At 37.1% G+C, this 225,398-nt stretch overlaps 5 protein-coding genes across 11 annotated transcripts; 3 read left to right on the top strand and 2 right to left on the bottom strand.

Moving 5' to 3' along the window:
• Positions 1–2,077: 2,077 nt before the first annotated feature.
• On the bottom strand, positions 2,078–94,198 carry fhod1 (formin homology 2 domain containing 1). Of its 4 annotated transcripts, none has more exons than XM_049471133.1 (26): positions 93,804–94,195; positions 88,556–88,662; positions 81,784–81,848; positions 49,924–49,991; positions 45,977–46,082; positions 44,283–44,377; positions 43,022–43,133; positions 42,831–42,925; positions 41,687–41,830; positions 41,357–41,555; positions 40,101–40,293; positions 35,984–36,088; positions 32,127–32,210; positions 28,087–28,137; positions 25,141–25,289; positions 21,218–21,340; positions 16,836–17,779; positions 15,131–15,286; positions 14,813–14,995; positions 13,883–14,002; positions 11,958–12,119; positions 11,580–11,770; positions 10,416–10,608; positions 9,933–10,098; positions 6,339–6,512; positions 2,078–4,194 (listed from the first exon to the last, which is right to left on the bottom strand). In XM_049471133.1, exons 1-26 carry the CDS (start codon positions 93,966–93,968, stop codon positions 4,115–4,117), a joined length of 4,230 nt encoding a protein of 1,409 aa, XP_049327090.1. In that variant the 5' UTR covers positions 93,969–94,195; the 3' UTR covers positions 2,078–4,114. The 4 variants fall into 4 exon arrangements, with proteins under 4 accessions (XP_049327090.1, XP_049327091.1, XP_049327093.1 ...); XM_049471135.1 differs by lacking the exons at positions 2,078–4,194; positions 6,339–6,512 and adding exons at positions 8,179–8,545; positions 8,805–8,864 and having other exon boundaries at positions 93,804–94,198; XM_049471134.1 differs by lacking the exon at positions 28,087–28,137.
• A 3,290-nt stretch (positions 94,199–97,488) lies between these two features.
• Positions 97,489–103,849, bottom strand: tssc4 (tumor suppressing subtransferable candidate 4). Of its 3 annotated transcripts, none has more exons than XM_022667091.2 (3): positions 103,749–103,849; positions 100,862–100,988; positions 97,489–99,440 (listed from the first exon to the last, which is right to left on the bottom strand). In XM_022667091.2, the coding sequence occupies exons 2-3, from the start codon at positions 100,933–100,935 to the stop codon at positions 98,537–98,539; spliced, it is 978 nt and encodes a 325-aa protein (XP_022522812.2). In that variant the 5' UTR covers positions 100,936–100,988; positions 103,749–103,849; the 3' UTR covers positions 97,489–98,536. The 3 variants fall into 3 exon arrangements, with proteins under 3 accessions (XP_022522812.2, XP_022522814.2, XP_022522813.2); XM_022667093.2 differs by lacking the exon at positions 103,749–103,849 and adding an exon at positions 100,328–100,394 and having other exon boundaries at positions 97,489–99,534; positions 100,862–100,990; XM_022667092.2 differs by lacking the exon at positions 103,749–103,849 and adding an exon at positions 100,328–100,394 and having other exon boundaries at positions 97,489–99,534; positions 100,845–100,988.
• A 3,237-nt stretch (positions 103,850–107,086) lies between these two features.
• Positions 107,087–162,277, top strand: LOC103030872 (anoctamin-5). 2 transcript variants are annotated; one of them, XM_015605235.3, is made up of 21 exons: positions 107,087–107,367; positions 122,912–122,956; positions 127,706–127,764; positions 135,982–136,089; positions 140,512–140,580; positions 141,125–141,409; positions 142,404–142,523; positions 142,648–142,763; positions 144,178–144,312; positions 145,179–145,284; positions 149,230–149,290; positions 149,478–149,629; positions 150,853–150,927; positions 151,074–151,302; positions 152,034–152,206; positions 153,549–153,646; positions 153,767–153,897; positions 154,502–154,707; positions 155,504–155,703; positions 156,063–156,168; positions 157,516–162,277. In XM_015605235.3, the coding sequence occupies exons 1-21, from the start codon at positions 107,292–107,294 to the stop codon at positions 157,744–157,746; spliced, it is 2,781 nt and encodes a 926-aa protein (XP_015460721.3). In that variant the 5' UTR covers positions 107,087–107,291; the 3' UTR covers positions 157,747–162,277. The 2 variants fall into 2 exon arrangements, with proteins under 2 accessions (XP_015460721.3, XP_007246961.3); XM_007246899.4 differs by lacking the exon at positions 122,912–122,956.
• A 2,447-nt stretch (positions 162,278–164,724) lies between these two features.
• Positions 164,725–184,007, top strand: LOC103022551 (anoctamin-5). The gene is made up of 20 exons (XM_022667099.2): positions 164,725–164,916; positions 167,004–167,035; positions 167,939–168,019; positions 168,537–168,608; positions 169,406–169,690; positions 170,151–170,270; positions 170,380–170,495; positions 172,177–172,311; positions 173,012–173,117; positions 173,225–173,285; positions 175,049–175,200; positions 177,736–177,810; positions 177,980–178,196; positions 178,505–178,677; positions 179,298–179,395; positions 180,003–180,127; positions 180,225–180,430; positions 181,626–181,825; positions 181,953–182,058; positions 183,296–184,007. Exons 1-20 carry the CDS (start codon positions 164,841–164,843, stop codon positions 183,437–183,439), a joined length of 2,580 nt encoding a protein of 859 aa, XP_022522820.2. The 5' UTR covers positions 164,725–164,840; the 3' UTR covers positions 183,440–184,007.
• Positions 184,008–186,530: 2,523 nt separating this feature from the next.
• On the top strand, positions 186,531–215,465 carry slc17a6b (solute carrier family 17 member 6b). The gene is made up of 12 exons (XM_007246901.4): positions 186,531–187,432; positions 189,691–189,946; positions 190,533–190,651; positions 192,590–192,704; positions 194,272–194,359; positions 196,064–196,150; positions 199,778–199,920; positions 203,971–204,120; positions 205,946–206,078; positions 206,197–206,307; positions 209,043–209,170; positions 211,306–215,465. The coding sequence occupies exons 1-12, from the start codon at positions 187,347–187,349 to the stop codon at positions 211,645–211,647; spliced, it is 1,758 nt and encodes a 585-aa protein (XP_007246963.2). The 5' UTR covers positions 186,531–187,346; the 3' UTR covers positions 211,648–215,465.
• The last annotated feature ends 9,933 nt before the right edge of the window (positions 215,466–225,398 follow it).

Genomic DNA, 225,398 nt, shown 5'->3' with positions numbered 1-225,398 from the left:
ATTACAGATATACAGTGAATAGCTCTATTTATAGAGTAATGTTCTACTCCATATTATGAGAAGCAAGAACTACTTAACTAAGTAAAGAAAAAAACATTCTTTAAGAAATAAAGGTCAGTCAATCTGAAAAAAATCCATCAGACCATCAGAAACTTTATGATGAAACTGGCTCTCATCAGGACTGCCCCAGGAAAGGAAGGAAGAACAAAAGTTAGTTCATCTACCAGCCTCAGAAACCTCAAGTCAAAGAGCCACTAAACCTTTAACCATATATTTTTTCATTAATAGCTGAAATGTACGGTGGCCGAGAAAGCCCAACGCAGTGCAAATTGAAAAGCGCTGCAAAAGCACAAAACACATCCATCAAAATTACAACACAGGCGCAGCAAATAGAAAAACGCGCTGCAAAAAGAAAAACGCGCTGCAAATAGAAAAACGCGCTGCAAATAGAACCACAACACAACGGAAGTGAGTCACAACGGAATTTTCCCGGGGGACCTTAAAAGATGCTGTACCAGCTGTATACAAAGGACAATAAGTGGCAAACAAGCTTCTGAAAAGTAAGTAATGTTTATTACCTGTGATTACCACGGTTGTGTGCATATTATTAAAAGTTCTGCTTCACCAAACGCCTTGTTTGCCACGTATTGTCCTTTGTACACATAGTGAAGTCCGAGACGTTACTGAAGACGCAGCTTAGCTGGTACAGTATCTTTTAAGGTCCCCCGGGAAAATTCCGTTGTGTTGGTGACTCACTTCCGTTGTGTTGTGGTTCTATTTGCAGCGCGTTTTTCTATTTGCAGCGCGTTTTTCTTTTTGCAGCGCGTTTTTCTATTTGCTGCGCCTGTGTTGTAATTTTGATGGATGTGTTTTGTGCTTTTGCAGCGCTTTTCAATTTGCACTGCGTTGGGCTTTCTCAGCCACCGTAGAAATGTGTTCTTGAAATGCGAAATAATAAAACAATAAATAATAATAAAAAAAAAACTTTCATAATTTTGGTCATTTCTGCCTCTACAGCACCCTCTCAGGTTCAACTGTGCTATAGGCGTGGATGATGTGTCCGTGTACTTTTGTATGCAAGCACATCACAATATGCAGATCAATCAATCAATAATACCACCCCCCTGCTGAGGTCCAACCATCTGCTTCTCACCGCTATCAGAGGCACACTGCTGCTCAGCCAATCAGCTCTCCATCATGCCCTGCCCCTAAACCCATACATAACCCAGTGCCCCGCTCAAACTTGTCCTTACATTTTTATAGCATTTTTTATACTTGAATTGAGGGTGGAATTAGCAAAAAGGAGGGTTTTCAGTTCCCCTTTAAAATGTTGATTTTAGCATCGCATTTAATAGCTATTTTCGTTCTAAAACAAATAATACTAAAGAAATCCAGAATGTCACACAGCAATTTATTTACATTAACCTGCATTATAAAATTAGAGAGGTCTATAAATTCCCCCAAACCCATGTATTGTCACTTCAATGGTTCTAAAATATTGTTATTATAGCCATGATCATTCTTATCTGTAAACAAACAAAACACATAATAAGTTAATAAATTAGTATCCTCTGCAGTTAAATTCTAGCTTAAAATCAGCTTTTTTGGCCAAAATAATGCTTTCAGATGGTACAAGCTGGCCTTTAATGATGTAGGTGGTTGAAAAGCTGGTCCTTTAATCAAAACATTTAAACAGCATATTAAAAGGTTGCATTTGATTTTGGTCATGCTGATTAACAAGCTTAATCCAGAGAAAACACACAATCTATTAAGGTCATCATAACTGCTATTTCCTGAAGGTGTAGTGGAAAAGCCCATTTACGCTTAAATTACAGTAACTTAATATTTCTAAATTCCTCACAGACCTTTAAATAAAACTACAAATAAAAAGCCAAAAAGCCTTCTGCAGAAACATCCCCACTGAGAAGCTTCAGTGCTGTTCAAACAGCTGCACAGGCCTCTGCAGTGCTCTGTGGCTGCAGGGAAGGAAACTGCACCTCCTGCAGGACAAAAACCCATTAAAGGTTTTTCACATTAAAGTGGATTAGCACAAAATAAAACAGCAGAACAGCAAGAGGTCTGTTAAAATACTTTATTCTGAGTACTGAGTACAGACACTCTTTTCAAGGCCATACATAAACACATACAAACACATAAGAGATAAAAATACTGTGCATAAGGTTTTATTTCTGCTTAAAAATGTTTTTTTTTTTCCTTTATTTTTCGCAAAATATGTGCCAACAATGGTAAGAGCAGAAACCTCTTAACAGTGGAGCACGCCTATAGAGATACATTCAGAATGAGAAGAACACATGCACTGTGCCTTTACAGGGTTTGGGGACCACAAAAAAAAGGAAAGAAAAACTAAAAGAACACAGAAAGAGAGTTTATCTTATTGGGAGCGATCTTATTGTTGCAGACAGCCACAAATAACCAGGCTACAAAATGCAAAAATGTGCAAAAATGCAGGAGCCATACAATTCCTTAAATTACTCTTAATATTCCAATGTGGTGTGTGTGTGTATTATAGTGTTTTGTACAGATTTTGAACTAGTGAACTGAACAGCTTTTAGCTTTTGAGGAAAAATAATAATAAATCACAGTGGTTTTTCCAAAAGAAAAGAAAAATCAAACCAATGTTGAATTGGTAAAAATAACCAATAGATGAGACCTAAAAAAAAAAAGACCCAGTCTCATCACCTAGTTACCCTGGTTCCGTTTTTAGTTCAACATTGGCTCTGTTCACCTGTGCAATAGAACTATCCGAGCTCAAACCCAGAACTCTGTGTTGTAGCATCCACAAGCCTGCCACAAAAATGTGTTGAGATAAATAATAAAAGGGCTAAGAAAAAAAAGAGAGAGAACACCACAAAATGAACGTGACCTAGTTTATATCCCCTCTAATCAAGATCTACTTGTGACCTCCACACACAGCGGTTTGCTCAGACAACCTGTTGATACTTTACACTGACTATCTACAGTATCTTCCATCAGCCAAAACACCAACGGTAAAGGAGGAGAGGTTCACTGAAAAAAAACATCAGGTTTACACAGTTTATTAAAAGACGCTTAATGGACACAGAGTGATCCACCACAAAACTATGCCACTATGGTCCAAGGAACGCTGGTTCAAATCCTGGATTATGGAGCTTGCATCAGCAGCCGGAGTCCGAGAGACTCTGCATGCTGCACATGCTGTCTTCACCTAGCCTATTGACTATGCATGCAAATCCTCCTCTACCACAAAAAGCACACCCCACTTTTACACTCAATTAACCGGCAGCATGCTTACTGCAAGTGGTGTTCAAATTTGGGAAAAATCGAAGGAGATAATTGGTGCCCTCGCAGCTCTAGTGCAAAACTAAAGGGGCTAACACTGAACAACAAACATGTCAACCAACTGTGTCTGGATTAGATTAAAAACCATGTAAATCTGTTTTTTTTTTGTGAACCATTCCTTTAAATTTTAAATAAATAGAACTTAAACTAATATCAGTGTAGGAACAGTAACAATTCAACATTTACAAAAAAAACTTGTGTCCATATTAAACACTCCCTCTACTCCATGCAAAGAAAAAAAAAGTGTCCAAACAAAAAACAAATAATGAAAAAGCTGCTGCTGATATGCTACATAAAAAAAAAAATCACACAAAAAAAAAACAGAAATGCTCTTATTGTCCAAAAAAAAAAAGGCACCTGTACATTTTTTTCTGCTAAAACTTACATCATTGTTGGATCACATATATTATTACATCAACAAATCTCGTCTGCTGTTTAATACTTTAAAACTCAAATGTACCAAATAAAATACTCTGACAGACAGCATACTTCATTTGTGCTTTCCTATCGAGAGTCTCTTACAGTATCTGATATCAGAATAGTTCAGTGTTCTCTGTGATCAGCTCTGGTGCAAAAAAAATATCCACAACTTGAAGCAGGAGATTGAGAAACGGTCTTCACCAGAAGATCAGCCAGACAGGCGGAGTTTGTTTCTCAGGATTGTCTTAATTCATTGTCTTGAGATTCGCTGGGTGCAGAATCAGTTTCTTCACTCCATGATCAGAACACAGCAGGCAAAAGCAAATCCGAGATCAGGCTGTTCAGTTTTGAAGTCTCAAACTTTCTCAGTAGCCTTGTTGAGACCCAGCGCCTGCACCACGTCCACACTCAGCCCACTCTTTAGTGTCCTCCGTACTGCAATACACACATTCACAAACACAGAACACTGCATTAATACTCAGGATCCATACTTAACTTTACTAATCAAACATTAAACACACACCAAACAACCCATTTTTTTTTTTATTGCAAACTACAACTTTCACCTTTTTATTTATTCTTTTAAAAATAATTTGTAAATAACATTAATGTATAATACAGTCATATGAAAAAGGTTGGGCACCCCTATTAATCTTAATCATTTTTAGTTCTAAATATTTGGGTGTTTGCAACAGCCATTTCAGTTTGATATATCTAATAACTGATGGACACAGTAATATTTCAGGATTGAAATGAGGTTTATTGTACTAACAGAAAATGTGCAATATGCATTAAACCAAAATTTCACCGGTACCCTTATCATTTTATTGATTTGAATACTCCTAACTACTTTTTACTGACTTACTGAAGCACAAAATTGGTTTGGTGACCTCATTGAGCTTTGAACATCACAGCCAGGTGTATCCAATCATGAGAAAAGGTTTTTAAGGTGGCCAATTGCAAGTTGTCCTCCTATTTGAATCTCATCTGAAGAGTGGCATCATGGGCTCATCAAAACAACTCTCAAATGATCTAAAAACAAAGATTGTTCAACATAGTTGTTCAGGGGAAGAATACAAAAGGTTGAGATTTAACCTCTCAGTTTCCACTGTGAGGAACATAGTAAGGAAATGGAAGACCACAGGGACAGTTCTTGTTAAGCCCAGAAGTGGCAGACAAAGAAAAATATCAGAAAGGCAGAGAAGAAGAATGGTGAGAACAGTCAAGGACAATCCACAGACCACCTCCAAAGAGCTGCAGCATCATCTTGCTGCAGATGGTGTCACTGTGCATCGGTCAACAATACAGCGCACTTTGCACAAGGAGAAGCTGTATGGGAGAGTGATGAGAAAGAAGCCATTTCTGCAAGCACGCCACAAACAGAGAAAAGCACACCTCAGGTGACTCTGTTTGCAGAAATGGCTTCTTTCGCATCACTCTACCATACAGCTTCTCCTTGTGCAAAGTGCGCTGTTATTGTTGACCGAAAAAGTTGTCCAAATAAAAAAAAGCTAAGAAAAAAGGCCAAAAGGGAGAAAAATTTGATTTATAATTATTTGTTGGAAACGTTTAATGAATACTATTCTATTTTTTTATTATTACCACCATCACCATTATTATTATTATTAGTAGTACTACAACTAATCTCCTCAAGATGACATGCATCAGTACTTTAACTATGCCCATTACTATTACAATACAATCATTTCTATTACTTCTACAAAGTGTATCTAAATCCATCTAAATCACTGAACATACACTTTCTGCTCTTCAGGTGAATTGTGTCTATAACCTGCCAACATTCCCACAGTCTAAAGGCCTCAATATTCAGGTTTGGAGGATTGTGTGCTCTCCTTTTGTTAAATATACTAGAGAGTGACCTATAAAAGGTTGCTTTCTTTTCTCTTCTAGCCTAGTTCTTCACTGTCAGGTGGTTCCACACAGCACAAAGGTAAAAAGAGTCTGATCTGATAGAGAGAGCTTTAGAAGCCTCTACAAACAGAGGAAAGGGACCAGTCAGATTAAAGCCTGTTTTGGACACAGATAAGTCACTGCATTAAAATACCACAGTAAAATCCTTTGTTTTCTCCCTTGGTTTTAGAACATACCCAGAGCTTTCTTTCACATACCAAGCTGGAGGACAACAGCCACAAGCCACTGGGGCTAGGACTGCTTTATATTGGAACAAACATATTGTGCTATTTTTTGTTGTTGTTCTGTGGCATGAATTAACCATTTAAATAATGTTCTAATCAATATTATGGCAATATCTACTCCACTAAGTAAAAAAAAAAAATCAAGAACTTTGCATCTGCACTTGATACTTTCAAAGACCATTAAAAATGTTATGATGAAACTGGCTCTCATCAGGACTGCCCCAGGAAAGGAAGAGCATACTGCGATGACTATGCTCAAATGATATATTGTGCAGCTCTACCTGGGGCCAGTTTATTTTCTTGGCAACCCAATTAAGAAATACTGTACATGTAAAATTATGGACAAATTAATCTAACCCATTCACACGCAGCTAAGTAGTAGCAAAAAAGCAGTCATTCATTTATTGTTATTTAGTTACTCACATGATTTCCTGTTCAGCCGTGACCTCTTCCTCTCTTTAGGGCTAGAGGCCCTCTCTGAGGGATTCTGGGTAACAGACTTGACCAGTCTATCCATGATCTCATCTGTTGCATCATCTGGCAAATTTACCCCATCCTCTTTGACCATAGATGGCGATGGACTGACTCTTCCCATACCTGCAAAGCAAAGCACAATTTGAAAAAACATTAATATTGTACATCACAATGGCATGTCCAGGACTGGTAACCATGCACAGGGGAAGGATTATTGGTTAGCAGTAAGAGAGAAGGAGCATTCGCACTATTTCTATACAGAATGTATTATTTTCAGATTCAGGTAATTTGAGCTGTTAAAGTTCCACTTCATAGTTAAGCCACAGCATCAATCTGCAAGTTTTCTCAACTGAGAAGTCCAGACTAGAGAACACACCAAGTTTAGGTTTTTATTACATTGTATATACAGTATTTGATCCGGTTAGTTTCGGATTCACACTGCAGATTAGTGGGAGGACTAAAGAACTTTACTATATCCTGTCGTCATTATCAGCTATGTGGGTGGAGTCTTACTATATTTCATATTAATTAACAGGTTTGTAGAATGTTAGAGTTGTTACAGTTCTGCGAGTTGCTTTGCTGTTTAAGGTGTTGTTCTGAATTCTAGCTCTCTGCCAGAATCTCATTTCCCTTTGCGTGTGCACTTTCACCCCACACAGCAGAATGAAAAGATTCTCCTCATGTCCCTTTTTTTTATATATATATTTTAAACAGCTGCACACCAAGGGGATTTTGTCACACCAGCAGTTCTTTTTTTCCTCTGGACAGTTTAAAGTCTGACTCAACTTCCAATAATTGGTCAAAAAGTCTGAACCATCTAGAAAAAAATATGTTTTCACACTGCAAACAAACTGGATCATGGTTCAGTACACCCGGGTCGAAATCACCACTTTGTGTTGGAGCATGGTTCCCCTTTCACACCTGCTACATTGGTTTAGACCCAAACTGAAAAGTCTGAAAATCCACACCAAACAAGACAGGTGTGTATACATTCTTAAACGTTATATTTATACTTTTTAACTGGGAAATCAGATTTCTTACTTGAAATTTGGAAGAGCCTCACCAACCCAACTAACCTGGAATAATGCTAACAATGACAATCTGTTTAATAAAATTAGACCACAGTTAGTTCTGACCCTGCAATGCAACTGGCTGAGAGATGTTTTATTAGTGCCATTATCAGTTGGTGATGCACTGTAACCAAAGCTCTCCATGTAACTCTGCCAAATACAGGTAACCTAGCAACGATGCAGCGCTTACAAGCCAAACAGCTACAACAGCTACAAACAGAGCAGCAATGGAACTATTTTAACTTGGAGTGTTTATAACCAAACAGATCGTGTTTTATCATCCATTTTACCTCAAAATCTTTTAATAAACAGCGATAATGGAACTGTGGTATAATCGCAATAATACATTTGAGGTCTGTGCTATAATCTGATCTATGACCACAGCACAGCAGTGCCAATATTACATTATAGCACTACCTCTTGTGCATTATTGCTTAATCTTGAGGCTTGAATGGAGCTGCTTGGCTATAGAAACTCTCCATTTAAAGAGTTTCTCTACACTCAACTGTTCTTGATCTTATCTGAAGCTATTTTTTTTTTATTTGAAGTTATTTTACACTGACAGAGCACAGAGTCGCTGTCGTTCCCAGTCTCTTCCACCGTGTTATAATAATATCACTGACAGTTGGCTGTGGAATATTTAGTAGCGAGTAGTAATAAAATTTCACGACTGGACTTGTTGCTGCACAGGTGCTGCATTATATTACGGTTCCACAGTGCTGGAGTTCACCGAGCTCCTGAGACCCATTCTTTCACTAATGTTTGTAGAAGCAGTCTGCAGCCTGACTAGCTGCTGCTTTTATTAATTATATACCTGTGAACATGGAAGTGATTGGAGTTCAATGATTTGGATGGATGAGCAAATACTTTTTGCAATATAGTGTTTTGGGGGAAAACAAGCTTTTAAGGTAAATAGAATGCAGGATAAGAATAATTTAAATGTTTCACACAATGCAATCTGGCACATGCTTTCTCAGCTCACACGTGAGGGTCATGCAGCCAGCACAATACCTTCATCACTCACGTCCTGCGCTTCTAAACTGTCTACTGGTGACGTGGGTAAACTCCCAGAATTATTGGGTTCCTCTGCAAGACCAAACAGCCCAATTGTAACAATTGTCAATCTTAATTCTGCTCAGCTGAGCTTTGTCCAGTAAATAGTGCTTGTCTGCACATACAATACATGCTCTTGTGATGCCGAACACAGAAGTACATTTCAGGGACACTTTTTACCCTCCACAATGCCTCTTCTGTGATAAACGCATGGTATCACTTTTTTTAATGAATGTAACTGTTTATAAAATTGATTCTCTCTGCACATCAGCAACATGCAGTATTGCTCTACCTTCATTGGAATCCTGGCTGGGTGAAGTGGGAGGAATATCGGACTCAGCTGTCACCAGCTCTGTTTAGATTGAATGTGATTCAATTACAATCCAACATTTTACTGGATATTTTATACAGCAGCTTGCAAAAGTATTAATAATTCTTAAACTTTCACATTTGTTCACCCTACAACCACATAATTAAGTGTATTTTATTTAGATTTTAGCCAGTTTGTAGCCAGAAGCCATGTAAAACACAGTGAACGTGGAAGAAGATGGTCAGACGAGACCAAAGCTGAACTATAAGGCCTAAATACAAAGTGATATGTTTGGCGGAAAAAGAACACTGCTCATCACTCAGAACACACTGTGAAACATGGTGGTGGCAGCATCATGCGGTAGAGATGCTTTTCTTCAGCAGGGATAGGGAAGCTGATCAGAGTTGACAGGAAGACGAATGGAGATTAATACAGTGCAATCCTGTAAGAAAACCTGTCTGAAGCTGCAAAAGACTTGAGACTGGAAAGGAGATTCACCTTCCGACAAGACAATGACCCTAAACATACAGCCAGAGCTACAGTGGAATGGTTTAGATCAAAGAATATTCATGTATTAGAATGGCCCAGTCAAAGTCCTAAACCTGACCTAAATCCCATTGAGCTTCTGTGGCAAAACAGGAAAATTGCTGTGCCATCCAACCTGGCTGAGCTTCAGCTGTTTTATTAAGAAGAATGAGCAAAAATCTCAGTCTCTAGATGATCAAAGCTGGTAGAAACTAAGCCCAAAATAGTTGTAATTGCAGCGTTTTTTTTTTTATAGATTTATTGGATTAAAAATGTAAAAACCATGTATTATTTTCGTTTTACTTCACAATTATGTGCTACTTTGCAGTAGACGATTACTTAAAATCTTAAAATCTCAAATAAAATACGTTTAGGTTTGTGGTTGTAAAGTGACAAAATGTGGAAAAGTTTAAGTGGGATAAATAATTTTGCAAGCCACTGTGATTTTTTTTATATACTTTAACACAGATCAAAACATGACCTAAGCCTTCATCAGTAACTGGATTTAAGTATACTTTACTTAATATTAGCCATAATTAATAGTCATTTTTCAATACAGGAGCTGAGATCACAATGTTCTCTTACTTCGTACAGCGCGGGACCTGCGCAGTTTGCTTCGGTCATCATTAGCGATAAGCAGGTTCTTCATGTTCTCATGTTCCTCTTGGGCTGGCTCGGCTTCCGTCGTCATGGAGACGGGGGAGGGGCTATCCTGGGAGATGGACGGGACGGCTCCAGAGAATTTCTCAGTCTGCGAGAGCATGAGTATCATTAGCTTGTTGGAGCACACAGGTAAAGGCAATAAATAAAAATATGAACCCACGATGAGTTATAACAATTATTAACAATTATTAACAAGACACACCCATAATAAGATATGTATCACAATTACATGATGTACAATACACAATAAACAGGATAGAAGAGTTCTGCAATAAATCAGAGCAGAGAAGCCTTGTAATTATAATTGTAAAATCGATTTAATATACAAATAATGGACTATTTTAAAGACGACATAACCTAATGTCTACATAAGCTGCATGTAGTGTGTGTGTGTGTGGTTCTTACTTCGGTGATCAGTTTGCCGCGGGTCTTGGTGCGTTCCCGGTGGGCTGCCCGCTTGCGTTTCTGAGTGAGGACCCTCTCTCTGGTGGTACGGTACTCCAGAGAGAACTCGCTGATGATCTTGCAGAACTGAGTTATTTTAGTGTCCCGGACCGAATAGGATGGCTGACCAAGGTATAAAAGAAATGAGTGGAACCTGCGAGAGAAAGAAACAAGAGTCACAACTTACTTAGCTGACTAATGGGAGCTTAAAACAACAATTCGTAGCATTTTTACCTCAAAATCACTGTGATTCGCCACTAACCACTATTACATATAATAATAGCATCTCTATGCTGTGTAACTATGCTAGTGAACTGAGCAATGCTGTGTATCCTGTAATATTACTCAGAGCCAGGCCATATGTTGTTTTTTTCACTTGTGTGTTTCTCAGCTTGTCCAGAAATGCATGTGTAAACAGTGTCTTTCAGGGCTCAAAGCACAAAATATACTTCTTGACTGTAGAGGGTGCCCAAGAGTAAAGAAATGTCAATTCCTTATTAAACTATTTCAAATATGATATTCAACACGTCATTGTAAATTTTACATTAAATACATCACCAGTCAAAAGTTTTTAATGTATGCAGATTAATATTAAAGACATGAAAACAACTAAGAGACACAAATGAAAAAACACAGTAATTGTCCTCCACAGCCCCCTGATCTAAAACCTGATGAGCTGAGATGGTGATTTGAGGTGATTTGGGATGAGCTGGAGCTTCACAGCATGAAGGAAAAGCACCTCCAGGAACTCCTTCCTTCAAGATGCTGAGAAAACTATTGCAGGTAACTCTCCCTCATTAAGACACTGAGATTATAATTCAACCAAGAGTGTGCAGATCTGTCCTCAAAGATAAATGTGCTACTTTAGAAGAATCTGGTATAGAACATAGTATAAAACATATTCTGGTTTATTAAATACATTTTGTTTACTAAATAATTCTAAATGTGTTTCTGTATGGCTTTAATATAATCTTCAATATTAAATTTACAATGCAAAAAAAAAAAAAATATAAAACAATTCCTTCCTTTTACAACTTGTAGTGCATAACAGCACAGCTTTATAAATAAATAAGAATATACTCTTTCTGTTCTAATGCTCACGAAAACCAGAGCCTGTTCTATTACCTATTGATAATGCGTCTGTGCACCACTTTCAGAATGATGATCCTCTCTGTGCAGTCTTTGAGAAACTCTGTCATTTTGTTCTTCAGCTGGAGTTTGGTCTCATGCTTGGCCATGACCTTCAGGTTGTCCCACGATGTCTTGCACTTTCTCTCCAGCTGAACCAGGTTGTCGGATAACTGCTCAAAGTCAACCTGAAAAGAAGAGAAAACAAAAAAAGATAGTAGTTAGGATTAAAAACTGAGACTGAAAATCAACTCCATTAACTAAAAAAGGCTGCAATCCAAACATAAAAGCCACAAAAAATGAAAAAACACAGAATTATAGTTCAGGTGAAATATACAGGTATAGGCTGTTTGCTGCATAGAGTTTAAGGCTTACTTTAGCAGAGCGGGTGATGGCTGAAATTTCTGAGTAGACGTCTGACGTGTCTGGGTAATTCTCCACCACAAAGTTACAGCAGTGATGCAACAGAGACTGCCTGTGCACGGTGTCCTTCACCTCAATCACCTTCTCCAGGTAACTCAGCTCAAATCCCTTCGCCTGCCAGACAGAACCAGAAGCAGAAGATAAGTGACACTGTGTTTGGGCAGGCTACTGAGGATAATTTGATGCAAATAGACAGTGAAGATTTAACTAAAAATCACACATTAGAATTCATACAAACAAACCAATTACATGCATTTACAAAAAAGTAAAAAAAAAATGGCCAATATATTTAATTTAATTCTTTATCACAAGTATTTATGATCCTGTCTACTTATGGTCACCTCATGTTTTACCCTGGTTAGATTTTAACCAATTAACATTGCAAAGCAATAACTTTTTTTTTGTTGTTTTGGTTGTGTTTATCATCAGGCTGGATGATCAGATTTATACATTTTTTTGGTAACACTTTATAATAACTTTCATTAATATACCATTAACTAATGATTTAAGAAACTAAAAAGTGGCTATCACATTGTAAATACTAATAAAAAGCATTGGCAACATGAACTGCAATTGATAAACATTTTCCTAGTTCAAAATTTGTATTTACTAGCGATTTATTAAATGTTCAAATTTTGATGAGCTAACATTTTTAATATGATTATCCATGCTGAAAAATAAGTGTCATTTGTTAATATTTAATTTCTGATGAACTACTGCTTTGTCCACATCTACTGATCATTAGTTACACATTTATTAATGAAAGTTGTTATAAAGTTTTACCCAGTTTTTAAGTATATCTTTGATGCTTGGCCTTTTTCAGCATCAGTTAAAAGTTTGGACACACTTTAAATTCACACTTTAACTAAAGATCATAGTGGCAGCGCTTTAGACCACTGAGCCACTTAGCACCCCATCTTGGCTGGATTTTCTCAGTCAGCTTTATGAGGTAGAGTCACCTGGAATTCAGGCTTTATGTTAACAGCTGTGCTGAACTCATCAAGAGTTAATTACTTGAAATTCTTGTCTCTTAATGTGTTTGAGAGCATCAGTTGTAAAGTTGTGAAGAGGTAGAGTTACAGGTATACAGTGAATAGCTCTATTTGAATAATGTTCTAATCCAGATTAAGGCAAAAACTACTTAACTAAGTAAAGAAAAAATTCTTTAAGAAATGTAAGTCATTCAATCCGAATCATTTCACGATCTTTGTAAGTATCCTTAAAGTGCAGAATCGCAAAGAGCATCAAAAATGTTATGATGAAACTGGCTCTCATCAGGACCACCCCAGGAAAGGAAAAGCAGGAGTTTTAAAATTTCAGAGTTTCCAGCCTCAGAAACCACAAGTTAACAGCTCCCCAAATAAGAGCACCCAAATGTTTCACAGAGTACTACATGATTCCTTATGTGTTCCTTCATAATCTGGATGACTTTAGTACACACATACATTGTAAGAAAAAATAAAACACTGAATGAGAAGGTGTGTCCAAACACGTTAAATGAGATAGTGACCACAACAAAGGTACATTAATACAGAGTCCTAAAACAAAGCGGTTTTGCGTTCCACAAAGTCTTAAAGCAGCTACTATCTTCCGTTCCATCAGCCGGCCAATCTGTCTGTCTGAAGGTCATCACACACCTGGCCTTATAAACTTTACAGCTTAGCATCCAATCATAGCAAACCTGCAGAGTCCTAATCGCTGTTCCTGTCACAGTTCAGCACTCAGACAACAGCAGAGGATTACTGTATCCGTGCCGCTTATGCTGCTTATGTGTAAAGTGCACCAGTCACTGGAGATGCACACCCGGCCCTGAAACAGCGTCAGATTTCTCACATGGCTCGTTAGCTACATAAAGGTAAACGAGACCCTCCACTCACGCTGGAGCTGTTGAGAAAGTTGCCGATGGCCAGCAGGGTTGCTAGGATACGCTTGAAGGTCTTGTTCTTGGCAAGCTGCTCCATGCCGAGCTTCAGGTCGAAGAGGGGCTCTGCTATCTCCTACAGGATAGAGAAGATACGGGACAGGGGTTTAGGAATGGAGCTGAACTCAAGACCTCATGTTCAAAGATATTTAAATCAACACTATTTCATTCTGCAAGGTTCCCAACCTTTATGTTTCTCACTTTCTGACATAAAATGAATTTGGCAGATTTTCTTTATACAGCCCTCATTGAAAACCTCTGGAATGTAATCTAGAAGAAGATGAATGATCACAAGCCATCAAACAAAGCTGAACTGCTTAAATTTTTGTGCAAGGAGTGGCAAAATCTCCCAAAAGCAGTGTGTAAGACTGGAGGAGAGCATGACTTGATACATTAAAGCTGTGGTTAAAAATCCAGGATATTCCACCAAATATTCTTGACTCTTTTTTAAAACATTAGTATTGTTGATTCTATAATGCTCTAAATTACAATTTTATAATAAATATGTTTATTTGCAATTTGGGTGAAATGCTGTTAGTAATGTCACTCATTACTAACAGCATTTCATATATTCAGCATATATACACATATATCCCCCTTTTTAAAGTGGATACATAAATAATGCAATATATATATATAACCTCTTAATGATTTAATGAAATTTCTTAATTTTTCCCCACACAAATCTTCCTAACTTCAAATAAGAAAAAGATATCAAATAAAAAATAAATAACTACTTGTCCATAAGCAGACATACTTATAAGACATAATAAGACATACTTCGGATCAATATTGGATTGTCACAATGTTTTATTCCCTAAAATGGAAACTCAATATAGACTCATGCCCTGCTGTTGAAATACAGATTAAGATTAAGACAGATGACCTTCTCCAGGCTCTCATAGTTGAGTTTGAAGGCCCAGAGTTGCAGGCGTGCTGTAAGGCCACTGATGGACGATAAAGTGAGCAGAAACTGCTCTGCTGTCCCCAGAGGCACGTCAGGACTGGCCAGCTGAGCCTCCTGGATCTTCTGCTTCTCCTCTTCTGTGGGAGTCATAGTCAGAATTTTCTATAGTGTAGAACAGAGTAAGGAGAATAAGCAACAGAGAGAATCAATGAGACAAAAAAACAGGCAAACCCAAAGCTGTTATTTGAAAAGTGTGAGGCTGCTGCTCTCTTGTGGATGAAAACTGCAGTGCAGTACCTCAATCCCTTCTTTGCTGATGGCGAATTCATCAAAGTTGAGAATAGCAGTTTTGATGATGTGCACAGCAGGTAAAACAGTCATGCCGATGTTTATGGCGTTGCTCCTCTTAGAATCCAGAACATGAATTTCTGCTCTCTTCACCTCAGCACCTTTCTGAAGAACCAAGAAGGAAAGCAACTGAAGGTTAACTCATTTTGTTCAAAATTTATGCATAATCTAAGGAGAATTTCCACACAGTGACAAGTGGGAGCTCCAATATTTAGAAGCTTGCACCAATCATGCACCAAGCAATGCAGTCTGACTTTACAAACATTTGCAAAACAATGGTTAGTTTTAAAAAGATTTTAAAGAGAAGTGCGGTACTGCATGATACTGGAAAAATACAATTTCTTTTCTCTCTCTTTGATATTCCACCATCAGGGTGTAATATTTAAAAGTGGAAGTGTTTAGGACCAACAGCAACTCATAGCATGTCAAGTTACAGTGCTAAAAAGTAATCAACAATCAGCTGATCAATATCTGCAGAGCATCACACCTGCTATTAGAACAGCAATTATTGACTGTGGGTTTGGGATGGGACGTCCTAGAAAGCTCCTGTAGGTGTCCAAATACTTTTGTCCTTACAGTGCATCTCATCAGTGGAGGTCAGAAAAAAAAAACACCAAAAAAATTCACTGAACATTAACCTCTTGATACTTGAAAACTTTGATCCTTTGGCCTCATATAGAGACACTGCCCATACCATTAAGTCGTTACATTACAGCATTACACTCAATTAATTAACTGAACAAAAGATGGCATCCCAGTCAAAAGTTTTTACAGCCAGTCCAGACAGAAACATGGGCCAAGTAACAATTGTCATCCAATTTTAATTTTTGAAACTAGTTTATTTACTTACTGTATAAAAATAAAATGGTGTTTTCGGACTAATTGGGTCCTACTAATTTTTATGTTAAAATAAACTATGGTCCCAAAGACATTTTACAGCCAGTTGTTTTTGCACAAAAACCTTTCAAAGATTAAAGTTTATTTTTTTATGCTTGTTACATCCCACTTATTCTAAATAGCTAGAAGAAATTAAAAATTCACACCAAGCAAACAAGGCCGGGTCTCAGGAGGTTTATTCATTTTAAACTTAATTGCATTTGATAATTATAATTCACAAAAATGTCTTATATTTTGTTCAACATTACATTTGTGGGCCATTTATAAACCTAAGAAGCATTACTCTTATTGTGTACTGGGAGACAAAAGTCACATGACACCCCTTCAACCATTACTTGCTGGGATATTCAGATATGCAAGTTTTCCTTTTGTTTTGTTTCCCTTTCATTCCTGAAAGTAAAAGGGTGTCCTGCTACTTTTGACTTAAATTCCACCACTGTGTAAGTGGTGAAATAAAATTTGGTGACACAGATATGCAAATGCACTATGCACGTACAGAGAAGTCTTGTTCATAGAATAGGACTATACATTAACCTATTGGCATTATGCCTCATCCCAGGCATTAATATTAAACTTTGGAGAAGTGAAAGGAACTGTGTTCTCTAAAATGATAAATAGGCCCCATCCAGTACTTCTTGGATGAGGTAAGAAGTTTGGTATGAGGTTGGGTGATAATCATCAAACATCCTGATTTAAAGAACCTGAACTCTCATTGCTAAATGCAATCAATGATCAAAACTGTAGTTATAAAAGTTACCTTTGCCACAGGAAGATCCTTTGCCTTGGACTCAAACAAATGCTCCAGCTTGTCCGTGTCCACACTGACCTTGTCCAGAGACGCCCACACTGTGCCCCGTCCAAACTTACACTTCCTGGGGCTGTCAGGCTGCTTGAGCTCCTTCCAGAACAGTTTGACCGTTTTGCGTTTCTTGATGAAGGCAGGGTCTGCGGCCAGAGAGGGAGGAGGAGGGGGCATTCCTGGGGGTGGAGGAGGAGGTGGAGGTCCACTAAGTCTTGCAGAAGATGGTGGAGGAGGAGGAGGTGGTGGAGGAGACAGTCCTGCAAGCCCAGGTGGAGGAGGAGGAGGTGGAGGAGGAGGAAGACAACCCAGTCCTCCTCCGGGTGGTGGAGGTGGTGGTATACCATTGACCATGCCAGTGTCGAACGTGTCTATATCCAGCACATCAATGTCCTCCTCCTCCAGAAGGTCAGAGAAGTCCAGGTCTTTGATCCGCAGGGCTTTAGAGCTGGGCTGCAGATTCTCCCACGCTTCCTGGTTGTCCCTGGACAGTGGGGTCATCATGGTCTTCTCCAGACTGCGTGAATGTGTCTCTGCATCAATGCTGTACTGTGGTCGTACCCGCCGGTGCTTCTGCTCCTCTGCCAGCCTGGCCCGTGCCGCTTGGGCACTGCCACCCAGCCCCTCCAGTTCCGCCCGCCGGGACGCATCCTCGCTGGACTGGGAGGAGTGCGAGCGGAGGCTGGACAGACGGCCAGCCAGGCTGGAGATGCTTGCATCTTCGACTCCACCACTTTCTGCTAAACTCTCGTCCATGCTAGGGCTCTTTAGAGGCCCAGAGTTACTGCCGGTGCCGCTGGAAGTGGAGGACTTGGCATAAAGCATGTCCAGCATGAACTTCCTGTCATTGGAGAGGGTGCTGTGCCGCTCCGCCACGCTGCCCTGCCGTTGTACGCTGTCCCCTGCAGTGAGAGAGACAATAGATGGTTCACAAAAAGGCTTTACAGTGCAAACTGACATCAAACATAAGATTTGTTACTGAAGAGAATAAAACACCTAATTTTATTTCTAATTTTTTCCATTTTCTCCCCAATTTACACAGCCATTTACCCAACTCACTCATTAGGACTCCCCCTTATCACTAGTGATGCCCCAACACACCAGGAGGGTGAAGACTAACACATGCTTCCTCCGATACATGTGAAGTCAGCCACCGCTTCTTTTCAAGCTGCTGCTGATGCAGCATTGCCGAGTAGTATCACAGCGTGCTTGGAGGAAAGCGCAGCGACTCGGTTCCGATACATCAGCTCACAGACACCCTGTGCTGCAGACATCACCCTAGGAGTGATGTGGGGAGAGAGCGCCATCTACCCACCTGGAGGGAGCAGGGCCAATTTTGCTCCCTCTGAGCGCCGGCAGCTTGATTGCAAAGCTGCATGAGCGGAGGTTCGAACCTGCGACCTCCCGCTAACAGTGGCAGCGCATTAGGCCACTGGACAACTCGGCACCACCATAAAGTACTTTTATAATAAGCAAATACCAGGAATTATGGATTTATTGGTGTCACAGACTTTCACAGAATTTCACAAACAATCTTCTTTAACACAGGTTTATTCATTTTAGTAGCACCACCATGTAGAATAGGGCTGCACGATATATCGTTTAAGCATAGTCATTGCGATGTGCGCATGTGCAATAGTCACATTGCAGGACATGCGATGTCACATGAGGCAATTAAATCAAACACGTCATGTTGCAATGGCTTGATGCAGTTGTAGCTGAATTCACACTCCCAGAAAAAACGCTCTTATTTAGCTTTTAAAAAGCCATTTAAATGCCTGATTACTGTTGTTTTGCTGTTTTCCTCAGGTTTATATATATATATATATATATATATATACCCCCAATTTTTTTTCTTCCCAATATCGTGCAGCCCCAATGTGGAATAATGAAGTGAGTCTTAAAGAGTATAGACCACCTATGTTTCAATAAAAATGTTGATTTGATACGATTAAAAGTATATGATATATTGCAATACTGATATATTGTCCCCCGATGAATGTGTAAACTTCACTGGACAAATGTTTGAAGACACGCCTTATTAACCAACTGAAATTTGGTGACTTTTGCAAATGCACACACACTATGCACGTATAAATTAGTCCTGTTTATAGAACAGGACTCTCAGGAGCAGACAATAAACATGAACCTATCGGCATTATGCTTATGCCAGGCGTGGGTTACAGAGGTATAAAAGCATGCCCTCCAACATTAAGCTGTGGAGAAAAAGTGGAAGGAACTGTGTTCTCTAAAATGATGAATAGAGCCCCATTCAGTACTTATTGGATGAGGTAAGAAGTTTGGTATGAGGTTGGGTGATTATCATCAAACATCTTGATTTTAAGAACCTGAACTCTCATTGCTAAATGCAATCAATGATCCAAACCTAGCAGAAAACCTAATTTGGGCAGTAGAGTTACTCCAAAAAGAGCAGGTTAAACTCTTTTTAATACTCTTGATTTAAGACAAATAGTAAATAATAAGGTGTCACACTGCTTTTGTCTATGTAGCCGACAACAGATACTGATTTTATGAAGGTGTTTGCTGTTTAGACATCAGAAAATGTAGAGATACATCACAAATGCAACAAAAAAAATGTTGGGGCAATTTTTTTTTTTACATAAAACATCCAGTGACACAAACCAGATAAATGCACGAAATCAGGTTATTTTATGTACAAACTATTATGCTGTCAGTAATAAAAGACAAACTCAATGGAAAGAATTTAACCAAACAGGATTAAAAAGCAATTTCTTCTTTAGAGGGTACCAAATATCCAAACCAACATATTCCAAAATAATCAGAATTAAATTTACACAGCTCCGCCACTTTCACTTCTCCATTCAGCAAACTTAAACTCCTTTCACCAAACCAGCTACAGCCCAGCCTACCTTTAATAGACCCAGCATGTGTGCAGAGCTCCATATTCCCACACGCCACCATCCCAACACCTCTCAGACACCCAGCAGTCTGACTGCAGCTCTGCAGCACAGCCCAACATCCTCCTCCACTCTCCACCTCCCGTCTCTACACCAGAGCCAGAATGAAACCGGATAAAGGAAATCCCAATCTCCATCTCCTGCTCTGACTGTTTATGTCCTGCCCGTCTATTTCAGCTAATTTACACTCCCTGGACGCTAGCTTGTTAACGTCAGGGTCATTTGAACTGGAGAACGCTAGGAGGAGGAGATTGAATCAGACAGAAATCTCCAAAACCACAGAGGAAAATATTTGCGTTTAAAATTAAAGCTGCAGTCTTGGGAATGAGTAACAATTCAGCTATAAGTGGAATGAGTTAGGGTGTGTGTGAGAAAGCAAGAGAGATAGAGAGAGAAAGGAGGAGGTGAAGAGAAAGTCTAGGGAACAAACCTGAGAGGAAAAAGAAAAGTCATAAAGGGAGGGGTGAAGAAAAATGACAAGTAAGAAGAAGAAAAGAAATAGAATAAAAGTAAAAAGAGAAGTTGGAAAGAGAAAATTAATGAAGGGGAAGAACCAAGAACCAAGTAACTAAATAAAAAAAGGAAGAAAGAAATGAAAGTAAAAGAACAAGAAAAAAGAGAGAAAACAGAGATAAATTAAAGGGGACAAACTAGTTAGTATAGGGGAGAAAAAACAAAAATAAATGATATAAAGGATCGTTATGGGAAAAAATAGGAAGAAAGAGCAAATAAAGGAATGGGGAGAATAAAGAAAGACATAAAAGAAAAGAAAGCCAAAAGGAGAGAAATAAAGAAAAAAAGAAAGAGAAAGAGGGAAAAAGAAACTAAGAAAAGGACAGAAGATAAATAAAAGGAAAAGTGAGATTAAAGACAAAAGAGGAGTAAATAAAAGAAAAATGAAGAATCAATGAATAATTACAATGAAGAAAGAATGGATCAAATAAAGAAAAAGTAAATAAATTAAATAAGAATAAATAAAAAATAAACAAAAAGAAGAGAAATATGAAAAGTGACAGAAAATAATAGAAAGAAAAAAGGAAAAGAGCAAATTAAAGAAATGGAGAGAATAAAGAAAGACATAAAAGAAAAAAAGCAGAGAGAAGGTAAATAAAAGAAATATTGAGATTAAAGGCAAAAGAGAAGAAAAAATAAATACATTTAAGAAAGAAAGAATAAAATAAAGAAATGAAATTAAATAAGCATTAAGAATAAAGAAAAACACAAAAAATAATTAAATGAAAATGAGAGAAATATGGAGAATCAATAAAGAAATAAAGTAAGAAAAAAGAACGAGAAAAAAAAAAACAGAAAAAAGCAAGAGAGAAAAGAAAAGCGCTAGTGTGTGTGTGTGTGTGTGTGTGTGTGTGTGTGTGTGTGTTAGAGGGAGATGTAATCTCTTGCCTGGTTCATTCTGCTGGGTGGTGTGTGGTTCTCCTGGCTGCTCCAGTCTGCTCGGGGAGGGGCTTCTCCTGCTGGAGTCTCCCCCTGGAGACTGGGGCTCTTGACCACTGCTGTGACCCGTCTCTGATGTACACACACCCACCCAACACACACACCCACAACACACACACCCACAACACACACACCCACAACACACACACCCACAACACACACACCCACAACACACACACCCACAACACACACACCCACAACACACACACCCACACCCACACCCACACCCACACCCACACACACACACACACACACACACACACACACACACACACACACACACACACACACACACACACACACACACACACACAAAAATTAGAGAGCAGTTCCGTTTCTCTAGCGCTCGACACACAACAGTATCAGTTCTACAAAAAAAAACGCAACCAGTGGAATCATACAGCAATAAAAAAAGCTCCAACAACTGAAACATTTCCCTTAGTTATTATTTAGAGTAGTTCTTTGAATGCATCCATTCATTCAGACCCAACAAGCACTCTATTAACACTTTATGTTAAACTGATACAGTTCACAAAAACACAGACCACACAAAAACTAAAATAATTTGTTGGTAGCATCATTTAACAAACTACACAACTCTCTGAAGCAAGCGTAATTCCCCCCCAGCAAGCATTTCATTCATGCCCGACTCAAAGCCCCTCTATAATCCTTTCAGCCCTCGTTCTGCTGCCAAACACCTTTCACACTCCCCAGAGAGTTTTTGTGAGTGTGTACATTTGTGAGAGATGTCTGGACCCTCATTTGTGTCTTTGGCCTGCTCAGAAAAGCCCATCTCTACAGACTGACTGTTACACCACAGCCAAACTGAATACTCCCCTTCCATGGGAAACTCTACTCTCAGTGGAGAAGAAAAGACCCCATCCCAAACTCGCTCCATAGACACTTCTCCAAGCTCCCTGTGTCTCTGCCAAAATGGGCTCTGTCCCAAATACCACGGAGACTGAGAAAATGGACAGTTTTACGAACAAGAGCAGGACAAGGATACGGCATTAATTGATGCTCATGCTCAACACCAAGATTGGGTACAATGATCTACATATCTGGATATGTAAATACATATATCTATACTTTTTCAAACATTTTCAATAATGTTTTATACATAAAAGATCCACAATAGATTTTACAAGGAGATTCCAACACAACATCCACCTGACTTTAAAAGACCTCCACTCACACCTGCTTGGCTCCACCCCTGTTTTCTACACTGGGAAGAATCTGGAAGGATCCAGATGTTATAAGACCTGAGCTGAACTCCAAAGATTGTTTTATGCATTGCAGTTTTAATTCTATGAAGAACTATGAAGAACTATAAAGAAAAACAGAATACGTTTTATATTTTAGATTCTTTAAAGTAGCACTTCTTGCTTACATGACTGTTTTGCACATCTTGGCTGAATTTTCTCAAGTCAGCTTTATTAGGTAGAGTCACCTGGAATTCAGGCTTTCAGTTAACAGCTGTGCTGAACTCGTCAAGAGTTAATCACTTAAATTTCTTGTTTCTTAATGTGTTTGAGAGCATCATTTGTAAAGTTGTAAAGAGGTATTGTAAAGAGAGGTGGTATACAGTGAATAGCCCTATATTAGTAATATTCTAACCCATATTGTGGCAAGAACCACTCAACGAAATCAATGAATGAAGGAATGAAGATCAATCAGAAAAAAAGAACCAAAGAACTTTGGAAGTATCCTCAAATGCAGTCGCAAAGACCATCAAAAATGTAATGATGAAACATGCTCTCATCAGGACCACACTAGGAGAGGAAGTTCAAGAGCTAGATGTGTAAATTGAGCATTATATTAAAATTTTAGCATTATAGTACTACATCCATATGTTATTGAAAAAAACGAACAAACACAAATCTCTCAGTTCAGCTTGGATCAAAATGCAGTTAGGTACTGACTTACATTGTAAAGAAATCAGTAGCCTAGCATCAGCATTTCAACAGCAAAATGTGGCCTAAATTAACTCTCCACACAAAATTGAACACATATCAATTAAACAGATCAGTAAAGTAAACCCATAAAATAAGCTCATAATCAATCTAAAGCCACATTTCTGTCTCCTGGGTTCCAGCAGCACCTACCTTTAGTTCTTCTCCCGCAAATAAGCACTGCCTAACATTCCATTCCTCACTGTGGCTCACACTCGCAATCAAAGCGCAAACTGCTGGCCGTGCTCTCCACTTGCTAGACTGGAGCGCTAAGCTAACGTTTCCCATTATAATGAGAGCTTTACAGCAACACTTGACATGGAATGCTGACTTTCTCAGCTGGACACACATTACATAAACGCCACGGCCTGAGCTCAACCAATCTCAGAGCAGAGCCCGCTGACTTGGCCCCAGCCTCGGTGCGAGGAGGAGTAACCCTGACGCAAAAATGTCTAGTCAACTTCCTAACTGCTCATGACACATACGGTAGCAGAAGGTGTGTATGTGTAATAGTGATTCAGTTCTAGTGAGAGTGGAGGAGAGGTTTAAGGGGGCTTAGGAGGAGAGATTAGCAGATCACGGTGCTGCTGAAGAGAGTCTTGCAGAGGCATCACCCAGGGCATGACAGTGATCATGTTACATGAAATAAAATATTTTTTATTTATACGATTATTTTGTTTTTTGGTCATAACAGCAAAGATGTCGCTATACAGTGCAGCACCTCTACAAAAGCTGCTAAAATATTTATTAAAGTCTTTTTGAGGTGAAACAGGGCTTTTCAATAGGGATGCATGATGATACCGGAATTATATAGGTACTGAACGATAACAGTTTTATTTATAGGAGAATCGAAGAGGGATATTTCAAACCAATACTTGCTGACGTATTTATTATACACCAGCATACCTTAAAATGTCCTTTACTTAGAAGAGTAGTTTTTGCCATAATCTGGATTAGAACATTACTCAAACAGGGCTATTCACTGTATAACAATTCTACCTCTTCACAACTTTACAACTGATGCTCTCAAACACATTAAGAGACAAGAAATTCAAGTAATTAACTCTTGTCAAGTAATTAACTCTTGTTCGGCACAGCTGTTAACTGAAAACCTGAATTCCAGGTGCAAAGCTGTCATCTAAGCAAGAAGTGCTACTTTAAAGAACCTAAAATATAAACATATTCTGGTTTGTTTAACTCTTTTTTTTGTTTGCTAAATAATTCCAGATTTCTTTCTTCATAGTTTGGCTGACTTTAGTATTAATCTATATTTTTAAAATAAAATTTTAAGATAATAAAAAACACTTAATTTAAGATGTGTCCAAACGTCTGATTGGTACTGTTCTATGTGCATTTTTCCCCCAAATTCTGCTTAAATAAACAGAGAACTAACATTTCCAGTACATTATTAATAATTTCCCAATTTTTTAGGTATTCAATGAAAAAAAAACTCTCAAAATGTCCAGGTTTTCCAGGACACATGGTAACTGAATCTAGATCTGAATTATGTTGTAGTGATTAAATAATATAAAAATGATGTTTCCTGTCTGTAATGCAAACAAAGATATTCTAGAATTTTAATATAAAATCTATAAAAAAAAAACTCAATTTGCCGCATTGGCTTTAGTGCTGACATGCCCTAATGTTTGAGTTGCTGTTTATTCCTGTGCAGAAGGTGGGGCTAAGCTACTCTTTCAATGCTTTGAAAACTTTTTTTTACTGGCTAGTTTATGGAAAACATAAAAAAATAAACTAAAACACATGATGTGCATTGTAATAGATACAGGGTCTAAAAGGGTTAAGAAGCCTGAGCTCCAGTCACTGAGTGTAAAACTCAGACAAAGAGTAGCTTAGACTAAGGGAGGGGATTGGACAGGAACAACAGGAGAACAGATGAATAACACAGGCAGATTATGTCACCTTCAGAGGCTGGCTGCTCCGTTTCAGTAGACTGAGAGTAGACGTCTGGGTCAGGAGACACGCTCTCACTCAGAGAGACCTGCTGCTTCACGGGCTGGGGCTTCCTCTTCTCCCAGTGTGTTGCTGCCAGAGTGCGCAGAAACGTGTCTCTAAAACAAGGAGCATACTGAAAGTTAAAAAGACTAAACACAGAAACACAGCATAAATGCTGGATATCTATACTTTACTGGAGTAATAATTTATACTCAATTATCTGAATTTTCTAATCCTTACATTTTAATTATAGCCTCGTTAGTTCTATTTCATTTCAGCTTGTTTTTATTCTGGCTTTTCATCGTTCAATAAAACCCCTTTCCAAATAAATCTCTCCATCCAGATAGATTGAATCTGGTTATGATTGGATGTAGAGAAGTATAAACATATACCATTCCGACACTCTATTGGTTTATACTGTGATCCATCACACCTGCACACGTCATACCCCTCCCACTCCAGCAAGAACAAAGCAAACATATGTAGCCTAGTATGAAGATGATCCGTGCAGAGACTCAAGAGAACTCCAGTCCAACAAAGTTCCTTAAATATATTTACATTCTACTAAAATACATTCATTTTTAATGGGCATATATGCAGCTGAAACAGGAAGGAGCCTAGTGCATCCAAAATTTATATAACATAACATTATAGTCATTATGGCTTTTAGTAAAATGTGTTTTGGTGAGGGGGGGTAGTGCACTATAGGACTCTGTGGTTCGGACTACGCTTTTGTCATTAATGGCTTTATTTTTTCTCCTTACATTACATTTACTTTTATACTTTAAGTAGTTTTGAAACCAATACTTTTACTTAAAGAGTAAAAAGCTTAAATTGATGCTTCAATTTCTACAGAAGTATTTTAAACCCCTAAATCTATACTTCTACCTACAGATTAATTAATGTAAATACATTTTACACATTTGGTTAATAGAAACAACATAAAGATACAAGACAATACAGATACAAGAAAACCAAGATAACCACAGATGGAATTTGGCTACTGATTTTAATCCATCTGTGCAGTAAACACACACATACACACCAGTGAGTACACATGTCCAGAGCACTGGGCAGCCATTACTGCAGAGCCCGGGGAGCAGTAAGGGGTTAAGGGTTTTTCTCATGGGCTCAACACTGATGACCGCCATACCTGGGTATCAAACCCACAACCTTGTAGTTGATGGCCTGGTGCTCTAACCACTCTAGCCACCACTGTCCCTATTCTATTTATAGTGCAAATAGATTTAGTAAAAAAATCGTTTAAAACTAATTCGTTTTACTTTTGGATGTAGCAAAGACATTACACACAACGTACAGTTTCACACTCAGTCATGCATACACACCAATTCTTCATGAGTAAAGAAATAATGGTGGCGCAAGTCAGATTGACGCAACAAAACCCAAAATGAAAACCAGCCCATTCATTTCAGGCTGCTACTGGATCACCGCTGGCTATATTTCGCTTCCTGAGAGACCACAAAATGACTAGCCAGATCTGCCAGCTCTGCTAAAAGAATGTGGATGCATATCACTGCAGCTGAATGACCAATCAAATATGTACGTTGTGTGACGATATGAAAACCAATAACTTCAATAGATATAGTTTTATCTGAAGTAAAACAAAATATAAGAAACATACAGCTCTGGAATAAAAATTAAGTGACCACTTAAGTTTCTGAATCAGTTTCTCTGATTCTGCTATTTATAGGTATAAGGCAGAGCTTTCAGAACTCAAATAATGCAAAGAAAACAAGTTCATATTCATGAAGTTTTAAGAGTACAGAAAATCAATATTTGATGGAATAACCCTGGTTTTTAAATCACAGTTTTCATGCATCTTGGCATGTTCTCCTCCACTAGTCTTACACACTGCTTTTGGATAACTTTATGCCTTTACTCCTGGTGCAAATATTCAAGCAGTTCAGCTTGGTTTGTTGGCTTGTGATCATCCATCTTCCTCTTGATTATATTCCAGAGGTTTTTGATTTGGTAAAATCAAAGAAACTCATCATTTTAAGTGGTCTCTTATTTTTTTTTTTTTTCCAGATCTACATATAAAATATATACTTTATTCATCAACAGTGACAACATTAAAACCAGCTCCATATATACAGTACACTGTCTAGCCATAATATTAAAATCACCTTTTTGTTTCTGTTTAGCTTGTAGCTGGTTTTAATATTGTGGCTGAAGCTTGCCTAACCATTACCCTAACAACAATAGTTCTGGATTTTTGTATTAATTCTGTGATTAACTAAAATAACAGTTTTTTTTTTCCCTTTTCCATCAAGCATTACCACATTGGAATGACTATGCTTAAACAAAATTCTGTGTAGCCCTAATAATTTTTCTATATATTTTTTGTACGAAAAAATATAACTTTTGTTCTGGATATAGAAGGACAGTTGATTAGACCCCAATTTATAGGGATATATAGTTTTTAAATGCTTTTATCGTCAAAATGTGAAGTAAATCTGGAGGAATTAAGAATACTTTTAAAACAAATTAACATAAGTTTCAGGTCTTAAATAGGCAAAAGTAGACAGTGAAACCTAAATATTAATCACTGGATTTTGGCGGCTACAGTAACTAAACCTAGAAATATATTTAAGTAATTATATCAAAACACACACACAAACAAATGCACCCATTCAAGTTCCCACCACCTGATCTGCAGAACATGGGCAGTGCTCTTTTAAAGCAACAGCTCAGCTAAACATACCTCACATGATTTTTTTGGCTCAACATTCACCAGACCCACGATTCAGGACCAGGTGCTCTGTCCTGACCTCTCACCTCAATCATTAGTAGACATGCCATAAAAGTGTCACAGAAGCAGCTTCCACCAAAACCATCACCACCACCACCACCACCTTCAATCCCCTCAGAGCGAGTCTGAAGTTTACTTACGCATAGTTCCTCAGAACAGGCCGGTCCTTATTCACACTACAATCCTCTGAGCTGGAGAGAGATTTCAGTTTATTCATGAGAAGAAGCCACTTAAAGATAAGTGTTTAGAAGAAACTGCAACTAGCCCACTCAAAAATATTTTCATGCATTTATTTCAGTATTAATACCACAAAACACAGAGAAACACATAACTAGAAACAACCAGGTTAATCTTGTGTTAGACAAATTACTTGATGTTACTAATTGAAATCTTCGACTGATAGTGAACTGATTCAATCTACTGGTTTCAGATCAAAATGCATTACTGCCAGTTAATGAACGTAATGAATAAATAATGATTTTGAACAGCTCAAGAATAAAAGAACAGAAATTACACCCCTAATAAGAAATTCCCCAAGGGTTTTTAAGAAGAGGCAGTGGTTTTTCATATTTTACAGGATGTCCACCTCCAACAACTTTATGAATATTTAAATTGTTCCTTATAGCCAATAATGGTTCCACTCAATATGACCTCAAATTAATACCACCCTAAATTAAACAACATTTCACCTTATTTACACTATTTGAATGAATGATTATTTTAATAAAGGACAGACACTGCATTTGACTTTGTTTGGTGTTTGAGTTCTCCTCCATGTTGCTTTCATGTCACAAATCGTCTGTTTTTTTTTTGTTTTGTTTTTTTACATGTGAGAAATGCTCTAAATAGAGATTTCTACTGACTTTCAATGAACTTCAGTAATGTTTTTCTTTTCCGCATCATCTTTTTCATCATCCGATCACTTTAAGTGCTGTGTTAAGGCACTGAAATCCCATGGTCAGTAGAATAGATAAGAAGAGTTTATTAAGGCATATATAAACATTTAGCATTTCTGACAGTGTACTGTTCACAATTTTGGAAAATTAAGAAAATCTATAAATTAATAAATAAAAAGCTCCTTATCTGGACAGTATGTGTTAATTTACCCAGTAAAAAAAACACATACAACAGTTGTGGTTTCACATATTCAATATATTGAATATATAAACAAACATTCAATGCACTTCTTGTGAAAAGCTAGCATTATTGTATTTGGAAATCCGTGCTTAATTATGTTAAATCAGGTCATCACCCAGGAGAAATAAAATATGAGAATGTCTTTTACTTTTTACTGTATGTATGCACATTAAACACTGTACTTAGTACCCTAAAGTTCTGCACAGTACTAAGAACCTTATTTTACATTTTTTTTTAAACACTGATCTCGTAGTTTGGAAGGAATTCAGATAGATTCACCTTGATAACGAATGATTCACGACACCCCCAGTAAACGGATATGATTAAACCATTTCAGGGCTTCCACACTTGTACGGTAAAGCTGACTAGATCCTTTTTTTAAACTCTGAACTCTAAACAGTACACTAAGGAGACGAGCTGGCGTGTCCCATTCATCAGGACACTCCGCTCAGTTTATGAGGAGCTGGAATACGTGTGCTCTGGTCTCAGTGTGACGGATTACAGAAACTTCCCACAGAGAAACTTCAGAAACTTATCTGACAAAATCAGAACCTCAGACAGGAGGCGGATCTGGGTTCTCAGTCTCCAAGAGGATAAAGTCAAAACTGAGTAGTAGGTTAACTCACTAAAAAACACACCTCACACATCCAGTACAAACAAAGGAATAAAGATGAGAGGGAGGGAAGGTGAAGGAGATAAGGCAGGTCATGAAGCGGAAGACCGTGAGAGATCAAACAGGGACACAGCGCAGACTTTCCCAGGAAAGCTGTGCATACAACACACATGAAGCACTCATCCTTTTTGGAATTATTGGTCATTTACTGTACAGAGTATGACTAACGATGACCATTCCCAAGCCTGAAATGACTACAGCTTCAATGATTTAGACTGCTAGCTCTACAGAAGGCTGCATTCTTTGGCCATGCTGCAGCTACTCACCAAACAGAGTCTGCCTCGTGCAGTCTGAGGAAGGAGAAAAAGAGGAGAGAGAGAGGGAGGAAAAGAGAGAGAAAGAGAGAGAAAGGAGGAGGAGGAGAAGGAAGGAGGAATGTTGGAAGCCACAGCATTAAGGAGAGAGATTAGGACCCAAGCCAAACTTTACGAGGATAAAGAGAAAAGAACTCAGATAGACAGACAGACAGAGACAGGCAGATCAAAAATATCAGCAGGAAAAAAAAAATGAAAGGGTAAAAGTAAGAGGCTAAAAGAAAGTAATATGCAAGACATGCTTATGGCAAAGACCTGCCACTAAATAATCAATGATGATAAATAAATGATGACTTAAGAACATCGATTTACATATTATATATAATTACATTTACAGAAAATCATGCTTTTCATCTTGACAATATGAATTTGGCAGTAATTATTTATTATTTATTGCATCAAAAATGAAGAATTGATCAATATAATTTCTCTAAAATGACTTTTTTATAAGCTTTTGCATGACAGACTGTGTGTCGCAACATTTTTTACATAAGTTCCGATAGCTTTTATGATCTGTTGATCAAATGCTAATATCAGTCAATATGTCAGTCAAGGATAAAGAACTACCAAATAAAAAAAATTAAAGAAGCAACAATAGAGACAAAAATAGAGAAACTATTTGCATGCAAATTATATATATAAATATATTCACTGACAAAAATATAACAGTTCAAGAAGGAGTTGCTTAACTTTAAACTTTATATGCATGAATAAAATACTGATCTATGTAATGATTACTTTATCAAAGCAAAGCTTATTAAGGAAAACTGTACAACTGAAAAGGATGCACTAGCAACATCCTCTTGGCTGCAAGTAGCCTGGATACAGGCTAAGGTTCCATATGGCATCCTGCAGCACATTTTCTCACATATACTGCAGCTTGGCCTGTAGATCCTGCACATTCAAAGTTTCCTGAAGCTGACCACCCAAATTAATCCCATAAATGCTTGATTGGGAACAAATCGGTCATCCAAAAGGCCAAGAAAGTGTTGCAATCTGGCAAAGACATTGCTGAGAAATTCTTGTTGTGTGGATGCGCATTATCCTGCTGAAAAATGGCAGCTGGAAGACCTGCCATGATTGGGAACACATGGCTGCAGGACGTCCTTGCACATATTTAGTTGACAAACTTAGTTGATAGTGTGCCTGGTATCACTACTAGTAGTGACCAACTGTCAACTGTCAACTGTCAACGGTCAACTCCCAGATCAGCACACCAGAAGTTGGGGCATGATTATGGTCCCAACCTCTGTACTCAAACTGGATCGTTGTCAGATTCCAAAAAGACCCTGGATTCACTGCGAAAGACATTCAAGTTCCATTCCATGTCTGTAAATGAAGAAGGATGAACAGCCTGCGTCTCAGTCCACTGATGTGCCACCTCTCTAAGTCTGTTAACTGAGCATAATGTCTTCCAGGGTATCACAGAGCCATTTCTATCAGGCAGTGATCTTTCACCAAGAGGTACACTGCCCAAAAAGTAGCTTCCAAGAGCCTTTTTACCACAGAATCTAAATCAGACCACACCTGTAATCATTTACATATCTGCCTCTGACATAACGGCATGCAGAGTTTTGCAGCAATCCATAATGTATGTAATAACAAATTAGAGCAATATTGTATAAATAATATTCGTGAAACCGCAGAGAAAACTTCTAAAATATATTTTTAAAAAATCTGGTAACACTTTACAATAAAAGGTACATTAATTAACAGCACTTAAGACAGAACGTCTCAACTAATAATTAATATATTACTGTTTCTCAATCCCTACAGAGTTACACACTCGTACCCCAATTCAATCAACATCAAATTTGATAGTATCTTTTAAACACTTCAAACTGCATTTTGTCACTCAAACCACTAAAACCAAAAACACACTACGTAAGCTTTACCAACACCCTACGTTTGCTAACTAAATACCTAATTCCATCATCCTTTCTTTCTTCCTACCATCTGTCATCTTTTCTCCCCTTTTTCTTTGCTCTATTTCTTTCAACTTTTTACCATTATCACACTCATATTATCTCACCAGAGAAAGAGTAAGAATACTCACTTAAAGCCTCCTTTTCCCTCCGTGTGGTTCTGCTGCTCCGGCTCTGTCTGCTTCTCCTGGGGAGGCGCCGCTGTGGGAGATGTGCTGGAATTGGACAGGAGGAGACACACACACACACACACACACAAAGTAGTAAGTTCACAGCCAAGGCAGTAGCTCAGACGCAGACAGACCTCCACATGTCAAAACGTTTCTGTTTCCTTTAGAGGTCCGCAGAGACCATGCACACGCCCACACACACACACACGCTCGCGCACGCACACACAATGTAGACTAGAACAAAACTTCTACTAACTGTGCTCAAGACTAGATCACACTTTTCCATGTTTATGTAGTATTCTGTAAATTTATCATGCATCATAAAATGATTTTCCTTATTTGTAACTTACTGTATTACTTGGTGAATAACTAACAATTATTATGTGAAATTTGGTTCTTACTGGAGATCAGATGAACAGGGAAAAGAAGAATCAATGTGACAATATAATACAACCAAAACCATTTAATATGAACTGACCGGATATTCTAATACAAATGTGGAAAAATCTAACTCCTGAAAGTGGGCGTGACAGAATAAAGTAGATAGGAGGTGAAGAAGGGTAAATTACACCTTTTGCACAATCAACATTGGATGGCTTATAGAACTGTGCTACTTAAAACCAAAATAATTGTTACATTTTTAAAGTATGGTAATGTTTAACTTCATATATGCTGCTGCCTAAATGTTTTTGTGACAACCATTTTTGAAAACTATACCAGGTGTCTGCTATAGGTGGCCCGCGGGCCAGATGTGGCCTGCAAGCATGAAACATCTGGCCCGTGAAGTTGTTTGAACTATAATGAACGATGATGAAAAAATTAAATATAAAATGCTTCTCTGGCGAGCTTTTGTTTACATTCCCCCGTCTCTGTTGCGCTCGGTGTGACTTTAGTTTCTGCTGTTCTCGTTTTTTGACCCGTTTTTGGGCTCCCTATCTCCTTATAAGGGCGTTTTTTCCCGGCCGTGTCCCAATTCACTAGCCGGGACCCCTGACCTATACCATATCACACACACAAAGACAGACACACCTTCGTACTTCTGGAAGGATTCTGCAATGTGACTAACCAGCCAATTTTACTTAACTCTCCTCAGCCGAGCTGTCGTTACGGCAGCTCAGTTATATACTGGGCTGCTTTTCAGCTCCAGCAAGAAAAAGAAGAGAGAAAGAGAGGGGGAGTCGTTCTCCTTTAGAGAACACCTCACTAATCCCCTCTTTTTACAATCAAGACACCCCTCTCTGCCTAGTGGTGGGAGAAACACTGCCCTGCCAAAACAGAGCTGAAAACACTTTCTCTGACACTAAACCATATTCAAACGGACATCACGATTCATCACGAGTCTTCTTTCTTCAAAAGACGAGTGCACTACAGTCATTACACATTAGACATCATAGTCATCAGTCTGAGCATTTCTTAAGCAGACAAACAGTATAATGGCAGTTTCTTTAGCTTAACATTAGAGATGAAGAAGCCCCTGGTGTGTCAATGAAGATGTTAAGAGCCGTCACCATGTGATGAGTGATTACTGAATTAGTTAGTTTGGAAACTGAAGGAGGGCTGGAGGTAGACAATTTTAGCTGATCTGGATCAGTACTTTTCATTCAAGCGCCAACACTAATAAATAAATGCATTCATAATAGATTTTTTTTCCCTAAATTGTGACCTTAGACATGAATGTGTGTAGCATTAATTTTTAGTTGTTCAGTGGAGGCTATACTGTAGCTAACAAGTAAACTATATGAAACTCATTAGTATCCTGCTAACATGACTGCTTACATGGGTTCTGATACAATATGAAGAAATGTTATTTTGTTATTTAACAAAATTAACTATTACAGCAGCTACAATTAGCTACGTATGTGCAAAAAGTAACTGCTACAATTAGTTAGTTAGCTAGGTTAGTTATGTCCACAACATTAACCAATAGAGCAGCTAGAATTAGATAGTTAGCTCGGTTAAGTATGTCCACACATTTAACTTAACAAATACAGCAGCTACAATTAGCTAGTAAGCTAATTCGATTAATTATGTCCACAAAATGACCTAATATAGCAGCTACATTTAGCTAGCTAATTAATCTATGTCCACAAATTAGCTACTTGTAGCTGCTGTATAAGTAGGTAGCTATTCAGCTAATTATGTCCACAAATTAAACACTACAGCAGCTACAGTTAGCTATTGTTTAATAATGGCCACAAAATTAACTAATACTGCAGCTAAAGTTAGCTAATAAGGTTAATTATCTTTACAAAACTAACTAATACAGAAGCTTCCGTTAGCTAGTTAGCTATTTAAGTTAATTATGTCCACAAAATTAGCTAACACAGCAGCTACAATTAGCTAGTAAGCTAATTAGATTATGTCCACAAAATTACCTAATACAGCAGCCACAATTAGTTAGTTAGCTATTTAAATTAATTATGTCCACAACATTAACTTATATAGCAGCTATAGTTAGCTAGCTAGGTTAATTATGTGCACAAAATTAACTAATATAGCATCTACATTTAGCTAGCTAATTAACCTAGGTCCAAAAAATTAGCTACTTGTAGCTGCTATATTAGTTATAGCTATTCAGCTAATGTCCACAAATTAACTAATACAGCAGCTACAGTTAGCTAGTGTTTAATAATGTCCACAAAATTAACTAATACTGCAGCCAAAGTTAGCTAGTTGGCCAATTAGGTTAATTATGTTCACAAAATTAACTAATACAGCAGCTTCCATTAGCTAGTAAGCTAATTAAATTAATTATGTCCACAACATTAACTAATATAGCAGCTATAGTTTGCTAGCTAGGTTAATTATGTGCACAAAACGAATATATCAGCTACATTTAGCTAGGTAAATCAATGCATGTCCACAAATTAACTACTTGTAGTTGCTGTATTCGTTAGTTAGCTATTCAGCTAACTATGTCCACAAATTAACTGATACAGCAGCTACAGTTAGCTACTTGCTAATTATGGCCACAAATTAACTAATACAGCAGCTAAAGTTAGCTAGTTAGCTAATTAGGTTATTTATGTCCACAAAATCAACTAAAACAGCAGCTAAAGTTAGCTAGTTAGCTAATTAAAATCAACAAAAAAATACTGTAAAAATATTAAGCTAAAACGCTGTGTGGAAATATTGTATAGTTATCTGTGGCTTTTCTTATTTTATTTTTTTTGTTTAAAAACAACATTACTTCCACCCAACATAGATCTTCAGTTCACACCCTCAGTTGATCAGATCATTTAAATTATACCCCTTTAAGATAATGGTCTATGTCAAGAGTGTGACTTAAGCTAATGTTTTATGTCTAGTCAAACTAAAATGTGACTTTCTGAAATTTTAATAGCTTTCCAAGATGGTGGCTACCTTCACTGACCTTATCTCCAAGATTCAGTGCTCGTACAATATTAGCAAGTGATGAGGTTTTTACTATAATATAAAGTTTACTTTATATTAGGCTATAAATATTGCATCTTTGTTCAGTCTTAGCTATTTTGCTGACAAAAAATCAGACTAAAAATATAGACAAAAAACCTAAGTCCATACAGCTAGCTACTTTTCAATTTATATATTTTTAATTATTAATTAGAACAGTTTCTGGTTGGTTCTTCTGCTTAATTCTATGATAAATGTATGATATCCTCATAACCCATTGCTTGTTTTTAAATGGTCACAACAACGGTCATATATTCTTTGTGTTTATTATAGGAAGTTCTCGATATATGATATTTTCTGTTTATCTTTAGTCTTATGGTCTCAGATCATCATACAGGACATGTTCTACCATTGTGATGAAAGGTAGTGAGGGTTGTTATACAGACCTTTTGGAGGGGGTGGAGGGCTCCTCTGTTATGGACCCCGCCTTTTTTAACCTCCGCCTAGAAATCCCCATATGAGCCATGTACTGACTCATGAAAGAGCGCCCCCTGGTGAAATGAGCAGGAATGTGAGAGAGAAAGATAGAGTAGAGAGAAAAGAAGACGTGGAACAGTGATGTCTGGTTACATGAGTAAGCAGAGGGTTAAACACACTGACAAAAAAAAAACAAAAGACCCACAACATCAGCAAAGCATGAACACCTCACAGTCCCAACCACCGAGAGGCGTGACCCGCACTGACGCCCAGGAGCAGAAGGAACGGAAAGAGATAAAAAAGGTAGAGTAGCAATTAACTGCGAATGTGGACGCGAAGTGATTTGTTGCTGCTCTATTATTGTCTGCTCTTCTTGTCCACATCAACACCAAGGAAATGCTCTGAAAAGAATTTTGCAGCATGAAGAGGGTGGTGAAAAAAACAGCATTTTTTAAAGCATTAAACATTAAAATGTTATTCTGCATGTTTTTTTGCATTTTTGTGGTGCAGAACACTTAAAAACACAGTCACCTTTGTAAAAGAATTGGCTGAGTAATTTTTTGCCAAAATCAGCATATCATCTCCTTCTCCTAACTTGACCTCTGCAGGATGATGGCCTGTCAAGAGTGTGACTTTATGTGATAATTTATGAAGCCAAAGTAAAGTGGAATTTCTTTCTGTTTTTTTTTCCCCCAGACTAGGCTACCTTCACTCAGGGCTTATCCCCAATTTGTAAGTGATGAGCTTTGTACTATAATACAAAGCTCAAGTTTACTTATAGCTTTATGTTATAAATATTGCATAGTTGTTTATTTCTATTATTAAGTTTTATAGAGTTTTTAAGTCAGCTAAAATAGCTCATAATAGTCCAGAAATAGTCCATAAAGCTAAAGCTAACTATAAATGCTCTACCATTTGTGGCAGTTAAAATGATAAAATATTTAATTGTTAACTGTTTTATGTTTTTTCAATTAATATTTTCAGAATTTTGAATTCATTTTGGTTCTGGTTGGTTCAACTTAAACAATTGCTAATTGCATTTTGAGTTTAAACAGCCATAACAACTGCCAAAAGCTTTTTGTGTTTCCTAAAGAAACTTAGTTAGGTGTCACCAGACCAACAGCATGGTCTGTAACCCCATCTGAACCCAGAAAGCTGAATTCCCATAGCTGTAGTAAGAGAATAGGCATTCCAAATCAAACACTGGCTCTCTGCATACATGTAGGGTTTGGCAGACGAAAAAAATGCTGCTACAGTTTGTGACTAGACTTGGAAAGGCACGCAGTAATTTGGTTACACTGGGAGGAGCTGGGCATGGAAAGTGTACATACTAATCCACAACCAAATCTCATACATTTACAGTCTGAACAAAAACAATGTCCTTTCTTGTTTCCAAACTGGTTCATTCATTCATTCGTTCAGTAGACAGTAGTTTAGTTTACAGTAGTGGCCATATTAAATGTTTTACTTGAGCATTATTTAAGGTAATGCAACAAACAAAATCTTCCTTACACTATACAGCACTGAACATTTGTTTTTGCAAATTTGTGCATTAATTAGCTTTTCCAGTCGTCAACACACTGGCCACTTGACAAAGTATACAAGTCAATTTTGCAAGTGGGTATTTCCTCCTAATTTGTTGGTTATGGCACATTATGGTCCCCCACCCTTGCTGCAGGCATCATTACCCATTTGCTTTAGCCCACAGATTTGTTGTTATCTCTTCAGCTGGCGCGCACACTGTTCACAGATTGGTCTGTTAAGGAAACAGTGTGTTTTGGGAAAGAGCCATCCTGCTGACACTACTGACAAATGAAGACGTTTAAAGCATTAGCTAAATCAGCCAGCAGGGGACTACATGGTCATGTTCTTATAGCATAATAATGGTTGCAAGAAAGTTTCAGGAATTTTGTCTGGAGTCTGGGGGGGGGGTCAGAAAATATAGATGTCATATTGCATTATTGATTTTTGCAGTGCTATCAAAAAAGTATAAATTTTCCAAAACACAACATTGATTTTTTAATTATTAATTCAGATGTAGAGATTGATGTCAGACAGTGTGGGGTTTAAACACAACACACAGTTTTGTACTTATTGTGTCATTAGATTCCACTGTGTTGTTGACCATGGGTGGATCTACCGGGGTGGCATAGGGTAGCGCAGCTGAAACTCTGAAGCCTTGCCACCGCTGCTGCCACCCCAGAATTAAAAAAAATAAAAGATAAACTATATATATATATATATATATATATATATATATATATATATATATATATATATATATATTACGGCCAATTTGACATTTACGAGAGCGAATCTCCTGCAGTAACTGCAGTAAATTATAATGAATCAAATTATAATTTAAAGCCTGGTGCTAGTGTAGTTGTGATGCTGAATTTGAGCTTAAAAAAATCTTATTATGCTAAATATACATGTATTGTTTGCTAGGTCCAGAGATGTCAGTTACTTAGTAACACATACTCTAATCTGTCAATCTGCTATATTACTATTTCCAATCCAGTAATCAGATTAAAGTTAGATATCCAAGTAACTGTGCATTACTTTTTTTTTTATTTTCCTTCATAAAAATATTGTAGCGTCTGGCTGGACACATTGTAAGGATGGATGAGAAAGATGTGTACAGTCGACACTTTATTGCTGAAATTTACAATGGTTGCTACCGGCTGCAACCACGCCAAAATAACAACAGGTTAGCAAGATAACAAGCTAACAGGCTAAAACTAGCACTCTGGCTGCATACACACCCTTCAAAAATTCCTGCCCCCCTCTTGCCACCCCATAAATATTTTTCTAGATCCATCCCTGGTGTTGACTGGATAAAAAGTTAAACTTCCCTTTAATTCAGATTTGCTTAAAAAAACGCATTAGAAATAATGTAATTGTCAGAAATGTTTAAATATAAATAAAACAGAAGAAATTGGGAAGGGGCAATTTTTTTTTTTTTTTTTTGGAGCTACAGAGAAGCTGATCCATGTTCATTTTACAGCCACTACCAAAAAAAACTGGACCATAAATCAAGTTTAAAGTCATTTTGGCTAAAAAAAAAAAAACAAACAATACCAAAGTCTTTATGTGTGTATATGTTAGTTAAAGGTGGCATTACTGCATATGGAAAAAAGAGGACAGGCAGTGATAGATCAGATCCTGTCACAGGGCTATGGTTTCTCACACACACAGCTAGAAACAAACTTTGTTTTGGTCGGTCTACCATTCCCCACTGAGAAGTAAAATTGCTACTCTCAATCAAATGAATGTGAGTGTGTATGTGTGTGAGTGTGTGTATGTGAGAGTGAGTGTGTGTCAGTGAGGAAGTGTGTGTGTACACACCAGTGGATTTTAAAGAGGACAGTATTAATAATGAATGATAAATGCATAAAACAAGCTGTGTATATACACACACACACACACAATAAGTCCAAATATTTATGGGAACCACTACTAATGAATGCACTCAGCAGTTACACTTGGACACAGATGTGCACAAATCCACACACACACACACACACACACACACACACACACACACACACACACACACACACACACACACACACACACACACACACACACACACACACACACACACACACACACACACACACACACGCACAGCTTGTCTAGTCCAGAAAGTAGGATAGGACACTCTGGAGCAGATAAAAACATAAAAAAATAAATTTATTAGTACCATGGCTAGTTGGAAATGAGGTACGGTGGTGATCGTGCATCATTCTGACCTCACTAACTTGTGCTCGTGTTGCTAAATGCTTTTTTCTTAGACAGTAACTCAACAAAAGCAATTACATTAATCAGCAGGTGTCCCAATACTTTTGTCCATATAGTGCATTTACTACCCGAGGAACTCAAGTCAATCTCCAAAGAACATTGATTATACTTGAGTATACTGTCACTATGTGGTGAGAAAGGGTACTTCACTTGCATATTAAAGTCAACAGAAGTAATACATAGTGAAAAACATATGAAACAAGATAAAATCTTGTTGGAAAAAAAATAGTTTAAAAAAAATGCACAAACGCATACACACTCACACGCTCACGCAATACTCACAGGCGCTGCTCCAGGTCCGAGGAATTGGCTGCCGTTCCATTGCTCACTACAGGGGACGTTACAGGGGAGGAGCTCTGAGAGGGGGACTCAGATACACTGGAGGACGGGCTGAATGGTTCTGGGCTAACACTGACAGTGGGTATAGGGGAGGATGGCCTGTCTGAGGGTAAAGGAGACGTGGCACGGCTCAGACCTAAAAGAAAGGGTTATAAAATGCATTAAATTAATGAAGCAAATTCAAACTTTTATATTACTTAATTAAAAAAAAGTCTGGATCAGAGTGTGCAGTATTTGATCCGGTTAGTTTCGCTTTCACACTGCAGTTTATTCAGCAGGCTAAAGAACTACATCTTGTCATTATCATCAGCCCTCTCTTTACTTAAATACTTTATGTTAATTGTTTTGTACAATGTTAGGTATTAGTTTGGCGAGTTGCTTTGACAGATGATGTGCTGATTCCTAGCTCCCCGCAGTAGAATTAATATAAAAATCCTCATCAGATTCATTTTATTTATGTTTATGAATAAGGGTTAATCTACTGTTCCAGTAAATAAATGAATTCCCAGTCAAAGTGTTTGTGTCCATAAACATGCTGCGTGACATGCTGCACTTTGCCAAGGGGAGTCGAAGGAATTCTGCACAACGCCAGTTCTTTATTCCTCTGGTTTGTTTAAAAACTGACTCAACTTCCTCCAATTGTTCTGAAATGTGAAGCATCTAGAAAAGGTGTTTCACACTGGAAAATAACCGGACCATGGTTCAGTAGATCTGGGCTAAGAACATCCCTTGTGGTCAGACCAAACTCTGTAATGTGGTTCACTGAAAAGTCTGAAAGCGCAGATCAAACTGGGTAGGTGTGAAAACAGCCTTATTATTAGATCTTCTTCAGGAAACAAAATTCAATTTCTATACAGAAATACGTATTTATCTTCTGAAGTTATTTTGGAAGCATATTGTAAAAAAAATCATAAAAAAAAAAAAAATAATAATAATGTGTAAAACATAACTTACTCGACTGTAATTATGTTTTAGTGTTTTCTGTAGAGTACTTTAACATATTTAAGAAAATACAACTCAAGTGTTTCATTACATAATGGAAGACTTAATGATATAAAACATTTAAATGGTAAAGCAAACTCCTCTGTGACTTTCACTAAACAATAACCAAAAATTACATTTCTGCAGGATTTTCACTATATCCACTTTAACAAGTAAAATAACCACAGAGGCATCAAGACAGCAGGTCAGGCACAAACCTGTAGTGGGACTGTGAGAGGAGACTGATGAAGATGAAGATGCAGGGAGAGAGGAAGAGAGTGGAACGTCTGGAAAGCTCTGTGCAGAAGCCCGTCGGCTTCTCCTGCCTTCCTGCTCACTGCTGGCCACTTTCCTGCGCTCCTTTCGGATGTGTGGACATGCTTCATCCATCTCTCCGTCCTCATACTTTAGAGCATTCTACACGATCAATAAAAACGTCAGTACTGAAGTAAAGGCAGTCATGTTTAAAGAGATAGTAAAAAAAAAAAAAAAAAACACAGTATACTGTGGATTAGAACAGAACAGACATGTCTGCAGGGCTTCTTCACCTCGTATATGGTAAACTGCTGCTTGAGGTCGGGGTCAATGCCTCGGCTGCTCATGTGTTTCTGCATGATGCGTTCCATTCCCTGCTGCTCAAGAGAGTCAGTCACATCATAGAACGAGTCCTGATCTGGCAGAGCCGCTAAAGTCTGAGAGAGAGAGAGAGAGAGAGAGAGAGATAGAAAGATAGAGAGAGAAAGAGAAAGCAAGAGAGAATTTCACAACCAATATTCTTCATTGCTAGGGCTGGATATTGCTTTAAAATTGTTGATATCGCTATGGTACCCTGAATGTAATACGGATACCCAACCAATAATATTTTTTCAATACCTTTTTCTACTGTAAAAGTTCAAAAAGCGATAATTATTCTAACACAAACAATTTATTTAGCAGCCAACATGACTAATCTCATTCTCATAATGTCACCATGAGAGGCTACCATACTTTTGGATCTTGTTGGAACAAACAATGAACATTTTTGTGGTGCAAACAAAGAACAACTTTTTGAGAAATATCAGCATTAGATTGGACAAATTTAATGATATTTATATTAGTGGTCTTCATAATTTAGAAATGAATTAAAATATTGATTCATTTTTTTTAAATGCTGATATTTCCCAGTCTTATAGTGAGGGGTGTGTGTAGTGTGACATTTTTTTACTGTATTAAAATATCTCAAGGTAGATAGAGAAAGAAAGATAGAGATAGGGGAATACTGCACAAGTGAGAGAGCAAGAACGAGCATGAGTTTTAGCACAGGGGCAGTGTGTGGACAGTTTAAATGATCCGCATTTTACGTGCACAATCTCTGCTTGTGTGCAACAGGGCACAGTCACGCTTTCCGAGTTTGGCATGTTTATGCGTGTTTTAATATAAAACAGGTTCCAATTTTTTTTTACCTTTACTCTGTAGTACAGAGACATCTTGGTCATTGCCTTTTTGGTATCGAATTTCCTTACCCACCCCTAATCATCGCAGGTTCACCCTGTTTACTTGATTATAGTGCCACTACCTGAAGTAATGAACAGGAACTTTAGTAAGTCAAATTTTAGGTCAAGTCATATGGAGATAAGAGCACATATATGTTTTAAAAAGTAAACCCATATTTGTCAGCATTTATGAGAACAGCATAGGTGGTGTTTATAGTACCTTGTTGATAAGGGTCATAGTGTAGACCAGGAGCTCTGTATCAGACCCATTCTTCTCCTCCAGCATATCAGTCAAGTATGACCAGGATTTCACACCTAAAACAGCACATCATAAGTGTGTTAGAATTTACACAACACACACACACACACACACACTTCCTCAGAGTGGTATTGTATAGATAAGCATGATACCTCGTTTAACATCCACCGTGTTGACAGCTTGTATGAGCAGGGGACCGTTAGACTCAGTGTATTCAACAAACACTATCAGCAGCTTCAGAGCCGTCTTCACGACCAGCCGAGACTGACAGAAGAGGGAGACGGAGATGAGGAACAGAGCTCTCTGCACTTACAGCATTTCAACACCAGAGAGCAGTATCACATTTACAAACAACAAGTGCAGTCATACTGACAATAATAGGAAAACTAGACTAGTCTAGGATTCATTATTGATTTCTCCATAACCATATCCCATATAGAACAGTATAAAGTCCTCCAAAGGTGTGAAAAGTGTCTACATGCATTACTTTGTAGGTAGAAATATGGATACAAGGATTTTAAATACTTTTGTAGAATTTGAAGTATGAGTTTAAGCTTTTTACTCTTTAAGCAAAAGTGTAAAACTACTTAAAGTATAAAATAAAAAATAAAAAAAGAGTAAAAAAAAAAGAAAAAAGCTTAGACCACACAACAGGGTCCTATAGTGCACTACACCCCCTCCTCAAAAAAAATCTAAATGCCATAATGAATACAAATGTTATATTAAAATGTTAATGTTGATAAATTGAGGATGAACTAGGTTCCCTGTTTCAGCTGCATATATGCCTGATTATTGTCATTCAGAGCATTTATTTGCAGAAAATGAGAAATGGCTGAAATAACAAAAACAATGCAGGGCTTTCAGAACTCAAATAATGCAAAAAAAAACAAGTTCATATTCATAAAGTTTTAAGTGTACAGAAATCAATATTTGGTGGAATAACTCTAGTTTTTAATTACAGTTTTCATGCATCTTGACATGTTCTCCTCCACCAGTCTTACACACTGCTTTTGGATAACTTTATTCCACTTCTGGTGCAAAAAATCAAGCAGTTTAGTTTGGTTTGATGGCTTGTGATCATCCATCTTCCTCTTGATTATATTCCAGAGGTTTTCAATTTAGTAAAATCAAAGAAAATCATTTTAAGTGGTCTCTTATTGTTTTTTTCCAGAGCTGTATGTCTGCTATGTTCTTGCTGGACTATGCTTACTACTTTTATTATTAGGTTTTAAAAGGTTTTATCAAGGACAACTATATTTTCCATGATATAGATCCTTAAATATTTAGTGTCTGGTGGTCCCTTCAGGCTCAAGAGCAGCGTATCCCTGTGCGCTCGTGTTATGTCGCAGTCAGTCGATAATTGGCCTGTGAGGTCATGTATGTCTGTGGTTGCGTAACACTGCGGTCACTCACCATGCTGCCAGTGAGGGTGTAGAGCCACTGCACCGTCTCGTTATGGTTTATCACTCCATTCATGCCATCCACAAACAACATGATTTGGCTGAGAGCTACAAAACACACAGAACAAAAGAGCATCAGAGCAAAGTCAGCAGACAAGTGGAGGGAGGAAGTTCCCGCGCAAGACGTTCAGTACAATGAAGCGCAGGACTTTTCCTGGCGGATATACGGATTCGCTTGTTGTTCCTGCAGAGGCCAGCATAAACTTCCTGCTCTGGGCCAGAGCTGCCGAAAATATTTAGTTTCCCATAAGTGTGGGAGTGTATTTAAAGATGAAAGCTGCACTGTACTGCAGGCTCAGAGGCCTACTGTAGGTGAAGGGTCAGACTAGAGCTGGGATATATGGCTAAAACAAAAATTACAATATATGATATTATGTGACAAAAACTTTAATAAAATAAGATGACACATAACTCACGCCTATTCCTTTTCAGAAATAAATTACACACAGATGGAAATCTGTGTAGCAGGTGCATATGGTGTCACTGCAATTTAATCTTGTATAAAAGAGTTTTTAATAAATTAATCATTTTTATATACTTTCTTGCCCTAGTTCAGACTCTTATTATGCTTGTTGGTTGCAATGGCTTGTTTTACCAGAACATAATGCAAATGTAGATATTCAGTACCAGTCAAAAGTTTGGACACACCATCTCATTCAACATTTTTCACAATAGCTTTACTTACGATAATATACAGCTTTGCAAAGAACTTAGATACCACTTAAATTTATGAGTTTCTTTTGAAATGGAAAACCTCTGGAATATAAACAAGAGTACGATGGATGATCACAAGCCATCAAACCAAGCTGAACTGCTTGAATTTTTGCACCAGAAGATGTACAAAGTTATCCAAAAGCAGCATGTAAGACTGGTGGAGGAGAACATGCCAAGATGCATAAAAAATGTTTAAAACCAGGGTTATTCCTCCATATATTGATTTTTTTTAACTCTTAAAACTTTATAAGTATAAACTTCTTTTCTTTGCATTATTTGAGGTCTGAAAGCTCTGCATCTTTTTAGTTATTTCAGCCATTTCTCATTTCCTGCAAACAAGTACTTTAAATAATAATATTTTGATTTGTAATTTGGGAGAAATGCTGTTTTTAGTTTATAGAATAAAACAACAATGTACTTTTTACTTAAACATATACCTATAAATAGCAAAATCAGAGAAACCGATTCAGAAATCATAGAGGTCTCTTATTTTTATTTGCAGATCTGTCCTTAAGGAATGTAAATGTGCTACTTAGAATAATCTAAAGTATAAAACATATTAGGGTTTGTTTAAGACTTTTTGGTTACTAAACAATTCCGCACGTGTTCCTGTATAACTTTATTATTGTTCTCAATATTAAATTTACAAATGTTATTATAAAAAGAAAGAAAACACAGAAAGAAAGAAAATGTTTGGTGTCCAAACATTTGACTGGTAGTGTATATAGCATTATATAGTATAGGGTAGTGTTGGGTCTGTTGTTAAAGTATCAGATTATTGATGACCGAGTTGCATTTCAATACTCCGCTTCGACAAGCTGCCACTGTTAGTGTGGAAAGGTTAAAAGCGGAGGCCTAACTCCATCTGTGTCCAACATAAATGGTAAATATAGTTGTTCTGATGTTAAGATTTTGATGGTGCGTTTCTCTCACCTCTTAGGATGTAGTTTTGGTAGTTGTGGTCCGCTTCTGCGCCCACTTTTATAAAACAAGTCAGGCCATCAGAGTTCACGAACTCTGGTACCAGGTCCTTATCATCCTGTAGAGCAGAAACAAAGAAATGTATCCATTTAATAATAATTTGTGATAAGAAGGTATATTTCCAATTTCGTTATACCAATTGTCCATCCAATCAGCTACATGACCAGGATTCGAACCAGCATGATACCAGCATCATATTACATATGATACATTTTCTTATTGCATTGACAATATGCTTTAAAAAGCATAATACGGACACCTTTGCTTAAAGAACACTGACTCCACTGTAAGTTTCATTACAGGCAGTGTAATTAGTGCTGTTTAGGTGAAAGGTTTTATTTGAAAAAATCCCAGTATTAAGCATGTATTTGTAAATTAGTGTTATAAGTATTTGTAAAGCAGTTTTTTTAAGAATATGCCACTTCTGATGCAATTTGTCTATGATAAAATATCATGCCTATACATATTTTTATTATTATAATATATGTATTGATTTTGATTTCTTATAGCACACAAATATATACACAAAGACAAATCAACAGACATATTCTTCATCCTTTAAACCCTATTCCAGCATGTATACATTTTCCAATTAACCTGAGCAGAGAAGGAAAAAAATGACATACATACATGTATGTATGTATGTATGTGTGTGTGTATGTATGTATGTATGTATGTGTGTATGTATATGTATGTATATGTATGTGTATGTATGTATGTATGTATGTGTATGTATATATATGTATGTGTATGTATATGTATATATGTATATGTATGTATATGTATGTATATATGTGTATTTATGTATGTATGTATGTATGTATATGTATATGTATGTATGTATGTATATGTATATGTATGTATGTATGTGTATATATGAATGAATGTATATGTATGTATGTCATTTTTGTTCCTTCTCTGCTTAGGTTAATTGGAAAATGAATACATGCTGGAACATGCATACATTACATACATATACAGACATACAGACCTAGACATACAGACATACATTACATACAGACATACAGCCGTTTAAAAATGTTTTAAAATATTGTGGTAGAAATATATCATATAGGCCAGATCTATTATAATGGCAATATAAACAGACTTTAAAGAATATTCACCCAAAATATATTGGGCATGGTCTGCAGCAGTGTTGTTATTCCCACTGAAACTGGATCAAACACACAGACTAAAGGCTCTACAGTCCGTCTCTGAAGTTACACTTTAACTTCTAATGCAATTACAGAGCAATCTGTGGCATGTGTGGTATTCGTGTACCCTCACCCTCTCGCGAGGAGGGCTATTCTTCATGTAATGGAAGTCTAAGGGCTAAGGTCACTTCCTGTGCCAGAGCTGCAGTGTCAGCACAGCAACACTAGGCAGTAAATGGAGCTGATGAACCGATATTTAGTGGGGAAAAACTGCGGTTTAGATCCTTGGATCAGTAACAGTTTGGAAGGGTGGGGGGTGTGGTTGTACAAGCACAAGCTGGTCCAGATGCTGATGTGCTAGAACTTGTGCCAGGGCAGCATTGCTTAGACATGGAAATTTATTCGCCCCACTGTGGAGACTTTAAAGTAGTGATTATTAGGGCTTTATGGTGGGTTTTGCCTTCATCGCAAATTTTATTATCTTGGCTTTTGGTGCAAAACCACCACGGCTAACGCATTCCGCTTTGTATGACGCTGCTGGACGATGAAGTTAAAGAGGTTCGCGAGAGTTCCAGCTCAATGCAGCACAATAGATTTTTTTTATATAATAGAACATTCAATAAACGTCTGTTTAGCAATGCTGAAAAATGATATATTCCTGGAATACAGTGTAACAATTCCACAGAGTAAGCCGAGCTGTGATTACACACAGAAGTAAGGGTGCTTATCAGTTGATCAGAGTCAGTCACCTCAATCACAAAATCAGCATTCCCACATAACTGTACTGCCCTAATCAAGAAAAAACAAAGTCCTGGCAGTGGCTTACAGCTCTGACTCACACAGGTTTCAACCAAAAGTTCAAGCAGTGGCAGGGAATGTGGTGAGAACAGCTGACTAGTCATAATAAACAAATGTATACCAGTAAAAAGAGTGACTACAATACAAGCAGTGGCATTTCTAAGCAATAAACAACCAAACCATAAAAAGGAAATTAGCCTACAGCAGTTATTAAACTCTTAAAAACAAGTTCTGGGAGCTCTGATTGGTCCAGTAGACTATGGTGCAGCCACGATGATCCGAGGACTGCCAGTTTGAAACCTGGGACATGCTTCTTGGCATCAGCAGCTGGAGTCAGGACCTAAACTGGGTACCCTTGACATAGCAGAGCCTCTTACATATATAAAATTTAACATGTAATTAAATATTTAACTTGTAAAAGTATAAAAAAAAATGGTCAAAAATTAAATTTGACTAAACTCTTAATATTAAAAAGTAGAGAGTAGAAAATTTCAACGTTAAGATTTCCTCCCAAATCAGAATGATTGATTGATTGAGTAGGTATTTAACGCTGCGCCGACACACTAGGGTCATTTTTACGGCGCCACTTAAGTCAATTCTTCAAACTGTGTATTATTTTATACAAAAATAATTATAAAAGATGTTTTATATTTAAAAAAGTCAAAAAAATTATAATTTTTCCAGGTGCTGCAGTTTTAAGCACATTTGGCATCTCACGTTCATTAAAAAACCTCAGTCTATCCGAGTGCAGTGGTTTGCAGTCCATTAAAATGGGTTTTAAGGTAAGTCTGTCTTTGCAAAGTTGACAGGTTGGAGCATCTTCTCTAGTCAGTAGATGTTGGTGCGTCAACTTGGAGTGTCCGATTCTACATTTTGTAAGGATGGTTTGGTGTAGACGACTGTCCATTCTAGTGTAGGTTTGTCCGACGTTGTCCTCTATGTCATGCAGTTTGTTAAATGTTTTACTGTCCCATTCAGTCTGCCATTTGTTTTTGAAGTATGTGAAGATCTGTGGATAGCTGTCTCTGGGTGGAATGGGTCGTGTGCTGATTCTGACTGCAGTGGATGTTCTGGCAATTCGATCCGCTCGTTCATTTCCTGGGATTCCAATATGGCTTGGGATCCAGCAGTAGACTACGTCAAATTCTTGATCTCGTAGTACTTTGTCCTTTCTCAGTATTTCAGTAACAATGGGATGGACTGTGTCAGGGTGTTCCAAGGCTTTAAGGCAGGATTTCCCAAATCAGAAAAAACTCCCAGATCAGACTTACAAGGTAAATGAAAAGCAGCATAAAATCCAGAATTCACTATGTTTCAAAACTGAAGATCAAAAACAATGCATATAGATATTTACAGTAATAATACAGTTCTGGAAAAAGGTGTTTTAAATTAATAATGTCATGAAATATTTGATCTCACTCTGTAGCAAAATGAAAAATTCTTTATTAAATTTAAAACACATCTTCAATGTATTAAGAAAAAAAATGCACAGATTTTTTTTTTTTTTCTAAGCAAAAAAAAAAAAAATCTGTTTGTAACTGAACTACTGACACCCTCCACCTTTTTTTTAACTTCTTCCACAATATATACTTAATTCGGTGCAAGGTTGAATGGGATTCTGTGTGTCTTCTGGACCATCTGTCCAGAAATGTAGTAACAGACCTTTATTTAAGCAGAATCAAGCTCTATTTTCATGTGTTCATTATTTCCTTGCCAATTCGATTGAGCAACATTCTCCACTTGACCTCCACTGCTGTTTAACTTTGTCTCTGAATAAAAGATGCACAAGTCTGCATAGTGCAAGTTCACACGGGGACACCAGTCCCCACTTTTTTCATTCCACATTCCATCCTGCTCTGACCTCGTATGATCTCGGGCTCATTTTCTCCCCCTGATCTTTCTACCTGGTGCCCTGGTATCATGTGTCCTTTTTTACTGTGTTCTCACCTGAAACAGCTGCTTTAAGGAGAAGAGGGAGCGGCGGAGTTCCGGCCCTTGGGAGTTATACAGCTTTTCTGCAAGAGAGGACAAAAAAAACAGGTTCTGATCATTAAACCATATTCAGTAAATACGTGTGTCATTTTACAACTGAATGCATTTTATTTCAGGAGCCGTTATCGCAGCACAGCATTCCACAAATAACTGAACTGGTGAATTGTGTCAGCCTCCATAAAAGAGTGATAAACATGTAATGAGGTCAGTGAAATCACCTGCAGGAGGAAAAAAGTGAGGGCAGTCATCTACTTAGGCCATTTAAGCTGTAAAGATGTTTATGGCCATACTTTAAACTTTACTGTTTGGGTGGCAGAGAGAAGAGCAGACTCGGTGACACAAGCAGGAAGCTCAGCTAGTATCACCACAGTAATTGTTTATGGACTGCGTAACCCACCCCAGTAGACCTACCTGTGAGGAGTATTAAATTTGCATGGTTAACTGGATCTCAATAAGTGAGCTGCTGTATCATATGTACTTAGAAAACCCTCAAGCGGTCATTTAGGGTCATAAGTTTAAACAATGCCAAAAGCAGGGAATAGCTAGAAACCAAATTACAGCAAAACAGAATGACAGAATGAAGGGATGCAACAATTAGTCTATATAATTATAATTTTCAACTACTAATTTCATTGACTAATGCAGAGCGGATGTATCAGATTCCAAGATATGTTTAATTGGAGCGAGAGAGAGAGAGAGAGAGAGAGAGAGAGAGTGCTCAGTCAGAAACTTCACTCCTTCGTTTCTTTGGTTTTACTATACCTCCCCCTTCTGAAGTCTCCATTGCTCCACCAGCCACTCGTGTTCAGAAAACATAGCCAGATCTTCTTTTAGAGGCTGTGCGTGTGACGTAAGTACGTAAAGACGTGCGACTTGGCCAGAAGAAGAACTCCCATTAAAAGCAACCCAACATCCCAAATCGGACAGTTTGTAAAGAGTTTGTTAAGTAAAGTGATACATGATAAATGGTAGGTTTAAGTTCATTTTTACACTATGTTTAAATAAATTAGGTCAAATAAAGCATTTATTATACATTTTTTATGCTTAGAGTTCCTTTCCAGAACTCTACCAAGGAGCACTTCAAAGAGAAACATCATAAAATGATACATTTATAGAAATATATAAATTTATAAATTCCTGTCACAGCTCGGGATCAAAATGATAAAAAAAAAACAATTATATAAAAAAACAAAAAAGACAGTAGACATAATTAGGGCTGTATATTGGCAGAAACCTGGCAATACAAAAGCACTAACAAAACAGGGGTATACATTGCAACCATTTTTTCCAGTAAACAAGGTGCTATACTGCATTTTTAAAAATCAAATTTTAAAACGTACAAAATGCCATAATATATGTGAAATCTGACTTAAAAAACGGTTTCATACTGTTATCCAGTGTTTAGGGTTTAAATATAACAGAAACTATATTCTATACTTCTGTGCCACCAATTTGTGCATGTAAAACTGTTAATTAAAATAATAATAATTACTTTCACTCCCTTAGAGATAACTAAAGTAATTTTTTTAAAATAATGTACATCAGTCAGAAAAAAAAAATCCACAGTGATAAACTGTGAAAATTGCAAAAGAATGTAAATATTTCCCATAAGCACTGCCAAGAGTACGAGTGTGTGTGTCTGTGTGCGTGTGTGTGTGTATACTCCTGATGGTCTTCAGGAAAAGTCATAAACAAGCTGAAATGTGACACCTCTTGTGGCCTCGAACTGTGCTTAAGTCTGCAAAATGTGGCCAAACTGGACTCTCGTGTTGAGCTGAGCTGATCAGGGATTAGCCAATCTCACCTGAAAGATCCTCAACAGGATCTGAAAGCTGATCCTGGACTCGCATGCACTTGATGCCTACAAGCTGTGACCTGAAACCTGTTATACTTTCTCACACAGACAGGATTAAACTTCCACTCCTTATTTTTTTACTGGAACTTTTCCTTCAGATGTGGAACAAGAAGCCAAGGAACATAGCTGAATTATACAACCGAGCCATCCTGTGCCTGTCCTAAAATAGCACTGCTAACATTTCCAATTCATCATCTCTTCCCACGCATTTACTACTGCCAGAAAGAATGGCCTTTTTTAGGTTGTTTTTTTGCGTTCTACATTCATCCTGGATATTTTTTATTAATTAAAAAATTAACTGCATTTAAAAACAAGATTAAAGAAGTTTGCATATTAATAATGGAGTACAGAGAAAGCTAAAGAGCAAACTTAAGTTATCTGTTATCTATGATTTGCTATGGCCAACGTTTGAATTTACTCACAAGATATCACCTCAAAACATATTCAGATGTGAGTTTTCCCAATGTAACACTTAATGATACATTTAAACCGTGCTGTCCCATGACTTTTGGTATCTCATATTAAAACTTCAAGTATACCTGAATACTAATTCCAATACTCAAATGGTCAACAGGTACATCCATAAATATTCATATTCTATAGGTATAGACATCTCTGGGGAAAAAAAAAATAAGAGACCACTTAAAAAATTGAGTTTCTTTTTCATTTTATCAAATTGAAAACCTAATATAATATAATTAAGCTGAACTGCTTGAATCCTTGCACCAGGAGTGGCATAACGTTATCTAAAAAGCAGTGTTTAAGACTGGTGGAGGAGAACATGATGCCAAGATGCATGAAAACGATGATTAAAAATCAGGGTTATTCCACCAAATATTGATTTCTGAACTTTAAAACTTTATGAATATGAACTTTACATTATTTGAGGTCTAAAAGCTCTGCATCTTTTTTGTTATTTCAGCCAGTTCTCATTTTCTGCAAAACAGTACTTTAAATGACAGTATTTTTATTTGGAATTTGGGAGAAATGTCCGTAGTTTATAGAGTAAAACAACAATGTTCATTTTACTAAAACATATACCTATAAATAGCAAGAGGCTGTTTTCCAGTCTCTGATTTAACATAACCAAGCATGGTCCCATGACAAATTAAAAGAAATTTGTGAAATTAATACATGTAGTCAAACAAATGTTGTTAATAAATTAAAAAAAAAAATAAAAGATAACGATTAGATGACAATGCATCAACATTTTTTGAATATGTTGATTATTCATTGCAGCCCTACTGCAGTTTACACAGACTAGACACATAAGGTTCCACAGTGGATCATGTCATGACATGTCCAATGAAACACTGTAATTAACTGGAATAAACCACAAAGAAAGTGTGTGTTTTTGCAGTAATTATGACACAGATGCACACACACAATCAGATGGTAAATTCACACAACAGACACCCAACATTACACACACTGCCATCTACTGCTTCATAGCTCCCATTCATTCCTACATATAAACACATTCCCATGCCTAAACATTCCTTTTCACTCTTAATAAAGCATCTCCAAGCATTTCCTTTGGAAAATATGCAACACTAACTGTACAACAAATATACATTTAATAGTACACTTTAAAAGATCAGGAACACCCAGTCCCAGCTAATGGCCCGTGAGAGTAATATACATTCTTGGTGACTGGACTCCTGCACTGCGCCCAATGCTTTTAGTCACCGTGTGCTTTTTTTTTTTTTTTTTTAAGGAAACACACATTTCTTGTGGAAAACATTTGTCCTGTTTTGGTGATCTGCTTTGACAACCAACAACCGGTGGCCGGTTACAATAGGCATTTGATGTCATTACTGCCACACAGACAGAAAAGAAAAATGTAAGAAATGATTCGCAACTGCTTTTTCATTATCAAAATAAGACAAATTAGATGAGAAGAACTTTATTAAGTATTGCCAAAATCATGTCAAGCTGAGTTTTCTGCTAGCAAATCAGACAGCAGCCAATCAAACTCACTACATTAATGTGGAAGTTATCATGACTTCCAAATTAATGTAGTGCGTTTGATTGGCTGCTGGCTAAAGCTAATTTTGCTAATAAGTCAGTCATAATGTCATAAGACTTAACTGAGGGTGTTTTCACACATGTAACTAATTTCTATGGACCGAATTAGTTAATCTGTTCGTTGGAGTTTTCTCACCTTGGTTTGGTTTTACACAAAGAAAACAGGAAGCATAACAAAATGCATCAAAACAAACAAATGAGAGACTCTGCATAGCCTGCCTCCTGGCACCGGCTGCTAAAACAGTGTTTTTTAATATGCTTCTTGTGCACTTTTTAAGTGATTAATCATATTTTAAGTTTTTTTAAAATGTCCGGGCTCTCCGGATTTTAGCAAGGAGGTGTGGAGCTACTTTGAGCTGTGGAAAAGTCGATTTAACAGGGCAAATTATGCCCCGTCTCACCCAGTCTGAAGGGTGTTTAGACAAACTGTTAAAATTTCTGGATCTCAGAACGCTGTGGGAGTGCGGAGGTGTGCTCTTCATCAAAGGTAAATACTTTTTATCATGTTTTACTACAACAAAAGTCCATTTTACACAAGAGTTCTCCTTAAACTCCTTTAACCCTTATTAAGTCGTGGCCATGCCTTAACGATCTCGTTCCCAAGCGTTATTAATCTTAATCCCACACAAAAGTATCTTGTTCTCACACCTTAATTAATTAATTCCCATGCCTTAGGATCTCGTTCCCAAACCTTATTTAAGGTGTGGTCACACATTTAAGTGTTACGTAAAATTGTAATAGAGAATCGCTCCTACATTTCAAGAATATCAAATTTAGGCCTGTCACGATAAGATTTTTTTTAGTGGACGATATATTGTCCCAGAGATTATTGCGATACACTGTATATCTTTGTTATTTTAAGACTATTAAATGTCACTGACATAATGATAACAAAATAGCATTAAAAAAAAGATATTATACACATTTTTTGAAGACAACCAAATTTTAATTAATCATTTATTATAATTAGTTTGGGAATTCTTATTTCTTTACCTACTTTAGTCCACACTGTGTGTATGTTATGGAGTCACAGTTACTGAAGCATAACTGGCTAAAATACTGTTCATTGTTATATATGTTAACAAACAAACAAACACAGTAGACGATATCACGATTATCAAAAATGATTGAGGTCATGTTTATTTATTGTACGATAAATCGATATTGCAATTATTGTGACAGGCCTGATCTAAATGCTTGTGTCAGAGAGCCATTCTGCCTGTTCATGAAGGAAGTAAGGCAGTGTCTGGAAGCTAAAGCTTGTCTACTGGACAATGATGTGTCACCACACAGGGCTGTTGGACACTGATAAAGCCATCTGCACACAAAAGGGCAAAACACCAAAACCACATTCACACACAAAAGCCTGGGTGGTCATCTGCCTGGCCAATCAAGATCCTAGGGTCAAGGAAACACACAAACACATGCATACACACATACACAGCAGAGCTCTCAGCAGGAATAAACAAAACAGACAAGCCAGCTTATCAACTCTGTCCCAATATTGAGGAATATTCTGTGTTGTGGTGCTGACTGTGGTGCTTTCCTTCACAACAAAACAGACAAGTTAGGAATACATGTTTTGTCTCAATGTAAGTATGGAAAGTATGATTTCAGACAGGAAACCACTTTTGTTCTTCCTTAATGCCAATCGCTCATAAGGACATGACTAACGCTCTGCATCTGTAAAAGGACTGCCCTTCCTTTATAAGAACCATTGCACCTCGATTGCAACAGCTGGTCATGACTGAAGAACGAAACTGGAAATGGAACAGGATATCTCTGCAGACCATATATACGTAATTCCACGCTCTTCACCAGAGAATGAGAGCTTTTTTATGTGGTTAAGGTAGGCCTACCATGATAACAAATATACAGATGTGAAGTATAGTGTATGAAGGACTGCAAAAAAAAACTGTAGTGCCTCTGTTTAAATACATGGAAATTAACACAGCAGGCAATATAATGGAGTGTAGAAAAATTTATTGACATGTTCTTTCATTGTATGAACAGTATAAAGTGTTAATTTTATTGTGAGAGACCTAATATTTGTCAATATAATATAAGTCAATAAGTCAATAATGTAATTATTGTGACTCTCTTCAGAAGCTCATCCAAACAAAAACAGTGCTTTTAACTGGAACTGCAACTAATGATAATGATTTGATAGTCGACTAATCTGCCGATTATTTTTTCATTTAGTCGATTAGTCAACGATTATTTCTGCCATCACTAAAAACGATAGAAACAGCAGAACATGAGATTTAAATGCCATATAAATATCTGAATATTATTTAAACAAGGAACGTGCTAATATTTAGTGATTAAATATGTAAGATGCTGTGTTTGGGCACTTCTGGCGACACAAACTAAGTTGATTGTAAACTGTGTGAGCAAACCATTTACCAATCTCTTATTGTGCTTTAGTCCCTAGCACTTTGTATAATGCGGTACTGTTACAAATTAATGATTAGTCGACAATGAAAACAGATGAGGAATTGGGGTGGCATTGAGCAGAAGATGGCTGACTGCTAGCTAGACCTAAATGGGTTTTGGGCTGCAAGTAGGGTTGCAACGATAAGTCGATATAATCGTCAATACCGATTTTTTAAGTTAGTCGACTACAAATTGAAATAATCGACATTGACAATTATATCGACTAATCATTGCAGCCCTACTTGTAACTTCATATTCCGTCAATAAACACCAACTAGTGCTTATCCTTTAACCAATACAAGTACTGGTAGTACTACAGCTTGTGTTAAGCACTGGGATTTTCCATTGAAGAACCCTGAAGAAAAAGTCCTTCTTCTAAAATGCCCAACATTCCAACCATCCATCAACACTGTAATCATCCTCATTCTCTACTCCACATTCTAAACCTGTGGCCTTCATTAGGGCATTTACCCAAGGCCCACTCAGTTCTAGCTAGTAGTCCACCATCTTCAGCTCAATGCCACCCAAAGTCCTCATCTGGTTTCTGCCCCCACTACTTAAAAAGAGAAAGGAATGAACAGAGAAAACTAAAAAGAAGGGCAGCATGTTAAAGAATTTTGCATGGCATGAAATATTTGCCCATAAAAGATGCGTTTATGGCGCTCTCTGACGCACTGGGTACAATATGAGAAGGCCAAGCCTGGAGACAACGAGGACAACAAACCACAAACATTAACAGCCATATTAAAGACAGAAGCACTTTCCACTCAAATACATAAATAGACACACGGTCACATGGAAGATGCACTCACTGTTTCATCAGGCTCTAAACAACTACACTGGAGGGCCTGGGGATCCAAAATGAGCTTATGTAAAAGGCTTCAATAGCCTCTGACTCATTTTGAATGCAAATGCAAAACAACTCTTAATATATACTATTTAATCACAATCAACAGCAATCGATTTATCAATAAACACACTTAACACAAATGTAATGCATATATTTATCCACTTCTTTTCACATTCATTCTAATCTATGGTTCCATCCACCTGCTAGGCTGCTGCTATTACTGTGGTATTTCATGTAGTATACTAGGTGGTTGCTAGGGTTTCCCAGATAGTTGCCAGTAGCATCAGTTTACTACATTGATTCTACATTGTTACAATGTGACTGCAACTTCAGGCAGTTGCTATGGTGCTGTTTAGTGGTTGCTAGGCAGTTGCTAGGCATGTATCTGTGGTACCCCATATGTATGGAGCCAAATGAGGGACAAAAGTTGTCAATAAAAAAAAAAAAAAAAAAAACCTTGCACTTTGGGAAAAAAAGAAAAGTGAATCAAATATTTTTCCAGCTTATTAATAATTTTGATTCAATTCTGAAATAGATTTAAACAATTTTTGTTTTGTTTTTTTCCCTTTCTTGTGTATTTTGATATTTGATCTATTATATTTATCAGCTGCAGAATTTATGTTTTTAGAATGAGGTTATTTTTTCACAGTTTCATTTTTTTTTTCAGTGTTCAAATCTTTTTTTTTTATCAGTTTCAGATCTTGGTTTTCAGATTTTAGACTTTTGGCCCTGATGATACTATGGCCCTATGCAAGATCAGGGATAAAAGTCTGAAACCTATAAAACCAAGATCTGAAACTGAATTTTTTTTTAAACTCAAATCTCAAATATCAAAATACACAAGAAAGTGAAAATTAAAAAAAAAAAATGTTTAAAACTATTCCCGAATTGAATCAAGATTATTCATAAGCTGAAAAAAACATTTAATACACTTATATTTATTTAGAATATATTTTTGTATTTTTCAAAGTGCAAGGATAATACTTTTATTATAATATACATTTTTTGTTTTCAAATTGACCAAACTTTTGTCCCTAATTTGGCTCCATAAATATGCTTTGTATGATTGGGACATGTGCAGTGTGACATAAAAAGTGATTATAACACCACTGCGAAAATTATACCACAGATTTATTGTCTGTAAAGTGAAAACCAGGAGACTATCAACTATGTCTCAACAGAAAAGTACAAAAATAACATTAAAACAGCCCAGGTGAGGGAGTTCATCCTGTCCTGAAAAAGGCTCTTGGCATAGGAAAGCATAGAAGCTGATCAACAGCTTAGCCAATCACATTTAATACGCATCACACTTTTACTAAAAGAGTTGAACCTAGGGAGATTCCTTCCTAACTCAGGCAATTACATGCATTACTCAAGATTTGCACTTGTTCTTTAAGAAGTTGGACCCAAATGACCCAAATTCACTTCTCTTTCACATTGGCAAATATGAGAAGCTACTGGGTTCTGAGGACACAGAATCCAGGGTAATTTAAGGACCTGTCTCTTTATTTTACAGTTAAAACCACTGTAAAAATGTTAGTGGTCCCATCATTAGTTTGGCTCAAGCCAACAAAGCTTAATAATAATTTTTGGGTCATACTTGAAACAGACATATATTAGCATGTGCTTTAAATGTAAAAAATCTGACGATTTCATATCTCAGATTATTTTTAAAAAACTCAAATAGAGTTGTTTTAGTCTGTAATGTGTTTGTACCCAAATGTGATTAACATTTTAATAAAATAAATAAATGAATGAATACAAGTGTAAATCAGACATTAGGAACATTTAAATGCACTATATTGTCCATATATTATTTTTTTTATTGTCAATAATAGTATTTGCCAACGTCACCTGTTGCAGTAATCAAATTCATGCACAGAGATTTTAATGAGCTTTAGGGGAGTAACTTTACTTTCACAAACAGGAAAGACAAACACAAGATCCAAGATTAACACAGACGCCCTTAACTCTCTAAACTCCTTTATCCAAATTCAACACAGAAAACACTGGAAAAACATTCAGTCTTGTGAAATCTGAGCTAGGAGTTTTATGTTTGGGACTAAACTGACTGCATATCCGATTATGAGTCAGAAAAGCTGTGCTGCATGGCCGGTCAGAAAGACCCACCGGAGTCTATTGTCTTCAAGGTTCCGGCACGGGAAGTCATTACAGCCAGAACACAAATACGACTGAAAAACAGGCAGAATGCAGCAGGAGTCATGTTAGTCATGAGGACTGAGGTCAGCTTGTTTGCATACAGTGCGGTCAATACCATTACATAGCTGATCAATAAAATAAAGCACAGAGTTATATAAGTGATCAGTGTTACCAGCAACTTCAGCCACACATTCATGCATACAAATCATCCATACCATAACCATTCTGAGACAGGCAAAAGTCATGGGACAGCAGTACTGTTTTTTTCAGACTATTAGGCGCACTTTAAATCCTTTACTTGTCCCAAAAATTAACAGTGCGCCTTATAAACCTGTGTGCCTTATGTATGAATCATACCAGTCAGGCATTAAGGAGCAGTAAAGCCACTCCACTGAAGAACAGTGTTATAAGTTATTAACGAAGTTTCTCCAGCACTAAGGCTAGGTGCAGCAGCATTAGCTAACTGCAGCGCTAGCTCTTTCGCCGTTCAGAGGCAAGTATACTGGACTGCTACATGTGACGAAGCGCTAGCTGATAGCTGATAACGTCCTGGGTTACCAAAACACTCAAAGTTCCACAGTCTAGTGCCATCAGGTAGCAGTTTCGTCCAGCTAGCTCTGCGGTTAGCAGCTAATGCTAATGTTGCTGCACCCAGCCTTAGTGCTGGAGAAACTTCACAGAAAAGTTAACTGTAAATAAACGAAAGCGCTTTACTCTCCGAAAATAACTTAATATCCAGTGCTCGTTTGACTTTGAAAGAGAGTTATTTTTTAAGAATTACAGTTTTGTTTATTAAGGCGCTTTCCCCAGATTCCCCATTAGAAGGGAAATATGGCAACACCATTGCTCACTTCGATGTTGGCATCCTTACTAATGTCGCTTAATGAACCTTATGATCCAATGTGCCTTATGTATAAAAATAGAACAGAAAATAGACCTTCATTGGTAGTGCATCTTATAATACAGTGAGCTTTATAGACCAAAATATAAATAAATATATATATATATATATATATATATATATATATATAATATAAATATTGATTAACTTACATGTCACATGTATTAGGAAATTATTTTTTAAATATTCCTTTCCAGATGTGGATTTCTGTAATTAACATGTGGGTACCCCTAAAAAAGATCAACTACTTCTTGAGAAACAAACTGGAAATGTTCTATAAAGGTGTGGCAGCACTTTGACTATATTGAGATATAATATAAAGAAGTGAGTTTTGCGTAATATTTACCCCTTTGCCTTATATTTAGACTAATCTTGTAGATTTCCCATATGCTGCTCTTAATATTTTACTTTTAAAACAGCATAAATGCTCTGTATAATGAACCAGCCCTGCTTTAAGGCCATATCAAACTACATCCCTATTTCAGGCACATCACAGACCCTTTAAGCGACTGGCATTAAACTGAACTGAAATTCCTCTCAGAGCTTAACCCCAGGTTTTGGTCTTACTGGGCTTTGCTGCTCCGAAACCTGATAGGATATAAAAACACCAGCAGTTCATCTGTTATGACTCGTAATGGGTAAGAACAGAAAATGACGTTGTTTTCCAGAGAGGATGTGCCATTGAATTAATGAACATAGCAGGAGACAAATGTTAATCCTGGTCTTTGCAACTCATAATGTAAGATCTCAGGAGGACAACCCACCTGAGGTCATGCAAAAGGACAGGGGGAAAAAAATAAATCAGGCTGGAGCCAAAATGAGTCTTCTTTCCTTTTCCTCCTCGCCCCTGTGGTTCTCCCCCCACCTCTTCTAACACAACACCTTTGTCCTGAAGCCAATCAAAACAAACAGTCCACAACTTCAGACAAAACATGCACACACTTATTTAAAAACCCAGCCTGTAAAGAGCAAGCAAACATGTCTGACCTCCCATGTAGACCAGCACTACCCTCAGCAGCAGACAAAACATCAGAGGTCACAGTTTTACTGCTGGAGAAGCCCTAGTTAATACCGTATAGGTAGAACCGTGCACCCCAGCCGAAACCCAACACCCCATATATGGCCAAGTGTAAAAAAGTAACAGGAGTAAGAGCACATTCTTGCACTGGATGCCAAAATGCAGTACAATCTAAATTATTTCCAGAATCTAGTCGTGTTCAGCTGGTCAGGATCTTTGAAACGAGCCACTCCGCGCCGTAATACATCACTATCTTTAAATATAAAACCACACTCACTCCTCATCGTACCTCACTAACATCATAGAAATAAATTTAGCTCAGCGCCATAATCAAAGTGACATTTGATTACCAACTAGGCCTAATTTGGTTTAAAATAATAACTTTGTGAGATCATTATTAGATATGAACGAAAACATTTTTCTTTTTCCCTTAACGTCAAAATATTAAAACCTTCAAGAAATGTTGCTGCAATGGAATTACATAATATGCAAAGAATACAAACAGGAATTGACCGTCCTCCATTGGCCGAATTATCACGAAATGTTCTCCCAAAAGTAAAAATACACAACAGTATCAAAACTCAACAAGCAAAAATTCAAGTATTGAAATGTAAGGTTTTGCCTGATAACAACAAAACGAATCATAGACTTATTATAAGGGTGGGCGATATGGCCCTAAAATAATAGATCACAATATTTCATGGTATTTTTTTTTACGATAACAATACATTTGGCGATATGAGAAAACACTGAATTAATTACTGACAAATTGATGATATGGCACACCCCTAACTTAGATGAAAAAAAAAAAAAGAATTTAATTAGATTTGTAACAGAAGTCAATGATCCAAAATGAATGATACTAGACAGATACAATATGTCTCTCATAGATATAGCAAACACTTATAATGGCAACAATCTGGGACACCGTAAAACCACCTAGCAACCACCTAGTATACTAGGGGTGGGCGATACAGCCATAAAATAGTATCACGATGTTTCATGGTATTTTCACAACACTGAAACACTGACAAAACACAGAATTAAACAAATGACTTCAAGAATACACTACTGCAACAAAATGAAAATTAAATTTTATTATTGCATGCGATATGTTATGGCACAGCCCTAACTGAGATATTAAAAAATACAAGAATTTTATCAGATTTGTGACAGAAGTTAATGATCCAGAATGTCATTATAATAATAATTCACTGCAAATCTCTTCATATAGCCAGGATTAAAGTAAAATAAATTATACTGGACAGATATTATCTGTATCTAGTAGATATATAAAAACTATAACTATTTTTATAAAAAATAAATAAATAAATAAAGTAGTACCCTGATGTGATAATAAGAGGTTGGTGATATGACACAATATTTCAGTGTACAATATTGTTTACGATATTCAAAAATGTTGGCGATCTTATTGCGTACGATACGATATGGCACACCCCTACTTAAGACCTGATGTTCCTTAGGAGTTTATACTTATATTTATATTTATTTTGTACATTTTGGCACATGATGCTTCTTGAATGAGACACAGTGCAGCACAACCAATCAGAGCAGAGGTTATCTGAATATCAGTCTTAAAGGCATGATACATACTGGCGGTTGTAAAAGGCCAGTATTGTATATTTTAATGTTGCTTCATGCGGGGAGTAAACAGAGAACTGGGGTCTTGAAGGGAAGCTTGTAATCCACACAGGGCAGTCAGCAGGCGATAAGAATCAGAGCTGAATACCACAGAGGAGGTAAATAAATCCAGATGCCCCACAACAGCGACACTGCAGCCACTTGCTGGACATGATAACACATGATGATTGTAATGCAGCAAAAGCAGTGGAGAATTGCTTCTTGTGATAGATTATTTCAGCCTCCCTCAGGCTGGAGGTACAGCAAGGTTAAAAACTTGCTACTGTTTACACATTTACTCACTCAGCTCAGTTTTTGTATAACAGCTTCAAACCTGGGTGTGTTGCTAGTCCAACAGTGGCCGAGTAACAAATGACCTCTTTCTCTGATAAATAAAACCCAGCTGGGCCACTGACTGAATAAATAACACTGACTTTTAGCTCTACATTCAGCCTCTGTTAGTGCTGTAATCTAATAACTGTATTAATAAACATACTTTTAAACAGCAGCAGTGTTCAGTGCTTGTTTTAGCTCTACAGAATTCACACTGTTCAATAATAACCCTTACTGTGGAGCACCTGTGATTGAGTGTATTCGTAAGTAAGCCATAAGTAAAAAGCAGTTCTCATGCTGAAAAGAATAAGTCCCACCCCTCTCTAAAATGAAGAATCTGATTGGTTCTGCCTCTAGGTTAGATTGTTTTGGTAGTCTGGCCCCAATCTCTGACTGTTTATTGTGTTATTGTTTCATGCTGTGGGATAAACTTAAAAAAAAAAAACAAAAAAAAAAAAACATTTCTAATTTTTGTTCCATTTTCTCCCCAATTTACAAGGCCAATTACCCAACACCACTCATTAGGACTCCCCCATCACTAGTGATGCCCCAACACCAGGAGGGTGAAGACTAACATATGCCTCCTCCGACACATGTAAAGCCAGCAATCGCCTGCAAACTGCTGCTGATGCAGCATTGCCAAATAGCATCACAGTGCACTCGGAGTAAAGCGCAGCAAACTTGATACATCAGCTCACAGACAGTTACATTTTAGAGTACTTTTTTTCATTCCATGCCACAGTCCACTCATGCATGACTGCCTAAAATATTGGTGAAAAGAAAACAGTACTAGACAATATTGCAGTCAGGAAAATGTATATTACTGCTGTCCAATAAAAAACAAATATTTTCAAATCAGCAACTTTACAGGAGAGAGAAAACACGTCTAAATTTTCAATAGACGTCAATGTAAAAAAAAAAAAAAAAAAAAAGACTTTATTTAAGGTAATTTTGAAGAATTTCTATTGGTCTGTTCATCAGGAATTTTTGCAGAGTGTAAGGAAATATTTGTCTTTTTATATTATGTAGTAAAGCAAAAATTGACAAAAACAGATACTTTTTTTTATAGGACAGCAACGACATACACTTGATAAGTTGATATTGTTATTATTGTGACTGGTCTAACTTAGACACAATCAAGCCTTTGCATGACCACCACAATTCACTTCCTAACAGGAACAACAACATTTAGTATTAATTGCACCTTTATATGATTTTATCCACTAACTGATCTACAATTTCACTGCTTTCACTGTTGAGTTCAGCTCACTTCAGAATGAATATATGAATAAAAAAAATAAAAAATAAATGGAGCTACACTGCTACAGGTCCAATATGTGGTCATATGCAAATATGTTCATGCTTGTGACCTTGTTCACAATGTACATTAAATGCAAAAACAGGCCCGAATTTGTTTTCCGCGTTTAGCCATCTTGCAGCAGGACAGAATAGCTCAAACACAGGCCGGCTCTGAAAAGAAACACTGTACAGCTTTGTTTTCCAAACCATAATCATGAGGACAAACCAAAGGGTTCTAAATATACAATCTCTTCAAAAACCATAGTTTAAAACTGTGCTGCACTGAGAGCTTCCATGAGAACATAACATTTACTCATTACAGCCTTTCAGAATGTATAAAGAGAGGGGACAAAAGGATCAGTAAGGGTAGTAGGGGTGGGCCATTTCATATCATATGCAATAATATTGTCAATATTTTACAATACAATATTATACCTTGAAATATTGTGCCATATCACTCACCCTAATTATCACATCAGGGTACTACTTTTTTTTTATTTTTTATGTTTTTAGCAAAAGAAAAATTCACAGTTTTCTTATTTCCCAATAAATATCTACTAGGGACAGACTATATCTGTCCAGTATTGTTTATTTTACTTTAATCCTGGATATATGGAGATATTTGGAGTGCATTATTATTAGAAGCATGATATTCTGGACCATTGACTTCAGTTAAAAATCTGATAATTTTTTTTAAATATATATATATATCTCAGTTAGGGGTGTGCCCTATCCAGGCCTGTCACAATAATTGCAATATCGATTTATCGTACAATAAATGAACATGACCTCAATCATTTTTGATAATCATGATATCGTCTATTGTGTTTATTTGTATGTTTGTTCACATATATAACAGTAAACAGTATTTTAGCCAGTCACACAGTGTGGACTAAAGTAGGTGAAGAAATAAGTATATCATTTCCAATATATTTATGATAAATGATCAATTCAAAATGTGTTGTCTTTAAAAAAAGTGTATAATTGCGTTTTTATGCTATTCTGTTATCAGTAGTCAGTAGCATTTAATAGTCTTAAAATTACAAAAATATTGTGTAATGCAATAATTTCTGGGACAATATATCGTCCACACAAAAATTCATATAGTGACAGGCATAGCCCTATCATATATCAAATAAAATAATAAAACTTACTTTTCATTTTGTCACAGTAGTGCATTCTTGAAATCTTTTTTTTTTTTATTCAGTGTTTTGTCATTTTGCCAAGAGTATCAATATGGCAAAAATAGCATGGAATATCTTGATATTATTTTAGAGCCATATCGCCCACCCCTAGTCCTTAGATTTGCAGTTTGGGTAAAGATAAAGCCACGTGGCAGCGGGCAGTGCAGAGTACTACAGCATGTGAGAACGCAGTAAACAGTGGAAGCGCTTTAATTGGTGATAAGCCGTTATGTTTTTAATCACTGACCCCTTCACTCTGCCATCAGTACGAGCCATCCACAAGCCTGGCACTTCTCCCTCTCTCTCTCAGCCTCTCGTGTGAAGGCAAAGCAGAAACTCACTCAGCCCACATCCATTTAAAGAGTAAACACAGGGCTTTAAATCGCCCTCCTGTTTTGATAACCTCTGGCCTACAGGCTTTCAAGGAAAAGCTTTAGCATAAGTCCTACAGTGTTGCTTTTTAATTGGACTGGCGTCAACTGGTCAGTACGGTGTGTACAGTTACATTTACAGTGACATGCCAAAAGTCATGGGACAATAGAACTCATATTGTGTATTGTGATTTGTGCCTTGTCCCATTGTGGCTAAACAACTACCTGCAGGATATGTGAAATGTGGATGTAATTTTAGCTAGAGGTGGGTGGTAATGTATTCCATGACATATAGTAGTAGTCGAAAGTGTGGACACACGTCATTCAAATGTTTTTTTTTTTCCTTTTTATGATTTTTTTTTTACATTATAAATTTATTATTGAAGACTATACTAAAGCTACACAGGATTTGCAAACCCTTGGTATTTTAATCTTAGTGTCTTCTTGAGGAAAGGTCACCTGGAATAGTTTTCTCAGCGTCTTGAAGGAGTTCCTGGAGGTGCTGAACTATAGTTGCTGCTTTTCCTTCACGCTATGAAGCTCCAGCTCATCCTAAATCACTATCTCAGATAATCAGGTTTAGATCAGGGGATTGTGGAGGATAACTTTTTACTACATTTTTACTACATAATTCCATATGTGGCCCCTAATTGTTTTTACATTTTTAGTATTAAATGTACAATGTAGTAATATATTAATTAAATAAATAAAGAAAAACACTGAATGAGAAGGTGTATCCCAACTTTTGATCCCTGCTGTATTCCCGCTACATAATGGTACATGACACTTTGGATTGAGGAATGTTAAATGTCTGCTCAACTTTGCAACTACTCCGATATTTCACATCTCCTTGCCATGAGCATGCTGGCCAGTGTTCAAACTCACCTCACACAACATAACACCTCACAACTTCTACAAGTGAGGACTTTCTCAAGCTATTCCCTGAGGTCACACTTCAATCAAATTTAAATAGTGGGGTCCCAGTTGTGCTCTCTCAGGGCTCCGGCAGCTGATGGCAAGCTGCATGACCGGGATTCGAACCAGCAATTTCCCAATCATAGTGGCAATGCTTTAGACCAATTTACCACTCAGAGCCCTTACTGCATTTCTTGATATTTTTTCCTGCCTAGATATTCCACAATGAACTTAAGAGTCTATTATTGAAAATTAGAAGTGTTTAGGAACTAAAGCAACTCAGCAGCCACAAAGTGTCAGACCTCGAAAAATGTTCAACTCTCTGCTGATCAATAGCTGCAGAGCTCCAAACCTCTGTTTGAGCTACAAGGGGGGACCGACTACGCACTAACGAATATTGGTTTAGAATAGGAGGTCATAAAAAGGTGCATGTGTTTGAATGCGTTTTTCCTATATAGTGTATATAAAAAAATGTATTCTGAAATACCAGAAACTACATGCATAATAGATACACCAGAAATGTATGTGAGGAGAGTTAAAATCAGCTTGGAACCTTTATCAGTGTAAAATCTTCCAAACTTCCTCAATATAGAGTTTCTGAGATAGCTGTGTCAAGGTCCCAGGTAATTACACACACACACACACACATGGTTGATCTGTGAGTGCAGGGTTTGTAATAAACACACACAAACACAGGAGCAGATATTTCTGGAGGATGACTCATTGAATACCATGTGATCCAGTCCGGCCAGTCCTGGCTCGGCTCAGCCCTGATGACCCTTGTGCAGATTCATCTTTTCTAGATGACACCAACAGCTGAGGCAGCGCGGGGAAAGCCATCTCACAGAGATGCTGCTACCACGAGGCAGGCCGAGCCACGTGGTGCTCCTCAGAGAAAAGCCACCACACAGGCCTGTGAAATGCCTTACTGCTGAAGCTCAGGCTTTAGACAGACGCTGTCAGAGAGCAGAGCAACTACAGTCATGATAAGATACAGAAAGGGAAGTGAGCTCATTATGTGGCAGGTGAAAAAGCTAAGCCAAGAAGAAAGAAAAAACATGAAAATCCCTAGAGAGAGAACCCAGGGCATCACGGAAAACGACTTGAGGGCATTAAGAACTCAAAGTGTCTGAAGGGACAGCTGGGAACAGAATGGAAAGGCGAGAGTTAGCAGTAAATACTGCTAAACTTCATTAAGTCTATGTTAGTATATCTTTGGTTGGTGTGGAACAGTGGATGACACCACCAACAGCTTATGAGCTACCACCTCATGTGGAAGACTGAGGTTCAATTCCTGGTCTGGGTGACTATACTGTGATACACCAATTAAAGTCCATGGGCAAGACTCCCAACGATACTTTGGCCCAACTCTGTAATGGAAACAACTAGGGCTGAACGATTAATTGCATTTGCGATAATCTCGCGATATTTTAAAACGCGATTCTCTAACCACACTGGCTGCGATTTGACTGGTCACGTGACTTGGGAGCGAGCCAAGCCGAGGACGAGCGGAGCATACCCGAGCAGAAGGCAGGGAGGTGGAGAAGTGAAGTCAACACAGCGCACTTTAGGGCGTTTTCACACCAGCACTATTTGGTCCGGTTAAAACGAACTCTGGTCCGTTTGTAACTTTAGTGCGGTTCGATTGAGCAGGTGTAAAAACAGTAATCGCACTCAGGTGCGGATCAAAAGACCCGGACCGAGACCAGCTAGAGGAGGTGGTCTCGGTCCGGTACCAAACGAACTCTGGAGCTGTTCGCTTGTGGTGAGAACGTGATCCGGTCTCGTTTGGATCCAGCTATTAAATATAAGCCATTTATTTGAGCTAAACTGCTGATAAAGCAAGCACAGTTTAAACTGATATATTAGCCAGATAACGCTAATTACCACAGCTGTGAACAAACACTGTGTCCATGCACGCGCTGCATTCACTGCTCTGTTTATTATGTATAAATCTGCGCTGCATTCACTGCTCACAGCCGCGTGACTGTTTATTATGTATAAATCTGCGCTGCATGCAGAAACACTGTGTTTGAAAGTGCAGCGTTTCAGCGTTCAGTGTTAAAGCACAGATATTTGCGCTGGAACACAAAATCTTCTCGCTGTATTTACTTTTTTCGTATATTTATATTTATATTTAATGTACTCCCGTGTCAGACAGCTCTGACCAATCAGAGGACACAGGCTGCTCGCGTGGTTTATTGATGCGCATTTTGGTGCATTTACATTTATGCCTATGGGAAACCAGACCGAACAGAGCGAGAAAACGCTCCAAGTAAACAAACTCATTAGAAACGAACTACAGCCTTGTTGCACAATGGCTTCAGACTCGACAGAACACATCAGTTGTGTAGAATTACTTTGGCTTTAAAAAAGAAGATGCTGCTCAACGTCAGGTACTGTGCTAAACGTGCCTTGCTACTGTTGCTCCGACGTGAGGTAACACTACAAACCTTTTTCAGCATTTAAAAAAAACACCACAAAGCCCCATGTGGTATTTGCAAGGCTAAAATGCCAACGACCAGCGCTGCATCTTCAAATACAGAAAGTAACGAGTTGGTTAAAGCAGATTCTCTTTATGTTTTTTTGCACTTTAATTTTTCATGATGTTACTAGCTGGAGAGCAGTAAGTTAAATTTTGTTTATCTATTGTTTTTCCTAATTAAAAAAAAATGGTGAAAAGGAAAAGCTATTTATCTATTTATTTTTCTCTAAAAAAAACAAATGGTGATAAGGAAAAGCATAGATTTTTTTGCTTTATTGTTATCTGTGCTTTAAGTAAATCTGACATTGTTTATTATTAAACAGATTGATTTATTGCTTCTGTTGTTGAAAAATACTTGAAGACAAAAAAAAAATCGCATTTTAAATCGCAATCGCAATTTATAGCTAAAAAATTGAAATTAGATTATTTTCCAAAATCGTTCAGCCCTAGAAACAACCTTTTAAGTCGCTCTTAATAAGAGCATCTCCTAAATGTTGTAAATTAGTGCTGGGCGATATATACCGGTTCATACAGTATATTTGAGAGGAATTTAGAACCGCGTGATTTCTTTATATATTGTGTAATTTTGTAGGACAAAGTGAACCCTATACTAATCAAAGTCTTTATTTACACCTTAGTGTTTTATAATATATGCAATCCTGATAGCAGCGCAAGTCACAAACCTATATAAAAGCACAGTCATGGGGGGCGCCGAGTGGTATAGCGGTCTAAAGCGCTGCCACTATGAGCGGGAGGTCTCAGGTTCGAACCCCCCAGCTCAGGCAGCTCACGCTCAAGCTGCCGGCGCTCAGAGGGAGCACAATTGGCCCTGCTCCCTCCGGGTGGGTAGATGGCGCTCTCTCCCCACATCACTCCTAGTGTGATGTCCACAGCACAGGGCATCTGTGAGCTGATGTATCAGAACCGAGTCGCTGCGCTTTCCTCCAAGCGCGCTGGCTGCTCGGCAATGCTGCATCAGCAGTAGCTCGAAAAGAAGTGGTGGCTGACTTCACATGTATCGGAGGAAGCATGTGTGTGTTGGGGCATTACTAGTGATAGGGGGAGTCCTAGTGAGTGGGTTGGGTAATTGGCCGTGTAAATTGGGGAGAAAATGGGGAAAAACTTGAAATAAAAATGATTACAAAAAAAAAAAAAAGCAAAGTCATGCAAAAATATAAATAAATAAATATTATCGTGAAATGGGCAGAACCTTGAAATTTCTGTGATCTACATTTTCGGTCATACAGCCCATCACTAATGTAAATGTAAATGCAAATGGTCACATCATACTGCTGTTTTTAAGTCTTTGGCAGAATCAACAGATAATGTGCATTCTATACCTATAACAATTCTCTCAGCTTCTTGAAACGCGTTACTAGGGATGCACTTAATCTTTGGCAACTTAAAATGTTCGGCCAAAAAAGAAGAAGGAGAAAAAAACACAGACACAATCAGGATGAAAATGCGTTCTTTTTCAGTCCCTTTTTCATGTTTCCTCCAATGGAGGAAACTAACACACACATGCACACGACCAGTTACATAAATAGCTATAGCAGGTCTTTACTGAACCACCCCTGTCCCTGAGGACCAGCTCCACCAGAGGCCCTCAACACAGCAGCTCTCAGAGCAGCACTAATGTAAACGTACATCCGTCACACACCCAGACCTGCACGAAATCTCAAAACCCAAAGTAATCACAACCTAATACAAGCAAAAACACAACCTCACTTGTATATTAACAAAGATTTTCTTTGTAGATTTGAGTCTGACTCTGTTCTCACCTTCGGAAGAATTGTCCTCCATCACCTAGATGAATCTTTAGATGGCTATAAACGGGTGTGTCCTATTAAAACACACTAAGAATAAAAATAAATAGTTTGCTGAATATTACGATATGTTTGTGGCAAATTTGTGGTCTGGTGATATTTTCCTGATTAGGTAGAACTGATCTGAATACACAGGACATCCTGCGTTCGGTCAACAAGTATTATTCTATTGTGAAGTTAGAGCTCTGCATTTTTGGCTCATGGTTTGGTAAGAAATATATTACTGTTTAAAAGAAAAAGGAAAAGTAACAGCACTCTCATTTTCCATTACATATCTACCGATTATATCGACTTATTATACAGCTTTGGAAAAAAAAAACGAGACCATTTAAAAATGAATTTCTTTGATTTTACCAAATTAAAAACCTCTGTAATATAACCAAGAGGAAGATGGATGATCACAAGCCATTAAACCAAACTGAACTGCGTGATTTTTTGCACCAGGAGTAAAGGCATAAAGTTATCTAAAAGCAGTGTGTAAGACTGGTGGAGGAGAACATGCCAACATGCATAAAAACTGTGATTAAAAACCAGAGTTATTCCACCAAATATACATTGTTAATTTCTTTCAATTTAGTTTACCTACTGAACTAATCGTTATTAAAGTTATTCATTTAAACAAAATTGCATTAATTGAGTCACTATCACTTTAATAGTTGACAACACTTTTACAGCTTATACACACATTTATATACATGCCCAACTGTTCTATAAAATGATTAAATGAATGATTCTAGAATATTCTAGAAAAAATGAGAAAATGAGTTATTATAAAGGCACACTGAACTCATGCTTCTATTATTCATGAATGAATGTTTCAATGAGACGTATACATCTGAGCTGAAGCCTCAGAGATCTGTACTTCTGCCCACCATCACATAAAGCCATGCAGAAATAGAAGCCCAGCGCCCTGCGGGATGACCTATCTGCAGCATGGCATTTCCTGTTGGCCACTTTAAATGATACTGTTCCGTTCTAAAAGAGAATTACAGTGGGAATGATTCAACAAAAACCTTCAGTGTGCAGGACTGCCATTAGCTCTGAGCTCTGCAGCGCTCCTCTCACACTGACCAACCAGGCAGCCGTCTTCATCTCCGTGTCTCCATCAGCCAGTCTGATCTAATCTAGCCCATCTTTCCTCTTCCTTCAAGCAAACATATTTAGTCAGTTTGTTTCTTTTTCCTTCATTTCTGATTCTGCTCCTGAGAGAGTTCATCTAATGAACTGGATCAGGTTAAGACCAGGCCTGAAGAGTTATTCTACAAAAGACTAAACACACAGGTTTTTGTCCTCCATAGTTTCAATTAAACATAATTGCCTTTCCATAATCACTGATCTTCCAATCTTTTTAACCATCGCCTTCTGGAAATTAAGCCATGATAAGTCTACTGATGAGCACGTTTATGAGTTTACGCTATTTGCTGTTTGGTTCTCTTCATTCCTATGTAGAGAGTCAGCAGATCTTTTTAGAAACAGCTGGAAATGGGGCGCCGAGTGGTCCAGCGGTCTTAAGCGCTGCCACGATGAGCGGGGGGTCGCAGGTTCGAACCCCAGCTCATGCAGCTTTGCCATCAAGCTGCTGGCGATCAGAGGGAGCAAAGTTGGCCCTGCTCCCTCCGGGTAGGTAGATGGCGATCTCTCCCCACATTACTCATAGGGTGATGTCTGCAGCACAGGGCGTCTGTGAGCTGATGCATCAGAACCGAGCCTCTACGCTTTCCTCCAAGCACGCTGTGATGCTGATCGGCAATGCTGCATCAGCAGCAGCTCAAAAAGAAGTGGTGTACTTGCTTCACATGTATCGGAGGAAGCATGTGTTAGTCTTCACCCTCCTGGTGTGTTGGGGCATCACTAGTGATGGGGGAGTCCTAGTGAGTGGGTTGGGTAATTGGCCGTGTAAATTGGGGAGAAAATGGCAAAAATTGCAAATAAAATTATAATAATAAAAAAAAAAGAAACAGCTGGAATTTATGCATTTCCATGAAATTGTGTTTTGCAATCTGTTCCTCTATGCTACCTACATGAGCATCAATCAAATTTTTATAACTTAATTTCAAGACTGTGGCACTCGGAGAACTACCTAAAGATAGTGTGTGTATAAACAGTTTTTAATAATCTATCTGTGCACTTTTTAAAGTTCTCAGTGCCTTGTTTTATACCAATTAGGTGGAGCTACTTTGAGATGGTTAACAGAGTAAAAATATAAGAAGTATTTTTTTGCATCTAGATATTGTAAGCCTGATTGCATTGTAAGCCTGTTGGGAGCATCAGCTAAACGCGTTGTATTTCAGAATGCTAGGGGTGAAAGGAGGTGGGCTAATCAACAAAAGTTCAAAATTATCACGTTTCACTACGCACCAGATTTCCCCTTTGAGTTTATTGTTATTATTATATATATTTTTGTCTTTTTCCTTTTTATTAAATGTGCTAAAGTCTACAAAATTGTCAACAACAGATGGTATTTAAAATATTGTAGGGACAGAGAGCTGCCAACTTTAATAAGGTTACTAAAAAAAGTATTTATTTTGCATATTTAAGTGTAGGGGTGAACGATATGGACAAAAATTGTGCTTCAACAAAGAGCTCCAAAAGTGACACACAGAAATCACCATTTACAGATAATAACCTCCATGTTCTGCATGTTTTTACTTTGTGAAGAACAATGGACAGATTTTAATTATGTCAAAGTTTCAAAATCTCTAAATATCATGATGAATAGGCCAATAGAAATCTTTGTACATTGACTTTGTGCATTGGTGAATCACACGTAAACAAGAAGTCCCAACATGGAGCAGCTGATGACAGCAGTATGATAAGGGTACACTTCATGGTTCAGACTTTGAACATGTCTGAGTGAGAGTTTCCTGTAACTCACAGGAAATGAACACACGTTAAACTGGAATCTACGGGCATTCCCAGCCTCCTCTTAAACCAGTCACAACAGAACAACATTACAACACCTAAAAAAAAAAAAAAAAAAAAAGCATTTTCGCACACATCCTTGATGACTGTGCCAAGGATATGAATAACTGCCAGTCATCAACAGCATTCCTTTGTCCTGGCTTGTTAGAAAGTCCCCGCAGATTTCACTTAGGTTAGCACTGGATGCTTCATCAGCTTGTTTTTATCACAACAGGAAGACGAGGGATGATAAAACACTCTTTTCCAGAAGGAGCAGTTGCTTTCTCTCAAACTAAAAACAAAAATGTGAGGAACTTCACAGTTCACAATGTTCCTGTGCTGATTTTAAGTTGTGATGGAAATACTGTATTCACGAGATGCAAGCACACAGATGCCACCACATACTCGTATTCACCAGTGGGAAACTCTGATTTTAAGATAAGGGGGCGTGGTAGTAACAAGAGGTCAATAAATTGATGCAGACAGTTTGTATTGTAAACTGTTTACACTTCTGTAAGTACTGCAACACTTGAACACTTGCAGGTTGTTATTAGCTTACTAATAAAACCATTAGCAATACTTTAAAAAACGTAACAGTCTAGTCTGATTCAGGGTTCCAATAGGATAAAAACATCACTCACCTAATGAGCGTTTTATTCGCTTTATTGTCTAGGAGTAGGGCAAACAAAACCTTCTGTTTTTATGAAGTATAAACAAAAGGACTTTATTAATGCCATCCATTTCCACCCGACCAAAAAACACTTGAACGCATTTCAAGTCGCAATTACGTGCTCCAAAGTAGAAGTTTCTGAGGACGACTTAAAGGTAGCATAAATCCCCTCAATGTGGAGATTTGCGTAAGTGCAGTAATCATACCAAGCTTTAAAAAAAAAAAAAAAATAATAATAATAATAATAATAATAATGTTTTTTCGTACATTACGGAGCCAAAAGCTGCAAAGTTGTCATCTGAGTTTTAGTAGTATTTAGAGTTTTAGAGTATTTTTGTCTTTCTCCTTTCAAACAAATTGAATACTGGTCTTGTGTGATTGAATACAATTGCCCGGTGGTATAGCAAATCTGTTCTCTGAGTGAATAGATTTGCCTGTAAATTAGTATGCACGATACTGGGAAAAAATTGCCATTGCAATATTTTGATGTTCTGTGATTTACAGTATATTATGATATTAAATACAGGAATTAATGCCAAATTTAGGCAGAAACTAATTATCCAACATGTCAAAATATTAATCATGCAATCTGTGCATCAATGATTGATGTAACATGAATATAATCTGGCAGATACTATTCTGTAAAATATGAACAGGGTGAATTTTTCCTTGTATCAAGCTGAAAAATAAAAGTTTTAAAAATGTTTAAAAACCTGACATTGCATAAAGCATTACATGTCCTGTAAATGTGACTACTCTGTCTGTGTACATTGTGATTATGATGCCGAAACAATAGATTAAACAGCAAGAGTAAGACAAAAAAACCCATTGAGTGAATAATTCAGGTGCCATAAAATACAATAAAATGACCATAAAATGCCATTTTGCTCAAAGCAGTCAAATATATTCATTACTAAAGGTAATGAGGGCACTTGAAACTTCGGTAAACAATTTAATTCAACAACAAAAATCATGCCCAACATCTAAATTTCTACAAACACAAGCCATTCTTTTCACTCTAATAGACAAGTGCCTGTGTCCAACATCCAACAATACCCTGGACCATGTTCCAGAACACAGAGCACCTGACCTCCTGTTGACTGTGCTATAGAAGAGAGGCTGGGGATTAGAGAGAGAGAATGCATGGACGCATTTGGTTTTACACAGATGACTCTGTCAAACAGACCATAGTAAACTACAATAAGCTTGATACACTGCAGTTTTCTGTGTGGTTAATAAAGAAAAATAGATTTCAGCTCTGATATAGAATAGAGGAAAGGTGAGCACAAAACCTATTGTTAGCAGACTGAGGGAGTGTAAGAGAGGAAACCACCACAGTTTAAAAAAGGTAGAAGAATTCACTACCAAGGGAAATAAAGATAATTTGAAAATCATTTCCCACATAATTACCACCCTGTATGATAGAAATCTTCACCAGAACACAGGTCATAATGAAAGGTTGTTAAGTTTTTTTGGAGGAGATTTATAATAAAATAAAATTCACTTTCATTAATGTGCAGATTGGCACAATGACCCAAATACTGTGAAGGTTTAACTTACTTTTAAAAGGCAAATAATGATGCAAAAAAGAAATGTTTTTTATTAGGTATGTCACAATAATTACAGGTGCAGCTCCAAAAATTTCAAATATTACTGAAAACTTTATTTTAGTAATTTACTCTATGTGTAATACATCTATATAATGACTTTTTAAATTTATTTTAAGCATTTATTTATTTTATTGTTGTTGATAAAGGTTTACAGCCAATGAAACCCAAAAGTCAGTATCTCAAAGACATTAGAATATTATATAAGACCAATTGGTACTTTTGGCAGTGTGGGCACTATGCCAAGTCCTGCTGGAAAAAGAAATCTGCATCTCCATAAAAGTCGTCAGCAGAAGTAGTAAGTGCTGTAAAATTTCCTGGGAAAACAAAACTGCACTGACTTTGGGGATTTTACAGCACTTCAAGCTTCCCTCTGCTGACAACTTTGATTGATATGCAGAATTCATTTTCCAGCAGGATTGGGCCAATTATTTTCTTTATATACACACACATATCTATATAATAGGAGTTTCACATTTTGAATTGATTTACTGGAATAAAGTAACTTTTCGAGGAAGTTTTTTGAGATGCATCTGTATTTATATGAGACTTTATACTGCTCCAAAATGATTGATAAACAATATTACTGTCATTTTAAGACCAGTTTGTGCCATTTAAACAATGGCAATAGCCTAAAATTAAAATTTTATTATTTTATAGAGCTATTACCTTTTGATGACCAATGATATTCAGACACTGCAAGAAGAGTCTTAAAAAAATATATCATATTAATGAGCACATTGGAAAATAAGTTGAGGACAGCTACATATCAACGATAAGTTAATTATCACATATAGGAAAAATACAAGACATATATTATTTTATATATAAAGACCCGAACCCCTAAACTACCTAAAATATATTTAACCTTATAGTATGTGCATCTGTGGTGCATGTAAACACCTACAGGAAGGTCTTCTGAAACTGGGGATATGGAGGCATCAGTACAATTCAATCAGATTTTAAAGTAAAACTAAAAACCAATGCTACCATTTCAGACTCGGTCATTCTGGATGTTTAATTTATAAACAATCCCTGCTTCCATTAAAGGATCGGTCCTAATCACAGCTGTTAAATATTGTACATAAGTCAATGAGGGTGATATAGATCACTATAAATAGGCTAATATTAGTCACAGTGAAGCACAATGACAGGTTCATCTCTGACAGACAGGTGTCCTAATTCCCTGACCTGGAATGAGTGAGAGACTCAGCTTCTTAATACACAAAACAGGAAAACTGGTCTGTCCTGCTAAGGCACATGCCTGTCTGTCTACACACCTACTCTTTTAGCTAACAAATAGGAAAGAGACATTAGGGCGGGACAGATCTTTCACCAGCAACCACAGTTTACAAGCGTGTTTCACAGCATTAAAGCAATTAATAGCTCGAAAAGAACATAAATGGTTAATAATGTTAATAATTAGACCTGGCAGTGTGAATTGCCTCCCATATCAATAATCTATTAATGATTAAGTAGTTCAGTAATTCAGTGGTCTCCACACACACAGTCTAGGCAAAATGTTTTAAGAGTTCAAAACATTTGGTGAAAAAACCCTTGTTTTTAATCACAGTTCTCATGCAAATTGACATTCTCCTCCACCAGTCTCACACACTGCTTTTGGATAACTTTATGCCTCTCCTGGTGATGGCTTGTGATCATCCATCTTCCTCTTGATTATATCCCAAAGGTTTTTGGTAAAATCAAAGAAAATCATTTTTAAGTGTTCTCTTTTTTTCGGAGTTGTTTATTTGACGCTTGACACTGTGTGCCAGTCTGGCAACCCACGTGAGCTTTATGTCTCCGTCTATATAAAATCCACAATCTATTGTAATACTGTATAAGCAAGATGTAACATATGCATAAAATCGAGTGAAGGTGACTGATTGTCCAAATTAGATCAGTGGAATCAAAAAACAAATTTCAGCACTGCTCTTTAGTGGCTAGGGTTTAAACACAACACTAAATGAGTCAGTGTCTGCCACCAATCTCTACATCTTTGAGAATCGATACGATATTGCAAAGCGTAATATTGTGATACTTTAATATATCAATATTTTCTTACACCCGTACAATCTATAGTGCCCAATTAAAAAAGTCCAGTTAAGTAAATAAGACAGTAAAGTTTAACATGTAACTCAATTATTTTCTTTATATACACACACATATCTATATAATAGGAGTTTCACATTTTGAATTGATTTACTGGAATAAAGTAACTTTTCGAGGAAGTTTTTTGAGATGCATCTGTATTTATATGAGACTTTATACTGCTCCAAAATGATTGATAAACAATATTACTGTCATTTTAAGACCAGTTTGTGCCATTTAAACAATGGCAATAGCCTAAAATTAAAATTTTATTATTTTATAGAGCTATTACCTTTTGATGACCAATGATATTCAGACACTGCAAGAAGAGTCTTAAAAAAAGCATCGACAAAAAAATAAAATATAACCACAACAATTTACTGGTAGCTCAGTCATATTAATGAGCACATTGGAAAATAAGTTGAGGACAGCTACATATTAACGATAAGTTAATTATCACATATAGGAAAAATACAAGACAAATATTATTTTATATATAAAGACCCGAACCCCTAAACTACCTAAAATATATTTAACCTTATAGTATGTGCATCTGTGGTGCATGTAAACACCTACAGGAAGGTCTTCTGAAACTGGGGATATGGAGGCATCAGTACAATTCAATCAGATTTTAAAGTAAAACTAAAAACCAATGCTACCATTTCAGACTCGCTCATTCTGGATGTTTAATTTATAAACAATCCCTGCTTCCATTAAAGGATCGGTCCTAATCACAGCTGTTAAATATTGTACATAAGTCAATGAGGGTGATATAGATCACTATAAATAGGCTAATATTAGTCACAGTGAAGCACAATGACAGGTTCATCTCTGACAGACAGGTGTCCTAATTCCCTGACCTGGAATGAGTGAGAGACTCAGCTTCTTAATACACAAAACAGGAAAACTGGTCTGTCCTGCTAAGGCACATGCCTGTCTGTCTACACACCTACTCTTTTAGCTAACAAATAGGAAAGAGACATTAGGGCGGGACAGATCTTTCACCAGCAACCACAGTTTACAAGCGTGTTTCACAGCATTAAAGCAATTAATAGCTCGAAAAGAACATAAATGGTTAATAATGTTAATAATTAGACCTGGCAGTGTGAATTGCCTCCCATATCAATAATCTATTAATGATTAAGTAGTTCACTAATTCAGTGGTCTCCACACACACAGTCTAGGCAAAATGTTTTAAGAGTTCAAAACATTTGGTGAAAAAACCCTTGTTTTTAATCACAGTTCTCATGCAAATTGACATTCTCCTCCACCAGTCTCACACACTGCTTTTGGATAACTTTATGCCTCTCCTGGTGATGGCTTGTGATCATCCATCTTCCTCTTGATTATATCCCAAAGGTTTTTGGTAAAATCAAAGAAAATCATTTTTAAGTGTTCTCTTTTTTTCGGAGTTGTTTATTTGACGCTTGACACTGTGTGCCAGTCTGGCAACCCACGTGAGCTTTATGTCTCCGTCTATATAAAATCCACAATCTATTGTAATACTGTATAAGCAAGATGTAACATATGCATAAAATCGAGTGAAGGTGACTGATTGTCCAAATTAGATCAGTGGAATCAAAAAACAAATTTCAGCACTGCTCTTTAGTGGCTAGGGTTTAAACACAACACTAAATGAGTCAGTGTCTGCCACCAATCTCTACATCTTTGAGAATCGATACGATATTGCAAAGCGTAATATTGTGATACTTTAATATATCAATATTTTCTTACACCCGTACAATCTATAGTGCCCAATTAAAAAAGTCCAGTTAAGTAAATAAGACAGTAAAGTTTAACATGTAACTCAATCTCAGCATGACCTTTTGACCCCATCCTGCACTATAGCTCTAATCATTCCACCAACCACACCATCAATCATGTAAATGTGCTCCCACAGACCGGCTCAAATGAGCCTGCAAATTACACAGGGTTAAAACTGAGTCAGAACCCACGCATCGTTTAACAGCAGGCTACAAGTTCTCTAATGCATTATGTACAGAGTAGCTGTGAAGACAATCCTGCAGCGTCAGGGTCAGCTAACATCGAGGTGATTTAATTCAAGGTCAAAAGTGCCGAGAGACGTAAGGAAAGCCCAAACAAACACAAATACACCCTACAGTCACCTCTTCCACATGTACCATCTGAGACATGCAATGTTTAACAGGATAAGGCTGACTATTAATAGCTTTTTACAACTAGAGAAAGAGCCTATTTCTGACGAACCCAGGAGACACAGCCAAGCCCACAATAAGGCTCGAAACAGTGGTGTTGAATAAGCCAATAAATAAAATACTATTATATGACGCATACTGAGAGAGAGATTCTCTTATTTAAACATGATTAATCGACCGAGACACGTTCAGTGTTGAAAATTTGCATCTTTTGTTTTTGCATTGGAGCTCCAAGGACAGTGAAGCCAACAAGCAATGAAAGCAATGGAAGTTTATCACCAGATGTAAAAATCATACAAACTGCATGCGTAAAATTCCTTTTTTCATAACAAAAATCCCAAATTTCTCAAAACAATGCAGCTATAGGCATGATGAGACTGCCTCTACAAACATTAGTGAAAGAATGGTTCTCAGGCTCTCAAGAGCTCAGTGAACTCCAGCACTGCGGTACCATGATAGGATGCAACACCTGTGCAGCAACATTTAATTAGTTTTATTTTGTCTATTTTATATTAAATTATTAATTCTATTTTTTTTCTTTTCATTCTTTTATTTTATATATATTTTTTAATCATCTGCTGTGAAGTACCTTGTATTTCAATGTTATTTGTCTGAAAGGTGCTATATAAAGTTTAGTTTAGTTTAGAAGTTTAATTAAGTAATTGATTGATTGATTGATTGATTGATTGATTGATCAATGACAAATAAAACTACTACTTCCTTCTTTAAAATCCTCAAGTCCATTTCTATAAACCATAACCTCAGATGTCTACAGCCGCCAATGACACGCCAACTGCGGCTTAGTAGGAAAACTGTACGTCAAAGATAACCAAAAAAGGGATAAAAATGATTTTAGACTGGCTGGCACTGTGAGCTTTTTCCCCACAATCCCATGGGAGCTCCTGGAAAAAGGGAAAAGTGGAACTCCAGCTGAAAGACACGGAGGATTCTTCTGCTACCTCAGCATTACTAAAGGTTCTACACTGGGATTTACGCCAAAACAGGCTCCTCTTTCAGTAGCTGGTACCAGAGTTTGAGTTGAAAGGGAACAGAACAGAAGGTTTTCTTACCTAGGATGGAGTGGACGCGGACCGACAGCTGGGTACGGAGGATGAGGATGGGCTTTTTGCCTATACTGTAACACAAACAGAGAAAAACACAAAATCACATCAGCGGATTAAAGCGTATGGTTGTCTGTGGGCCGTGTTGAAGCTAAATATTTCAGAGATTTTGGTGGGGGGGGGACTGAGTTCATTCACTTTTCTTATGTCAGCACTGTGGTCATACTGCTTCTCACCAAAACCCCCACAATTGCGTAAATGCAATTAAAGAGACAGTTGGGGGTTAAAATGTACACATTTTCTCTTTTCTCCAAATGTAAAAGAAAGACATGCATGGGGTCAAACATGGTTAATTTAGTTTTACAGTGGCGCTATGAAGCTCATGTATGTAGAGAGCAAGGAATGATTGTTTTCAGCTTGCCAGCAATCTGAACACTATTTGCTCAGATAATTACACATTTTTCTATATTCAATTGATTTTCTACATTTTAAATTAATATTAAAGATAGAAAACAATTAAGGGACATATATACTATATATATATATATATATATATATATATATATATATATATATATATATATATATATATATATATATATATATATATATATATATATAGTAAAAAAAAAGTTTTTGTTCCATACAATCTTCTGATCTAAACCTAATTAACCGAAATGGTGATTTGAGGTGATTCACAGCGTGAAGGAAAAGCAACTATTTTTCAGCACCTCCAGGAACTCCTTTAAAATGCTGAGAAAACTATTCCAGGTGACTCTCCCTCATGAAGACACTGAGATTAAAATACCAAGAGTGTGCAGCTCTGTCCTCAAACATACATGTGCTACTTTGTATTAAACAAATCGAGGGGTTTGTCTCTTGTGGGTATCTTCGAGGCTCTTTGTGCTGTTGCAAGTGGGTGCGTTTCAGCATGGCTGATTAGCATAAAAGCAAGCTACCTATAGAGCCATCCACTACTTTCTTCCAAGCTTTATTTCTCCAAACTGCTCCTGTATTCGTGCATATAAAATGGAAAGAGCTAAAGCTACAGTGGTTATTCACCTCTCTGTCATCTTCAGAAACACACTGTGGCGAATATGAATTAACATTAACAGTAGGAATCAAAAGTTCACGCTTTTAGTTAGTGATGGGACGATACACTTTTTTCAGCTCCGATCCGATATCGATATAAAACTGATATAAGATTGCCGATACCGATACAAATACAGATACTTTTAGTTTATTAATAGTACTATGATTAAGGTTACATAATGAGGCTGAAACAGACCACACAGCCCTTTTAAGAGTATCCACAGGTGCATTTAATGTAAATGCATTCAAAAGTCATTTATTTGACACACTTCATATGCAATTACACAATAGTTTCCTTTCAAATAAAATGTTTGAATTTTTATTAAATATAAAAAAAAGTAAAATATTAAATACGTTAAATATTAAATTCAGGGAATTTTTTGCAACGGTTGTGCAGGAGACTTTTATTTTGACAGGTAGCGTAGAGGATTAGCTGCAATAGCTAACGGCTAACTGGCGATGCTAACTGTATTTCCGAGCTAAATTAATCACTGTTTTTTAATAACATATTGTATCGGATCGGTCCCATCTCTACTTTTAGTGTTTTTTGCCCCGTTTTTCTGCGCTAGAAATGCGCACCCTCTCCGCTTTTAGATTCTTTGGCTTGTTTCTGACACCTAGCGTTTAAACTTTGAATCTCACTTTATAAAAACCTGCTTAACAGCGGGCCAACTTTCATTCTATTTCTAAAATACCTCGCGGGACACTCCAAAAAAAGAAAAGGGGCCGCTATTGTCCCGCGGGCCGTAGTTTGGACACCCCTGATTTAAAAAAAAAAATATTATTTTCTTTCGGTTTGAACAAAATAGCACAAAAAGCACTAATTTCTTTAAGACTAAAAATAAACACCAAAGACAACCATAGTCTTAGTAAGGGGTCGGACAATATATTGTTACAACAATAAATCATATAGTTTCAACATGAATATTTTGAAACATGTACACACACTTGGTATGGTTTGGTTGAATCATGCTGGAGCACAGTTCTGCCTTCAAAAGAGGAGCCACACTGTAAGTTAGTGCTACATTACTTCACATGGCGGCACTAATCAAACTAACAGGGTAATGTATTGGTTGTTAGATTCTGTGAAACTGACACCAATAAATCCACAAATGTATTGGTGTCACATTATCATAGTATCATGACCCGTGTATGTAAATACACAACATTTGGCTTCTTATATCATTATTGAACACATACCAACATCACATTCTAGATCTATATACTGCAGCTCTAATGCAGATGGATGAAGGCATACAGAATCTAGGGTGATGACTACACCACACACACAGTCGAGGACGCCAGGGGGATTATGGTATGGAAAGTCAGAGAACAGGCATGGAAAGTATGCTCCATGAGAGTCAGCTGCTAAAACCGGAGCACTTTACAGCCTGGATTTTCTTGAAGGTGTTGTATGTGGTGGGTGAGCGTACACACACACACACACACACAGTCCCAAACCAATTTGCTCTCTGTCTTGTATTTTCCAAGGGCTATTTCAAGTGACGTGTTTCCTGCTGGCTCTCCTGTATGCAGCGTGGAACCTGACGACGTTCCAGCTGTGACTAGACTCCTGCTGGGGAGTACGAACTCACATTAACATCATGCCCTTATAAAACTAAAGACTGGCCTCCTCCAACAGATTTACTACATTCATGCTTCTCTGCAAAGCAAACAAAGGCTTTTCAGGGCAACATGTTACATTCATAGACATGGAAAACGTTGTTCCAAGGAAAACACAACTTGGATTGCATCAGTAACAGAAAGCCTTTCTTTTCCCCTTCTGATCGCAGTTTTCCTTGTAGGCCTTCGTCAGCGATTACATCATTTAAAGGGCTGCTACTGTGTTTGCTTATTTAATAAGCCTGCCCCGGTCTTCGCCGTTCACTTTCTCAGCAGAAAATCAAGCTTTAGGACTCCAGAGCTTCATGTGAAGTGTACACGCTCACTGTCTCCCCCGGGAAGGACAGGGACAGAAAGTGCCTTTGTTGCAGAGTGGAAGAGAGAATGCACAGCAGCCCAGATTCATTCAAATCAGATTCACTTCATGTTCGCGTCTAGAATTGAGCTCATTGTGGAGCGCGAGAGTGACGGGGTGTGGGAGAGTGAGTGAGTGAATGTGTGCGTGCGTGTGAGAGAGTATGAACGATATAAACACACTCCAGTCACAGAGGTAGAAGGATATGAGCTAACCTCTTGGTCATTGGCTAAAACACTGAAGCAACAGAAAGCAAACAAGCAAGCAAGAAAGCACAGGAGCTGCAACAAGACTAAACATGAAAGAGCTTGCATGCTGATGTATGCAAATGAGCAGTACAAAAAAAACAAAGATCCTTGTTACTCTCTTTCAACGTTAAAGGGGAGATATTATACCTCTTTTTACACAAGTTAGAAAAGTTCAATGGGCTACACAAAACATGTTTACTGTCCAGATTTATTGTTGCCAGTGTATACACAATGTTTACCACAATAGTGCTAGCTCCACCCCCCTCGCCCTGGTAGAGTTAATCAAAAATCATCAAATATAAAGAATAGTTTGAGGTTTTGGTGTGTTGTTCTAAGATTATAAAGTGAAACTAATGTCAGTTAGTCAGTAGGTTTATCTGTTCTAAGTGTTAAACACAGTGAACAGCCAGTGTACATGGATACTGCTGAACATGTTCCAGTCTGGTTATATTCTACTGTCAGTAACTAGTCAATTCCTGGCCAGTCATTGTCTGGAGGCTCCAGGCCAGCTCGGGGCCCCAGTCAATTGCTTGGTTTGGCTGTTCTGCAATGGGCCTGTGCGAGCAGACTGTAAAATTGAATTAAACCTGCCGTTTCAACAACTAAGATTAGGCACTCCATTATTGGACTGGGTGTATAAACAGACCTCCCAGTCAATTGAAATTTATTTGAGTTCTTCTCTTAGTTCTTTATTTCCTTCTTATTTCTTTTCTTATTTTATTTTGCTTTTTAACTTATTTCTTTTATTATTATTACTATTATTATTTTCTTAGTTAATTAATTTATTTGTATTTGTATTGTATTATGTAAACGTTAGTTTTAATTTTAACTGTTTTTTTGTTGTATTAATTTTAACTTATTACAATCTTAATTTCTTATCAATTAAAACAAATTATTATTATTACTATTATTATTTTTTATGTTTTATTTAATTATTTTAAAATGATTAAATTTAGTTATTATTTTTTTAGTCATGACAATCCCTGTAATTGTAAATGCTCGGCTACATTGTAAATGAGGGTTGCCCTCAGTACTTCTGAGTCAAAATAAAGATTGATTGATTGATTGATTTAATTAAAATAGTTTAAATTGTGGCCCTTGAATCTATAATCTATGAAAGTTTAACTTATTGAATGGAATTACGGAAATTAATCAACTTTTCCATGATATTCTCAACTACAAACTATAAACCAGTCCTTTTAAACATTGGTTTTCCCTACAAAATGTAGGATATGAAGAAATCCCATCAATGCATTTTTTTATGTTTTTTTTTTACAAGAGCAGTGACACTTCTACATGAGGAGGAATTGCTTAACTTCTAGACCACATCACTTCCACTACCAAAGGAGTTCTGTGGTTTTACCATGTGAGACTTCACACGGGCACATGGGGCAAGCGCTGCATGAACTGTCGCATGGACTACAACAAAACATTAGACTCGTGGTGAAAGATTTAGAAAGTTTGGCTGCTTTCCAGAATGCAGAATGGAATCATGTAATGAAATGAACGACATCTTAATATAGAACAAATATGTATGGAACTCCAAGCATCTAAAGATGTCCTACGTAATGTAAAAACAGGAGCCACCAGCATCAGCAAACGTACAGTACATTCTTTTCTTTGTGCAGTGAACAACTCCTAGCAATGCTTGATTGATTTAAACTGAAATAGACAAGGTTATACAACATATGCTGCCTCTTGTCTCTCACCACTAAATTACCAAATGCCTCACGTGTTTAAAGAAAATCTCTCCAGGGATGGGTCTTTAAAAAAAACCCCAAAAAAGCTCAGCCACCGCTCTGCTGCTCTGTCATGTTCCGACAGAGCGGGTGACTCATGTGGTCCGCTCACTCTCTCTCTGCCCAGACCTATGATCAAGAGTTCCATCCCTGACCACAAGTGTGTGTACGAGAGAGAGAGAGAGAGAGAGAGAGAGAGAGAGAAAGAAAATATATGAGAAAGAGAGAGAGGAGAGTGTTTGGGTGTGTTTCTGAAGTGCCATGGGCATTATGACCCACTCTGTCCATCTCTCAGCTTTATTACTGATCCTTGTAAAGCCCTCACTTTTCCTAAGTTATAAAAATGCCTCCAGTTTTCCTTGGTGTGCTTAATTACATCGTCACCATTGCAAAACCTCTAATTTCCAAAACGCTTACTTTACAAAAGACATTTAAATAAATGTTCCCAGGGTGAACATAATGAGGGCCAGTTTAACCAGGATTTGCTACAAGTCTCTTTGGACCATTTTTACTGGCCCAAAATTATAAAGTTACAACTAAGAAACTGGAACTAAAAAGTAAAAAATATATAAAAGGAGAGCGATAGGGCTGCAGCTATCGATTATTTTAGTATTCGAGTACTCTACTGAAAAATCGATTTGAGTAATCGATTAATCAAATATAACATAAAATAAGAGATTTCATAAAATAAGAAATTTCAGTTAATAATGAATGACCAATTGGTTTATTTTTTAAATTCACAACATACATTTCCACATTGCAAACACAAACAGAAATAAATAAAACACAAAATAGACATAAATACCACAAGTAATAATTTAATAATTTAATAAATTAAGTTAAATTATTTCAGTTTAGGATTTCTTGTAAGTATTAAATATAGGGCATTAATCAATAATGAAGGCATAAACATTGGCTTTGTGTTGTGCATCTTAGGTAACTAAATGACAATACAGTAAGTTCAGCTAACTTTAACATGTATATATTTATAAACTCCACAGATCTGTGTTTACTGATTACATAAAGCCTTTGTAATAAACTAACCACACATTTTCAACAGTTTTCCTAATAATCAGCACTCCACAGCACTGTCGTTATGTTATTAAGGTACAATAATGTTTAGCTCATTGATTTATTATAAGTTAAATTAACCTGCTCATCGCTTCAAAAACCTCCGCCTCCTCCACTTCCTGCTTCCTGTGCGTGCGTGACATAACGCTAAGCGCTGTTTCACATTAAAAGTCCGCGCTAAATTCCGTGCTCTGCTTTTTAAAATTAATTAAATGATTCCTTGAGGCACAGAAAATTAATCAATCAAATGTTTTAATCGAGTAACTAATTACTCGAGTAATCGTTTCACCTCTTGGCAGAAAGTATGTTTACACTTACATTTTCATATGACCTTCTAATTGATGTTTATATTGCAGCTTGATGTGTTAAGCTCAGCTTTACGACAATCGCAAGGAGTCTTCCTATTTCAGGATGATCATAAACAATGATCTTCCCAGATTATCCTGTATTGTCTGGTGTCTATTATCCAATCTGTCTCCCAGAGCAGTTTTACTGCATGATCATGAATGAACTGTAAATATGAAATATATTGAACCTCATGAATGAAGGATGTATAAACTAGGGCTGTGCGATACGACCAAAATTTCATATCCCAATGTAGACCACTTCATATCCCAATCACTAAGAAGGGGAAGTAAGGCATTTGTGCTTACGCTATGTCTTCGTAAAACTGTTCCAGTTCATCCCTCTGCTCTGTCAGTGAAGAATCCAGATCCAGGTAGTTTCCATTAGGGGACACTTGTAGTGCACACTCCTCTAACTGTGAAAGAGAAAGTAAAAGAAAAGAGTCAACGCTTTTATATAATAAATATAATAAAAAAAAATATATATAACACAATGGCATTTCCTCAGTCAGCTTTATGAGCTTTTTTGGAGTCACCTGGAATGGCTTTTAGTTAACAGCTGTGCCTCGTCAAGAGTTAATTACTTAAAAGAAGGGAATCGTGGCTGATTTTAATACTGTAATGCAGGGGTGTCCAACATTTTTTTGTTGGGGGCCAGAAGGAGAAATATATTTGAAGTCACGGGCCACACTAACAAATAATGAAATATACCACTTTAAATAATACTTTTTTCCTGATTATTTAATTTACACACCATTTTACTTGACTTACTATCTTTATCTATCTTTGAAAGTGTTGTGTAAACTAAGATTTTTCAAATTGATGTTTAATTTCATGATGTCTCTTAATATTAAACTCTTTTAGACTCTTTGGTCCGTTTTTCTGCGCTAGAAATGCGCACCCTCTCCACTTTTAGAATCTTTGGCCCGTTTTTCTGCGCTAGAAATGCACACTCTCTCCGCTTTTAGACTCTTTGGCCCGTTTTTCTGCGCTAGAAATGCGCACTCTTTCCACTTTTAGACTCTTTGGCCCGTTTTTCTGCGCTAGAAATGCACACTCTCTCCGCTTTTAGACTCTTTGGCCCGTTTTTCTGCGCTAGAAATGCGCACTCTTTCCGCTTTTAGACTCTTTGGCCCGTTTTTCTGTGCTAGAAATGCGCACCCTTTTCGCTTTTAGACTCTTTGGCCCATTTCTGACACCTAGTGTTCAAATTTGAATCTCACATTATAAAAACCTGCTTAACAGCGGGCCAACTTTCATTCTATTTCTAAAATACCTCGCGGGCCGCTCCAAAAAAGGAAATGGGTCGTAAATGGCCCACGGGCCGCAGTTTGGACACCCCTGCTGTAATGCCTCTAATGGCTTCAACTATGGAAAAAGTCTTTGTTATGTTAAAAGTCTGATTTCTTTTTATATTTCTTTTTTGAGGGACAAAGTAAACCTAATAGTAATCAAATCCTTAATTTAAAGCCTTAGTGTTTTAAATGTATCCCTAACAGTATAGTAAGTCACAAACCTGTTTTAAAACCCAGTCATGCAAAACATAAAAATAAAATAAAATAAAATAAAAATACCGTTTTTGATAATACTACCCGGTACTGGTTATGATGAAACTGGCTCCCATCAGGACCACCCCAGGAAAAGGAAATTGTAATAATGTTTTAGAAAGAATACATCCTCCAGCCCCAACAGCCATGCATTTCCTCCAAAGACGTACCTCATGATCCTGCGTTATCTCCTAATACTTAATCTACCACATTATCAAATTTAACTGCACACTGAATGACATTGTACTTCAATTATTGTTCATTTTGGCACAAGCAAGAGAGGCTTTATCAAGACCCTGGAACAGCGCACTGAGTGCATTCCAAAGATAATAAATAATACAGCGACTATTTTGGGCATCACTCCTTAAAAATGACTGGTACATTCTCCAAACAATACCACAAATGCCAGCTGAAAAGCCTTAATCTCCTCATCGTCAAGTTTTCAGGCATCATTATCCAGTCACAACAGTCGCTGGAAGGAAGGAGAGGGTTCTTCGGCTCTTATCTGGATGTGCGTTTCCAATGATATACTGCAACTCAGCCACGTTCTACATTCTGCAGTAATAAGGGGAGCTGATTGAGGAGGCCATTCCAGCAGGCCTTATCTTCTGCTTACAGATCCCACCCTTTCCGCAAGCATCAAGGCATTTAGCCCTTCGGCTACGGTGCTTTCTAACATCACAGCTAAATAAACTGATATACGAACACACACACAGTAGGTTTGCTCAACATATTCAGGGTTATTTTATACTTTTTGTACCTTTTACTGTTCCAAAACAACAAACAATATACTGCAATAATTTATTTAGTAAGTATTGTCTTAAAGCCACTTTTAAGATATGCCACTTTTTAAAAAAACAAAACATACTGAATGTTAATTTAACAGGGTTAAACATAGTAGGGCTGCAACGATTAGTCGATATGATCAACAATGTCGTCTTTTTGAATTCGTCAACTACAAATTTTATTGTCGATTAATCGTTAATTTGTAACAGAACTACATTACACAAAGTGCTGCTCACTCACACAGGTTATACTCAACTCCAAAAGTCCCCAAACACAACAGATTACACATTTACTCGTTAAATATTAGTACTTTCAACATTTAGACATTTAAATGCCTTTAAAATCTCAAGTTCAGCTGTTTCTATTGTATTTAGGAAGATGGAAGACGTAGCGAAAATAATCGTTGACTAGTCGAGAAGTCGACTAATCGAAAAAATAATCATTAGATTAGTCGACTACCAAAATAATGATCTGTTGCAGCCCTAAAACATAGGACTGCAACAATTAGCCAACATAATGGACAACGTGCCCAAATTTCAGTGTCAACTAATCGTTACAGAGTGCTGAGGACCTAAGCACATTGGGAGAGGGGTAATGCGCTCACACACCGTTTACATTTAACTCTCCAAAAGTGCCCAAATACAAGAAATGACACATTTACTCACCAAATCTCCATTTATTACACATTACACATACCACCCACCCCTAATTATCACAGCAGGGTACTATTTTTTTTGCTGTTTTTGTAAAAGAAAAAAGAAAATCACACTGTTCTCATTTCTCACTATCTATCTACTAGAGACAGATTATATCTGTCAAGTATCATTTATTTTACTTTAATCCTGGATATATGGAGATATTTGGAGTGCATTATTAGTATCACGACATTATGGATCTTACATGTTACAAATCTGATAAAATTCTGTATTTTTTTAATATCTCAGTTAGGGGTATGCCATATCATATCATATGCAATAATAATGCAATTTTCATTTTGTTGCAGTAGTGTATTTTTTTGTATTCAATTCAGTGTTTTGTCATATTGCCAAGAGTAGCGGTATCGTGAAAATACAATGAAATGTTGTGATGTTATTTTAGGACCATATCGCCCACCCCTAATGTTGTCTAATCACCTAATTGCAAAAATAATCGGCAGATTAGTTGACTTTGAAAATAATCATTAGTTGCAACCCTAGTTAAACAGGAAACTATATATAAAAAAGCTATTTTTGGAATGTTTAAGGACCACAAACTTTCCACTTCCTACTCATACTAGAAATGAATTTAATGTGTTAATGGCCAAAGTAATGTATGTACTTAAAATTGCCAGATCTCTAAACACTGTTTTAACAGTAGCATTGAGAAATCCAAACAAATTACTGCACTAGTCCTTAGGATTTTGAGGGTTGAGGGTGTTTAACTTTCAGTTCCCTTTGCATTTCTGTTCTACTTCACCCTAGATTTCAACATCATTCCCGACATGTCTCTCAAGGCCTGCAACGCAACAGACCAAAACACTTGCAGAGAATTCCTTCTGTGGGGTCTTTATCTGATATTAAAAGGGGCACTGAATGAGGTAATGAGGGCTTGGAATGCCCTGCATTTACTATAAGTAGCATAATCTTCAGAGGGTTTCATCCTCTTTATTGCATCTTTAATAAGACAAAGCCACTTGTAGCCAGTAATTCAGATAGCTACATCAAACGCCTCAAAAAACCTGCCACCATCCCTCAACACCAGTCTCTCTGAGAGGCGGCACACCAGCAACCGACAATCAAGAGTCATTATGGGAAAGTGGGTAGGCTTTAACACATCAGGTTATTACAGATACTTTGATTATAGCTATAATGGGCTCTAGCAAAGTCACCACTTAGAATCAGGAGCACATGAGCCAGTAAAAGGCTTTTATTTCCTCAGTAAAATTGGGACCTCACACTAGTATTTATTCTAGATTACCACTAGAAACCACTACAGCAGAAGACCATCCCGTTCTTCTGTTGTCAGAATCTGAGAAAGATGCCAACGTCTTTAGGCTAAGACAAGCTAGATAGACTGACATTAACACAAGCCCTATTCGGGTTCTACGTTGTACATTGGACATAGATACTGTTCACTCAAAATTTGGACACACCTCTTCTCATTCACTGGGTTTTCTCTCTTTTTAAATTTTTTTCACATTGTAAATTTAATATTGAAAACTATATTAAAGCTATACAGTAACAAAAAACATGAAACAAAAAAGGCGTGAAACAAACCAGAATATGTTTTAATCTTTAGATTCTTCTAGTAGCAAATTTATCTTTGAGGGCAGATCTGCACACTCTTGGTATTTTAATCTCATAGGGGTTACCTAGAATAGTTTTCTCAGCATCTTGAAGGAGTTCCTGGAGGTGCCAAACATTAGTCGCTGCTTTTGCTGAAGCTCCAGCTCATCCCAAATCATAGATCACTACTCAACAATGTATATTTTTTGTGTAGTCTATTTTTATGGCCTGTAATGTGTTGGTCTTGCAGAGTAGAAATTGTCATTGTTCCTAAATAATAATTATTGATATAAATTTTATATTATTATGTGGGAAGCACCTTTTACCCAAGAGCATTGTTAATGTGAGCAGATTCAGAGCTCAGCTCAAATCATTCCAAACATTTAAAAGAACGTTGAATGTTGATTCAATGTCATAATTTCAAAGTTATTTAAGAATATTTTGCAGAAGCAGCAGTGAGCTATATCTACAGCTCTGGAAAAAAATAAGAGACCACTTAAAAAGTGATGGGTTTCTATGATTTTAGCAAATTGAAAACATCTGAAATATACACAAGAGGTGATCACAAGCCGTCAAACCAAGATGAACTGCTTAATTTCAGTTATCCAAAAGCAGTGTGTAAGACTGGTGGAGGAGAACGTCAAGATGCATGCAAACTGTGATTAAAAACAGGGTAAACTCTTTCTGAACGCTTAAAACCTGTTTTCTTTGCATTATTTGAGGTCTGAAAGCTCTGCATCTTGTTTTGTTGTTTTGTTATTTCTAGCATTTCTCATTTTCTCAAAATAAATGCTCTAAATTACAATATTTTTATTTGGAATTTGTTCATTTTACTCAAGCGTATACATATAAATAGCAAAGTCAGAGAAAGTGATTCAGAAACTGAAGCGGTCTCTGATTTTTTTCCAGAGTTATAAGTTATATTACAGGCTGTTAGTAAATGAGGGGGTATAGGTTTACCTTCAGAGGCGCCTGCAGCAGCTTATGAACTCCAGCTATCTGCTCGTTCAGCGGCAGGTTCTCCTTCAGCTCGTACTGGAGAGGTCTCCTGGGCTCGGGGAAGTTCGTACACACGAACGGGTCGGTATCCTCCAGGTACTGGACGCGACACGTTAACACAGCCATGTCTGGAGACCGTGGTTAATGTTTCCCCCGATATGGAGTCAGCAGTTCCTCAGCCCCGGTGTGTCAGAGAGCCATTAGACCCGGGATAGCTCATTCCCTCACCTGGCAGCAGTTTACCTGTCCGGTTCAGCGGGGTGAAGGAGGTACAGAGCGCACAGCAGACCCGTGTGTGCGCGGGGAAACGCTCAGCTTGACTGGATACTCTGTGTTATAAAGTGGGAAGAGCGCCGCCCATATCTCTGCCATTGATCATTAAAGAGGCAGGGTGCTGCGCAGACACGACTTCAGTAGGAATGGAGAAAAAAAAAGTTCAGCGGCTGCAGTTCTCACCAGCCGCCGGAGGGGGCGCTGCCGCACAAAAAATACAGCACCGGTCAAAAGTTTGGACACACCTGAAATTCAATGTTTTTTTATTATTATTATTAGTATAACATTATCTATTGTCAGATTTATGATATGTTAAGCGAGTTAACAGCTGTGCTAAACTTCGAGAGTTAATTATTATTTTTTTATGTTTGAGGGCATCAGCTGTGTTGTTAAAAATGAAAAGAGTCACTTGGTATATAGTGAATACAGTCATATTTAAATAATGTTCTAATCCATATTATAGCAAAAACTATTCAACTAAATAAAGAAAAAATATATAAAAATAATTAAACCCTTTCAGACCTTTGATGGACAAAAATGTACGAATGCTGTTACATACTGTTTTTTGTCTGTAATGCACAGAAAAGAAGACTATAAAAGTGTACAGCAAATAAATCCAAATAACTAAAAAATAAATATTATTATTTTTTTTATTTCCATTGTATTAGAGGCCTGTATGTAATATTTCATATTTCACATCGATCTTTTTTCCATAAACCATCCCTAAACAGTAAAAAAAAACATGATATCATGTTTGAAACTATATTAAATTAATAAAAATGAACTGTTTCTTTGCCTCAATGGCTATAGTACTACTGTTTTTCCAGTGCAGTGGGCGGGACCAAGTTACTGATTCATTGGTTTGTAAACTTGTTAATTGGCTCATTGGTTCATGGTCTATTCTGATGTCCAACAGCTCTTAAATAGAGTCATATGCAACAAAACTTTTAAAATAAAAGAATATACATGATGTCCACTGTAATGGATTCAGGGGTCTGAAAGGGTTAAGACATAAAGGTCAGTCAATCCGAAAAAATTCAATAAATTTGGAAGTGTCCTCAAGTGCTTTCGCCAGGACTATCAAAAATGTTATGATAAAACTGGCTCTCATCAAGACTACTAGAAAGGCAGATTGTAAAAATGTTTAAGAAACAATAAATTCTCCAGCCCCAACACCCATGGATTTCCCTCAAAGATCCTGATCCTGCTTTATCACTTAATGCTTAATCTACCACATTATCAAACTGGTTTCATCAATTGGTAGATAAAAGTTTAGATTTTCACGAGACTAAAATATCATTCAAATCCATTCACCTGGATTAATCTGGAAAATATTGTGATGATGTCTGAATATTATCAGCACCTAGCACTAGCCTAGAGTGCCAGACTGATGATCTATAGATGGAAGATGAAAAGTGTGTATTATGTATTCATTAGTTTATTAGATTTTAACCAGATTTTATAATTTAAGATCATTTTAATTAATCACTATCTACAGAAAAGAACCCTATTATAATTTCAGGTAATTTAATGCATAATAAGGACACAATTTTGATATTCACAATAGATATCATTTAGCAAATGTATGTTGTAGTGTTTTAATGTGTTTATTAATGCCAGTACTGCTGGCTTTAAGGTATAATTATGGTTAATTATTAATTAAAGATTACTACGTTCAATAACTGCATTTCCTTTATTTGTTATTTTCACTTCTTGTTCGTTTTTCTTTCTGGCTGTCCCTTCCTTCTTCTTTCTTTACCTCTCAGTCCACAAGAGAAGAAAACATGCACCCTGATAAATGGCATTTAATGAGTATATATATCTCTCTAGAAGGGACGTGGTGACTGTAATTCAAAACTAGAATAATAAAAGAGTGTAAGCTGAGTCCTGTTCTGCAGAAAGTCATACACTCTGACTCACTCCAAAGCTTCTAATACATTTTTTATGAGCTTAGCTGTGTCTCAATGTTTCTTTACTTTGCTCTGGCTATGTAGGATTGGTTTTGAGTAAAACCATAAAACATATCTCTCTATATATATTATTATTTATACAATAAAACAAGTAAATATCAACACCATTGTTTAACTGATGTTTGCAGGAATAAATATCCTGTATTTATGTCTAAATAGCGCCCCCTGGTGGCGAATCTTCGGAGTACAAAGAGTATTGGCAGATGAGAGAAATAAGTTTAAGGTACAGGTACAGGGTTTCTGCCAGTGTTTTAGCCAAAATAATTTCATTATAATTATTGCAGAAAATTGTAGCCTGCCCTATTATACATATAAAACATAAAAAAAAAACACTTTGAGTAATACAAACACTATGGTTAACAGACCCCCTATAGCTAAAGGATGTTAAATCAACATTCATTTTTCCATCTGTAATGCACTGAATAGATCTTTTGTGTATTATTTGTGTACATTGTTTTTTTATATTATAGTTTTACAGTATAAGGTTCGGATAAACTTTACTTACATAAAATATGAAAATCTAGAGCTGCACTCTCTTCACGAAATGAAATTCCCAGAATCCCGAGTCATTAGGGGCGCTTTTACACGTTTTGTGCTTTTTTTGCGCACGTGGCTTGCTTTTACGCTTTTCGTGTGTTTAAATGCATGTGGCGTGCTTTTACGCAATTTGTGCGCTTTTACGCATATGGCACTATTTTACGCATATGGCGTGCTTTTACGCATGCAGCGCACTTTTACGCATTCTATGCGTTTTTTTTTTTACGCATATGGCGCACTTTTACGCATGTGGCGCGCTTTTACACATAAGGTGCGCTTTTACGCATATGGCGCACTTTTACGCATTTTGTGCGCGATTTTACGCATGTCTGAAAGAAGGGGTGATTTTAAGTTGCAAATGCAAACACATTTATTGTTCACAAATAGTTCATAAAAGTGTTTCAACTAAAATGTTCTAGGCTGTTCTAGAAGGTTGGTGGGAGTTCAGTTAGTCTGGAGCATTTGATTAATTTAAGCTAAAGAAGACTCCTTGATTTTAGTCCTGGATTGAGGCTGTTAAACATTTAATTACTGCAATTTTTTATTATAAATCATTGTCAAATTTAAACAATTTCACCTGCACACATACATAATATTAAAAAAAATAGATTTCTATAAAATGTCCATTGAATTATACATTGCAGATTTATAACTCAGAAACATTAGTCTAACAGAAGTATTCACAAATTAGGTTAATGGTTATTTTATTAGATAATGTATGGCTTTTACAGCAATGGCTGAACTGGTATTCTGTCGATTTTAGCAAAAAATATATAAAATCTTGCCAAAATATGGAAATCTGGAAATCTGGTTAATATGATTATGCAGGGCCACATTTATTATTGAAACCTGAAAAAACAAACCACTTGTTTTTTCATGTCACCTTATTTTAATACATATCAACAATGAAAAAAATGACAAATGTATTTTTATCAACTCTAGAACTCAAAATCAAGAAATCACACAAAGTGCTGGATCTTCTGCACCTAGAAGTTTTAGGTACATGCCTTTTTTGCCTGTTTTTGCAGTCAAACACCTAACTAAATAGCTAGAAATAGAGGACAACACCTGTCAGTGTTCACACAATATTAGGGTGGGGGTACAGTGCTTAAAAGCAGTCTTGGGACAGCTTACTCGTAATTGGTTCTTAAGAATTGTTGAAAATTGTGCTTTAGCATATTCAAACGTACATATGTTCTGGTGTATTAGATCTCAACATAATTTTTAAAACTCCTTTTAGATCCTAACATCACAAATCCAAACGTTCAAACCAGATATATTTAATGACACATCTAGAATAGTAGATATGGTAACACCACCTTCTTGTTTTATCAGCTCCACTGACCATATAGGAACACTTTGTAGATCTATGACCAACACAAATAGTGAAGCAACAGGTTCAGAGCTTCTGTCTCTGACTTTCCTTTATCAATAAGGTGGAGCAGCTATAGGTAGGAGTGTGTAATAGAGTGGAAGACAGTGAGTGATTAAACACAGTGTTTAAAAACTCCAGCAGCTCTGCTGTATCTAGTCCACTCACTGTATAACCAGCACAACAAACACTTCTAACATTCCACCACCATGTCATCCAGAGTATGACCTACCCAAATAATAATGATAGCTGCTCTGTGGTGGTCTATCCTGTGGGGTCCTGACAATAAAGAGCAGGATGAGGGAAGAATGACTATAAAATATGCAGAGAACTACAGTCTGTATATAGAAGTATATAGAAATACAAAGTGCTCCAGTATAATCAGTGGATTTGACAAAATAGACAATGAGTGTAGAAGAAACAATGAGGTGGTAATAATGTAACGGCTGATTGGTGTATACTCTATAAAGAAATGTCCCAGGACTACTTTGAGCACTTTATACAAATACAGCTGACTTTAGAGCCGTGAATGTCAAAATCTTTCAGTCCTCATCCTCTTCTTCAGCTGCTTTGCGGAAGTTCTTGCGTTTCACCCTCTTTCCAAAGCTGAAAGCAACATTAGTTGCCTTTTCTTCTTCTTCTTTTAGGTCATCTTCCTCCTCCTCTAGCATTCTCTTCCTTGTCTTTTCCTTTGATGTAGAGCTTTGGTGAAGAAAGTCCATTTTCCCGCCTTCCTCTTCCTCTTGGCCTTCATCCAAATGAAACAGGCCGATCTCTTTCTTCTTACCTTGTTCTATTTTGTGTGCAGATTGGCCTTCATCTCTAGAGACCTGACTGGGCCTGGTGAAGACGATCTTATGCTCAGAGCTGCTGCTGTGGTCTTGGTTGAACGCTGGGGTGAAAGTGTCTTCAGCAGCCTCCTGGGACCTCCGACGATCCTGGAGCCCACTTATGAATTCATGGGCCACTTGGCTGTTCTTTTTGTCACTGGTTTCAGGAACATCGTCCAGGTTGTAGCGGGTCCAGCGCTCAGGATGAGCCAGATAGTCTGGTACTTTCTTGGCTGAGGAAGCTTTCTTGGTTCTCTCTGAAGCCCCTCCACCTGTCACTTGAGCAGGCCGCGGTGGAGATGGCGGAGCAGGCCGAGCGAACGTGCCGTCAAGGACGTTATCATCAGCTAGCTGATTGGAAGTGAGCTTAATGGCGCTATCCAGCTGATCAAAGATGCTCCTACTGCGGAACGAGAATCCAGAACTCCCACCAGCCAACTTGAAAGCAGGCTTTCCTTCAGGAGCAGCCTGGTCCTTCTGAGTCTTCTCCTCTTCTTCTTCTGAGGAAGACGACAATTCCTCAACCTTTCTGCTGAAGGGCTCTGGAGACTCTTCGGGGTCTGAGTCGCTCAGAGAGAGGTCATCAGGCACGTCAATGGCATCCCTATTGGACAAGCTGTTGGGAATATCATCTTTGTCTTTAGACTTACTCATGGTGGAGATATATAAGGGTCAAAAGGGGTTACAATTGATAGATGAGAATAGACGACCTAAAAGAACAAGAATAAGAGGCTGTAGATTACTGGATACCAATTAGAGTACGAACAAAATGAAAATACATAAAATACAAAATATGGAACCCGTTTCATTCATTTTGTCACTTTTTCCACTGTGTTGGAATGCAGCAATGCTAACAGACACTGCAACCAGCCTTTGCTGGGCAGGAGCAGTTTAGCCATGATGCTAACTTTTGTTTTAAACTGAAGATTAAGGGCTGGGGAACATAGTTTGATTTTTTTTTTATATGTATATGTGCCCAGGAGTTTTGAACAATGTGCAAAAATAAATAAAAGTAAATATAAGTAAAATATGAAAAACTCTGCCACATTAAATAGTTATGGATTTCTGACAGATGCTCAATCTTATCTACGAAAATTCCCTCAGGCAGCATTGAATTCCCTATGTGAGCTCTATGTCTTCACACTGCCTTATGTCCCTCTTAGGATCCCTCTTGTTTTTAGCGGACTCTGTTTAGTGTAGTGGAATCCAGTAAGCAAGCTGCTGCTGCTAAAAGAAATCTAAAAGGACCGCAGAATGAAAGACAAAACAATGCAATATAGCAAAATGAATCATTGTTCAGTATAAATAAAATAAATGATAAACCCTTTCTGGCTGACTGGCTATTTTTTTGTATTTATTTTTACAATACACTAGACTGCAGAACAGACATCTATGTACTTTTATCATAATTGTATCAGAGCAGAATGTCTATGTTGCTTAAACTGTTGCCTCCTCTTTGTCCATCTTCTCTATTGCAGAGTGCAACCAGAATACTGTACTCACCCTGACTAAGCAGTTCCAACACCACCTTCTATATGAATTCAGAGAAACCAACAGATGAATATTCACTCTGTGAACACAAACACACACACAAAACAAATGTGTAATATTTGTAATTTAAGTTAATCAATTAAACAATAGCCTTAATTTCTACTGACACCATCTTTTGCATATGAATTTACACTAGAACTTTAGAACTTGGGTGACACCACCCTTTAAAGCTTTTATATACTTAACTAGGGTTACTAAGTCTAGGCTAACCAACCATACCTGATACCATAGGGAAACAAGTAGGTTACTAGGAATGCATCAATATGGAAATATTTTTTATTATTTCATGTTTTTTAAAACAACAATAATAATAATAATATATAATACTTATATAATAATACATACTTGCTAAAATGAATGCTTTAAAATGTTGTATTTAGTTAATTTAATTTAAAGGTAAACTGCCATGGTGATTTTATTCTGCACCCATAACAGTACACTTGTGTTAGTGTGCACGCTGGTATCTTACTGGGGTTGAAGACTCACAGATTCTGCGAGATTTCCTGCTCGGAAAAGATTATCACTTTCTGGGAAGAGCCATCGAGTCTCAGCACAGCCATAGTGTTGAGTTGTGAGCCAGTTCTTGGATGTGAGGATACGATGCAGACACTACCTAAGATATGAAGGTAACAAAAAAAAAAAAAAAAAAAAAAAACACATTTAAAGGATTAGTTAACCACTTTGAATAAAACCCCTAAAGTATCCAAGTAGTAAAATTATATTTAGAAACTAAAAAAAAAAAAAAAAGTTGAAAAATTGATTCTATCCTATGCCCGATACAGTGATATAGCCTTTCAGGATATTAACATAGACTCCTACCGGTGTTCTGCCGAGTTGTGCTACTCTGTGAAAAGGTGCTACCTTAGTTTATACTTATTTTTATATTAGGATAAAATACCAGAAAGGCACAGTTTTTTGAAAAGCTCCCAGCAGAAGTTTTGGTAGGATATTTGTAGGGCTGGACCCGAATATTCGGGTATTCGGATATTCGTTCGTTGAGTAGGTATTCGGTTTTTAATTTTGGTATTCGGATATTCGTTTTTTTTCTCCTTTCCAGAGTTCCACCTCACTCTAACCACTTCTGTTTTCGCGGGTCCCGTCAGAATATCTTGCGCGCGGGACAGAACTGAACTGTTATTGGCTGGAGCGGGAGTTTAATCCAGACGATGCGGGAGCAAATTAATAAATAGTTAAGAAAACTGTAATAATTGTAAAAAAAAAAAAAAACCTAAAGAAAACTCTCAACGCGCAGGATGGACCGACACACACACGCACACACCGATGGTGTTTGGACTGGGGTAAGGAACGGGACCGCACTATGTGGCGGGCGGGCGCGGGATTAAAAGAAGCAATTTTTTTGCGGAGCGGTAACGAGACAGAAACGCGGGAGCGTGGAAGAGTGGGTTTAAAAATCAGTCTCGCGCAGACCTCTATTATACATGATAAAAAAAAATGCAGGCTCTTCGAAACTGATTTATATAATAAAACGTAAGGGGTAATGTGGCAACAGTAGGGGCTAAATCGGTTACAAAAGCCTGGCCTACAAAAATGATGTCTGAACGAATTTCCTCTTATCTAATATAATTTAAAATGGTTTAAAAATATAAAATAATTTCTAAGCAAACGAAATATTTAATATTGAGCTTATAGCCCAAGTGCAAAAATACAAAATCAGTAATACGGCTATGCCCTGCACAATGCTTAAACCGAAATAGACCAAGTACAATAACGTCATTAACAATGACTTTCCTCTACTCTAATATAATTTAACATGGTTTAAAATATAAAATAATTTCTAAACAAACGAAATATTTAATATTGAGCTTATAGCCCAAGTGCAAAAATACAAAATCAGTAATATGCCCTGCACAATCCTTTAACCGAAATAGACCAAGTACAGTTTACAATGACTGTCCTCTAATATAATTACCAATGTTTAAGAATATAAAATACTTCCTGAACAAACGTTTTTTTTGTTTGTTTTTTTAAGCAAATAGCCTAAGTGTGAAAACACAAACAGCAATTTACTGGGCTGGCTTGCACAGCGGAGAAACCGTGCAGCAGCCTCCTAGCCTGCTTACGCAGCGGATAAGCCGCGTGTGGGGCAGCAGAAATTCCGGGATGAAAACACAAAGAAATCTGAGCTAAAAACACAGAAAAAATATGGGGGATAAAAACACCAAAAATCCGGGGTGAATATGTCTCGTCGGTCAGAGCAAATTGAACATTTTTCAGTGGATTAAAGGGGCCGTGATTTGCTTTTTTTTTATTTATTTTTTTTTACCTCTTTTTTTAAAAACGAATATTCGAATATTCGCTTCGAATCAGTGCCGAATATCCGGAGCTCAAAAAAACGCTATTCGGGCCAGCCCTAGATATTTGGAATGCCTGAAGGGAACAGTTAACAGGGAACAACAGTTTCTTTTTTTTGTTATTTATTTATTATTTCTGGTATTTTGTTAAAATACCAGAAAGGCACAGTTTTTTGAAAAGCTCCCAGCAGAAGTTTTGGTAGGATATTTGGAATGCCTGAAGGGAACAGTTAACAGGGAACAACAGTTTCTTTTTTTGTTATTTATTGTCTCATTATTACTTGTATGATTAACTTTATTAGCTTTATTATTAACTTTACACGTGTGTAACACTCTGGCAGCTGGTTCTGCTTATTAAATGCGACAAAGTAAAACAGATTTAACATAAAAACACAAAAAAAGAAAACTATTTTTAAAAATGTGGGCATACGCATGCGCAATGGTTGTAAGAAGCACAAATTGGTTGGTAGCACATCTCGACAGAACACCGGGAGCATTTTTTAATGTGGTGTTTTTTTTTTTGCCTGTTAATATTCACTTGGGTAGCACGGTTTATCAGGGTAGCACAACGCGACACAACACCAGCTCTTTCCTAGTCAACAAAAACATCTAAGTTAACGTTACTTGTAGTTATCACTACAGCTATATTAAGGCAAATCTGAGGAAAACATTAAATGGAATAGAAAAAGGTATACGCTTAGTCAATACAAACACACAAAAACACAATTAAAATGGACAAGAAATGTCTATATCTAGTATTTAACGGCAGTAGGTTAGTTATCTAACCTGCTAACCTCACTATCCTTCACAGCATGTAAGTTACTTAGTTATCTGACTAAGCTAGCTAAGTTAGCTATGCTGGAGGCTAACAGCTAAGCTAGCTGTATGTATATATATCGATTTCTGGTATAATTCAGACCACTAATCTATGTCTTTCCAACTGCCGGACAGAACCAAGATAGCAACTTTACTCAGAGAGCAATAACTCAGCTATATAAAGGAGTTTAATCCCAATATAAGACGTTACTTTCTCCCATATCTAGCTCAGCAGCTACGCTTACCTTTCCTTCTTCGTGTCTTCAGATCAACTCACAGTCGCGTACTGACCTCTACTGGCCCACAACAGACACACCTGTGCATCTCAAAAGAATTAAATATCACTGAAAAGTTACCTTATTTCAGTATAAACATGTAAAATACTAATAGATAGATAGATAGATAGATAGATAGATAGATAGATAGATAGATAGATAGATAGATAGATAGATAGATAGATAGATAGATAGATAAGACTCAGACAAATCAAAACACAGAAGAATAGAAATTATATAAGGCTATAAAAACCTAACTATACAAGGTAAGGATCTATCTGTAAAAGGAGCAGTGCAGAGTAAAGTGCAATGTGCAATGACATTGATTACGAAAGTGACTGATGTGACGTAGAAATATATATATGCATCCGTTAGAAGATAGTTCTAAAAAAGAAAAAAAGAATGTGAAAATGTGAATACTCAATCATGAGTAAAGTGTACTTGAATGTAAGTGAGGTTGGGGAAGTGTTAGTGTAAATAATTAAGTGGTTGAATAATGTCCATGTGGTGTGACTGGATTAAACTCAGTCGGCAGCAGCATCCCGTCCCCGATGAGAGGAGTTAAAGAGTCTGATGGCTCTCGGAACGAAGGATTTTCTAAGTCTGTCTGTTGTGCAGCTCTGTGACAGCAGTCTGCCACTGAACACACTCCTCTGCTTCATGATGGTGGTGTGAAGTGGGTAACTATCATTGTTCATGATAGAAAGCAGTTTATCCAAAGTCCTTCTCTCAGCTATTGTAACCAGAGAGTCCAGCTCCATTCCAACCACTGCCCCGGCCCTCCTGACTAGCTTGTCCAACCGTGATGCATCTCTCCTCTTCATGTTGCCTCCCCAGCACACCACAGCATAGAAGAGAATACTGGCCACGATTGATTGGTAGAACATCTACAGAAGCTTCTTACAGATGTTAAAGGATGTTAATATATTATATAGATGTATTACACACAGAGTGATCTATTTTAAGAGGTTATTTTTATTTTTGAAGATTATGGCTTATAGCCAATAAAAACCCATTAATCAGTGTCTCAGAAAATTTGAATATTATATAAGACTAATTTGTACTTTTGTCAGCTAGGAAAGTGTGCTGGAAGTCCTGCTGGAAAATGAAATCCCCATCTTCATAAAATGTACGATTTTCTGAGGGGAAAAAGGCACTGACTTTAGACCAACACTAGCAGATGAGATGTCTCTCCAAACCATCACAGATCATCAGTAATTTTTACATTTCATTTGTAAATGAAATGTAAAAGCGAGCAGATTCTGGAGGAAGAGGGGAGAGACACACAGTGCAAGCTGCTTGAGGTCTAGTGTGAAGTTTCCACCAATCAGTGATGGTTTGGAGAGACATGTCATCTGCTGGTGTTGATCCACTGTGTTTTATCAAGTCAAAAGACCTTTCTTATATAAGATATATATTTATAAAAAAGGGTCTCAGAAAAGATCTAGGACCATTTTTGCCATCACTACTGGTCGGTCGGTACAGGGAGCGCCTCTGTCATGTACTGCGGGTTTCTATGCAGCAGGGGGAGACACTGCCCGTTCTTCACAGTCACTGGAGCTGTTGTTTGCCAGCTGTTCCAGCTGTTTAGTGAGATATCATTCCTTTAAGTCTTCATTAAAGAAAAGCCCTAGGCTGCTTTAGATTTGAGAGGGGATGTGAGCAGATGTGATGCAGAGGCTATAATGCTAAAGTGCTAAAGGGATGTGATCTGCAAGAGCATGTGCTTTTAAATTATCTATCACAGCTGGGTCACATGGGGTATAGGCTTCTCCACTGGTACTGTAAACACACCTGCCTAATTATAAATGCACACTGGTGAAAAAAAGTATAGTTTTACTGTATTTTCTTTGTGTATTTGTCTGAATAAATCTCTATATAAGTGAAATATATTAATTATTATTATTATTTTATTATTATTATTTTTTTTTTTCAATTTGTAGACAACAAATTCAATGTACAAGACTAACTGTAAAATATAAAAATATATTCCAAGATAAAATGCAGGAACATTTTTTTTGCTTTACTGTGATTTGCATGGAGAGAGCTAGGGAATATATTACTGTTACAGTATGTTACAGTATTGTCATTGAAATTACAGCCCAAAAATTTGCAGTTCAGTTTACTGGTTTGGAAACGTGTTATTCTGCCATGTTTGGAAATGCATGAAAGCATAGGTTTCATAGATTTTACCAAATTGAATACCTCTGGAATATAATAAAGAGGAAGATGGATGATCACAAGCCATCACACCAAGCTGAACTGCTTAAATTTTTGCATCAGGAGTGGCATGGAGTTATTTAAAAGCAGTGTGTAAAACTGGTGGAGGAGAACATACTGTGGCGTGGAAGAGGAAGGAAGACCCGTGAGACTCATGCTGAACGCTCAACAGCTCCTTTATTGAACCGGCTTGCCACTCACTTACAGCCTTTAACAAGACTAGGAGAGCTAAAACCATTTTCCCACAGAACTCAAATAGCCCAAAGGCCACCAACCCAGCTGTGTGTCTCCCAGATGGCAGATCCAGAGTGGTGCCCACCCTCTCTGCATAACCCCTCCCAAGGGAGATGCCCCACCCCTGTCATCCTTGCACACAGGAGAACAGAACCATGCCTACAGGCAGCCACACACACAACCCAGAGCCGCCACAATACCATGCATTAAAACAGTGATTAAAACCAGGGTTATTTCATCAAATATTGATTTCTGAACTTTAAAACTTACAAAACTTTATGTAAACGAACTTGTTTTCTTTGCATTATTTGAGGCCAAATATGGCAAATAAATGCTTTAAATGACAATATTTTTCATTGGAATTTGGGAGAAATGTTGTCTGTAGTTTATAGAATAAAACAACAATGTTCATTTTACTTAGACACATATCAGAGAAACTGATTCAGAAACTGAAGAGTTTCTAATTTTTTCAGAGCTGTATATGTAATTATGTAGTAAACAGTAAAACTGAAAAGTGTTTGGCCTCCACAATCCCATGATCTTAACCTGATAAGCTGAGACGGAGATTTGGGATAAAAATACAATAGAGATCACAGCAATGTATGTTTTTTTATTAATGATAAAAGAAAATATACATTGTATTTTATTACATACAAATATAATAATATACAGATATTTGTTATGCATATTTTATTATTTTGTGTAAAATCTTTGGCACATAATTTAACCTTCCATACACACACCTCCTCATACACACACACCTCCTCATATTTACACACACACGTATGCCGACGTAAAGTAGCTCCCCCCACTCCTCAGCCACTCCCCTTTAAGGCCAACATCGCTCCCTATTCTTCTGTATGAGCCACAATCCGGTCGCTGCTCGATCTCAGGAGGATTTCCTGCGCACAGCTGGAGGAGCTTTCAGCAGCTTCAGCATGGACTGAATGGATTGTAGGAATCTTTAAGGACTATAGGGAGCGCGTTCAACCCTTTATCAACCAGGAGAAGCCCTGGATCCAGTAACCCTGCCTTTTATCAGAGGAATATTCAGTGAAAATGAAGAGAATAACGGGGAAAACCAAAGATGCCACTCTGATCGAGATGACCAACACGGCGGACGCGCATGTAGAAGGTAAACCCTGCTTTACCAAACACCCTTCTACATAATAATAAACCCCGGCTCTGATACACTGATTTACACCAGTCTGAGCGGAGAGAATGGACTGGCTCGTGTGAGAGAGACGCTTTGTGGTGAAAACAGACAGTCTCCTGTATTTATGACACGTTTAATTAGATTAAATGACCTCCTGTGGTTAGATTAAGCAATAGACTGGACTACAGTAAGGCTGGTTTTGGTTAGAAGCCCACTAAAACTAAGATAGAAAGCTAGCTAGCTAGATAGATAGATAGATAGCTTTAAATACCTTAAATACCTGTACATCGTGCTAGGCTAGCTCACAAGCTTAAACAGTGTCTGAAAGTTCAGTCTGTTAGTTTGTGGTTAAACTCTCTGGATAGGGGTTTCCTACCTTTTCATCTCATTGTTTTGAATGAAATGGCTTTCAGTGCTTTTTATTTAAACCTCTTTACACTCTGTTGTTCTCCAGGTTTGCTTGTTTGTTGTACTTGTTGGTGTTGGTTTTGTATTTTTAACACAAACATGTAGATATCTGATGTGTTTTTTTTTTGGTCAAACTATTATAAAATGCTAATAGAATCATATTAATGATCATATTTATAAGATAAAGACATTCAAAACATGTTTAGTTTCCTACCATTTGAACTTTGAACTGGGTTTTTCATGTAACACTAGAATTCTGCAGACTAGCATTAAACCTCTTTACACACTGTTGTTCTCCAGGTTTACTTGTTGTGCTAGTTTGTTGTGATTTTGTATTTTTAACACAAACATGTAGACATCTAATGTGTTAATATGGTCATAAATAGAGTAAAATACTAATAGAATCATGTTAATAATCATGTTTATAAGATAAAGACATTAAGTTTACGCAAATTATGTAGATATTAAAGTGTTTTGTTAATATTTTCCCAACCGCTTATTATTTGAAACATGTTTAGTTTTCTACCATTTGAACTTATTTGGGTTTTTATTTAACACTAGGATTCTGCAGACTAGCATTAAACGTCTTTTCACTGTTGTTCTCTAGGTTTACTTGTTTATTGTACTTGTTTGTTGTTGTTTTCTCTTGTTTACACCAACATGTAGATATCTGAAGTGGTTTTATGGTCTAAATATTATAAAATGCTGAAAGATATTAAAGTATTTTATCAATATTTTCCCATTTACTTAACATTTAAACATTTTTAGTGTCCTACCGTTTAAATTTGGTGGGTTTGATGAAATAGCTTTTCATATTTTTAATTTTAGGACTGAGCCAGGTTAGCTCACAATCCCTTACAGTGTCTGAAAGTAACAGTAGTCTGGTAGTTTGTGGCTAAACTCTCTGAGGAGGGGTTTCCTACCTTTTGATCTCATTGTTTTGAATGAAATATCTTTTAGTACCTTTCATTTAACACTAGGCTTCTGCAAACTACCATTAAACCTCTTTACACACTGTTGTTCTCCAGGTTTACTTGTTTGTTGTACTAGATTTTACCTTTTAATCCCATTGTTTTGAATTAAATAGCTTCCAATACCTTTCTACAACAAACATGTTTAGTTTCCTACTATCTGAACTCTTTTCAACCTTTTAATTTTAGGACTCGAATTCCACAGGCTAGGGTTAAACATCCTTTTTATGAAAGCCTATTCCCACCTACTAAAATAAAAAATAACAGTATGTATTTTTTTAATTAAATGAATTGCTGTCCCATTATTTAGAGATACTACGTCCTAAGTCTGAGATTCCAAGTGGTTATTTTAAGATGTTCGTGGGTGATCTCAGAAGAACAACTTAGTCTTTCATAATGGTGGCTTAGTATCTTAGAATAATGGCGTATTATCTCATAATAATGTCTTAGTATCTCATAATAGTGTCTTAATATCTCAGAAGAACTACTTAGTATCTCATAATAATGTCTTAGGCTCTCAGAATGATGGCGTATTATCTCAAAATAATGTCTTAATATCTCATAATAATGTCTTAATATCTTATAATGATGGCTTAGTATCTCAGAATGATGACATATCTCATAATGACAGTGTATTGTCCATTGGCACATTATTGTATCAGAATAACAGCTTAGTATCTCAGAATTATGGCTTAGTGTCTCAGAATAATGATGTAGTGTCTAAGAATGACGGCTTAGTATTTTATAAGGATGGTTTAGTATCTCATAATTATGGCTTAATGTCTCAGAATAACGACATAGTATGTCAAAATGATGGCATTTGAATCTCATAAGAATGGCTTAGTATCTCAGTAGGACGACTTAGTATCTCATAATTATGGCTTAGTATCTCAATGATGGCTTAGTATCTCGTAATGAAGGCTTAGTATCTCAGATTGACGATTTAGTGTCTCAGAATGATGGCTTATTATCACAGAATAATGGCATAGTATCTCAGAAATAACAGTTTAGTGTCCCATAATGAGGTCTTAGTGTCTCAGAAGACAGCTTGGTTTGATTGGCTACTAATATTTACACTCATCAACTACACTACATATGATACTCCTAATTGCTTAACTTTGAGGAGGTATCAATATCGGTATCATGAAGTATAAAAATACACATACAGTAGTTGTACTTCTACTCTGCTGGAAAAAAAATAATTATTTATGCATCTCTAGTCCCGAGCAGGATGTGGTGCAATATTCTATCTAAATATGTTATTTGTTCCTGATATTTACAATATTATGCACAGCCCTACCTGAGAGTTTCCTTAGATGTAGAGTTAAACAAAACTTCTAATATACCTTAATGTTTACCTTATCATAGACTTAAACAGAGTCTGTATATTAAAACAAATCTAACAAATGATTTTAAGTGTCTTCCCTTTTTTTTCACCTACATTATTAGCCTTGTAGCTCAGCCTTGGATTTCTCACTCTCAAACTCTCAACCATAACAGGAGAGTCTAACCCAGGTTTTGATCTCCAGAGTGCGCTTTCAGGTGAGGTCATATTCTATTTCAAGCAGCAAGGCAGCTTCAAGTCTGACAAAACCTCATATTCCCTTGGGGGGGTGTGACTTTGTCATAAATTGGCCATTGAAACCAGCCTCAAACCATAGAACCTACTTCAACCACCTCTTTCATAATTTAGTTCACAGCCTCACCACATGGTGTGGTTTTATGTGCTGACCAAATGTGGGATTCCAGCAGCCCCCTTATCAAATTCCTCACAGATCTCACTGAGTCACGGGCACCGTCATTTCCTGGCATTTCTTTCCCTTTTTTTGGGAGGGAATACTTTTTAAAGTTGTAGCTCTTTGAACAGGATAAGGGTTTAGGGGTCAAACCAAGAGCAGAGTTTGGTATTAGGATTTAAAGGCAAAATGTCAATGTTTTAATATAATTGCTATGTTTACAAAGATGAAGAAAATATGCTATTTACTATACTGTACAACAACAAGTGTTATATCTAGGGGTGGGACAGTATATTGTTATTTAATATTGCGATATATTGTTTCATTTCGATCATATTATATTGATATGTGGTGACAAATATCAATAAAAAAAAATTGAATATATAATGTATCATTTCCTAAGTCTCGCACTACAATTTGACTTACTAAAGTTACTGCTTTATTACTCCCCGTGGTGGTGCTAATCAAATAAATAGATTAAATCTGAGGTAAAGAATACTGGTTATCAAATGTACTGTAATTCCTAGTATTTACAGTATAGTGATACCGTTGTTATCATGGGCAACTTGATGATATAATGTCATATTGTGACATGCCCTGTGATTCCCACCACTAGTCTTAGAAATCACACTGCTATCATTTTTGCATTTTTACCATTCTGTCTTGTATTTGTTTTGCAATTTACTGTGAAGCTTTAATGGTATTTTTTTTGTATTTTCTGGTTGCTTGCAGTATAAATACATGCATTAGGTATTCTGCAGTTTAGTATTGTGGTTAGAGGTGTGCCATATTGTATCATAGGCAACATTTTTTAATATCATGATCGATATTATACCCTGGAATATCGTGCCATATCGCCACCCCTAATTATCACATCAGGGAACTCTGTTTTTTGCTGTTTTTTATCAAAAGAAAAATTCACACTGTTCTCATTTCCCATTATATATCTACTAGAGGCAGATCATATATGTCCAGTATCATTTATTTTACTTTAATCCTGGATATATGGAGATATTTGCAGTTCATTATTAGTATCATTGACTTATGTTACAAATCTGATAAAAAAAAGTCTTGTATTTTTTTTGTATATCTCAGTTATGGGTGCCATATAATATCATGTTATATTGGCAGGAGTATCATTATTGTGAAAATGCTGTAAAATATTGTGATATTATTTAAGGGGCATATCATCCACCCCTAATTGTGGTAGATATTTTTTTATTACATTACATTTTTAGTAATAGTTACATTTATTATTTTTTTACAAAGTCAGAGTCTTGGTTAAAATTGATGTCCGTAAGTTTTGGGATTTGGGGATTGGGAGCCCTCTCTGGTGAGAATGGGTAATTGCACAGAGCAGATTTTAGAACAAATATATTAGGCTTAGCAGGGGTGGTCGTTTCAGCACACTGGTACCATTAAACACAATATTTTATCCCTTCTCCACTCAGAAATGCTTCTGCTTTCAGTTTAAAACCAAAAATAATACAGACTGCCAATTTAAGTTCAGATATTTTAAACTATTATATTCATACTAAATAAAACTTTAACATTTATTTTCCTGCTGTAGATTATTCTTGCAATTAATTACTTACAGCTTTTTGGTTAGTTTTATTATTTTTCCAAGAATACTAATGTGGCTGAAATATCTTAATATTATTATAGGGCTGTAAGACACCCACCCTGATTGTATAAACCACCCAACACTGACATTTATTTCTCCTAATGGCACTGAGACACCCTAACAAGCACTCTGCTGTTAAATCCTCCAGAGTATTCCTCTTCTTCCCATTACCACATAATAAGTGTCCGACCCCATTAGTGACCCGTGTGGTGCTGAAATGAGTCAGCAGCAGAGATAGAGGTAGAAGCTGTTGTTCCTCAACACTGGGACAAATTGATTGGTGTTTGTTAAATAAGGCCACAGGGGAAGGTTATGAGGAATGTGTGGATTTCTCTCTCTCTCTCTCTCTCTCTCTCTCTCTCTCTTTGTGTGTGGATGTAGGTATGAATGCATGTGTTGCTCATACCCATTTCATACTATTCCAAAGACCCCCGGACTGGGCCCCCGTGTTTGTGGCGTAATGAATAAGGGCTATTTGAAAGAAGCTCTCAGAAGATGTGCAGCATTTGGCAGGTGCCCGCTCGGCGGCGAAGTGGAAGAATGCTATGTGAGGGAAAACTTCAGCCAAGTCTCATTATAACTGCCAGGAATGCTGCAGTCATTTAATCTCAAATGAACTAAGCCTAAGTTCTTCGTCTTTGGCCAGCTTGAAATATTGAAGCTTCTGCTGCAGCTCTTAATGGCTATGCCGGATCTATCTTGAGCCATTAAACTGAGAAACTGTGAATGAACCTAATATGCCATTATCACAGTTTCTCATTCATTCATTCAGAAACATAAACAGTAGCTACAGATTGTGTTGTAGAAGAATAGCTGAAGCTACTGTAAGCTCCTAAATACCAATAATTCAGCTTCATTCATTCATTCATTCATTCATATATATTTACAGTGTAAATTTCAGTGTCCACTCCATCAGTATCCACTCCAGCTGAAAAGCTCTACTCATTATGTGTCACTTTTATAATGAGCTAAAAAACACAATTAACGTATGACAGAACCGTGTTAAATGAGGAAAATTAATGAATGCTAAGTTATTAACATTGTCAGCAAGGACAGTCTGCACCATGTCTTGGTAAGCATTTTAATATAAAAACATTACGTTGTGTCTCTGTGCACACTGTGGGGTTCTAGGTGCTTGCTAATGTTAGTAATATTTATGTTCCCTCCAAAATAGAGCTATAAGCACTAGTTTTCCATATATAATATGTTAGCCTTCTTAAATAGTGTTTGTCTGAAGAGATTAGGGCTGCACAGTATTGTAAAGATTTTACATTGCAAATAGGCCTGTCACAATAACATTTTTTTGCAAACGATATGTTGTCCTAGAAGTTATTGCAGTAAACAAAATTGTTGGCATTTTAAGAACATTAAACATTCAATATAATGATAACATAATATCATAAAGGAATTGCACACTTTTAAAGACAATACATTTTCTATTCCTGTTCACAGGCCTAATTTTGGAACCCGAAAAGTTCAATACACATTGCAAAGTGCAGAGGCAGGGGAACTGTGGGTCCAGTCCACACCATGACATACAGCCCCGGTCTGTCCCAGCTGGCTCGTGTTGGATCAGCATACTGATACAAAGACTTTGTCTTCACTCAAACAATATGCTGACAGTGAGAGAAAGGCTGAGGCTAAATGAACTTAAGAAACACTAAAGTTAAGCGACTAGAAGCACACTGGGCCATTACTGTGTTTCTTTAAGTTTGTTTTGGGCACAATGGATGATATCGCAATTAATAAAATGATTGAGGTCGTGTCCATTTATTGAACCATAATTCGATAATGTAATTATTGTGACAGGCCTAATTGCAAATGTTCTTTTTTCGAAGATGTATATCGCAGTATTAAACGATGCATGACGTCACCAGCTTCGCCCCTACCAGCACGCTTTCTCGCGTCCAGACCGATCAAAGCTGAGTCAGCGCCAAGCACTCAAAACAACAGTAATTGGCTCTTTAACCAGGCATTTAAAATGTTTTTTAAAAGGTACATAGGAGCATTTTTCTGGGATTAAAAGCATGAATTCAGCTGTAACTAGAAATATCGGCGCAAAACTGTGCTGGGCTGAGGTGCACAGCTTTCAACAGGTGCGTATACAAGCACTTGCCCAACCATGTGGATGAAGGCCATGCGGTTACTTCGTGTTTACTCCTAAACCCCCCAACCCCTCCCCCCTCCTGCCCCACTACCCATTCTAATCATGAATTTACTCCAGCAGTGCTTTTCTAATTACAGTTTAACCATGGTACTACTGTTCTTATCATACATTTACATCAGAAAAGCTACTCAAGCCATACATGACTGGAATTTACCCAGAGAATCAGCCAACCTGTACAGCTTGTCCTGTACAGCTGGTATCTTTCAGCTGGAATACTGCCAGCTTGTGAGAAGGTAGTAAACTGATGCCAAGAGTGATACGAAGGGATGTTGAATACTTTATGTAGTTTAATCAGGCGTTTGTCAGCTCTCTGACGGCTCTCTCCCTCACTGTCTACATGTTACATAGCAGCGTTCTGGTACGCAGCACAGCCAAGGCCAGGGGGAGTCGATGGTGGAGTGTAAGCATTGCTCAAAAAAATCCTAACGTTAGAAGAAACACTGCTATATGACTTTAAATTAAACTATCAAACAATTATCAAGTAAAAACACCAGTCTATTACCTTACATTTAGAAAAGGAAGTACTACATATCTCCACCTACATACTATACTTCATAATTCCACACAGGTGGGATTGAGATTTTGTGCTCGTGGGCTCCGCCTACAGTTGCAGAGTTTAATAAATGTTTCAGGCGGATTAGTTTCTCTTTCTCTTTTTCTGGCTTTCACAGACATATTCTGTCTTTTTCCAGCTTCTGCCAGAGTGTCTGTATGTTAGTTTGTAAAGAATGAACCAGTAGTCCTTGTAGAACTGTTAGAACTAAAGGTCGGAAAGCAGGTCGCAGTTCTTGCGAGCGTTGGTCGCGGCTGCCTCAGAAAACTTACAGAGTCTGGTTTGAGCTCAGAGGAGCTCCGGCACAGACACGAGAGCACCGCTATTCCTCCTATTACACCTCAATGCAGCGCTGCAGTGAGTTTCAAGCTGTAATTTTACTTCTTTAAAAAGATCAAAAATCAAGGAAATCCTACCTAGTGCTGCTTTAAGTGAAGCATTTGCCATCTGCTGGGTGCTGCCAGCAGTTTACGGTACAAAAGTTAACAGTAACCACTTTAATTAAAATAATTTGTTTTAAGAAAATTCAGTTTGTAGTTTTATAGAGATTTATTGTTTACAGCACTTTGTACAGGAGAGTTTCCTGTAGCACAGAGCAGCAGGGCTCCAAAGGCAGGGTTTCATTAATTTATTAATGCTAAGGTTAATTACATCTGGACTCATATTCATAAACCCTCTCAGAGCAGAGCAGTGTTGCATTAGGATCATTTTGTTTTTTACAATCACTGTGAAAGGTTATCATAAATTAGAAATAAAGTGGATCCTAGATCAGCACTTTACTTTAGAAGCCACACACTACAGTAGCAAATACTGTCCTTTTATGTAAATAGAAATACAGCTCTGGCAAAAAATAAGAGATCACTTCAGTTTATGAATAAGTTTCTCTGATTTTGCTATTTATAGGTATATGTTTGAAAAAAAAAAAATAACATTGCTGTTTTATTCTATAAACTACAGACAATATTTATTTTAAATTCCAAATAAAAATATTGTCATTTAGATCATTTATTTGCAGAAAATGGCTGAAATGGCTGAAATAACAAAAAAGATGCAGAGCTTTCAGACCTCAAATAATGCAAAGAAAACAAGTTCATATTCATAAAGTTTTAAGAGTTCAGAAATCAATATTTATTAGAATAACCCTGGTTTTAACCACAGTTTTCATGCATCTTGGCATGTTCTCCTCCACCAGTCTTGCACACTGCTTTTGGATAACTTTATGCCACTCCTGGTGCAAAAAGTAGCAGTACAGTTTGTATTGAAGGCTTGTGATCATCCATCTTCCTCTTGATTATATTCCAGAGGTTTTAATTTGGTAAAATCAAAGAAACTCAACATTTTTAAGTTGTCTCATTTTTTTCCAGAGCTGTATATTGACTATTTATCAAATAATCAATCCTTACATTAAGAATACATATGTATTTGGAACAGAGATTTTTGCTTTGGGTCTGAATTTCCTTAATTGTTTTATTTTAAATCTGTGGTAAAGTATAAGTTGGGCCTCACTGCAGTGTGTTTCAGTGTTAAGAGGCTACAGGAAGTGGGTTACATAATTGCGGTAGTTAATAATAGAGCGAGTCCAATAGAAAGCAAACTCTATTACTGAGTTCTGAATCAGCAAGATACTATATAATTAATTTAATTCATAAAATATGTTAGTAATAAGTAAGTGTGAGTGTAGAGAAGAAGTTTAATACAGTGCTACACACGAAAAACTAAGCACTCGTTATGACCTGTAGATTCTTGGCACTATTTTAAGTATTTTTATGTTTTAGTAGCTGTTCTCTGACCTATTGCCTCATTTTAAACATCCTTCATTTTTTAAATAAAGATAATTTAACATAATTAACCAAGTACCAAGAAAAAAGATTTCAAACGCTTTCAGACCTCAAATAATGCAAAGAAAACAAGTTCATATTCATATAGTTTTAAGAGTTCAGAAATCAATATTTGATTAAATAACCCTGGTTTTTAATCCCTGTTTTCATGCATTTTGGCCTGTTCTCCTCCACCAGTCTTACACACTGCTTTTGGATAACTTTATACCACTCCTGGTGCAAAAATTCAAGCACTTCAGCTTGGTTTGATGGCTTGTGATCATCCATCTTATTCATAATTATAGTCCAGAGGTTTTCAATTTGGTAGAATCAAATAACCTTATTATTTTTGGTGGTTTCTTATGTTTTTTCAGAGCTGTATATAGATATTGAATTATTTTTTTTTTGTCTTTTTATGAACAAGTTGTAGTTGGTAATTTATCTACCAACGTTAAATCAGTTTTAACAGTTCAATCAATGTGCAGTTTAAAGCAGATGCTATGGAATAAATTAGTTATTGATTTACCAATATATATTATAGTGTTAACTAATAAAGAAGGATATGACCAAAACATATCTGTCTGTTGTGGTTGGAGTCTGTTGTGGTTTTCTCTCCTGTGGGTCCTGACTATTGAAGAACAGGGTGAAAGGAGGATAGTAATAAAGTATACAGAGAAACAGATACAGAACTACTGTCTGTATTTATTATAAAACTACAGGAGTGTCCTGTATGCTCAGCACAGCTGAAAAAATGAACAATGAGTGTAGAAACTAGGGGGTGGTGTTAATGTTTTGGCTGATCAGAGTAGATACGGCTGTATTTCAGGCAGTGAACACTGAACTGGTGCATTTAATGGTCTGTAAGGCACTTATTTAAGTACTTGAATGAAGTGCTTGTCTGTGGTGTGAGCTCCGTCACATGTTTCCTCTGTTTATCTAGAAATTGACAGTTTGTCTTATCAGGTCAGACCTTATGGCTCTCTTTCTGTTGAAAAGACAAAACCATGACAGTAATGAAGCCCTGATAGATTCCCGGGGTGTCTTCTTTTTGTCTGTCTCTCTACATTCTTGCAGAATAAGACAATTTAAGGTGTAAAATATTGATTAGGTCAGTGTTGTTAATAATTCAATATTAATAAATATTGTAGTATTACAGTACATGTTATTATAATATTTCTCATTTGTGGTGTGCAGCATGATATCTTTGGTATAGTGGTATAATTATGATAATATATAATATTCTAAAGCTATTATGAGTCTTAAAACCTATATATGCTTAGAACACTAAACAACCAGCTAGAGATAAAAAAAAAAACAACACAAAAATGTAATAAAATGAATACGTGTTGTAGAAAGCCTATAAACAAACACTGTATTGTAGCCTACAGACAATATTTCTTTCAAATTCCAAAGAAAAATATTGTCATTTAGAGCATTTATTTGCAGAAAATGAGAAATAGCTGAAATAACAAAAAGATGCATAGCTTTCAGACCTCAGATAATGCAAAAAAAAACAAGTCCAGAAATTAATATTTGGTGGAATAACCCTGTTTTTTTAATGACACATTAAAAAAACACTTCTTGGCATTTTCTCCTTCACACTGCTTTTGGATAACTTTTATGCCTTTACTCCTGGTGCAAAAAATTCAAGCAGTTCAGTTTGGTTTGGTGGCTTGTGATCATCCATCTTCCTCTTAATTGTATTCCAGAGGTTTTCAATTTGGTAAAATCAAAGAAACTCATCATTTTTAAGTGGTCTCTTATTTGTTTTTCCAGAGCTGTATGTCCTGTAAAAATGATTGTGCTAAAAAAACACAATGTAACCAATGTACTGTAACCAAAATCTTCTCACCATGAGTGACTGGTAGTGTTTAAAGTTCTCCAGCTGATCGTGAACAGCATATATTATTCATAATCTGTAGCCCAGTGCCTTTGAGGTTATGGTAAATATGTCACAGGGACTGGAGGAAAAGAGAGTAAAGAGAGTGAGGGGAGTGAGGGAGTATAGTAATAGGCTCTGGGTATTAAGTTTTCTGTTTGATAGTTGGAGCAGCTCAGTCAGTTGGCAGTACTAAAAATATGTTAAAACTATTAAAATTGAATCAAAGCGAGGCTTCACTAACTGAACTAACAGTAAATGGTGAATAACCGTGAATCCTGCGTTCTTGTTTGTTTTGTGATGCTTGGTTTAGCTGAGGGTATCAGATAAACCCTTTCATTACGGTTCAGATGCAATCTGAAAGGTATAACGCCAAGATATCTCTTCAAAGGCTCAAAAGTTAAGAGTTTTGCGTCATATCTCAACGGAACAAGTGCGTGGGAGTGTCCAGCCTGAGCATTCCTGTAATTCTGCAGTTAAGCTTGTTTGAAACAACCTGTACCAAAACTGAAGGGTACAGAGGCGAGGATGCTCACCTGAGTGAGTGTGAATATGTGAAGATTGCATAACAGAATCCTATAACGGGTACAAATATGGGAAAGCAGGAAGGAAGTGAGCCCTCACCCACACGGTCTGATAGTAATCATGTTATATGGGAGATATGGGAGAGACTGAGATTTAAAGTAGAATGGAGTCGGATAACGATGAGTAAAAAAAAAAAATAGTGATAAAATAAATATGACAGAAATCAGAAAAATAAAAAAGATGGGTCAGTACTTTCTGAGTGTGTATGTGAGAGTAAGGTGCAGAAATATGTGATACTTGTGTAGAATGTAGTAAGTATGATAACTATGATCATGAGATCGCTGGTTGGAATCCTGTTCATGCAGTTTGCCATCAGCTGCCAGAGCCCTGAGGGAGCACAATTGGCCTTGCTCTCTCTGGGTGGGTGGATGATTCTCTCTCCCCACATCACTCCAAAGGGTGATGCTGCTCAGCACAAGGCATCATCTGTGAGCTGATGTATCAGAACCGAGTCGCTGCGCTTTCCTCCGAGTGCACTGTGATGCATCAGCAGCAGCTCAAAAAGAGGCGGAGTCTGACTTCACATGTATGGGAGGAGGCATGTGTTAGTCTTTACCTCCTGGTGTTGTGACATCACTAGTTATAGGGAGTCCTAATGAGTGGGTTGGGTAATTGGCTGGGATAAAAAATGGAAATATATTTTAAAAAATGATGTAGTAATATGTAGCAGTATTCCTGATATAAAAGTATATTATAGACCAGGATTGAAAGTCTCAATGAAAGAAAATATCAGATAGAAAGATATGATAGATATGATAGATGGATATGATTTTTACACAATATCTTGACACACAGAAAAAAATAATTTTCAAAAACTGTTCACATACTTTCTCATGCACAGTACAGTGATCGATTTATATATTTTTTTGCTAGACATTATTCTATTAAAGAGAATTTGTTATACTTTGTAATATAAAATGTTCTGAAAGGTCAATATTCTTTAAGCACTGACAATGTCCTCCATATATTTATTAAAGCATATTGTCGCTACAATAAGAAAATGTATCATGATACAATAAAATATTGAAAACATTGGCGGGGTTTCAGCAGTGGCAGATTCTTAAAACTGCTGTTCAAAACTGTTATGCATAGTATTTATTCAACTTTTGCTGCACATTATCCAGTTAAACACCATTTTGGTATCCTCCATTTCCTTTTTAAAGCATATTGTTGATATGATAACAAAATTTGTTATGATGCAACAAAATATCGGCCCATATAACTCAGCTCTATTTACATAAAAAATGATGTCCACTTTCTTAAAGAAAAAGCTATTTATAAAGAAATATTCCATTGAACATACTGTAATAGGCGTCAAAATTTTATGCCATTTCCTGACTTGTAGTTGTCGTTCTTGTTAAAAGTATGTAAGCTATATTTTGGAAAGACCTCAGTGACTGCCTCCCCTTTACTAAGCAGTTGTTGACTCTTCTGTGACAGCAGTTTCCAGCCAATGGCAGTCTGACATCCCAGGGCATGTCTGATCTTGTTTAGTGTACAGCAGAGCCTTCCAGAGAAGCAGAAGCAGATCAAATCAAGATAACTTTGCTTTTCTGATTGATTGTTTTGTTTTTTCATATACTGTGTCTCACAAAAGTGAGTCATGTGACTTGTGACTCATTAGTGTTACAAGGTCTCAGGTGTAAATAGGGAGCAGGTGTGTTTAATTTAGTTTTCTCGATCTCTCACTCTCTCATACTGGATAATGTTGGTAATATGGCACCTCATGGCAAAGAACTCTCTGAGGATCTGAGGGCAAGAATTGTGGACTAGTTGCTCACTCTTTTTTTTACTATGTAACGATTACATCCAAGTTTATATAAACTCTAACTGCTTCCATAGCTGGTGTTGCTATACATCTGACTATATTAGACTTGTGTGGATATATACTGATTTTTTTATATTCATTTAAAAGATGTTAGTGGTAGGATGGTCCCCCCTTATATATGAGCCATGTTTCCTCCAAAGGTTTCTTCCTCCTCCAGCTCCAGCTGAGGGAGTTTTGCCCAAGATTTAGGACAGTGCTGGAAAATAATGGTGGCCACACAAAATATTGACACAATGTGGCGATTTTCACTTTTGTTGCTGGTTGAGTTATTTGGAGGGAACAGTAAATTTACACTGTTATACTGTAGCTTTACCCAGACTACTTTACATTTATTCAAAGTATCATATCTAAAGTGTTGTTCCATGAAAATATATAATAAAATATTTCCAAACTGTAAGGGATATATATATATATATATATATATATATATATGCTCAACATTTAGAGCATTTATTAGCAGAAAATGAGAAATGCCTGAAATTACTGAAATAAATTGGCACACTCATAGTTATTACTGTAGAAAAGTACTGTTACAGCCACACACACTCCATACAGCATACCACACCACCACAAATGTGTCAAACAAGAAAGACCAACTGTCAAACTTGTGGACAGCATCCTAAACCAACCACACACACGCCTGCACCACACAGCTTCCACACTGGTGGCAAATATCTGCTTAAACGACTATTCAATCATGGAGGCAAAAATAGAATTTCTCCTTATTGAACAGCCACAACAAGCCCCAGTAGGCCGTGTGTGTCACCGACAGGAAGACTGTAAAAAAACAAAGACATCATTCAGGAATAAAAGGTCAAGAGCAGGGCAGACTAATGTTGCAAGCAAATTAGAGTAAACATTGTTTAAACTTGGTCCTTTTGTCCAGTCTGGAAAATCCTATAGAAGTGATGAGTAATGTGACCAGAATATTAAAAGGTTTATATATACAGCTCTGGAAACAAATTATGATTTTCTTTCATTTTACCAAATTTAAAACATCTGAAATATAATCAGGAGGAAGATGGATGATCAAAAGCCATCAAACCAAACTGAACTGCTTGAATTTTTGCACCAGGAGTAAAGCAGCATAAAGTTATCCAAAAGCAGTGTGTAAGACTGGTGGAGGAGAACATGATGCCAAGATGCATGAAAACTGTGATTAAAAACCAGGGTTATTCCACCAAATATTAATTTCTGAACTCTTAAAACTTTATGAATATAAACTTACTTTTTTTTGGATTGGTCTGAAAGCTCTGCATCTTTTTTGTTATTTCAGCCATTTTTCATTTTCTGCAAATAAATGCTCTAAATTACACTATTTTTATTTGGAATTTGGGAGAAATGTTGTCTGTACGTTATAGAATAAAACAGCAATGTTTGTTTTCCTAAAACATATACCTATAAATAGCAAAATCATAGAAACTTATTCAGAAACTAAAGTGGTATCTTAATTTTTCTCATAGCTGTATAAGGTAAGTCTGTGACAAAACACATTCCTAAAAAAAAAAAAAAAAAAAAAGAGTTGTAAATGTAAACCAAACCTGTTTATACCTAATAGCACTAAATACCATGAAGTGAAAGAGTTTGTGTTGGCAGGTAAGCTTGGTATTAGCAGGAATTGGTTGAGAAACCGCCCACTGAAGGAGATACTAGGTGTCGTGTTTCCAGCATGACTTGGGGAAAACTAACACTCACGACAAGAGACATCCACGCTGTTGGCAGGACTTCAACCTTTGGGTACCAACTGGTGTTTAGAAAGAGTTTATAGCCTCATATAAAATGTGACTGAGAGAGAACTACTGTATCATCTATACTGTGTGTGGTGTTTTATTATTATTTATTTAAACAGACTGCCTCTGTTTTAACTGTGCTTTCTCTAGTTTTCTACATTTACAAATACTGTATATAATTTCTTTCTTTTTCTTTTCCTTCAACCCTTCAACTCTCTGGGTAAGATGGTTTTGCGGTGTTGACCGGCTACAGGAAGACCTTTATAGCAGGTATGGACAGAAGCTGCTGTGATGTGCTGTTTATCTGTCCATCCATCCGCCAAGTTATTGTTATCCACGTTCTTGTTTGCTTAAATATGAGGCATCCGCTACTCTCAGCTTTGCTCTGTTTGCTCAGTGGCGACTTGCCTGTTTGTTGTTCTCCATGCTTTAGACCATAGTTCTTTCATTTGTCTTTCAAGAATTTGACCTAATGAGACACTAACCATTTATTTATCATTCAGTTTAGGATAATAGCTGATGAGAACACCCCAGGATTTACCAATATTCGCAGTTTAAGCACCAAAGTTTAGTGTTTTAGTATTTTTATTTGAAGCAGGCTACATAACATTGTCATGGCAGATGCTGTCATCACTTGCTATGACAGATTATGTATTCAAATATATCAGAAATATACTAGTGAATCTAAATAAAAATTAAACATTTGGCCGAAGGCAGAATAACACTAAATGAATTATAAGGCTAATTAAAAAAAAGAAAAAGAAAAAGCGGTTAAAAAAATACAATTTAAAATTGTTTTAAGATCACTTAACCTTTTTATTAACACAGACCAAAAAAGAACAATACATTTATTCAATATTGTTATTCCAAGCATACATTTACTTCAGTAGTGCTATACTAATCATGCATTTATCTTACATTTACCTATCATACAGTAAATGAACATAACCTCAATAATATTTGATAATCGTGATATCGCTTTTGTGATTATTTTCTGTGGCTACGTACATGCAGTAGGTGACGAAAAAAAGTATGTATTTCCCAAACTATGATAAATTACAAATTTGTTATCTTTAAAAGGGCATAATTGCTTTGTTATGCTATTCTAGTATCGTTATGTCAGTGGCATTTAATGACAGTTATTTCTGTGATGATATATTGTCCACAAAAAATTATCGTGACAGGCCTACATTTACCTCAGTAGAGCTATACTAATCATTGATTTCCTTAGGTAGTGCTATTCTAGTCATACATTTATCTTACTAATGCTATTCTAATCATGCATTCATATCAGTAGCGCTATTCTAACCATATGTTTACTTCAGTATTGCTATTCTAATCATACATTTACTCCAGTAGACAATTCTAATCATACATTTATATCAGTAGTGCTGTTAGACAAATGGTGAAGAGGATTTATTTTCAGCTGAATAATTGAGGTTGCCAGATAATAATTACATTTTCACACCCTATTGACAAACTATATGAATCGGACCCTTATGTTTGTCTGCCGTATTCTTCATTTATTTTTTGCTCATTTCTGCCTTGGTAGATCTTTCTTTCAGAATCAGTGTTAAATGTTAGTGTGTGAGTGTGTGTCAGCCAGGTTGTGCTGGTCTGTATCTCGGCCTGTATCTGTGCTGAAAGATTGCTTCCCTGAGTCTGTCAGATGCTGTTGTTGGAGTGCCAGCTGGGGCAGACGCACCGTGAGATTTATTCTGCATTTAGAAATTCAGATTCATAATCTGCCAACTGTACTCAACTGCACTGAATGAAATGAGAGCCCAGCTTGTGGTCTGTGTCATTTCCTGCAGTCTGTCTGTGTGTGAACATATAAATATATTATTTGTGTATGTACATGTATCTACACACATTTACAGTATGGATGGGACAATATATAAGTATTGTAATATATAATTTTGTTTTTCATTTCAATATTTATGGTCAAATTCTATAAACCATTAAATCAATAATTTCTGGTATTTGCTTATTTAGGAGTATTTTATCCTTATCAAAAAAACACAGATGCCGTAAAGTATTGTAAAGAATTGTCTTGAGATGTTGAGTTATCATGGGCCGTGTGATTTGCACCCCGAATTTACAGAATATTACCAGCATTGCTTTATATGTTCATGTAAATTAGGGTGAAATAGTTAATATATTCAGATTTAATTCATATGTTTAAGTGTCATGTGTGCTTAAAAGACAAAATTATTTACATAAATATTTGTATTATATTAAAAAAAATATATATAATTGTTATAAACAGGTAAGTCAGGAAAAGGTTGAGAACTTATCCTTGTTTTAGCCCACATTTGTGCGAATGCCAAAATAAAGGGTTTGGATCTATTTGATCTGAGAGTTTCTGGGACAGATGCAATTTCCTCTTCCTGTTATTTTTTCTTTCATGTGATATTTAAATGATACACATAAGGGCTATACAATTAATCATATTTTTTGTATAGTTTTTGCTATATGGATTTTTGTTTAATTTCCGCAATATGGATTTTTTTAACAAGCACTTTGAAAGAGCTGCAATGATGCCTTAAATAACAGCAAACTCGAACTGTATTACCCACTAACAGCAAAAAAGGCAGCAATTGTAGTCTGTAGTCATGTGACAAAACTAGGCTGGATGTAGAGTGAGGCAGAGCAAGGTAGAGGTCAATAGTAAACACACACACCAAACTACTTATAATAAGTGCAGCCAAGCCAAGTGCCAAAAAAACCCTTTGAGAAGCTTTAATTAATATAGGGTCTTAATTTCATATGTTTCACTTTGATATCGGGTATAGACAACAACGTTATCACACATCACATTGATTTTCTCCATTTCATACACCTCTATTAAACATGGCATTGGGAGGTAATGTGTGTACAACTCCCCTTGTAAGTGACAGTATTGTGAAACCACCAGTTTCAGGTGTCCTTTTCCCAGCATTCATCATTTATAGTAACATTATCATGACTGAGAGAAAGCTAACGCCTACGACAAGAGTCCTCAGTGCTGCTGGCTGTTCTCCAAAGCTGGCTGTTTTTAAAATCATACCGAAAGTTCTCCTGAAGTTCAGAGAGCACAGAGATGCATTCCACATTTATCCTAGAAAAAGACTCTAAATGCAGCTGTTCTGTTTTGTTTTTTGTCTTTATGGCTGGGAAATCTGTATTCCTATATTCTCTTCTCCTCAGAGATTCTAAGAATAGTTGACCTTTGACCTACAGGAGATGAGACATGTACCATCTGCTTTTTACCCATGTTTTTACATTCAGCTTAATATTAATGTTCAGTTCAGTGTTGTTTGTTTGACTCAGTACTGAATCAACTGCATTTTGAGCTTTCTGTTTCAGAGGATTATGATGTATATGTGTGTGTGTGTGTGTGTGTGGGTAGACAAAGCATTTTCCCCATCATTGTTGTACTCATTGACTGACTGTAGAAAACAGAATGTTTTGTTTATTATTCAAGGATTCAAGGAGACTTAACTGTCATTCACATCATTTGTGGTACACAAGGTGGAATGAAATTGTAATCTCTTGGTTCAGTTACACCCAAGAGCAATTGTTATGGAAGATAAAATAAAATATAATAAAATAAGAATAAAATAGGAATAGAATAGAAATAAAATATAAAATGGAAAAATAACAATATAAATACACATAATATAAAGATAGTAGGGAAGTAGGGATGTCGCAGCAACATGAAACAAGTGCAAGTGCATAAAAGTGCACTATAGCACTTGCGCTATAGCAGCATGGATTAATGTGAATGAATAGCAGTAACATGATATAAAATATGACCTGTGATAATCACAATATTACAAGTGACTATTAACATGATTAAAGTGTGGTGGAAGGCTGTAACAAATACAGAAAATATTGAAAAAAAAATCAAACCATATTGCTGACTTGTTGTCATCTGCAGTTGTCTGAATGAGGGGTGGGCGATATGGCCCTAAAATAATATCACAATATTTCATACTAATAATATTTCAATATATATACTGATACTCTTGGCAATATGACAAAACACCTAATTAAAAAATAATGTAAAGAATGCACTGCATCAACAAATCAAATTAAATTTGAATTAAATTTTATTATTGCATATGTATGATATAAGAAAATACAAATATAAAATACAAGAATTTTATCAGATTTGTAACAGAAGTCAATGATCCCACAGCCCCCAGTCTGAATATATAAGTGGTAAGAAAAACAAATTAGGTTGTTAGATTGTCTTAGATTGGATTATATCTTAGAATCTGATTAGGGATTTAATAGGAAAAGCAGGATTTCCGATAAAAATCATATTTGCATCATGTATATGCTTACTCTGATTTCTTTTAGGGTTTTTTTTGTTTAGTCTGCGATGCACACACATGCAAACAGATTGAACAAAAAAAATCTATATATTAAAGATTGGAAAGAAATTGCGCCACGTTTACAAAAAGTACCGTCAAGTTTTTATTATTTGACTATTTAAGATTTACTGTGTTTATTGGCTGATTACAATATAGACTCCCAAACCTATAGTTTGTCCTGTATTTAATGTAAATGGGTTGATCAGGAAGAAACTGACAATCAAATTGTCTGCAAATAGTGGATTATTTGCATGGATAGTGGATTACAAGTGCATGTAAACACAGTGTTCAGTAATCAGAATTACAATCTGGGTACATTCTAAAAAATGTAGAATAAATTATGGGCGTCTGGCTTTGGCTGTGGACCCACACTAATTTTATTTAATTTTTTATGAACTGAAGGGACATTGAAAATAGTCATAGAAAAGAAAACTTTTATTTATGTGATATTAGATATGTCTGACACAGTTGATTACTGACTTCAATTACTGATTAAACGTATTAAATCAACAAGAAAATTCTAATCAACAAAAAAATTTAATTGCAATAGTGTTAATATGCAGTATTACTTTAGCATGTAAAGGTTCACTCATGCTATAATTTTTTTTTGCTACAGTGTTTTGTAAAGTCAGACTCAATTTGCTTTCCTCCTCCACAGAAAATAATGGTCTCCTCTCCATCTCAGACCGAGAAACACCCCTGCCAGGCAATCAGGAGGTAAGTGTCACCTTCCTTCACCCCAATTTCCCTACAGAGCTCAGTCTTTTTAGGTGTTGTTACATAATCATATGTTATTTTATATTTTATGATACAATTCAGTATTTTCATGCCTTTTTTAATCATTGGAAAGTATTTATCCATGTCCAACCTCTGAAACCATTGTCTCCAACTGTTCAGCCTCTTTCTCGTGACCTCCCATATGCTTGAGCACATTTCATTTCCAGTAGTGTTTTCTGTTGGTTAGAGGTCAGAAGCTGTCGTCGTTTCCTGATGCTTATGGCTCTCTAGGTAATGGGGGTGGATGTACACAGCAGGTTGCTGTCTCATATTTCATGCACCCTCACTATAGGTTTACACATGATTGAATTTAATTTATTAGATTTACTAACCAGCCACTTCATTAAAACCTTCCATGTTTAAACAATCAATGTCCACTTCGTCGGATTCACTTACCAGATCTGTTTCTCTGCATGCTTTTGTTGTCAGTGTCCATTCACCCTGATTTTCAGTGGTCAGGACCTCACAGGACCACCACAGAGCAGCTATTATTTGGGAAGTGGGTCATAAAAACAGAGGAGGTGGTGCTTTTAATGAAGTGGCTAGTCTGTATACACATGCGTAAATGCCTCCCACAGCTTTATTTAATAGTATATTATCATTAGCTATCATTGCTTAGCAAGATAACTCACAACTGCTCCATTTTAAAATAATTTATACAACTCTGAAAAATCAAAAGACGACTTTTAGTTTCTGAATCAGTTTCTCTGATTTTGCTATTTATAGGTATATGTTTAAGTAAAAGGAACATTGTTGTTTTATTCTAGAAATTACGAACAACATTTCTCCCAAATTCCAAATAAAAATATTATAATTTAGAGCATTTATTTACAGAAAATGAGAAACGGCTGAAATAACAAAAAAGATGCAGCGCTTTCAGACAAATAATGCAAAGAAAACAAGTTCATATTCATAAAGTTTTAAATGTTCCAAAATCATATTTGGTGGAATAACCCTGTTTTTTAATCACAGTTTTCATGCATCTTGTCATGTTGTCCTCCACCAGTCTTACACACTGCTTTTGGATAACTCTATGCTACTTAAACTTTATGCTACAAAAAGTCAAGCAGTTCAGCTCGGTTTGATGGCTTGTGATCATCCATCTTCCTCTTGATTATACTCCAGAGATTTTACAATTTGGTAAAATCAAAGAAACTCATCATTTTTAAGTGGTCTCTTATTTTTTTCTTAGTGTTTTTTTTTTTACAAGTGTTCTTTTATTGCCATAACCATTAAGCTCTTTGCACTAGATTAGTTGGCCTGAGAGATATCAGTTATTGCTTTATGTAGTGATTTTAGTGTGGATGTTCTTCTGTACTTAACAATAATACCTTAAAAAAAATTCCAATAATTCAATAATTATGTAAAATGTAGTGTTTAATGTTGTTTTCTACATCCAGACTATACCTGGCAATTTGGGGAAATGATATGGGTGTATTATTTCATTTAAAAACATTCAATCAAATCCCTTCTAAATTACAAAACCTATTGTAATAAGATTATTTCAGCTCAAATTGTGCACTTAACAACACTGGGACTATTAAAACAATTCTAATAAGTCATGCAGCCTCCACAAAGTATGCTATGTGTAACAGATTGCGTTTGAGTTGGTGTGACATTGTGTGGTTTAGACAAGCTTTCACTGGCATGATCTGAGAGCTAATGCTTTACACCTTCACCACACACACACACACACACACACACACACACACACACACACACACACACACATAAACAGTGCTATCAGCCTGGCAGCACAAGGCCTGACTGCTTAAACCACCCAAGGGCATGTGATATGAGCTGCTGCTGCAATAAGAGTCTTCACACTGCTGTATTTGCTCTGTTTAGTTCTAACAAATACATGAAGGCTAGTTTTGCATTCATTTAAGTAATAATCTTTTCTTCAATGCATGTTGCTGTGCGAGGTCTCTTGGCTCGCCGTGTGTGGGCGTGTCTGTGACGTTTTTGAATTCAAATGAAGCTTCAGAAGTAGGCAAACATAAGATTTGAAATCAACCTCACTGTAGTTTATAGTTCTATAAATTCATATTCTGCTGTTTTTAGCTTCTCTTCCATGTTTGAAAGGCACCTGCTCTGTGTATGAGGCTTGTTTGTATGTAAAGCCACAGCCTGCTCTTCCCTGATTCATTTGCTTAAAGTTGAGCTCTAATGAACTCTTTTGCCAGAGGGCAGGGCTGCGTTCAATGCAACCCAGCATGCACCGTGGCATGAAGTGGCTCTCTTTACTGAAACAAATAAGATGCATTAGGGCTTCAGTGGTAGTGGACACGTACTGTTACGGCTACATGGCGCTTTTTCAGAGGCACAATCAAAACAGAGGGATAATGAAAATCATTGGTGAAATAAGCGACCAAAGAAAGCCAGTGGTTATAGTAATTTTTAACAAAGAAAATACTATGTTAATCAAACAAATGGTACAACAGATGGAAGAGTCTGGAATGGATCAATCAAATAAAATAAACACAAAAAAAACACTAATTCTAGCTCCCCATTACAGATGAATTAGGAAATGGACAATAATAATTAATTCCTGCACAACCTGCCCCCTTTTTGAAGACATAGAATAAAGGCCTACATTTAAATGGAGTCCAGCAGTAGCTAGGTTACTGAACTTGCTCCAATTTTATCATCACATGTGCTTTTTAGGGCGAGAATTGTACCCCTTCTTCTTGTAAATCTCTTCCAAAAACACTTTAAAACAAGGGGTAAGGGTACAAAGTACAAATGGGATTGGGCTGTGGACTCAAATTATACACACAGAATATGACATATGATATCAAGTACTTGAGCAGAAATCGTAATTTTGAAATTATTATTATTATTGGGGCAGGGTCCCATTCATGTGTTAATTCATGTCCTGGACTACATAGCATTTTGAATGGGTATTTGAAAGCAAATTTTTTTTATAGAACTAGGATTAATTAATGTCTGGAAGACTATCCCATAGTGATATAGTAGTGATAAACTGTCAAAATAAAATGTCTCTGAGTGCATCATATTGGCATGTGTAGCAGTTAGTGAACTCTCACCAAGAGGTACACTACCCAACAGTAGCTCCTGAGAGCATTTATATAGGGCAGTGGGTGAAGCATTTTACACTCTCTTGTGGCAAGACCCAGTCTCTAATCAGACTGCACCTGTTATTACTTACATATCTGCCATATCTGAGACCTAACCAATTGCCAAGTTCTGCAGCAATCCGTTTGTGTTATTATTTTGGCAGTGGGAGTATTGGTGCAATTTCACCCCTTCATGGAACATAAGTGGTCTGTGAGTTGAGTTCCCGAAAGGTTGGGGACCCCTGGTCTAGAGATAGACCTCGCTCAGTTGGTTGTTCTGAAACCACAGCTTGTGTGCGGTGATAGTGAATAAGTAGAGCACACTGATTGCCCCAGTTATTCTCACATGGCGGATGATCTCAGGCTGTCGTGAGAAAATGTTGTGAGAATGGGCACACCACGATAGCCTATGGCATTGATTCGGCACTTTCTTGATTTGCACTAAATGCATGTGTACCGTATCTTATACTTTTTAATTTCCACCCTGTAGGCCTTGGTCTGAGCTGTGCACGAAAGCCATGTTTGGCAGAACTACGACCGGCTCGTTTTTTTTTTTTTTCTAAATTGCTGGTTGAAGCTGGGTGGAGATAAAAATAACTGATGTGGTCAGAGAATGCAGCTGGCTGTCTTTTCGCAGTTGCTCCTGGGTTGTATCATGCTAAGGTCAAACTATAGGGATTCTAACTTTCGGTTTTATACAGCGGTACAGTACTTCAGCTTCAGTACTTTCCAAAAAACAGTTAGCAGAGCACATGCTGAGGTTCACAGCTAGAAGGGAACAGCGAGGCCTCAACACAGGACTCATTCATAGCAGACTGGGGTGTAAACTAGCTGAACTCTTATCTGCAGTGTGTGAGTGTGAGGCCAGCTTGCAGTTTGAGTCTTGCTAACACAGCATATGGCATGAATGCCCTAGATCCGCTCTGTTTAACCTGCTAGCTTTGGAGTGTTTGATTGACATACCTGCTCTACATAGGGTGTGAAAGCTGAATTTAGCCTGTAACTGCAGCTTTATTTGCTTTTAGACCAGAGTATTTGATGTTTTATTTTAGATATATGTTCTAAACTGATTTATTATTTTAGAATTTGGGCCCGTTTATTGTATCGCATTTTTGGACTATAAGGTGCACTTAAAATCCTTTCATTTTCCTAAAATCGCCAGTGCAGCTTATGTATAAATTCTACTAGTCAGGTTGTAAGGAGCAGTAAAGCCACTCTGCTGAAGAACAGCATTATACACGAGTTTCTGTTTAGTTCTCCAGCCCCAAGGATGGAGAAATATTAGCATTAACCGCTAACTGAGCTAAGCACTAGCTCTTTCGCCATTCAGGGGTTAGTATTATCGGCCTGTAGCCTGCTTCTAACCCCTGCAAGCTCTGCTTGAGCAGCATTAGCATTAGCTGCTAACTACACTAAGCTCTAGCACTTTCGCTGTTCAGAGGTGAGAATTATCAGCCTGTAGCCTGCTGCTAACCCCGGCTAGCACTGCTGGAGCAGCATTAGCTTTAGCCCCTGACCGTGCTAAGCGCTAGCTCTTTCGCTGTCCAGAGGCTAGTAAACCGAACTGTAGCCTGCACGTTTAACATGTTAAAACAAGCTACGTGGGACAAACTGCTAGCTAATATCACCCTGGCTTATTGGAACACTAAGGGTTCCACAGTGTAGCGCTGTCGGACTGCATTAGCTGCTAATCGCAGCAAGAAATCTGAAAATCTAAAGCTGTTAATAAACGGTAGTGCTTTAATCACCCAAATAAACAGTTTTCAGGAGAAAAATCTTTGTAGATTAACAGCCAGCGCTCATTTAACACCCAGCAGCAAGATCTGCTGAATAATGAGGAAAACATGGGGACACCCCTGTTCCTTACTAGTGTTTCGAAAAATAAATTGGTTATTGGCTGTGTTCGATCTATAGATCAATAGCCTGGTCTAGTTTCGATCAATAGTTTTTACCGCTGTGTTCTAGAAAAGCATCCCTTACCTTTCATTAACATTGTTCATTAATTCATTATTCTGGCAGTTGTATATTGAAATCTAATTTTACAGTGGAATATTATTATATTTTTGTGGTTATTGTGTTTTCACTGTTTTGTGCTGCTTTTGCCCTGTCGTTGGCTTTGCAGCTAATCATTAAGAATCTAATCCAGTATTTCAGGATTGGGGCTGTAGCAAATTGGCTGTTTTAAGCCTGAACTACATCTGGTCCTTGTATTTACTGCTGTGTTCCAGAAGAGTTCCCTCATTAACACTCATTAACACTCATTAACACTCATTAACACTCATTAACACTCATTAACAGACATTTTTCCCAGCTCAGAGAAGGAGAGCTCTCAGAAGGTACCTATATTGGTTTCAGGTTCGTGGACAGGGTCGATCCACTTTACTAACCCAGATTCCTGTCCGCAGCTTGTGTTGGACCATAAAATCTTCATAAGAGAACATATGACCTAAACAATTCTGCTCCACATCTTACGAAGAACACAAAACAACTTTAATCTCTGTATAAGCTAATATAAATATGTTGGAGACTAAAATGTAGTTTGTTTGGAGATACTGTATTTTAACCTGGAAATATCAAACAGCAAAACAGCTACTGGTATGCAGCGACTGGTTCAGCTAGTTGTCTTAAGTACAGTTGTGTTGTACAGGTTTCACATGAATAGGTACCAGGAATTTATGTTAGCTAGCAGACAGGAAGGCACATCATGCAGCAGACACTCAGTCATGCTTTTCAGAAATGCACAAAACTTCCTAAGAAAAGCAAAAGTCGATTACAGTGAAGCTGCTCATTTTCAATATACTCAACGATCAACCACTATCTTTAAGTGGAAAATGTAATTATTTATGGTTCTGCTCTTCTAAAAGGACAATCTTTATAGTCTTTATAGTCAGCATCCTGACCCAGTAGCACAGTACTTACAATAATAGAAATTGGAAATAAATAAAGCAACTAAACAATTTGTCATTTGTATAGGCATGTGTTATAGGCATGTGTTGTTGACTTTGTTGGAGCGACATTTCCCCTGTCTTTGTCTTTGCAGCTGGAGCTGTGCAGCCATCAATAACAGTCAATGGGATTCAATAACTCAGTCTCATGTCTTGTTAATGGAGAAGAGGCAGAGTGAGCTGAGCTGTTCCCTCACTAATATGCCTGAGAATCTAAGTGGTTCCCTGAAAAGAACCCCTGTGCATTACCTCACTTACATTTAATTAACATTAAGAATGGTGGGTCTAGCAGTCTGCTTCTTTCTCCGTTACCCAATTAGGCCCATTTAGTATGATTAATATTCTTTTAAACTAATTTGAATGCTGCACTCAACCTCAACCAGATGTTTTTTTACCCACCTTATTTGCCATTTGTGTTGAGTCAGCACTGTTGGTTTTAAATTAGCTTATATCATATATCTTTTTTTTTTGAGCATGGTCCACTACAAAAGCTTAACTTTAGCTCCCTTATCCATTTTACCTTCATCTTTAGGGTGTTTCAACTATTTAGCTGACAGTTTGAAGATGGGAAAACTCTCAGGTAGTCTTCATGCTTCACTATGATCAGGAGCTTACCGGTTCGAATCCTGTTAATGTAGCTTGCCATCAGCTGCCGCAGCCCTGAGAGAGCACAACTGGCCTTGCTCTCTCTGGGTGGGTAGATTGTGCTCTTTGACCTCATCACTCCAAAGGGTGATGGCGATCAGCACAAGGCTGCGTCTTTGAGCTGATCTATCAGAACCCGAGTCGCTGCGCTTTCCTCTGAGTGCGCTGTGATGCTACTCGGCAATGCTGCATCAGCAGCAGTTCTAAAAGACCAGAGACGGAGTCACATGTATCGAAGGAATCATGTGCTAGTCTTCACCGTCCTGGTGTTGTGGGATCACAAGTGATGGAGGGAGTCCTAATAAGTGGGCTGGATAATTGGCCTTGTAAATTGGGGAGAAAATGGGATGAAAATTAGAAATAAAAAAAATGTAAAAGAATAAATGAAATTAGTATTTTAAAACTGCTTTTTCTATGTACTCAGGTTGTCTGTGTCTGATGTAAGTACGATTAAAAAAAAAAAAAAAAAAAGAAATCTGTAGGGGGCAACTCCTTTTTCACAGCACTGTATTTATGTATGTATGTGCTATATATTATTATCTCACATTTCTCTCCTTTTTTCATGATATGAAAAATGTGAACTCTTACACCAATTGGTACCAATTCAGTATTTGAAGAAATGGTAAAATTGTTTCGACACAGACAGTATTGCGCAGTATTGACTTCATAGCTATTTCAGAATAGAGGACAAAGGCCGGGAGAGTGAAGGTTTTCGTGTCAGTGTGTAGAGTGTGTTTAGCTTTCGGTTTTGTGTTTGTATTGATGGCTTCTTGTTTTGCATATATTTGCTTTTCTCAGTAGAGATAACTGCTGTGTTTGTGCCCCTGTGAGTCTTCAGCTCTCGACTCCAGTAAAGCTCCACTAAAGCTCATTATGACTACACTAAATCTCGCTCTGAGCATTCCTGTCAACGGTTGCCTGGGTGATCTGAGACTTTCACTACTCTTTTTCCATATTTAGTGCAGATAAACCGACAGATTCTGCACCAGTGCTGATAATCAGTGTTTCTGTGTGTGTATCTGATACAGGTCTACTGTTTGGTGATAAACTCAACTGAACAGGTTAAGCAGCTTAAAACAGCGGCCCTGCAGCCCATGCAGTTGGATCATAAGCTGGATAGAGAGGCAGAAATTATATCTGCGTCATAATAATATGACTATAATACACTGACTGGCCAAAGAAAACTTTTATTGGACCGCCTTTATCTTTGATTGCATCTTTGAAACATTTGAGAAATGCTGCTTCAAAACCAAGTGTAATGAAAAAATAAGCATAAGCGTTATGGGTCTGGGTATTGATAGTAAGCTATTTGAAGCAATTACTTGCATTAATTGCTTTACATTAATGATTTTTGTTTCGATAAGTTGTCAGTAGATATTCTTTTGTGACCCAGAGGTAATCCAGATAATGCTTTACTTTGTCTAGACTGGGTTAATCTATATTTTGTCCTCCTCTTTGTTCTGTTTTTTTTTTTTTTTTTTTTTTAGCTTGGAACGCTGGAGCAGAATAAAGACTCTGTGTACTTCAGAGATGGTAAACGTCGCATCGACTTTGTCCTGTCTTACGTCGATGACAAGGATGGAGACAAGAAAGCGGTATGTTTCTTATGTATTCTGATATGTATACTGATGTATTCTGATATGTATACTGATGTATTCTGATATGTATACTGATGTATTCTGATGAGTCTGACTCATTGTAACTGCTGACCCAGTCATTCCATGGTGTCAGCAATTGTCTGCTCTGTGATGAAATGAGACATTTGTGTAATATTTCTGCAAATTTTTTAGAAACTTCTTCTTTTTGAAGAGTGACACACTGTAATAGTTCTCTGAAGTGGCATGTTGTAGAATGAATTCTGTATAGGGTTTTTCATACAGAGATAAAGATTAGGGTTTCTCAGACAGAGATAAAGTTCTTGGACTATATATTTTATATAGAGTTTTTCAATAGGAATAAATAGTAATATCCTCCTGAGACCCTGACTTTAGGTTCTAAGAAGCAAAAAAAAAAAGATGTCTTCAATTAGAAATTGTTGTTTATTAAAAAAATTAAGAACTATCTTTGGCCCAATTAGTTCAAAAAACAACTTTCTTTCGACAGTGAGCAAATAAACCTCAGGAGAATAGTTTTGAACATAAAATTGGATGAAAGTTTTGTATCTGGCCCATGTTTTTGCCTGAACTGGTGATAGAAACCTTTGACTGGGATTCCCACCCTCTTGATTTCAATCACTTGAGTGTTAAATGTTGTCATGTATCATGTAGTGTGACCACTATATGATACAGCAGTGTGTACAAATGAGGCCAAAGGGTTAAAGTTTTGCAAAATTATTAAGTATAATGGTGCAGAGAAGCAAAAATGTGATGTCCACATATGAGGACACATGGTCTCAGGAGGATATAGGAATATATAGTCAGGACTACAAAAATATGATTAGTACTACAACTAATTATTGATTAGGTAGTCAACTAATCTGATGATTGTTCACTAATCAATTAATCTGTAAAATAATTATATCTGCTTTCTGTGGTTACAGTTCCTGTTTCTAGTTTTAGTTATTGCTCTAAAACAATAGAAACCGCTGTACAATAGCTGTAAATGCCCTTTATATATATGACATTTTCTGATATTTAGCGCTCATTTATGTATTCTGCACCGGCTGCTTGGGATTCCCTGCAGAGTACTCTGAATCTAAAGAAACAAATTTCTTTTAAAATATTCAGAAACCTGAATATATATAGTATATATATAGTATATATAATAATATATAGAATCTGGAATAAACCTCTTGTCATTCTTGTTCTTGCTTTGTTTGAAAGTGTCGCTATTCAACCCCATTGATCCAACCAGATTGTATTTTGTACATTGTTGTTTGATTGGTGTTTTATGATGTAATTGTGAATTTTCTGTTTTAAATGTTGAAACTGATGTTTAGGCTGCTGTCTTTTCTGAATTTTTTAGTGTATATAAGATGTGTGTTTGGGCACTTGACTAGGCTTAATCCCTGTCTATTAAATTGTAATCACCTGTAATCACATGATACAGCATGATATATCAGTGTGTAGGTTGAGATGTTGGTTGGATCTTGGCTGGTAATGTTGGTTAAAGTAAAGATGGAGTTCACTGTGGTCTGTGGTGCCCTGGGTTGATAAACTGCTAGCAGCCATCACATGATTCTCTGTTGGAGAATTGAGATTACACACCCTATCAGCAATAACAGGAACAGAGATTACTTGGATTGACTTCTAGGTCAAATGGGTGTCCAGCATCTGTTGCACTGGAGTAAAGAACTCATGCCTAAATATGTCTGTATTCTGTATATTGTCGTGATCATGCAAAAACCTGTTTTATATTGTCATTTATATTTCAACATTTTAGGGATGCACTAAAATAAAGTTTTTGGCTAAAATGGTACAAAATGAAATATTGGCTAAGTACTAAGCATGTTGTTTCACAGTTTTTTAGTCACCTTGCCACTTTTTCATTCATCATTATTTTAGAGATGCACAGAAATACAATTTTGGCTTAAACTGGACGAAATTAAACATTTGGTCGAATACCAACACGTCTTTTATGCAGGTTGTCAGTAATTTTTCCACTGTATTTTCGCTATTGTATATTAAATATTCAGACTTTATTTAAAAATTATATTTTAAAACTACCAATTAAAAATCATTGTATGGTTTACATTTTTTTTTCATTTCACGCCATTTTTGTCCGGGAACTTTTGGTTGCCAAATATTCAGTGTGTCTTAGTGTAATTTGAATCTCACAGTTGTTTCTTATATTGGGTCCAGAAATAAAAAAAAATATATATAATTATAATTATTATATCATATAAAATATTATAATAATTATTTTATCTTGACTTTCATACAAACTTTTAAATGATTTTTATTTTTTAGTCTTCTGTAAAGTTTTTGAATAACAGTGATGGTCTGCAAAACCAGCATCAGCTAGATTTGCATGTAATTTTCTCTGCCTTATTGAAACAGGAGCAATGTCTCAAAGGCTTGTTATTCTGCAACTTCCTTAAACAATGACAGTAGTCAAAACAGGATACTGGGTGTAGGCTTAAAATGCCTGTCCGTACTAATGGTAGTGATAATTTATCAAGCTACGGTCAGCTTATTTTACCTAAAGCTCAGTGCTTAGCTGCTATGGAGAAAATTAACCTTTATCCAGCTCATTATCTGTCTTATAGTCCTTCTGGGTTCTAAGCCATCTTCGACTCTGAAATGCACTGATGATATTTACTAGCCTGTTACTCTCTCTGCTCATGGAGCTTTTTAGAAGGATGCCAAGGCTGTTTAATCCATGTGTTTGCGTGCTGTTATGGACCACACATGGCAACCCAGTGTTACTGACAATGTTCTTACAATTTATTTTTGAAATTGTATTCTCCATTCTCAAGAATCTAAGCAGTAATTGTAGTATAGTTGTTTGAGGACCTTAGACAAACCTGTCAGTGATACTGTGTGTAACATAAAAAAAAAGGGCTGCTGCAAACCAAGCTGTCTGTTTTCTCTCAGTTTTAACAGCTCTGTGTAGAGGATGTGCTGGGTGCTGTTATTAGATTAAACTGCACCAGGAATAGGCTGTGGTTTTTTTTTTCAAGGGCTCTACACAATGCACAGATAACAGTTTAAAAAACTTATTTTTTAATAACCCTAAACCTCACCTGAACCCAAAAGCTGGAGTAGGTCATTTTTTATAATTTAACATTTTTGGATATATTTATTTTAGGGCTTTCAAATTAAAGCACTAATTTTGCTTAATTATTTACAAAAAAAAATCCTCCATACCAATGTTATGACCTTCATACCTGAGACCAGAGTAACAAACAGACACCATACAAATACCATAGCTAACCAGCATAGTGACATTTATTTTGATAAAACTGTTAGCCTCAGGGCTAACAAGCTCCCAGGTAACTGCTAAGTTTGGCTAACTAAAGACAGGAATGAACTGTAGCCATAAACCACATATCATAGCAAACCCCAGAACCTAAACTAAACTGATTGCTGCTTGTTAAATTGTTTGTGCTGTTGAATAACTAAAAAAATAACCAAATTCCAAATAACCAGACTCTGCTTTCTAATTTCTGTCAAAAGAACTAGACAGAACTAGACTAGACAGAAGTTTTCTGACTAGTACCTTGAGCTGCCATTCCTTTAGCTAAGTTAGCTAAGCTAAGCTACAGTAGCTAACAATAGCTAGCACAGTGCTAAACTGTGTGAGTAGCTACTAAATTATTTACATATTAGCTTCACTGCTCATTACCAAAGCCAGTTAGATGGATTTACTTACTGGTAGTGTGAATGGAGTCCAGGCTGAATTGAAGCTATTCTTACTCCAGGCTGTTGAGTTAATGTGCTGTAGCTGAAGGTCGTTTAGCCTGCACCTTGAAGCTCTGTGTAGTGAAGGTTCTAGGGTTTACTGTGCATGTTTCTCACATACTCACAGAGTTCATTTCTCCCACTCTTGGAAAGGTTCACTTCAGTGGACTTAAGTCTTGGGCTACGGCCAGAAACTTTTGCTACTCCTCCTTTCCTACTTGTCTTTTCCTAATGCTAATCTCTTACCATGGAAGAAGGTGAATTAATCGGATGTTGACCACTGATGCACAGAGCCAGTCTCTGAGCATGCATTTTATGTACATTTTGTCATACGTCATATATTATTGTTTTTTATGGTATATTTTGGGTTTTATTTCAATTTTAAAATTAAAAATACAGTGTGTCCTGCTGTGGACTTAAACAATGCACATAATCGGCTTTTTACATTAAATTATAACCCAAGCTAAACCCATTTACATGAAATGAAAGAAATACAATACTTAGAAACTTTTTACTTGGAGACGGTTGGTTTTGAAATTGTACAGAGCTGGGCAGCCCCTAAAATGTACTACCTGAATAAAGTGAGACCAAGTAATGTTTAATGTTTCAGGTGATGAGTTTTCTTCTGTTCAATTAGTGTCAAAATAAAATGTGTGTATGTTATTTTGTGCACAGGAGCGGAGAAGACTGTTTGAAGCCAATCTTGAGAAGACTGGTCTTCACCTGGAGCTCGAGGATAAATTGGTAAGATCGTAACTATTCCATCGCTGACTTTTATCCAGCTACAGTTATTCTGGGCTTAAATTTTTGGAACACAAACTCTGATTATAACTGATAAGACATTTTTGTCAGACTAATGTTACATAAAAAATAACTTTTTTTTTAAGTTTTTTTTTATTATTTACATATCTGTTGTTTATGAGATTTTTTTTTTTTTTTTTTACATTACATTTCATTTGGCAGACGCTTTTGTCCACAGTGACTTAATAATAATGTACATTTCGTGATAGAAGGCATAAAAGTTCAGTTTCCATTAACAAGAAGGAAATTAAGTTAGAAGTAGTTATTGTGTTAGAGGTGTTAGGGGAGTAAGTGCTCTTTAAAGAGCTCTGTCTTCAGGAGTTTATTAAAGATAGTGAGAGATTCTCCTGATCTGGTAGTAGAAGATAGTTAGTTAGAGGTGTTAGGGGAGTCAGTGCTTATTAAAGAGTCTTCAGGAGTTTATTAAAGATAGTGAGGGACGCTCCTGGTGAATTTATTAAATGATGTAAATTTTTTCTCCCTGAAGGAATCCGATGACCGCAAGACCTACTACCTGAAGATCCACGCGCCCTGGGAAGTCCTGGGCACCTTTGCAGATGTGCTAAAGATCAAGGTCCCATTCAAGGCCAGCGACATCCCTAAAGCACGAGAAGGGTCACTGAATTGGCTGACGCGACCCTTCCGCCTGCCCCCGGATATAATGAGTTCTGAGCCCGATTACTTTACTGCACCTTTTGACAAACGGAAAGCGGACTTCTTCCTTATCAAAGACCAGGAGACCTTCTTCCCCCCCTCAACCCGTAACAGGATTGTAAGTGTGAACTATAGAATTGTGAAATTGTGTTCAGAATCTGAATACATTTTTCTCATCCCCTATCACCAATTCACTATCTAACAATGTTTGCGTAAAACAATAACTTCTCTGAACTTCTTCTGAAAGTCTAGACCAGGGGTCGGCAATAGGCGGACCGCGGGCCAGATGTGGCCAGCAAGCGTGAAACATTTAACTATAATGAATGATAATGAAAAAAAAAAAAAGATAAAATGCTTCTCTGGCGAACTTCAGTTTACACGTCTCCCCTGTCTCACTTTCGCACTCGGTGTGACTTTAGTTTCTGCCCGTTCTTTTTTTTTTTGCCCGTTCTTGGGCTCCCTATCTCCTTATAAGGTCTTTTTTCCCAGCTGTATCCCAATTCTTTAGCCGGAGCAGTGGTAGTGTATAGGACCGAACATGGGTTCGGTCCTGCGTAAGGAGCAGTGTGTTTATTTATTAATTTATTCATTAATTAAGTTTTTTTTTTTTTCTTCTTGGGTTTACCTGCTTCTTTTTCCACGGCCAAAACTAATCGCCGAACCCTGGTCTAGACCAAGGTTCATGTCTTTGTTACATCATATATACAGTATTTGGTCTGGTCAGTTTTGGTTTCAAACTGAGTCAAAACCATCTAGAAAACCGCATCTTTTCATACTGCAGAAGAACCAGACCATGGTTCAGTAGATTCTGACCGAGAACACCAAAATCAAACCAAAACCGAAACCAAAATCTGGTCCTTTGGTCTGGGTCGTGGTTCATGCCCCCCTTTAACACCTGCTATGGTCATTTGGACCCAAACTGAAGGAGGGGCCAATAGAAATCTAGCACAAAGGAAGGTCTGTTGTTTTGACTTTCAGCCTAGTTTATGACATTTCTTGGATTATTTGATTTAGATACTTTCCAACCTGCTGCTGTTATTAAATAAAACACCACTCAGGTGGTTTGTAATCTGTTCATATCAGTAAATCTCACATTTATGCTGCACTTTCAGGTGTACTACATCCTCACTCACTGTCCGTACTACAAGGAGGATCGCAAAGAAAAGGACAAGACCGGAATAAAGAGACTGCTGAGCAACAGCACCTATACGTCTGCATACCCACTACATGATGTAAGAGCTGCATTCCTAAAGAGCTGCATTCCTAAAAAACTGCTTTCTTTTTTTTTTTCTTACTTTGGCATTTTTAAGACCTGTTTCTGAATTCTCCTGTTTTGATGTTGTTCTTGCTCTGCAGTGTCGCTACTGGAAAAAAGCAGATCAGACTCTGTGTGAAAGTGAGAGATATCACCTCTATAAGCACTGGGCTCGCTTCCTCTGCTTCTACAAGGAGCAACCGCTCAACCTGATCAGGTGAAAGTATACTTAAAGGAGTAACTCTGGTGTGAAATTGACTTTGGGTGAAGTAAAACAGGATTAAGAGTACTTATCTTTGTTGAATAGCACACCTCCGCTTTCCCGCAGCTTTCTGAGATCCAGCTATTTTATTCCATTTGTTCAAACACCTTTTAGACTGGGTGATATGGGGCATATTTTACCCCTGCAGAGAAATCGGTTTTACAGTGTTATCCAGGCTCAAAGTAGATCCACACTTCATTGGTAGACTCTGGAGAGCCCTGATATTTAAAACAAGGCATTAAGAGCTTTTAAAAAAGCACAAGAAGTTTATTAAAAAACACTGTTTAGAACCTAAGCACTTTGAGAGGTGTGAGATTTCAAAAGAAGATGAGGCAATAAACAAAGTTCCTTTAACATATAGAGTGAATAATTGAGCAGCACTACTTTATTAATAAGATGTTCTTAGGCCGGTTAGGTTAATTACATTATCAATTTTCATGCAATATACATGAACATGATGTGATCTGGCCCCGATATTTCCCTTCTTTACGTACTAAAGAGAACTCAAAAACTTGGATGTGAGAACTCTCAGTTCTACTGAATGAGCTTACAATGTCAGAATGTAAAATGCTAAGTTGTAATGAAGAATGTAAGAAGTTAAGTTTTTAATTATATTAAAGTTTACTTGACTTGGTTCCCGAACTTCACTTAGATATCTTGTTGTCTCCTAGTTTGTATACATTGGTCCCAGAACAGCAAAACAGCAGAAAAGCAGTAAAGCTTCTCTGCCTTTCATGGTCACGTTCTCCTCACAGCACTTACTGTTCACAAAAACACTCTGATCTTCCTGATTCCTGAAAAAGCACAAATAATCTCCAAGGCCTTGTGTCATTGTGACACAGTTAAAAAGATAAAAGCAAAGATCATAAAGCTAAAGTATTAAGCAATATATATAATCTATAATAATATATAAAGAATATATATATATATATATATATATATATATATATATATATATATATATATATATATATATATATATATAATCATCCATCATCCATCTTCCTATATAGATCAAAACAACAATGTTCATTTTACTCAAACATTACTCTATAATATTGGCAAAAAATGCTTCTAACGACACAATGATATTGCTTATCAAAAACCTAAGAACAAAACCTAAGAACCCATAGACTTTTCACAATATATATTTTCGGATGATATATATATATATCATCCGAAAATATATATTGTGAAAGGTCTATGGGTTCTTAGGTTTTGTCCTTGCTTTACATGCAATAGAACGTGATGTTTGTGTGTATACAAATAGCATGTTACGAATCTCGGGGACCCGGTCAATTTTTACCCAGCTACACTCTGCTTTGTCTAAGGGTTATATAAGTGTCATTTCCTGTTTTGCACTTTACAGGAAGTATTATGGTGAGAAGATTGGTATCTACTTTGCCTGGTTGGGCTTCTACACAGAGATGCTGTTCTTTGCTGCTGTGGTGGGCGTCATCTGCTTCGTCTATGGTCTACTCAGCTATGATGACAACATCACAAGGTTAACGTCATCCTGTTTGTTTGCCATGCGTCTCATGAGATTAACAGATTACAGTGGTGAGAAAAAACACCTGCCTTAAAAGCACACTGTTTGATCGCTTACCTCTGCAGAGACAAGCATGAGCAGATCACTGTTTTCCTCAGGGTATCTGCAGATTATTTAAAAGTCTTAAATAAATCCATAAAAGAAAAGGCCTTAATTTGTTCTTAAACTATTAAATCCATCTTCCAAAACTCTTAGAAATGCAACAGACACTAAATGAAAATAATTCTTGCTTTATTTTCAGATATTGTATATCGCAGTTTTCAAATTATAGATACACAAGTTAGCTTGCTTAATTTTTGGCATTGTTATTATGGTTCATAAGGGCGCTATTTCCAGGTATGCTTATTAATCACCTAGGCAACCTAGGGCTGCACAATATATAATTTCAGCACCAATATTGCAATATATACATATGCAGAACTCACATCGCAGAGCATGCAATGTTTTGTGCAATGTCAATATACATTTGGCTGCTTAATACAAAGGAAAAAAATTACACCCTTCTTATTCTACATGATAATATCTGCGTCTGCGTGACTGTAGATGCGTCACGTAGCAGGATGAACACAAACGCTTAGACTGGGAATTAATTTATTTACTGTAACAGTAGATTAACCCTTATTTATAAACAGAAATAAAAGGAGGAATCTGAGGATAACCTTTTACACTCATCCTGCCGTGGGGTGAAGGGTGTGCGCAAAGGGGAGTCGGATTTTGACAGAGAGCTAGAATTCAGCACAACACCTGAAACAGCAAAGCAACTCGCCAAACTCATAACATTCTTTCAGGTGTGAAAACTTCTTTTCCTTTTTTTTCCCCAGTAAGGAGATCTGTGACCCCACGATTGGTGGGAAAATCGTGATGTGCCCTCTGTGTGATAAGAAGTGTTCCTACTGGAAGCTCAACTCGACATGTCTCTCATCCTGGGTGAGTTTATTGACTTTATTAACCTCCTGTTATCATTACATTACATTACATTACATTTGGCAGACGCTTTTGTCCAAAGCGACTTACAATAGTGAAGTACAAAAGTAATAGAAGTTAAAGGTAAAACATCTTTAGATAGGGCCTAAAGGAGGTCGAAGGGAAATAAAGGGTTAGAGAAGTGAAGGAGGGGAAGAAGGAAATGAGGTTAGAAGTAGTTAGTGTGTTAGAGGTGTTAAGAGAGTAGGTGCTCTTTGATGAGCTCAGTCTTCAGGAGTTTCTTAAAGATAGTGAGAGATTCTCCTGATCTGGTAGTAGAAGGTAGTTAGTTAGAGGTGTTAGGAGAGTAAGTGCTCTTTGAAGAGCTCAGTCTTCAGGAGTTTTTAAAGATAGCGAGAGATTCTCCTGATCTGGTAGTAGAAGGTAGTTAGTTAGAGGTGTTAGGAGAGTAAGTGCTCTTTGATGAGCTCAGTCTTCAGGAGTTTCTTATAGATAGTGAGAGATTCTCCTGATCTGGTAGTAGAAGGTAGTTAGTTAGAGGTGTTAGGAGAGTAAGTGCTCTTTGAAGAGCTCAGTCTTCAGGAGTTTTTAAAGATAGCGAGAGATTCTCCTGATCTGGTAGTGGAAGGTAGTTTGTTCCACCATTGGGGAACTCTGTATGAGAACAGTCTGGATTGCTTTGTGTGAATGTTTGTTTGGTAAAGTGAGGCGACGTTCATTGGAGGAGCGCAGCGGTAGCGTAAGCCTTCAGGAGTGATCAGTGCAGGTAGGAAGGAGCTGTTCTGTCATCACCTTGTAGGCGATTGTAAGAGCTTTGAATTTGATGCGAGCATCAACTGGTAGCCAATGGAGCTCAATGAGCAGCGGGGTGACGTGCCCGTTTTGGTTGGTTGAAGACCAGAAGTGCTGCTGCATTCTGGATCATCTGGAGTGGTTTTACTACATGACGACTGCTTGTACCAGGAGTTGGGTGGCCTTTTGCATCAGGAATGGTCTAATTTTTCTGATGTTATAAAGTGCGAAGCAGCAGGATCGAGCAACTGAGGCCACGTGGTGCGTGAAGGAGAGTTGGTCATCAACCATAACACCCAGGTTCCTAGCAACCTTTGTCGGTGAGAGAGAGAGTCGATGCTTATAGAGAAGTTGTGTTGAAAAGACGGTTTTGCTGTTATCAGTGTTATCAGTGATCATCAGTGTTGGGAGTAACCGTTAAAACTAACGGCGTTACTAACGCCGTTACTTTTTTTCAGTAACGAGTAATCTAACTAATTACTATGACTGTAACTATAACGCCGTTACCATTTCCGACACCCCGTTACTGCACGTTACTTTAGCAGCTCTATGAACTTTTTTTTTTTATTTCGCTTTGCCCTGGTTAACCCCTCCTCTGTCCGGTGAACTTGAGCTTCTGGCCGCTGTGCCTGTGGTTTGGCGTGGTGAAGTGAGGCACAATTGTGACGATTTGCTGCTCTAATCAATTCAGTGATTGCCGTGGACAGCCCAAGTTCCGAATTAAGGACGTTAAGCTCTTTTTAGCTGCTCCGGTTTTTGTGGTGCTGCTGCTGCTTTCTATTTTAGAGCTTAGATTCGCTGCCCGAATCCCACCTGACCTGAGGACCGACCCGAAATCAGGCTCCTATTTTTATTTTATATAAAGCTCTGGTGTGATAATCACAAGGTTGCTAAGTAACCAATTATTATTGTTCACTAAAGCGAACGAAATAGCGAAAATTGAAAGTGAAAAACATTTGTGTTAACTGAATCTAATAAAAACGGTAATTAAAAGGAAAAACATAACTATCTCGAACTGTATTTTGTGTTTATAAAACTAACTAAAACGAACTGAAATTACTGATAGAATACCCTCATTTTTGTGTTTAATTTATTTATAAGCGCTGTTGTACAGTGGAGTTGTACAGCGGGAGTTGTTGTGCCGAGCGCGCGGCACTCGTGGTCCGTTAGTTCTTGTGTAAAGCGCTCGCGCTAGCAAGCCCACCCTAAAATGAACAGAAAAAATAAAAACAAAATAAAATTAAACTATAATAAAAATGAAAACTGTAATCACGTAGCTCTGGGCGTACGTGAACGCCTCCGCGTTTGACTTGCAGCATTGTGTGTAGCTGTTCTTAAAAATCATTTAAATTAAATAATAGTTCTATGCTTCTATGTTACAGTGTTAATTAACATAATTCTGATCATATTTCGCTCATTCAATCAGCCCGAAAACAGACAGTTTATGGGGCGGATCGGGTCAGGCTCATAATGACAGTTTATGGTTCGGGCTTGGGCAGAATGTGCACGGGCTCCGGCTGGGTCGGATTTTTTGGGCACGATCTAAGCTCTATTCTCTTTTGGTGAAGCTGTTATATTAATACCATTTTAACGGGCATTAAATTGTTGTTTTTGTCCATTATTTTGTTTTATATATACATATTTCTTTTGAGTGTGGCTTGGTTTGTTAAATTTCATCCCCAGACGCGTTTTTCCGCTTTTTTCAGTAGTAATTTCATTTAGTAATTTTCTTTGGTTGTGTGGAGAATTTCGTTTTATTTTTTTGAAATTCGTTAGATTATATTTTTGTCAACATTTTGGGTTTATTTTCGTTTGTTATTTTTTGTTATTTTTCTAATAATAATAGTAAATGCATAATTGATTTCCTTTTTTTGACGGGCGAATAATAAAAAGTAACGCGATAGTTACTTTTACTGGTAACTAATTACTTTTATAGTGGAGTAACTCCGTTAGTAACTCAGTTACTTTTTTGGAGAAGTAACGAGTAACTATAACTAATTACTTTTTCAAAGTAACGTGCCCAACACTGGTGATCATGTCTGATTATTTACAGATGGTATGCTCACAAAATGTTTGATGGCACTCCATTGTATTGAAAATGATTTCTGGACAGATAAAACTGTCCAAAGATGTTTGGAGGTCTAATGATGAGGTGCTTAAACCCAAGAACACCTTATCACCTGTGAAGCATGGTGGTAGAGCTTAGATTCTACCCCTGAACCCGACACTAGCTAGGTTGGGTCGAGCTCTGTTATTTTATATAAAGCTATGGTGTGATAATCACAATATTGTAAAGTAACAAACCAAACTGTGCTTAAAAAAAAAAAGTTGCACAAGTTAGAATGTTATAATCATGCAGCTCTGAAACTGCGCAGTGAGCACCGCACACGTGAACTCCGCTTCCGCTTCCTTACGGTTTTTTTATGTGTTTTGCACTTAGGCTATATGTATAAAATAGAAAAAAGTGTTTGTTCAGAAACTGTTTTCTATCCTTAGACATTGTTAATTATATTGGAGTAGACGGGAAGATCAGTTCTTAATAAACATTGTTCTTAAATAACGGGTCTATGCTTCTTCAGTGTTGCAATGTTAATTAACATAATCCTGAACAGAAAATGTTTTTAAAAGCTCTGTTTTAATGCTCTACTTACTAAAAATGTCATGTTTAAATCGGGCTCAGGCTCACAAAAACAGTTTATGGGTCTGGTTGGGTCAGGTGAACATGATGATGGTGGTAGAAGCAATATGTTTTGTTGGGGAAAATGTAATGTCCCATCCTTCTAGTACCCACTTGCAGGTCTTACTCGATTTTCCAATAATTCACATCACCTTGATCTCACTGGTGGATTGTTCAGCCTTACACACAAGATAACACCTCAGAACTGCTTTCATGTGGGCATTTCCCATTACTGTTGTTTATGTATATGATAAAGTGGTCATAGCATTGTAATGGAAGCACATTATCTCAGTGTAGCATGTTATGCTGTGGCTGCAATACCATGTAATTTAGTAGAATTCATAGAGGATAACTGAGGCTACTTTAGTAGGCAGAGACTTAGTACAGGTCAATAGTCCCGTGTACAAAGACCAGAGGCTCCTGTCTTTTAAATATTGCTGTGATTTAATAAATTTTATGTCTGTCTATTTCTTTACCAGCAAGCCCATTTGTTTGACAATGAAGGAACTGTGTTTTTCGCCATCTTCATGGGAATCTGGGGTGAGTTTATTTGGTCATGTCACGAATAATAAGCTAAACACTGCCACCTCTTGGTGGACATGCCTTGTAGCTGAATGAAACTGCCAGGCTAGGATAACACCCTGTTTATCTCATGAGAACAGGTTCTTAAATTAGTAAGTTTATTAAACTTATGTTATTATATAAAAATATCTCTTGTCTCCTGCAGTGACTCTGTTTCTGGAGTTCTGGAAGCGGAGGCAGGCCAGGCTGGAGTATGAATGGGATCTGGTGCATTTTGAAGAAGAGCAGCAGCAGCTCCAGATGAGGCCTGAGTTTGAGTTGAAGTGCACCAACAAACGTCTCAACCCAATCACACAGGTGCTCTATTTGCATATACTTATTTTTTAAAGCTTGGCTTTATGTTGGGCAGAATCCACTTTTATCCCATCATCATACCGTGTCAAAACATTAATATTTACCACAGTATTAATAGGGGCAGGGTCCTGTGTTTATGTAGCTTTTAGATTTAGATTCCCCACCACTTTCCTCAGGCCCTGGTAGGCTCATGAAAATAGTCTGTGATGTAAGCCTCTGATTTTTAATGGTATTTTTAATTTTATATGAGGCTTGGGCATGATGCACACAATATCTGTGATCAAGAAATTGTTGGTATGTCAGGTGGTTCTTGAAGTGTTTCACCTGGTTGCTATGCCAACTGATATGGTATCCATATACAATTTTTTGGAAAAGAAAATAAAATCTAATTATTGAAACTTTGCCAGAGCTTTTAAAACTGGATAATATTGCATTTGTCCTTTTGCTAGCAAGACAGAGAATTCTTATTAGCTGGAAGTCGTATGTCTCATTCCATCTGGCTGAGAGATTTTTTTTATTTCACTCAAATTTTTCCCATTTTCTCCCCAATTTTACACGGCCAATAACCCAACCCACTTATTAGGGCTTACCCTATTACCCTATCACTTGTAATGCCCGAAAACCAGGAGGGTGAGGACTAGCACATGCCTCCTTTGATACATGTGAAGTCAGCCACCGCCTCTTTTTCTTTTTTTTTTTTTACTGCTGCTGATGCAGCATTGTCGACTAGCATCACAGCGCACTCTGAGGAAACCGCAGCGATACATCAGAAAGAGTGCCATCTTCTCACCCAAAGAGAGCAAGGCCAACTGTGCTCTCTCAGGGCTGCAGTAGCCGATGGCAAACTACATGATCAGGATTCGAACCGGTGACCTCCTGGTCATGGTGGCAGCGCTTAGCCCATTGATCTAGCTTTTTATCCTTGCGCCTCGAAAAGATATAGTTTAGTTTAAGGGGCTCAAGTCCCTTTCACAAGTTTCGGCAGAAGATCTAGGTAGTTCACCCCCCTACTGGCATATTCTACTTTCTATAGTGTATAGATTCTCTTTTTCTTGTATTGCGCCATTATTTCTGTTTTATTTTGTTATTGTGCATTTGTTTGTGCTTTTGATTTTAATTCTTCAAAATCTGTGATAAAAAAAAAATATATATATAAAAAAGAGTTGCACAGAGAGTAACTACTGTGTGTATTGTAGTGATTGTGCTAATGATGCATAAACTCACAGGAAATGGAACCATATCTACCCTTGACCAGCAAGTGTGCACGCTTCTTTGTCTCTGGAGCCACAGTCCTGTTTTGGGTAAGTTATTACATATTTAGCATCCTGCGAAAATCCTTAAACCTTCAAAGAAATGATTTAGATCTTAAAAAGGTACAAAGTGATGAAAGTATTGAGGTTTGGAACTGGAAAACATTGCAACTAATCTTCATCTCTCTGTTCATTAGACTTGTCTGATCGTGGCCTGTATTATGGGAGTGATAGCATACAGGTTAGCAGTGTACGCAGCGTTTGCCAGACTTATGAAGGACAGCCCTACGAGCAAGATCCAGCTAGTGGGGTCTCTGATCAACCCACAGCTGGCCACTTCTGTCACTGCGTCCTGTATCAACTTTGTCATCATCCTCATCCTCAACTTCCTCTATGAGCATGTGGCTATCTGGATCACAGATATGGGTATGATGACACTTTGCTGCTATGTTCACTAATATAATAATATATAATCATTGACACAAGAAAATCATGCACCATAGACTTTTTATATGTGTGAATGTGTAATGGTGGTGATCTTTATAAGTGATTAGAATATTGTGCAAGTGAAAGGATGCGTATAGTATATTGGGGGAAACCACATGGCATTCTGCAGCACATTAGCCAGCAGTTGGGCCTGTAGATCTTGCGCACTTATAGATTTCTGAGGCTGGCATCACAGCTGGTCCCACAAGAGCTCGATTTGCAATAAATCTGTGTGTGTTTTGTGTTAGAGTTTAGATTTTCTGCCCAAACCAGATACCCGACCCAAACTCAGGCCGGGTCGGACCGAGATTTCCCACCACTTTCTTCGGGCTGGGTTTGGTTGGGCTCAAGAGAATAGTCTGTGACGTAGGCATCTGTTTTTTAATGCTATTTATATTTTCTATAAAGCCATGGTGTGATAATCACAATATAGCTTTTCTGTGTTTAAAAAAAAAATTGCGTAAGGCGGGCTGGATTTTTTGGGCCTGATCTAAGCTCTAGTTTGTGTGGACGAGCATTATCCTGCTAAAAAAATGCCAAAATCAGCAGCCATGCCATTAGAAGCCACACACATGGCCGCAACTGCATTTTTTTTTCAATGATTGTACATAATTACTATGTATAACAGTGTTTCATATCTGTAAATATGTCCCTTTTGATTTGTCCCACAGAAATCCCTAAAACCCATTTGGAATATGAGAACAAGCTGACCACGAAGATGTTCATGTTCCAGTTTGTAAACTACTACTCCTCCTGCTTCTACGTCGCATTTTTTAAAGGGAAGTTTGTGGGTTATCCAGGCAAATATACCTATATGTTCGGAAGTCATCTGAGAAATGAGGAGGTGAGATTATTAGTTTTTAGCTTTTATATTAGTTAGCACTTTTATATCAATATCTCATAAATGGAATACATTTCCATATCTAGCCAGCTGTCTATTTCTCAGATATTCATTTAAATACATATTATGTAAAACTCATTTTTACGTTATTTTGTATTTTCACTTGGGTCTCTACTGCCTGTATAAACACTCCAAGTGAGTCAGTTAAAAGAGTTTGGTGTCAGAAATCATATGCATCTATTAACCGTTTGGATGCTCTCTTATTGAGGCGTCACAATAAGGAAACCTGTATAGAACCACCTTGGCACCACCCCTCACCTCACAACCCCCACCAGAGCCCTGCCCACTAGATCAGTTCAAGAAATGCCATTTCAGTAGTTTTATTTGAGAACCTCAGGCAATACACAGCACTGCTATTTATAAGTTTATGTTTGAGTAAAATGAACATTGTTGTTTTATTCTATAAACTACGGACAACATTTCTTCCAAATTCCAAATAAATATATTGTCATTTACAGCATTTATTAACAGAAAAAGAGAAATGGCTGAAATAACAAAATAAAGCAGATCTTTCAGACCTCAAATAATGCAAAGAAAACAAGTTCATATTCATAAAGTTTTAAGAGTTCAGAAATCAATATTTGATGGAATAACCCTGGTTTTTAATTACAGTTTTCATGCATCTTAGCATGTTCTCCACCACCAGTCTTACACACTGCTTTTGGATAACATAATGCCACTCCTGGTGAAAAAATTCAGGCAGTTCAGCTTGGTTTGATGGCTTGTGATAATTCATCTTCCTTCCAGGTTTTCAATTGGGTAAAATCAAAGAAACTCATCATTTTAAGTGGTCTCTTGTTTTTTTTTTCAGAGCTCTATATTGTATATTTGTATATAATTTTGGTATCACCCAGAATGAAAAAATCAAACAGATAAACAGGTTTTCACGCTGCCTCAGCCAAGCACTGTTTAAGGTCAGCATACCCTGACCTGACTCTGGTATTACATGAGAACTTACACTAGATGAAATTAAAGGGGAGTTTACACAAAAGGGAAACCTCTACAATTAATAGACAGTATTATACAGTATCATGTAAGCGGTATCAAATGAAATGTCAAAATGTAATTTGTTAATAGGCGTGGTTCATTTCTCTTAGTGTTGTGAGTCTAAATATAGTCTGTAAATCCTCTTAGATACAGCCGCAGCCAGTCAGTATTGAGGTGTTCTCTTAATGTTTGATCCTTAGTTTCACATTAAATACTGCATATTTGATCAGTCTCAGTTTCATCCTGTTTATCTTATATTTTTGCATTAACCTAAGCATGTTTCTATGACACATTGCAGTGCGCTCCAGGAGGCTGTCTAATAGAGCTCACCACTCAGCTGGTGATTGTTATGGTAGGAAAGCAACTGGTGGGCAACATCCAGGAGGCCCTGCTGCCGTGAGTACACCTGTAGCTATGGCTGCATTTTAACAGTGGTACTGTAACTTTCACAGTGTAACACCCAGTTTACTAATGGAAATAACCACTTCATAATCTCATCTGTGTCTCTAATATCAGATTACTGAGAAACTGGTGGATCAGCAGGAAAGGGCGAAGCCATCCGGAGGGCCAGTATAGCCGATGGGAGCAGGACCATGACTTACAAAGCTTCAGCCAGTTTGGTCTCTTCTATGAGTACCTGGAGATGGGTATGATTTCACGTATATCAAAAACACACTATAGGCAATAAGGTGGAGTGATTATAAACTGAATGCTAAATGGACAAAGTATTGGGACACCTACACATTAAACCCTTAACAGGCCAGGATTTTTGTAAATTGTCTGGCTGACCTTACACCACTAAATCTTGAGTATTTAAATCCAAGCATTACATAAAAAGCTTAAATGTTAGAAAAGAAACGTCACTGAAAATCATAATTGTAATTGAAATAGAAAATATAAAAAAAAATTAAGTAAATCTGCTAATGTCAAAATGTAATGAATAAAAAAATAAAATTGTTTATTTCCTGAACTTCAATATTGCCCAGCCCTACTTAAAGAAAGAGGGTAACATCTAAGAAGTGCCATATGTGGAAACCTCTACTTAAATTCAGAGTAGTCATTTCATAAGTCAATTAGTAATACGTCACTTTAAATACACAGACACATTAACACACCTGAAAAATCAACCTTTTATGATTGAATTTATTTATTTATTTCGTTAAAAAGTGTAAAACAGTTTCTTTTTCCCCCTCAAGTGATATTTGTGTGACACATTTGCTGCTGTTTTTGCTTCTTTTTTCTTTTTAACAGTGATTCAGTTTGGCTTCATCACGCTCTTCGTGGCCTCGTTTCCTCTGGCTCCTCTCCTCGCTCTCTTTAATAACATACTGGAGGTGAGGCTGGACGCGTGGAAATTTACCACACAGTTTCGTCGGCCGGTGGCGGCCAAAGCACGAAATATCGGAGCCTGGAACGAAATCCTAAACGTGGTAGCGATCTTGTCTGTTGTCACAAATGTGAGTATCAGAATGAGTCTGTGCTACAATGCTGTCAAATTTAATTTATTTAACTAACAATCTTTACTTTTCTTGTGATGTTTATTATTTTTTTTAATTCATTGATTTAATATTGATTATTTTAAGTGTGTGTCTGTGTGTGTGTCTGTGTGTGTGTCTGTGTGTGTCTGTGTGTGTCTCCTCAGTCATAAAACTCCTCCCAAATCACACACTTCTGTCCTTTACTTTGTCCTTCTGTCCTTTACTGTGGTTGTCTGCACTTTTGTCACTAAGCACGTTTTGAATAGAGATGTACCAAATATATGGCAACCAAAGTTATTCATTAGAAAATTACAAAAATAAATCCCTTTCGATGTTCAGTTAAATCATTAAAAAAAGAACAATGACGATTTCTGTGAAAAGCAAGACAAAAGACAGTTGGCTTATTTAATTTATGTAATGGTGAAAAACCTGCAAAAAATGCTTTCTATTCTGTGTTCTGCTTTCTGACAAATGTTGTATTTTGTTTGGTTTTGTCCCTTTTTCTCCCCAATTTGGAGGGCCAATTATCCCATTACTGGGTAGTGTTATAATGCACACATATCCCAACTCAGATACCGAAACTAACAGACGCCTGACCGACATCACACTAGGCCATCTACCCACCCAAAGAGAGCATGGTCAATTATGCTCTCTCTCTCTCTCTCTCTCTCTCTCTCTCTCTCTCTCTGACTTTGGCTGCTGATGACACTTCTTTCTCTTTGTCCGGTTTTATCTGATTATGTTTACTGTCACTGTCACTCATCTGTCCTCGCAGGCCTTCATCATGGCGTTCACCTCTGATATGATCCCTCGCCTGGTCTACCTCTACACCTACCACCCTGGGGAAGAGGCCACGATGGCGGGCTACATCAACAACAGCCTTTCTGTGTATGAAATCAGTGATCTAAGAGTAAATAACAGACCAGATGAAGAGGAGAACCCTGCCTGGTTCAATGCCAACATCACGACATGCAGGTGTGTTTGCGAGTGAATTTAAGGGAGGGTGAGAGATATAGGGCACTACTGTAGCAATCTATAGGCGAGCAATCAACCGCGCACTATGTGTGTTTGCTATCATAACGACGGGAAAAGTATACCTTGCATGGCCTAAAATGTGCAGAAAGCATGTACTAATTGTCTTGATTAATCATGGGTGTGTTTTGGCTGTAATGTGAAATAAACCAATCAGCGTGTCACCAATGAGCAATTAGCAATGGGCTTTGCGACGGGCCTTGTGCAGGGTGTAAGATGCAGTCATAAAGTTACTGTGTTATCTTCACAATATGAAAACAGCCAACATGATTATCAGTTTAATTCCATGTGATCTGTTGTAGGTATCGAGACTACCGCTACCCTCCGGGCCACCACCGGCAGTACACACACACCATGCAGTTCTGGCATATTCTAGCAGCCAAAATGGCATTCATCATCATCATGGAGGTGAGGACAGTGCATCTTCTTCAAGTCAGTACAGAACATTAAATTACTAATGAGAACAAACAGGTTTCCTGTCATACTCATGCAACAAATTGTGATTGAATTCATAGATGAGATTTTTCATAGCTATAGTGTATTTAAACCACGTTGGTATGGGAGGTCACGGTTTGTGCTATAAGGGTAAATACTGTAAATTCAATTTAATGTATAAACCTTTGGATTTACATGGAGTTTTAGGAACTGAAGTGGAGTCAGAGTATTGCTTTGGTAGCTGTATCTTCTTCGGCATCTCAGTCTCGATAGACCATTTGATTTCTTGTGCCTGGATTTAGGATTTCATGCAGTGTCTGCTGTGACTGAAAAGACCAATCCGCGAGAGGCAGACCCGGCCGCAGATGTCACATTTGTAAGACTGTGTTGCTGGTGGTGTGATGGCGTCCTGTTTTTGCTTCCTCCTAGTCCTTTTTGCTTCCTGGTGAGAGCCAGGGGGATATCATACTGTAGCAGTCCACTGTGGAGCACCTGCTGCCACTGATGGCGGTCTTGAGCTACATTTTCCCATGTGACATGGCTGATGTTAAAACACTTCAGATCTCGCTTGCAGACGTTCTTATAGCGAAGCTGAGGATGTCCAGTATGCCTCTTGCCAGATGACAGTTCAGCATAGAGGATGTCCTTCGGGATTCGTCCATCGTCCATTCGCTTTATTATTTACCTCAGAGGGGCTACAGTGCATTAGGTTGGGCTGCATGATATTGAAATGTGCTGAGATTGCAGTACATTTAGATTTTGAGATATATATTGTGATAAAAGAATAAATACATTTTTTTTTCTGTTCAAGATTGCAGAAAAGTAATTGATATTGGGTAGAGATACACCAATGTGAAAAACAAAATTATGCACAAACCCGTTTTTTTGGGCCACTTTTTTTTAAGAAAATCTTTTTTTTTTTAAGAAAATCTTTTTTTTTTTTTTTTTTTTTTTTTAAGAAAATATATATATATATTTTCCATTGTTTGGTATAAAGGATTCAGTTATTTTATTCCATCCCTGATACTGAGTAAATATAATCTGCCTCTGATAAATATTTTTTATTTGGGATATTATATTGGGATATTAAAAATGTTTAGTTAAAAGCAACACAAACCTATATTTAGGCTATTTGATTTATGCAATGAATAAATATTTTTATATTAATAATATATATATATATATATATATATATATTTTTTTTTTTTTATTATTATTTTTTTTTATATATTGTAAAGCATCCCTAGCATCTTGACATATAGGTCACCCCTAAGGTTTTGTCATTTACAGTATACTGTTTTTTTTTTTTTCTCTTTCCAGCACGTGGTGTTTGTGGTGAAGTTCTTCGTGGCGTGGCTGATTCCTGATGTGCCGTCGGAGGTGAAGGCCCGGATAAAGCGCGAGCGACACCTGGTGCAGGAATACCTGCACACATATGAAGTGGAGAAGCTGAAGATGCAGATGAGCCAGAGCTTCTGCGTCACCTCAGAGACCACCTCCCTGCTCCCCTCGACCCCGGACAAGCTTGACGTCCTGTCTGAACGTACCTAACATTAGTACGGGGTCTCCAGCTCTATCCCTGCCTGAGATGGCAGGTAATCATGGACTGTTACAGATAGTGAACCATGATATACTGCATGTATAATCAGAGATCAGCTCGGACCCCTGCCGAAGAGGACGTCAAGGTTCCTCCTGGATTCTGTGCTTTACTTTAATCCGCAGTGCACTTATCTGACTCCTGAGCATGCAGTGATCTGTGCTGGCTGGCATGATGTTTGGCAGGATCCTTCGTTCGGACAGTGCGATCTTCAGGCTGCTGAGCTGTCTAGTATTTTGTCAAGTTGACCAAGAGCAGAAAAAGGAAATTGTATATATATATATTAAAATATGTTGATGATGATGATGATTATATGACCTTTAAAGACTGATTTTAAAGACCACATAAGCTTTGATCACCTTTTTTTATCTACTGCTGCTGTTTGCTGTTTCCTGTTTCTAAAGTTACAGTCCAGCAGTTTTATTTTTAGCATTTTATAGCGTTTTTTATTTTCCTCATTGATTAATTTTAAAGAAGGATAGAAGGAGAAGGATTCTGAGCGCAAGAGTTTGAAGCAGGCTTCTGCTGGCTCATCAGCACTGTTACACCTTTTAATTTTTATTTTAGGGATTTTCAGTAAGCTTTACTTGGGTAGAAACACATTCAGAGACAACTACAACTAACGTCCATCAAAACACTCATTCCATAATGATGACATTCAGAGTACACTGACAACTGCAAACCTCCTTTTCTTTTCTTTTTATTTGTACAGTATTTTACACACCTATAAAACAGTAAAGTGTCCTATAATGTAATTTACACTCACCCTGAGCACTTTATTAGGTAGGCCTGTACACCTCTGTAAACATGAAATTGTCTAATCAGCCAATCATGTGGCAGCATTGTAGTGCATATGGTGTAATATAGGGCAACTCATCCACTTGCATAATCATACTCCTCAAACTATTAAACACATCATAGTAGACTGCCCTGCACTTTTAACCACCACAAATACATTTTATAGGGTTACAAATATGAAAGAACTGTTCGAAAAGATTCCACCAGCTAAAATACTTAATTTTCTGGAAGTCCTTCATACAAGAAAACTGATTTAAGTCTGTGATGCCCAAGTCACGAACATTGTCGATGCCATAGAATAGCCAATATGTTGCTGATATGGCACAAAACACAAACAAATAAACAAACAAACAAACAAAAACATACAGAATCCACTGACTAAATCCAGTGACAGAATGAACAGACTTGTTGGAGCTGACAAAAAGGCTACTGTAACGAAGATAACCACTCTGTACAATTTCGGTGAGTAGAAAAGCATCAAATTTAAAGCTGTTTTAAAGTCTAAAATTGCAGAAGACCACAGTGGGCTCCACTTCTGTCTGCCAAGAACAGAAGGCTGAGGCTGCAGTGAGCACAAGCTGAAGCTAAAATGGGACGTAACAGTATTACGTGTTGGTGAATCTCTGAGGAATATGTGTTGAGGAAAACCGGTATTAAGGTCAGAATTTGTTGCAAATTGTTGCTTAAAGTCATTGACCCGATCTTCCTTGTGTCCAGGCTTGCCACATTCTATTTGAGTGTTTTTGTTGACCATCCCTTTATGGCCACAATTTTACAACTTCCTACCAATGGCTACGTCCAGCATTATGATGTGATGTGTCCCAAAGCTAAAGTCATCTAAAACTGATTTCAGAAACATGGCATTGAGTTTCATATTGTTAGAGGCAGATCTTATCAGCCACCAGATCTGAATCCAGTAGAACCCCTTTTTGGGAAATCTGCAGGGACTGTGTGAAGCACGCATGTTAACTTGTTGTAGATTACATTTTTTGATGAATCTCTGAGAAATATTTATTGAGGAAAATAGATAGTAAGGTCAGAATTGTTTCTGAAAGCCATTGACCCAATTTGTCTTGTGTCCAGGCTTGTGAAGATGTTTTTTGGGAATATTTTCTTGGTACACATTGCTTGTATGCCAAGTATTTTTGTTGATCATGTGCAGAATTTTGCCCCTTTTTTTTTTCTTTTTTTAACCAATGGCTATTTCCAGTATATTGATGCATTGTGTCCCAAAACAAAAGTAATCTAAAACTGGTTTCAGGAAGATGGCATTGAGTTCCATATTGTTAGAAGCTAATCTTCCTAGCAACCAGATCTGAATTCTACATTTTCTACATTTACGGCATTTAGCTGACGCTCTTATCCAGAGCGACTTACAAGGTTATTTTTATTACAGAGTTGGGTCAATGTAGTGTTAGGAGTCTTGCCCAATGACTCTTATTGGTGTAGCACAGCATCCAGTCACCCAGAGCAGGAATTGAACCTCAGAATCCAGTAGAGCACTTTTTGGGAAATCTGCAGGCTTTGTGTGAAGCACTCATATTGAAGTGATGACGTCTGGGAGCAAATTAAGGACCTACCCAGGACTAGTATAATATTATAATGAGAACAGTGTTCCTAAAAATAAAGTGCTTTGGTGAGTGTATGCTGTGGGAATCAGATTTGGATTTCTTTTCGATGGGTTCAGTTCATGACTGAAATTTTGCCTCATGATACACCAATATTAGACACTGTATATACAGTTTGTAAACCCTTTAGAGTTCTTTTCGTTTTTTGCATAAATATGACCCAACACAGGTCCTAAAAGTAGATAACGAAACCCCCAGTTTAACAAATAAGATAAACATATATTATATTTGTTCATTTATTTATTTAGGAAAATTATCCAATATTTAATATTTGTGAGTAATAAAAGTAGGTGAACCCCTAGGATTAGCTAGGGTTAATTTGAAGGTGAAAATAAAGTTGGGTGTTTTCAACCAATAGGATGTCAATCAGGTGTGAGTGGGTGGGGCCTGTTCAAAGTCTGCCCTTTACATCCCATATTTGAGAGTGTATCATGATATCTGAGGATAATGAATGTCCAAGGATAATTATTTTGTTTCATTTGATTAATTCGGCTCTCTTTATCTACTTTTAGAACTTATGTAAAAATCTGATGGTGTTTTAGGTCATATTTATGCAGAAATATTGAAAAAAGGGTTAAAAAATGCAACATTACCAGGCTGTAGTTTTAAATCTCTTAACATATCTAATTTATTTAGGCTGTGTGGACATGTCAATCCAGATTTTTTCAAATTAGATTTGAGTCACTTTTTCATGTGTGGTTCTGGATCAGATATGTATCCGATTTGTGGGAAAAGCGAACAATCAGATTGGATAGGGCAGATTTGTTTACATCACAGAGAGATATGGGGCACATACATTTATTAATGTGAACCATCAAGAACAAGCCAAATCTGATTGCAGCAAAAAATTGAAAGGATTTGTGAGGCTTGTTATGTGTTTTTTTGTGGTTATTTCTTATGGTTTATTTCTTATGTTCCAGCACTTTTTTCCCTTAGTTTCATATTATTTAAAACTGTTATACCACACTAATGTGAACAGAAGTAATTAGAACTGATTTCTAATAGCGTTTCAGAACAACAGGCCTCTTCCAAACGGTCTTATCTAATCATGTGACTTTTTTTTTGTTTGTTTTTTTTTGTTTCATATCATGCTCCTGTAGCTAATTATCTTGGGAAATCTTCTGATCATTAAGCTGTCAGAGCTTGACATTAGGAGTATTTTATATCAACATATATAAACATGAGCCCCTTTTAGGCATGCATATTTTATATATGTTAAAAAATACAAAGGTTTTGCTGAAGTTATTGTTTTTTTACGTAATTGCACTGTAAAGATTGTTGGTGACTAACATACATCAGTTCCACTATATTGGTTGATTTTTCTTTTATTTTGGCTCATAAAAACAATCTCATAAACAATCTCTGTATATTTGGATTTAAGAATCTAAAGTTGGGTATTAACTTTATAAAAAAGTATATCTGTTTTATGTCTGTTCTTTTATATTTCTATATATGGTATTGTAGTCATATCACCTTCTTTTCTTTTATGTTTAACATAAAGACAAGGTTTAAGCTTTTCCCTATTATCAAACAAATAAGTGTCCCCTGTATGACTTTTAAATAGTGTTCTGTAAATCTAAGTAGGTTCTAAGTATATATATATATATATATACTTATATAAAATGAAGATGAGATGTTTGTAAACTTAATCAGTTGGCAAAAAAATAATGTGAATCTCAGGCTATAATTAATATCCCAATCAGGACGGAGACGTGTTTTGTATTTATTTCTTTAAATTCGGGACCACAAGACCGATGTCTGTCTGAATTTGCCTTAAAAATAAATGTTTACTGTTGTGAAGTTATGCTTTTTTAATTTAAACGATGGTGCTATTAGCTATTAGCTATTTTTGTCTCTCTGTAGTAAATGCACCACAACTATTTGTCCTTAAATGTTTACAGCAGCGTCCTCATGTTTGAGTTGCACGACTCCTTGTGAAATTTCTCTATGCGTATTTCTTTTTTTTTTTTAATTATTCAGAAAAAAACAGCAATCAGTCTTTAATATGCATTCCATTGGAAATGTGCCAAAACTAAATAAAACACATTTGGAGAACTGACTTGGGGTTTGTTTTTCAATTTCTTAACAACCTGTTTTTTGCTGTCTGTGATAACACTGCTTCTGCTGCAGCCAGTTTGTCCAAAAGTCTTCAGGAAGTCCTGTTAATTGGTCAATGAAGCCCAATCCGGATGGGATTAATTTCTCATGGGGTTCTGTGGTAATTTTCTGTTTTATGGGAGCTCCTCTGTCATTTTATTTCTGTCCGAAACAACCATGTATGTGTTTTTCTCAGACGTCCTCTGAGAAAATTACAGGCTGAATTATCTACTGTTTTTTGTTTAACTCCATGGTCCTCCGGTAATTTTAGTCCCGTCCGGCTCTGCACAGCTCTGACTGTAGCAGTGAGTAGCTTCTCATTTGTTAACCTTCCTATGATTGTCTGTGTTGACTGTATAAAACATATATAAAAGGTATTTTCATTTTCAGCAGACTAAGGTGCTGCCACTATGATCGGGAGATCACTGGTTCGAATCCCGTTCATGTAGCTAGCCATCAGCTGCCGGAGCCCCGAGAGAGCACAATTGGCCTTGCACACCTAGGGTGATGTCGATTAGTCTGTGAACTGATGTATTGGAACCGGGAAGCAGAGTTGTTTTTATGTTAAGGGACTTCCGTATTACTCAAATCACTCTCGGTACTTTCCTGGCTGCCCTGAAAAAGTGCCACCTAGGATGCCTCTTCTTGTATGAAATGATTATAACAGAGAAATTCACTTAAGTGTCCAAGTGCAGGAGAGATGCAGTGCTGTTTAGGGGATGTTTCCAAATTGTTTCCTTTCTAGTGGAGAAAATCTGATGTAGTACCCTATAATTGTCCTTACAATGGAATAAACTTAACAGTGTATATACCCAATTTTGTAGACATTTGACAAACGACCTTGAACTCAGGATGCTAAAGACAAATATTTTATTTTAGAACAAAAGAGCTTAAAGAGCTATGACATGCGCCTTAAAACTTATATATTCTCATATACCCTCTACATTGTGGTGTAGAACATTCCAGAACAATCCATACATGGTGTTATTATCTGCCCCAATTCGCCCATGCCTGCACTACGTGATGAAAGGATGGAGTAATCTCATTTTAATCTAATATTTACAAAGTTTAAAGAGCCTCTTTAGTATAACATTTTTCATGCACCCTTGCCCCTAAAAAAAAATCAGGAATTTGAAACATAGGGAATGCAAAACGTTTGTGAGGGAATGCAATGACATTTTCTTATTTTTTTTCTACCCATGGCCCTTTAGGGGCTCCGTAGAAACATGCACGTACAGGAAGACAAAATTAGTTAGGGAATTGAATCTTATGATTAGGGACTAAAATAAGGTATCATCCAGGATGCTGAAACCACAGTAAGCAGTCACCAAGCAGACATTACATTAGATTTGACCTCCATCAAATCTACTTAGACACAGTCAGACATGCATATAGGGATATATGCTCGTCCTACAGCTGTGGAAGGGCTTGTTAATGAGGTGATTAGTTGAATGAGGCATTTCAGAGGAAAAGAGACAGTAAGAGAAAGACACCAGTGTTAAGAAACAGAAGAAATGCCTCACTGCCCACACTGTCTCTCTCAGGGCAGGATAGTGATAAGGTCTTTTACCCAAATCAAAATACAGCAGATTCATCCTGACATCGCCCAGGTTAGCACAGCTCACTGCTAGATATGAGTGTTTAGCTAGAATGGTCTATTGTCTTTATAATAGTTTTTATAATGGTCTATTATATTTATATTTGTTTATTGGCTATTGACTAGTATTTTAATAGTCTATTCAAAAGGGTTTTTATAATAGTCTATTGGCTGTTGAATTTTTTATAATAGTTTATTCCATATTGCCTAGTATTTTCTAATAGTCCATACAGTAGTTTTTTTTTTATGATAGTCTATGGGCTATTGACTAGTATTTTTAAAGTCTAATCAATAGGGGTTTTATTAGTATATTTAATAGTATATTTAATTGGCTCTATTGGCTATTGACTAGTATTTTTTAAGAATCTTTTGGCGATTGAATAGTATTTTTAATAATAGCATGTTCAATTTTGACATATTTTTAAATAGTCTATTGGTTGCTCACTAGTATTTTTAAAGTCTAATCAATAAGGTTTTCATAAAAGTCCATTGGCTACTGACTAGAATATTTGTATAATTGTATATTCATTGTTGACTAGTATTTTTACTATTGACTATTGATGATTATATGATTTTATAATAGTCAACTGAGTAGTGTTGTTTAAATAGTCTATTGAATAGAGTTTTTTTTTTATTTTAAATATTAGTATTTTTGTCATCCTTTCTTTCTATTTGGATCATGTGTGCATCATTAAGCAGTAAAGTAAACTTTAAGAATAGCACATGAGTGATATATGGTGTGGTTTTAGTATAGGAAGTGTTTCAGACAGCTTTACCACAGCAGGGGGATTTCCTGAGTGAGAGAGCGGGGCTGGAGCTTGCAGCAGCAGCAGCAGCAGCAGCATGGACTGAATGAATGCTTGATGTCATGAGCTCTGCCTGCTAATAAAGAAAATTAGATTCAGAAATCTAGGAGTATTCAGTGAAAATGGAGAGGAGAGCTGGAGAAATGGAAAATGCTACTCTGATAGAGATGAACAGTGTGGTGAATTCACACGGAGAAGGTAGGTTAAAAACATCTGTTTATATTAAGAGATTGATACACTGTTTTGAAACAGGCTGCTGTATGATACCTGTCAAGTTTTAGATTTAAAAATAAGGGATATTTTCCTCTGTCCGCTTAAAGCCGTCCCATCAGCCCAACGAAGGTTCAGTATCCCTTACATTTTAAGACAGGTTTACAAAAAATCTGAAATAACCACATGTGAACCACTTACACACTACAATTATCAGAATCTGAAATGTTGTGGACATTCCTACACATGTCATTCTTTTAATACAGCCAAATTAAAAATCCTTTTCTAGATATAAAAAAAAGTTAAGATTTCATGTCTTTTTTGCCATAATGCACTCTTTTATATTATATAATTATTTATTTAATAGATTTAAAATTTAACAAAGGGTGCACAAATTCTGCAAAATGACTGTAGGTGACCTAAAATAGCATTATGAGCTTTTACTAAAAGGACATGGACCACATATAATCCATCAAAAAATTAATCCTAAGTGGCCTACACAATTAATATTTTTTAATTAATACTTCTTTCTTTTGATCACTCCTGATCAGTTCAGTTAATTTCGGTCCTCTCCACATTTCTAGTTAAACTCAGTCACAAGCTGTAATATTTTTATTTTAAAAGGTTTAATCTGTGTGTTTATTTCGGTTTATTTTTAAGCCGCTATAAGAAAAATCTCATCACAGTTTACATGATTAGCCTACCGTTACCTTTCTTTAAGAAAAATCGCTGTATATCCAGATATGTTTTAACATCAGCAGCTCCGACTTGCTGCGACGGGGGGGGGGGGGGGGGGGGGGGGGGGGGGCTTCCCCGCACTGATCCTCCTTAGCAAGCTGACTGGATGTTTCTCCTGAAAGGCGGGACTTTCTCCTTGAACCGGCTCCACGATTGGTTAAGAGACACAGAGCGGTCAGTGCCCTGTCTCCTCAATAATATATATTTTTAAATCTTAATATAAAACGGGACATTTACGGGCAAATACTAATACGGCAGGACGGCGGGGAAGAGGAGTAAAATACGGTAGTTTCCCCGCCAAAACGGGAGACTTGACAGGTATGTGTTAACTAGATTAGATTAATCAATAAATAGAATGGAATACAGTCGGGCTGGTGTTGGAGAGAAGCCCACTATAGTTAGGATAGATCGATAGATAGATAGATAGATGGATGGATGGATGGATGGATGGATGGATGGATGGATGGATGGATAGATAGATAGATAGATAGATAGATAGATAGATAGATAGATAGATAGATAGATAGATAGATAGATAGATAGATAGATAGATGGCTTTTTAACACCGGTAAAGTGTGTGCTTGGCTTGGCTCATATCCCCAAACAGTGTCTGAAAGTTTTAAGTCTGCTATTTTGCTATTTAGGGAGTGGTTTCCTCCTCTTTGATCTCATTGTCTTGAACACAATACATTTCCATACAATTTATTTAAGACTAGACTTAATCAATGACTAGTGGATGTTTTTTTTTTTTTTTTCATATAATCTCAATCTGAAATGTATGGAAGCCCATTTCCGCCACCTGAAGAAAAAAAAACGTCCTCAACTAAGTCATAATTATGAGATAGAAAAGTCATAATTATGGGATAGTAAGTCATAATTATGAGATAGTAAGTCATAATTATGAGATAGAAAAGTCATAATTATGGGATAGTAAGTCATAATTATGAGATAGTAAGTCATAATTATGAGATAGTAAGTAGACTTAGTATCTCATAATTATGACTTTATCTCATTATGACTTACTATCTCATAATTATGACTTACTGACAAAACTGAAAGCAAAACCTTCAGCGCAGCAGAGTGACACTCCAGAAACGACATGATACATAAATACTTATCTCTTTCATACAATGTAAGCTTGTGATGTCCAACCAGCTGTAAAATACACAGTACCAGTCAAATGTGTTTTTTTTTTCCCAGTATTGCAGTATTTTAAAGTGTTCTGTGTTAAACATATGGTAGTGTAAAGTGTTTGAATATCTGACTGTTCTGAAGTGTTTTGTAAAGTCTGACTCTAATTGCTTCCCTCCTTCACACAATATAATGGTCCATCTCAGACAGAGAAACACCACACCCAATCCATCAGGAGGTAAGTGTCCTCTTCACACCAAGCTAATAACAAAGCTGTGGTTTTAAATGTTATTACAGAGAGGCATGAGTAATAGGGTTGGGAAATGTGGTCCTAAAAACAATATCACAGTATTTCAGGGCAATAACAACTAATATTAATATTAATCAAATAATATAACTAATATTTTGTTGGGCCGCTTTTAGCTTGATTGCAGCACGCCTTCACTGGGGCGTTGTTTCAGTAAGCTTCTGCAAAGTCATAAGATTTATTTTAATCCAGTGTCGCATTAATTTTTCACCAAGATCTTGCATTGACTGACAGAGCTTTCTGCAGCACATGCCAAAGATTCCCAATGAGGTTAAGGTCTGGACTCTGTGGTGAACTCTCTCTCAATCCATGTGTGAAAATGATGATCTCAGGCTCCCTGAACCCTGAACTCTTTCATAATTCCAGCCCCATGAATCCTGGCATTGTTATCTTGGAATATGTCCGTATCATCAGGGAAGAAAAAATCCATTGATGGAATAACCTGGTCTATATTCAGTATATTCAGGTAGTCAGCTGACCTCATTCTTTCAGCACATGTTGCTGAACCTAAACCTGCAGACCAACTGCAGCATCAACTAACCCCACATCATTTACTTACTTAAATCCAGGATGCAACTGTTTTTTTTTTTTTTTTAGCTGGGCAGTGTATAATATAGTAATACATATTTTTTGTGTGATGGTCACATGGCTTTATCTTGATTTTTATTTCAGTTTTTTTTTTCAGTTGTCAGATATATTGTCTTTTGTGACCTGATGCACAGTATACTATTTGAGATGGTGCTTTACATTGTCTAGTATTGGTAAATCTATATTTTGTGTAACCTCAAACTTTGCCCTCGTTTTTATTTGACTTTTTTTGGTACGCTGGAGCAGAACAAAAACTCTGTGTACGGTGAACCTCGCATTGATTTTGTCCTGTCCTACGTGGACGACGATGATGGAGGCAAGAAAGCGGTATGTACCTAACAATGTTAAAAAAAAAAAACATTCGTTTTCTTATGGGGGTGGGAATCTAAGTATGCGATGCAATTGTGAAATGAATATCAATGCATCTTGATGCATTTACTTTTCTTCTATACAGGATTTTTATTTCCTCATTATATGACTCCAAAGTACTTTTATAGTAAAGTACTTGTAATGATTAACAATTAATTCCTCTTTACTAATTACTTCTAATTGCTAAAACACAATTTTGTAAACTAGGGTGGTTTACATCATAAATACATCAAATACCTTAAATATTTGCAGAGACACATACATGCATAAATTGGCCAATTAGCTCATGTTGTATTAATTTGAATGGCAGTGTTTTTTTATATGGATTTGATTAGCAATTGAAAAAATGTAATAGGCTATTTGACACTATATCTATATCTATTTAATAAATGTTGTTATTTCAATTAATCAAATGTATCAGTGTAATGAATATGTGTGCATGTGTGTGTGTGTGTGTGTGTGTGTCTGTGTGCAGGAGCAGAGAAAACTGTTTGAAGACAATCTTAGGAAGAAATATAATTTGCAGCTGGAGCACGAGTATAAATCGGTGAGATCATGAAGGTGCACTTTTTAAAGCTCTCAGTTCCTTGTTTTAAATGTCAGAGACTCAGAAATTAGAAGCTAATTTAAGCTTGTAAATGGTGTAAAAATAGAGATTTTACACCATTTTTATGCCCCTATCACTAGCATTGCAAGCCTGTTGGAATGTATCAGAATCGAGTCGCTGCGCTTTCCTCCGAGCGCGCTGTGATGCTACATGTCAATGCTGCATCAGCAGCAGCTGGAAAAGAGGAGGTGGCTGACTTCACATGTGTCGAAGGAGGCGTGTGCGGGTCTTCACCCTCCTTGCGTTGTGGGATCACTAGTGATAGAGAATATAGAGATGTGGACAATTGACCACATAAATTAGGGAGAAAATGGGAGAGAATTAGAAATAAAAATACAAAAGCAGTTAGCTTTGCAGGTTTGCCATTAGTTAGCAGTAGGCTTCATAATAAGGATCCTCAAGCTAGTTTGTATTAATGAAAAGACATGTACTACCAAATTATAAAGTAAAACCAGTTTTTGTATTTTATTTGCACTATTTTGTTTTATTTAGACTTTATCTTGTAAACCTTTGTTTATTTGTCACTGCAGTTTTTGAAAAAAATAGGCACAGGAAAAATTTTTAATGCAGCTGCTCAACATAATCAGGTGAGAAAATGTTCTTGGGCTAGAGACACAAAAATGCCTCAGAGAAATTTGTCTTACATTAAAACATTGGAATTAAGAATGATTGATTGGTTTTAAAAATAAATATGGAAATTTTGGAATTTCTCCATTTTACATTTTTTATCTCTAAAGGAATCACCTGACTGCAAGACCCACTTCCTGAAGATCCACGCCCCCTGGGAAGTCCTGGCCCACTATGCAGACAAGCTGAAGATCAAGGTCCCTTTCGGGAAAAGTGAAACCAAACAGGGAAAGGGAAAAGAGTGCCTGGATTGCCTGAAGCGGCACTTATATCCTCCGTCTGAAATAATCAAGCCTGAACGATATTACACTGCGCCTTTCGACAACTCAAAATCTGACTCCTTACTTATTGAAGACAAGGAAACTTTCTTTCACCCCTCCACCCGAAACAGGATTGTAAGTGTGAACTAGAGGCACTGTGCAGAAACTCTATACAGTCTGCCCAACCTGAACACAAACGAGATACAGAATAAAACTACACATTTTTAATAATAGTCCCTTTAAAACAACCTTAATGACATCAATAAGTAAATCATCGCTAAACAAAATTACTTTAACTTTTTGAGCCAGGGGGAGGGGGGGTCACTGTAAGAAACCTATTTGTTTCCCCCATTTCTCAGATTGCAGTTGTGTTTAAAGAGGAAATCTTAAAGTTGGTATACAGTAATTTGACAAGAACTGTCAGTCAATTTGAAAAATATATAATTTGAAAAAAAAATATATATACGCAATTATAAACGCAAATTATATGCAAATGTCAGTGAATTAGAACTTTAACGTGAACTGGATTTGGATGAAAGTGATCTTGATCTTATTTTGATTAAATATTGGTGTACTTTTTACGCTGCACTTTCAGGTGTACTACATCCTCACTCGCTGTCCATACTACCAGGGTGATCAAGTTAATAAGAATAAGACTGGGATTAAGAGACTGCTGAGCAACGGGACCTATACATCAGCATACCCGCTCCATGATGTAAGAGCTGCCACCTCAAAGAGCTTCTTTAATTTTGCTCCTTTTTTGTTTTTCTGTTTTTGAGATCTGTTCCTGAAATCTCCTGTTTTGCTGCTGTTTTGCTCTGTAGTGTCTGTGTTTGAAGAAAGCAGAGCAGGTTCTGTGTGAGAGTGACAGAGATCTTCTCTATAAGCACTGGGCTCGCTTCCGCTGCTTCTACAAAAAGCAACCGCTCGACCTAATCAGGTGAGTTCATGAATAACTTTTTTCTATTTTTGCTGAACATCAACAATTCATTCAAACAGATCCAATCAGTATTTTTTCTGTGTGTCTAAAATCTGCACACATATTGGCTAACAGTGAAAAAACAAGCTACTCACGCTTTCCTTTAGTATCAAATTAATGCACGTTTCATTTTGTTAAGTTAAATATGCTCTTTTTCACTGGCTCGCTGCAGCTATACCCTTTTTGGTTATGTGAATCATTGTGAATTTGTAAATTCTGCCACATTTTGATAACAGAGACCTCAACAAACTAATGAGATAACTAATGTTAGCAGCAAACTAACTAACATTAACTAATGTTATTGGGGAGAGCACTGACCATAGCAACAAGCTAGCTAGCCTTAGCATCAAGCTAGCTAACACATTATGTTACCGGATAGAAAACTAAAGCTAGTGACAAGCTAGCTAACCTTAGCATCAAGCTAGCTAACACATTAATATTAACGTATAGAAAACTAAAGCTAGTGACAAGCTAGCTAACCTTAGCGATGAGCTAGCTAACCTCAGAAACAAGCTAGCTAACACACTAATGTTACAGGGTAGAGAACCAGAGCTAGCAATGAACTATTTAACTTCAGCAACAAGATTAGCTAACACACTAATGTTACTGGGGAGAGAACTAAAGCTCGAGATGAGCTAGCTAACCTCAGCAACAAGCTAGCTAACACACTAATGTTACAGGGTAGAGAACCAAAGCTAGCAATAAACTAGCTAACACACTAATGTTACCGGGGAGACAACTACAGCTAGCGACAAGCTAGCTAACCTTAGCAGTGAGCTAGCTAACCTCAGCAACAAGCTAGCCAACACACTAATGTCACCAGGTAGAGAACCAAAGCTAGCAACGCTCTAGCTAACCTTAGTGATGTGCTAGCTAACCTCAGCAACAAGCTAGCAAACACACTAATGTTACCTGGTAGAGAACTAAAGCTAGCAACAAACTAGCTAACCTTAGCGACGAGCTAGCTAACCTCAGCAACAAACTAGCTAACACACTAATGTTACCGGGGAGAGAACTAAAGCTAGCAACAGGCTATTTAACCTTAGTGATGTGCTAGCTAACCTCAGCAACAAGCTAGCTAACACACTAATGTTACCGGGTAGAGAAACAAAGCTAGCAACAAGCTACCTAACTTTAGCGACAAGCTAGCTTTCCTTAGTAATACGCTAGCTAACCTTAGTGATCTGCTAGCCATCCTTAGCGACGAGCTAGCTAACCTTAGTGATGTGGTAGGCTGCTAGCTAACCTAAGTGATGAGCTCTTTCAACGTTGTCACCCTCCTCAGGTGTTTGAGGACAATTTTTTAAATATAAATTAATTGAATTTGATTCAGTTGACTTCATGTGGTGACTTCTGATTAAGTTTTAGGGGAGACACACATACAGAGAAGATACTAATGTTTTTATTTTTATATCTTAATCTGGTCTTGGTCTTGGTTTTTCCCGGTCTTGGTCTTGACTACACTACAGGTGAGAAAACGTTCTGGGGTTCTAATTATTTTAAATGCATTTTATTTAAACTTATAAAACAGCTTAATACAGAGTAGAAATTATCATATCAAAAACCTTGGTGAGGTGGTAAGGTTTCACACAGCTACTCTCTGCGGTTTTCTAAATGTCATTTCCTGTTTTGCACGTTACAGGAAGTATTATGGTGAGAAGATTGGTATCTACTTTGCCTGGTTGGGCTTCTACACAGAGATGCTGTTCTTTGCTGCTGTGGTGGGTGTCATCTGCTTCGCCTATGGTCTACACACCTACGATGACAACATCACAAGGTTAACTTCATTCTGTTTGTTTGCCATGCGTCTCATGAAATTAACAGAAAATGCCTCTGTCTTAAAAGTACTCAAGTATGGACAAATCAGTGTTACTATACATCTACTTTTATAAAGGATGTCCACTTAAAGGAGAAATCTGGTGTGAACTGGTCCTGGGGTGTAGTGAAACATGATAACAAGTACAAATTTTGTAGAATAGTTCACCTCCTTTCACCCCCAGTATTCCCAAATACAGCACTTTTAGCCGTTGCTCCCAACAAGCTTACAATAATAGTGATTTCTTTGCTTTGCCCATGCAAAGAATTGTTTTTTTCTTTTTACAACAAAGCTCAAACAAGCTAAAAGTAGCTGTACACTTCATTGGCAGAATTCTGAGGGTCCTGTCATTTAAAACAAGGCACTGAAAAATTTAAAGGTATACAGGTAGTTTATTAAGCAGGTAGATATAATTTCATATTTCAGTTCCAGTGTCAGAAAAATGAATTACACCATGAATATTCAGCCATTATATTGTAATTATACAGTATATGTAGCATAAAATAAAAATATTGTTTAGCACAATTATACGTGGCACAGTCTAATATATCCAAACTAATATAGTGTCAGGAAAAAGCCTAGCAAAGTCAATCAGTATAATAAAATGACCTTTGCTTTCTTCTGGAGATCTAAGCTACATTTCATTTCCCTTCTTCCCCAGTAAGGAGGTCTGTGACCCTGATATTGGTGGGAAAATTGTGATGTGCCCTCTGTGTGATAAAATGTGCTCCTTCTGGAAGCTCAACTTGACATGTCTCTCATCCAGAGTGAGTTTGATATATATCAAAAGAATCATACGACAATGACCAAACCACCTTACCTCTTGAATATGGGTGGGCTTTAAATGATGTCATGTCTCTTTCTCTTTCAACAGACAATCCATCTGTTTGACAATGCAGGAACTGTGTTTTTTGCCGTTTTTATGGGAATCTGGGGTGAGTTCTATTAGTTAAAACACTAATAATAACACAAACACTAACTGTTAACTGCTGCTGGGTGTACATTACAGCAACTGGAAATGCCAAGCTATCTTAATAATGTGTTGCTCTCAGGAGAACAGGTCAATAAATGAGTTAGCTCAGGCAAAACTTATTTAGTAAATGTTTGTCAGACTTTAATTTTCCTCGCGGGCTGCAAACTGAATTTTGAGTAATTGCTTAATTTTAAAGCAGAGCATGCCCAGCAGATCTCAAGTGATTTTTTTTTAAATAGCGCATGATGAGAATCTTAATTAGAGGGTTTGGAGAACTCCCCTTCTCTCTCAGTAGTAAAATGACTGATGCACATGCAGTTACTGTGTATCACCCCTGTGTCTTCAGTCATAGAGGCAAATGCAGTTGGGTTTAAAGCTCACCTTCCGCGAAAATCCGATTTTTCTTGTTTTTTGTGGAATACAGTAGGTCTCTCCGAGTTGAATGTGTACACCTGCACATTAAACTGTTTTGCAGCCCCCATTGTCTGCAGGAGCTAAGCAAAGAAATCCCCCCTCCCCCCCTCCGAAAAACGGGTGAATTTTGAATTATCTTTCTGCCTACGTAGGCAGAAACTCACAGACCAGCCCACCTTGGCTCGAGAAACTCCCAGAGGCGGAGCTGAAGCGACGCAACATCACCGCTCATCAGTTAGGAGGTGGGAGGCAGTGAGCGGCAGAGCGGTGGAGGGGCGTTGCAGTGCTCCTAGCCAATCAGAGGAGAGATATTTGCATGCTGTTTGCATGTATGAATATTCATGAGCAAAGCTGGAATCCGGTCATTTTGGACACACCCCTAAAACAGTCCATTAAAAAAGAGCTATACAGAGACACCTGAGCACTTTTTTTTTTACAAAAACGGCTCACATGTCATTCATTCATACTAGAGACCACAACTAGACATTTTAAAATGAAAGAAAAAACGACGGAAGGTGAGCTTTAACATCAATAAATAATTAAATATTTAAATATGTTAATTGTTTTACCAAATTGGACCACAACACCCTCCAATAATTCACTCTTCTTACAGATCCTGGTGACTCATTAGCAGTTGATTTAGTGAGATTACTTTTCATTCATGTTAAAATATGGATTCATCTCATAACTTGCTCACATTCTCTTGCTTTACTGTTTAAGCTGTATTAGCACTACACTAGTATTCATTTCTTTCTTTATCTGAAATAACTCATGTTTAATTCAAAACTTTTATCCATCCATCCATCCATCCATCCATCCATCCATCCATCCATCCATCCAGGGGTCTGGTTTGCGAGGCAGCAGCCTAAGAAAAGATGCCCAGACCTTCTCCCCAGCTACATTTTCCAGCTCCTCTGGGGGGACACCAAGTCCACTTGCTCCTCCAAACGATCAACCTCACAACTCCATCCTCCCCTTACTCGTGAACAAGATCTCGAGATACTTAAACTTCTTCACTTGGGCCAACAACTCATTTTTTACACGGAGAGGGCACTCCACCCTTTTACGTCAGCTAATTAAAGCATTTTAATTTAAAAAGCTACCCTTAAATGTTATAATAAACTAAAAAAGGCTATAATTTGTTAGACAGACATAACTACACAATTTTTGTCTCTCTTTCAAAAATACAGAAAAGTACCAGCATTAAAATTAGCATCATGATTAACCACAAAATATTGTTGTTTTTTGCTAGAGTATTTCATGTATATATAAAGATATATATATATAACTCCAGCTCTCTGCCTCCTGCAGTGACTCTGTTTCTGGAGTTTTGGAAGCGGAGGCAGGCCAGGCTGAAGTATGAATGGGATCTGGTGGATTTTAATGAAGAGGAGCAGCTGCTTCAGATAAGACCAGAGTTTGAGTTGAAGTGTACTGAAAAACGTAAAAACCCCATCACAGAGGTGCTTTGTTCAGTTATGTTAAATTGTTTCATTTGGTTGCTATGCCAGTTGCTAGTATGTGGATGATTGGGTATTCCATGTAGATGCTAGTGTATTCAATGTGGATGCTAGGGTACTTCATGTGGATGATTGGGTATTCTATGTGAATGCTAGGGTATTCCATGTGGATGCTAGTGTATTCTGTGTGGATGCTAGGGTATTTCATGTGGATGATTGGGTATTCTATGTGGTTGCTAGGGTATTCCATGTGGATGCTAGGGTATTCCATGTGGATGATTGGGTATTCTATGTGGATGCTAGGGTATTTCATGTGGATGATTGGGTATTCTATGTGGTTGCTAGTGTATTCCATGTGGATGCTAGGGTATTCTATGTGGATGCTAGGGTATTTCATTTATATGGTAGGGTATTCCATGTATACGATTGGGTATTCCATGTGGATGATTGGGTATTCCATGTGGATGCTAGGGTATTCCATGTGGATGCTAAGGTATTCAATGTGGATGCTAGGGTATTCCATGTGGATGATTGAGTATTCCATGTGGATGTTAGGGTATTCAATGTGGATGCTAGGGTATTCCATGTGGATGCTAGGGTATTTCATGTGGATGATTAGGTATTCTATGTGGATGCTAGTGTATTCCATGTGGATGATTGGGTATTCCATGTGGATGCTAGGGTATTCCATGTGGATGCTAGGGTATTCAATGTGGATGCTAGGGTATTCCATTTGGATGATTGAGTATTCCATGTGGATGTTAGGGTATTCAATGTGGATGCTAGGGTATTCCATGTGGATGCTAGGGTATTCAATGTGGATGCTAGGGTATTCCATGTGGATGATTGAGTATTCCATGTGGATGTTAGGGTATTCAATGTGGATGCTAGGGTATTCCATGTGGATGCTAGGGTATTTCATGTGGATGATTAGGTATTCTATGTGGATGCTAGTGTATTCAATGTGGATGATTGGGTATTCCATGTGGATGCTAGGGTATTCCATGTGGATGCTAGGGTATTCAATGTGGATGCTAGGGTATTCCATTTGGATGATTGAGTATTCCATGTGGATGTTAGGGTATTCCATGTGGATGCTAGGGTATTCCATGTGGATGCTAGGGTATTCAATGTGGATGCTAGGGTATTCCATGTGGATGATTGGGTATTCTATGTGGATGCTAGTGTATTCCATGTGGATGAATGGGTATTTTATATGGATGCTAGAGTATTCCATGTAGATTATTGGGTATTCCATGTGGATGATTGGATATTCCATGTAGATTATTGGGTATTCCATGTGTATGATTGGGTATTCCATGTGGATGCTAGTGTATTCCATGTGGATGATTGGGTATTCCATGTGGATGCTAGGGTATTCAATGTGGATGCTAGGGTATTCCATGTGGATGATTGAGTATTCCATGTGGATGTTAGGGTATTCAATGTGGATGCTAGGGTATTCCATGTGGATGCTAGGGTATTCAATGTGGATGTTAGGGTATTCCATGTGGATGCTAGGGTATTCAATGTGGATGCTAGGGTATTCCATGTGGATGTTAGGGTATTCCATGTGGATGATTGAGTATTCCATGTGGATGTTAGGGTATTCAATGTGGATGCTAGGGTATTCTATGTGGATGATTGGGTATTCTATGTGGATGCTAGTGTATTCCATGTGGATGAATGGGTATTTTATATGGATGCTAGAGTATTCCATGTAGATTATTGGGTATTCCATGTGGATGATTGGATATTCCGTGTAGATTATTGGGTATTCCATTTGTATGATTGGGTATTCCATGTGGATGCTAGGGTATTCCATGTGGATGATTGGGTATTCCATGTGGATGCTAGGGTATTCCATGTGGATGCTAGGGTATTCAATGTGGATGCTAGGGTATTCCATGTGGATGATTGAGTATTCCATGTGGATGTTAGGGTATTCAATGTGGATGCTAGGGTATTCCATGTGGATGCTAGGGTATTCAATGTGGATGTTAGGGTATTCAATGTGGATGCTAGGGTATTCCATGTGGATGATTGAGTATTCCATGTGGATGTTAGGGTATTCCATGTGGATGATTGAGTATTCCATGTGGATGTTAGGGTATTCAATGTGGATGCTAGGGTATTCTATGTGGATGATTGGGTATTCTATGTGGATGCTAGTGTATTCCATGTGGATGAATGGGTATTTTATATGGATGCTAGAGTATTCCATGTAGATTATTGGGTATTCCATGTGGATGATTGGGTATTCCATGTGGATGATTGGGTATTCCATGTGGATGATTGGGTATTCCATGTGGATGATTGGGTATTCCATGTGAATGATTGGGTGTTACCAGTAAATTTTATTGTTATGCCGTGTAAAGGGTGAACAACCCTTTGGGTCAATTCATTCCTAAAAATAAATGATCAAAATGCTTTATGAAAACACCTGCTTGAGTAAATTACTGATTTTCCAGAGCAGAATGTTCTGGTTGCACAAAAAATGTAATATACCAATAATGCATATGCTTTGAATAATAACAGGAAGAGGAACCGTATCTTCCCATTAAAGAAAAATGTCCACGCCTCTTTGTCTCTGGAGCTACAGTCCTGTTCTGGGTAAGTTACATCACCACCAGCACCCTGTAGATAAAAAAAATAGCTCCTTAAAGGTACAAAGTAATTAAAGTATTGAGGATCAGGCATGTCATCTTCTAGCATCAAACCTTACTTTATTAAATTTAAAAAATGCAACTAATTGTAGTATCTTCATCTCTCTGTTCCTAAGACCTGTCTGGTCGTGGCCTGTATTATAGGAGTGATAGCATACAGGTTAGCAGTGTACGCCACCTTCGCCGGACGTATAAAGAACATGATCCAGCTACTGGAGTCTGTGGTCAGCCCACAACAGACAACTGCCGTCACTGCGTCCCTCATCAACTTTGCCATCATCCTCATCCTCAACTTCCTCTATGGGCACGTGGCTATCTGGATCACAGATATGGGTATGATGCACCTTACTACTATGTTCAGTATTGATTTTCATTCAATCATTTATTAATACTATAATTATGTTACGTGGAAAAGACAGTCCTCCAAACTACTACTAGAGCAATTGGACCCCAATTGTGAATATCAAATATGTTTAATTCATTTTATTATGTTTATGTTGTACACTGGATTTGTATCATTTCCGTTTATTGACTGGACCTAAAGAGCTTAAATAGCAAAAATAAAGAGGAAATATTAGTGTGTTATTCTAAAACTTTTGACCAATAGTATATTTCTCTGTTTTCTCTGATTTTTCCCACAGAAATTCCTAAAACCCACTCAGAATATGAGAACAGTCTGACCACGAAGATGTTCATGTTCCAGTTTGTGAACTACTACTCCTCCTGCTTCTATGTTGCCTTCTTTAAAGGCAAGTTTGTGGGTTATCCAGGCGAGTATACCTACATGTTCGGAGGTCATCTGAGAAATGAGGAGGTGAGATTACTGCTTTTTAGTGTGTTGCCACTTATTGTACTGCACACAGTCTATTTTGGCGCAGTAATATAATTATTTTAAAAAGTACTATTTACTATGAGGCTTTAAGGGTATTTTTGTATATATGTTTATATTTGTAGTTTAATTGCATTATTTTAATTTTTACATTATTATTATTTTATACAAAATCTGAGTTTTGTTTATACTGATTGTTTAAAACTGTTATACTAAATCAAGCTTTACAGCTTATAACACTGAAATTGTCACAAAAATACCCTGACATATTGTGGGGGATTTAAAACCACATCACCCACCCCAACTATCTAGCCAGCTGTACATGTCTTAGACATTTGTAATGTGATATAAAAAATGACACCCTTTTATTTCATTATGACAAAATACATAATATTAATATAATAAATAATATAATATTTTTTAATGTTTGGTAGCAGGACATTCTACACTGTACACTACACCGACATGCCAAAACAAATTTTTAAAGAGAATAATAACAAATCCTATGGAAGCTAAAGAATGCTGCACTGACCTGCATTGAATGTGATTCATTCCTGTTCATCTCATATTTTCACATTAATTTAAGCATGTTTGTCTAATTGCAGTGCGCTCCAGAAGGCTGTCTAATAGAGCTCACCACTCAGCTGGGGATTATTATGTCAGGAAAGCAACTGGTGGCCAACATCCAGGAGATCGTACTGCCGTGAGTACAAATCTAAATGTATACAGCCTTGCTTTCACCCATACAACATCAGTATAAGAGATACAGAGGCAGATGAGTCTTAGATTAGAGATGTGCTGCTCTCCTCCTCTCACCACTCTTTGTATCTGCTCTCCTTACATTTTTATCCCACGTCTATATTATAAAAGAAACATAGTTTAATACTGATGCCTAGACAAGGTGAGACATTACTGATAGAGATTTAGTCATAGGTTGCCAGGTCTGTATAGAACTCTCAAGGGGGGTTGCCAGTTGAATACAGAACCCTCATTGGGAGGAGAGAAGTTGTTGGGTTTATGGTAAAACCAGCTGCTGTACTTGCATACTGTTTTATATTTTCCTGCATATGATAAATCATATACCATTCATAATCAAAGTAAAACTTAATTGACATCCATTACAAGGCAATTACTTACAAAATATTAAAGTTAAGTTTTGCATTTTGTGAGTTTCGATCATAAATTTCAACTTTGAATTAAAAAAAAAAATATATATATATATATATAGATAACATTTTGTCTCGTCTCATCTTGTGAATTTTCTCATACAAATTTAAACTGCCTAATCTGATTTTTGTTACTAATGGCAGGTTATTGAAAAACTGGTGGACCAACAGAAAGAGGAGGGGCCATTCAGGGTCTAGCCAATGGGAGCAGGACCATGCCTTAAAAAGCTTAAGCCAATTTGGTCTCTTCGATGAGTACCTGGAGATGGGTATGAATTCACTATTTACTATTTCACTGTATCATGACCACACTGTATAAGATGTCGATGTTTTATTGATTTATTTATTACTATAATTTTTTAACAGTGATTCAGTTTGGCTTCATCACGCTCTTCGTGGCCTCGTTTCCTCTGGCTCCTCTCCTCGCTCTCTTTAATAACATACTGGAGGTGAGGCTGGATGCGTGGAAATTCACCACACAGCTTCAGCGGCCTGTGGCGATACGCGCACGCAACATCGGGGCCTGGAACGAAATTCTAAATGTGGTGGCGGTCTTGTCAGTTATCACAAATGTGAGTATCAGAACCCTGTGTAGAGAGTATGTGCTGTACAGTAATGCTATAATACTGTCATAGTTAACAAAGTAACCTCCTAATCGTCATTTCTACTTTATGCTTAATATTTATACCTGCTTATATAGTAGGGCTTTTTTAAGATTAATATTGAGTATTCTAAAGTTTTTTTGTGTGTATGTGCTTCTTTATGAGGTAAAAACTCTGTCATAGCGATTTATCAGAATTAGAGTATTAGTGTTGCACAGACATTTTAGGGCATCAAATTATTTGCTAGAAATTGCCAAAATAGCAATAGCAATAGCACTTTTCAGGCAAAATACAAAAATACAAGTAGAAAAGGTGGCAAAATAATGTTAACCCTGTTAACCCTGTTACACACTTCTACCTACATCTGCATTTTTTCGACTATAAGGCGCACCATCTTACAGGGCGCATCAGTAAATGTAATTTTTAATACATAAGTGGCACTGGATTATATTAAGCGACACTAGTAAGGAACAAGGGTGTCGCCATATTGTTAATCTACACAGATTTCTCTCCTGTAAACTGTTTATTTGCTTAGATTTCCAATGTTTTTAACCGCCGTGGTTGGCAGCAGCGCTTAGTGCTAAAAAATGTTTTAACACGGTTAATACCCAAACTACAGTCTGATTTACTCACCTCTGAAATAAGGAAGAACTAGCACTGTGATTAGTGGCTAACGCTAATGCTGCTGCACCCAGACTTAGTGCTGGAGAAACTTCACTGAAAACTCACCCTTATAACTCTGTACTTCAGCAAATTGGCTTTGCTGCTCCTTAATACCTGACTGGTAGATTTCATACATAAGGTGCACCAGATTATAAGGCACACTGATGATCTTTGGTAAAATTGAAATATTTTAACTGCACTATATAGGGCAAAAATTACAGTAAAGTCAGACACAGAAGCTCTAAATCTGTTGCTGACACTGAGGTGTTTAAAAACTCCAGCAGCACTGCTGTATCTGGTCCACTGTTACCAGCACAACACACACTAACACTAACACCATACCAGTGTCACTGCAGTGCTGAGAATAAAGGTCCACCACCCAAACAATAGCTGCTCTGTGCTGGTAGTGTAGGGTGAAGCAAACACAAGGTAGAAATTAACCTGTTCTAACCTGTGTAGCAATTCTAAACTTATATAACCTGTCACTCATCTGTCCTCGCAGGCCTTCATCATGGCGTTCACCTCAGAAATGATCCCTCGGCTGGTCTACCTCTATGCCTACCACCCTGGGGAAGAGGCCACGATGGCGGGCTACATCAGCAACAGCCTCTCTGTGTATGAAATCAGTGATCTAAGAGCAAAAAACTTATCACACTTTGATGCAAACCCTACGTTGTTCAGTGCCAACATCACAAAATGCAGGTGTGTTTGTGAGTGAGTGTAAGAGAGGGCGAGAGACATAAAGTTACTTTGTGATCTTAACAAAATGAAAACAGCCAACAGGCATGTAATTTTATCTTTATTTATTTATTTATTTAATCTGTTGTAGATATCGAGACTACCGCTACCCACCAGGCCACCCCCAGGAATACAAACACACCATGCAGTTCTGGCATATACTAGCAGCTAGACTGGCGTTTATCATCATCATGGAGGTGAGCACAGTGAACAGTTATCAATGCAGGATTTTCAATCAAATGTGTTTCCTGATGTGCTTTTAACTGCTTGTATGGTGGTAACAGCGTATGTTGCAGTGTGTGTTCTACTGTTTTTAGATTTCACTGCTCTGATTGGACCAAAAGTAAACTTTTTTTTAGTCAGATTTTGTAATTGAGTCCTGTTTTTTCACTTATTTTCAATAATCTACTGCATGGATTTAACTGAATAGTGAACAATTAAAGTGATCTTGCACTTTTTATGATTAGCTGTTAATAGTGAATAAATGTCTATATTATAATGACCCACATAAGAAGACCTTAAAGAATGAATTAAGAAAATCTTACTGAAATATTTCAGACTTTCTTAGGAAAGGCACTTCCAATCACAGTGTAAATAAATTCAACTGACAGCTGTTAGAAACAGTCCAGAAATAAATGCACTGCATCCTATTAGCACTGAGCTAATCTTCACATATAATTAGTTTTGCTATAAGTATATGAACACTCCTTCAATAAGTATGTCTACAGTTTTACACAGTTGAAATAGGCCTGCTAATAGCTATTCCAGCCTCTAGGTTTGGGAATTTACAGGCTATAAACTATCACAGCTAGTTTTTGTTGATTTTTGTTTTATTTGTTTAAAACAACCAAAACAACTTTTTTATTTAATATAATTAATGTTCTCCTGTTTTTCTCCCAATTTATCTGGCCAGTTGTCCGCTCTAAATAGCTGCTAGTCCTATCACTAGTGACAAGGAGGGTAAAGACTAGCACACACCTCCTCTGATACAAGTAAAGTCAGACTCCGCCTCTTTTCCAGAGTAGCATCACAGTGTGCTCGGAGGAAAGCGCAGAGACTCGGTTCTGATTCATCAGCTCACAGACACCTTTTTGCTGATTGACAATACTCTAGGAGTGATGAGGTTAAAAAGCACCATCTACCCACCCAGAGAGAGCAAGGCCAATTGTGCTCTCTCAGGGCTCTGGCAGCTGATGGCCAGCTGCATTACCAAGATTCAAACCAGCGATCTCCCAGTAATAGTGGAAGCACTTTAGTCTGCTGGACCACCCGGAGCTCTTGCTTACAGTTTCACAAAATATTGCAATATATATTAAATTGTAACCTTTGTACTGTGATACAAAAAAAATATTGCCAGTATCCTACGTTCTTGTCAATACACAACCCTAATGCTAATGCTAAAATGCTACATTTGTTTTTTCTTTCTCTTTTCAGCACATTGTGTTTGTGGTGAAGTTCCTGGTGGCGTATCTGATTCCTGATGTGCCTTCAGACGTGAGGGACCGGATAAGGTTTGAGCAATACCTGGTACAGAACCGCCTGGTGAATGAGGAGCTAAAAATGATCAAGAGTTCCTAACTGTGGTCTAATCATCTGCTGCACTTCATGCGCCTGATTATAGGCAGGTGATGTAGTAATAAATGTGTGATGTCCTGATTTTTCCTCACAGAAAAAAATGCATTTCTTTTTATTTACCATTTCTCACATTTTCTCACATTTCTCACATTTCTTCTTTTTTTACTTTTCTATATTAATATTAAATATATTTTAAAAATATTTAATGTTTTGTTTTTGTATTGTCAATGTTTTTCTACATTGTAAATGAATCGTGAAGTAATCTAGACTATGAAGGAACACATAAAGAATCATGTAGTAACTTAAAAGTGCAAAACAAACCAAAATACTCTGTGAAGAAGCATTTAGGTGCTCTTATCTGGGGAGCTGTTAACTTGTGCTTTCTGTGGCTGGTTATTCTGTGCAACAGAGGGAACTCTTGCTCTTCCTTTTCTGCGGCGGTCCAGATGATATGGTTAATTAGGGAGTCTGAAGGTAAAGGACAGGGTGCTGGGGGGTCTGTGTGACATACTTTTTGGGTTAATATGCATTTCAGTACAAATGTGCCAAAATTAAACCAAAATTTGGAGAACTGGCGTGGGTGTATTTTTCTATTCGGCCACTAGAGGTCGACGTTTGCTTACTTTTCAAAAGCTTTAACTACCTGTCCAAAAGTATCCGGACACTCCTGCTAATTGGTGAAGGTGGGGTTTAAGGTGCTCGTTTTGTAGACACGTGTTCACTCCGTCCATGGAAGATTAGGACGATGAAAAAACATAGAAGGATCTCTTCTGAATCCATGATGATGAACCATGTTAATTAGAGACATGTATGAGTGTAAAGAACAATTTATAAAGGTCTAAATAACTAAGCACTAGGTAACGTTATTTTTAACGTAAGTTATAATAATTATTATTGTATCTGTTATTTTTAATTTCCTTTTACACTTTTGTGCAGTGACAGTGAGTCCAGGTTGTTTAATGCACACAAATTTATTATAAAAAAAAAACACGAGGAATAATGAAAAGATGTAGGTCAGCGCATGCGCAGTGCCTGACGGAAGCACGTATCGACGGGTAACAGAACTCAACACAACACCGGTTCTTCAACAGCAACGCTAGTAGGACAATATAAAGCCCCTGATAACAAAGAACATTGAGTAAACGTTAACTTTTAAACAACCAGTATCAAACATTGCCGCCAGGCTTCAGTTCGTGTTCAATTCAATTCTGTCAGTGAATCAATGTTTAATTAAATGTTTTAAATGGTGGGGCTGAGCTCTGCTAGACTCACAATGCTCCTTTAGTGAAAGTTGCTCCCCACATTATTATTTTATTATTAACTCATCATTTCTAGACCGTAGAAACACAATACAAGCTATATAAATACAATAAAAACAAGATATACAGTACCATTCAAAATTTTGACACACCTTCTCTATTAATGTTTTTCCTTATTCTTTTTTTATCTACAATGTATTTTCTGCATTGTAGATTAATATTAAAGACATGAAAACAATTAAGGGACGCATACTTAACTACTAAGATGGTGATTTGTGGTGATTTGGGATGAGCTGGAGCTTCACAGCATGAAGGAAAAGCAGCAACTATTGTTCAGCACCTCCAGAAACTCCTTCCTTTAAGATGCTGAGAAAACTACTCCAGGTGACTCTCCCCCATGAAGACACTGAGATTAAAATACCAAGAATGTGCAGATTTTTCCTAAAAGATAAATGTGATACTTAGAATAAAACATATTCTAGTTTGTTTAACACTTGTGTTTACAGAATAATTCTGCATGTGTTCCTGTATAGCTTTAATATCTTTAATATTAAATTTACTATGTAAAAAAAAACATAAAAATTCTAATGAAATCATAGACTAATTAAAGTCTAGTACTGTATATATTTAGTGTAAGTAAAATTCAATACAAACAATACGTATAAAACAATAACGTTGAACCAATGTTGCATCAGCGTAAAATCGATGTGCACAAATAAAGTAGGGTGGGTTTTTGTATTCAGCAACTAGAGGTCAACATTTGCTTACTTTTAAACAGCCAGCTTCAACTACCTGTTTGCGGTCCGTGTTAACACTGCACTGTAAATCAATGTCTGGGCAGGGGTGAAAAAATAAGAAGGGCACCTTCTGCATGGGATCTGTATATTCTCGAGGGGGTGTGGCTACAGTTGTACACATAAATGGATAGAATAGATGCAAGGTTTAAAACTGTCTATGAAAGAGTCTATGAGCACCGCATCGCATTTAATCATTTAATTTAGTGGTGGGCACTTCTTCATTAGAGGGGCTCCTAAGCACCATGATGGCACTTTATAATCTTGCCCTTTTCTACTGGAAGGGCAGACTTGCACCCATAGATAGGGACTCATTAAGACACATTACCAACATGTATTTATCTAGAGGGCACATCATCATACTTTATTGCAAAAAGAAGAAATGCTACTTGGCACTTGGCACTTTTTCTCCCAAATGATGATATCCAATAGAGCACTTAGTTTCCTTTTTGTCAGCCACTCTAGGGGGCACTTTGGCAATGCTAGTTTTCAACCATATGCCCACTATGAGGGGTGGCTGCACCCCCTGCCCTCCCCTAAAGTCTTTCAGTGCTAGCTTCAGCTCCTGGTGCCGCCATTACTGATGTAAAAAAAGGTTTTTAATAAGCCTTTTGTGCACTTTTTAAGTTATTAATGCCTCGTTTTAAATGTCAGGCCTCTCCGGATTCTAGCAAGGTGGTGTGGAGCTACTTTGAACGGTGGGAAAATGTATCATGTTTACTACATGTTTAAGTTGAGATATTACTTATATAACACACTTACAGTACGTGTGTTGCTATAACGTCTATATTCTAGGTCTACTCGCTTTCTAAAGCATTCATGGGGAGGCGTTTTGTCGAATCATTAATTAATGCATTTTTTGCAGTCAGAAGCATGCTCCTGGAGACACATTCATGCGCGCGGTGCTCCCTCGGTTTCCATAGCACCGCCCCCAGGAGGCTCCCGTGGCCTTTGCTATATAAAACAACCAATAGGAGGTGAAGAGGAATGGCTGTTGATATTGTGCGATATAATATCAGGGCTCATGGATGCTTGACTTGAACTAATGTTGGTTTATTTCTTTGTTTTGTATTATTTTTTAATCATCCAAAAAATTACATGGACGCAAATAAGCGATGTTTAAAGTTTAAAGTCCCCCAAGCTAAACGTGAATGTATCCCACCCTGTCTAACCCCTCCCCATCCAGCCGACCGTCTGCTAGATTGACGAGTAATGGTGGTGGGGGGTGGGGGGGGTCCGCCTAGCGGGCAGCGGCACCACCACGCGCCGCTGCGCTGATGCACGAGGCTGGTCGCTGACCTTGGTGCTGAAGAAAAAGACTCCAGAGAAGCGGCGCGAGCGGCTTTAAAACTTCTAGCCTCGGTGCATCCGATTGTTCATATAGTGGTCGAATCTTGTTTTGAGCGTTTCGATTATTCGACTTTTTTTTTTTTGTATTTTTAATTCTCTCTTCTGAAGCAAATATCAGATCTGCGCGTGCACACAGAGATACCGAGATGGGAACTCCCGCGAGCGCCAGGAGCGAGCTGTTCTTCATCACTAAGAAGACAGAACCACGCCACTTCTGATTTTTTATATATCAATTCAGGCGTTTTTTTATCTTCTTCCTTCCAGCGAGCCTCGTCCTTTTCTGAAGACCAGTCAGTCGAACCGTCGGTTCGGTTTTGCCTTCGATCTTCTGATCTTCGGATCTTCTCTCACATCTGCACGCGCCCTGCACGACATGTCCGACCAGCTCGCTACGTGAGATGCCTCTATAACGCCAAAAACAAGAAAAACAACCAAAAAAAAGAGAGAGAGAAATAGAGAGAAAGGAGCGAAAACAAAAGCGCAGCGGGGGATTATTACAATCTGAACATGGATACTCCGAAGGAGCCCGGTTTTACCCCGAGTAAAGAGGGTCTGAGGCAGCTGGCGGGGAAGACCCTCGGACATGTCTACAAGTAAGATAAGATAATGCATTTGGTTTTTATTGAGCGCGTAAAATATATAGTTATATTATAGTTATAGCCTATACCTATATATGTCTATGTGTTGTTGTTTATAGAGAGAGTATATATATGTAGATCACAGGCAGTCCAAGTCATAAATATATATAACATTTTTGGTTTACCTCATATGATATTCGAAGGCTGTGGTTTGACGCTGCAAAATATGCATATAAACGGTTCTGTGTAAATATTTATATTTATACACGTATCTGTATATGTACTAAAAATCCTTAAAATAGTAACTGCGTACTGACCATAAAAGATCCTGAAAATTCCAAATCCTCTCTTCCTAGAGAACATCCTGAGGGTACTTTAATAATTCACCCTTGATAAAAATATAATTTGATAATAAGAGCTGGCTTTCCTTCCAGTAAATATGTCTAAAGCTGTTATTAGATTTTTAAAATAAATAATAAAAGAAACAAGCAGTGTTCAGTATTCCGGTTTTAATTCTCATGACTTCACGATTAATCAGTCATTCAGAAATTTGCCCCAGAAGAGAAATCCGACTAAATATTTGTTTTATTCGTTTTCCTACTGAATCACTGCATATTTCACTGTGCTTCCTCAAACCACAGCCATCGAATGACACCAGTCAGAGCAGAATTGTGTTTCCTCTATCATCCAGCTGTTCAGCAGACCACTAGCATTCCTCCAGATTATTGCGTCCTATTAATAATTCATAAAACGGGAGAATGTGTAATATGATGCAATGCAGCGCAAACGAAAAGAGCCTGGATGTGTTTTATGAACGAAAGTTCCGTTTTGAAATCGAATTTAAAATCAAAACGCTTTTATTACAACGAAAAAAACTAAATCCGATTTATTTCCTCCTTCAATGTTTAATACATTAATACACTTATATACGAAGCCTTGGTTTATATAAACGTCACTAGGCTAGTTTCAATACACTTCAAATATATTTATAGATATATCTCCACGCTTTTCGGGGGGAATCTCCTCTGCTCGAGCTGCTTGAATGCAGATGAGGGTGAAGGTGAGAGAAATGCTGCAATGCGGTAGAGTTGAGGAGAATATCAGGCCTGTAACTCTGTTACATACACACTATTAAATTGATCATACAATTTTCCACAACACGCACAATTACTGACATTTTACTGATACACTGTTTGACTTTTTAAAAATTAATTACATCAGCAGAATTTATGTGGAGCTGCTTGTGGCCTAAAAGGGTTTGTGTAGCTTTCCACCTGTTCATATTCAAATAGGTACTAAATAATTACACAATAATATTAATAAGAAAAAGAAAAATCATAATTGACACACATTTACTAAGAAAAATATACTGTACATTTTATACTATAGTACAGAATTGGGGTTTTGTATATCAAGGGTTTAATAACATAAGCAAAAAATATTTTAGCTATCTAATGTTTTTTAATAGTACTCAAAATAAGGTATGTTTTTGATTCGTATTGATGGTTGATGGTTAACTCCGTTTGATACCATTTAGACCCATTTTCAAAATGGTTTCCGCCAACCCGGAAAACTCTTGCAGCATCCCTCCATAATTCTTTGGCTTGCCGTATTTTTAAATAATGTAAAACCATAACATTTGCTAAAGATTCAATGGTGATCCAATTAATTGTATTGTACTGTATTGTGTTGCAAACAAACAAACAAACAAACAAACAAATAAATAAATAAATAAATAGTGCTGGTGATACTCTGAACCTGCTCATAACCTGAATCAATGCCAAAAATAGATCAGGCACAGACACTTCTGTACACGTCTGTACATTATCTCCTCTAATAAAATCGACTAAATATTTATATGATTAAAACGATTTTATATATTAAACTTGAATTATTTATCCCAATTAGTTGTTGCTATAGAATTTGTCTCGTATAAATATGATATGAGCTTCTATATATTTGATAGTTGGGTTGTTTAAAAAATAAATAAAGAAAAAATACAGTGCAGCGTAGCATACATGATAAATATCCTAATCAATTGTTGTTAACTTTTAAGCGTATAAAGCGTATTTTGTTTTTGTTAGTGTTTTGATTTTTTTTTGTACAGTGTGTACATTTTTAACAGCTGCTTTTACACAGCACAATGTCTGTGTTTAATCCCAAACTAAATTAATGTAAATGATTTTTTTAAGCAAAAAAAAAGTTCTGGTTCTATTTAAATTCGTTCTGTATAAATTTTAGTTCATTAATTAATGTATGTATTTGGTGTGCAGGGCGATGGAGAGGCGCCAGAAGCCCGGGGAGAGTATCGAGCTGACGGAGGACGGACGTCCCGCCCAGAGAAGCGAGCGAAAGACGCCTCTGTGCGACTGCACGTGCTTCGGGCTCCCGCGCCGCTACATCATCGCCATCATGAGCGGCCTGGGCTTCTGCATCTCTTTCGGCATCCGCTGCAATCTGGGCGTGGCCATCGTCAGCATGGTCAACAACAGCACCATCCACGAAAACGGCAAAATCATCATCAAAGAGGTACGCGAGCTGGAGTGCGCTCGTGCGTGTGTGCTTTGGCGTGAATGCATCCCTGGATTTATTTATTTATTTTTCATAAGGGGGTGGTTACGTCACGGGGTGTTTCCCTTCCTTACCACCCCTCCCCCTCTCCAGTAGCTCCACCCCTTTGGTGCGGGTATTCACACACATCTAGGTTACTACTGTATAATAGATATATTCGTAGCCACTAAGCTATAAGCACCTGTACAGATAGATATGTCTATACACTCGGTAACGCTAATTCGTTTGGAATAATTCGTGTTTTGTTTTTTTTAGATAGACCTCCTTTAAAAAAACTGGAAATGCATTTTATAGCATTATAATAAAATGAAAAAAAAAAAAATACATTTGTGGCTTCAAATAAAATCGTATTTATTTATTTTTTAACCAACATTGTTAACGTTAAATACACAACAATGAACGAACAAAGCAACGCCATGAGCAAGCACCACAATATTCTCCTCCATAAGCCTTTTGTCTTGTTCGTGCAGTTATTTAATACATTTCAAGTATATCACAGTGTGTGTTTTGAGTTTTAAGCTGTGCTGTATGTATTCTCTTGCAGAAAGCTAAATTTAACTGGGACCCTGAGACCGTGGGGATGATTCACGGCTCATTTTTCTGGGGGTATATTGTTACCCAAATCCCCGGGGGCTACATATCCTCCAGATTAGCGGCCAACAGGTACGCAGCGCTTAATTTACTCATTTATTTATATCCACTGTGTTTTTATGTGCAGGCGAATGTGATGCTATTGGTGCATTGTTTGTGATTATATTTGACATAGTGTGTCCAAGTGGTAGATAAGTTTTTTTTATTGGTTTATTAGTGGTTTATTATAGTATTTTAAGAGGAACTAACCTAAGCGCGGTAAGATGGCACACCGTGGCACAAGGTTGAAATGTGGTTGAAATATGATTAGAGTGTCTGTTGTTGTGTCGACGTTGAAACAACGTGATGGAAATGTATTGTTAATACTCTGTTAACCATAGGAATTTCTACTTTTAGTGAGCTATGGTTTATTGAAGGTTGAACGTAAGACGTTGAAACAACGTTGCCATATCAACGTTGATTCATTTTTCAAAACAACACCAAATCCAACTTTGATTCAACCTTAACATCAACGTTGATCAACGTTGATTCAACGTTGATTCAACGTCAAAATGCCAGCTGTTTTTTAGCTTTCTTTCTTTGTTCTTAAAAACAGATAATGGTCAAATAAATTATCAAATTTATTAACATGCGCAGAGGATGCTGAATTTTAATTTTGTGCTTTTATGACTAGGGCTCAGCACAATTTTTTGTCCATTTGCGAATAAAAATATATATATATTGTGTAGCTTGTGTGTATATTTATAGTCTTTAGCTATGCTATAATCTTCCATGATTAAGGAAGGAAAGTGCTCGGCAGTGGTCTTGGCTTCGTCTGAGCTTTGGGCTTCGGCCACCTGTTAATGAGCTCCCTGGGGGAACCCGGTCTGGGGATTGGTGGGTGAGGGGGAGGGAGGGTTAAAGGCCTGTCTCGTGCTCCGTATGTTACACATGGTGCTCTGTGGGGTGGGTGGAGACAGGTTGTCTCGACTGCCAAGAAATTACAAATATTACTCATTACTAGAGGAAGAGCATGCTGGAGATTCATTGTTGCTGAGGAAAGGACGGCTCGGATTTTAACCATGTTATTGTCGTGAATTAGCGTTATGCTGAAAACGTTATAGGACTTGTTCCTTCTGCATCCCTACCTCCAATGGCCACCTCCCACTGTTTATACTTTATGGGTTTTAATTAGATTAGAATGTATTAGTTCATATTAAACATATATTTTTTTTATTTAAATGAAAGCCAACAATAACAACAAAGCACCAAATCTTTACTTACGCAATTTAAAAATATCTGCTAATTTAGCGATAATCTACATACTTTCTCAGATAGCAAAAGTATGTTGAATCAACGTTAATTTTTCCATCTCTAATGCAGTGGAAAAATGTTGATCTGCGACGTCAAAATTGATTTATTTATTAGTGCATTTTGATCTTAGTTTGATTCAACATTGGTTTACTTTCATTCATTCATGTATAAATTGTTTGTGTTCTTGCAGTGTAGAAAGGAACATTTAAATAACAACAATAATGATAATAAGTATAGTTTATATTATAACTATTATTATTAATATTTGTAGGCAGCACCATTCGTACCTTTTTTAAAGCACAGCTAGTGGAGATTCAGCGCTCCAACCATTTAAAGCTTTAAAAAGAACATCAGAGTTACAACAATAATCGATGCCTATAAAAATGTTAAATATTAACGTTTAATGATTGTTTTTCCATAATTAATGTTTATTCAATGTTCTTTTCTATCAAGCTATATATATATATATATATATATATATATATATATATATATATATATATATATATATATATATATATATATATATATATATATATATATACCTTAAGATACTGAGATACTGTAGCCTACAAATAGAAAACGAATTATGTTAGCATAAAGAAAGAATACCCTATATTTATATACAATATGCTGTTTAATATCTATATACTGTAAAAAAAAATCATTTCGCGCTATTGTGGCTAACTGTGAGCTGTGTGTTTATGTGTTATTCAGAGTTTTTGGGGCGGCCATCGTTCTTACCTCGACCCTCAACATGTTCATCCCCTCAGCTGCCCGGGTCCATTACGGTTGCGTCATCTTCGTGAGGATATTACAGGGGCTGGTGGAGGTAAAGAGGTGGAGTTTTACTACTACTTAAAGCTTACAGTGGTCTGTTTGTTAGTAGAAATATAGTTAAAAGATGGAGTTAGAGTATGGAGTATTTAATTAGATAATACCTCGTGTACATGTAAAGGGACAGTTCGTTTATTCTGTGATTACACCAGAAAAAACCGTGGCCCTTGGACCTATATAGAAAACATAATATATTAAAAGGGAAATAATCCATGTCTTCAAGCTTAACATATTCACTGCCTAGTTGGCAAAATAAAAACACTTATTACATATTTATACAATTATAGGTGCAATCAGTTTCTTAAAAAAAACATGAATATCACCGCTGTTCAATAAAAACAAGCATCTCCATTTTTTGTCAATTTGTAGTAATTTTACATAATTTGAACAGACAAACTGTCTCTTAAACTCTACCAAAATTTCTTGATTAACTGACCAATAGAAATACTTATTTCTATTTTATAAATAGAGTTTATAAATAAACTCTTTTTACATTGATTTTGAATTTAAAGTTTAGATTTTTTTTCTCTCTTCCCTGTATTGCTGTTTTTTTTTGGAGATACTTGTTTTTCATTGAACAGAAAGGACAAGTAGTCTACTATAAAGAAAATACACTTGTATAGCTAATTCCTTAAAAGAAAGTGACGATTGACGATATTTTACTATCAATCAGCCAACGGCTATTCGCAATATGTGTGTTGCAAACCTTAATATATTGCCAAAGCCAAATATAGATATCTAATAGATAAATATATCTGATTGATCCTCTGATATGGTGGTGTGTAAATTGGGTGGTGTGTAAATTGTTTTTTCGAAAACACAAAGGACCAAAATTATATAGTAGGCTAGGACAATGAAACTGCAATTTGAAACTGTCATTTCCATTCATATTATACGGAATTCTTACATTATTTTTATAGGTGTTGCATCAAAAGGTTTGGATATAGCTTTGTATGCCATTTTTAGACAGACCTGCATTGATCTGATGGTCTGATGACTTAATTGGATTTGCTAGAGTGTGTTAGATCTGTTGGGCTGTTAAAAGACACTGAGCTCAGCTATCATAAATGATACTGGATCTGTTTTATGGAACATTTCCCTATTGTTGTGCTCTGTTGAGGCTCTAAAATCCAATGAAGGCATGAACATGCTTTATGTTCCATCAAAAATGCCTTTAGCTCACAAGTTAGGTTGGTTAAGGTTTGAGATTCGGCTATGGTTCACTAGGGTTTGTGCTGGACAGTATTCTATTTGGCATTTGTAGAGTAGACTGATAAAAAATAGTTTTGAATTTAAATGAACAAAGCATTTAATGGCTATTTATTGTCTAAAATGCAAAAAATGCTGATTTGATGCCTTGCCGCCCACACTTTCTGGCTTAGAAGGCAGTTTAGTGATGAAGGTCTTTGCATTTGAAGAAAAGAAAATAGTTGGTACTATTATGTACTCATTGATAGCTATTAGCACTTTCACCCAATAAAAAAATAGTAGAAAGCTGCTGAACTTCAGTATCTTTTGTTGCAGACACAGCCTTTGATTAGAATATTCTCTTTGTTTGACAGGGAGTGACCTACCCAGCCTGCCATGGAATCTGGAGTAAATGGGCTCCACCTCTGGAGAGGAGTCGTTTGGCCACCACTTCCTTCTGTGGTAAGCATAGAGAAAACCTATAGGAATTGCTTTCATTCATTTTATTAAATTATTTATGGGTTTTTATAGATTTGCATACTGATTTTGCTCTGTATAATGGTACCTGGTGGTTCTTGTTTAAGGACCTTCTTGTTATATAAGTGTGAAGATCCTAGAAAGATAAAAAGCCTCCAATGCAAGAACTGTATAGGAACCTTTATGTTAAAAAAAATAGATGTATTTACAATGTATATTTTGTTATCAATTCCATTAGATATGCTATTAAGAAGGAGACCAGCCACTGGGTTGAATGATGAATGGGATTTGTCATAATGCTCAACATGGCTTCTGTTTACGGATAAAGTCCTGCCCTTTAACATAAAGACCCAATGAATTTGCTGGTTATGTAGTGAGCAATATATGGTCAACATACTAGTAAGTACAGCTCCACTCGATGTGGCGATTAATAACACCAGATATTTTAAATATTGGTCGCTCCTTATTTAAAGAGATGCAAGGTTGGTCTTGCATGACTGGAGAGAAGTGCCTGATGGCGTTGCAAAGGTGGTCACTGCGTGAACAGACTTAAAGATTTTGATCTATCTCAATATAAATGTATAATTCTATGTACTACTAATACTCTACTAACAAGAGTATCCACCAATCATATTATTTAGGCTAGTTTTATGTTACAGAACAGCATATGTTGGTTCATAGACTGTAAATTCTATGTACAAAAGTTTGTGGACACCAATTCTAATGAGCTTAACTACTTATGTTGCACCCATATGACACTGATTGCTGACTTGGCTTAGTCAGTCCCTGTATGAATGAATTTGCCAGTAGAATATAGAACAGGAGCAGGTAAACATTAATAAATTGCCACCATGTCTAGTGCTAGGCATGGGTTAAAGGCTGCTTTATCCAATATTTTGTACTTTAGAATGAAGAGATGAATAGGTGATCATCCAATCCAACATTCTGACCTCGCTAATGCACATCCAAAAAAAGACTAACCTGTGAAGTAAAAACAGTTACACCAAAAAAACAGGAAAAACTCTTTTTTATGCTGTTAATTTTGGAAGAAACACTACACTTATCTTTTATAACATGCTTTATTTTGTGCATGCATTTACCTGAGAAGCATAGCATGTGTAAACAAGTTCACTGGTGTTGCATTTACCATCTCCAAGGTTACCTTTCCCTGAGGGAAGGTTCAGTGAGTTCACTTGGCATGAATGAAGGAGCATTTTCCTAGACCAGCCCACTACACTCAAAGCTACTCTTATTTCTCTCATTACTAAACCATTGCTATTTATCATTCCTGTTTGTTGTGAATACGTTTTATGCAAGGGGAGGCAGCAGTTCGTGATTGGCTAGTCTTTATGTACTTTGGATACTATAGACAGTCCACAACTTAATATTAGACTCAGGTTTAAATTTGAGCTGTTTCACAGGCCCACACACAGAATGATCTACCAGGAAATGTCCTGGAACTCCCTGTGGCCAGCCCATCCCTGGGCTCTACCAGTCACATCTGCAGTATTCACAAGAGCTTGGGTTGATTCTCCTTCCTGTCTGACTTCCACTTCTTTCTTTCTTTCTTTCTTTCTTTCTTTCTTTCTTTCTTTCTTTCTTTCTTTCTTTATTTCTTTCTTTCTTTCTTTCTTTCTTTCTTTCTTTCTTTCTTTCTTTCTTTGTTTCTTTCTTTCTTTCTTTCTTTAGGTTCCTATGCTGGAGCTGTCATCGCTATGCCTCTGGCTGGAATCCTGGTGCAGTACACTGGCTGGTCCTCTGTATTTTATGTCTATGGTGAGTTTTCACAGATGGCACCTGAACTTCAGCACCCTTTTTACACAGGTTTTCTAATCGTGTGGGAACCAGTGTCTACATATTGTACGCTTCAGTGGATTATGGACTGGTGAATTTGTATTGTAACTTCATTTATGTAAGATGTCAGACATATACAGTAATGTGAACCCATTCTTTTTTGTGAATATCTTTTATATATATTTTATTTTTAATATATACATATATAATATTTTTTTGTACAAAATACAAGTTGCAACATACAGAAGCAAGTAAATGTTTAAAAACATAGTACACAAGATTCAAATTCTGCAAAAAAAACCCCAACATATTTTGCATACATACCCCCCACCCCTCAACAGGGCAAAAGAACATTTTACATAAATACATATATACATAGACCTACATATCTACATACATACACACCAGCATCCCTGACAATTGGAACCCTTTCAAGCAACAGCTTTTATTCAGTGTCCTCTGTAATGGGCCCAGTTTCTATACTGTGGGAAGCACAGGATCATGGGAGGGCCTCATTTATTTATTTCTTCATTTACATAAATCCACATAAAAATGAACACAGCGAATCAGCTACAAGACTCATATTCATTCAATTACAATTTTTAAATACCACAAAAAAAATACTGTATTATATATACTGTAGTAGTATAGTAACGAAACTACCAATTTTAGGCATTTTAATACTGTATATACTTTTTATACTCTTTGATCATACTCAAGCTTGAAATGTGAGAAGTGTGATGTGTGTACTCAGATAGACAGTATTTGCATAGAGCAGCATCAGTCTGGCCAAACTGTCCATCGCCTCTATGTAATGTACTGTACAGCCTGAGTGTGTGCAGCAGAGTGGTATCAGTATTATGGATTTGGTTTCTAACACTCCATTGATTTTTCCTCTACTGTTTCCACGAGTTTGTCCTCTGTGCTGACACTGTACGTTTCAGTCATAGGCTCAGTGAAACACTAATAATTTATTAATTTCATTGAAGTTACGTAAGTGTTTCCAGCAGAAATACAGCCCGGAACTCTGTTTATGTTGACAAAAACAGATATACACTGCCTGGCCAAAAATGAATATTTAGTGAATATTTTGTTGGACCACCTTAAGCTTTGATTGCGGCACACATTCACTGTGCCATTGTTTTATAAGCTTCTGCAATGTCACTGTCACGAATATGACCCAGGCAGGGAGACGAGGAGGCGGACACAGGTGCAGGTAAGGGAAAGATGAATGATTTAATAAATAAATAACAAATAAACAATGAAACAAGTAAACACGTAACAAAGATAAATGAATAATCAAAAACCAAAACAAACGAGTGAAACTAGAGAACATAAACCTAAACAAACAAGAGGTACTAGTGATAAACAAGAAACAAACGCTGGAAAAATAAACTAGGAATAAACAAGAGAGAGAGACTAATGATAAATAAACAAGGAGGCTATAAAACTAGACAGGATGAACTTAAACAGGGCAAGGGAATAAACTAGGGATATATATACAAGAAAATAAAACAAGAAACTAAACTAGACAGAGGATGAATACACTAAACAGGGAAATGGAGTAAACTATGGAAACTAGAAACAAACAGAGATAAACACTAAACAAGGACCTAGGGCAATGACTAAAGAAACACTGAGAGGCTAAGAAACACAGAGAGAAACAGAGAAACGCAGAGAGACAGACAACGGGGGACAGTGCAAAGACCGACAGAGGACAAGTAACAGAGGAAGTCTATTTAAGGAAACAAGAAGCACTCTAGGATTGGAAACACCTGGGGAAGGGGCGGAGCTACAAATGAGACACAGGTGGAAATCTACTAAGACGGGAGACACAGGGGAGCACAGGTCACGTGGGGAAGACACACAGAGACACGAGACAGGGCTAAGACCTGACAGTCACAACATTTATTATTATTTCAATCCAGTGTTGCATTATTTTTCATCAAGATCTTGCAGCAGCATTGATTATGGTAAATCCTTCTCCTGCACATCCCAAAGATTCTCAATGAGGTTAAGGTCTGGACTCTGTGGTGAACTCTCTCAATCCATGTGTGAAAATGAGGATCTCATGCTCCCTGATTCACTCTTTCACAATTCCTCATCTTTTACAATTTTTTCATCTTGGAATATGGCCGTGTCATCAGGGAAGAAATATAAAAAACATTGATGGAATGATCTGGTCTATATTCAGTATATTCAGGTAGTCAGCTGACCTCATTCTTTCAGCACATACTGTTGCTGAACCTAAACCTGCAGACCAACTGCAGCATCAACCAACCCCACATCATTTACTTACTTAAATCCAGTTAAATCCACTTAGTTTTCTCACAACCTCAGACATAAATTGTCCTGTGGTGTGACATTACATTACAGTCAAAATAGTACTTTTAGTTATGAATTTCATTTGGAAGCTTACCCTATGTAACTGACCTTGCACATTTTGCTGAGTGAAAATACAGTATTTAACATTATTTATTGATTTTCTTAATGTAGAGCCATCACACTGCAGAACTAAGAAAAAGGTTAACTGTTTGAAAATGTGAAATTTGTAAAATTAAAATGACATCCATGCATTCACATCACAGCCAAATATTTGAGGGACTTTCTGGTTCCCTCTTGACTAAAGAACCTCTATATTTGACCAATAAACAAAGCCTATTTAAACCTGATCATCCATGTCACACCACAGGACAACATTTACAAACTCAGTACAAAACCTTATTTACTGTGATAATTAGGAATGTAAGAGTCTTGTTCATTTTAAAGCCTTATATTGGTAAAGTAAACCTGTTTAAAATTATGGCAAATGTGATGATAAATAGTTCAGGTGTTACTGATTTAGTCTATAAGTGTTAATACATCATACTTTTACTTTTCATGGTACGTCACACCACAGGACATTTAGCTTGTTTACCTTAAAATAAAACAAAAATGCAATATCAGAAGTTTTTCATGTATGAGTAAACACTACTCCAAACCCAACTAACAATGTTTGTTCAGTAGAACGTTTTCTGAAAGTTATATTTACTGTTGTAAGAATCAGTTTAATCTGTTAAGTTTACTGGATGTTCTTAGAAACTTTTTTTATTTAATGTTTCTAAATGTTCTAGTTTAATTCATTTCTGCAACATTACTTGTCTCATGCTTGTCACAATGCTTTAAATTGTAGTTTTTGGAATGTTATCAATTTACTGTGTTACCAATTTACTGCTTAATGGTAATGCTTTGCATTATTACACAGTAAAGTTGCCAGTGTTAAATCAACATTGGTAGTGTTAAATTAACAATGACAGTGTAAAAATGAACACTAACAGTGTTGATCTTACACTGGTGAATTTACTGTGTATGTCTTACATTATCAAAACATTCCTGGAACATTATTTCTGTAACATCACAGGCTAACCTTACTGAAACCTTTTCGAAACGTTGGTAAACATTCTCATAATGTTCATTATGCATTCTATCCTTGTGCATTACTGACACAAGGTTTTGCAGGAAAAAAATATTGTTCATCCAAATATACATATTTTTACTTGACTACAATAAAATCCGGTATCAAGTTACCCAGCCTTACATGACTTTCTTTCTCTCTCTTGCTCATTTCAGGGTGTTTTGGTCTTGTATGGTACATGTTCTGGATCCTCGTGTCGTATGAGAGTCCAGCAGAGCACCCGACCATCACTGATGAAGAGCGCTGCTACATAGAGGAGAGCATCGGAGAGAGTGCTAAGCTGCTGGGCCCTGCAGAGGTGAGGAGCGCTGCAGCCGATGGTCAATCCAGTTGCTAATTGATTATGCAGACAGAAAACCAAGCAATCCTTGTACAAAAATCATTATGAAGATAGTGAGTGAGAACACAGTGCTGATTTATCTGTGATATGGTACAAGCAGTGGTCATCTCACGTCTGCAATGCCCTACTAACTGGCCTCTTGGCCTGTGTAGTAAAACCACTCCAGATGATCCAGAATGCAGCAGCACGTCTGGTCTTCAACCAGCCAAAACGGGCACATGTCACCCCGCTGCTCATTGAGCTCCATTGGCTACCAGTTGATGCTCACATCAAATTCAAAGCTCTTACAATCGCCTACAAGGTGATGACAGAACAGCTCCTTCCTACCTGCACTCGCTCCTGAAGGCTTACGCTACCTCCCGGCCGCTGCGCTCCTCCAATGAACGTCGCCTCGCTTTGCCAAACATTCACACAAAGCAATCCAGACTGTTCTCATACAGAGTTCCCCAATGGTGGAATAAACTACCTTCCACTACCAGATCAGGAGAATCTCTCGCTATCTTTAAAAAACTCCTGAAGACAGAGCTCTTCAAAGTGCACTTACTCTCTTAACACCTCTAACTAACTACCTTCTACTACCAGATCAGGAGAATCTCTCACTATCTTTAAGAAACTCCTGAAGACAGAGCTCTTCAAAGAGCACTTACTCTCCTAACACCTCTAACTAACTACCTTCTACTACTATCTATCTATCTATCTATCTATCTATCTATCTATCTATCTATCTATCTATCTATCTATCTATCTATCTAGAGTAATATAACTAGATTGTACACATCATATGCAATGACATAGATGTTTAAAATTATACCTAAAGTTGAACCGAATAAGCTAAATGGTGTTAGGCACTTTAGCAGTTTGGCACTTAGTGTTCTTTCTTTGGTTCTGAGGCCAAAAAAGTTTGTGTGAGTGACGCAGAATCTGAGAGATTTTAATCTTAAAAGTTCTGAGCTTTCCCAAATCGATTTCTTTGATGAAGAGGATGGCGCTAATCCTTCATCCTGCTTGTTTTGATCTTCGCTCCCCTGAGTTTTCTTTCTCTCTCCTTTATATCTCTCGCCTTCACTCATGCTTAAATTACTGTAATGAGCAAGTCTTCCTCACTCTTACAGTAAACCTCAGGGGATTTGTGTTCTGCTTGGCTAAAGGAAATGACGGTTCCTGTGCATCTCAGACAGGATAATACACACTGTGCGTTTAATGTTTAAGCTCTTGTCTTGTATGTTTTATTACGAACAGTAAAGTCCTCCCTTGGTTGTCTGGCTTAAGTATAATTTTAATGAGAGTGTATAGCTAACTGTGGACAAAGTACAAAAACCCTGTTGCACTTTTACTGTACATTCCAGATTAAGTTTTTGTTTCTTAGTTTGGGTGAAAGTAGTTAAGTAGTATATCTTATAATATATTTGTTCTGTACAATTTTTGAGTGAAAATAAATGAGAAGCACCATGAACATATATATGACTATGCAAAGAGATTTAAGCTCTAAGATAATTTTAACAACCTACATATTTATTTGTAGTTTATATAGGAAACAACTACATGCAAAAGTTTAGACACCCTTGGTTAATCCTTGGTTAAAATGTCTGTCACGTGGACCAGACACATAGCAGATACAAACAAATTTTATTTACAAGGGGGCTAGGCTTACAAGAGTGGTAAGGGACAGGCAGGGACTGTAACAGTAAAGCAGCAAATATAAACAACATACCAGAGTGTAGTCAGGCAAAACAGGGTCATACACGGTAAAACCAGCACTAAGGAGGCAAAGACTAAAGAGGAGAGAAAAATACATAAATAGGTCGGCAACAGAAATAAACGATAGAAAGCGATAGAAAGTCAAAAGTTGAAAACAAAAACAAGTTGGTAACAAAAGCAATAAACATAGGAAACATGTTGTAGAATAGCTAGATAACTAGATTCAACACACTGGGACAGATAGAAAAAAACAGAGGTTTATATATACAAAACAGACCAGGTGCAAACAATCAGTAACTGGGGGAGCGTGATCAGCAGAGTCAAGGAAAGTCCAGTGTGAGTGCATGATGGGAGTTAGAGTCTTTGTTTTGTGGTTCGATGTCCAGAGCATGCAGACTGACAGCATCAGGACTGCCAATTTGCATTTAATTATATATGTTAACAATGCATTTAAGCAATGCATTTGATTTAAAATGTACCAAAATAGGAAGTGAGGTATTGTAGTTAATAAGCTCGAATTATTATTATTATTGCCATAGCTATGGCAGGTCTATATATGATGAATGATCAAATCATATTTGATGTTTGACAATCAAGTCAAACAAACTAGCCAGTGAATAGTTTAATGTTAGCAGTTTTATGATCTATTTGATTTAATTTTACAATATTTGTTTTAGATTAAATGAAGATTTTAAAGAAATAGGGCTGACTTCTGAAAAATGAATTTAAACATTTTAAACAAGTAAATATTCATATATGCCACAGTATTGGTTTAAAAAGTAGTGTACTTAATTAGAATAGAGGAAAACATCTCCAGTTATGAAAACAAAAGGAAAAAATACAGATATTTCATGTAAAGCACAAAAATTACCATCTCAAATCAGTCATTAAAGACTATCAGTGCTCTACAGTATAGTACTGTAGAAATGTGGCCTTTAATGGGACTGACTCACAAGTGTCTTATTTGTTGTTCATTTTGAGATGTAGAAGCATTTTGTCTGGGCAAACATTGCTGCCATTTGAAACCCCGGCTTTTACCTAAATGTCACCGTCGCCCAGGGAGCTGGAGGTGTTGAGATTTAGCATATAAATATTAACTGGATTTTAAATATATTTTCTATCAAATCTAATTTTTAGTTTTATTATACTTGGCGGTGCTATACAGTTTTAACTATACATATTTCATTATTGTTCTTAATCTATTAGTCAGTTTCCTGAACAGGGATTAAGCATAGATCTGGAAATTTAAATACATTTCAAGGGTTTTAACAGGAAGGGCAGAAGGTTTCTTCATCTGTAATTGTAATAACAGCTTCTATTCATCTGAGAAAACCTTTTACACTAGATTTTGGAACATCTGCTGTTAGGGTTTGATTGCATTTAGAGAAGGAATGCAATGAAAGAGGTAAAAAAAAAGGTTAAATTGAATATTGTCGCTGTCCAATGAAAAACAAGTATCTCCAAAACAGCCACTTTTTTATGGGAAAGAGAAAAAGCCTTTTAAACTTTAAATGGAAGTCAATGCAAAAAGAGTTTATTTTAGGACAGTGTAAGGGACAGTTTGCCTGTTTAAATTATGTAGTAAACAAAAAATTGAGATAGTTGTTTTTAATGAACAGCAATGATATGTTAGCCATATTGTATAAAGAACATAAAACGAATTGTTTTTTAACAATTAGCTTTGCACTAAAATCCCTGGTTTAGTTTGTAAAAGTAGGTTTCATATGTTATGCAAATTAGCATCAAACATCCAAATCCAAATTGTGAAGTAGTTCATTCTGAGCCAAACAATCAAAGTGATTGATAAGGCAAAGGGCAATAAACTGCACTGTAGCGCCCCCTTGATGCCAAACATGGCGATGGTTGAGCATCTTGAGTAGTGGGAGGGTTTACTACTAGTTGATCAAATTTCGTGTCTTGGCAGATAACGGTTTCCTCTGCACAATCCAATCTGTTTTATCAGAGAACTGGAAAAACACAGAACAAGAAAACCCTACTGTACTGATGGTGGGTGACTATGTCCCATCTAACAAATTAGTGCCCATTCCATCAGTCCATTTCAACATCCAGCTTGTGTTTTGCCTGGTGCTCTTAGATGGTTAGCTTAGCATGGCTGAGCCACCTAACTAACACCAATTCTTCAAGTATGTATCTTACATTACATGATAGAGTAAACCAGCTGCTATTTATAGTTACAAATGCCTGTGTCACTGAATTAACTAGAAGTGATATATGATACATTCATTTTGCATTTATTTAGTAGTTACTTGTGCTTAACTCCTATTTCACAACTGTTTATCGGTCTTGCAGAAATTCAAGACGCCCTGGAGACAGTTCTTCACCTCCATGCCTGTCTATGCAATCATCGTGGCCAACTTCTGCAGGAGCTGGACCTTCTATCTGCTGCTCATTAGCCAGCCGGCATACTTCGAGGAGGTGTTTGGTTTCGAGATCAGCAAAGTAAGTTTGTTTATCTTCTATAGCAGAGGTTATTCACCTTTTGTTCAATGTGCGACTGATGTGAATTTAGTTTTATGTTTCATGTTTCATGTTGAGAGATTCAGAATTCTGCTCTTTCTCACCATTTATCACTATGCACATTAATCAGTGCAGCAGCAGTTTCACTTTCATATGATGAAGAACAATAAACTACAACCTCAACCTGCCCTTTATATTTAACAATCCTTACTGGAATTCACTTTTACTTTACTAAACTTAATATTTTATGATTATATTTGACCAAAATTGGGGTGCAATTTAGCATACTTTAGGCATCATAGAAAAAATAACAGAGAATATGATTAAAGAATAATTTAGTTTCTCAAAATGTGATCTTGTGATGTCAAACCAATGGTACAATACAAAGATGTGTACACATCTACAGCTCTGGAAGAAAAAATAAGAGAACACTTCAGTTTCTGAATCAGTTTCTCTGATTTTGCTATTTATAGGTTTATGTTTGCGTAAAATGAACATTGTAGTTTTGTTCTATAAACTACGGACAACATTTCTCCCAAATTCCAAATGAAAATATTATCATTTAGAGCATTTATTTGCAGAAAATGAGAAATGGCTGAAATAACATACAAGATACAGAGCTCAAATAAGGGTGATCTCAAATAATGCAAAGAAAACAAGTTCATATTCATAGTGTTTTAAGAGTTCAGAAATCAATATTTATTAGAATAACCCTGGTTTTAACCACAGTTTTCATGCATCTTGGCATCATGTTCTCCTCCACCAGTCTTACACACTGCTTTTGGATATCTTTATGCTACTCCTGGTGCAAAAATTCAAGCAGTTCAGTTTGGTTTGATGGTTGTGATCCTCCATGTTCCTCTTGATTATATTCCAGAGGTTTTCAATTTGGTAAAATTCGATTTTCATAAGTGGTCTCTTATTTTTTTCCCAGAGCTGTATATTTTACCATTGGTTTGACATCACAAAGTCACATTTTGTGAAAATTAAATAGATTACTCATTTTGCCTGGTATTTTTCTGGTTCCCAAAGATTTAGCTTACCTTGGATTTTGTTATTTATTTTATTTGAGCTTAGTTCGTATGTTCATCTGCTTCAAGATGAAATCAGTTACCAATGCTGTGACCTTTATTGTCCCTAAAGGTGTTTGTTTGATTTGTCGTCTAAAGCAGCATTAGCATCTCATTTAGGTGTTTTTCCTTCGTCTACAAAAGTAAAAGCTTAATGTCTCCACATTAATGAACGTCATTACACTAAGCTCTTCTTGATATGCTATTTATGATGCTTTGCAAATTACAGTAAGCACTGTTAATTGCATTATGATATTCAGTAATAACTGATCTGAAACACAAGATAGATCCCAATTGAAATACTCTTCTTGCTTTACTGTCCAAACATTAATCCACTATTCCTACAAAGTGAGTTCGAATTTGTCCTAAAGTGTCCATATGTTGTAAATATTAAACCTTAGCTATCAAACGAAAAAAAAAAAAAAAGTTAAGCATCGTTTCAGATTGGTATGTAGTCCTTTTGTATAACAAGCTGTTATAGCTAGAGTAGCTATAGTAGTTTTTTTAATGAATAAGTCAAAATTCCAGACAAGCAGTTTGGTGATATTCTATTCTAATTCCTTCTGAAAGCTGATTGGCCAGAATTTTCCAGTTTCATTTGTATCAAGTCAATTGAAGTTACAATCTTCTTTTTTGACAGTAATAAGCAGTGTATGGTACAGATGCAATATCTCAATCTCTTGTGTTATAGAACATTTTACAGTAGGTTAGTAATGACCACATGTTTTATTGCCCAGGTTGGCATGCTGTCAGCCCTTCCTCATCTGGTGATGACCATCATTGTGCCCATTGGAGGGCAAATAGCGGATTACCTGCGGAGTAAGAACCTCATGTCCACCACCAACGTCAGGAAGATCATGAATTGTGGAGGTGTGTGCCAGTTACTGCAAAGCTGTACCATTACACCATACATAAGTGTATTTTTGGGTGTGATTGTTATTATATTATACAGAAGTTATTCTTTACTTAATGATTCTGTTGTTTGCAGGCTTTGGTATGGAGGCCACTCTGCTGCTAATTGTGGGATACTCTCACAGTAAAGGAATGGCCATCTCGTTCCTAGTGCTAGCTGTGGGCTTCAGTGGCTTTGCAATATCAGGTGAGTCACATTTCAGGTCCAGAGTTTAGATGGTGTCCATTAATCTGTCTGATTGAGTCCTGAGGACATCCTACGCTGTGCAGTGAGGGCTCAGTTGTGGGGATGTGGCCAACAGAGCTCAGGAACTTTCTTTTCTTAATGGTGACAATCACAGTTTTCACGTTTTATAGTAACAAGATGGGAAAATGATCAATTTTACTGCATATATTAGTTTTTTTTGCTAATAGTAATCAGTTTGTACGTTTTACACCGTAATCCAGCTCAAAGTAGCTCCACACCCCCTTGGTCGAATCTGGTGAGCTCTGACATTTAAATTGAGGCATTAATAACTTAAAAAGTGCACAAGAAGCTAATTAAAAACCACTGTTTACATCCCATAATGCTAATTAATTATTCAGGATGCTGTCACACATTACAAATACCTGCTTTCATGTTGAAATACTTTATATTATGTTTTTTTTTAACAAAGACAGACATATGGTATGGCATACTAATAGCTATTATTATTACATATATTTGTTATAATGGTGTAAAAAGCGACTTTTTAGGGCATAATATGCCCCAATATGGCCATTGTACAGAGTGCTGGGCAAAAAGCACAAAATTACTGTATCTCAGAAAGCTGTAGGAGAGCGGAGGTGTGCTATTCAACAAAGGTAAATACTTTATTATCATGTTTTATTTTAGAGCAATTTTAGAGCATCTATTGAAATGTCCTTTAGCTCTAAAAAAGCCATATTTTAAATTCTTTTGTTATTTTAAGGAGGCACATGTGAGGGAGGCCCAGATTTAGTTAAAAAAAAAACAAATAGCTTAAGCTCATCTTAACCAAGCTCTGGTTTCAGTAGTGTTTTCTCCCAGCGTTCTACAGCACTCTTTCTGCAGCTGGAGACGAGTGCATTTCTCCTTCTCTCTTTAAATAATTCATCCTCTCTCCCCCGAGAGCTGCCTTACTGCCTGCTCACGCAGACACAACCCACCGAACGGGAGGTGGGGGAGCTCCTCGGCTCTACAAGATGGCTGCCTCGCCTCTATTTTTAGTCCGATTCTCCAGCAGAATGTCAGAGATACTGAAAAAAATCCACACCCTAGAGTGAATGGAGGAAACGCAGTGTTCACAGAAATGTGCTGCTGCTGCATTCATCCTGAGAACACTCAACACTTCTATTCCACTTCAGTCGTTTGTGGAAAGTACAGTCTGAGATTTACAGCGCTGGGATATTATTCAATGATTCATTATTTACTATAACTGATTCTGTATCTACTATAAATGATTTAGTTACTACTACTGCAATACTAATATAAATAATTCTGTATCTCCTATAAACGATTCATTAACTACTACTGCAATACTTTAATAAATGATCCTGCATCTCGTATCAATGATTTAGTAATTAAGATAGCAATAACTATTATAAATGATTCTGTATCTCCTATAAATAATTCAGTAAATACTATAGCAATTCTATTATTAATGATACTTGAGTTGAAAATAAATGATTCAGTATCTTCTGTAAATGATTCAGTAACTATTAGAAATGATTCTATGTCTCCTATAAATGATTCAGTGACTACTGTAGCAATAACTATTATACATGATTCAGTGTCTAATATAAATGATTCTGCATCTCCTATAAATGATCCAGTAATTACTATATCAATGCTATTATTAATGATCCAGTATGTACTATAAATGATCCAGTAATTACTATATCAATGCTATTATTAATGATCCAGTATGTACTATAAATGATCCAGTAATTACTATATCAATGCGATTATTAATGATTCAGTATGTACTATAAATGATCCAGTAATTACTATATCCATGCTATTATTAATGATCCAGTATGTACTATAAATGATCCAGTAATTACTATATCAATGCGATTATTAATGATTCAGTATGTACTATAAATGATCCAGTAATTACTATATCAATGCTATTATTAATGATCCAGTATGTACTATAAATGATCCAGTAATTACTATATCAATGCTATTATTAATGATTCAGTATGTACTATAAATGATCCAGTAATTACTATATCAATGCTATTATTAATGATCCAGTATGTACTATAAATGATCCAGTAATTACTATATCAATGTGATTATTAATGATTCAGTATGTACTATAAATGATTTAGTAATTACTATAGCAATAACTATTATATATGATTCTGTATCTGCTACAAATAATTCAGTATCTACTATAAACGATTCAGTAACTACTATAGTGAAACTGCTATAAAGGATTATGTGTCTCTTATAAATGATTCAGTAACCACAATAAAGATATAATAATCCTGTATCTTGTACAAATGATTCATTAACTAAAGAAAAGATTCTGTATTTGCTATAAATGATTCAATAACAATTCTACATGAAACTGTATCTACTATAAAAGACTGTATCTTTTATAAACAATTCAGAGAAAATTCCTGAGACAGGAAAATGAAGTATATAAAACCCATACATCGTACTTCATTTAAAGGCTTAATCAGGTCATATTATATGGATTATTTTAACATAAAAATGTCTTCTTAAAAGCAAGGATATGAATAAACCTTTCATAGTATAAAGTATGTTCACTTGATATAAATATTTTATGCCCGTTCAGGGGTTCAAAAAAACACATCCAGGTCAAGAACTAGATGTAACTAGTGCTAACTGTAGAACTAAGGCTACAGTGTTAAATGTTACATTGTCTGTTTTTTTTTCTTCTTCTTTAGGTTTTAATGTCAATCACTTGGACATCGCTCCACGTTATGCCAGTATTCTTATGGGCATCTCAAATGGAGTTGGAACTCTATCAGGCATGGTGTGTCCTCTGATCGTAGGAACAATGACCAAAAACAAGGTAAGAATGAGGCTCAGCACGTGCAGTGCTTGAACTGCTCTGATGTTTTATATGCAGTGGAATATTTTCTTATGAAAGCCCTTGAAAGCTTATTGGCTTTATGATCTGTGTGACATTTTGTCAGATTTACGAACCCAGTTTTCTGTGTTGTGACACTGATGGTGCTGCTCTGTCTTTGAACATGTCAGTGTGAGGTTAGGTCCTCATTAAAAGTTGTGTTGTCTGATGTGAAAGGCAAGTGCAATTCTTATAGAAGAAGAACCTACAGTGTGTTTCAATCTGATTGTGGAGATCTTACCTGAGAGAGGACAATGGATTAAGGCAGGGGTGTCCAAACTACGGTCCGCGGGCCATTAGCGGCCCGTTTCCTTTTTTGAAGAATTTTAGAAATAAAATCAAAGTTGGCCCACAGGTTTTCATAATGTAAGATTCAAAGTTTAAATGCTAGGTGGCAGAAAAAGGGCCAAAGAGTTTAAAAGCGGCGAGAATGTGCAGTTGTAGTGCGAAAAACAGATGAAAGAGTCTATATGTGGCGAAAACGCGCAGTTGTAAAAGCGGAGAGAGCGCTCAGTTATAGTGCAGAAAACAGGCCAAAGAGTCTAAAAGCGGAGAGAGTGCACAGTTGGGCCAGTTCCACAGAAATGAAAAATGAGTTAACTGAGTTCAGAGGGAAGTGTGTATGTTTAATTTGTCAGGAATCAGTTGCCTAATTAGGAGTATAAGTGTATAATATTAAGAGACGTTATGAAACGAAACATCAATTTGAAAATCTTAGTTTAAACAACACTGTCAAAGATAGAAAAAGATAGTTACTCAAGTAAAATGGTGTGTGAAGGATAGAAATCAAGAATATCTATCTATCCATCCATCCATCCATCATCCATTCATCCAGCCATCCATCCAACTTCGTACTTACAAGTGACACAATGGTCTAATTGCATACTATTGCACTCTGATTGTACACAAGTTACATTTTTTTCCATTTGCTGTTATATGTATTTTTGGTTATCTATCTATCTGTCGATCGGTCGATCTGTCAATCTGTCTCTCTGTCTATATAATGTACTGCACTAAACAAAGCGCTGGGGAAAGAAATGCTGTTGGAGAGGGGAAATGGTAAACTTAAACATCACTAACAGTCTATTTTCATGCTTTCCGTCTGTATTGTTTTAATTAGTATTAATTTTTAATATATCGACACCAATGCATATTGCTTTATTAGCAACAGAAAACACAGGTACGTATGTTCATTGCTACCGTTGCAGTGAATTGTGAACAGGTGCATTCGCAACACGTGTGCACTCCCGCTTGTCACACACATGGACACGCAGCAGTGCACAACTTTTACATCAACAACAGGACATTTAAAAAGCTTGATAATTAAGAGGATTTGGGTCTTTGACGCCTTATTTAAAAGCACAGTCATATTTCCATAGAGAACAAACTAGAAGAAACATTGTGTTTATCACGGATGTTTGGCTTTTAGAAGTTTAAATGTGAGGGTTTGAGCTATGTATCATCTTGCAGATTTTTCAAGAATGATGTTGTGCTAGTGGTACAAGTGATTCACAAGATTGTGAATCAAGAGTTCAGGTTGGGTTGAATCTTGGGTTAAAGAACATTCCTGCTGACTTTAAGTCTACCTCGTTACTTCTTGCTTATGATTTTGGAACATGATAACGTGATTTCTGAGATATGCCAGCAAGAATATCTAAAATTATTCAAAAAAAAACAAACAAACAATCAAAAAGTGTTAGGTGCATTAAGCAACATGTTAGCAATTTTAAGCAGGAACATATTCTCGGCAATGATCCCAGTTGTAAGCCAATGGAAGTCCTCGATAGCTGATGTGATGCTAAAGAAGATGAAACCGAAACTTCACATGAAGCATTGCTCTACGTATGAGTATGAGCATCAGTTTTGGAGCACAAACTGTTCAGATGAATGTTAGCTATAGATCACATTAAAGAGATACATTGGAATTGTGCTGCTTTTGGGCAAAACATGGATGTTTTATTGTATTGCTTCAAAAAAACCTTATTAAAGAAAATAAATAAGCCACACAAAATATTTGCTCACCATTTCAGTTTGAATCTAAATGAATGTAAATGTGTATGTATCTCTCTCCTCTCCAGACCAGAGAAGAGTGGCAGTATGTGTTCCTCATCGCCTCTATGGTGCATTACGGCGGTGTCATCTTCTACGGAATTTTTGCTTCAGGAGAAAAGCAGCCGTGGGCCGACCCGGAGCTGACCAGCGAGGAGAAGTGCGGCTTCATCGACGAAGACGAGCTGGCTGAGGAGACCGGGGACATCACCCAAAGCTACGGGGCCCTGGGGGGCCCGGCCAAGTCGTACGGGGCCACCACACAAATGAACGGAGGATGGCCGGACGGCTGGGAGAAAAGAGAAGAATATGTACAAGAGGGAGTGGATGAGGGAGGGTATGGCTACAGGCAGGGTGGGGATTACTCCTAGACCAATACATAGACATAAACACACACACACACACACAGACATACACTTACTTAACACACACACACACACACAAAATACTACACAATGTGACTACACAAACATGCACACATGAACATTGTAGACTTATTTTGTAGTGATTGTGAGTTCTAATAAAAAGAGTGCAGAATTACTTATTATTAAGTTGTACAAAGAATACTACAAATATAAAAAAAATACACATTGTCGTATGTTTGCACAAGATAAAATAATCAGAAATCTAGGTATATTAAGAATAATTAAAAGAATAAATATATATATGAATCGATATACAATAATGATATATAAATATAGAACTAATCGAATAATTCATATAATAATACATATCAAATTGGCAGATTGTAAATGTAAATTTATGTACGTCTGTGTGAAAAAAATAACAACAAGAGTGAATTTATTTCAAGTGCAATCATATGTAACGTTGTAAAGCTGATATTTCCACCTCATTTTCTCATTCCGTAGGGTTAGTTTAGTTGCTGGTGTTCAGAACCATCGTGATTCATTAAGGCTTGAATAAGAAAATTTGTTCAGAGCCAAAGCCAGCTGTTGAGCAACCCATGTAAACCTGAACCAAGACACTGGGACCTGGTTCAAACCTGGCATTAACATGGAACAGTTCACCTGGGTGATCTGATCATGCAGTAAGTGGACAGATGCATCGTAATCCAGTCACTGAAACAAACGATTCTCTTTCGAATGTGAACGGAAAAACGTATTGATACATCCCTCACTGCAAAGCTCACTGACCTGCCAGAACATACAGTATACAACATACAGCGAGATCATACCGTCCACTGTCCTTGGGGGTTAGCTGAGCAACACTATCTACAGTAACAAGCTAATGGATGAATATAAATGTGATATTAATGGCTACAAGCTGCCTCATCTGGATTTATGCTGAGGACTCCATGTACAGAAAACTGGAGGACCAATCTTACCACAAACCCAAGGCTATGCAGGAATGGATACAGTATCTTGCAATCATTTGTGACCAGATCACCCAGAATCCACATTAATGCCAGGTGTGAACGGGTCCTGAAACTGTTTTTCTGTTCGGATTGCACTGCGAGAGTTGTACTGTGTAAATGCACAAAACCGTGCGTCTCCTTCTAATCCATGATGTGTTACTCATTCATCGTAGATGTAATGTTTCTGTGAGACTAAAGGGGATTTGGGTCTTTGACACCTTATTTAAGAGCACAGTCATATTTCCATAGAGAACAAACTAGACGTAGCATTGTGTTTTTCACGGATTCGTGATTCGGCTTGTGGATGTTTAAAAGATGATTGACAAATGTGAGGTTAATTCTGAGGGTTTGAGCTATTATCTTGGTGCAACTGATTCACAAGGCTGTGAATTAAGAGTTCAGGTTGGGTTGAATCTTGGGTTAAAGAACACTTTTGCTGCCTTCAAGTTTCAAGGTTGTTAGTTTGTACTTATGATTTTTGGAGCTCGTTAAAAGATTGAGTAAGTGATTTCTGAGATATACCAAGGAAGTATATCTAAAAATATTGCAAAAAAAAAGAACAAGAAACAAACAAAGAAAAAGCATAAAGTAAGAAGCATTAAGCGAAGGTTAGTGCTATTATTTCCCAGCACTTTAACTTTTTTTTTTTTTTCATTTTTACTTAGTTTTTTTTAGTTTTTTTTCACTCCTTAACAGGCCAGGATTTTTGTCAATTGTCTGCCTGACACTACAACCATAAATCTTGAGGATTTCTAGTCAAACATTACATAAAAAGCTTTTTATATTTGATAAGGAACATTACTAAAAGCATAATTGTAATTGTAATAGAAAATATAAAACAAATATTTAAATAAATCTGCTAATGTCAAAAAATATTGAATTAAATCATTAAATTGGCTCTTTTTTGAACTTCATTTTAAAATCAATATTTTCCTGAATACAAATCAAACAGTTCATGTCCTACAAACATTTTGTAGGATGTTCATTTTGTTCATTTGTTTAGTTTTTGCATCTATTTTCAAATTTGCAGAATTTGGGTTTGATTCCTGTTACTAATCTGGGATTATTAGGTGGAGCCCAAGTGTCCTACAGTAGATTTCAAACCCCTCAAATGTTTAGAATGTAAATAAGTTATTTTACTACAGAAATAAAGAGTTTTGTATCACCTACACCTGTAGCCTGTATACAAGACAAGGCATGTTAAGGGATTGAGCACCAAATTGTTATCCACACACCTTAAATCAGAAAGTCTTGTTTTCCATTCGTACATATGAATTTGTGTTGTTTAAATCATAATTACGATGCTTCTGAGATGACTTGAAGGCAGCATTATTTGTAGGTGTTCTCAGTATGCTCATGCATTCTTATTATTAGAGTTATGAGGGAAATAAGCTCACTCTGTGGAAGACGATACATCACACCAAGCCAGTCCAGAACACATCAAGAACACATGAACACAACACAAGCATGTTGAAACAAACACACACAAACAAACAAAAAAAAAACACAGTAGTTGGGAAGCTTTTGGGAGAAACTGGGCAAGCACAGAAATGGACTAAAGCACAGGGTGTCAAAGAGACCCAATTCTTCCGTTCCTTCTGTTTTCAGAAGTTAAAAACACCATGCCATCTCGACGTCCATGAATGTTAGTTATGCATGGATCAAAGCTTTTTTTGTTTGGAAAGAGAAAATTCGTCGTTTGTCGGTTTCTTTGCACAGTTAACCAAAGGTAAATGTGTAGAGCGGGCTCTCAGCAGGGTCCAGCGTATAGGGATGGGTGAACACTGGGCTTCGACCTGCTGTTAGAGCTCCCACAGCCATAGCAGGCCACAGCTGACCATATTCAATGTACAAAGCAATAAATCCATGGTGACGGTCGTCAGTTCAACCAACTCCAACTTTAAGGAAAAAGATCTCTATATATACACGTGTATGTAACACATAAGCACATTTATCTGTAGTAACTTTTTTGGTTCACGTTGTGTTTTTTGTGATGACAATTATTTAAAAAATAAAAAAGAGAGAGAAAAGATCAACTATACTTCTTGTTAAAATATGTATAAATATATATATATATATATATATATATATATATATATATATATATATATATATATATATATATATATATATATATATATATATAAATAGATTTAGCAAGAGTCCAGTGCACATCTCCTAGACGTAAGGAGCATTCGCACTGGGCCCACTCACCAGAAGAGAATGATTCTTAAGTGCCACCTGCGCCCGGTTCCCTGGTGAACGCCTTCACCGCGGTTCCGGCGTCAGCAGGTGGCCACACCTCTGTAGTCGTCCTGTATGGTTGCCAGTGCCAGTTGCTTTTTTTGAGAGTATGTTGTTGTGAGATATGTTTTTTATGTTTTAACCCCCCATCCCCCTCCACATCCACAAACACACAAACACAAACACACAAACACAGACCCAAAGCCCTCTTTTTGACGTCTCCCTCTTGTTTCCGGTCTGTGTTCTGTCAGTGGCTTGAGAACTGCCCCCCCTTGTCCTGAAACCCACCCGCCCCACCCGTCACCCCCTCCCCATTTAGTCTCCTCTCGCACACGACTACTGTCGCGCAATATTCAGTGGCGCAAAAAAAATGGCTCATTTTTAAAGGTATTCAGACACTGACAGTTATTAGCCATGGCGTCAAAGGTACCATATTCCTGTTTCGTGCCTCAGAGTAAAGTTCAAAGTGTGATTCTTTTGCTGTGTTTCCTGTAAATGGAGAGGTTTGTTGATGTCAAAATGAAATGCTCTATATATCCTTTTTATATAAAAACCAATGACAAAATTTTATACCAGTGTCTGCTTCTGATTTCACTGCCCAGTTCCTGTCTACGTTACTAACTATCTACTGTATATCTATCTTTGACTATATGCAGCTCTGGAAAGAAAAAAATAAGAGATCGCTTAAAAGTGATGAGTTTCTTTGATGTTACTAAATTGAAAACCTCTGGAATATAATCAAGAGGAAGATGGATGATCACAAGCCATCAAACCAAACTGAACTGCTTGAATTTTTGCACCAGTAGTGTGAAGCCTCAAGTTATCCAAAAGCAGTGTGTAAGACTGGTGGAGGAGAACATGATGCCAAGATGCATGAAAACTGTGATTAAAAACCAGGGTTATTCCACCAAATATTGATTTCTGAACTCTTAAAACTTTATGAATATGAACTTGTTTTCTTTGCATTATTTGAGGTCTGAAAGCCCTGCAACTTTTTTGTTATTTCAGCCATTTCTCATTTTTTTGCAAACAAATGCTCTAAATGACAATATTTTTATTTGGAATTTGGGAGAAATGTTCTCTGTAGTTTATAGAATAAAACAACAATGTTCATTTTATTCAAACATATACCTATAAATAGCAAAATCAGAGAAACTGATTTAGAAATTGAAGTGTTTTCTTAATTCTGTTTCCAGAGCTGTATATATCTACCTGTCTGTCCAACATACAAAGTGTTAAACAGCCCAAAATACTCTGTAATACATTTGGGTGCTCTTGTTTGGGGAGCTATTAACTTGTGGTGTCTGAGGCTGGTAACACTGATGAACTTTTTCTGTACAACAGAGCTAACTTTTACTCTTCCTTTTCTGGGGAAGGCCTGATGAGATCCAGTTTCATCATAACGTTTTTGATGGTCTTTGCAACTTAATTGCAAATCTATCTATCTATCTATCTATCTATCTATCTATCTATCTATCTATCTATCTATCTATCTATCTATCTATCTATCTATCTATCTAATTACATACAAGTGATACATGCTATAATGGCATACTATCACACTATTATTGTACACTAAATACACAAGTTATATTATTTTAATACAGTATGCTGTTACATATATTACACCTGTAGTGTAATCAATGCACTGGTCCCTGGAGCTTTACAGCCCTACTGACCCCGCTAACCCCTTAATGGAGATAGTAAGGAGGGGCAGCACTCAGAAAGCAATTTGCAGGATGTGTTCAGACCTCCTTTTCATCAGGACACTCTGCTTAGAGATGGAAAAACCTGGATTAAAAAAAAAAAACAGCATTGACCAGAACAGAGCGGAAAGGTTTTCCCTCCATTTCTGTCTCTTTTGTATAAGAGAGAGAGAGATTGGAGAAACATTGCAGAAACTGAACTGAAAGAAACGAGAGGTTTGGTAAGAAGAAGCTGCTGGAAGTGATTTGAGAGCAGGGTGTCTTGTCTCAGTTTACACAGGCAGGAGAACAAGCAGAACAAATGAGAAGAAGTGGGAGTCTCATCCCTCTCTGATGTCACCAGCCACCTTCATCGACATCTCCAGCAAGACCAAATAGATCCAGACCTTCACTGAGGACACCAAAGTCAAAAATCCCCGATGCCAAAGGTGACATCCACAGCCCGGACCACGTCCAATTACACCCCTTTTCACTTTATTACATTGTGTGAGCGAGTTGCTAATTGGATAACCTTCCCAGCACTGATTGATTTACAACAGTGGCCGAGGAAAGACATTCGTGCTTGATTGAGCTTAATTGACAACTCGTCCATTGAGCGTGATGACATAATGAACCCACGCTTCTGCTGTGAGTAAGTGCGTTGGTGGTGGCTCTTTAAAAAAGCGAATTCAACCTACTTAGACATTAACAGACTCAAGCGATGTTATGTTTCTGAGGTTTATGCTTTATTAAACTCGTATTAACCATTATTTACAGATTTGAATTCAAACAGCAGTATTTACTACAGCTTTACTACTGTTTCGAAAATGAAATTAAGATAGCAATGGATTTATAGCTTTATATTGTTTTGATTTGATATATTTCCATCAGTTTATAAACATGCATTAATGTTATTAGTATGTTTTTCCAAGCTTATGTTTTTTTTTTATTATGTCTGAGGTTATAAAACCTCTATGTGTCAATATTGTTCAAATGCAGATCAAATCTCAATTTCCTCTTAATGTAAGGGAGTTTTTTCTTGCCATTGTTGTCACACAATTATTGGCATCTCTGCCAGTAATCCATTGGCAAATACTAGCAAAAACAAGCAAAAAAAAAAGGTATAGATTTCTTAAAGTAAAGAAAAAAAATAAAACAAAAAACAAGTGAAGTAAAAGTTAAATCAAGCTAAACTCATTTTTTTGCTTGATTGTTTTGGGCTTAAATTTGGAAACAACAATCAGAATATCCTGAACTTAACCGATGATTTTTGTGCTTATTTTGAGTCAAATTTCTTATCAGAGAAATAAATAAAATGTATTGCCTTAAAATGAATTCGATAATTTCACTTGCTAGGTTTAGATTTTTTTTGCTGTGTTTTTTTAAGGGTAATATTTATGGGAAATCTTAATGTGTGCATTTATCTATCTACAAAGAAATCTTCCTGTTCTTCACATTCTACAGCAAAAATTCATCCTTCTGTCTGTCTGCCTGTCTGTCTGTCAGTCTGGACGGCGCTACGGAAGCACTAATGCTGCACTCAAAGAGGAAGAGGGCCAGCCGTGGTGAGATTGCAGCTCGGCTCCATTACTTTCTGTTAATTTGACAGGCACAATGAGTGTGTCACTCGCCCTTTAAGCCATGTTGGTTCTCGATTGTTCATCCAGAACGGTCACGGGTCCTTTCCTCCCCACGGAAAACACTAGCTACCACCCACCCACACTCAAGGCTTGTAATCCCACCCACCCTGTCAGACACTGCTGCTACTACAGGGCTCAGCCATGCCTGACCACAACATATAAAAACATAGAAAAACCCTTCTTTAATATAAAACACTGGATGAGAAGGTCCAGATCTCAGAATCTGAAGGAAGCTGTGGATCCATCCTTCTATTACTGTGTTTAAATGAGATGTTTGGATAATGAGGGATTTATGGGTTTATCTTTAACGAGAATTTAATGACTGTGTGTATGGCTGTGTGTTTGACTGCACATGCTCGTGCATATGCTCAGCGTCTCACGCATGGCTGTGTGTGTGTATACGTGTGTATGTGTGTGTGTCCGCTGGTGGGGGGGCAGGTGTTGCATTGGGCTGGTCCCTGGGGGTAACGCAGGGGAGGTGTAGAGAGGGCTGAAATCACTCTTTGATGACAGGGGCAGCACAAGGGAGCAAGGAAAAGCCCCCTCAACTCATAAATATCCCCCTAAACCTCTCACAAAGAGGGGAAAAATCGGGGTGGGGTGGGATGAATGGATATGTGGAAAGCAGGAGTGGAGGGAGGCGGGGGGGATTAAAAAGGCAGGAGAGGAAAAGGGAGGGGAATAAACAAGAAGGATAGGAAGAGTGGCAGTGGCTCAGCTGGGATGGTGGGGCAGGGGTCTGAGAGGAAGCCATGTAATCCATCCCCTCCCGCTCTCGCTCACGTGCTGGATGGAAAAGCTCTGAAGTGAATGGGCGGTGGGCATTAAAACTCAATAAATCCCACCCTTCCCCTCCCCCAACTGCTCCACTGCTCAACACCCTCATCAATTATTACTCGCTTTCATTATGCTCAGCGCCATAAAGGTCCAGGGAATCTGATTTAGGGCAAATTAACAGATTTTTCCATCAATATCCAAATTTAAAGTCTTTAAAAACACCTGACAGCACATTTTTACACTGCTAAAAATCCATTGGAAAAAAAATAGAAAATATTTAACAATTGAGCAATTAAGCTTTTTTTCTTAGTAAGATTTTTTCTCAAAATATCTAATTTTATACACTATATTGCTGTTATGACCCGGTCTAGGGTCAGGCCATAACAGATCCTGCATCTAAAAACGAAACACAACCAGCACACAAAAATTGATCCATGGAACCCATTTCTATTCCATGAGTCTCTCTATGTTCTACTGTTGCTGATCTAATCTGAAGCTACATGAAGTTTGGAGGTGTGTAGTGATGATGAACTCTGAAGCTACATGAAGTTTGGAGGTGTGTAGTGATGATGAACTCTGAAGCTACATGAAGTTTGGAGGTGTGTAGTGATGATCTAATCTGAAGCTACATGAAGTTTGGAGGTGTGTAGTGATGAACTCTGAAGCTACATGAAGTTTGGAGGTGTGTAGTGATGAACTCTGAAGCTACATGAAGTTTGGAGGTGTGTAGTGATGATGAACTCTGAAGCTACATGAAGTTTGGAGGTGTGTAGTGATGATCTAATCTGAAGCTACATGAAGTTTGGAGGTGTGTAGTGATGAACTCTGAAGCTACATGAAGTTTGGAGGTGTGTAGTGATGAACTCTGAAGCTACATGAAGTTTGGAGGTGTGTAGTGATGATGAACTCTGAAGCTACATGAAGTTTGGAGGTGTGTAGTGATTAGTGTAGTGACTCTGCAGAGTCTGTGAGTTGGTGAACTCTGTGCTCCTCAGCATCCGCTGACCCCGCTCTGTTATTTTACATTGACAGAGCACAGAGTCGCTGTCGTTCCCAGTCTCTTCCACTGTGTTATAATATAACTGACAGTTGGCTGTGGAATATTCAGTAGTGAGTAGTGAAATTTCACGACTGGATGTGTTGCTGCACAGGTGCTGCATCTTATCACTGTACTACAGTGCTGGAGTTCACTGAGCTCCTGAGAGCCTGAGACCCATTCTTCCACTAATGTTTGTAGAAGCAGTCTGCATCTAATTGGTTTTGGAGCACTGCTGTGGGGATTTAATTGCATTCAACCACTAAGCAAGAGTAGATAGAAGATAGCGAAATCAGGATGACCTTATTTCATCCCAAACTTACCATCTCTTCCCAAAAGCATTGCATTTAACACTATTACACCATCATTCTAGAGAACACAACTCCTTCCTACAATGTCATGTTTGTCTGCTCTAAATAGTCCTATTTTTTGGCAATGCTTATCCATATGGACAAGTATAATGAGTTAATTTGAATGGGGATTGGGTAAGCCATTGGTCTATCAAATTGTGTGTGAAATTGTGTAAAATTAGAGATAAAATAAACATTGAAACCATGCTTTTCTAAATGAGCCAGTTACAGGTGCTCTCAGTCACACATGTCTTTTATGAAGCAGAGAGGAGGCGGAGCATGTGATTATGCAGTGCCCTTGAACGAAGTGCCTTTATTGTGTTAAAGAGCACTAACAAACAGAATCCCACCCATACAGACCACTTTACTACAGGAATCTCTGTGTTTGTGTGTATGTGTGTGTGTGTGTGTGTGTGTGTGTGTATGAGAGTGTTGGCCTTGGACAGGGATTTTCATCACGACAAGCTGCCCCACCCAGACTTATTTGGGATTCTCATCAAGCTGGAATAGGGGTGAAGCTTGCGTATGTATGAGTGCATGTGTGTGTGAGTGTGTGCTCAATTAGGTATCCTCATGTGTATTGTCAGAACCTCTCCTTTTTCAGTGTTTTCTGACAAAAACACATGCATCCACACATACAAATACACACAAATTCAGTCTCATCACTAATGTTTCCACTGTCAGCTGAGATTTTGCTTTAAAACTACTTCTTAATGCTTCAGTGTTAAATCTATGATTTTGGTATATCCAGGATAACAAGCCTAGAAGAAAGCTGCTGTCCTTGTCTTAATGCAAAAACGTCAAGAATCCTACAGCAAACATTCTGTAAAATAATATAGAACTAAATGTTGTTTCTAAAAGAAATATTCAATAAGCTTATTGGACAAATAATTCATGCATCCTTCCTCCTCTGAGATTACACTATTACAGAATAAACTATGGAATAACTTATACATGTCACACATTTTTTAAAGGAACATTGTTTTATTCTATGAACTACGGATAACTTTTCTCCCAAAATCAAAAAAAAAAAAAAAAAAAAAATTGTCATTTAGAGCATTTAATTGAAGAAAATCAGAAATGGCTGAAATAACAAAAAAGATGCAGAGCTTTCAGACCTCATTAATATTTAATGGAATAACCCTGTTTTTTAATGCAGTTTTTGTGCATCTTGACATTTTCTCCTCCACCAGTCTTACACACTGCTTTTTGATTACTAAATTCAAGCAGTTCAGCTTGGTTTGATGGCTTGTGATCATCTATCTTCCTCTTGATTATATTCCAGAGGTTATCAATTTGGTAAAATGTAAGAAACTCATCATTTTTAAGTGGCCTCTTATTTTTTTTCCAGAGCTGTATTATAGAATACATGATTCAAGGACATTCGTTTTGATTGGATTGGATTGGATATAGTCAAATATGGCACAAATCCCTTACTGTAGCTTTAAAGCCCTGGCTATTATTGATTTTTTGTGGCCTTTTGATTTTGCCATTGGCATGTTTTTTTTTTCCTTTTCCTTTTTTTTTAGTGCAATCTGCCTTTGTGTGTGTGTACATAATCAATATATTATTAAATTAACATTATAATACGTATACAATACACACATCTAAATGCTTACGACTAGGACATCACTGTCCACATGCAGTACCTGTAAGCATGTATGTATTTTTTTACATAGATGATATGGGTCATGTCTTCTGGACAGTAGATGATTGACAGCTTGGGGCTGATGATGGGCAGGGGCCAGGGACAGGGGGGCTCCTGGGAGGAGGCCTGACCTTTCAGAGGAGCTGACATACAGTGGACTGCCTGCCAATCCACACAGCCGGTCGCATGGATCTGCAGAAACACACACCAAGCTGACCTGCTGGTCTGTGCGAGTGGATGAGGACAGTGTTGGATAAACACTGCAAATCATGTGTTTGGCATCGTGCCCTGCTTACAGTGTAAAACTGCACAGCCTGGCTGGAAGCGTCTGTGCTGGAGGAGCAAGTAAAGGTTTGTGAGCTCAGAGAATACGTAGAAATATTGGAGTATGAAAAGACATCCTAAATCAGTAGGCATGGTGTGTGTGTGTGTGTATCTGTGTGTAGGGCTCTAATGTGCTGCCAGGCAGTGCAGGCTTTATTCATTCTGGCCTCTCAGTACTACTCCACCAGATGGGAGCCAGGAGAGAGAGAGAGAGAGAGAGAGAGAGAGAGAAGGGGGTGTCTCACTCTCTCACTCGCTCTTTCTCTATATATATCCACATATGGGGGCTTCTTTGTTCACTAGAGTCCATCAATAGCAGCTCTGTGGGGTGTGTGTTTGTATGTGAGACAGAAAGAGAGAGAGAGAGAGAGAGAGAGAGAGAGAGAGAGAGAGGGAGTGTGTGTGTGTGTGTGTGTGTGAGTGTGCTGGCTGCAAAATCTCATTAAAAGTGCGAGTGGAGTGAAGAGGGCTTGAGATCCCATTAAGACGTCTATACAGACTTCAAACAGTTGTGAGCATAGAGGTCAGTCTGACAACATTACCCAGAACAGAAATCCATACAGAACAACTAAATATTAACATTAAAATACAACATATATAGAATGATTTTACAGCTCTAGAAAAAATAATTAAGAGACCACTTAAAAATTATGAGTTTCCATGAATTTACCAAATTGAAAACCTCCGGAATATAATCAAGAGGAAGATGGATGATCACAAGCCATCAAACCACCAAACTGAACTGCTTGAATTTTTGCACCAGGAGTGGCGTAAAGTTATCCAAAAGCAGTGTGTAAGACTGGTGGAGGTGAACATGCCTAAATGCATGAAAACTGTGATTAAAAAACAGGGTTATTCCACCAAATATTGATTTCTGAACTCTTAAAACTTTATGAATATGAACTTGTTTTCTTTGCATTATTTGAGGTCTGAAAGTTCTGCATCTTTTGTGTTATTTCAGCTATTTCTCATTTTCTGCAAATAAATGCTCTAAATGATAATATTTTTATTTGGAATTTGAGAACTTAGAGAAATGTTGTCCGTAGTTCATAGAATAAAACAACAATGTTTATTTTACTACAACATATACCTATAAATAGCAAAATCTGAGAAACTGAATTGGTCTCTTATTTTTTTCCAGAGCTGTATACTGTATTTTGCATTGATTATCAATATTGATTATAACACAGTTTCAATGGTCTGCTAGATAGCAATATTGTACTCAGTGCAGTCCTTAAGTTTTAGAACACTAACTAGATTCCTCTCCTTAGAGTGCATCAGTCAGCCCAGTACAATGGGTTTCAGAACACTAACTAGATCCTCATCTCATGAGTCAAGTATTGTACTCAGCTTAGTATTTTGAGTATCAGAACACTAATAGGATTCCCCTTGTTAGAGTGCATCACGCAGTCCAGCCCAGTATGGTACCAGAACACTAACTGGAAACCCCTTTTGAGAGTGCATATGGACACAGAAATACTGATCATTGATTGAACCTATGTATATATTTAAAGAAGCACTAAATCACTTGTTAATGTGTAATTACACAGTTATAAGAGATATTTACTTTTTTATTTATATATATATATATATCTTTTTATTTGCACTAAACCTAAGCTAGTGATACTGTATGTCTCGGTTGATCTGTGTGAAACACACACACACACACACACACACACACACACACACACACACACACACACACACACACACTCCTCTCCCTCCCCCACTTGCTTATTGATTTTTCCCTTGTTGTCCACACACCTCCTCTGCAGATTTGATTAGTCACACTGAGGTGACAGATAGAGAGAGAGAGAGAGAGAGAGAGAAAAGAGAGAGAGGAAAAGAGAGAGAGAATTGACTCCCGTCCTCTTTCCACACAGACCAATGATTCAGACACTTAAACACATCTGTGTGTGAGGAAATGAGATCTGAGATTAAAGTGATTTAAGATTAAGATTAAGCCTGTTTTTTTAATGATGCATTTCAGTCTATTGTCAGGTTATTACAGCGATCTGTACTGTGGCCTAAACCTCTGACCCGTGTGGTCCTGCTGTTCTGGGTGAAGGTAGAGGAGAGGACCTTTAACACTTGACCTGAAGTGATGCTTCTTTTGAGCGGGCACTTAGACTGTGGCACAAAGCTGTAATTTCAGTCATTGGAAAATTACACACTTCCACTGGAGACGCTGAAAAGAAGCTGTGATAATTCTATATATATACACACACACACACACACACAGATTTTTTGTTTTCAGACAGTATAAGCCAAAGCTAGATACATAGACAGTCAGACGGACAGAAAGACAGATAGACTATTCAACCTCAAAAGAAATTTAGGCATCCATCAGCAACAAAACAAAAAGATAAATACACACAGAAAAATGGATGGACATACAAAATATGGATATGTAAATGTGTATACGTAATGTATATCGACACTCTCCAATGAAAAACAAGTATGTCCATTTTTGTCAATTTTTAGTTTACTACATAATTTGAACAGACAAACTGTCCCTTACACTGTCTCAGAATTTCTTGATGAACGGACTGATATAAATACTTCAAAATGACCTGAAATAAACTCATTTTACATTGACTTCCATTGAAAGTGAAGAAGTTTTTTTTTTCTTTTCCGTAAAGCTGTTGCTGTCTTGGACATACTTGTTTTTACTGGACAGCGACGATATATGTGCATATGCATCCATTAATAAGTTTGTGTATTTGTATGTGTGTGGAGGTACAGAGTTTCAATGTGTTTGTACTTGTCATCTTTATCTCATGTTGCACAACAACCAGACTATACACTCCAAAGAGGGGTTTCTGGTTAGTGTTCTGGTACACACTGAACTGGCCTGAGTGATGGACTCTCGAGAGGGTTATCAGGTTAGTGTTCGGATACTCACTGTACTGGGCTGAGTGACTCTTTTGCTGTGAGTGAGGTTAGAATTGCCATCTAGGAATTAAGCACAGTATATGAGTGTAAACAGATATCTCAGATGCACTACTTCAAGAACCATAGCTGATAGAACCACATGGATAGG

This window comes from Astyanax mexicanus, chromosome 23 (genome assembly GCF_023375975.1).
Source record: "Astyanax mexicanus isolate ESR-SI-001 chromosome 23, AstMex3_surface, whole genome shotgun sequence".
Taxonomy (NCBI): Eukaryota; Metazoa; Chordata; class Actinopteri; order Characiformes; family Acestrorhamphidae; genus Astyanax; species Astyanax mexicanus.
This window is presented reverse-complemented; position numbering and strand designations above follow the sequence as displayed.

Coding starts and splice junctions, on each gene's coding strand:
- tssc4 (XM_022667091.2), bottom strand. CDS start 100,935: ATGGCTGTGCTGAGACTCGATGGCTCTTCCCAGAAAGTGATAATCTTT. Junction 99,441..100,861: donor CAGGAAATCTCGCAGAATCT/GTGAGTCTTCAA, acceptor TATTCCCAACAG/CTTGTCCAATAGGGATGCCA.
- LOC103030872 (XM_015605235.3), top strand. CDS start 107,292: ATGAAGAGAATAACGGGGAAAACCAAAGATGCCACTCTGATCGAGATG. Junction 107,368..122,911: donor GGCGGACGCGCATGTAGAAG/GTAAACCCTGCT, acceptor TCTCTGGGTAAG/ATGGTTTTGCGGTGTTGACC. Junction 153,647..153,766: donor ATCCAGGAGGCCCTGCTGCC/GTGAGTACACCT, acceptor CTCTAATATCAG/ATTACTGAGAAACTGGTGGA.
- slc17a6b (XM_007246901.4), top strand. CDS start 187,347: ATGGATACTCCGAAGGAGCCCGGTTTTACCCCGAGTAAAGAGGGTCTG. Junction 190,652..192,589: donor TCCAGATTAGCGGCCAACAG/GTACGCAGCGCT, acceptor TGTGTTATTCAG/AGTTTTTGGGGCGGCCATCG. Junction 204,121..205,945: donor TTGGTTTCGAGATCAGCAAA/GTAAGTTTGTTT, acceptor TTTATTGCCCAG/GTTGGCATGCTGTCAGCCCT.
- fhod1 (XM_049471133.1), bottom strand. CDS start 93,968: ATGGCTGTGTTAACGTGTCGCGTCCAGTACCTGGAGGATACCGACCCG. Junction 88,663..93,803: donor TGCTGCAGGCGCCTCTGAAG/GTAAACCTATAC, acceptor TCTCTTTCACAG/TTAGAGGAGTGTGCACTACA. Junction 4,195..6,338: donor ACGGCTGAACAGGAAATCAT/GTGAGTAACTAA, acceptor TGTGTATTGCAG/TACGGAGGACACTAAAGAGT.
- LOC103022551 (XM_022667099.2), top strand. CDS start 164,841: ATGGAGAGGAGAGCTGGAGAAATGGAAAATGCTACTCTGATAGAGATG. Junction 169,691..170,150: donor CCTCCACCCGAAACAGGATT/GTAAGTGTGAAC, acceptor CTGCACTTTCAG/GTGTACTACATCCTCACTCG. Junction 180,128..180,224: donor CGATGAGTACCTGGAGATGG/GTATGAATTCAC, acceptor ATTTTTTAACAG/TGATTCAGTTTGGCTTCATC.